Raw genomic sequence first — 260,999 nt, 5'->3', positions numbered from 1 at the left:
CGATAGACGAATTAAAAGAGAAAATTATCTACCTTCGGAATTACTAAGGTGAACTGAATTATAAAAAAACACATCCATTTTTTTAAATTCGAAATTCAACTTAATTCAAAATTACCATTAAAATACCAAAAAATACACACAAGAAAAGAAAAGAACAAAAATATATTTAATAAACACAACGAGAGCGCCGCCAGCGGAGTCAACAAAGGGCGCCGTTAAAGCCACCGCCGCGGCCCACCCTCGCCGGCGGCTGCGGCCGCAGCAGCCACCTCGACACCACGTAGGGCGGCGCGGGGTACTGCAACACGCAGGCGGCCGCGGCGTGGTCGGGCCCCCTGCGCCCCCTCCGGCGGCCGGCCCCGACCGGGACGTTGCGCAGCGTGCCGCCGGCCGTCCAATAGCGGTGGCAGGCCTTGCAGAAGTGCCGCGGCTGGTTGACGTTGTAGTTGTTGAAGTAGCAGAACTTGGTCTCGCTGCTCCTGCACCGCGGGCACGGTAGCGCCGCCGCGGCCGCGGCCTCCCTCGCCGCCGCCACTTCGTCCTGCGCCTCCCGCGGCTGCGGCGGAGGCGGCGGCGCCTGCGCCTCCTTCTCCTCGTTAGCCTGCTTCTGCAGGATCACTGCTCCGAAGAGCTTGATGGTGGCTGCTTCGTCCACCTCCATCATGGCCACCAACATGAACATGAAAGACATTTGAGGGAGGGTTTCTATTAATAGGCAAAGGGAATGAAATAGTTCCCTTTTTTTTCCCATTCCCTTTAGCTTTCTCGCAACAAACTCGATTGCCACTGCTGCCTCTTAAACTGCTTCGTCGTCTCTTAAAGTGCTTCGGATTCGGATTCGGATTCGTGTCAAATGAACGAGCATGGCTAACTGGTTAATGGTTAGTCGTCGAAATATCGACTAGAGCAGTCAATTTGAGTTAAGACACATGGGATTGGTTCATCCCATCAAATAATTTAAATATTGAGTTAAATTTTATCGAAAATTCTTGAGGTGGATTCAAAATAGGTCAACCTATCTAGGCCTCGATCTACGTGAGTTAGCTCGCGACCTGCGTAGATTAGTTCGCGGGTTGAAAATTTATTTTTTTTTCAAAATTTAAAATTGAAAGAGAAAATTCAATAAATTAGTGAGTTCAACATGTCTAAACCGTAATCCAAACATAAAATTTTTAATATTTCTTATATTTTTATTTGTTGACAGGTTCATAAGTTGGCTCGCCTAACCCACAACCTGCCTTAAGTTGAGTTGGATAGAAAATTTTTCAACCCGCTAAGTTAGTGGGTCGGTCCGCTTGGATTCTATCATATGATAGATTTTTAGCGGATTAGTCCCGCCATGAGTTGACCCATTTGACAGCTTTAGTCAGGCAGCTACATCAAAATCCTAGCTGCTCGAGTCGATTCATTCTTGAGTAAGGTATTTGATATTTATCAATTGATTTGATTCGGTCAACATAGACTCCATGTAGTATGATCTTAACTTCGTCAATATAAGCTCCACATGGTATGCTCTTGACTCGGTCAACATAGATCTAGATCATGTAGAGTCCAACTGTGCTTGGGTTAAGTTGTGCGGGGATCGATCAAGTTGACCACGAAAGAGCTTGACCGTGCTTGACCACGAAAGAGCTCGACATTGTTTATAGAAAGCTCAACGATGTTTACAGGGAGCTCGATGGTACTTAGAATAATTTTGTCAAGTTCAACAACTTTAGAACGTGTTGGTATGGGTCTTCTTTTGATCCCTTGTTAGTCTGTTTCAGTAAGGCAGAGAGGAATTGATCTATTGGTATTCCGTCTGCCCAATCTCCATCTGTGAAGATCGAACCCAATCCATTGAAAACTGATCCAATCGAAGAAGCAGATCCCGTAGCAACTAATGCAGAACAAGCCAACAAAGGACAAATCCGACGAAAGTTGACCCATCCTCGATTTTAGACCGGAACAATTACTATTGAGTATCTTTGTTAAACTCATCTCAAAGTGGCGTTGCACTTTTAATGTTCTCTTGGGTTTGTTCATGTTCTTTAGGATTGCCAATCACTTTGTTTGCTAAAATTATTTTACGACCATATTTGATTATCACTTCGACTAAAGGTTTAGGTGCTAGGGGGTTCGACAAGATGAGTTACGAAGAATCTTTTGAGAAGCAAACACACCCTCGAATAAATTTTAAAATATAGTGCGTCTTCTAACTATTCTCGAACGCTAAGTGAATGATAAATTGGCAAAGAATCCTTTTTTAAAACAAAAAAGCACTTGGTGCAAGCAAAAGATGATGATGAGGAAGAAGAGTGGAAGAGCAAGCGGTCGTAGTCACAACCTAATCGAGTGTGCAAATGCCAAAGTACGAGACTACTTTGGCACCTAAATCAATCGACAAAAATAAATGAATTCATAGCAAGTTTTCTTCATTCTAAGTTGTGTTTCAAATTTATCCAATAGGCAAATAAGGCAAAGGCAGTCTAATTCTAAGATTAGTCAGATTGATTTATAAGTCAACTCACTCTTTTAAAATAGTCAAGATGTTGTTCATATTCATGATAGAGCATAGTTTCATATCTAATATGGTATAGAAACACCTCGAATATATTCTTAGTTCTTCATGATGTACAAACTTATCTTACCACACATACTTAGAGGTTTCATAATCGATCAAATCTTTAGATTCGAATGTGTTCATGGTGTAAAAATCATATCAATGATATTTTTCCTCCTTCAACTTTCACCGCGTAAACTAGCCAAAACCCTCATACGACCTTTACTAGTTGCCTAATAGCATCGTCGACTTGCTTAAGAACGCTCGGTGATATCACATTGCTCGCAAAATTAGGGGAAAATTTGAGTAAAATGTTACTTAAACAACCTAAAAGCTCCCTCATCACTTTAATGATTGAATTACTTTCAAGTAAATAATTCCAAAAGGTTGCATCTTTCCTCACTTCCTTTTCCTTTATGCTTTTGCTCTTCCTTCCTTTTAAAAGCCTTCTTCCATTACCAAAAGTTCCAAGTGATTTGGTTGGAAAGGTCACATTGCCATGTCTTCCACTTGCTTTCTTACCCCTTTGTTTATTCGCTCATCATCATCATTCTTTGATTGAAAATTGTTCGCAAAGAGCATAATCTTTTCTTCCTAACCCTAACCCTAACCCTAATGCTTCATCCAACCCTACCGATACTATTGGTTTTGATGATATTATATCGAGATTTTTCTAAATTGTTCGCACGCATAATTGTTAAAACCTCTTTATTGTTTCAAAATATATGCTAGGTCACTAATAGGAATTTCAATAGCCGTTAGGCCTTGCAAGTGGGAAGCCCCATCGTATTGTATGGCATTTAATCAAACATTTATAGTCCTAGTTCAAAGCAATTAGTCACCTAGACCAAGGTGGCTAACCGCACGACAATTAGTCTATCTATCGAGTATCCCGAAGACATATAAATAACCAAACATCTCTAAAGAAATTAAATATTTAAATATTTTTACTCATTTTAAAAAATATATATGCACAAGATCTATTTAACATCAAAATTTTATAGCATAAATTAAATAAATGAAATAAAGACAATGAACATGAATATAGCGGATTTGCGATCGTCTCAATGTTGCCTAGGAAATCCTGAGAAGAAGAAGAATAGGAGATAGATCTTCTGTAAAGATTAGAGTGACAACGTTGTACTCTCCTTATCAATGGAAAATGGAGAGATATCAAATTACCCTATCTTATAGGGATCACATCTTATATACGGTAGTAGATCCAATTTTATTATCAATTCATCATTAATAATAGAATATGGATTAATGTATTCTACACGTATAAATAATATATTCTCATGAATCTTGTATATACAGTAGTTGATCCAATTTTATTACCTACGAGATATTTGCAAGAATCCAAATGGGGAACGCAATCAAAGATCATCCTTGAACTCCACATTCATCATTAATAATAGAATATGGATTAATATTTTTCTACACGATATTCTCATGAAACTCTATGCACAGTGACATAAGGAGATCTTTTATTAATGGATTTAGAGAGTGATTCACTAGACGAATCAATAGGTCGTGAAGCAAGAAAGGTATTTTGAAATATATATGTAAAATAATATTATTAGCATTGTTTTTTTTTTTTCTTATTGTTTATATTATATTTCCGATACAATCTAATTTGACACGACCTTGAAAGTCCATACATGGTAGTGCTCTTGTACTAAAATTTATATTTTCAATTTTTTTAATAAAGTTATTGTCTATTTACTCTTCTCCTCTAGTTACTCTAGTCATCAACTTCGATCTCAAATCCACCCTACACTTAACCATGATCCCTATTAGTTAGCGTTCACGGGCGTAGTCGAATTAATACTCGGGTGATAGATTTGCAATAATAGAACAGGTTCAAATCCTCACCTGATAATAGAGTAGGTTCAAATCTCCACGGATGCATGCTCTTGGGAAATTAGTTCCTCTCCACTTACATTTCATTTACCAACCTCGAACACACACGAACGAGATTTAGGAAGCTCTCTCATGTGGCATTCACTTTCTTCTCATTTAAGTCCAAATTAAATATAATAATCTCGATCTTAGATTAAATATCCCAATCTTCACTCAAGACAAATCTAACTATTTGTTATTGTATTTAAATCCAATTAAACTTGGATTCAACTCACTCACATGTCACATATCCAACCATTCCAATAATAATTCAATTTACTATAAAACAAAATGAACCTTGGTTAGCCTCCACAAGTGTAGTATAATAATAAATTTTAAATTTCAATAGAGATGAATATTTTAAAAGTCTAACTTCCAAGTAGCGTTGTCAAACCGATTAATTCATGATGAGCAAGTCCATCATCTTGATGGACTGAAAAATTTCCAATCCAATCTAAGTCAAGTTGAGAGTTAAGCGAGTCAACCCATAAATCTATTAAAAAATTAAAAAATATAAAAAAAATAAAATTTTAAATTTGGATTGCGGTTTAGATAGATCAAGACACGAGCTCATTGAGTTTTTTATTTTAATTTTAAATTTTAAAAGAAATTTTTTTTAACCTGCGGATCAACTTGAGCTCATCACGAACCGACTCATATAGGTCGTGGGCCTAAATGGATCAGTTCATCTGATATATATTAAAATGAATTGATAAAATTTTAATCCAACTTATTTAAATTATTTGACGACTGTACTTTGAAATGTACATAAGCAGTGAGCCTGGACATGAATTAAAAAAGAGATCCAATGTGTAAAGGAATTCATAACCTTTTGTTTAAATAAAAGTAAAAGAAGCATATCCACTTTAAGATAGTGAAAGATTAAAAGAAAAGAAAAAGAAAGATAAAAGTTAGCATTAATCTACGAGGAGATGTTCCCCATTCATTGAGGGAACGAAGAACTTTTTATCTTCTTTAGAAAGATTAAAAAGTTGATGAATATTGTATTAGCAATTTATAAAAAATAGCTTGCAATTAATTTATTAATTATTACTTTAATCTCCAACACATATGTCCACAAACAAATGTTTTTGACAAAGATTTAAAATTGAGTCACTTACAAAGAAGGATTATTGTTTGTCGATATTATAGTGAATCTAAGTGTCCTCTCTCTTTCTATGCAAAGTGACTTTGATGGATAATGGGAAAACACTCAACCTAAGCATAGGGAGAGAACATTTTAGTTAACTTTGAAAAAGATGGTCAATGAAGTTGGATGTTTATATAATTATGCTTAACCACTTAGTCTAGATTTATTGTCGATATATTTCCACTTCATATGCGGTAGCATATCATATCGCTTAGGTAACCGAACAATGAAAATAGTGGAAACTATACCGATAATTTTGATGAAAACTCTAAGGGCCATTTTGTGAAAGAAGGTAAACTCTATGTTGAAATGAAAACCAACCTAGCACACTTGATGTTCTAGCCATCACTATGAATCAACACACAACCCAATCATTAGCTATGGGATTGAGATATGCAAGATCACCCTCAAGAATATTCGGGTGACCGACGACTTCTCTACCTATTTAGGAACTCGAGCATTAGAAACAACGCATAGATAATCGTAGATTCATCCATGTGTAGTTTCACCCCTATGATAAAGAAGATCAAAAGAGTCTCATTGGCATCAACATCAAAGGCATGAACACATGGAGTAAAAGTTGCAAATGGGTTTTTCTTTGCTTCTCTTCCAGTGATGGAACAGCCTTAAACCACTTACCAATCAGGGCACCTTAATTAGCCTGTTATAGAGCAAGCCTCATTCTAAAGATAAATGATGACTTCCCATAATATTTTCATAATTATCTTAAACATTTTCTATTTTGAAATTCAAATTTTAACATGCCAATATGAGTATGCAGATCCAACTTATGAACTGTAGGAAACACAGAATCAAATCATAGATGATAGAAGATCCTAACTCAATTTAAAAAAAAAAAAAAACAAGTTTCTGATGTTGAGCATTGCAATTCAGATTCTTATTGAACAATGCAAGAGTTTCCTGCCTTTTTCTGCAGCCAGCAACTTGTGAAATTTAAATACCAAAATCAAAGTGGGATTAATCATGAATGGCCAATGCACAGGAGTCGGGAGACTTGAGATCTTAAAACCCGACAGAAAATTGACTTACAGTAATGCGCACAAAACCTAAGTGATGTATGGTTGCTGTACATGTCACAATCGGCATACGAATCAGCAAAGAGAGTATTCACAGTCGAGGAGGCGAGTAAGGATTTCCTGGCAGCTCGGTCGTTCAGAAGGCTCTGCCCAACAATCTACAAGAGAGATGCATAGAAGTAGTCATTGATTGATGATGTGCTAGGATACAAGTGGCATTTTGGCGTGAAATTCGGCATACCTGATATTAAGCTGCCAAGAGGGCCTTCAGGAATCTCCAGCCTTTTCCCTTCATTAGAAACAGCATAAACTACCTGGCCAAGAATGAAAAAAAAAAATCCTTTTAGATTGAATTCATGTTTAAGAACACATCATTAACAGAAATAAGAGTTTACTTGAACTGGTGGTATGCCTTCCCATGGTCTATTCAAAGTGCAAAGCTCCCACATTATGACCCCAAGGCTAAAAATATCACATTTCTCCGTAAATGGTTCGTTGCGAATGAGCTCAGGAGCCATCCATTCAGGTGTTCCAGCGGAAGCATTATCTCTCATTGGACCATCTATTATTACTCGCGAGAGGCCAAAATCACATATCTTAACTGTCCAATGTTTATCCACAAGGCAGTTTGCACTTTTAAGATCACGGTGAACTATTTTCATACGATGTATGCACATCAAACCCCTAGATAAAATGTAAGAAATAATAAGGTGAAACAGATAACAGAATCTTATTACAAGCATGACAAGTGTATAACTGTATCATTTTTTGAGAAGAAGAAAACTTCCCTGGAGCAAAGGCAAATGGATATATGAAATGAGTGATCAATTACATTGTTGTTAGGTACAAAAATATTTACAATTGACCCACACACTGAATTTGGTGGTTTGCATCTTTATGATTCTAGTTTCAAATAATAGGTTAACAGTGTACTACAATCTTTAATTTGAAGAAAGCCTGGCGATCACCCAAACTACAACTAAGGAGATCAACAAGCGAAAAAGGTACATAAAATTTACCCTGAATTTTTGTTACCTTTCAAGGAAATATACATAAGCAGTCTGAAAATAAGTCAGCTTTGGCAAGGAATGCATGAGATCAAGTGTTTATATATTCACTGTTGAGAAATCACAAAATAATACCGGCACACTAAATTTGGTGGTATGCTTCTTTATGATTCTAGTTTCACAGATAATAGGCTAACAGTTTATTACAGTCTTTATTTGGAAGGCGGCCTGGGAATCAATCAAACTGTAAATAAGGAATCAACAAATGAAAAGAGTACATAACATTTATCCTGAAACTGTTTTATCTCATCTCATAGCAATAATATACAGACCGCCTGAAAATAAGGCAGCTTTTGATGGGGAATGCATGAGATATGAAATCATCAAGTTTTTATATATATTCTCTGAAGAAATAATAACCAGATCAGTTATAGAATAGCATGACTGATATAACATGGTAGAAGTAATAAATGGTGTCACTTTATCTAGGCGAGGAACAAGGAAATTAAAATGATAATGCGGCTTTAGATTGTCAAGTTAAATATTGGGACAAGGCATAATCCTAATTTAAAAAATATTGATTACAAAAAGCTACACTAGTAAACAAAGAATCAATAACTATGCAATTCTGTGACTCTTAACTAATTTCATGAATTCTATCACCTTTTAAGAAAAAGTATGTTTCATCACATATCAATTTAGGGAAGCAAAAGTAAACCCTAGAAGCCCTGCAACAAAAGAAACTCAAAAACTAGATGTCTATCTAATCGTGAACAGTGACTTTACCAGATATCAGGAAATTTCTGGTTTATTGATAATAAATACAAATTGACAACCAGAACAAATCAGTATGAATTTCCAAGGGGTAACAAACTTGTGCTATCACTGCTAGTGTTATGGTGAAAAATCCATGTTTCTTACTATAGGTAATCTCTTCTGCCGATGTAGATTATTAATCAGTGTAAAAATTATAAGTAGGCTCTCTTGTATGAATAATATAATTTTACATGCAGGTACATTCTTTATAACTACATTCCGCAAGTGTATCAACATACATTCATCAACGAGCAACCTCTAGAATGAGTACTCGATGTCATAAATTTTTAGTCTAAAAATGTTAACATAGAGTAGGTACTCCTTTAGTCTTGTGATCCTAATGGAATAATAACTGATGATAATGATGTCATCTACATAGTCAATAAGAAGGATGCCATCCTGATTAAGAAATGAGATGAAGTGATCCATCACACTCCTAGTCATGCCATATTGAAGAATAGCATAGCCAAATTTTCCAAACCTCAAGTCCTCAAAAAGTTTTAGCTCATAAAGTGATTTCTTAAGCAAAAACACTGGGAGAATCTCTACCTAAGTAACAAAACGTGAAGCTTGCTAGTTCTGATGAAGGAAAGCATTCTTGAGATTAGCTGATAAAAGGGCAAGTAAAATATAGCTAATAAGGTGAGAAAGATGCAAACTGAAGTCCACCAAGTCACCTTTCAACCAGTCCATAATAGCATTAGGAGAGAATTTACTAGTAAAAATTCACTTGAATCCCAAATCCCATTGTAGACTTTCTTGATAGGAGAATAGTCAGCTCCCAGTTACTACTAAATTGGGAGAGCATTCATCTTATCAATCATATCGTACAACCAATTAAGATCCAAAAGAGCCTCCATGACAGAACAAAGCAAGTAGGATAGATATATTTGGAACTTGCCTGCAAATATCACGGAGCATTTTTAATCTCTTACGCCAACTTAACCTCTTTTTCTGGCCACTTGTATGTATAAGATAATACAATGATCCCATCTCCATGTACTCCGTTATCAATGAAAAGTGTGGAGGTTTCATGCATGCACCAAGGAATAAAATAACTGCATTAAGAAAAATAAAAAGAATTTAAAAAATGTTGCACAGAAGATTAGTTCTATCTGTGTTGCAATATTATGTGGTAGTAGAAAACCATTACCATTAGGGTGCCGAAGACGACTGAAAAGAAATGAAATATGTCAAGAATGGAAATAAATGACTAGAGAAAAACTACAAAAGAATACTTGTGAAAGAGTAAGAACGTGATACCAGAGTATAGATATCTCATTGCAGAAATCTTCTATGTTGTCAGTTGTTAGATCTTGTTCTAGAAAAACTTTTATTGCAACATCAGTGCCATTCCATATGCCTCGGAAAACTTCTCCAAAAAATCCTGAAAATAAGTTAGCAAATCTTTAGTCAATTATCCCTCTGGTTTGTAGAAAGTTGATAAACTTCCGACAAGCATCACTGCTCGACTAGCAGATGCTTAGCTTTATGTAACTGTTGGAAATTAATCATGTTTTCTTATTGGATAACATAAAAGCAATCAGTATAAACTATCTTTACGCTACAAAACTGAAATACCAAACTTGCATTATTTACATACCAGACATATGACTGGTGGGCACCAACAAATATGCTATGAAATTCTTATGCTTAATATTGTAAAGCATTAAGAAACACTTCATAGTTTGCAGTGACTGATGTTGGAAACTTATCTACTGATGGATCAGCAGTAGAGGGTAAGTTTATTGAAAATATTGCACTGGAATAATGCTGAATCATGAACGATTTTCCAAATATTTTAATTGAAACTGAATTTAATGTTTTTTTTACCATTGCTCATCAACTACTATATATATATATATATATCAAAAGAATCAGGGAATGGCAACCCATATTCTCAAAGATATCCTAAAAGATTAATTAGCTAATTAACACGTGCAACTATATAAGGCAAGAATATTCTACAAACATCAAGCTGAGACAACTTGTGAAGAATAAGAAATTTCAGCACTGCAATCTTAGGAGCTTGAACAAAGAGTTAAATTTAATTAAAAAAACATAATCAGTCTTGGCTACGTGATAGCAAGATCCATGGTTGGAGTCATAAAAAATATCAAAAAACCCTTCATTAAGCATGTCTGGATCTCTAATAGGTAGAAATGCACCATAGCTGCATGAAAACATGTCTAAATATATGATACTTGCCGGTAACACAAGAATGAAAACTCCAATATGTCAACCTCTTGGTACCTCTAGTGAATCCCACTCGAGTAAGAGCAGAGCTTTCCATAAATTTTTATAGATGGTCTACCAAAGTCACAACATTTGAAAACATTAACTTTTTTCAATTTTTATAGATGGTCTACCAAAGTCACAAAGAAAACATTGGGATTTTGTTATTGATAGGTTTTCTAAATATGCTCACTTCTTGTCATCAATCCACCCCTACTCAACCACTTAGATCATCAAGCTGCTCTCAAACAATATATTCAAAATACACAGTCTTAAGGAATCAAATATTTGCAATTTTGACCCAACATTCACCAGCTTACTTTAGGAGTCATTCCTTTTATGCAACAATTCGAGTTTAGTGCCACCTACCACTAATAAATAAATGGATAGAGAGACTATCAATTGCTGCAACACAATATATTTGCTACACTTTGTAAAAGACAAAACAACATAGTGGTTTGGGTTGATTTCTAGGCAGAGTTTTGATGCATCTCTATAGCCCTAGCTTAAAGTCAACACAATACTGTTTCAGGTTGTTTAAGGTCATCCACTAGCTTACATAAAGGTGTTGATCATGCTCTTCAACATGATCAGGTTTTACAAGCACTGCAAGAAAAGCAACTTAATGCACAGAGTAACAATGATATCCCACAGGACAAACACCTTGAAGATGACACATTGAGAGACGCATACTGTGGAATAAATTGATAAAAGCAGTCAAACATCATCACATCAGTAGAAGCATTAATACATAATAGCATTCATCAACCTCAAGATCAGGAAATTCTAGAGATTATCTTACATATATAAGAATAAGGATGTAATTTACCTAAGTATTCCATAAAAATAACCCATCAAAGTGCAACAAAACCAATGCACAATGAGCAATGGACTCCAAGATCCAGTATTGCCTTAGGTGCTAGCTATTCCCTTGAGTGGTTAAAGGTACCTATATACAATATTCAATATAAATATATAAATATAAATAAATAAATATACAAATATAAATATATAAATACGTGAATGTCTTAATTAAACAAAACTTAAGTAAATAACTAGGATATTCAACATGATTTAGGGGCGGAAAACCAGTGGAAAATTGAAAAAATAAATAAATAAGAGCAATCATTCAGCAAACCAAACTAAACAAAAAATATAAAAGAGAAAAACAAAAAAAAACATATAAAATAGTAGAAACATCAAACAACCAGAAAAGAAATTAAAATGTATAAATAAATAAACAGCACAGAATAACTAGAATAAATAAATAAAATCCCCAAAAAACACAAAAAGAAAACTCAATAAAAAACATGGAGAAGTGGGAGCACTATGGTGAGAGTAAATAATAAGGGGGTTGTGGGAAAGAGAAGATGTGTTTGTAGATGTCTGCTTCTATAGAGTTTGATGTTGGCTTCCAATGGTCATAAAGTAGTACCAATGACGGCAAAGAAGGAGCCTCCATAGAAACATTGATTGAAGTCTTTGCCGATGTATCACTGTCAAGAAATACCGATAGTAGATAGAACATGTTGATTTCTTCCCAAATATCTGAGAGATAAAGAATCAAGAGGCCATAATTGCTTTGAGCCATAGAGAAATAACCAGGTGGCACAAAAGAATGTTAACTAATAAACCTTGCCTGGCTAGACCTAACTCTAACACAAGTTCAAGCTAAACCATTTTTTCCTTTGACTTGGGTCCCCTATAATTATTATACAAGTTGAAGTGATTAGAGTTAAAGGAGTAAGAAAAAGAGGGACACCACAGAAATTCCTGTTTAGGGTAATAAAAAATCAATCGAGATATCTGAATATTACTAGCAAAACAACCTCACAAAGAATTCAATGGATTGATAAGATTCATGTATTTGACTCCAAATGTTTGGAGCAGCACCACCTGATGATGACAATAATGATGATGATAACAATGATTATTTGGTGTTTGCCAGACTATTTGGTGCTGGACAGCAGGTGCTCACCTAGGCTGCTAAGCACTAACCTAGGGCAGTACAAAGGCACATGGACCTCACCTTGGTTCCTAAGAGAGTACTCAAGCACCTTCTACTACATTGAGTTAAACTACCACTAAAAATGGACATAAAATGGTTTTGACAAGGAAGAAATGATAATAGCTCTAAACTATTACAGGAAGTAACAGGGGAAACTTATGTTTCTGCATAGAAACATGACTCATTAAAAAGACGTCCAACTATTGGATAATAATAACTAATACAAGCTAATAATTTGTACATCTGCAGGAACTAGAGTTGCGTAAAATCTAGTGGGCATGGTAAAAAATACAATCTAGAAAATTAGGCATACCAAAATAAGAATTTTAGCTTTTGCTAAAGTCAAATTATCTCAAGAAAACTAAAACATACTACTATACTAACATGAAAAAGTGTAAAAGAAAACTAAAACATACTATTATATCAACATGAAACAGTATAAATTTCCTTGGATTACTTGCCTATTCCAACTCGTGTTCCAACAGTTAACTCTGAGAATTCAATGTTCCACTCATCAAACGGTAATATAGGCTTATTCATAAGAGTAGATGACTGCAGAATCTTGTTTAAATTTGACTCCATGACTTCTGTTCTGAGGAAGTGCCCCCTTTCAGAAGTTTGGCCACTGTATTCATGGGGAGATGAAGGTAATGACATAGCCTTCTGGGTAGAGCTTGATTGCTTTCGGAAATTATTAGAAGTAGATACTTCATCCTGACAAGGAAATCAACTTGAAGCCTAAGTTGCAAGAAGTCATTTAAAAATTTGTCAATGCTACTACATTGCACAATGCAGTATTGAAGAAATTGGTAAACCGCCTTCAAAGAAAAGAAAAGAAACTAATGGCGGATATAAAGTGCAAAAAACAAGAAGGGTAGACCACTATGCTGAAGAATAAGACATCCACATCGAGTATTTTAATCAAAATTGAGACAAGGATTGTCTTGAGTTAGCATTGATTTTGAACCATGCTTGAATCGAACTTGATTTGGTGATTTTATGGCTAAACCAATGATCAACCAAATCAGTTCAGTTGAGTGGTTCAATTGTGGTTGCAATGTAGTTGTGCTTGGTGATGTAGGGCTTCAACCCATTCATGAATAGTGATTACTTATTATATCTCGTTAAGAAATCTTATGATTATTTATACTGGCGAGGCACTTGATTGTGATTACAAGATGTTAGATGCAACATCACTTGGCTACCTAATCAAGGATTGTCATACCCATGTTTGAGGGGTACATGGTATAACCATTTTGGGGAAGTGAGTGTGAAACTTAAAATGTCCAAATATGCTCTTAGCTGGGTTACAATAGATGTAAGTTCACATTGACACCTTTAGCTGCTGCAAGGATACAATGCAGCATATGCACATTGGTAGATTAAGATGTTGCATATGGCAAACAATTGTTGTGGTTGATCATAATTCCTTTATTGCATATATTCTAGTGTTTGCCTACATGTATACTTTGCACATTTGTACTCGATTGCCTTCTTTGTGCTAGATAATTGTGATTGGTTGTTATTTGTCAACTAAGACACATTATTGGGTCATGTTTTTACTCTTGACATTACGTAGGATCATATTCTACATTCAATATATCAACTATGAGAGGAACATGCAGTAAGTGGTTATCCAATCAAAACTTAACATGATGGAAGACCTAGTAAATTACTGCCAAATGTGAAAGTCAAACAAGGAGAAAAGACCCATACAGCTACAGAATCTTGACCAGTTGTTAAATGACATAATAGGATTTTAGATAGTTCTTGTTCCAACAAAATCTGAGCCTGATAAACCAGTTGAGGCCGAACATTTAGGGTTATTTGGTGGCTGAGTAGTGATAAAAGTATACGAGACACAGCAAAGATTACCATGGAATTATAATACATACATTAGTTGGTAAAATGTTCGACCCATCCTTATCATCTACAGAGGATCCAGAACCTTCACCATCATGATCCCTTAGAAGGCGTTTTTGTTTCAAAGTTTCATTCATTGCTCGAACAGCCCTGAAATAAGAAAAAAAAACCATAAGATGAAAGACGTCAATACACATAGGGGCAAAAGTATTGTAACAGTAAAATAAAGTTTCTGTCACAAGTTAGGATCAGAAGAGCAACGCATGCTCGTCCATGGAGAAAAGAAAACAGAACCTGAGTAGAGTGCTCCAAAATAAGTGATACAAATTGCAACAAACTATAATGAATAGCGCAAGTAGCAAAGAGTTTAACTGTGACAACCATTGGCAAATTACTGGGGGGAAATTAGATAAGTACCTTTTAATTCTACACAGTACATTTGAGATGACAATCAATTTAGAAGTTTAAGAAAAAAAGACATGGTAGTCCGCTCTCAAAATCCATACAGATATTTTAGATGGTGTGAAAAGAAACACCATTATGGATGAGATATACTTTTTACTGCAATCTGTTCATCTCATATCTATCATATTTTAGAATTTCATGTCAGTCCATTTTCATGGGCCTTTGCTAAAAAAGGATTACACTTAATTCACAAAAGTGAAAAGGAACAAAATTTATGAAGATTAAAACATACGAAAATAGTGAACTACAATATTAAACAAAGAGTTTATAATGTATTATAATCATATATGAAGATAATCATGAATTAAAGAATGCATTAACCTGACAATATCATCACCAATTTCAGGTGTAATGCTAATGCTTCTTCTTCGCATCCTACGTGCATCAGATGTTGATGCACCATCAGATCTGCAAATTGTATCACTTGATCAAAAGTACAAAGCAACAGAGTGGGACTAAAATAATAGAACCAATTCTACAGAGAGATATGTGATAGATACATTGCATTTAAAATGATCAAAATGACTTGGTATGTGATTCAAATATTTAAATATCAAAAAGAAATAAGTTTTTGTTGTTTTCCACGTGTCCATATTTGTAAGTGTTTCCATCCATTGTATAAATTCAAATGATGCATATTCAAAAGTTTAATAGTATGGCACCCTAACTTAGTTTCACATAATGAATTGGTCTAATGATGGATTTTTGTAAGCTAAGTGATCTATTATTAACTTGGTCAGGCTTATTAAATTCATATATCATTTCTTTCGCCTAAGCGAATCATAACAATTTGTATCAGTGCAAACTTAATCCTCTAATGGTGAGGTGTTGGAAGGCTACCTTCACAATGGCAGAGCCACCATTAGATCTTACAAGCTATTAATTAGAAATAATTATGAGCTATGAATTTGACTTTCGCCTTGACATAGATAACAAAACATTAAGTGAGGGAGATGTGGTCGCATAATTTAATAAAGCATTTTGATCTAGTGGTTAAGCATTTTTATCAAGGTGTTGGACATGGCAACAGGTATGGTGGTGGAGCCATCAATGGATCTATGCTACCAATTAGAATTTATGGGCAATGGGTTGAACTCTGGGTCTCGACGGGGACAACAAGTTCTAAGTGAGAGATTGTAACACTCTAGCTAAATTCAAGCATTTTGCATACAGGTTAGATCTAACAAACTAATCAGATTGTGATAAATAAAATTTAAAACAAACATGCTAACTCAATTTTTTTGCAAGGTTCAAAATCTCGAGCCGTGTCGAATGTTTTGATCTTTGACTAGAACGATATTGTTTCGATATCGAGCCAATGTTCCGATGCATGATATTGGTAATGGATTAGAGTTGAAGAAGGAAGGAGATAAAGCATAGGAAAGAGACATTGTTTGTGTTGAGTATGATTTTAACTCTTGTACCATACCTGATGAAACGATCGAAACATATCATTCCAATAAATTATCAAATCTCGATACCACTCAGTACAAATAATGTTTCTTTCATTTGCTTATCTCCTTCCTCCTTCAACCTCCAATTGGTCACTGACACTAGCATCAAAGCGTCAACACAATACTAGAACAGTATCTTTCCAGTCAAAATCGAAATTACGACATGGCACGACTCGAGATTTTAAACTTTGATGCCGAGCAATAGTGAGTTTTGGTGATTTACCAGAACAATGCATTTCGACCATTTCGCCCGACACGGTATGAGATTTCAAGCCATGTTTTTTCGTACATGAGGAATGCAATCAAGTTGCATTGTGGTTTTATCAATTTTTGCATTGTGGTTACATCGATTTCATATAGGATTTACCTTTTCTAATCCTTTTAACTTTGTATTCTCTTTTCTAATCTTTAGTTTATTTTTATTTAAATTCCATTGAACAAAAATATCCAAATATAGTGGTCCAAAAATAAGACCTCTCAAGTATTATACCAATGTTTTGAGCTCTTCTGTCTTATGAATCATTTGTTGGAAAATTTGGAGAATTCTAGAGTCATTAGGATGCATATTTAGAGACTTTTAGATGAGTCTCAAATGGTACTTAATGAGATTTCAAAGATTCCAAAGGGAAAAAAAAGACCTCTTGCCTGAAAGTTGGCTTGACTATTTGCTTTGCAATAAAGGCAACCCGATGCATGAAACTCTCATCAATGTGGGTCTCGGGGAATGGTCTATTGTACACAACCTTACCTTATTTTGCAAAAGGTTATTTCCGAGACTCGAACCCGTGACCTCTCCGTCACACTGCAACAAATTTACCATTGCGCCAAGGACTATTTGCTTTGCAATAAAAAAACATAATTCAAAACCCTAATGAGACTTGTATTTGATGGATTATTTCATTATTGCAATAGAGTTATATGTAAACTAACAAAGTGCAGGATCAAGATGTTGATCTTTATCCTAGTTGATATGCCAAACTGGTATACTTGATGTTGACTCATGGCAAAACATGGTAAAGCTTGACACCAAATTACAACTTTCTTGAAGACAATGTAGGAGGGTTTTAGAAAGTTGGATGAGTGTTGCAGGTTGTCTCAAACAGCATTTGGCAAGTTGAAGTATATATGTCATTTATGATTGTTGGCTTGTAGAATCGTTCCTCTTGGGTAGTGAAGAATAAAACATCATTCTTGGTACATAAGGCACAATGCAGCAAATTAATAATAAGAAATGAAGAAAATAAGAGGAATATCTTAAGGATCACAAAGGTTCTAATGGTCAAATTTAGTACAAATTGACCATGGATAGAAAATGAACCATTTCTAATGGTTGAACTAGCTGTTGGATGTCCATTGGAGCTCGTCTAGAGCAGCAAATGGCAATACAGTGGTGACTATCCACCAAATTGGCTTAGTTTATACCATGGGTATTGAGACAAACTTGATCTAAGCTTTGTCTGTATACCAGTTTGAGTCACTTGTTTATGGCAGTATGGAAGTAAATCTCATTGCTTGCTACATTCATAGACTCTCTATCCAGGTAAATTGATGTAGAGGAGACAATATAAGAAGGAACAGAATTTGAAATTTTTTGAACTTCATGGTACTACATCTTTCTAAACTTTTATAAGATTATTTTGAGTTGTTTCTTTAAAAATATCACCTCCAGTCCTAACCTGGGCTGGCTAGAATTAAAAAAGTTGACGATTGCATTTTACCAAGAGAGTTACCATAAAAATAGTTTGTCATCTGGTGAGAGGCTTTCATCACGAGGGAACCTAGATATGCAAAGGTTAGGATAGGAGATAATCTCTGCGTGTGTGCCCATTCACATGTCACATATATATGCTTTTAAAAGCCTTGAATTGATTGACGAAAATTAAGACCAAATACACAGTTTCTATTTAAGCAACACTAGGTCATTAATGTTGAATGTGAGATTCAGAATCTTAGATAGGAAGTAAAAATAGCAAAGAAAAAAAGAAAGAAAGAACCCAAATGAAACAAGACTAAAGTGTTTAAGAAGGAAAGAAAAAAATAACTGAAATGAGACAAGACTAAAAGACTTTAGAAACCTTGAAACAATTACATCATCTGCATACGCTCTAAGTGATTGTCTATCACCACCAAGCATTGACCGCCCTCGTGCCCTAAATAGAGGATGCTCTGGACTGCAAGTACGACAACAAGATGCTGTAATTCAAAGATTTAAATAACTTGGTGATTAATAAGAACAATGCTCACATTACAAGCATGTTAAGTAATCCTAGAGGAAAGCAAAAGAAGATGCTGATTAATGTTAGAAAAAAAAATGGAGCAACACAAGGAATGTATTAGTTAGATGGGCATTTTTCAAAGGATGACTATTGCCACCAAAGTTTTTTAAGCATTTTGGAGAAGTATCATATTACATTTTCCAACAAACTAAATAATCCATAATATCTATGTTGCCTAAAAGGTTAAAAAATAAAGGCATATAGGAGCTTAAGATTGTTTATTAGCATAGGCGATAAGCTACCCAGACTTTAATTTGTATTTTTTAAGATTTAAAGTTGATTAAAATAACATATATCAATTACATAATTTGAATATACAAAAATGATCAAGATGCTAAAAGAAAATATATTCCCATGTTTTAGCATTGCCTACTCACAACTGAGGATATTTTATCAAGAAAAAAAGATAACATCAAATGAGAAAAAGTAGTAAACCCTAAAAACATAATCCTTCATAACATAAATAACAAGGCAGATGCGAAAAAAAGTAGTGAACCATTCTTAGCACAATAAAAAAAACTTCCAATCCTTTTAAGGTGTCTTCCTATATCACAATGATAACAAAGAATACCTTTTATGATTATAAAATGTCTAATAAAATAGCATACCATAGGAATTCTGTATTATTACAGGTGATAGGTTACTCCTAGGTTGATTACTATTGATGGACATCAATGAAAAAAGTTGGACAAATCTGATAAATTTATATAACTGTTACACGTATAATTCAAGAAAATGACAGAATATAGTGTGAATGTTAAGTCTTCAAATGTACACTCAATCATAGCATTGTGCACCAAATCAGAATGTACTCTATGTCAGTCCTAAGAAAATAGTGAAAGAGAAACACAGGAAATTTTACAATATGCACATGTTTACCTAAAGTAAATGAAAATAATTTCTCAACCTTCATCAATGCAAAAATTGCTAAAAGCAATGAAGCCATTAATAAGTTTAAAAATGAAAACCTTGAACTGGCTGTACGTCCTCCAGCAACAGCCTTCCTCCGGCTACGTCTCCAAAAAGCATTTGCGAGGTCTGGTTCACTATATAATGGACCCATTCAGCCATCCAACAAAGCAAAACACATAAAGCATGATAAAATTCACTTTTCATGTCACAAAGGAGAGAATTTGGTGAGAGAGACAAAAATCAGTAGCAATCAATTTCAATTTAAAATATTGCCTTAAATTTCCCTCGGCCAAAGTAGTTGATCTCAACATAACTCGACGTAGGGAATGATCAAGTAGGTTAGATGTTTCAACTCTCCGTTGATACGCTAAATGGAAACTTTCACTATTTTCTGAACTGCAAAATAAGAGAGAATAAAACAGCTGGGAACAAAATCCTTATTATATTGTTAACAAAAAGAAATTCACCCATAAATATAGGACAGTAAAGCACTTAGCGGCATAATGTAGGAATAAACATCAACTCTAATGCCCACATAAATATCAACATTTAACACTCTTTCTCAAGCTAGAAATAGATATTGATGGACATTTAGCTTGTTACACGAACTAAAAATAGTCCCAGAAATAGAAAAAATAAAATAAATAGCATGCATAACAAAGATGATGAAGATGGAGCCATGGTTTAAAATTTAGAATTGTACTGGGCAACAAGGTCAAACATATCATTTCGATAAATTACCAAATAATTGATATTGATCGGCATGATTAATCTCATATGTGTCTCCTGTGCTAACATCGCATCGATAAGTATCATGTCGTGCCTTACCTTTGCACACTAAGAGATGTGTCAAGATGAATTTTCATTATTTCTTGTAGCTTGTTTCTCAAATACTCTTAATTTAATTGACTATCTAATTTCTATAATTGTATTTTCAAAAGTGACTAAGTTAAGTGGAATAGGATTATAGGTGTAAAACTCAAATGAATTCATCTCAACACTCATTTAAGTAATCTCAACACTGAAGTAAAAAAATAATGAAAATCCTTTTTTAATTACTAATTCATATAATCTAATAAAAAATAGAAGATCAACTAAATGAGGATTACATGTACACCTCTTCCAAATCATCTTGATATGCTTTAACACACTGAAATGCGTCGACTGCTCATGCAATATAATTAAGTAAAATGTTATTCAATTGGCTATCTAATTATTTTTTCCCCAATTTTTATAAGTAAAATTAATAGATAAGTGAAAGGACATTAAAAAAAATAAGCTCATCTAAGTTATCTCAGCATACTTCGATGCAATGACCAAAGTGTCTTAAGTATGAGCGCAAGGCGATGAAACTGTACCATTCCCATCAGGACCGAAACATCCACATGGAATGCCCCTAGGTATATAGTTATATTTCTTTATTTTTCTTCTTCGTTTTTTTCCTCCCTTCATCTCCAATTTTGCCACAGACACCATGCGTCAACAGTACAACACGAAACTAAAATTGCATTGTTCCGGTCAAAAATCAAAACTCCGACACCACTTGAGATTTCTAACCTCGGAGGGAAACTGATGCATTGGTTGCCTTGATGATGCAATGTTCTAGATTGAAATTAAAAAACAATCCTTAAAAAGAGATTTGAACTTAGTTGATGTCACCTTCAAAAAATGATAAAATCATCTTTCTTAACTCTCCTTAATAGAGTTAAAACCAATGTTTGAAATTCATTTTGAGCTAGTGATTCACTCCCCGATCAAAACTAGAAGTGTTGTAGTGTTTAAGATGTGTCATGGTGGTATTGTTTAACACAAACAGAGGTAGAAATTGTCAAGTCACTAAAAACATGAAGTAATTGTGAGGTGATTTTGAACCCCAAAGCACGCATTTTGGGTTTTCTATGTGAGAGCATTCAAAATTGTGTTCTACCACAAGCTAGAAACCAAAATCGCAAAAGGGCAAGGAGGAAGTAAAACCAACTTGGAAGCTTGCTAAAGCCATGATCGTCTAAAGCACCACTGAGAATATTTTCATAAGCCTTGGTTAGATAACCTAAAGAGTAAAAAGTGATCATTTTATTTTATTTTATTTTTATTAACTGACCACAGTATGTTGTGTTCAATTTAGAATCTTAACAATTTCAATTTGATTCGGGTTTCAAAATTTGTAAGCATTTCAATTCAATTTGATTTAAAATTGCCTTAGTAAATTGCCCTACAACAAGACATTGATGGGAGAGAGGAACTCAAGGTAATTGCGGGCAATTGCATGATTATCATTGAAGGCAAAGGCAAAGAGGATGGCATCAGCATGGACACCTTAGTTGTAAAATCTATTAATTCTGAGCTGATCATTTTATTGGATCAAGATCAATCAATTACAACTTGATTTTATTTTATTCCTTGAACATCTGAGAAGAACCCTGAGAGATGATGCATAATATAGCAAGACAAGCATCAGAAAGTCTAAGGTTCAGCAAAATTTGGTAATTAAAGTATACAACAAAAAACAGGCATGAGCATATGAATCAGCTAAGTTCTTAAAAATTGACTTATTTTTCCCAATAATGTGAACAAGAGATACAAAAACGAAGAAGGTAAAGATACTAGAACTAAAATTGGGGCAAATAGTGAGAAAACAACTGTTAATAATATGTCTAAGGTAACAGTAAGCCCCACCAAGCATCGCCTTGCTACTTGTAAAGCAATAATGAAGAGACAATGTAGGGAAGTTCCAGCACAATTAAGCAACAAGCGAACAAAGTTTCAACAGCAAGTGGTGAACATTCTAAAGTAGACAACGACAATTATTCATGGAACTAATATTGTTAGTGGCGTAGAAGGTTTTGAGAGATTTTGATGGTGGAACTAAGATTAAGTGAGAGAGGTGAGGGACATGAAGAGGCACTATTTATTTACCAATTAAAATGTCATGAATTAGGTATTAAGCTAGGGTTGGGTAAAATCACATATAAGGTAAAAGGGCAGTCTGGTGCACAAAACTCCTGCCAACGTGGGGTCCTAAGGAAGGATCTATTATACGCGGCCTTATCTTGCATTGCAAGAGGTTGTTTTCAAGACTCAAACTCATGACCTCTAGGTTACACAGTAGCAACTTCACCATTGCATCAAGGCTTCCCTTCTTAAAATTACCCATAAGGTATTAATAGTAAAGTTTAGTTATTCAGAAATCTAAGTCAGCTATTAGTTACCAATCAGGTTACAATACTAAAGTTGTTTAGATACTATGTCTAGATGTAATTAATTAGATTTAAAATATAGTGTTAATATCAATGTGAAATTCTGGGCATCAAAATCATGGTTGATGTGGCAACAATAGGTGGAGAGGAAGGGGATGCATAAGAGCAGCCAAAAATGACAAAACATATGATGGAAGAGAGGAAAGATCGTGACACTATAAACTCCAAACCTCCCCTTAAACAAGAAACTCTAGATTCATCCACTCTATCAACTTGCAAGGAATAAAATTCTATTGAATTGTCATTTGGAGAATCATTATTACCCATACAAGATTATGACATGAACACCAATGACATAATGCCCAATGTGGGACTAATCATTAGCTATAATACATATATATTAATTATAACAAAAAATAATAAACTTCACCATTTCGTTATAGAAAACTACAATACAAGGATATGAGTATAACATGAATCCCAAATATCCTCTTGTTTATAACCAAGAGGAGGATCCTGGGTTAATTGGTTCCCTCTTACTAACAAGTAACACCAACATACATTTTAGTGTAGGATGTTCAGTGAGGAAAAATAACCCAAAGATAAAATATTTATGAGTTGATATCCAAAATATTTCCCATATCTATCCTACCTCAACTTGACCACAAGTTAGCATTCAGTTGTCCTTGGGACATGATCTGTTGGTGTCAATTTTGAGGAAATCAGAAGCTTCAATAGGTCAATGCATGCTAAGTGGGAAAAAATGCCAAATTTAACTTGGCTAAACTAAACCCCTAGACACTTGTTATAAAAAATAAAGGAATTACAAAATATTTCAGCAAAAGGTGGAATATGCCACCCCAGCGGGCCCACACGGTGCCCCACGACCATCTGTGAGGAGGTAAATTGGGAAGCTGCAATTATAATCAATATACTTGCATGTACAGTAAACAATAAGCATACACCATCTCAAATTTTCATCACAAAATGCTCATCACTATGGAGGAAAAAATCTTTAAGTGCACTACGAAACAATATATCCTAAGCTTCAACAAACAAAAGTATTCACTACCTAAAATGGGCATTGCACAATCAAAAAAGTTCACTAGAAACAATATACCCTGAAGCTTCAACTTTGTCAGACAGCCCATATAACGGGCTGTTTGGTTCAAGGGGAGAATCACAAGAATCATACTCAGCAGAATCACTCTCCCCTGCTGCAGAATTATGAGATATAAATATGGCTTTGGTTGAAAATGGAATTAACTGTCCGGGATAACGCATAAGATCTATGAGTAACTCCACAGAATTTAGCACAACTACCACAGACATATGCTTGAATGAATCTACGCACTCAGTACCACCATCACTAGGTAGACCCTGTACAAATATTGGCAAAGTGACCATTAGATATCTTAGGACACCAAAACTATGCAATTCATAGATTATGACAGAGAGAAAAAATAGACATGAATTATCATTACCACCACGAGTTTGGTCTCAAGACCAACAGCATCTGCTAGGACTTTAAACAAAATTGCCCGAGGTCGACAAGAGCCCTGCCTGATATGCCCCAGAAGTTGGATGCTTCTATCATCCAATGAATGAGAAATATCATCTGTTGAAGTTTTTGTAGTAGTGATCTCTGAATTTGGACGCTTATAAAAGTCAAAAACCTGAATTTTGGAATTAGCAATAAAGCATTGTTAGATGAGAAAGGCAGGATATTAGGAAATATGCATAAGGAAAAGGATTATGTTGATGATAATGATATTAAGAAAAGCTAGAAAAATAATTTTTATACAGTATTTGATAAACATGCTATCGATAAGATGAATTTAGAGACCAAAAATTAGGAATCATAGATTTGTTACATTTGTTCACAATATTATATAGAATGAGGTTAAATAAGCTTTAAAGAAAATTCCCATGGCTTAACTCTAAATGCATCATTTGTATTTAGAGTTAAGTCATGTGATTCAATTAAAGGCTTGAATGTTTTAAGTGAAGAGATTTGGATGTTATTCTATAGTTGGCATCTCTTTGAGTTATATACTGCCTTTTTAACTTCATGTTTTTTTTTCTTTGGAATTTTGTGTTCATGGTAGCATCACTCCCTGCAGTTTTCTTACACTATTCAATCTCTACAACTTTATAATAGATTTTTCCTATTGAAGCAGATGAAAATCAGTTTCCTTCTCTTTGACTTTTTTTGGCTTTGATTGCAGTTCAACCTAATTCTTCCTTACAACATCTTTGTAAGTTTTAAATTTGGACATATATTTTGCTACACTGAGTATGACTAGTTGAGATTCTATCCATTTGTGATATAGTTCACTCTAACACTGGCTATTAAGCTAAGTTGCACTAATAAGCTACGTAGTCTTAGAAATTCAACTCGTGATTAAAGCAATAAGAAATTATATAGGTATTTGTAGGTACATGCAATATGGTGAAGCATTACATGCCTATATGATTTTTCTCACTCATAACCATATGAAATGTTTCTTTTTTAACACAATGAAAGAAATGATGAGTTTCAGTTATGCAGCTCTAGCCAATAGTGGCAGCTAGTTCAACAACCAGAAAATTTTCTATCTAAAACAATGCGGAAGTATATAATTTTAAATAAAAGTAAATTATGGTATCATATTAATGAATTTAATTTATTACCAAACAAAATCATTCAAATATTTATATAACTACCATAATCGTACGACATATAGTGTCAAATATGTAACTGTAGTGGTTCAAAATTTAATTTCTCATCGTTCTATAAAAAATTTATTCATTTTCTTAAATTTTAAGTGGGGCCAATTGGCCTAAAGTGGCTTTGCCACCGGCGGCAATATAACTTCTTTTGAATAATTTACTATGTTTTCTACATAAATAGTTGCCTTGCATACAATAAAGTAATCCAGAAGATTAGCTCCTACTCCTGCATCCCAAGGAAGGGTCTATTGTACACAGCCTTATCTTGCTTTGTAAGAGACTGTTTCCAAGACTCGAACCTGTGACCTCTAGGTCACACAGCAGTAACTTTACTGTGCCAAGCTTCCCCTTCTTTGTGAGAAAATTCAATTGGAGGACAAACAAAAACTTCTTTGTGCTATCTTGAAACAAAAAATCTACACTCTAAGAACAATCAAAGCAAACTCGTTTAACATGTTGGATGTGGTCTAGACTGTACACATTTTTTCCCCAAAAAAAAGGTTCCCAATGCCATTTTTTCCATCTCAAGAGCTCCCATATCATTGGCAAAAAGAAAAAGAAAAACATAGAACTTACCAAACCAGCAATTTTTTTTATTACTAAAGCAGGATTTGCATGTAATCCTTTCACCATTGCTGCACTTAACTGCTTCAGCATGGAGAGTTTCTTGTCCTTGTCAAAGTCTACAAGGATTATGTCAGCCTTAGACCCTTCCAATCCAAGAGAATACAGCTCATCAGGAGATGGAATAGTGTTAAAAAGCTCCCTAAATTTCTTATCCTGCATTAGTTGAATAATAAAAACAGATTATCAGATGGTCAAAGGAACCAAAATAAACTACAGAAATAACATAATCCAACAAAGTAAATTATATGAATATAAAAGATTCTATTTCTCACAGGAATGATAGAATAGAAACCATTAGGTATTGATCCTGAAAAAGATCCAGTGGACCACAAAATTTGAGAAGCTGCCTTTGGCGAGTGTTGAGAATGCCTCAGATTGCATATAGAGGCTTCAGTAGTCAATGTGTCTTCACGAGGAGATAGACTAACAGACTTCAAATTTTCTATAATATCAGAAGGCCACCAAGCAGCATTAGAGGTCCCTGATTCAGATCGTTCTGAATCACCTGACAACTCCATTTTTCATAGAATAGAACATATGATAGTGCCTTGCTTCTTACTTCTCACCCCATAAATGAAATTTGTTAACAAAGTAACACCAAGTATGTTGAAGTAATTTTTTGTCTAAATTGTCTTCTACCATTATTCCTGAAAGCTAGAAATGTAAAAAAGTTGAGTTAGGCAAAGATCTCCACAAGCAGATTAAGAGAAGTCACTGCAAACTAATTATCACAAAACTTTCTTCTCGATATAAGTAAATTTCATCCTTATGTAAGAGTAAAAGGTAAGAGGATGAATATAAATATAAATCTGATCCCCTGCAAGTTAAACAATTAGTTCAACCAATACAAGAGAAACTGATGTCTAGGAAAATTATTTAAAATCCTTACTAAAACCATCATGCATTCAGTGTGTGGTTATACTATGATACACGTTGTCCGAGCTGTGTTCCTGACCATTATCAATATGCCATGTCAAATATTCCAGTAAACAAACTTAATGAAACAGTCTAATGCTAAAACCTACCTAACAACTGTACCTAAGCCATCTGAATTAATTGCACTGTGGCCACTGCTCACCCTAGAGACCACTAGTTTGCAATTGAGCACATTTTTGGTGGCCAAGCCAATTGACTAACCATGCTTAAAGAAATCCATCTCTAACGGTCATCCCAACTTATGTTGGATGTCATCCATTTAACGACAACCGTTAATCAATCTGTTGGATCTTGGAATGGCCTTTTGATGATATATATCTAAGTTCTGTTTATAGCGTTTCAATTTTGATAATAGCTGATTTTTAATCTCATTTTTGTTTGTAAATTAAAAATGTAAAATTTGGTTGATTAGGAACTAAGGTCAAAGTTGATGTATGGATGCTAAAACTTAAGTTCTTTATTATTTAGTAGATATATTTATCAATCTATTTCTACAGTAAATGAGAATCATAGAAGAAGATGAAATTGATCTCTGATCGTGATAACGTGGCTTGTACACTCATGACATTTAATTTTTTTTATTAATCATACAACAGGAAATGAATCATGGAAAATTTGATCAGCAATAAAAAAAAATTCAAAATAAAATAATTAGATATAGTTCAAAGTTTTTTATTTTTTGTATCGATTTTTATATATGAATTTTATAGAGGCTGTAAAAAAAATAAGTTTTACTTTGAAGTGTTTCCCAAAACAAATTATAATTTGAATGTATAAAACATATTTTCATTTTGTATAAATAGTTCAGTTAATACTTTATATTCTTTTTTTAACTTTTAGAATAAGTGTTTGTTTTCAGAACCCATGATACAGTGCAATAAGACCAAAAAAAAGATGTACTGGTATTGTTTCATTCATATCTAGTTTTTACTTCCAGATTGTACATTATACAAACTAATGAGTGGTCTACAATAATTATAAAATAAACAATTTGTTAAATTATCTTTTAGCTTCTTTTTAACATCATTATTAAATGATATCAGTTGGTTTAGTGGTAACAATTTGTTAGATTATCTTTTAGCTTCTTTTTAACATCATTATTAAATAATATCAGTTGGTTTAGTGGTAACAATTGGATAGAATACCTAGCATTAGTCAGATAATGAAAATAATAATAAACAATTATTGATTTCTTTTTATAAAACTTGTTCTTTCTTTAAAGTGAAACTCTTAACCGCAGGGATTTCCTATCAACTCATATGAAGTATGCCTTCACTTATTTTCTCATCATTGAAATTATGTTCCAAATATTCAATTTTAATGTTACTTAATTGAAATATTAGCTTCTAACATTTCTCTTCAAGATTCAAGATTCAAGTTTATATTATTCACATTCTCATTAGTTATGCAATGTATCAAAAAATATTATACACCAAGGAGACTTTTCTAGAACCAAGGTTTAAAATATTGAACCGTGTCGAGATTTCGGTTCCGGATCGGAACGATACAGTTTCAGTACCATATCGTACCGTGCCGGTATAGTTTCGATATTTTTAAAATATAAAATATATTAACTAAAATAAAAAATTTAATCTAAATATTTAAAAATAAAAAATAAAATATTTTTAAAAAATAATAAGTTAATTTTATGGATTTTATTAAAGTCTATTTAAATTATCCTGAACTATAGCTAGAAGTTGATTATTAAAACTTAATTAAACCTAACTTAAAAAATAAAAAAACTTAAAAATCATTGCGTGTGGCCTGGCGTGCGGAGGCGACGCTCGGGCCCGGACGCCGCCTCCGGTGGCATCTCCGTGCCCCGGCGTCGCCTCCGATGGTGTCGTTGGGCCCCCCGCGACGCCTCCGACAGCGTTTCCCGGCCGAAACCGCGGTGCCGGTGCTGTGCCTGTGTCGGTACCGCGGCGGAACGAAAAATTTCGTCCGTATCACGCGATACGGCTCGAAATTTTAATCCTTGTCTAGAACACAACTAGTAAGTTTATTTAGTATCAATGTAAATACGATAAACGCTTAAAATGGGTGATTCATGTGAATTTATAAAAGCTTAAAATGGGTCATTCATGTGAACTTATCTATTGTATTTACTTGGACTGAAGAAGGATAGAAAAGAAAAGAATTCATCAATTTCTCTTATTTACTGAGAAGGAAATAAAGAGGAAAAAAGAATCTAATTCTGTCCAATTCCACATTTTATTTCCACCTGAATTGAGTGAAAGTAAAAGGAAACAAAATCTAATCAAGTAATAAATCTAAATAATTATCAATATTATTTCTTGATTTTGATTTCATCCAAATAAACAAGAATGAATATAGTAGAAATAAAATATAAAATCCATCACGTAACTTTTTCTTTCACTTAAACTATTTCATTTCTCTCATACTTCTTCTCTTCCTAGAGAACACATAATAGTTACAAGAAAAACAATTGTTATAATAGTTTTACCACTAGTAATTACATTATTATGCATGTCCTTTATCACATTTACATAATTAGTAGATATTATTTTCTTTCAAAATCTAACAAACTAATTGTTAAAGGACTGATAGTTTTTCTAAATCATTAAAAAAAATGAAAACTCATTTTTCTCTACATTTCTACATTAACTGCCTTGTAAAATAAATAAGATATATAGTTGTCCTTTCAAGTATAAACCAAAATTAATTTCAAATTTTTTGTACATATATAATATATTATTGTTCACTAATCGATATTCCTATGATATAACTCATCAACTTACACCCTTTATAATTAGAACATTATATATAATCTTTAGTCTGTACATTGGTACCGAGAAGGTTTCAGAAATCATATAAAGGTAATATGCAGTGGACCCACTGCAATATCTGGTATGTGGGGCCATACGTGATTATATTTAAAATATTTGTATTAATAAAATGGATTAATAGGCATTAACACATTTAATTAAGTTTATTGACAGAACCAAATCATTTCTGCAAAAAGGTGGAATCCACCACCCTAGTGGCCCCACACGGTAGGCCCCACGACCATCTGTGAGGACAGAACCAAATCATATATGATAAAAAAGTTGTTGATCATACAATTCAAAGCACATAAAACATATAATTAATATTAATGAACAATGGCAATAGATCCAAATAAGGACGTATTTTTTTATTGCTCATGCAGACACATATGTCATATGCTGACATAAGTCACTTGTATACAATCCCCTTTCCAATCTACGTAGGCAACCACGTATATGGTCTAAGCGAGGACTTTTTAAAACCATGGCTACCAATAACTTAAAGTTCAATTGGTTATGCTAACTCAAAATATATAGTATTAGTGTTGATAAATATTAACATGTGATACTAATTGGCATGTGTCTAACTGTGTCGTCCTAGATTTTTTTTTCACCAATTTCACATCTTCCATTTCCTTGAATATTGAATCTACATAATTATTTGAGAATGTTTTCATTAAGAAGTTATATATGTAATCCATGGGACAATTAGTCTGTTTTACTTATAGCTTTATTCTGCTTTTACCATCAATGTTTATGAATCTTACGTTAAGGTTATATGATAGTTTTAAATTTTGTATTATATTTGAATTGTTGTTATCATGCTACATATTTTATTCCTTGTATCGAGCTATGTGTTGTCTTATTGCCACATTGTGAAATGGGCAAAAATGCCCCTTATGTCTCAAGCATGGCATATTGTCAGAATGATACATCTCACCTATATCACCACAGATTTATTGCTTCCTTAACATTATTAGGTGTAAAGTTATGAACAACTATATGATTCCTACATTTTATCTTAACTCGCAATTAGTAAGGATAATTTCCCTTTTTATTAATTACTTTATCATCAAAAAAAACTTTGATCTTCATCTTTTAAACAAATAAAATTGACTAAACCTTAACATTTTTCCTTGCTTTAGCAATCGGATATATATCATTGTCCTCATTCTTAGCCGCTGGAAATAGTAGCACAATATTATGTCAAGCTTGAAGATGGACTTCTCATAAAATTATTTATAAAATGAGGCTATGCACAAGCATATAATTGACATCTGAAGCAAATAAAATTTTAGCATGATCCTGTGATATGAAGTAGTATGTTCACATACTTGGTTTAAGGACCACTCGCAATGGGGCACTTGTTTATTTGAGTTAATTCAAAGGTTAATAATAAATAAGCTTGCTCATAAACACAATTTTAGCCAAATGATTTAACTGCTTTATTGTTCCATCGAAGCAATTAGAGATAGAGCCTAAAAATATATATGAGATTTAGCTTATACATTGAACCGAATTTGAACCAACAACTATAGCTTGTTAGGAACCATAGAATTTTGTAACTGATAATCGATATGCCAGATTCATCTGTTTGTGCAACAACAAAAAAATGTATCTTGTCTGTGCTTAATATTTTTCGTTGCAAATCACGAATCCAAGGGTTTCTATGATGGTGATGCATCACAACGATAAATGGAATCGGCCCAATCCCATCTTCTCTACATCGGTCCATCGAAACAACAAAAATCCGGAAGAACAAAATGCTCGCAACGCAAATCCACAGGGCAATCAACACCACCAGCGCCATTAAATTCAAGACAAAACAAAGGAGATGCGTAAGCCCTACCTAAAGATGCCACGACGCTCGATCCGACCGTTGTCCACTCGATCTGATCGACGAAGGACCGGAAAAGGGTCCTCAACCGCCGCGCGACCCCACCGAGCGCTGCTTTCCTGCCGCTCGACCGCGGACGCCGCCCAGCGCCGTTCCTCGGTCTCTCCGATCCCGATTACCTTCCTCGCTCGGACACGAAAGCCGAGATCACGATAGAACAGTGACGAGTCGGCCCTTCTCCTTGCCTTCGCGAAGTGTTGACCCTCCAGATTTTAAATCCATTGACCCAAACTCGGCAAGCCCACATGCCCCTTTATAAGCCGAAGCCCATCTTCTAGCTCTTTCTTAGTACAATGAAGGAAGAAAACGATTTCTATTTTCCGAATTTTTTTTCTATTTTTGTCAAATTTATATGTGTAACCGTAAATATAAATTATTTTTTATAGAATATAATTGGAAAAGATTGATCGATTTTGGCTTTTTTATTTAATTAATTGTAATACAATAACTATCAACTAAATTGATATGAATAATATAAATATTAAATTAAATTTGACTTATTTTATTTAATTAATCATAATTTAGTAAATATCTATTTGATAAATTTGTAAAGCAAAATTTATATTTTTAAATTTTAAAATTTATACTTCTTTCAGATTTTTGTATAAAAATGATAGAATTTCAGTAACTATTATAGTTTTTCTATATTCATGGAGAATGAAAAAAAGAAAAAGAAAGAGAGAGTTGAGGAGAAATAGAGTATCACAGGCTTGTAGTAAGGGACAGTCAAAGGAGACACGTTTGTCACGATCATTTTTCTTAATTTTTTTAAATAAAAATATAAAGATATAAAAATAAAAGACGAATGAGAAATTAATGAAAAGTCATCTTCAATCAACTTTATAAATATTAATATTTTTTTACCTCTCTAATATGATTTTTCTGACTCCGTCCTTAATTGCAGTCATATTCATACTTTTGAATGAAACTTATACCAAGCCACACTCATATACCAAGCCAAGCACATGCATGTAAGTCACAATCTACACATCCTACTTAGCTCATATCGATCGATTCGATCCGAGATCAGGGAGGAAGGAACCATCAATGACGGTGCTGGTGATGAGTCGAAGGTCTTGATAGTAGAATATCAAATTCAAGGATCCTCAACAAAGATTAAAAGAAAGTTAGAAGGGAGGGCAAGAAGGATTTTACAGTCACTCCGATGCTCAATGTAGCTCTTGTGATTAAAGTTTTGAGAAAATATAAAGTAGAAAGGAAGTGGTTGGAATTATGCGTCATCCCATGTCCCCCTCATTTTTGCGCACGTTGCCCCCATGTCATCCTCGTCTATCGCCATAAAGCCACCCCATGTCTCCCATGTTCTCATCTGGTCTCGTTTTCCCTGTAGAAGGAGCATGCCAAGAGGCATGTGCACAGGAGTTGACTGTCAAGAGGATGAGATGTCGGAGTCGGACGTCAAGTAGCATGGGACTCAAAGTTAAGGGTATTAAAAATTGACTTGATTCGCCAACCCAACCCTACCCCACCCAAACCCACTCGAAAAAAATCAAGTTAGGGTTGAGACTTTTTGGGTTCGGGGCAGTTTCGAGTTGGGGATTTTGGATTGGTTTAAATTGTATCAGATTCGGATCAGATTTAGGTTGAGTCGAGTTGACCTAGTTTGATTCAGATTTAGGATTTAGAGGATTTTTTTAAGGTTAAATTAAATTTTATTTTAAAAAATTATGATGCTTTATGTAATATTAGTATGACAATAATAAAATATTAAAATAAAATAAAGAATTATCAGGGAACATATCTCAATAATTTTTTCCCCGAGTTAGGCCGGTTTAGGAGGTTATACGGGTTTGGATTTAGGGTTTCGAGTTCGGATCGAATTCAAGTTGAGATTTTTAATAATATTTTTATTTCAATCCGACTCGAACCGATCTACCTGAATTAACACCCCTACTTAGAGTTGTGCGTCAAGTGACATAGGAGGACTTGGAAGTCAGGCGGCGAGTGACATAGGAGGACTTGAAGTCAGGCGGCGAGTGACATGGGAGGACTCAGTGTCGGAATCGACCTAGGATTCGGAGTTAGGGCCGAGTGACATGGGATTCAGACTTGGAACAGAGTAACATATGACTCTCCATTGGAGGCGCGATGATATTGTGACTAAATTGACCTTGGTCCGGCTTTGGATCATATCTTGACTAGTCATGATTTTGTATGCCTTTATATTTGTCGTCTCATTTGACTCCACGTGGAGGTCAACTATCCACCACATCATCCACATTAACACTTTCTTTAAGAGCACCCCTAATGCGCGTTCAACGCGTGTTCATCGGGCGTGTTATAATGCCCCACGCCAATGTGGGGCGTTAAAACACTTGAACGCGTTCAAGTGCTGCGGGGTGGGCTAGCCTGGCCCACCCCACATGTATTTTTTTAATTTTTTTATTTTTTAAATATATTTATTAAATGATTAGTTTTAACGGCTATTAACGATTAGTTTTAATTTTTATTAAAAAATTATAAATTTTAAAATTAAAAATTAAATAAAATGGTTATTTTTTAACAACTAGTTTAAAATTTCGTCTATAAATATCTAGCAATGTGTACACATATTTTCATTCTAACTCACTATACTCTTCAATTCTACTATCTAAATATTCTCCTCATCAATTTTTTAAAGTCCCTACAATTTTATTTTCTATTCGAAATGAATAAAAATAATAGGATTTTTTTTTTATAAATTTCTTGAATTCTATAAATTTTGTAATGACTATTTTTTAATGGCTATTTCAATTTTATAATTGCATGCCAATTTTAAATAAATTTTATTTTTCCAACTTTGTAATTTTAACTATTTATTAATTATAAGACACATATTTTTTAATATTATTTTTTAAAAATAGTAAAATTATTATTTTAAAAGTAAGATTATTATTAAAAATAATAATAATAATTTTAAAATATTTTAAAATATATTTATTTAATATATATAATTTTAAGATGATTAAGTAGATGGTAAAATTGATAAATAATGAATGTTAATATTAAAAGAAATATGGATGAAAGAAATATATTATTATAATAAATATGTGATACTCTTTAATTATTATAATAAATATGTGATATTTTAAGATGATTGAGTGAATGGTGAGATCCATAAATAATGAGTGTTAATGTTAAAAGAAGTATGGATGAAAGAAATAGATTGTTATAATAAATATGTGACAGTAGACCTCATACTCTTTAATTAGATGAAGAGTATTTATTATAACGCCAATGCATTACAGATGCTCTAATCAATTATTAGAGGCGATAAATATCTTGGAGGCTCAAAGTTCGAGCCGAGCTGACGGCTCGAGCCGAGCTCAGGGCTCACGGCTTCACGCTTTCTCCTTCATCCTTGACGGCCTATAAACCTACCACCGCCTGTCGCTTGACCTCGGCCTCCTCACGGTCTCCGTCTGCCGTCTCCGCATCAACCGTCGCCTGAGGAAAGCAACCGCCTTTCTCAAACTTACCATCTCCGTTCCCATGGCGTCGGGTGGATCCTCCGGGAGGGCAACTGCCTCGGGCTCCAGATCGTTTGATTTCGGCTCCGACGATGTCCTTTTCTCCTACGACGATTCCTTAGCTCAGGATCCGTCAAATGGAAAGCGATCGGATCCTCCCGGGAAGGTTCACCTTGTTTTTGCTTCTTCCTTTTGCTTGATTTCATGTCTCGTTGGATTTCCAGGTTGAGTGTCTTGAGTATCTGAATGGATAGGATGTTCTTGTTACATGCAGTTTGGATTTTTCTGTAGATTTAGTGCCTTCGTCTATTCAATTCTGAGGAAGAAAAATTAGGGTATTGTTTTTGTCCATTCAAGTTTGATCTGGTTTCAGTCTGATGGTTTGCTGTTGGGTATTGCCTTTGTTTGGTACCCTGCATCTTGTAATAATTTCGCTACATACAATCTGAAGATATTGCCTCCATATCTTAGTAACCATTATAGGTTGTTTGATTGAGATGGTAATCCTACTATTTAGCTTCAACATGAATAATAGATATCACAAACTCAAACAATGAATGTGAAAAGTAAACCCATAGTTTCTAGTAAGATGAATGCATCAATAAAGGCACAAGATTCAGTTTTGGTTCTCAATTCCTTCCGGTGATGCTTAGATGCTATCCTCTATGTTTGATTTATTTTGATGGCTTGTCTTGTTGTGTTAGATTCTTTTTATGGTCCCTCGAGTGACAAAAGAAGTCATTGTACCTAACTATTTTCCACTCCTTGATCTTTCTTTGTATTCATTATCTTCATTGAACAGGATCTCCATGACAACAGAATGGGGAAATCGTTGATCAGAGTCTATGAGCAAGAAGATTATTCCATGGAGGGTGTATTATCTTCTGTCGAGAAGTGCATGAAGAAATATGTTGATAATCTACATCGATCTCTTGAGGGTGTAAGTGGCCGTTTGACGCAGTTGGAGTTAGTTTGCTACAAACTTGAAAGGACTGTTGGGGAACTGCGTGCAGATTTCATGCAAGATCAGGGTGAAAAAGATATGAAGTTCAAGTCTTTCGAGAAGCATCTTCAAGAAGTAAGTTTGTGCTAATATTCACGAATCGAGATTGTGAACTATGCATGTTACTAGTCTTTTGAGGAGCATCTTCAGATTTTTATTTTCCTATTACTAGTCTGCTTAGGTCTCTCTTTAATGTCATTTTCAATTGGTGGAACTAAAGTGTATATTGCTGATAACATCTCTCTAGTCTGACATATATTCTCACTTCATTCTCTGTTGAGGCTTGCTCAACTGAATTGTCCATGAATTGCAACATTTTGGGTTAATGCTTCAAATCATTCACTAATTATGAGGTATGCTGTTGATCCATACAAGTTTTTCATCAAGATTCCATTTATAAATTTTCTTAAATTGTCCAATTTGATCACTGTTGATTTTCAATAATGGCGGGCAATGTAGAATTGATTGGAACAGTTGCATTTTCTATCAAATTATATGTATATTTTTTAAAATTGGTTAATTTTCTCCTCTTTCTTTTCTCTTTTCCTCCCTCTCTTATCTCCTCTTTTCTTCCTCTCACCTCTTTCTTCTTTCCCTTCACATTGTTGCCATGGCCCAATCGGAGGCAACTCTACTACCAGGTGAAGCTCGAAGATTGTGGTTGCAGCATAATTCTTTTTTTTCCTTTTCCTTCTCTTTTCTTCCTCTCCTTTTTCTTCTTCTTTGATCCTTCTATAATTGTTGCCACTACAGTCCTGCCCAGCTCAAAGCTTAGTGATGGAGGCAATGGTGGAGGAGGAGAAAGAACGAAAGAAAGAAAAAAGAAGAGGAGCTCTACCTCCATCTCTACCATCATTTTGTCATCGTCTTATAGTTGGAGCTTTGCCTTAGGGAGCATCACCGCCGTAGTAGTAGCTTCCAGCCTAATGTGATGGCATTGATAGGCGAAAGATGGGGAGGAGGAAAAAAATACAAAGGGAAAAGTGATGAGGAAAAAAAAGAAACTTTTGAAGATGATAAACGACTTTAATTTAAAAGTGTTGATTGGTTGCCTCAATGAGTTTTTGTCATCCTCTTGTTACTAAAAATATCCTTACTAGAAGATAAATAGACTGTGATTTCATTATCTTATCTCATAAATATCAGAAGCTAAGTAGACTGATTTTAGTGCCACTGAACTTTGTTGATTTTGTCTCGTACAAAGTTGAGAAATAGAGGAATGGGATGAATACAAATAGGTTGCCTTTTCTCATAAGTATCAGTAGGGTTGGCTTTACTGATAATATGACTAATTAGGACAATTATAAAATGGCAATAACGCTCAGTCTGTGTCCCATAAACCACCAAAAAGGTTTAAATAGATGCTTCATGGTGGATAACTTGATGGCCAAACATGTAGAATTTGTCATATGAGATGTTCTAATTTTCTTTGTACAATATCAGGTGATTATGATGGATATGCATTTATTCTCCTTTGATTATCATGGAACTCATCATCCATCCATGCTGTTAATGCTGTGACGACAATGATATTTGATTTTCTGCACCTATTTTACCCATTTTTTTAGTTCTTACTATAGAACACTGCAGTATGGGCAGTGCTCATCATTTGTTCATTTCTGTAGGAGTGAGCAGTTCTAATTTGTTTTGAGCTTGTTTTATCAGGTGCATAGATCTGTTCAAATTCTTAGACACAAGCAAGAACTTGCTGAAACTCAAAAGGAACTAGCCAAGCTTCAGTTAGCGCAAAAAGATTCTGCAGATGCTATTATACAAGCTGTTTCAGAGCCAAATAGCATAAAAGAGAAACCGGACAGTGCCAACCAACAATTGGTGCTTGCTGTACCCCGTCAAATTGCTCCAACAGTTATTCCAGCTGGTACTTCTCAGCAAGTTCTACCATACAAAGAACTGCCTTTGCCTCAGCAAGCACCTGTTCCTCCTAACATTCAACAAGACCACACTATAATGAACCAAGTTGGCAATTACTATCTTCAGCAGCCAACATTGCCGCGAGACCAACATAGCCAATCTGCACGACCTGAACTGCACTACATCCATTCAAGACCTCAGCTTCAGGATAGACCAATCCAGGCAATGCCACAACAGCAACTGTCGGTAAACCGGAATCAGCATCAACTGCCACCACAGCACAACCAGCAATTGCTGCAACAACCTGCTTCACAGGCTCAAATCAGATCTCAACCACCACCGGTGTATGCCCCATATCAATCTCCATCTCCTGTGGCTTCTGGTCCTGAAACCTTTCTAAGCAGAATGCCTATGCAGGGTCCTAATCCAACAATTACACAGGCTGTAGGGATTCGTCCTGAAGCTTCTCCATATCATTATGGAGGAACAAACATGTCAGTGCTACCACCTCCCATGCAAAATAACACGCAGCCTCCAGTCAGCCAGGGTTCCTTCCCGCCGCAGCCAGGCAGTGGTGGCTATATGAGCACTGCATTGCCACCACCATATTCCATGCAAGGCTACAATGCTGCCTACAGCTATCCATCAAGCAACCTTCCGGCTGCCAGGAACCAGCAAATGCCTCCTCTACCTCATCACTATGATTCTCAACCCATTCGCAATCACCCTTACAGAGAGATGATTGAAAAAGCTGTTAGTATGGGGTTTGACAGGAATCAGGTTACAAATGTTGTCCAGAGGATGGGCGAGAGTGGTCAGCCGGTGGATTTTAATTCTCTGCTCAATATATTGAATGGACATGCCGGTGGACCATCTACTTCTGCATGGTGAAACTTAACTCAGTGCATACAGGGCAGTCTTTAGATTCCTCTCCTGTCCAATATGAAACACTCTGTAGACTGTGATAATACATACTGTTTTGTATTCATGATGTTTCGATCTGTCTTAAAGTTGGCTTAGACGAATTGTCCGTGGGGAAGAACTTATCCATTGTCTGGATAAGAATAAGAGGTGTTCAGGTCATTTGAATCTATTGTTATAAAAGTTATTTCTTTAAAGAGATGGATTTGCCTTGAAGCTCTTTCATATGGCTATCCTTCAAGTTCGTGCTACAACTATTTTGTCTCTCTGTATGAGGTACTGTCAATTAGGTAAATGAAGCAGCTAAAGCAAAACTACATTATACTTCATTTAACTGCAATTCTGCCTTGTTCTACAGGTAAAGGTTGCTCACTATGACATATCATAGCTACCGAAAAGAGAGCTGGATTCGAAATGGCCATGGCCGCATATATCGAGAGACACAGGTTCGATATGTTCTAACCCGAGTCTCTTAGATAATTGCTATGACCTTAGTAAACTTTCTTTGGATTGATTTACAGGAAACTTTGGTATGTATCTGTAAATTCTATCTGTTCATTCAGAATCGGTGATGAGCCTGAAGAACTTGTTGTGGCTGATGAAATGCCTAGCAACCACCTCATTGAAGCCTATTCATTGTCATTTCAGAACTGGAAGTAACTTGGTCAAAAATCAAAAGTAAGTCTTTTATTATTCCTTTTTCAAAAATTATTAAAGGCTGCTTAGTCTTATTTTTCTATTGTTATTATAGCAGTTTTGGTTAAAACTATTATCATATTAAAAAATACTTTTAAATAATTTTAGTAACAAAATTGTTTTAAAATTAATCGCTCCAAAATCTCGGTACTTCTTTGTTGTTCTAAACGTGCTTAAAATAAACAAAATTGTTGAAACGGTTATTCAAATTTGATTTGACTTCTTTTTCATTTTAAGTTTGAGTTTACGTCGACCTTGATTTGGTTCATTTAGACGTCGAGCTCTTAATTTAATTTTTTTATTTTAAAATTTTAAGTTTATTTAATCAATTAGTGAGTTTGATTTTAATTCAAGTTTTTTTTGTTTATTTTGAATAATTCATAAGCTTTATTTCCGAGCACTAACAAACTAAATATATATATATTTTAAAATTTTTTAATTTAATAAGTTGTTTAAATTTGTTTTTTAATTGATGTTCAAATATAAATCTCTCATAAACGTTCCATTCATTTACTAATCCTAAGGATGAATTCATAGACTAATAAGCATGAGTTAACGTAAAAGCTATATCAAATTGTGTGACTATGATACGTTGGTAAGGTTTCAAATAGTCAGTGGGGCCGACTATGTGAGGCCGTTAAGGTGGTGGATTCTACCTTTTTTGCAGAAGTTGGTAAGACTTCAAATGCTTTGAAATAACGGGAGAGAGAGAAATCCAAGATAGTGTTGGGATGTTACAGTACTAGGCAGTTACTGTACTCGAGTTTTATGGTGCCCGGGATACTTCGGTGTTCAAGAATGTATCCACTCGAGCTCGAGCACTCAAGAGCATCACATACTTAGAGTTAATATCACTAGTATCAAGTGATCGGGATTCACATTGACCGAATTAAGAGATTTCACCTTTTACTATCAAAAATACAAAGAAAAAGGTGTGCTAGAACCAATGGTGGTCGTTGAAGGGAGGATCATAAGCTCCCTCCTTTGGTTAAGGTTGGCTCTATATGCTATCATTTTTTTCTATTCTCTAAATTTCATGATCGAAGTAATTTGATGGGTTACAAATGAGTCAAGCTAAATCAAACTTTATATTTAAACTTATTTAAGATGACAAAGCTAAAAATTAACTAAACTATTAAAATGGTTGTTCAAATTTTATTTTATTGTATTTTTTTAATTTGAGATTTGTTTAAGCTTAATTTGAATTTAGTTCATTTAGATATTAATAGCTCTTAATTCATGCTTGTTTAATATTTATAATATTTACATTTTAAAAGCTTGTTTTAGTAGTTCATGAAAGTTTATTTATTAATTTTGATAGTTTATTTATTAATAAATTTGATAAAAAAAATTATTAATGAACATAATTCACAAATTTTATTCATAAATATTAATCAGGAATATTATTTATAAATAATTTATAATTTCTTTAAAAATATTAATGAATTAAATATATGTTATTCAAATTTATTCATTTATTTTAATAAAGTATTCATTTAATTGATCTTATCTATATTAAACAAATATAATTAAACTGTTTTTATAAATGTTTTGATTCTTTTACGATCCTAATAACTCTTGCGTTATTTTAGATTTATTGCCGAGTGTACTAGTGTTGTATGGGGAGAATGATAATATAATCCACCTCAAGCTTGCCCACGACATGAAAGAAAGGAGTATGTTTTAGAACATAAAAGACTTTGCATCTCCCTTTATTGCATACATATCGCAATGCTTTGCGCTTACAAAGGCAGGGCATCTCCTTCACTTGGATAGGCCTGGCCTTTGAGTCCCTTCACCGGGTCCGGTGGGAGGAGCTCCGGCGACCGCTGGAGACCTCGGTGCAGGAGTGTCTCATCGGTGCAGGAGTCCGACATGACCATGAAGCAGGCTGGCCCAGGCCACTGCTTGCACCAGGTGGAATGCCATGGTGCTGCTGAAGCTGAACCACATGGCAATGCAGCTTCGCGCCCCAACGGCAGCCTAGGGCAGCCGCAAGACAGTCAGCCTGGAACACCAGCAGTTGGCATGCCTTCCATCGCCTCCTCTGCCTATGGCAATCGAAACACCTTGTCTGCACTATCCTCGTCGCTTCCATCACTCGCCTCGGTCACTAGACCCCCACGGCTCATTGCTTTCTTCACTCGCCTACCCTATCTAATGTTATGCTACTCACTCACCTTTGGGATTCAAATCTTAGTCCTCTTATTGCTCTCTAAGCGTTTTACCACTACACCACACCAGTGGAAACACATTCTTATTCGACAAGTGGAGACAACTAGCCTCAGAAGAGAGATCAAAAGACCTAATACGATCACAGCCTGACTTGTAATAGAAAATTATGCTAAACAGAAGCAAATATGACACTAGAAGTTCATGAATAAGATGAGTCAACCATAGTCCAGTGTAATGCTCCAGACTAAGTTGCTCGATACAAAGCGACAAGTTCGATAGTGAGACGGAGAAGAAGGAAGGGAAAGCTATAAAAGAAATAGACATGAAACAAGAATTGTGACAAAAGAGTAGATCCTTTTCCCTTAACATGACAATCTCTGATAGAAGAGTAACGTCTTCAAAAGATGATTCATCTCATCCTTAATGAACTGATATCTATGATTCTATAAGATCACCAAATACATTCAATAACTTCTAAGTTTGCCCAAAATCTATGATCAAAGTGAATACAACAACTGAGTATCATGCGAGTTAGGCCCATCAAACCTCAACACTTCAATGGTGATCTACATTCGAAAAAACCATCCACTTTATTAGGATGCAAACAAAGCACTCATTAGTCGATAATCCAGCTCTAAATTTCAACATACTAGAATATTGGCTGCATCTATCATCCAATTGTTGGTCTTCCAATTGTTGTAGTGCAAATTATCTCTACCCAATAGAAGAAACTACTACCATCTTTTTTTTTCTTCCATTTGTCTACATTTCTTTCACTTTTATAACAAAAACACTTTCTTATTCTGATCCTAGCAAGTTAATAGGCCTAATATTGAGATATTGTGAAACATTCCTTCAATCATGTATCCAATTGATAAACTAAACACTGTTATTTCATCATAAACTCCTCATACTAAAAGCAACCAAACCTATCCATGTATTCTTATTTGAAGAACAAAAAGTATAACAGACATCTAGAAGAAGAAAGTAGAAAAAGCAGTCACACTAAATTGAACCCAAACAACCATTTTAAAATAACAAACCTTCCATTAACAGTTGATTCAAAGACAACAGAACTGAGAGGAAAGCAGTTTCTGACTTTCTTTGTCTAACTTCAAAAGCAAAACAATAGATGATCTCAAATTAACTGACATAGAACAAGGATAGAACACTATAACCTCGTCGTTTAATCAAACAAGCTAAAGCCCATATCCTGCAATGAAAAGACCAAAACGAAGTCAATAACCATTAATGATTGAGAAAAAAAGTTTTTTTTTCATCTAAATTAGTCAGAGACAAAAGGAAACAAGGAAAAAACCCAAATTTATGTTGGTAATGCAAATTATCAAGAAGGAGAGGCTCACATCGTCAGATTCCTCTTTCTCTTCGACCTTCTCTTCCTTCTTAGGCTCCTCCGCCGCAGGGGCAGCTCCCGCGCCACCTCCAGAGGCGGCAACCGCAACGGAGGCCACTGCGCCGCCGGTGGGAACAGAGGCGAACTTCTCCCGCCCGGCAGCGATCAACTCCGTTATGTCCTTGCCCTTGACTTCCGAGAGGAATTGGTTGATCCGCTTATCGTCCGATTCCGCTCCGACTGGAAACCAGAAACACGGATCAAGATCAACTAAACCAAGACAAACAAGAGAGCGATTAGGAGACCAAACAAAGTCGGACCTGATTCGAGGATGGATCTGAGATCACCGGCGGAGGGGTTGGGGTTTCCGCCGAGGACAGCAAGGAGATAAGCCGCCACCACCTTCATTTCCGCTTCGAGGTTTACCGACGCCGCCGCAACCGTGGTGAGGCCTCAGGAGTTGGGATGTGAAGAGGGCGAGAAAGGGGAAGGCTTTGTATATAGTGCCGAGTGAACTGGAAACCCTAGAATTGCATCATCTGTGACCGCGGAACAGTTTTCACTAACATGCTCCAACCGTAGATGAGATATGACTCGTTTCACCGCATCGAATGCAAACCCGGCTTGACTCGAAAGAGAAGTCCATTAGATTGTTTAATGAAACTAGAAGCACATCCACATGCACTTAATTATCATTGAATCTGTTCCGTCAAATAATTTAGATAGATTGAATTAAAATTTTATCAATCAATTTTAAAATGAATTCGAGTGGACCAACCGAAGTGAGTCAGTCCGTAGCAGATTTGGGTTGATTCGTGAAAAAAAAAAAAAAAAATTAAAATTAAAATAGAAAACTCAATAGAATAATGAGCTTAATCCGTCTAAATCATAATCTAAATTTAAAATTTTTAATTTGATCCGTTTAAATTGTAATTCAAATTTAAAATTTTAATTTAATATTTTTATATTTTTTATTTTTTGAGGTACATAGGTTGACTCGTATAACTCACAATCCATCTTGGATTGAAAATTTTTTAACCTGCTAAATTGGTGGATTGGTCCGCCCTATTCCGTTATATGTATAACCGTCAATTTGGAATATTGGGCTTGTTGGGTTAGTCTGCGCCTCGTCAAACAATTTAAGCAAATTGAGTTGAAATTTTATCAATCTATTTTAAGATGGGTTCAGATGGATTGACCATATGTATAAACTCGCGATCCACATGCGTTAGTCATTGAGAAAGCTTTATTTATTTATTTTAAATTTTAAAATTAAAATAGACAACTCAATGGATTAATAGATTTGATTCGTCTAAATCACAATTCAAATTTAAAAATTTCAACTTAACCCATTTAAACTATAATCTAAATTTAAATTTTTTAATATTTTTAATATTTTTTAATAGGTCTGTCGGTTGATCCGCCTAACTGGTAACTCGCCTTGAGTTGGATTGGATTAAAGATTTTTCAATTTGTCAAGTTGATGAGTCGGCTCATCTCGTCCATTATATGATGGATTTAATGGGGATGATGTCGCGGTAGGACATTTGTCACCCAGGCACTTACGATTTGATCTCAACTACGACGTATTTGCAGAAATTTTTCTTCAAATGAAAGCGCAATCAAAGGATGTTGAGCGTCTGGACTGACCGCTGTGTGTACTTTTCGATTTAACTTAATAGCCGATGGGAAACTTCCATGTGATCGAACCTAATTGAGATTTATCATTTTTTTCATTTAATGGTTGATCCACCCCGTCGCCGTCATCTATATTCATCCCGACAACCATATCGTTTCTCTCTATCTTCTTCTCGAAAACTAACTCTCCGATCCTCTCGCTCCATCTCTCGTCAAAAATAGTAGAAGAAGACATGGAGGAGGAAGAAGACGCAGACACGCCGAAGAAGAAGAGAAGGAAGAGGACGGGGGAGAAGAAGAAGATGCTCCATGGAATACGCAGATCTTGATGGCGATCACTTCGCCTTCGGATACAATTGCGATTCCCCCAAGAGCATCTCCGCTGCCCCTCGCCCTCTCCTGGCGCTGTCCTCGTGCAATGGCGGCGACGAACACGACGACGACGGCGACGAGGTGTACATCGACGCGGTCGACTTCCAGTTCGACCTCCTTCTCACCGATCTAGAGGACGGCGGCGGCCGGCTCATCCCTGCCGACGAGATCTTCTTCCAGGGCCGCATCCGCCCGCTCTGCCCTTTCTTTGACGACGACGACGACGACGACGACGTCGAACGAGGAAGCGATTAATGGCAGTCCGGCCGTGGCGGACGAAGCTCTGCGCCAGGGCTTGGAGGGCGTTGCGCCGGAGAACTACTGCACTTGGCCTCCGCGGTCGGCGAAGCTGGTCCATGACCAGCACAAGAAATGGCCCTCCATGGGCTTCCTGCAGCGGTGGCAGCTCGGCGACTTGATCTTCAAGCGGCACCGGAACGGCCGGAAGGAGAAGCAGGAGCCAGCGCCGCCTGCAGCGGCTCCTCCTCATGATGAGGCGGTGAAGAAGGTGGGGAAGAAGAAGAAGAAGGCGGCGGTGGACAAGACGAAAGACAAGAAGAGGCTCGCCATGCATTAATTAAGATCGAGAGTTTAAATCTTATTAATTATTGAGTTTAAGGAATTCATTAAAGAAAGATGGATGATGATGATCCTAATGATGAGTTGAATTTTTAGAGCTTAGTTTTGTTTAACTTTGTTTATTTATTTACTTATCGAGATTATTCAAACTTGTTTATTAAAAATTTTATCGAGTTTTTTTATTATCCTTAAAACTAAGAGGAATTTCATATTAAAGGTTAAGAACCTCATTAACTCGATTTAAGGACTTTGTTACAAGATTACGACAAGAATAGACAATAAGAAAAATAAAGAGCACACATAGATTTACGTGGAAAATCCTTGACGGGAAAAAACCAAGGGCAGAGAAGAGAAAATTCACTATCAAAAGGTGGAATATAATGACGGCACATAATCTTTGTGTTTTTACAATAATCCTTGGAAACCATAGCAATAAGCTTTTATAATAAGGAACGATCCATATTGTTGGGTTGCAAGGATGCAAACATAGTCCCACATCTAAAACACATGAGAATTATAATAAAGAAAGATGGATGATGATGATCCTAATGAGTTGAATTTTTAGAGCTTAGTTTTGTTTAACTTTGTTTATTTATTTACTTATCGAGATTATTCAAACTTGTTTATTAAAAATCTTATTGAGTTTTTTTTATTATCCTTAAAACTACGAGGAATTTCATATTAAAGGTTAAGATTTTGTAGAGATCAAAGAGTCAATTTCGACCTCATTAACTCAATTTAAGAACTTCGGTTTTTTGATCTATCAACTCAGTCACCCTGATTTCAGAAGACACAGTTTCCTCGACTCTTCATTGGCTCGAGTTCGACTACCCTGACTCCAAAGAAAAAAAAAGTCTCCTCGATTTATTCTTTAACTCGATCATCCTCATTCTAAAGGATGCAAATTCCATAATTCTTTCATCGGCTCAGTTTTACCAAGTATGATTCAATCTTCTTATCATATCTGGTATTGTTACCTTCATTCGTCCTCCATTTTTATACTCATACCCCTTGTACATTAAAAAATTGAAGAGGGAGCCGCCACCATAGTCCCCTTAGCTCGGTCCCTATTTAAATTTTAAAATTTTTTAATATATATTACAAATAATTTAAGATTATAATAAAACAATAAATTACTATTTTTTATGTATCTAATTTTTTTAAATATATATATATATATATATATATATATATATATATATATATATATATAATTAGATTTATATAATTTAATAAATAAATTACTATATTTAATAATGTTCAAGCCTATTTATTTTATATTATTCTTTTATTATTGATAGGATATGAATTTATTTATCAACTTCTATCCATTTATAGTACTAAGAAGAAGAAGAAGTAGTCATAGTATCTAGGGCATCTCCTTGATGCATCACTTCTACATTGAGTTTCGATAAGCAAGCCTAGATCTCATTCATGGAATTGGGTAAATGGTTTGTTGGATTCTCCCTTGGGATCCAATCTACAGCCAAGAGCTCAAGGCTAGTCCAAGTCGCAAACTCGTGGCAAGTTGTGACCCCAAGCTCAAGGCCAATTTGCGGTCGTGATCGTCAAGGCAGTCTTTGCACGAGCTTATTCTAGTAACACACGAGCAATTAGACCTCGGGTTACCTACCTCCCGAGTATGACTTTGATGAACAGTGGCATAGTTAGGATTTTCAATTAAAGAGAGTGAATTCAAATAAAAAATTTTAAAAATTCTAAACTTTATATTATATTTCACAAGTATATATAATAATTTTTAAAAAGTATATTTCAAAATTATAATTAATGAACCCTTGTAAAATCGAATTATTCAATTCTAAATAAAATTTGAAAATACTTAAAAAATATAAATTGAAATTTGTTAAAAATTTAAAATTAGTGTAGATCGATTTTCACAATCCAAAAACTTAAATTTCAAATTTAAGTTCATTGCAAACGAATTTAAATTCTAAACTTTTGATCTTAGTCTTTGATTCTAGTTAAAATTAATAATAATCTATTAATCCTTGAGCTATTTTCTTCAACACCTATTTAAAAATACGACACAACTTAATTAATCAACCAAAGTTTAAAATTTTCAATCTAAAACATCTAAAAATTGAACCAACAATCGAAAAGTAAGTTGGGTTCCACTTTCACTCGTCGCACATCATAGCCTCCAAAATCATACTATAGGTACTAAAACTGAGTTTAAATTATCTCAAATCATGATTTTCGATGATAAGAACCCACGGTGATAGCAAAAAAAAGCATCTTGTAACTTCGACGAGAGAAAAGTACCGATGGACTAGCTCTAAGTCACAATATTTCCTCACAAAAATGGTACCAATAGATATCTCAGGTTGATGTCTTTCTAAATATATGATTAATTTTAATTTTTTGATGATAAATAATGATTAATCAACCGGTCAATGACTATGAGAGTTATATATATATATATATATATATATATATATATAATATTAATTTTTTTTCAAAAAAAAAATCTAATAGCCACCGAAGTGGAGCCCCCTCTAATAGCCACCCAATTGGAGTGGGTTTGATCCCGATTGGGGACCGTTGATTTAAACCCGTGTTGATCGAGCACGTTCATGTGATTTTACATGAAATTCCTTTCGGATTATTGTCAAGATTTTACTTTGACTTTGTATTACATTGACTATCTAATTCCCACAATGGCACGGCCCGTTGATTAATCTGACCGTTTACTATAACGAATTTTAATTAGTCAACGCCAACGCCAACTAACGGCGGTAAAAAATGTTACAATTTCTTGGAGCGAGGCCGGCCGCGGCCGCGAGGGAGGCTGGCCGCAGCTACAAGCGAGACCGGCCAGCCGCGGCCGCGAGGGAGGCTGGCCGCAGCTACAAGCGAGACCGGCCAGCCGCGGCCGCGAGGGAGGCTGGCCTCGCTTGCAGCTGCGGGCGGGCACGGCTGTGAGTGATAGAGCTCATGGCCTCCTAGCTAGCAGCCTGAATCCACCACTTAATACAATATTCCTCCTAATACTTTTATGAATTTTCTCTTAAAAAATTATATTATTTTTGAATTTTAAAATTATTATTCTTATTTTTAATAATAAATGGCTCAATGGGCCCGAGCAAGGGTCCGTGCTAGCCGCGAACCATAACTAATCCATTTCAAAAAAAATATTAAATGAAAATTTACTATTCATCTTGATGCATTTATTCTATTTTTGAAGTCAAAAAAATATTTATTAAATGAAAATTTTGAAAAACCTTGGCCAAAGCACACATGAGCCATACGAATAAATAGCCCTACTCCTTCCTCCCCTTTCCTATATAAACACCACCCCATCCTTCCTTATTCACCTAGCTAGCTAGCCATTATGTCGAACCTTATCGACATGTTATTGATCCGGGAGCTAGAGAAGCTACGCGAGAAGAAGGGCGAGGTGGTTCTCTCGGAGAAGGAGAGACCGGGGGCAAAGGCCGGCAAACAGAAGGAGCTCTCCCTCAATTGCTCGACCGGGCTAACTCGGGCTTCGGCTGCCAACGGTTCCTCCAAGGATCGGTCCGGTTCGATTTGGTTCTTGAACTTTGCAGTGTAAATACATGGGCATTGTATTGTATAATTAATAAGACAAGTGTATTAAAGATTTTATAGTGATTTTCTCCGAATTAATATTCTGGATATTAAACGATAAGATTTAACAATCTTTTGTGCTGCGAATGTTTGAATAAGTTTAGGTACGATAACAAGAGTTAAACAACGTTCTCATCACGTAGCTTATAGTCATATGTGCTTCATCTCTTTAATATCATTTTATAATTTCATGTTTATTTATTTATTTGTTTACTTTCTTAACCAGCGTTAAAAGCAATCTAGATAGTAATTTACCTCTTTATGATCGTGAGACCAATCGTGTGAAGTCGTTGGAATGACAGATTCCATCTTTTACTTCAATTAAAAGCAATCTAAATCACTCAATTAATTAAAACTTCTTTAAAATTCGTTTCCATAACTGACGTGGGTGCCAGCGTGCCAGCGGTTTCTCCCGTGGCTTATCCCGCTCTCCCAAAATCGCCGAAGCTTTATCCCGGCTTTCGATTCAAAATCCCTCCTAAAATCGCGCGGCCAACCTGCCGAAGCTCCGCTGCTCGTCGCCCTGTGCTCGTCGCCCTGTGCTCGTCGCCCTGTGCTCTTCGGTCCCTTCGTGCTCGTCGCGCCTGTGCTTTTCGCCGCCGCCTTGTGCTCGTCGCCCTGTGCTCGTCGGCCTGTGCTTTTCGCCCCTGTGCTCGTCGCGGCTGTGCTTTTCGGCGCCGCCCTGTGCTCGCCGCCCTGTGCTCGTCGGCCTGTGCTCTTCCCTCCTGTGCTCGTCGCGCCTGTGCTTTTTCGCCGCCTGTGGCTGCTCTTCGCCCCTGCTCTTCGCCGGCTGTGATCTTCGCCCCTGCTCGTCGCTGCCTGTGATCTTCGGCGCCTACGTCGCGGGGGAAAACGTTGCCGCCGCCCTAGTGTCACCTCCTGCTCGCCTTCGTCGCCGCAGCCAGACGAAGACCATCGCCAGTCACTGCCCTGTGCTGTTACCCTAAACCCACAAGCGCGAGTTAAGGTTTCCCTAAACCCTAACCGGTCAAAACCCCTTAATTTTATTAATAGGTGAATCTATGAAACTCTTTATTTTTCCTAAACCCTAACCCGTCAAACCCCTTTACTATCTTAAGTAGCTTAATTTGTTAGGTTGTAGGGTTTACTATTAAGTTATTCTATGAAACTCTTTATTGAAATCGTTGCTAATTGTGGTGTTTTGTGATTTAGAAATGACATAGCTAAATTTGTTAGGTTATAGGGTTTAGTATTCAATTATTCTATGAAACTCATTCAATTTATTGAATTAGTTGCTAATTGTGGTGTTTTGTGATTTAGAAATGACGAAGAGTAAAAAACTTACCCGTGCTACTGAAGGAGATGCTGGAACAAGCGGAAAAGATGGTTATACAAGGTGTTCACCATCAAAATTTATGTCCGTCATGGAAGAATTGGTTCCGAAACTGGGTGACCTACATTTAAAGAAGATTAAGGACAGTCCTCTAGCACCTTGGTTGAATATTCAGAAGCTTTCTATAAGCACATCTCGAGTTTATACAATGCTGAAAAGGTTTGAAGTAGAGACATGCAGCTTCTGTTTTGGAAGCAATATAATGGTGCCATTCACCTCTAGGGAGTTCTCACTAGTGATAGGTTTACCTAGCGTTGGGCAACCGGTAAACCTAGAGTTGAAATTGGCTTCCAACTTTGGTGAGCGACATTTCAAGGGGATGAAAGGTCTCAAGAGAAATGACATCATAGAGAAGTTATTTGCATTGGCAGAAAATGAAGTAGAAGTAGATGATTTTTTTAGGTTTTTTATTTTGTTACTTTTTAATTGTGTTATATTTCCTATTAGCAATTTTGGTACCCCTAGCTTTATCTTCCCATACCTGGACAATTTGGAGACTTTTTTTGGGTATGGTTGGGGAGATGCAGCATTTAGATTTTTGGTGGCTGAAATGGAAGACCATCTTGGCCACAACAAAGTGGGCAAAAAAGAGAAAACCTACATGGGAGGTTGCATAGTTGGACTCATGGTATTATTTTCAGCATATATATGTTATTTGTTGAGCGAGTAAATGCTAATCTTTGTATTTGTATAGGGTTGGGTTTATGAAAGAGTCCCTATGCTTGGTCAGCCCCGTGTTTTGCGTTGCTTTCCCCGATTATTCAAGTGGGGAGAGAGCAAAATTCCCATTAATCCAAAAGGTGCCGAGGCCATCATTTCATCTGTTAGGCCAAACAAGGTAGGTTGGTGAAATTTTTAATAACTTTATTGTATAATTTGGTTTAAATGTGTTATTGAACTAACAATTGATTTGTTTTTACCTTTAGATCATATCAATCATACCATTCGAGGATGAAAAAGTCCTTGTTGATGATATTCAGAAGTTTGGTCAGGTAACAATTTTTAATCCAAAATAATATATTTAGTAAGAGTTTATTATTGAAGTAATTAGCATGCTTAATTAACAAAGCTATTTCCAGGTTGAACCTCCTCGAGTGGGTGATTCAAAATTGTTGGATCACATTAAAAGACTCGAGGATGAGATTAAAATATTGAAAGGAAAAAAAATAGAGGTCGAAGAGGAAGCCCCACATATGGCTGAAGAAGGTGATACCGAGCAACATGTTGGTGTGGAGGCTGATTCTTCTGGTGATGATAAAGTGCCAACAAATACTGAAAAAGGAAAAGAGATAGTTGTATATAACCCAACATCATCTATTGTGAAGACTGTTCAAAAAAGAACAGATCGAATGAAAAAAAAGAAACATCCGGACTTTATTACACCCCCAAAGCGAAAGAGTAAACGCCATGTGACTGAAGTCGTGGATCAGGTATTTTAAGTAAATATTTAGTACAATACGTACCAACATTTGATATATTTGATGAGTGTTGTAGTGTTTACTATTTTGGATTGAATTTTGTATTTCTATATTCTGTTTTTTTATATAGGATGAAATGAGTATAGATATTGAAGATATTGCTAATAATGCTGTAGAGGAATCTCTAAAGGAGTTCCGAGGACGATTAGACTTTCCTGGCCACGATCAAATATCAATGGAAGATAAAAATGTTATTCAGAAGTACATCTGCGGCGATAAATTGGGGTAAAAATTTCTTATAATATTATAAATTTTCTGAAATCTTATTATGCTATTTGATGTTGTGTAAGTTGATACGTTTGATATTTTGGATGTGTAGGGGTGTTGTCTGGCAAGATGATGATGTAATATTGAATGGTCATCAGTTATTAGAGTGTTTGTTTGGCACGGAGCTACGCTCTGACCTCATTCATTCATATTTCAATTTGTTGAGCAATAAAGAAAAAAACTATGGACATGAAATATATTGCATGTCTCCCAATGTCCAGGTACATAATCCTAATAGTATATGATTTATATCGTCATCATAGTGATAGTTAATGATAAATTTTTAAATTTGTTTAGATTGAAGTGATTATGTTGCTCGAAAATCCCAACCAAAGGAGGATTACAGATAGCAATGTTTCAATATTTTTATCAAAGTTGAGGACTAGTACATTGGTTAAGCTGTCCCAGCTAAATAAAGAACTCCTACAACGTTGTAAATACATACTATTCCCTTTTCATTACAAAGCACATTGGTTCTTGCTTGTATATACTCCAAGGGAAAAATCTTTCACACTGAAAAATTCTATCAGTAGCCCCATCTACAAAGGTGCAGCGACGAAATTTGTAAGTTGGATAAAAATCTTAAATTACTTTGATGTTTTAAAAAGTTGTACACATATTTTATGATTGATTTGAAAATGATGTTCGTTTGAATTGAATGTGCAGGCAAAATTTTTGTCCAGATATCTTTGGAATGTCGACCAGTGTGATATTGGCAAAGGTGAAGTTATTGCTGTAAAAAGTCGACAACAAGACAACTCCGTAGATTGTGGTGTTTATATTTGTTTATGGGGTGAATGTTATGCCCGAGATAATCCAACTTTTTGGAGACAAGAATGGGACACATCAATCCCCGGGTATAGAGCTCGCATTGCTTCAGCAATTTTGTCTGACAAACAAGGATTGTTTAAATTAGTGAAATGACATTTCGTTACTATATTAGTGATTGTATTGTGTTTGACTTATTGTATTCTGTTTGTATGATAGTTGATCAGTTTTGGTGATGATGGAGATGTCAGTATTCTGTTTGTATGATAGTTGATAACTTTTGGTGATGATTGAGTTGTAATTAAATTTTACAATGCTATTATGAATGTATCAAACAATATTTTGGTTGAATGATAACGGTATGTTTGATGTATGAATTGGCTTATAATTATTTCACTACAGTAAAGTGTGGATTGCTGAAGTTAATTGTATAAAACTGTAAGTCTGAATTGTTGGGCTGAGTTATTGAATTCTGTTGAACTTGGTAAGCTTTAAAAAGTCTTTTACTCTTGTTGATATGTTGCTGAGGAAACTGATCTAAAATGCAGAAGTTAATTGCTATTATGCTAGAATCTACTACCTCTTGAATCAATGAGAGTTTCTCAATCCTATGTGATTCCAAACCTGCAAATCCAAGAATCTGATTGCTAAAACTACTAGTCGAGAAAATGATAATTCCTCTTGAATCAAAGAGGATTTGCTTCGGTGAGCTGGAATTTCCAGGTGTAGTTTTTTACGGGTGAGAACATGTATCAGTTGATAAAAATTGTGTTGATCAGTCGACTGGTAGGTTAATTATAGTCGACTGATACGCAGAATGTCTCTATTAGTCGACTGATAAACAAACCAGTCGAGTCGTTTTCTCAACTTAGTCGACTCTACTTAATTAGCAGTCGAGTGTCTTTGTTTGGGAAGCCCACAGAAAGATTTCGACTCGACTGATTTCCTAAATCAGTCGACTAGCAAGCAAACAGAAACTCAACGACTCGACTGATTTTCTAAATCAGTCGACTAGGCAGCGAACAGAAACTCAACGACTCGACTGATTTACTAAACCAGTCGACTAGGCAGCGAACAGAACCGAAAATGACTCGACTACTTATTCATTTTAGTCGACTGAAATTTGATAGTCCAGTGGAATGAAAAATGTCAGCTAAGTACCGAAAATGGTGCGTGAAGTACCGAAAATAGTGGGTTAAGTACCGGAAATGGGGTAATAAGTACCAATATTGGATAAAAAAGTACCGAAATGGGCTGTTTAACCAACTTGATGCGTTGAGTACCGAAATTGGTTTTTTAAGTACCGAAAATGGCCATAGAAGTACCGAAAATGGTAGGAGTAATACCGGAAATGGGGATTAAAGTACCTAAATTGGCTAAAAAAGTACCGAAATGCGCTGATTAACCAACTTGATGCGTTGAGTACCGAAATTGGGTTTTTAAGTACCGAAAATGGGCGTTAAAGTACCCAAAATGCTTAGATAAGTACCGGAAATGGGAATCAAAGTACCAAAATTGGCTGAAAAAGTACCGAAATGCGCTGATTAACCAACTTGATGCGAGAAGTACCGAAATGGGGATCAAAGTACCGAAAATGGCCGTTGAAGTACCGAAAATTGTAGGAGTAATACCGGAAATGGGGATCAAAGTACCTAAATTGGCTGGAAAAGTACCGAAATGGGGTGATTAACCAACTTGCGTTGAGTACCGGGTTTTTTAAGTACCGAAAATGGGCGTGGAAGTACCGAAAATGGTGGGAGGAAATCGCCGGAGGGAAAGGAATCGCCGAAGAGGAGGAAATCGCCGGAGAGAAAACCAAAACCCTAGTCGACTAGTATTAGGGTTCGCCCGCGACTCGGGTTTAAAAAACACGATAATTTGACATTAGTCGACTGAACACGATTATCGCAGTCGACTAAATATTAATAGTCGAAATGGCTGGCTAAATACCATAAAATGTCAGACAAATACCTAAAATAGCTAGGCAAGTACCGAAAATGGCTGGCTAAATACGTACAACGTCAGTGGACTAGTCTGTCAGATCGGTGGACTAATATTATCACAGTCGACTGGAATTTAACTCTAGTCGAGTCAATTTACATTCTGTTCGCTTCCAGTCGACTAATGTGGACATCCAGTCGAGTCGATTATCTTGTGTTTGTTTCTGAAATAACTTCAGTCGACTATTATGTAAGATTAGTCGACTAATCAGTGAAAACGACTCGACTTATCTTAATGTCAGTCGACTAAATAAGAGTACGAAAATGGCTAGCCAAGTACGAAAATGGCTGGCTAAATACCATAAAATGTCAGACAAATACCGAAAATGGCTAGGCAAGTACCGAAAATGGCTGGCTACGTACAACGTCAGTGGACTAATCCTAATCACACAGTCGACTGGAATTTAACTCTAGTCGAGTCAATTTACATTCTGTTCGCTTCCAGTCGACTAATGTGGACATCCAGTCGAGTCGATTATCTTGTGTTTGTTTCTGAAATAACTTCAGTCGACTATTATGTAAGATTAGTCGACTAATCAGTGAAAACGACTCGACTTATCTTAATGTCAGTCGACTAAATAAGAGTACCGAAAATGGCTAGCCAAGTACCGAAAATGGCTGGCTAAATACCATAAAATGTCAGACAAATACCGAAAATGGCTAGGCAAGTACCAAAAATGGCTGGCTATATACGTACAACGTCAGTGGACTAATCCTATCACAGTCGACTGGAATTTAACTCTAGTCGACTCAATATCAGTTCAGTCAAGTACAACTCTAATCTGAATCTGAAACACAACTACAATATCTGAATCCCAAACACAACAAGTCAATATCTGAATGCATTACAACTTGCAATATCTGAATCACAAACACAACTACAACTCTAATCTCCTACTTAAGTTATCAAGATTTACTCAAAATAGATGGAGATGGCAAAAACATAAATATCACAACAGTTCATGAGATGGCAAAAACATCAAATATCACAAAAGTTCATGGAGATGGCAAAAAGATCAAATATCACAACAGGTCATGAGATGGCATAACTGCTACACATATCAACACAAATTATATTTCATAACATAGAGTCCACAAGACCAGTTCGATATGAATATCCAATTCTTCAATGCAATACAAATGTTTAACATTCTGTCAATCATTACAACGGTTCAACAGTGTTAAAATACATTTCTCACTTCAAGCAAAGCAATAACAATTAGCTCTAACATCCACCACTCCAGATAAAGATGCAAAAAGGATGAATTGATCCTCAACAAACTTTGCAAAATCTGAATTCCAGCAACTTCAGAGAATATCCTATACATTAGATAAGAGAAAATATAACCTGAGTCATGTATTTAAATAAAAAATTTCTTCATAGGATACAAATTTCTGATATAACTTACTTGAATTTGATGGACAACTTCCTGCTCATCAAAGTAGCAACAAAAATATTTTCTTCTACATGTTGTTAGAACCTGCAACAAAAATATCAATTATTAACTTCAATTTCTAAATCAATTAACCACTATAATTATATAAAATTAAACTTTGTTAGTACCGGCCATAGATGGCAAATCTTCTTCGTATGTGTCATCATTGCTATTATGATAAGTTTCTACACTGGATCTGCCAATCAACACACATCATCGTTAAATGTACAATATTTAATAATAAATTTATCATATCAATGTAAAATTAATCAACACATACCCTTGTAAAAGTGGGCAGTTTCGCTTGTCATGTGACACACCTCGATGCCCACATCCATGACATAATCGGGACTTTGATGTTGACTGTTCTTTGGCTGATTTCAATCTTTTGCCGCATCCTTTTGTTCTAACTAAAGAAGGGTCAATAATAACAGGAGTTCCCTGTGTAGATTTATTCCTTTGACTACCATCATTGCCTTTTTTACTAATATTTATCGCTTGAATTTTTTTGTATATACAATCGAATTGTTCATCCAAGAAATTTGTCCCCTCATCAGTCAAGGATGCATCATCAATTAATAATGACGCTTTATAGGACAACTTCGAATGCCTTAACATCAAATATCTTTCTGGATCATCACTGCAATTTGGCGCCTCCAAATCATATATTACTCCAACCTTTGCATCTTGTGTCCACCGTTTAAGTATATATTTATCAGACAAATGAAACACTTGGTTGATACGGAAATAAGCTAACATATGCCTGCACGGAATACCATCAAACTCAAATTTCTTACAACTACAGGAAATGTAATCTTTCTGATTGTCATGCGTGAGAACCCTTGGTTTGGAAGAAGAATGACTTTCAAATTTCATCACATGGTAAACTGTACAATCAACTCCTATAGATAATTGTTTCACATAATAACCATGACTCTCACTCATTTCACTTTGAAACTCTAACCATTTTTTTCTTGTATACAACTTAACCATTTGAGTTTCCATGGGCCAGATTGTCTTAGTTCTGGGATGCTCGTTCATATCAATATGGTCGGCAATTAACTCATTGTGTCTTTGGTGTCTTAAGGCCCTATTGAAACGGGTGATAAAATCCATCAATGAGTTCTTATTTGATATATACCTCTTGAAAAATGCATTTGAGCTTTCAGATCTTTGACTACTTGACATTCCAGCACAAAAGACATGGTTAAAATATGCCGGCACCCACTTTTGTCGCAATTCGTACATCAAAGACAACCAATCATTTTTCTCCAAGTTAGCAGACTTGATTACCTCATGCCATGAATTCTCAAATTCATCCGGTGTTGTGGACTTTTTAATTACATTATTTATGTTTTGATAGTTGTCATGGAAAGTCAAAGGGCCTAATTTCTCTGGGAATTTACTCATTATGTGCCACAAACAATATCGATGCAGTGTCTGAGGTAAAACTTGTGCAATTGCCTTCGTCATAGCAGGATCCTGATCTGTTATAATAACTTTAGGTGCACCATTAGGCATGGCTTCAATAAACTTGTTAAGCAGCCAAACAAAAGACTCAGCTTTCTCATCACTTAAAAAACCGCAACCAAATACAGTTGTTTGATGATGATGATTTACTCCTACAAATGGTGCAAAAATCAATCCATATTTATTGGTGTTATATGTTGTATCAAATACAACAACATCACCAAATACACTATATGCCCTCCTTGATACATGATCTGCCCAAAAACACCTACTAAATTTGTTATCTGAATCAGTCTCATATTCATGAAAAAACCAGAATTCTTCTCCTTTTCAGATGCAAATAGCTCAATTAGTGTTTCAGCATCAATACCTTTTTCTTCTTCCCTTAGGTCTCTCTCATAGTTTCTAATATCTTTTTCTGTGCACCCTACTAGCTCAGGCCCTCCATACTCTATCTCCAATAACCGCATTTGTTGACAAGTTGGGACATTGGCCTCTGAAAATTGTTGAGTCAATGTTTTTTTTGCTGTTGAAACATGACGATGTGAGCGTAATAAATGCACCTTTGAAGGAGTTGAGAGTGGATGATTATGACTATCCACGAAAGTAGCAACAACCCAATTAGATCCAGTTTGTTTTTTTACAACTGAAATCATTGCCTTACATCCAGTTCTGACCTCACCACGTACTCTTTCTCTTGTATCATCTTTTCTCTGTTTATTCCGCTTATCATCAGTATGTCCTTGTTTAAAACATACAAATGTTTTCCAAATAATTTCATTTGTCATCTTATTTTTCTTGCTACTATTTATCCTTGCACTAAATCCAGCTTCTCGCGCATATTGGTTATAACATGAAAATGCCTCCTCTAGTGATGTAAATTCCATCCCAATTTTTGGCTTTCGATCATCTGTAACTTGGGGGATATATAGATGATCATTACCATCATTTGCTTCCATTGTTGGGGAATGACAAATTCAGATAAACTCAAACTCTGCATATTACCATATAGTAATAAAAATATTCTAAGTCAAATAGACCTAAACAAGATAAGAAAATAAAACAGTGAAAATATATTGGGAAATGAACATGAAAGATAATAATAAGTTAATAAATTATCCCACAAATTTTCCTTTCAAATTCATATTCATGGTATTAGTGTTGATCACACATTTGATACCACACTTGTATGACTGATAGGGATTAGCCTATCTCATAAGAATCACTAAAATGCCACTATAAAATCTCTCTTTCAAGAGATATTCTTAGAAATCTTCTCTTACCAATTAAGATGATTACTAAAAAGACTTTCCAAAACGACTTAAAAGGAGAGTTGAAGGTTTGCACAAAGGGTATACCAAAAATTATTGGAATCCCTTGGGAATTCATGATTCAAGCCAAGCTAACCTTTGCTCAAAGTCGTATCTCTTTAGTTAATAAAATCCGAAGGGTTTATCAATCTCAATGGGTACAGATCCATAATAGACATATAGAGGCTTGGTCCGATCAAGCAGGCAACAATTAGAAAGCTATAGCGCTTAGTCCGGGTAATTATATTGAAGCACAAAATTGGTTTAAGATCACAAGCTGTTTTGAATAAGACCACTCCCTTATTCAAATCATTAAAATTTGTTGTTGGATCCATCAATCAAATAATACAAATCATGTTCCCATACAATCATTTCGCGATAAAATTTATCATTGTTCCTATACAATTGGAACTCTAGTATAAATACGGACCAATTGCATATTCTTTCTAAATTCATTGTATGTATCTCATAAGAATCAAACGGTATAAAATACTACTAATAAAGCTATTAAAAGAAATATACGGTGGAATGATAGTGAAACATACAGGACCACTAGCCAAAACCACTGGGTAGCCTCGTGTCTTGACGAAGTTGAAGGATGCGGGGGCGGCGTCTTGACGAAGCCGAAGGATGCAGGGCGGCGTTTTGACGAAGCCGAAGGATGTGGGGGCACAGATCGGGCGAAGGTCGGGCGCCAGCGACGAATCGAGCGAAGGTTGGCCGCCGTCGACGGATCCAGAGAAGGTCGGCCAGCGGCACAGATCGGCCGAAGGAGGCGGCGTCTTCCCGCGGCGACGAAGGCGAAGGAGTCACAGATCGGCCGGCGGCAGATCACCTTTGATCGGGCGGAGTGAGGACTCGGGCGCGCGATTTTGGGAAAGGTTTTGGGGAAAGGCGGGATTTTATTTTCGCAGTCACGTAGCCAGCGCAGCGAAGCGAGAAAAGCGAAGCGAAGCGAGAAATAGCCGTCCACGTCAGCGTCGCGGATGCGTCGCGGAGGAGGAGGCGCGCAGCAGAGAATTTTCCTATATATATATAAATGGTGGAGTCATCTTGTGAACTAAAGGCACATTCTTGAGATTGAATACAATTATTATTATTATGTTTATAGAAATTTTATTCTCTTTTATTTTATAATATGAAAATATAACTATTATTGAGTGTTATTATGCTAGAAAGATAATTAAATTATTAATTAATTTAAATTTATAATATATAAAATATATTATATATAAAATTATATATACGATCATTTATGATGTTATATATAAAATTATATATATTTATATATATAATTAATCTATATATATTAAAATATTTTTATAATTATTAATCATGCAATTTTATTAACTTTTGATAACATCGTACGACGATTCAACGATCCGATATTTGATCTTAAATAGATTTTATGTAGTCCTCGGGGCAATGGTGCAACGGTAGGACATCCGGATTAATGTAACTCAGGGACCTGCGATTCGATCCCTAACTACGGCGTATTTACAGAAATTTTCTTCAAATGGGGAACGCAATCAAAGGATGCTGGACATCTGGATTGACTACCGTATGTGCTTCCCGATTTATCCTGGTGGTCGGTGGGAAACTTCTGTGGAACCGGACCGACCACCCCTAAGATGTGGCTACTGGGATTATCATTTTTTTTTAATAAATTTTATGTAGGATCATCATTCTACAAACTAGGATCTCAACAGCTAAAAAATTATATTGAGAATTCTAAAGAAATATTATTCGTATCGTATTGTTGTCCTATTGGTTTGTCGTTGAGTTGACCCACCCAATTCGCATATGTTGGATCAATATGATAAGAACAAAAGTTGCGTGTTGATATTAAAGTGGATAAGTTTTGCAAATATATTATATAAAAGGGGAAAAAAAGACATTACAGAGAGATTTGTAAAAACAAAATCCTAAAAAAAAAAAAAGATAGAATTTATGGTATTCTTTGGGTTGAAGCAGGCGTAAAGGAGGTCAAAATTGAACGTAGTTTGACCCAGAATCTAATGTTGCGGCGTTGACTTTCCTCAATAAGAAAGCGTTGACCCAAGGAGATTTACTGATTTATGGAGAAGACAAGATCTTTTGGATCTTAAGATGTCGTCATGTGGTGGGCCATGGCATCGTCCATGTCGGCCGGCAAGTTCGTCGGGCTCCTGAGCAGCGCCTCCGGCGGCTGCTCAGACACCCGCCACACCTTGACTGACTTGTCCAGGCTCCCGCTGTACACGATCCAACTTCCCTCGCCGGCGCTGCCTTCCTCCCGCTCTTCCTCAGCCACCATGGCGAGGCACTTCACCGGCCCCGTGTGGCCGCTCAGCACCGAGAGGCAGCTGTGCACGGCGCCGTCCCGCCGCCAGACGCAGATGTTTTTGTCGGCGGAGCCGCTGACGAGGAGGTTGCCAACTGCGACGAGGCAGAGCACCGCCATCTTGTGGCCGCGGAGCACCCCTCCGTGCGCCAGCTTGACTTCGCCTTCCCAGAAGTTGACGAGCCCGTCGGAGGAGCCGCAGTAGACGACGGGCGAGGCCGAGCTGACGGCGACGGCGGTGACGGCGCACTCCTGCTTCAGCAAGGTCTGTACCGGCGTGTGCTTGGTGGCCTTGGTCAGCAGCTCGCGGCGCCAGACCTTGACGGTGCCGTCGGCGGAGCCGGTGAAGACGAGGCCCCCGAAGGCGGCGACGATGGAGTTGACGGCGTCGTCGTGGGCGATGACGGACTCGAGGCAGCGCGAGTCGGCGATGCGCCAGACCTTGAAGGTCTTGTCCCAGGAGGCGGAGTAGAGGAGGCCGTGGTCCTCGTTGAGGCTGAGGCAGGAGATGGCGTCGGAGTGGCGGATCCACAGGGCGCTGCGGTGGCGGCGGACCTCGACGTAGTTGGACGGCTTGAGGGAGCTGCGGAGGACGTCCTTGAGGCGGGGGAGATTGCCGATGCGCTTGTGGACAGTGGGGTTCTTGGGGGAGACGCGCCACACGCGGATCTTGCCGTCCTGGTGGCCGGTGAAGATGCGGTCGGCGGCGACGACGATGGCCTTCACGAGGCCGCTGCTGGACTTGAAGCCGGCGAAGTCCTTCTGGTTCTTCCACACGCGGATGTTCTTGCTGTCTGATCCGGTATAGAGGACGTCGCCCACGGCGGCGAGGGAGTAGATGTGGCCTTCCTCGCGGACGAGGGAGGCGAGGAGGCCGGTGGCGGAGGCGGCAGACGCGGAGTCGCAGGGGAAGGGGGTGGAGGACTGGTGCCAGGGGGACATGACGAACGGGGAGTTCTCGCCGGACGTGGCCAAGGGGTAGTCGGAATAAAAACCGGAGCTGGCGGTGGTGGAGCTGGAGTGGCGCACGAAGCCGTCGACGTCGTCGGCAGAGGCGGCGGCGGAGTGGTGGTGCATCAGGGGATCGGAGTGCTGCACGGTGGCGTAGGGGAGGCTGTGGCTGCTGCTGCTGTCGTCGTCCATCATCGCGCGAGCGATCGATCAATGCAATATGGAGCTAGATGTCCCAAGGATTAAGGAAGGAGTTGGATTTGAAGAAGGAGGAGCAGCGCAGGGAGGGAGGAGAGCTGGTGGCGGATGCTTTTCCGGTGGCGGAGAACGCGCGCGGTCGCATGCTCACCGCATTTGCCTCCTTAATTCTCTTCTTCTCCTATTTTCTAATATTGCTATAATAAATAAATAAATATATATAATAATTAATATTTTTGCACTCTCGATATTAGTCTTAGATTGTTTATATTTGTTTTTTAAAATTTTGAACTTTGGGTGGTCATAGAGAAGTATTTTCGATGGTTGATTTCACATTGAAATTAGTTGCTCTACAGCTTTGCTTGAATCTATTGCTCTAGCAGCTTCACACAGTCACCTTCATATCTGTGAGGAGGTAAATCGAGAAGCTGCAGTTGGTCACTACGTGGAGAGCATTACCTAGACTTCGTCAAGATTCGACCTTTATCCATTACAGTAACCAACTCAATTATATCCCAAGGCCTCAAATTAGTTGCTCAAAGTTTACAAAAAAGAGTTACGATAACTATTGTTCTAGTCCAAGATCAAATTTGATGCAGTGTGGAAATCTCACGGCGGTGGTGCGGTGGTAGAAATACTTGCCTTATTTTCTTAATTGTTAATTTTCTCCTCACACTTAGATCGTTTCAACACATGCACATCGATCTATTAGATGAGACTATTTCTAGTTTAGAATTATTTGAATTTAATTTGTAATTGATCCGGTCCGAGATTAAGGATGAGGTGGAATCCACTATTACCCCACACGGTCGGTCCCACAACCATCTATGATAAGATAAATCGAGAAATTACAGTTGGTCACGACGAAAGAGAGTATTGCTCGACTTCGTCAAGATTCGAACTCTTGTCTTCTTCTGTAAGTCTGCCTCAGAGGCAAGATTAAGGATGAGGAAACCATCAATGAAGAGACTGATGATGGATTGAAGGCCTTCGAGGCAATACTCAATGGGCTGCAAGTGTACTAACTTTGAGGGATCTTTGCAGCACTCAAAGAGAGTTAAAATGGGGATAAAGATGGAGCTTGACATAGCCACTTCGACGCTTAAATCTGCTCCAAGTGATCGGAGAATGAAAGAGAAGGAAAAATAGTAAAGAAGACATGCAGGGAGTGGCTAGAGTTGTGAGAGCATACTTGCACTCGCAGGAGCGAACTTTCTTTTATACTTTCATCCTAGCAGAGAAAGAGGAGTCCATGTCCTTCAGTTTCCCCACGTTCAAGTCAAGGGAGGGCACGCTTTGGTTGGGGTAGTACCATGTCACTCCACGATCTTATGCCTTTTCAGTTAACCACGTCTCCTCCACTCGGGAGTCGGACTCCAAGTGGTACTGGTCTCGGAGTCTGAAAGTTGGGCGCAAAATTTTACTGATCTCAGAATCAGGAGTTAGGCGTCGAGTGATACTAGTCTTGGAGTCAGAAGTCAAGTGTTGAATGATATGATCATCCTTGCGTTGAATCCGTGTCAAACGTAAGTCCAATCAGGTTTGAATGTGACTCGCAGGGTTATAATATATTATAAACATTATAAAATGGATGTAATTTTGATTTTTTCTTTAATATTCTTATTGTTTATCATATTCATCCTCGTATATTCACATATTCACTTTAACATTCATATCTTCTACTTATGAGTAATTTATAAAATATTCTTTTAAATTTTAAAAATTTATGATCATATAAAATGTCCTATATACTCTCTTCCATTTTACCTACGGGTCGGATATCCCTTGCCAAAGAGATTCACCAAACGATCCGGTTCACTGTATCTAGCCCACAAAGAACCTGGAACGGACCTCCGTCCAGATTCTTTCTCCTCCGACCGTCCGTACATGACGGCGACCAATCATTGTTCCCTGCTCTATTCTCCGCATATTCTCCATCAATATTCCTCTCTTTGCACTCCTCAACTCTCCTCAATAAACAGAGAACACAGAGAGAGAGAGAGAGAGAGAGAGAGAGAGAGAGAGAGAGATGGAGCTCCGGTCATCCTCCTCCTGCGTGGCCTGCGTGGGGTGGATCGAGAGGTACTTCGGCGACTGCGTGTGCAGTCGGAGCAGCGTGGCATCTTTCGCATTGGGGATCGCCAGCCTCCTCTGCTGGGGAGTCGCCGAGATCCCCCAGATCGCCTCCAACTTCCTCAACAAATCCGGCCATGGCGTCTCCCTCGCCTTCCTCCTCGCTTGGGTCGCAGGGTAGCAACTTAGTTTATTATCATAACTAATAATTATATTTATAATAATAATTATTATCATAAATAAATATTCATCTTGGACTGTTATTTTTGTCGTCATATTCGTCTCAATAAATTGGAATCAATTTATGATTATTATCACATTGAATCCCTTTGCTCGTAGGGATCTCTTCAACCTAGTGGGGTGCCTTCTCGAGCCGGTCACGGTGAGCATCGATATTCTTCTCCTTGCGATTCGGTCGATTTGTATGTCTGAAAACTAACTCTTAGGGTTATTTGTTCTTGAATGGGTTCAGTTGCCTACACAGTTGTACACTGCGGTGGTAAGTGATGTGTGTTTCTGTTGTAGTTAACTTAATTAGGGTTTTTCGATACCGACCGATCGATCGAAGTGTGAGCTCGGAATGGATTCATGGCGTGCAGCTGTACACAGCCACCACGCTTGTGCTGGTGCTGCAGGTGCTTTACTATGATCACTGCCCGAGCTGGAGGAAGAGCAGTGGCTTTCAGAGTCTAGCACAGGTGAGGAGTAGTATAGGAAGAAGATTATGTTTTGATTCGGACATAATAGTAATTATTTTAGAGGTTTATTTTTGCTTCAGAATATAATTGAGTTAATTATTACGGGCAAAAGTTGAATCTCGATAAAGTCAAGATAATATCCTCCCCTATAGTGGCCTCCTAATTTACCTTTTTATAGATAATCGTGAAACCGTAGGTTAACAAATTTTGCTAAAGAAGAAGATTCATTTTCCAAATAAAAATTAAAAAAAAATATTCAAAGAAATTATCACTAAATTTAACCAAATAAAATTAATTCAAAATAAAATATAATACTCTAACAATAATTAAATAAATATTTAAATAGCCTCAAAACCTTAACAATATAAAAGACGAGAATAACCCTGATATAATAATGAAATTATTTAAAAAAAATTTAAATAAATTTTTTTAAATTTAAGAACCTCCAAAATAAAATTTTAAATAATTTTTATTGAACTTTAAGATTAGATCTGTAACAAATGTAAATAATTCTAAATGAATTTCAATTTAATTTAATATATTAAAAATCACGTAATTCAATCCGAATTAAAAAAATATGAACTCTTAAAATTTACATCCTCCTGCATTAGTATCTCATTGGAAATGCGAAATAGATTTAGAAAAATAATTTCAATAGAAAGGTGGAATAGTATATATTAAAAAATTCAATTGGTTTATATTAAATTATACTATTGAAATAAGTGCCAGTAGAGGTGCAAATCTAAGACTTACTTTACACTAGAATCAAAGGACTTGTGCATGAGAATGACTTATATATGTCGAATGTCGAACAGATTAAAGCAAAATTGTCTACGTGATCCAACTTATGTTTTGCTCATTGAGATAGTAATGATCACTAAAACATTTTTACGAGGACAAATCTATTGTAAGGAAACTTTGATTATCATAGGTCTCGATTCATCCTTCACAAAGCTGCCTCTGTCGAGTCTGTGCTACCCAAATTATATTTCAGTAATTCTTTATTTATTTTTTATATTTAGGCCCTGAAATTACAACATATTATATAGATATGGGATTAAACCTCTGATATATTGCTAGGTTGAGGACAAGAGCTGTGAAGGTTTGAATACAAAGCATACACAACCAATACCAACTACTGTTCATGCAGACTTACACTACATGTAAGAGTTGGTTTTCTAGCTAGCCAAGGACTAATATGTGGTGTGTATACATGATTAACTACTCGCAAAGATTGCGTTAATTAGTTGTAACATCTATTGTAGGTCGGCAAGGTCTTTGGCAAGCAGTGGGACACCACCATGGTCGTCGTCGTCGTTGCCATACCTTGGACAAGCTCGGAGTGGACCGACAACTTTAGGGTACATCACATCCTCTGAATCTGATGGAGATGGATCGCCGAAGCATCAATCTCGGCGTAGGGTCTTTGGCTCAGTAAGTATTTCCTCCCTATATATACCTTTGTGATTGGTACTCTTCTAAGTGTACATCTCCTCAACTTGTGTGTGTTCATTGAGAGCTATCTTATATTAATTACACTAATGAACACTTTATCTAAAATCTAAAACTATTCCTTGCTGACTGTTATTATTTCAGGTTGGTTATGGAACTTTCATGGCCACTTCACTCATTTTGCCATTTCATAGTAAAGCATCAACAGAAGGCTTAAAGGAACAACTTTTACAGGTTCCAAATATATACACACACAAAACCAAAACTTTCTTATATGTCATAATATCTGATGATTCTTCTTATTTTCTCAACTGTAGAAAGTAGTCACAGTTCCATCACAAGGAAACCCTTATGGACAGCTCTTAGGGTGGGTCATGGCTGCCATTTATATGGGAGGTCGTTTGCCTCAAATATATTTGAATGTGAGAATCAGTAGCCTATTCGATAAGTTCATATTTCCAAAAATAAAAATAAAATAAAATGTATGCATGTATTTGATGAACAATATTATCAAACAGATAAAGCGAGGGAGTGTGGAGGTATGATCTCAATCCTTTAGTTTTGAGAACTTAGAGTTGCCATGAGAATTGATGACCAAACTTTTGATGTTGTCTATGTTTCTAGGGTTTAAATCCTTTGATGTTCTTGTTTGCACTCATTGCAAATGCAACTTATGTTGGAAGGTTTTATCATCCTCTCACTCACTATCTGTCTATCTATTTGCATGAAATGTAGTTTTACATGTTTTGGGATTGATATTTTTGGATGCAGCATACTTTTGAGGAGCACAGAGTGGGAAAAGATCAAGGGCAACGCACCGTGGTTACTCGACGCGGTCGTCTGTGTGTTGCTCGATCTATTTGTAACCTTCTTCTCTTCTCTGCTTGTGGTCTTCCATGATTACTCTGATTCTTCAAGTTTAGTATTGAATGTATCTTGACCTGATTCTTGTCAGATCATCCTGCAATTTGCATACTATAAGTCCGTGCAGAAAGGCGAAAGCGACGAAGAAATCAAGCAAACCCTTGTTTAAGATATGGATGTAGTGTGTAACAAACCTGAAGCATACGATCACTGTAGAAGTATGCCAATTATTTTCCATAATGTGACATGGAAGTTGATTGCAGTAAGATTTACTAGTTTAGTTTTCCTATACAAGATTACAGAATATGAAATGTTTGCCTGAAACGAAGCCCAAACAACAATATATGATAGTCGACCTGTTAGCAAAGATCACTACTCGACGATATGATTCTATGTCACAAAGGTTTGATGAACAACAAGGTGGATGGAAATACGTTACATTAAGTATCAGATTACAGGAAATTGCTCCCTCTCATTGGTGAAGCAGGTTTTGAGATGAAGGGATTTGCATCATCATGAATTTGTTATGAAATGAGTGCAGTTTGTTTCAGGTTACTACTTTGATCACAAATCCCGAGTTTGACGATAAATGTCACGGTGCAACCTTTCCCTACACCTTCACTTTCCAGCCAGATCTGTCCTTCCATGAGGCTCACAAACCTGCTTATGAAATTAGAAAATGTATCAAAAGCTACACAAAAAGAAGTATCGAACACCAGAATTAGCAAGAATGAGAAACCGTGTTCGAGCTAATTGCAGCAGAGTATTTCATGGTAGTAATACCACCTCTTGCAAATAGCAAGGCCAAGTCCGCTGCCGCTGTAGGCTTTGTTTCCAACATTCTGATGTCGCGCAAATTTGGTAAACAGCTGCGGCAAGTCTTGGGGATTAATTCCACAACCAGTATCCTTGACCTGCATGGTATTAAGGCAAAAGATTACCTAGCTAGATTAAAATATCAGCATTATGAGTTGACTTGTGAGAAAAATGTCAATGTACCTGCACTTGTAGATAGAAATGTCTATCACTAAATGCTGGAGAAAATTCAGGAGCCCGAGGATCTCTGAATGAATCTGGTCTGGCAACAGTTGCTACGATTGATATATGGCCCTCCTTCGTAAACTTAACCGCATTGCCAGCAACATTAAGTATTGTTTGCAGGAGCCGTTTTTCATCACCAACAGCATACAAGGGCAAGTCTGATGCCAATGTCATGAAAATGGAGAGTTTCTTCACAGCGGCTATTGGTTTTATCAAATTAGTGACCTGCAATTTAATTGATATGAATAGGTAATTCAAGTAAACATTAATAGCTATAAAACAGAACCGACCTCCTTGAACACTGCATGAAGGTTGAAAAGTGCAATTTCTAACTCAAAGCTCCCATCCTCGAGCTTAGAAAGATCCAAAACATCGTTTATAAGTGTAGCTAGAAGATTGCTACTTTTTAGAACAGTTTCTACCATTAGTCGTTGTTCTGGAGTCAGCTCAGTTTCCAGAAGCAGAGATGAAAGAGCAATAATTGCATGCATTGGAGTTCGCATTTCATGGTTCATGACAGCTAGAAAATCATTGCGAGCGCGGATGGCCATTTCAGCCTCCCTGCGAGCTGAATCTAGAGCAACGTTTTGTTCCATAAGCAGGTCACGTGCCCGCATTGATTCTTCTAAGATGGCAGCATGTGAAAGTGCAACAGCTACCTGGACGAAATCAACCCCAAAAAGAAAATTCAGAACAATACCAACAATGATCATTCGACATAACAGAAATGATAAAGCTCGTAGAACAAAACTTCTATTACCCAAGAAATTACATATTAATTGTTACAAATTCACTAAGAACAATTTAAATGACTCATGTTTAGCCTACAGTACCTTTCAAAATCCAACAGATATATTTCCTGGATTAAGGATATTCAAAGTTTGCGAATGGAAGAATAGAGATGGTCCATCATTGAGTTGAAAACTATAGCTATTCATTGAAAACACAGTTGTTGGGTGTGAACAGAGAGAAGCAGGTAATCCATGACAATAAACTTTGGTATATTGAAAAGTAAATCAGAAATGATGTTTATTTATCAAGATTATAAGATAATGCTATAGAAGCAAAGAGAGTTATGCTTTTAAAATAAATTCAAGTGATCAAATCAAAAGAAAATGAGTTAATCCATAAACATCTAGTCTATTGTTTACCTGTTTCTCATATATAACCAAACTCTTAAAAAATTTCAAATTAGTCTATAAAAAATGTATTAAAATCTAGCCTCCATTATAATTTTGTCTAACCCCTGCTAAAACCATGACATGATATCCATATGACATTTTGCCATATCGCATCAAAGTTCACATGCAGACTTGGACGTGGATTGACTATTGGGATCCTAATTAAAATGCAAAACTTGAAATTGTAATAGGATCTCCACCCAAATACTCAAATATCTGTCCAATCTAGATGATGATGAGATAAAGAATAAGGATATGGCAAATTCCATCTCAAACCAACACAATATAAAAATATGGATGAAAGATGATGAGATAAAGAATCTAGCATTGAACAACTACAGGAAAAGAAGATGAAAATGATGAAGATAATTGTTTAAATCTATCCACTTTGGAATTACATTAACTAGAGGCAAAGAAGAGGAGAGAAGAACACTTGAGATGAAGATTATGAATGATTCAACTCTATCACCTTTTCAGGAAATCTATAGCAAATTTTTTTCAAATCTGGTTCTCTTTTTAGGAAGAATCCACATATGGGAGTTATTAAGGCTCTCTCCTAACTTGCATCAAAACTGGTAAATGCATTGTCCAGAAGCCTAATGCACAGCCTCTATTCCTTTTCCCTGAGTTGCAAGAACAACATATGAAGCCTACAAACTTGAGCACAATCTATTATGATCAGATAAGTGACCCCTTTTTGGTTTTTACAGAACCAGTGTAATTTGCGGTCTTCAGCCTTTGCAATTAATCTTGCAATTTTGTTGGATGGATCCTTTCCAGGTGGATTGTGCTCAACAGATTTAAGTATTTCTGGTCACTTTGTCAGGTGTTTTCTTCAAAACTTCAATGCATTCGGAAGTGGGTTATTTCTAATGATGTATCATCCCTGCTAGGCCAGTGATTAGGCCTCAAGAATGGATTCTCTGATTTAACTAAATTCAACTTCTCCAGGCTAACAAATATTCAGAGCATGAGCTTCCATTTTCTAGTCGTGCTGGGAATAACTGTGATGAATAGTTATTTTTACTCCATCACAATGAGCCAGTCCAACCACAAAAGCATAAAATTCAAGATGTCAAAAACCTACAGCCTTGCTTCCAGAGCTGTTTTCCTTAAGTGCTTCTCCAATGAAGATCACCAACTTCAGCTTCTTTCATTATTTCCTAAAACAGATCATAGTGTGTTCTGTAGATTATGTTCCCATAGCTTCTTACCATGCTGACTTGGAGGAGTTTTTTTTTGTCTGGAGGGAGAAGAAAAAAGTAGCAGAAGGGGCAGCAAGGAGGAGAACCGAAGATCTCTAAACGTGCCAGTATAGTTTTGATACAGTTTCGGTACCGTATCATACCGTACCAGTATAGTTTTGATATTTTTACAATATAAAATATATTAATTAAAATAAAAAATTTAATCTAAATATTTAAAATAAAAAATATAATATTTTTTAAAAATAATAAGATAATTTTATGGGTTTTAATAATGCCTATTTAAATTATCTCCAACTATAGCTAGGAATTGATTATTAAAATCTGATTAAACCCTAAGTTTTAAAACTGAAACAACAATCGAAAAATCGCGACCACTATGGACGCGCGCGATGCCTCCGGTGGCGTCGCCCGGCTCGGGCGGCGCCTCCAGTGGCGTCGGTGAGGCCATGCAACGCCTTTGGAGGCGTCGCCGAGGCTTGGCGACGCCTCCGGTGGCATCTCCCGGCCGGAATTCTTGTGTTGGTGTTGTGTCGGTGTCGATCCATCGACGGAACAAAATTTTTCGCCGGTATCGCGATACGACTCGAGATTTTAATCCCTGGTCTAACCATCATTTTGTAAATCTTTCTTTCAAATTTTAAAAGTACTTTACAATCACACAAAAACTTATCCATAATTATGTTTACACAAAAAACAAAAAATTAACCTGACCAAATTTGATGCAACTTTGATCACAATCAAATCTAGCATACTCGACTCTGGCATCAATTATGGATAAGTTTTCTTGAACATAAAAGCTATCCCACTCAATCAATCTTCAACCTTACCTATTAAACCATAAATATAGACTTAAATATTTGCTAATGGTTTGATAATGAACTAGACTTGACCTACGTTCACCCCCTAGTAACAAATGACATGGACCAAAATATTAAACCATGGAAAGCATTCTATATATCAAATTGTTTTGCATGGAGTCAGATACTACATAAACTTCCCTATTTCCTATAAAAGAAGAAGACAACTTGAGATTGGGAAACAAAAAGGTCGAAAATATATTATAGGAGAAGAATTATGAAATATTTTTCATCGACTATTTCTTTGGAGGGAAAAAGAGGAGAGCTTAAAATTTTAAAACTATTTATTAGAAACATAAAAATACCATTAATCAAAAATAGATTTAAAAGGAAAAAATCATTTTTAACTTTTAAAATTTAGACTTGAACTCCATTGCATGTGAAAGCAAGTTTTCCAACCAAATCGGATGGAAACAATATAAAGAAAAACTAGAATAAGAATTCCTCATTCATTTCCCTCCCTCCCTCTTTTTCACGAAAGGACACAAAGAAAAATGTTATTGAGGAAATATTTCTATCACTTCCATTATTTCCTTTTCTTCCCTCAGAGGAAACACACTATAAATGTATTGCCTATAAATTGTTTCATTAATCAATTGTAACTCATAAACAACTTGCCAAACCACAATTAGAACAAAAGTTGCATCCAACCATTGTAAAATTTTATGGATAAATTCATTAAAAGGACCATTCAAGAACCTTGTTATAAGATTGGGTATAGTTTTAAGGATTTTCAATATTATTAATCTAACATTTTGATATCACTATCATTTGGCAATTGTACCCTCACCACTCATCGTTAATCTATTGGCTTACTTGGATGACTTCTCATTTTATATTCACTAATCCACTTAGGAGGCTATAAGAATTGCTTCTGATATGACATTTTAGGAACTTCTACACAATCAATCCTTTAGAAAATAATCTAACTATTGGAATAATTTATAGAATAGGTTAAAAAAATTTCAAAAGTTATGGATTTAGAAACAAATAGAATGTTGTTGAGAACCCCCACTCATTGATTGAAGTGAGGTGTTTATGTCCAAAAATGAGAAAATACATTTAAATCAGTATCCATTTCTGTGAAGAGTAAAGTTCTTAAGAAAAAAAACCTCCCTAATTTTACCTTGTTTTCATTTAAGAAAAAGACCGAAAGGAATACCCCTGTACTCAATAGATGAAAGACAACTGATAGTAACTGCAACAAAGTTTTGGTTACCTGATCAGCAACCACCTCAACAAGCTCCAGTTCGTGTACATGCCATTTTCTTGCACTGTCTGAAGGGAGCATTAGAACCATAATAGCATAACTTTTTGCAGAAAGCTCAGGCCAATCATTAATTTGGAAATTTGACAGATGTAAAAGTGGTACTCGGACAGCAACAACTTCTGGTGGCAGATATCTCCCGGTCAACAGCCTTATCCTTGCTAATGGGGATGTATGTGGAATTCTTATCGCCCGGTTGCTACTAAATACTTGATTGACAATGGGAAGGTTAATGGAAACAACAGACCCAAGTGGCATTTGGTGGTGCAAAGTGTGTGAAAGCCGGAGATTATGGCCACTCCTTGACGGCATCCACAGTGCACATTCTGTAAGATCCAAAGTCCTACCTAGTTCCACAAGTGTCGTCTTCAATATTGTATGCCTGTCAAGTGTGCTTCTTATTTCATGAGTAAGCATCCTAACATGTCTCCCTGTTTCTTCTTGTGTCCGTATGATGCCCATCTCTCTATCAAGTTCCTCAGCCTTATTCTTTAGAAACAACTCCCTTGTCTTCACACTTAACAAATCCGGAATTATGTGAACGAGCATCAAAGCTGTTGCACATGATACAGCAGCCGTAGATATTTTTGCAACAGTCATTACTATCGCAACAGTTCGTGAGTGCATGTTGAAAGTCCATAGATTTATCAAATGTGTTGCTCCACAAAGAACAATAAAGGCACCGAACTGTATCAACACCCATCTGTACGGGAAGAAGGAAGACTTCTTCACAAAATAAATGAGCTCAAGAGGAATGGAGAAATAAGCAAGGGCTATAAAGAAATCTGATATATACTGGTACTTCACTAGAAGCTCATCAGCAGGCCATTGTGTCTCGATGCAGTCACAACCCTCCATCTCAGGGCAACTGCAGGGACCAGAGAACTACTATGACATTCTGCAACCACAAAAAAAAAAAAAAATGGAAAACATTAGTAAGGTGGATCATGCAAAGGCTGGATCCTAATTTCAAAGTGAAAGGTAGCAAATTTCTTCATAAGACATGCTAAACAGAAAGAAATAAAATCTCAATCCGAAGGGTTTCCCTATGGTACAGAAAGAAGCAATCAAGAAGCAACTCTGGGAAGCCTAGAAGTAACAAAATAGGCTCTTTTTCTTTCAAACAAAGAACTCCTCAAAGACATACATTTCAAAGACAAATTAAAGAAAGAATTCATCGAATAGAACAATCAAGCAAATCAAACCCTAATGCTGAGGCAAAAGAACACCTACCCCAAGACACAAATCAATCGCCGGCGTCGAACCAAACCAAACGCGTAATACAGCAAACGGACAGCTGAAACAGTGATGCGGAGCGCGAATAAGCAAAGGGCGGAAGCAAAAGAGGCGATCGACCTGGAACCTCTCAGTAGAAAATCAGTCGACCAGCTGCCGTATTCCGATCAGAATCGACTGGGGGACGAAACGAAGCAACGGAACTGGAAGTTCCGTGAGATTTCCAGGATCTAGAGAACTACATTCTGCAACCACAAAAAAAAAAAAAAAAAAGGAAAACATTAGGAAGGTGGATCATATGGCATTCTGCAACCACAAAAAAAAAAAAAAAGGAAAACATTAGGAAGGTGGATCATGCAAAGGCTGGATCCTAATTTCAAAGTGAAAGGTATCAAATTTCTTCATAAGACATGCTAAACAGAAAGAAATAAAATCTCAATCCGAAGGGTTTCCCTATGGTACAGAAACAGAAGCAATCAAGAAGCTAACTTCCCAGAACTCTGGGAAGCCTAGAAGTAACAAAATAGGCTCTTTTACTTTCAAACAAAGAACTCCTCAAAGACATACATTTCAAAGACAAATTAAAGAAAGAATTCATCGAATAGAACAATCAAGCAAATCAAACCCTAATGCTGAGGCAAAAGAACACCTACCCCAAGACACAAATCAATCGCCGGCGTCGAACCAAACCAAACGCGTAATACAGCAAACGGACAGCTGAAACAGTGATGCGGAGCGCGAATAAGCAAAGGGCGGAAGCAAAAGAGGCGATCGATCGACCTGGAAACTCTCAGTAGAAAATCAGTCGACCAGCTGCCGTATTCCGATCAGAATCGATCGGGGGACGAAACAAAGCGACGGAACTGGAAGTTTCCGTGAGATTTCCAGGATCTAGAGAAGGCGAGAGAGATCCGAAGTCGAGATCTTTCCTGATTTCTTCGTCGCTCTTCCGCCGGCAGCTCCTTTGCCTCTTCTGCCAAGTCAGCCGCGGAGTCCTCGTCTTCTATTGTCAATTGATTGGAGCTGGCACCGGATAGGTTACGTAGCGCCGCAGATGCATCAGCTTCACGCCGTCGGATCTTATCAACACGAATCTTGAAGCAGTCATCCTCGTCCACGGGCGTCGGTTGGGTTGGGATGATTAAGAAAGCTTAATTTTTAAAAAAATTGATTTGGGAAAAAATTAATCATGTTTATCAAAATAATACTTTTTTAAAAAAATAATCAAAACAACATCTACACTGTGCTATAATTTAATGTATATTTTTTTGTTTTTTAGTCCCGGGGCAATGGTGTCGCGGCGTTGTCACCCAGGCACGACCCAACTACGACGTATTTGCAGGAATTTTTCTCTAAATGAAGAGCGTAATCAAATGATGCTGGACGTCTGGGCTAGTCATTGCGTGCACTTCCCGATTTATTCTGGTGGCAGATGGAAAACTTCCGTGGGACTGGATCGGTCACCCTAGAGATAGTCAATCGGATTAAATGGGATTTATCATTTTTTTATAATTTAATGTATTTTTATATGAAGTAAATTATTTGTTTCTAATTTAACTTGGTAAAACATTATATATAAAATATTTTAATATGAATATTTATTTTATTAATTTGATTAAAATTAATAAAAATCACTTGTCGGAATTATTAATAGCTACTATAATAATTTTAATCGTGTTAAAATAATTTAACAAAAAATATAAATATTTTTTGTCAAATTAAATCAAAAGGGGTGTTGCGAGAATCGAACTCACGACCTCTCGCACCCGAAGCGAGAATCATACCACTAGACCAAACACCCGGATGTTTGATAAAAATAAAAAGTATTTATTGAAATTATTAATAGCTACTATAATTATTTTGATCATGTTAAATTAATTTAATAAAAAATATAAATATTTTTTTGTCAAATTAAATAAAAAGGGGTGTTGCGAGAATCGAACTCGCGACCTCTCGCACCCAAAGCGAGAATCATACCACTAGACCAAACACCCAGATGTTTAGTTAAAATAAAAAATAATTATTGGAATTATTAATAGCTACTATAATTATTTTGATCATATTAAAATAATTTAATAAAAAAATAAATTTTTTTTGTCAAATTAAATAAAATGGGGTGTTGCGAGAATCGAACTCACGACCTCTCGCACCCAAAGCGAGAATCATACCACTAGACCAAACACCCGTATGTTTAATTAATATAAAAAGTACTTATTGGAATTATTAAAAAACTTTGATCATGTTAAAATAATTTAATAAAAAATAAAAAACTTTTTTTGTTGGTCAAATTAAATTAAAAGGGGTGTTGCGAGAATCGAACTCACGACCTCTCGCACCCGAAGCGAGAATCATACCACTAGACCAAACACCCGAATGGCTAATTATTCTTACAGAGGTTAATTAATCTAATTTGTTACCATTAGAAGAAGGTTCCATAATCAAACATTCCAGTGCAACAAAATTATTGCGAACATCAACAATAAACAATCTCATCACCTCCAATTACTGCAATTGCCTACGTGCTCACCTTTATATTCTTCTTATGTAAAAAAATGGAATCATACCATCCCAACAGTCCCACACGATTGGTTTCATGACTATTTATAAAGAAGTAAATCAAGAAGTTATAATTGGTCATGATAAAAGTAGATATTGTCTTGGCTTCATCGAGATTTTAATCCTTGTCTTCTTCTGCAATTCTACTTTATCATAATCAACTAAGCTATACCCTTGGGCACATACTCACCTTTCAAATTTACAAAAGTTGAAGGTACATAACTAGTCGTCTATTATCCTCACCTATTCGTGAGGAAACAATGAGTCAAACTTATTTGAAGTCTATTTTTTAATAAAATTTTAGCTTAAATATATTTAAATTAAATTTTAAATAATTTAAATTTAAATCATTTTAAATTATAATTCAATTCTATTTAAATTAATATTTAAACAACTTGAGTTCAAATTTCATTTTGAATCAAGTTCAAATCAAAATTATTTATATTTTTAAATTTTAAATAAAATTCAAATACCTCTCCTCTCTATAACACGTTATCTAAAAAGTTCGTCTCATCTTTTATCATCTCATATTGCATATAACACGTTATCTTAATAAAAAATTTGAGAAAACTTTGTCATCTATCAAATTTTAGAAACTCATAAAAAAATATTAAATAATCCATTAACACATTCTCTTTATTTTATTTTATATTGGTAAATTATAAAATACTTGCCAATTATTTTATTTTGATGCATAATTTCCTTTCCTCCCTTCCATAAATTCATTAAAATAATACGCCATAAATTTAAATTGGCTAGTGCAGTAGCGCCTTCCTATATTGAAAATAATTATTTAATTAAAAATATTTGTTTTTCTCGTGTGTATTTATTTTTATTATTATTTTAAACTAAAAATACGTTTCCTCTTGCGCCGTTAACGGTTCGCCGCCTCGTCCGAGTCGAACGCGCCGAGTGAGGAAACGACCCGACGCCGTGGCAGAGACAGTATGTAACCGTCACAACCGTTACCCAAAATCGTACCCTTCTTATCATTGGTCTAAATGTGGGTCCCACGCCCATTCAGACGGAGTTTGCGGTCCTTTTGCGTGCGCAAACGATTTAAGTTACTGGAAGGAACGAACATGAACACCCCCCTTCGCCACCAAAATTTAGGGCGCCATATAAAGCTCGAGCTCGATGCATTCGCCAGCCAGCGCGAGCAGATCTCTCCCTCCCATTTCAAATCTCCTCTCGCGTCTCGATCTGGATCCTTCTTCCGCCCTCCGTCCACCGCCTCCGATTCAATGGCCGTGCTCCAGAGCTCCCCCGCCGACGGAAGCCTCGCGGCCGGAGAACTCAACCAACCGGCCGAGGCGTCTGCACCCTCCTCCGATCGTGTGGATAATCCAGAGAAGGGGAAGACTTGCCACCAGGTGCTCCGAGAACGCTCGCGGAATGATATGATGATCTCTGTTCTAATTCTGATCCCGGGTTGATCGGTCGTGTTTCGTGTTTTTTTGTAATACTCGCAGTGCCGGCAGAAGAGGACGGAGTTCTCAGCGCCGTGCGGGCAGATTCGGAGGGGTAAACGTTGCCCCATAAAGTATTGTCATAAATGCCTCGTCAATAGGTTCGTCTGGATATTTTAGCTTTTGACACTTTGGTTTGGGTCAGAGGTAAGTGATGGTGGTGATTTGGTGTTTCAGGTACGGGGAGAAACCTGAAGATGTTTCTTTGCTGGACAGTTGGATTTGCCCCAAGTGCCGTGGCGATTGCAACTGTAGCATCTGCATGTAACTTATCTTCTAGCATGGCAGACGGCCTCAGATAAATATACTACCATTACTAGCCATATAGATTGTATGGTATTTCCTTCCCTTGCTTTACAAATTCTGTTTTTTGGTTTTATAGGAAAAAGAAGGGTCAACGACCAACAGGAATTTTGATCCACGAAGCAAAGGCTGTTGGATTCTCTTCAGTACATGAATTTCTATTTAAGCAGGGACCTGATGGTCTAAATGCTTCAAATGGATTAAGAAGTTCAAACATAGGACCCCCTGAGAAGGTGCAACATCATCCTCAAATTTCGATGTTTTTATTCATTTGATTGTATTGCTTAACAGTTAGCATTTGGTTTCGAAGTCGTCGATGACTCATAAAAGGAGCCATGATGATGAAGACATTAAATCATCTGCACAAAAGGAGAAGAAAAGAACATCAAAGAAAAAAAGGCACAAAGAGTCAGTCTCTATGGATAATTCTGATGGTAAAGCAGAGATTATGATTCCTCAGGGTCAATTGTTAACAGAGGTTGCAGGGTCTGAATGGGCAGTTGAGGATGTTGGAGCTGCTTTGCAGTTTTTGGAATTCTGCAACGCATTCTCAGAGGTATGTTGTTGTATCACTAATGTAGTACAGTAGTAAATCATCACATTAAACAAGGATTTCTTTAATAGTGCCTTTGTTGCATGTTCTACTCAGCTACTTTTCAAATAGTATTCCTCTGGCTGAAACTTTTTTTGCAATATTTATTAGGAGCTAAAAATGATTCTTGCTCAATGGTTGTACAAATTTAGGTCGCTCAATGGTTGTTCTAGGCTGCTCAAGTTTTATTTGGAAATCTGATCATTTTCTAAGTCTTCTAGTGAAATTAAACTTGATAATACAATATGCATGTTAATGTATCATAATAATCATAACTGTGCAACTATGTTTCTTTAGTGTGGTTATGACATTCTATAGTTTGCAAATGATATCGAAATTTGAGGATGATGTTGCACCTTCTCAGGGGATCCTGTGTTCGAACTTCTTAATCCATTTGGAGCATTTAGACCATCAGGTCCCTGCTTAAATAGCAATTCATGGACCGAAGAGAATCCAATAGCCTTTGCTTCGTGGATCAATATTCCTGTTGGTCGTTGACCCTTCTTTTTCCTATAAACCAAAAAACAGAATTTGTAAAGCAAGGGAAGGAAATACCATACAATCTATATGGCTAGTAATGGTAGTATATTTATTTGAGGCTGTCTGCCATTCTAGAAGATAAATTACATGCAGATGCTACAGTTGCTAGTAATGGTACTATAGTTTGCAAATGATATCTTTGATGAAATTGTCCTTTATCTTTTATGCTGTTGTGAGTATTTAAGTTAACAAAAGCATGTGTAAGAACTGATGAAAGAGGAGCACAGTCAGTTTTGTTACTATATATAACCAAGTTTTCCTACTCTCATTCTACTTGTCTTTGTTATTGCCATCATTCACCTTAGATTTGTCATATGAATCCTCTTTTGTGATTGCTTTTCTACTTTTTTTTTTTTTTTGGTTTTTTTATGATTAGGAGCTCTGTCAGACTCTCCCTTACCCCCTTCCGTACCATATCAACCTTGACATGTCATGAGATGGGTATGAAACATGAATTTGATGAGCTAGACTCATTTAACTAAGAAGAATTAGAAAGTGGGAGGAAGAAGATCTAGGCAAGGAAACATACCTCTTTGCATGCCACATGCGTCGTGTGGGGGAGGGAGGGGTATTGTAGCCAGCTTGTGTTGCATGGGGAAAGGAGGGTCATCATAAGAGAGGCTCGCATTGTAGGTAGTGTCATGTGAGGAGGATTGTGTAGCGGGTGATATCTTCTAGGAGGGTGGCATTGCATGGGGAGGGAGATGAACATATGATGGGCAACGCTGGTAGAGTTGAAGATTAGGGTAAAATAAGTTTAGAAAATATATAAGATATATTATGACTTATATTAATAGAGCAAATATCTCATCTATTAACTTTTTTATTAAGAAATTATTAAATGTAAGTCAACATATCTATTTTAGCAATATTGGTCGTATCCCTATACTCATGTTCTAAAATTCTTTTTTGATGAATCTCTATTTCTCATATTCTAAAATTCTTTTTTGATGAATCTCTATTTTCCCTCTTTGAGAAAAATCACATTTCCAACATTGTAGATGCTTACCGATGTTAGATACTAGCATCTGAGTTAGAATAATATAGGTTGGGAGAAGGAACATAGAAAGGAAAGGAAGACCTTTGGGTGCGGATATAAATTCAAGTGGAACTATCTAATGTTCTTGGTGACTTTTTTCCTATCCTATGTGAGTTGTACTTGAGTATGTGACTTAGAAGGAAACAAAAAATAACTAGAATTGATATGATTTTGTTGCCGATTAGGCATATTCTCATTCCCCATCTTAGCCACCAGATTCAACTTTCCAATTCTTCCCAAGTTGTGGGCTACAAACAATGGTGCATCAGAATTTGCTTATGAAGGAAGGAATTTGTTTTGTCACCATCTTAAATATTGTTGTCTTGAAGGGCTGCTCGAGCACCACATATTAGAATTAACACTAACAAGAGACCATGATAGAAACAATACATAACCGTCACCAACACGTTAACACCAAATCTCATAACACAATAGCAAAACAAGAATGATAAAAGTTGATTCAATCTAAGCGTATGTATTCATTGATTTTAAGTTCATAAAATATGGTAGCATAAATAACATGATATTTGGACAAGCACTTTGCTCGTATGCAAAAAAAAAAAAAACTCTCAATCCTTCCCAGTGGGATAGTAATCCTATTGGGAAACGGGATGAGGTCTATGAGTTCGTGTTTAAGATTTGAATGTAGGACACTAAAATTTTATGATCGGATTAAATTAAATTTATATTTATATTTGACATTTATAATTTATCATATGTATTAGCTTTTTATATATAATAATAGTAATGTGAACATTTTCTACTTATATCATTCAAATATCATGAAACATAATTAAAACTATTTATATAGTAAATGTATGAACGATGCAATATAATTCATGGGTTGTTGTATCTTAATGTAACAAGTACAACTTCTATAGGATAGTGATGAATGATAATTATTCAAACGGATGACAACAACATAAATAAAAAGGTTATTCTCTAATTAGGAGTTAAAAGAATCAACCACGACGGGAAGCAACAAGGCAGGCGGGCAGGGAGAGCCAAGTCAAGGATGCAAATGCTACAAACGAGCGATGCCAATCCAGACACCCAAGCCCGAGGGTCAAACAAGAATCACATAAATGACACCAAAGAGCGTTTAAAAGACCACATGGTCAGATCGTCCCAGAGGGATGCTCAAGGACAAATCCATCAAGAGAACACGGATTAAATGCATTTTCACTCCAAACACTACATGACAATAGAGGGAAAGTTGTGTTTGAAACAATGCTCATTTGCCTTGGGAACCAAGCACGTAGCACAAGCCACAACTCGGAAACGTGAGATGATTACAAAAGATGAAATGTCTTAAAGACGACACAATTTGCCACATGATGGCGAGTACCCATTAGGGCATAGGAGTATACAACAACTCACGTGCCGCCGTAAACATTCAACCCGATGCTCACCATCCATACACACTCATCAAAGACGAGAGCAAAAGGGCTCAGGAGCAATCCAGACCAAAACTCCATTGAGTACGAAAAAATTTAAACAAATGTCAAAGGACATGATACGAAAAGTTTGTCTACTTTCAACAAATGTCAAGCTTTAAATGTTTGTAAGAAAGTAAATTTATTTAATAAGTCAAGGTTTTGGGGATAAAGGCCTTATATAGGAAGAGTAAGGAAGCATAGGATTGGATTATGGATTTGTAGGCTCCTAGTCCAATTCAAATCCTACCTACGATCTTTTTTGCATTCATCTATCTTGATTTAGATTTAACCTAGATGTTGTTATAAAAGACAAAAATTAGCGAAACATAGAACTAAGACACTTGTATATATATATCACATAGTCGTATACTAAAGTTGGTATGGACAAATATGTAACGTCCATGATGGATTTATTGTGTTGCATTATTTCATCATGTTGATAGGTCTCCATCATAACATTATCTTTCTCTATTGCTTCATTGAAAACCCACAGCGGTTTTAGAGTGATCATGTTCTTCTTAATGCTCCACCCTAGTCAAGGTCAACTGATCCACATACTCGACGTATCTCAACGGGACAGTGTATGATCTATAGATGACATTGCTCGATCACAAAGGGAGGCCCTCTAGATCCTTCTATCAGACACTTGTTTTTGCTCATTTGAATTGTGCCAATTGAGCTCATTGCATGCATTACCCAACTCTATTTGATCGGTGCTACTTCACGTGTTAGTGGCACCTAGGACCATCTCTATGACAACCGACTATAGAAGGAACACATTAAAACCTTTTGGCAGGGGAAGTCCATGTATATCACTTTGTGGAATAAATTTTCATATGTATTCCTCTAAATTTGGATTTAGATTAAATTTCATCGTGAAGACAAAAATTACGGTTATTCTTGTTTTTTAGATATAGGTTCTATTAATTGTCTTTGACGTAGATATATATGCTATGTTAGCATCCTTGGTATGTGCAAATATTCTATCTCCAAAAGTTTACATGGCTAACATAGAAAATCCTGAGGGAAAAGGAGAAATGCTAAATGAAGAAAGACAATTGTACATTAAAAGCTTTCAGTTACTGTGAACTTCATCTAGAATAAGAATTACTGTTCTGACACATTTGTCAATATGGAAAAATGGCAATAGTCATATTTTAGTATGTTATATTGTTTAAAATTGCTGATAACTTTTGAATGAGATTTGGTACTTAAAATGCCTCAAATTGCATTTTTGTGTAGAACATAAGAAGTCTGCTATATTGAATTGGCATGTAAAATATTCTACTTGTGATATTATTTGCTCCATTTTATTTAAATACCTTCTCATTTAGAATATTTCTTCAATTGGCACCCTCCTCCCGTAGTTGGTACACTCACTCCCTCTAAGTACGAAATTCAGTGTTAAAAAAAAAAAAGAAAAGAATATGTGAAACTTTTTTAGCAAAATAATAATAATAGCATGCCAATCACATTCTTGACTTCTTAGTGTGGGTTAATAATTCATACTTAATTTGTTTATCTGTGATCTTGAGTTTATTTCTTCATTGTTTGCCTGAAGTGAATTGTTATATTCACACTATATGATTCATCTTGGTTTCTGATTTAATGAAATTTCCATCCTTTAGGTACTTGATATAAACAAAGGAGAACCTGAAAGTGTTCTTAACGAACTTGCAAGAGGATCTGTCGGGCGCAGAGGACAATATTCCTCTACAGTAAAGTTCCATGTGAAATTACTGTCATTTATACAAAATGGCAAGGGTGATAGGTGTGCTCATCTGCCCTTAACTTTGTCCAAAAATGTTTGTATTTTGCCTGCTGTTTTTTATTTTTAATTTGATAGGTCTGTCTCAAATTCAACAATGAATGAAGACAAATGGTTGCAAGTAGTTATCGAATGTTTAAATGAATCTGACTGTGTCTGGAAGACCACTCTGGAGGCTCTGGATGAGGTTTCTTCGGATTATGATAGTTGGATTCCATCGGATAAGCTAAGACTCTTGAATCTTCTTTGTGATAGGACTCTAGAGACCAAGTACGAACTAATGTCTCAGTTGTTATGAATATGTTCGATTACTTGTTCAGATGGTCATTAATTAATCCTTTCTAGGGAATTGCGGGATTGGATTGATGTGGAGAATCAAAAATACATTGAAAGGAAAAAGGAGGCCAAAGGAACAATTGTTGCGTCTAAAAAGAAGGTAAGTTGTCCAAAATAATAATGTAAGTTTTCTGCAGGAAAAGTCTCAAGGAAAAATCCTTAGAAAATGTTAATTACTTGCTTGATATTTAGTTACTGAACTTGCAGATTTTCTGCAGGAAAAGGATTTAAAGAAAAAACTGAAGGATGAAATGGCCAGAGCATCACTTTGTTTGGATGTGCCTTTTTCTATTGAGGACCATGAAAATCTTATGTCACAGATAAGAGCTGAGAGAGAGAAAGCACATGCTGAGAAGCAAGAGATAATGGAACAATTGCCCAAAAGTATGCCTTTATACTCGATGCAAATTTACTCTTTGTTTACATATTATCATAGTAGCCATTCATGATCCAGTGATCTATCCTGTCAATGTTGATTGAATGCCATTTATTCTTCAATTATGATGATAGACTTCTACATATATAAGAAGTTTCTAGCTATGAGCGAGTCATTCACCATTTCTTCAGCACTTTTTAGTTGCATTATAGATGATTTCAAGCCTCGTTCTTGTTGGATATTTCATTATAGATGTTCAAATCGTATCTGCATATATTTCTCATGAAGAAGTTCTCTTTCAAGACATAAAACCATTATTATTAGCAATTACTAGGCAGTTCTACCAGAACCTCTTTACAACTTATCGTTATCATATCTCTTTTTCTTGCTTCCTTTGGCATTGTCTTCAGGGTAACATTCTTGACTAGAGTGATAAATCTTCTATAATACTTTGAATCTATCAATTCTCTCTTTAAAACAGATTTAAATAGCATATGTCGACATGCTGTCCGGACGGAGTCTATATATTTGGAAGGAGAGGGAGAGGGGCATGTGTACTGGAAACTGGGAAGCTATTATGGTGGCTTCAAAATCTTACACCAAGGTTTCTCTTTTCAGAATTACTATGTCACCTTCTACCTGTTCTTGTAGGGCAATGTTGATAAGTGCTTCTATTCTTTTGCAGTTTTACGAAGCTGGGACTCAGTGATACTCGAGGATAAATGGTATGCATATGGAGAAGACGAAGGGAAATCAGTCGAGAGGGATATCTCCTTACGGTATGGAGAAAAAACTGCTCTATTTTTTGTTAGCTTTTGTTAGACCAAGTAATGCTTGATTTGTTGCATTGAGTTGGTCACTTTTCTAAAACACAATTCATTGTACAAAACAGGAAGAAGAATGTGAAAAGCTCACTGAGGCAAAAATCAGTGCAATCGTCCTCCAACGATCCACCTTCAAGTTGCTCAGTCATGGAGGGCGATGAAGGTATTTTGTCTTGAAAGTTGTCATTAGCCTTGAGATTGGAGGATTTGAGAGCTGTCGTACCATTTTATTGATTTGTGACTAGGTGCAAGTGGAAGCAGGAACTCAGGAACCAGGCGAGAGACGCAACGATCGGATTCAGGAAGCAGTCGACTGACGATGCTGCAATTGGATTCAGCAACTGATCGAGAGGTGAAAAAATTCGATTCTTAAATTAAACTCAACTTTGATTTCTATAGGATATTCATTTGATTTGGAATTTGAACTTTAGTGGTGTTATTATTCCTTTTGAATGATTCTTGGAGTTAGTGGTGTTATTATTCATTAGACATTTCATTCCTGGGACATGGTTGAATTGGTTATTACGGGATAGACTTGTTGAAGTAGATAAGAGTTTTTGATTTGGATATCCTTCTCAAATAGTAAGTTGATTTATTTTAAAGTTAAGATTAAATCCAGACCGTAGATTGAATTGGTGACTGTGATGGCTTGGATTTAATTTTCTATTTTAAAATCTAAGATTTTTGTGACATGAATTTGTTGTGACAAGAATCCCAACTGTTTGGATCTCCTGTAGTAGTAAGTTGATTTATCTCTTCATAGATGATCGTGAGACTGACTGTGGAGTTAGATGACAGATGTCTATTTTTTACTGAAATGGAGTTAATGAATGTCTACAAACAATAACCAAAATGAAATAATAATAATCAATTCAAAAGTGTAGCAGAAACCTCTCGGCAGAAAGATATGAAAATAGATCAGTCTGCAGAGAAGGAACAGACCAAGAACACAAATGGAAGAAACAAATCAATCAAAAACCAGCACAAAATAATCAACTAAACGCCAATCTCTGAGTCCTGTCTCTGAATCCTGATTTCCTCATAAAACTTCTCTATAAATCGCTCTGCTCTCTGATCAACGCTCGCATCCCCTTCTTCTTCTTCTTCTTCTTCCTCATCATCAAACAACATCTCCATGTCAGCTCCAGCATCTTCGTCCGGCGCCAGCGCCTCGAACTCGTCGCCGTCGCCGCCCGCCGCATAGCAGGGAGAGGAAGCGGCTCCTTTTCCTGGGCGGGGAGAACTCGTAGTCGGCGACGTAGGCGTAGCCGTAGATCGGCCGGTGCGTCCTCCTGAGGCGGAGCAGCTTGCGCGCGATGGGGCGCCTCGCCCTGGCCACGGGGCTGAGGCTGGCGGCGATGAGGCCCAGCGCCTTGCGCACGATCGGGCTCCGCTTCCTCGCCATCGACGGGGGTTCCGGCTCGCTGCAGAGCCTCACGGGCATCGGGGGAGGGCTTTAACGAAGGCAGCAGGCGCGGGGAGGAGGAGCTGGAAAGCGAGCTCCAGGTCGGTGGATTTGTTCTTTTGCTCGAGTGCTGTAGGTAGCCGTTGCCTCCAAGCTGTTTAAATATTAGTTTAGCCAAAATTATGAGATTTATATATTTTCTTAATTAAAATATTTATAATTCCCTTTTTTTCATGATTTATTTATTTAGTTTTGCTTTACTTAAAGCTATTGACTCCTTATTCTTGTTCGGGCTAGATCAAGAAGATTGCTTCCGCCCCTATATGATAGGGTTGACTGACTAATCCAACACCATTCACGATCTGCGATAGCGACATAATATTATACATCAAATAGTAGTCAATGTTTGGAGTGGTCAGATAGATACATGATCGGCCTTATCATATATTGGGGTGGTCGATCTTAATATATCGAGGCGATCGGTCCTAATATAGTTAAATTGCATCGGCCCTACCATGGGATGATCGGCCCTTACTAGGGATGTAATCGAACCGAACCAAGTCAAATAGTAAGAGGCTCGAGCTTGAGCTCGGTAAAGAGTTTAGTTTGAACTTTACTCATTAATATATAATATTTATAATTCATATAATATATATAGATACATACATGTTCACGAGCCTTTTAATGAACACGTTCGTAAACCTTTAAATGAACATGTTTACAAGCTCACGAACCAAATACTGTTAAACTCAAATTCGGCTCGATAATATTTTCGAGCTCGAAATCAGGCTCGAGCTCGGCTCCTTAACGTAATCGAACGAACTCAACCGAACTTTTAATATATATATTTTTAATAATAATAATTTTAATAATAATAATAATAATATATTTTCACAACGAGAGGTTGAGATCGATCTTATCGTAATTGGCGGTCGAGATCGATCTAATCATGGTCGCTAGTAGTCGAGCGTATTGATTTTTTTAAAAAATTATTTTTATTTTTTTAAGAGAAAAATATTTTGAGAACGAATTGAGGGACCATTTGTTTAATATAAAGTTCATCTTTGCTAAATTGCACCGCCGTCTTCCCTGAGAACGATGCCTTGTGTAAGCGCCGACGCATCCGCGTCTCGGCCTACCATGGCGCCATAGTGATGATGCTCGCCTATCTTCACCACTCTCTTCGCCCTCGATTTCCTTCCCTCCGCCTTAGTTCCCGCGGCTCCTCCTCCCATCCCCATTTCTCCTCCTCCGCCCTCACTTTTCCTTTCCTAAACCCCCGCCGCCGTGGACCGCCTCCCCTCCGCCACATCGCCCGCGCTCGGACCGAAGGTCAGCGCAGAAGCTCGGATGCGTCAGCTCCGCCGCCGTCGGAAAGGAAGTTCCTTGCCGTGGTCCCTGGGGAGCTCCTTTTGGGCCTGGCCTCCTGCTCATCATGAACGGATCGCAGAGGCCCATGTTGACGATCACAGAGAAGTCAACAGTGTCATGGTGGAGGACTACGAAGTTCACTATCCCTGGGTTTAGTTTTTCTGCGGAGTGGCTCGATTCCTCCTCGAGAAAGGATACATTAAGGTGATTCTGTTCTCTTATGGCTTCTGAATTCTTGATTAATTGAATAATATCAGGCGATTTGAGCATTTTGTAGGTAAGAAAAGACTACATTTAGGGAATCAAAATTTCTTGGATGGATCTTTTGTGGGTTTATGATACGCTAGCAATGTGCTTATCCTTTTGCATTTTGTGTGAGAAAGAAAGACATCAGCCTATATATTGGAAACCTTTTTTAGAATCCTTCTTCTCCAGAACTGACATAACCTTGAGAATTCTTAGGACCTGAAGGCCTTTGTCCACACTCTTCAATTTCTCTTCATTTATGAAAAAGCAATGTTGCATTTACACTTTCCAATTTCTCCTCATTTGAAACTTTTGCTTAGAATAGCAAAAGTTATTCAACTACTCAATATCTTCAACTTTTCCAAACACTATCTTGATAAAATGTTGTAGTTAAAACAAAATAAATAAAAAACAACAACTTTTGCTGAGAAAGAATACTTAATGCTAATTTGTTGATGATCTTTAACATGTTTCTTTCATTTTCCTGTACATTTCTTGATGCAAACTAGGTATTCGACAAAGAAGCAATTTTATGGTAAATTATCTAATGCATTTGAAATAGAGCAATAAAAAGAAAATTGTTCAATATGTTGTGCTCACATACAGATATATTCTAGGAAGAGAGATCACCTATGGGAGGAACAAGGGTTGGAGGAACAGGGAAAATGTTACGATTATATAATTAAGCCTTTTGAATCAAAACCATACCAACAATGAAAAGTTGTGTACATTTCAAGAGTAAGCTTCCAATTGCTATCAAAAGACACGAAACAGGAAGAGAAAGCTCAATCAAAGAAGGAAGAGCGAAAATTGAAAGCTAGTGGAAGAGTAGGATTAGGGCTTGGGAGTGAAGAGCACAACAATTTAAAGTAACCAAGTGAGCATAGGCCTTGGTGTCTTTGACTCAACAAAGCTAGCGAGTTGGCTCGGTTGTTAGGGAAAATTTCGCTTTACTCTATAATTTTTTTTTCAAAATACCTCTAATTTTAATATTATTATTTATCTTCTATAAAAAATATTAAAACATAATTATTATCTTATCTCCTAAATATCAATTTAACTCTCTCTATTATTAATAAAAATGTTTATATGAATATAAGATGAATTAATAATATTTAAAAATATAAAAGGTAAAATAATAGTAGAGTATTTTAGTAATCCTTATAAAGTATAAAGATAAAATAATAATAATAAAATTATAAGAATTATTGGTAAAAATAGTTTAAATATTAGGAGTCAAATGAAATTTTCTTGATTATTTTTTGAACAATCAACTTGAACTCATTCTACTTGTAACCACTATCCACATTGCTCGTTAACATAGCAAACTCGGAAAATTGTGAGAACACCCACATCAAGTCGATCATCCCAAAGATGCCCTTTAGTGAGCAGATAATGAGAATGTGGGGAAGAGGATGAAAAAGGATAATGATGAAATACTTCTTCATCCCAAAGATGCCCTTTAGTGAACAATTGCATAATGATGATGAAAAAGATAATGTGGGGAGGAGGATGCAGATGTGAGTGTGACCAAATAATGTTGATGCCCACGCAAAGAAGGCAAAGAACACCAATGCTGCTTTGAACTTAGTTTAACCACTCGTAGTTAACAATTTTCAATGATTAGCAGTAGCAGATGATGGACTAAGAATGCATACTTGAAGGTTTAAGCCTTTTCTTCTCCCATTTGATTTCAGAGGGGTTTTGTGCTTTGGTTCTGTTCTAGCTTTGGTTCAGTCTTTCTTTTATTGACTCTTTTATGGTGTTTTGTGCTAATGAGTGGTAGCTTGTATGACAATGATCTCTAGTTGAATGCATTGCACCAAATCACTCTGCATAAAGGGGAAAACCTAACATTTTGATTCAGTTGGGAGCCTAGCTCAAACTCATCCAAGTAATCACTCACAACATATTCATCAATTAGAATGCTTTCTCATCCTTTTCTCTTTTGTACCAGTATACCCAATCAAAGGTATATGTGTTTGTCAAAGAATGTAGATATTCATGATACTTAAGGTGGAGGTTGCCGTAGGTAGATATGGGTTAGCCTCGTCATGCTCTCTAGGACATTCTTGAGTCACCACCACAAGGAGAACCTTACTACAAGGAGATGCTTTCTATAAAGATTTGTTCCTAGGGTCTCTCAACCTCATTGTGAACCTTGGGACCCACACCAAGTGTGTTGTCCTCCACCTATCGATCATGCATTACTGTATGTGCCTTCATAAGGGGAGACTCATTTGATGGATTTGTTACTCCAGTCTGTCTTCATTCTCTCGTTGTCGATGTGTTGATCAAATCAAGTCTCAAGGATTAATGCCTAGGTCCTTCATAAACTATTTTTGTTTTATTTCATTTGTGTGTATTATATTTTGGGTTTAAGTATCACCGTGTCACCACTAATTTTTTTGTACTTTATGTAACAAATTGGACATAGAGAATATCTCTCTCCAGCTCCACTGTAGTTGTGAGAGTGTGCTATAGGCATTAGAGTCATTAGGTAAGCGGAGTGGCTTTAGCCACATTAGGTATGTTAGGTTTAGGATTTGTGTTGAATGGTCTAGAATTTACATTATTATGTGGTATTCATTTACAACCAATCAATGCGATATTTCATTTCCCTAAGTAACACACTTAATGAAATAACACGAGAATCATTCTATCCCTTCCCTTCTACATACTTTATTTTTCCATGGATTTTTCTTTCTTCTTCTCAGATGAACTTCCCTTGCCAATGCGAGTATATTGCTTCTTAAATTAATAAAATTATTGACACTCCTAATATCAATATTTTATATAATTTTAGATATTTCAGTCGCATCTTAAGACTCCATCACACAAAGTACATGTTTCTGAGATCCAAAACATGTCTATTTTATTCTTACTTCAAAAATGCCCAGAATTGTTACATAGATTAGAGGCTTGTTTACTCTGTACATACACAAAATCTGACAGTTGAAGCGTCTCATTACATAACAAATCTCTTATATTTGTATTACGTGAACCTGATCAGTTAATTGGTACAAGAACCAATAATGTCAAAGTTTTGCTCAGATGCATACAAAGTAGTTTCCAAACAAATCTTTGACATTTCCTTTAGCATTAGTGGAGCAATATGCAAAGTTCTTCTGTATATTCAGTCGCGTCTGCACCCCAAAGTCCCAAACAGTTTGCATGGAAAGGATGATTCATACAAGCACTTAGTATTGCATGTCCTGATTGATTCATTCTCTACAAAGAGAGCTCTATTATTGGTTAGTCAACCAATTCTATTGTCCATTTGTTTTCCAAATATTATAGAAAGTAGAATTGTAGAATTGAGGGGTAGCCTTCACCACCACATCTTCATTGTAATTGCAATGAAGACTCTGTTGCCAACTTTATGTCATTGAACATAAAACCTATATCTTTTCACTAGCAACCACTATAATCTGTTTTTGTATATTAATCCACCGCCAATCCAAAACAAAGGATGGTCAAAGCTTCATATCATAGATAAAGCTTTTAGAACTTGCAATCCTTAGGTGAGCGCAATAACAATGCCCTACTTGTTATCACATAGAGGATCCCGGACAACCTCATCAGATTGCACTAACTATTGCTTCCACTGAATGGTTCGTTGAGTTGTCATCGAGCAACATCTATAATGTTTAATACCGAAAGAAATGGAGAAAGTAACAACTCTTTAGACAATCCCCTTCATGTAGCTGTCTCTCAAAAGTCCCTATGGTTATCAATGCACGGAGACGGAACTCTTCATGTCTTTGACTGGTAACTTTAGTGCAATATTTTTATGGATGAGCATAATGGTAACAAAGACCACTAAATTATTGCACATAAAACATCATCACTGTAGCTGTATGGTCATGGTGTAATATCCTCTTTTTTAGCTATATAAGACTGCATTGAGCTTCTGAGCTCTGCACACATTCTAAGCTTGGGGCAAGGAGAGTAGTTCTAGGTCGTTATCATATAGGAAAATATATCATGGGCCTTAGCGAGGCTTGGGGGAGTGTAAGGCCATACTTGACTATGATCTTCTTGCAGTTTGGCTATGCTGGCATGTACATAGTCTCAGTAGCTTCACTCAAGCGTGGGATGAGCCACTATGTGCTGGTTGTCTATCGAAATGCTGTTGCAGCTGTTATCATTGGTCCATTTGCATTGTGGTTTGAAAGGTCACACTCTTTCCATCAAATAAACTTGTTCACGAATGAACTTAATTATTTTATCATATTGCAGTAAGAATATATTGCGACTATATCTTACCAATGAACTTATTATTTTATCATTTGTAAACTCAACTATTCATCAATCTGTCTGCATGGATATACTTCGGCTTGTGTTAATCGCTCAGACACCAAAATAAAAAGTGAATATGAGGGACGTAAATGAAAGTGCAAGTCTTTTGCTCATCTAGAGTGTCTACCTAACAACAGCATGAGCTAACAAAGGATATAAGGCAGATAGTAGCTTTTCCTTTCCATTTTTCACTGTCCCTGGAGTGTTGTATCTTTTTTCTTTGTGTGTGTGTGGTAGGATTTATTGTTGTAACTTTGACTGCCTTCTTCTCAAATTTGAAAATGAGGAACTTTGAATATGCTTTGTCTGCCTTTTCCTTGATTAGCAATTCTGACAAAAGCCTTGTAGGGCCGACACATGCTAGTTGAGTGTGTGTAATGATTCCTTCTTTTTTAATATGTTGTATGAGTAAGGATCACATGATTTGGTATCTCTTAGGGTTCTGTTTAGCTGAGTGGATGGATAGGATGGGAAAAAAGGAGATGAAAAGGAACAAAAATAAAATTAGTAAACATGCTACAATTCCACACTCAAAACTCAGAGAAATGGCACGATTCCAGTTTATCATGTTTTCATTTGTTGCAAAATAGATGAGGTAGATTCCATCAAAGATATACTGTTCTTTTCAAGCATTAGAAGGAAATTTTATCTAGGACTAACTTTTGGTTTGAATATTTCGAAACAGGAAAGGCAGACCAAAGATGACACTTCGGATATTCCTCAAAATTGTGGCTCTTGCTTTGCTTGAGTAATGATATATTTACCTCTAGTTAATTCAAGTTTGTATAATCATTCTAAAACCATCTTCTTATACAATGGGAATATTTGATGAACTTGATCCAGGCCAGTTCTTGACCAAAACTTCTACTACTTGGGAACCAAGTACACATCAGCATCCTTCTCTTCTGCTCTTTATAACGTACTGCCAGCGATCACCTTTATAAATGCCCTTATTTTAAGGTGAAAACTCAGACTGCAATATCTCAAATACTATCAATCTGCACCTATGTAATATTCACTTTTTGTGTGTGTGCGTGTGTGTGATCAGAATGGAGAAGGTAGACGTTAAGAAGCGACACAGTCAAGCAAAGATTATTGGAACATTGGTTACAGTCGTTGGTGCTCTGGTTATGATATTATACAAAGGTCCTATTGTCGAGTTTATATGGAACAAGGGACGGAGCCACCATACCGAAGCTGCTAGTCAGGATCAAACCCATTGGCTCATTGGCACATTCATGCTGTTGTTCAGCTGCTTCTGTTGGTCTTTATTCTTCATTCTACAAGTAAATTGCTATCCCATCTCAAAGCTAAAGTAGATTCTTTACTTGAAGACCTAACTAATTCGTGATGACTGATTCATGACTGTTTGCAGGCGAACACCTTAAAATCTTATCCCGCAGAGCTCTCCCTGAGCTTCCTAATTTGCATCATGGGCACACTACTAGCCAGTTCAGTCGCACTTGTCCTCGATCCCGGTGTGAAACCATGGATAATAGGATTCGATACAAGACTTGTTGCCGCAGTCTACTCCGTAAGATGCTCGTTATTGTATTTTCGCAACTGAATGACTTAAACTTGTATGAACTTTCTTACACTATGTGTTACCTCACTCGCGAAGGGTATAATGTGCACTGGAGTAGCATATTATTTGCAAGCAGTAGTGGTGAAGGAGAGAGGGCCTGTCTTTGTTACTGCCTTTAGCCCTCTCTGCTTGATCATAGTGACTGTGATGGGCTCCATCATTCTTGCAGAGGAAACAACTTCAGGAAGGTAATAGATCTATCTTTTGCTCATTCCGGTTTCCTACAATGCAAACTAACTTGGCTTTGTCATGGTAGGTTGATTGGCGCAGCTGTTATAGTGATTGGTCTTTACTCTCTTATATGGGGGAAGAGCAATGATCAGATGAACCAATCCCCTAAAACCGGCGAAAAGCAAGCTCTGGAGTTACCGAAGACTATGAACGATACCGTGTTTTAACTCAGGTAAGAATTGCCATTGGATTTCGCTTACCATCAACTATGATTGTAGGAGTGTTTACTTGCAAGCAACTGAGGATGCTTGTCATCAGTTGTTGCTACCAATAAGTAATGTTTGATCTAATGCCATATCAACTTTCTTTACTGCTGTCAAAGGGCTATCCAACACAATAATTCCCTACTGCTTTAATCCAACTTTGATTTGCATGGTGCACCTACTACACTACTCACTGAAGAATCTTGAAATTGCTTTTACTTTTGTATGATGGCAGTTGGATTTGATGTTATGTCCATATCCTTAGTTTATTGGACTTAGCTGAGAAGATACAACCGACAATAATAATAATTAAGTTTTCATCCTACTAAGTAGAGAGTCAGATATATAAATCCTTCTATATTATTGAACTCAATTCTTACATATATTATCATTTATATTTAAAAGAATATAGCATCCTCATATGTTCGCAAATCCATTTTAACATCTTCATCTCTGGCTCTTATCTTAAAATTCTCTATAACATAGCAAGTTTAATTGTAGTTTATAGCCTGACATCTATTTCAACATCCTTCTCAATTTCAATCATTTAATTTGTATTCTATGTAAAACGTTTCTATCAATCCTTCTGCAACATCGGAGGAAAATAAAAGACTCGAAAGAGAAAAGAGATATTTATGTGCAATAAAGGAAAAGTGACACTTTGATTATTATAGGTCCACTAAGATTGTGACCATAAATAATAATGTCTATCATTGGCTTTGTTTTCTAGTTCATAAAATATGTGCTTTGTCCAGGCCAAAATCCTTCAAATTATAGTAAGAGGAAAATCCATTGAGGGCAAAAATTATAGTTCAATCAATTGGTTCATATATAATAATATCCAATTTAGCCTACTTAAGAGCAAAAATATACCTTGTTTAAAGAAGTAGCCTGGTGCATAAAAATTTCATTAATACAGTATCTCGAGAAAGGATCGGATCACATTGAATTTATTGTACGCAGTCTTATCCTGTATTATTTCTACGAATCACACTGTAGTAACTTTATCCTTGTGATCAAGACTCCCTTTCAAAAAATATACCTAGTTTAACTTAAAGTTAACCATAATGACCCAATTAATGCTTCCAAGGGATTAGATTAATCAACACAACCAAGAGTTAACATACGACGCAAACACGATAAACACGCGACGAACATTAGTAGAATTAACTTGCATAAATTGTATAGTAATGCAAAACAATGGCAATACATCACCAACCTCAAAGGAAGACATCAATGTTGTTCATGTAAGAAGCCACATGTTATGGCCAATGGCTTGAAAATCAGGATTTGTTCGAGCCACTCAATAACCAAGTTGAGCTAGAAAAATGGAACACAAAGTCGAAAACCACCCTAATTGTATGGAACTCAATTATTTGGCAAGAGGAAGAGATGATCATAAAGTTTGAGATGGTCGGTTGGGCATGCTTAGCGTCCTCGGTTGAGATAACAACGAGGAAGTTCGATAGGAGATGGATGATCCAAGCTCCTACAACCATCTCCAACATTGATGAAAGTGACTTCATCGGCGACTCTACTCAAACTAAGTTGTACATAACCAGCAATTTTAACAATCTTTCCATTTGTATTTAAAACTTCTACAATCTAGATCGTCGAAAGCATTTCGGCGGAGAGAAAAAGCCGCCATGTCGATGAGTATGAGAAAATGCTTGTGTTCCTTTGAATGATGTAGAGGGCTTTATATCCCATCCTTCTATGTTCTTTGGAACACAAACATCAAAAAGTATCTTACCCAGAACACCATGAGGATTGATACTCGGAATGTTTAGCGTGTGGAACAGTTCGTCACTTTGCGACCTTGTGTCCCTGCCATCGTTACACTCGTTGGAACTCGGTAAGAGGAAACGGTCACTCGGGTCAAGTGCTAGCCCTTTTAGGCTCTCATTCGAGCTCGCTGCAGCTTTACGGAGACTGCAAACAGAGTCTGGTATGAAATGGCCCTCCTTGTTCTGTAATCGCAGCCGCCTCTGTGAATAGGTTGAAGCTGCCTTGCCAAGCAACTCAACTACACTGTTTCTGTATTCAGATTCATGAAATTTGTAATGGCCTGTTCAAGGAATTATGTCAGCTTGACAAAAAGATTTGATGATCCACAACAAAACAAAGTGAAATAGGATCGATACAGAAAAAATATTCTATCGGGCATTTCGATTAACCACTCGAAGCCAAGATAAGATTGAAGTTTTAAAAATACACTTGAGATGTCTCAGTTGAACCATCATTTTGTCAGTCATCTATAACTTTGTAAAACTTAGCTTGTGGAACTCAAGTAATTTAACACTTAGAATCTTAAATATTTCAGCTTAAGGACCATAGCAAACCCTAACAAACCTTAAAACAACAAAATACACATACCGACATGAGGAGAGCTCTTCCATTTTATTAGTTTAACATCACCGCCAAGTTCCTGCAGGCGCTGAGCAAAATCGCAAATGACGCGGACGGGAGCAATCTCATCGTCTTCAGAGCAGAAGATAAGGAATGGGCCTGTGTTCTGGATATCAGGATACCAAATCCATGTGTTAGAGAATACACAGTTTTTACAGTAAAACAGTACTGGATGAATGATTTAGAGCCTTACTACTGACGAATAGAGAGTTTGCCAATAGTCGGCACGCTCGGCCTCAAATCTGCTTATGAAGAGAGAGTCCAATCCAGTTGCCAAGGCCTTTGCCATCCATGAAACAACTCTAGGAGGGTGGGGCCTTTTCAGCACAGATGGATGGAGGACAAATCGAGTGCCCAGATCACTTGTAAAATCAACTGGACTCGAGTCATATATGTGACCGCATAAACAATCTCTTACAAGACGATAATCATCCTGGAAGAAGAAAGAGATTGACAACTTAAAATAACAGTAATTCATAGGAAAGAGACTAAAAGAACTCAAAAGTTGCTCTAAGACAAGTAGATAACCGAAAGCATGGAATAGTAGTAATAAAATTTAATGTCATATACTAAATTGCAGAAAATTCATATACCGATAATCATCTCTGATCACACTTGATTGGTTTGTACTGTTTAAACTCCATGTAACTATTTGATACTAATAATAACTATGGAAGGCTATGCATTTCACTCAAGAAAGGAACTTACTGGAACAAGTTTCCCTTTGCATTGACCATCAATTAACTGGAAATCAAGGAAAATAAAATTCTTAATATTATTTTATCAAAATTAAGAAACTATGTCTGCGAACAGCCTGTATATTTGGGGAAGAATCAGACCTGAAGAACCTTGTACATGCAACCTTTTGGTCCCCCAGAAAAAGCAGAAAAGACGATGGGTAATGGCCTACTCTTTAGTTCCTGTTAATCCATCACCAGAATCCAAAAAAACAACCATCGTCATTTAATCTGAATGCAAATCTTTGACAAGTATATTGATGCTGCTGAACAATCTACTGTAGATTAAACAAGTATGACAACAGAGCTGAAAAAAAGTTACAATCGAAATAAAGCAAATATATTACCAACTAACAACCAAGTTTTAAGCTACCCATTTCATCTAGTTACTGCCTAGATGAATATTTTGATAAGAGCAAGGAAACCACAGATCATGAATTTTGACACACTGCATTATGTTGAATCCTTCTGACACAGGGTAGAAAATTCCATGGAAGTTTGCTATTCGGCAGAAAACAACTAAATGATGAATGGAGATAACAACAACTACCTCAATGCTTCTTACATACTTGAAGCAAACCAAGAACAAATTTTCATGATCCTGTAGTTTAAAATATAAGAGTGTTGACAACAGGGTGAAAAAGAAATCTGAGCCACTGCAACTAAAATGATTCACTTAAATTTTCTTTTCTCCTCAACTACTGCCCAATATTAGCAGGTGACAGGATAAACTAAATCCAAAGTTCGACATGCCTTTTTTTTCCTGTTAATTTACCGCAGAGAGCATTCATCAATTCGTGCTGATAAGAGTACCCATTTAAAATACAAGGTGTTCATTCTTTAGAATATTTGCATGATAGGCTCACACCATCACAAGGCATTAATCTGAGTGCTTTCTAATAAAAGAAAATACTGCAATGCACTAGGTATCTAACAATGCAATTACCTGCAAAAGCTCATTGAGGAGACTATCAGCTAATGATGCAGCCTTGTCAGGAAAAAATCTGCATAAGGAATTAAACAACCTGCTCAAAAAACATTGCAAATAGCCAAATACAAACTGCATTTTTTAGAAATGTATTGTTTCACATATATTACACTAACTGCAATTGCAAAATTTGAGTTGAATACATATGACACTATATCGTTAAACTTTGTCCGAAACTAATTTATCTTGCCATGCTTTTCCAAGACATCTTATCTCAATTTCAAAACTCTTTTTTTTTTGTTGGCATCAAATCTTAGTTATTGACTCAAGGGTCATACTTGGAGAGGCATTGTAGTACACACTAAAAGAAGCATCCAACAAAATGGTAAATTCAACAAGGTACATATGTTTAAATTCAGAACTCTAAGTTGCAAGCATAGAGTTCATGAGCAATTGCAGACATACAATAATTTCAAGTGGAGCTAACGAAAGCTAAGTAGGGATTGAACTAGATTGGCATGGATTGCAGTCAGCAAGTGTGGATGTGCATGAGATGACACATTATTAAAGGGTTTTAGTGCCCACAATGGTAGGTAATTAAGGCAAAAAAAAAATGAGAGATTTGTTTCTTCCTCTCATTTTGTTCTTCTTCTTCTTCTCAGTTCTCATCGAGTCTGGAAGTAAATCAATTAAACAGAAAACACAAGCGAGCACGTTTAGCCTTGTTTAGTGGAAAATCTCTTCAAGCAGACTGCAGATCTTGAATCGTTCACAGAATTCAACCAAAGAGCTGAGCAGCATAAGGAAGGGGAAAAAGAAGAAAACTTAATCGCACTTACAAGGTGAGGAAATCGGCATGGCAGATGAGGGAGCGCCACCCGTAGGACGAGTAGAGCCGCACATAGGGCTTGAGATGCCGCTCCTCGCTCGACAGCCACGCGAACACCACCACAATCCCCACTTCGCCCTCCTTATTCCCCCAGTAGAACCGCCCTCCCTGCCCCCACATCTCCCGCGATTCCCAATCGCAGATCGCCGGAGCTTCCTCCGTTCAATCCCGGCGTCAACCCTAATCTCTCTCTCTCTCTCTCTCTCTCTCTCTCTCTCTCTCTCTCCGAGAGACCAGGCCGAAGGGGGGAGAGAGAGAGCAGAAGGATGAGGCTAACGTGCGCCGGGTGAGTCAGCGAGAGTGGCGTAGAATAGAAGAGAAGGAGTGGGAATATCCGAAATGCGCAGACCGGCGAGCAGGTTAGCAACTTAGCATTTGTCAATAAATTATATTTTAAACAAAAATTATTATTATTATTATAATATTTAAATAAAATACTTATCACGTCAATATTAATGGTGCTGTTAAATTACTTGGATTTTTTATGTTGGAAATTCTGAACCGGAATAAATAAAATAAAATTCAAGTGATGATCCATTTATAAAATTAAAAAAATTAGTCAAAGAATTTAATTTAAATGGAAAAAATTATTTTTAATACATTAAACATAGAAAAGTATATTTTTTAATAAATAGTAAAGAATAATTTAAAAATATTTTTTAACAAACATATTTCACTTAATTATTTTAGACTTTAATTATCAATGTAATGTTAAAATGGTGGTGGCATGAGTGTAATTTAGATGATATATTTAGAATTTAAGAGGTGAACAGTTATATTATTTAATTAATATAAAATATAAAATAAAAAAACATATTTTAAATCTGTTAAGAATTTATTACAATTATTAAAAATAATATAACTTAATAAATAATTTATAAATTAAGAAATATTTAGATTGTACTTTAAAATTAGTATGTATTTAAATTTTTAGTTGTTTTATTTTCCTCTGGCTTCAAATCATGTAGTTTTTATGTCTTTTAATATTGTTATTTTTCAACTGTTTGTTAAATATATTTCTATAAAGTATTAATTTAAAATATTTTTAATGATTTCTAAATTAAAAATTAAAAATGTAAAATTAAATATGTATTCTCAAAAAAGTGGAGTATTCAAAATAGATTTCATTTTTTAATTTTATAAATATTTTTGCACCACTCATTTAGTAATTCTTGAATCATATTTTATATTCTTTAAGTGTTTTTGAGCTGCTCAAATCTAATTTTATTTTTTGATTTAAAATATTTTAAACTATCTAATAATTCTTTTGATCAAATAAAAAATAAGATAATACTTGTCTTTGATAATAACAAAAGGATTCACTAGTAGACTCTACAATCTTCTCTAAACATGCTGAATTTGGATGAATTTGAACAAAAGTAGATCACTTGTGTCACTGTTTGAAAGTTTTTCAACGATAATCATCATCAGTTAGATCTAAATTTCAATCGATCAGAAGACAATCAAAAAAAAATCTTTCAAATATACTCACAATCTTTCACCAACAAAAAAGTATTTTCCTTCTTTTTCCCTTATTGGTGAAAGAAGTACATTCCACAATTAAGACACATATATATCAACAACAAACAATGAACACATGCATCACTAATTGAAAGTGTTTTTTACGATAATCAACATTAGTTAGAACTAAATTTCGAGATCTTTCATAAAAATTCACAATCTTTCACCAACAAAAAAATACTTTCCCTTTTTTTCTTTGTTGGTGAAAGAAGTACATTCCACAATTAAGCCACATACAAGTCCACTAGATCCCTAACTTTATTGTACAAACAATGAACACATGCATCAATTCATCGGCTAGAGCTAAATTTCGATCGACCAGACAATAAAAAAAAGGATCTTTCATAAGAATTCACAATCTTCCACCAACAAAAAAAAAAGTATTTTCCCTTTTTTTCTTGTTGGTGAAAGAAGTACATTCCACAATTAAGCCACATAGCAACAGTTACAAGTCCACTAGATCCCTACCTTTATTTTACAAACAATGAACAGATGCATCAATTCATCGGCTAGAGCTAAATTTCGATCGGCCAGACAATAAAAAAAGGATCTTTCATGAGAATTCACAATCTTCCACCAACAAAAAAAGTATTTTCCCTTTTTTTCTTGTTGGTGAAAGAAGTACATTCCACAATTAAACCACATAGCAACAGTTACAAGTCCACTAGATCCCTACCTTTATTTTACAAACAATGAACACATGCATCAATTCATTGAAAGTTTTCCAACGATAATCATCATCGGTTAGAGCTAAATTTCGATCGATCAGATCAAAAAAAGCATCTTTTATAAAAATTCACAATCTTCCACCAACAAAAAAAAGTATTCTCCCTTTTTTTCTTGTTGAAAGAAGTACATTCCACAATTAAGCCACATAGCAACTTCAAGTCCACTAGATTCCCTGCCTTTATTTTACAAACAGTGAACACAAGAGATTCTAATTCAAACAGTTTGCTTTGCATGGTACAGAAGAAAATTTATGATCAGTAACAAAAGAGATGACAGCAATCCTTAAACCCTATTTGCAATTAATTTCAGAGGACATCATGGAGACAGTACACCAATCAGCAAAGTTCATCTTTCAGAAAAAAGTGTACTCGACTGAAATCTTATGCAGAGCAAGATCATCATCACTTTAGGATTAGAAAACTGGAAGAAGATTTAATCAAGCAAGCCATCAAAACAAGTTGACCAGAAGAACAAAAGGAGGAGCAGGATGATGATGATGATGATGAACGAAAACAAAAAAACAAACAAACAAAGAGGGAGGGGAATATGAAATGTTGACTTTGCGTACAGTGACATTCCTTCTCCCGGGGGATCACATGCGCACATTGCGCAGCAGATCCGAAGCAATCGCAGTCAGGCTTATTTTAATGGCGAGGCTCGTGGAATTTGAAGCAAGATTCATGATTTTACTCATTCCCAACTCAGATGCGCTGGAAAAGGAGCAATTTGCTGAGCGAGAGGAATCTCAACGCTTGAATTCAAGGAGGGGAGAGAGAAGGACTCCACCTGGTGCCATCATGCGGTTGCATCTATGTCAGTGCGAGAAATTAGATTAGGAAATTAGGGAAATGCGGCCGCAGGCACGAGGTGAGGTAGCTGTACAGGGATTTTGAATGGCGCAATTGATTAGGGGGAACTGACAGGGGAGGGAATTGAAGAGTCTTGTTTTTTCTGGTGGTTTTCTTCAGGGAGTTACTGGAATCCACTCGTAGCGGCCGGCCATGGGCACGTCGTTGACGACGTCGAAGTTGTACCTGAGATGTGTTTAGGTTGAGGAATGATGGAGCTCCGGAGGTCGCAAATCGGAGGAATTTAGTTTGTTTCGGGGTTGAATTAATTGAATACTTACCTCTCGGAGAATCGCTGCCGCAGATTTCTCTCTGCCGTCGCGAAGAACTCTTCCAGCTCCGCCTCAGGCGGCGTCGCTGCAGCCCAACGTCTCCTGCACGGATCCGTCTCCACTGCCGAGTCCACATCGCTAGTCTCGCCTCGGTGGTTGCTCGAGGCCGTCGTTTCTTCTCTGAATTAACAAAATTAAGAAAGAATTCAGCCTAGAACATGGAATTAATTAAATGGGCGAAAAAGTGAGAAGAGGAACTAGGGAAAATTAACCTTTCTCCGTTGGATCGGAAGAACGAAGCAGCGTCGCGTCGCTGCTCAAGCTGAGAAAGAAGATCCGGGATGAGATTTTTTAGCTCTACGGAAGCGAACGGAAGTCGAATTCTGAAGATAATTATACCTCCGACGACCGCGACGGTGTCGTCGACGCTTCGGAGGTGGCATCGCTGGAGCAGCGAGAGATGCGACCGAGCTCGGGGCTCGATTTGCACCGGCGGCCGCCTAAATTCCCACCAGCCAGCTCGTCGATCGGAGGCCGGAGTCCACCGCTTCGTTTCCGGAGCTCCCGGTGGGGAACCCGGCGCCGCTCCCGCTTCACCACAGCCGCCCTCCTCCTCTTCCGACTCCGGCGGCCGCACGTCGCCGCGAGCCCGGGCCTCCTGGCCGCCAATTCCCCATTCCCTCCGCATTTCCCCGATCGCTTCCCCATCGCCGCCGTCTTCCGCCGCGAAGCGCAAGGAGGTGAGAAGCGACGCGAGGGCGGTGAGCGGATCTGATTTGACGGCGAGGGCCGGATATAAAGGCGATCGGCGTGGACCTCTCTCTCCTCCTCCTAACGGCGATCAAACGGTGCCGTCACCGTTACGGCGTAACTCCCACGCACACTACGAGATCACGAACACGTACCGTCCGATCGTCATCGGACGGCCAGTAGTTGGAATCCGAAACGGCCGTCACGATGGCGCCATCCAATAATTACGTCCGCAGGCGTACGAGACTAACGGTTCTAACAAAGCACGTTCGAACGTGGAGAAGCCGTTGGTTCGGGGGCGATCGAGATCGGACCGTCCACGTGGACTGGACGCGAACGAAGGAGGCGACGTATCGCAGGAATCTTCTCTTTTGGACTCGGCAGACGGCAGGCATTGGCTGTACGTGGGTGCGATTGGCCGGTGGCGGAGCGGGCCCCGCCGCTCTGGGTACTAAATTGTCCACACGCTCGGAGGGTGCAAACGTGGGGCGTCGCGCTCGCGTGTACGAATGCTGCAGGAGTGTATGCGGATGGAGGAGGAAATGAGGAAAATGGCCGTGCGGACTTGGACGGTGGATGAAGAAGGCATTGTGCTTTAAGATTCGTGTGCATTATATATATAGATGGGTTCGCACCCTTTGGTTGAGTCTATCCTTTAGGTTGCGATCATTCAAGTTCATTTTGTATCGTTGGATCATTTGGACAATCTAGGCCGCATCTATTTGAACGTTAGTACTCAAATTTGTTAGGTTAATCGATCGTATCAACATGTGTAACCTATTAGTGGTGGACTTATTGTCTCGTGTGGTTGAAACCCTAAACCCTATAAATTAGGTATTTATATAGTTCTTTCCTTAGTTGAATAGACCACCCTTTCTCACAAAGGGGATGCCTCGTGTAAGCTTCGTGTGCCCGTATGTGTGCCCATGTTCGTGCAATCCACAACACATCTACAATGAGAATTCTAAAAGATCAAAGTCATGATGATACAAGAGATTAGTTAGCTTGGCCACCTTGTTGCCTCGACTACAACATGCATTCATCTCTCACTACTCTGAGTTAGGGCCGAAGATGGGGCACTTTTCGCGAGTTTTCGTTCGTCCACCTCTAATCATATCGAGTTTGATGGTGCAATCATGCATGCATACTCTAGCTCTCATGGATCCCACCACCCACCACACCTTGCCTCCTTAGCTTGCACATCTCTTTCCCAACAAAGAGTACCCTCTCCTCTTGCCTATTCATCCCAATCATCATCCAAAAGTGGATCCATGCCCATACTTAGAACATCGATCGCCAACTCCCCCTCCTTTTCTCTCTTCGGAACAAAGTGATCCTTTTCCGAGCGCAAGGATCTATCGCACATGCATCGACAATCCATCCACTTCCTTTTTCTTCTCTTCTCTTTTCGAAACTCAATTTGAACAAAGTATACTTAACTCAAAGTAGTATGCTTGCTAGGCATTATGTGGGGTGGTAGCTATGGGGGACAGTGAGGTGGTGTGTGTGGCATTAGGGTTTAGGGTGGAGACCACTTGTGACGACAAAGATTTCATTTTCGAGCTATGATTAGGGATGGAAAGCTCAAAATTACTTCTTTTTGATTGTCTTCTTTTCGTCATCTAGATTTTGTTTTAACTTCATCTTTTTCTTTGCAAACAAGAGTAGTAGTTTTATGGCTCATACATACTTATTGTTAACTATGTCTTGTATTAGTTAACATTGTCCATAGTCATCAATGGTCTAGTTGTTGATAAATTCATTGTCAATGGAACGTAATATAATTTATCAATCTATAGAAATTATCGATCTCAAAATGTATAGTCATGGTTTTTAAGGTTTAGTTTGCCCCACTAATAGTATACGACAAAGTTAATGTAGAGGGTTCTGAACGACTGTAACTTTTAACGTCGGGTTGAATCACAAGATCTTTAATATATCAAATCGAAATTCATTTAGAGATCTATATTCATTATATGATGTGATTTGTAACGACCCAGTTTTATGTCCAACAAATATCGTTTAAAGCATTTTTGGAGACTTCGAATATTTTTTATCATTGTATTAGGGGTATTTTTATCTTTTATATCATTAGAGTTTTGAGATTATTTAAATCTTTGTTTAAATGCTATTAGGACATTATCTTTTGTTTGGAATCAATTTTATTTAGTTAAACCTAGAGACGGTTGCGTTTGATGATTTTCAATATCTTCTCTGAAATTTCGTTAGGAAAATAAGCCTCCAGAATAATTATTTTTCTGCTCGACGTCAAAAGTGCAACATGTTTTTGTTCGTATATTTAATTTGGAGCTAGCACCATTAAAGAAGAGTCCTTAGTTCACCTTACTTAGAGACATGATAATCGGATCCACCATTGTAGTGTACAAATTGAGTGATTAGAACTTTGTTCAAAGAAAGAAAGGGTTATCCTTGGGCAATGGTGCAAGGATAAGGTGCTCAATGATTTACTTAAGTATTTACGATTTAAATCATAACTAAGATGCATTGTAAGATATTTTTTCTAGTAGAATGAAAAATCTGAGATATTGATTACTGGGCACAAAGCCTCGTGCGCTTTCGGATTTACTTTAGTGGTTGATGAAAATTTTTTATGAGATCAAATTGATCATCCTTAGAATTAATTAAATGGTAAGAATTAGATATCTGAATTATCAATAAACAAAAATAAAGAAGGATTTATTTGGTAGGATAGAGAAACTTTATTGTTTGCCATTTTAACTCACACTTGAATTGCATACAATCTTATTCTTAATGATTGACTAAATTCACTTTAAATATTATTGAGTTCTTAATTCGAATTGTGCGGTAAAGGAGTCAAAACTTTTATATTATTGAATAAGGAATTAAGGAACTGTCCAAGTCTTGAAATGATTTTTCAAATTGAGTTTAATTTCTTTTTTATTAGTTTTAGTTTGATCAGTGAATTTAAATTTATTTAATTATTTAAAAATTTTATATTTATTTTATTGGTTGGTGATTTAATATAGAGTTTTATCAATAAATATAATTCACAAATTTATGGATATTATTCACGAATAATTCATTAATAAGCTAAATAATATATATATATATATATATCAAAGGTTGTTCAGGAACCTAAACAAACACTTATCAAGTGAACGAGACTACAAAGTTTTCCATGAGACACCCAAGAGCTCCAAAAGTTCTCCTCTTATTAGGGGTATCAGAAACGAATTTAACCCGCTAACCGACTTGAGTCGATTCGAACAATATCGAATTAGAGTTGAAGTTTTAGGATTTGGGTCATGTTCCGGCTAATAAACCGCGGATGGTTCCAACACTGGTTCAAAGATTGCCGACGTGCATGCTCCTGAGATGAGGTTGCGGAAGGAGAAGAAGAAACCTACAAAGTACTCAAAAAGAGGATTAGAATGACGCCAGGAGTGGGTCCCAATAAGCCACTCCGATGCTCAAGTTAGGGTTCGACGTGAAGAAGAAGTTTAATGACTTGGAAAAATTAGGGTAAATGTGTGCGTACCTGTACCATGAGCATGAGTTACCTTTTTATAGTAGTCGATCTCGAAAAATTAGCACCTGTTGGAGAAATATTCGGATATACCTTTTTCCTTTCAGAAAGATTCCATCAATTTACATATATGTTAAGAATACATTCCTATTTCTTCGGGAGAAGTGGTTCTGGGCTCCTCCGATTGGGTGGGACGACCACATCTCTAGATAAGGGTCACGCGCCAAAGGTCGACCCCGGGTGCAAGAAGCATGTTGAGACCGAGTCATAAGGTTGACATATGATACGGGAGACATGTCGAGACCGAGGCATGAGGTTGGTACGCGATACCAAGATCGAGTCATGAAGTCGGCTCGTGATGCGGGAAGCGTGCAGAGATCAAGGCATGAGATCGTCACATGATATAGGGAGTGTGCTGAGACCGAGGCATGAGGTTGGCGCAGAATGTGGGAAGTGTGTCGAGACCGAAGCATAAAGTCAGCACATGTCGTAGGGAGCATGTCGAGACCGAAGTAGATAGTCGGATTTTTGAATTCCCGAAGGAATCTTAAAGAAAAGTAAATCCATAATTACATTTACCTCCTTTTTACGAACCTCCTTTTCTACACACTATCCACGTAATCACTAAATAATTCTACTATATTAGGTCAGATTGCGTTGGACTCAAAATCTAATTTGAATTTTTTTTATCAAGTTGGGTTCGGATTGATTCAATTTGACTTGAGTTTAGGATGGAGAAGTTACTTTGGAGTTAAATTAAATTCTATTTTAAAATTTGGGATGATTTATGCATATCAATAGTAGAAGATTAATATGACAATGATGAAATATTAAAATAAAAATAAAAAATTATTAAAAAATAAAAAATATATATATATAATTGGATCAGTCGAATTATTCGAGTTCGTCAGATTATTCGGATTCAAGTTTATATTTTTTAAAATGAATTTAGATTTGAATTAAAATTTTATTTATAATATTCTTATTTTGATCTGATTTAAATTCACTTGATCCGTCTGAATGGACACCCCTACCCTTTGTCTTCCACAGAGCCGTCATCCAAAACGATGAATTGTGGTTGGACGGTAGAAATTTTTTTCACAAAAACTTTTTACTTCTTAACCCTTCAAGTTGAGGGCTTGCGTACTTTGCCCCTCCCATGGACTATGGACTGTAGTGCAAAAGAGGGGCCCACGTGGCAGTAGAAGGCCGCCACCTCCGTATTTGGAGGTGCCCCAATTAATCATTGAATATACTACTCTACTCCTTCATCAATGCAATGCCACCCACTTCAACTTAATTATATATGACAATATATATCTAACAATATTTTTACCCTCCAAGAAAAGAAACTTTCATGCAATCATAAAATTATCATTTAATAGTAATGAATTTAAGTCATGAAAATAATTTATTACCTACAATATAATAGATTTTTTCTAGAGATATCGAATTATCTTTTATTTTTATCCTCCACAAACAAAAATAAAAAAGACATTTTTTTTAAAAAAAAGTGCTCCAATATTTTTCTCATATTAATAATTATGATTATAATAACCGTTAAATACATATTTTATTAATTTAATTAATATTATTTAAATTTATCAAACATTACTTTGACAGGGTCAAAATCGTAATAAAATTATTAGTTAATTAATGACTATTACAATAAACATGAATAGTTATATTTTTTTAATTATTTTTTATTTATTTATTTTTTTACTTATGATTAAACTTTTAAAATTTAGAGGTTAGGTTATAGTATTGCACATAAAAAAATTTTAAAATACAAAAAAAAATAATTGCTCAAGGGATGTTTCAGATAAGAAGCGTGGAATAACAACTTGACACACTCTGTGAACAATTAAATTTTTTTTATTGGCTTGGTATTGAACAAAATTTTACTTCTTTTGACAAGATGCAGCAGGTTCTTGAACGACATTACAAGAATGAGCGACGAAAAATCAAGACGTACTACCTCGACATCTCTAGCTTGATCATTTGGTTTTGTGGTCTCGATGACCCGTTATGTGTTGTGATGTAGAGACATGTCATCCTTGCACAAGGCCATGCTAATCTTCTCTGTATCATTCCAATTTTATCGGATGTCTCCGAAGAGACTCTCGTATTCTACTGTGCCATCAAGTTGAGTTGTTCTTGTTGTTCATGACCACAATGATTGACAGGGCAGTCCAGGCTCCCTTCCCTTCCCTTGTCTTGTGGTCCTAGGAAGGATGTCACAGCCTTTGCTTTTTGCTGCTAAAGCTGCTATCAACTTCACCTCTGCTGGCCTTCACAATCCTATAATCCCAATCCTAATCCTAATTATAATCCTAATCCTAATCCTAATCTTAATCTTAATCTTAATCCTCGGTGTCCATGGTGCCATGGACACAGACATTGCACAGAGAAAGCACTGACCTCAGCTTTTGGGGCAAACATTGTGGCTTTCACCTTCCTTTCATGTCCTCAGTAAGACTTTAAAGCTTCTGCTAGTGCTCTTGTGGTCCTTCCCAGGGAGGGGAGGGGCTCCCCTCAGGCAATTAGTGCAGCTCATGCAATTGAAAGACACAGTTGTCTTTGTGTCCGCGGCCAGATAGATAGATAGATAGATCGATAGATAGATAGTTGTGAAATGATCGAGCAAAAGGGCGAACTAGCTAGAGAGTTTTACAGAAGAGTAACAAAAGGCCATGAGCCCTGAGACACACATTGACTTTGATGCTGCTCCTCCCAGAGGAGCCACTGCTTTTTGTCAACTGATGGTGTACTTAGATCCACCACACAACAATGGGATTCCTCTCCTACTGATCTACTTTTTACGGAGGATCGAAAAGTCTTGATCGATCGAGTGAAAAAGGTCATCAAGCAAATCGAATGAAATCGGGCTAGTTATCGTGTGTCAAAGACATCCTTTTTTACAACAATCATCAGTGGAATGCCTACTGATGTAGTCCCTTGGTGCCATGGCATTCCTATCCTACTCTTCTACCTTTTATGATGGATCGAAAAGTCGCTTCCATATACGCGACTAAAGGACTAAGGTCATAGGAGGACTCTACTTGTTTCAAAGGATTGAGAATTCGCTTCCATATACGCGACTAAAGGTAATGAGAAATCGATATGTTCCTTTCTTTAAGTGCAAGCTAATTGTGAATTGCTAGAGTGTTTAAGCTTTGCCATGAAACTTAAAAGCATGTAGAAACAAACATTCTACTTGTTTTCAAATGTTTTTGTCTTCTTTTCTTTGAGAATTGATGAAAGGAAAATTAGAATAATACCAAAATTTAATTAATATATATATATTTTTGTATCTCATAAATATATAATAATACTAACTTTCATTTTGAAGTCCTATACATTATACACAACATACAAACCCTAAACCCTAAATCTATAAATGTTTATTTACTTTTTTACCCCAAGTCTCAAAACATTATATGTGTAATATTTTTGAATTAAAGTTTACATTTACTTATAAAAAATTTATATAATCATGGTATAATTGAAAATGTTTTCGTTTAATTATGAGTTGATAAGGCATGAATAATAGTGTTGTAATAATTAATTTTAAATAATTTTAATTTCATCATGATGGGTGTTTCTCTATTCTATATATCAGGTCTTAAATCTTAATCATGTGATATTATTTAATTATTTAAAATGTTATTTCAATTACTTTAACTATTAAATATTAAATCATGAATATTTTTAATGTATTATGTTTTTTATTTTTAAAAAATTCTCTTCTAAAATTCATTGTTTTGAATGATAATTTTTATTTTTATTTTAAAATGGAAAATTAATTAAAAGTGCTTTTTTTTAAAAGGAAGAAAAATAAAGAAAAATTAAAATAGACAAACCTTTGTGGCTCTGTATTGGGCTCCAAATTCTGACTGGGAATCGGCCCAATCTACTGGTTGATGTGACCTAAATAAGGCCCAATAGCCTAAGGACCAAAAGAAATGTAAATTATAAATTATTATTATTTTAATATTAATTAAGCTTTGATAAAAACACTTAATGTTTTAATGTCGATTTTAACTCATCAAGTAATACTTATTTAATATATTGTAATATATCAGAGTGGCGCAGCGGAAGCGTGATGGGCCCATAACCCATAGGTCCCAAGATCGAAACTTGGCTCTGATAATTTTATTTTTTATTTAAAAAATCAAACTTTTAATTAAATCAAGGCATAATTTTGCCATTGAAGGTGACTTAAATTAGAGGCATAATAAGAGGAAAGCACGGTTAGAAATTGATTTTCTTAATTATTTTATTTTATAAAGTAAATTATCATAACATTAATTTCTCAACAGTAAAAATTCATTCAAATGAAAATTTATTTTACTAATATATTCAATTTGGCACTAAAATTTTCAATTAACTAAAAAATGCACTTAACGTTTCATATTATAAAAATTTAAAAAATTTATGAGGTTGAAATCTTTGGATTTATTTCTATTTTTTTTATTTATTTTGATGATTAATAAAAAATTTTATAGAAAGAAAATTAATTAAATAATAAAATTAAATATTTGGATTATTAAAATAATAATAAATAAATAAAAGAAATAAAGGCTGAAAGGGGTATTTTGAAAAATTAGGTGATTGATTTGGAAGAAATGCTATCCAACCTCAAGCGCTGCGGTATGCGATCCCTTCTCTTCCACTCCTCGCTCCTCTGCCCTCCCACTCTCACCGCCGCCACCGCCGCCACCGCCGCCGCCGCCACCGCCACCGCCGCTGCAGTCGACTCCGCCGTTTCGATTCTTCCCCCAAACATCCTTCGTCGCCCGCTTCCACTTCTCCCCGCCTCTTCCTTCAGGGGCTTAAAAAGAGGGCCGGCATCACCGATCGCTGCCTTCTCCCCTTCCTCTTCCTTCCTCCGCCTTTCGTCTTCCGCAAGTTCAATGGCGGATCAAGCCGTGTCGTATCTCTCGCAGAGAGAGGCGGCCGAGGTCGACGAGATCCTCATGGGCCCGCTGGGATTCAGCGTCGATCAGTTGATGGTCTGAGTTGTTTTCATCTCCTCGCTTGTTGGTTTTTTTTCCCCTTCTGAAATGTTAATCTATTGTTAGGAATTGGCCGGGTTGAGCGTTGCTACTGCGATAGCGGAGGTACCCTTCTTTAGATTTTTTATGGGTTAAGGTTTTGACATATTAGGCTTTTCCATTTCATGTTTATCATTGATGCTGTAAGAAAAATTGATATCTCTGGAAAGATGGGAATGTTTTGATAGAAGGCATATCTTGTACATCCATTGCAGATGCAATGTTTAAAGATGAAAACCTGTAAAAATGTTGAGCCTACTAGTGCATATTTTGAAGGGGCAGGCTATCCTAGTTAGGATATTCGTGTGTTAAGCACTTAAGTTCTTGATGTGCTTTACTAGTTAGCTTGAGTTCAAACCCTCTGTTAGCAAATAACATGAATAAATAAAAGAACTATGCATTCTTTCTCTATTTAACTCAGTTAGAAGTATGACCTCAAACTCTCTTTAACTCGCCTTTGCCACAGTGATTCATTGTAGACAAGTGCCCATGTAAATCCTGAAGAAAACACTTGGTCACTGGGAACTGATATACTCGGACTTACCTCTTCTTGCTTGCTTTGGTCACCTAGGTGGGCAGTGTGCCTTTTAATCGACATTTCATTGGGTGATGTATGTTTAAATTGGAAATATGCATTGTAAGTGGATGAAAGGCAAAATGTCTTGGGAGTAGTAATAGTAGTTGCAGCAGTGATAAGATTGCTGCTTCTAATTACTTTACATGACATTTTATTCAGTTGATGCTGCTTCTTTTCTTATACCAATTCCTTCTTCAAGTGTTTCCTCCATTGAATTCCTAATGTGCTTAAATATTGACCGATTATAACTTATTCCACCCCGATTAGCAATTATCAATATCTTTTAGTTATCAACAAATACAAGGATATGAGCCAACATATGTTAGGGTTGTATAATGGAGAGAGTCTGCATTTTTCTTCTTTTCTCTTATATAAGGTTAGATCATATTCTCTCAGATACTCTATTGGTTTTTGCCTTAGGTAAGCAACTTTGATTATTCGTTTGGTCACATGTGAAGGATACATGATCTATGATTTTGGACCTCAATGCTTACATTCCCTGGTTATTTTAGAAGGGTGAAACAAGATGTTTATGATGCTAATATTTTTATAGGTCTATAAATCAAGTGAATATAGTCGCATCCTTGCTATATGTGGTCCAGGAAATAATGGCGGTGATGGTCTTGTAGCTGCTCGTCATCTCCATCATTTTGGATATCAGCCCTTTATATGCTATCCTAAACGTACACCAAAAACACTGTATAATGGTCTTGTTACCCAGGTACAGTTCACTGCTTTCTTTAACTTGGTGTTGCAATTGATAAGAGTCGCTAACTACATTGGGCCATGTTGCAGCTCGAATCACTATCTATTCCTTTCTTGTCTATCAATGACCTGCCTCAACACTTAGCAGAAAAATTTGACCTTATTGTCGATGCAATGTTTGGATTCTCATTTAATGGTAATATAACTCCCTCATTGGACAATTTTTTTATGCTTTAAATAAACAGAGAAAAAAGTATAAACCTGATGTTGGAGGCATCATTTTTTTTATTTACAAGTCAGCATTATATGATGAGGTAAATTGTTTTGAAAGGGCTCTCCTTACATTGCTTATGTGGCTGCATAGACTTATTCAGTGAGGGACCACATTACGTTAATGATGGTTTTAAATATCAAGGTGTGCTGGGCTAAGGGGTGAAATACCTCGTTCCGTGTGTCGAGTGACATGCGAAAAGCTCTGAAACAATTGATATGCCAATAGATAAGCGAAACATCATGTTGCGAGTATCTTTCGTGGAAGCTTCATAGTGAGAAACTCCAAATAACATGGCTAGCGTCTTCCATGGGAAGCTCTGAATCATTCACATATCAAAATCATTTCAATTGCATCACGAGGGTCCTCAGAATCGCATTGCAAGCGCTCTCCTCGTTGGAATCACATCGTGAATGCCTTCCTCCTCGGAATTGCAATGTGAGTGCCCTCCTCCACAAAAATCCTAGTTTACTCTACCTCCTCTAGCATTGGCTTGCAAGGGAGATGCCTAGGCGTGCGTGTGTTGCAACTCGTGTTTCTCTAGTGCCGATGATGTCTCTTCCAAGTATATTTCCTTAATTCCTTTTACTCTTCTTCTACTTCTTCCTCCTCTTCTTCTTTTTTTCTCATTCTCCTGCTGCTTCTTAGTGGAGCGATTGACACCTTTTGTTAGCATGGGATGAAATGACACGAAATAGTTTTGTTCCAACTAGGGACCGAAATCCTAACTCAAAATGAGATTTTAAACCCATATCAACTTATGGTTGCATAAGGGTTATTCAAGTGAAACCAATCCCTAGCTTGTTAAAATTTGAATCATATCTTAGTGTTTTATATTTATTTGACTAAACTAGGTTTTCCGAATAAACTAACAAGGAGTAAATTCTATGTATTATGTAGTTTGATGTTTGAACTTTCTTTTATATGGATTGTGTTGGTCAGTTGCATGCATTGTCATAGGATATGTACTATTTGTTATATCCATCAAGATTAGATTCATATATGAAATATTTTATATTTAATTATTGATGGCTCTTTATGATTAATTTATTTGTTAAATGATGGATGTATAGATTTGCTTATATGACTGCTTAGAATGATTATATTGATATATTATATAGTTGATGTAAACTTATATATTTCATGACACATACATGATGTTATATTTCATAGGTACACCATAAATTTGCAGCATGTATTATACAGTGGATCAACATCATATTCCATAGGTACACCTTTTTAAAGACCTTGATAAGGTCAACTGCCAACAAACGTCTCCATGATTCTGCAACATCGTGCAACACTATGACATGAGAAAAATACTCTACAAATTTACACATCTTAATTTCTTTTCTTTTCTTGGACAACCTTACCTTATTTTTAATTGTCATTCAGCTTTTGCAAGTCTTTTGAAGTCTTGCTAATTGATCCATGACAGAGGACTTCTCCATCTATCTTCTGTGGTGTCAGATCACACCATGATAAATTTTTGTGACCAAATATTTAATTGGGAAGAAGAAAGAAAAAGTGATAGAAGCTCATAAAAGGAAATTTTGTGAGATGATCGGAAACTTTATGTTCCCACATGTTACTAAAAGACAAAAGAATTTATGATTTTGTTTTAGCTTTTTTCTCATTGTTCATTGCTTCACCTTAGTATCATTGACTGTAAGGTTCAAAATCTCGACTCGTGCTGAAGTTTTAGTCTTTGGCTAGAACAATACTGTTTCGGTATTGTGCTAATGTTTTGATGCATGATGCCGGTAATGGATTGGAATTGAAGAAGGAAAGTGATGAACTATAAGGAGACATTTTTAGCATGATTTTAAATCTTGTATCATACCGGACGAAACAGTCGAAACATATCATTATGGTAAATTGCCGAAATTTGATATCACTCAACACAGACAATGTTTCCTTTCTTTGATTCATCTTCTTTAACCTCCAATTTGTCACCGACGTCATGCATTGGAGCATCGGCACGATACTAGAACAATATCTTTCCAATCAAAGAATAAAACTATGGTACGGTTCAAGATTTTAAACCTTGGTTCTAAGTGGTATCAAATTTCGTTGAGTTACCAGAATGATACATTTGTCATGGTACGAGATTGCAAACCATGATTGACTACAATATATTTTCAAAGATTTTTGCCCAATAATAAATATATCATGCTTGTATGGATCGGTAAGGACATAAATGATAGTGTTTGATATTTTCTCAATTACGTTCAAAGAGATTTTGACAATATAACTACTCAATCTCAATTCTTAATCCAAAACCAGTTTTAGTTAATCAATTTTTATGGGTTGATTTATTATTATATTTTTCTATACTATACAAATGCTTATTAAATGAAACTAAAGCATCCATAAGTACCTGTTGGTTACCTACCTTGTTTCCAGGTACTAACAGTGTAATTAACTGTCCAAATAGGTCAACCAAGACCGCCTTTTGACGATCTTATTCAGAGGCTTGTATCTTTAAGGCATGACGACTATGTTTCCAAGAGATCACCTCCGATTGTTTCAATCGATATTCCTTCTGGTTGGCATGTTGAGGAAGGTGACATCACTGGTGAAGGCCTTAAACCTGACATGCTGGTTAGTCAGTTGGAATTTTGGTTGTTTTATGCTTCAAAAATTGATAGTGGATTGTGCATGAATGAATGTCTTGTATCATTGTTATTAATTTACAACTAAATTAAATGTGCATACCTAGGTTTCCTTAACTGCTCCAAAGCTCTGTGCCAAAAAGTTTGTTGGTCCTCACCACTTTCTTGGTGGTAGATTTGTTCCTCCATCCATCTCCAGTAAGTACAAATTCTGTCTTCCTAAATACCCAGGCACTTCAATGTGTGTCAGAATTGGAAAACCACCATCAGTTGACATTGCATCACTCAGAGAGAACTATATTTCTCCTGAACTTCTTGAGGACCAAGTGGTACCTGACCCTGTCGATCAGGTATGTTTCTTTGAAGTTGAAAAATACATTTAATATAAGATTCTTTAGGTAGGTTATTTTTCTCCTTAAATATTAGATTTTTGTTTGATCTTTATTTCCAAATTGCTATTGGTCTAAAATTCATCTAACATGATAAATGATGTAATGCACTATACTGATATTCTACTATGACAATATGCTAGTTCCTTAAATGGTTTGATGAAGCAGTTGCTGCTGGTTTGCGTGAGCCAAATGCTATGACTTTGTCAACTTGTGATCGTGAAGGAAAACCGTGTGTACTTGTCCATTTATTTTATTCACAAAATGCCAGTTCACAACATAGTAACTTCACTTTCTTATATTACTATTTGAATTGTCTTCTCTGTAGTTCATCTCGGGTAGTCTTGCTAAAAGGAGCTGACAAGCACGGATTTGTGTGGTTAGTAACATGTAATTAACTGTTTGGAAGCTGATTGCTGACTCAAAATTTGCTGTTCTGTTAACAGTGATATAGTTTATCTATGATTCTAATGTTGATAGCTCACTCATGGTCCCCTTTGCTTATTCAGGTATACCAATTATGAAAGCCGAAAAGCACATGAATTATCTGAAAATCCTCATGCTTCACTTCTTTTCTATTGGAATCAGCTAAACCGCCAGGTCATTATTTTGTAGGTTGTTTTGCATACCTGATCTGTTGAAGAAAGAACCCTATCAATATGGCAGGAATAATTTTCTTTTAAACTGACTACTCCTGGTACAACTTAAAATTTACACTTCTCCATTTGTGTTAAAATTGGGGATATTGATTAGCAGTTCTATTATGTTGAGTTGAATCAACAGGAAAGATTTAATCTTTAGATTATAATCATCTCAAATACTACTTTATAATTTACATGCATCTAAAAAGTTGCTATTATAAGCATTAATGATTTACTATGCTCAAACCATCTTGAGTTTTGATTAGTCTTTGTTGTGGATAACTCACATAGTTTCTGACTAATGTGTGGCGAGCACTGCTCATGATATTTCTTCAATAAAAAAAATATAATATTTACCATCCCTTGATTTGCTTGCTAAGTTGAAGTGAAAATTTCTGTTATGCTTTGAGTTCTAATGAAACAAGTCATGAGTCCCAACTATTTGGGGCTCAGCCACATGAATCTTATTCTGTAATTGAATTTCTTCCTTGGTTAATTATGGATTGAAATGAATCGTCTCATGTTTTTTTCTGACATGTTTTTCTCAAGTGACTTTAAACTGTAATTATATAAGGTAGACTCCTATATATTGCTTTAGAGAAGGGATTTTTTTAGCCATTACTTTTTCTGATGTGATTCTTGCTTTTTGAACTTGACATTTAGTTACTACAGGATTAGAACATAGACATACTTTTCTCAGTCAACTATAGATTCAAGTATTATCTATATGCAGTTTGAAAATCTGATGTTTTGCAAAAACAAAAAACATTTATATCGAAAAGGAGACACTTCATCTGGTTGGATTCATATCACAAGTTGTTTATCATATTTGCAGGTTAGAGTTGAAGGAACTGTTGAAAAGGTTTCTAGAGAGGAGTCTGAGCAATATTTCCATAGTCGTCCTCGAGGAAGTCAACTTGGAGCAATTGTCAGCAAGCAGGTATGGTCTGTTTATCTTTATTTTTTTTCATGCATGGCAATAGAAAACTATATTTTGACGAGGCAGACATGTTATGCATGTTTCACCAGAGTACTGTGATCATTGGAAGGCACGTGCTTGCTGATGCCTACAAGGAACTAGAGGAAAGATATGCTGATGGGTTAGTGTAACAGCATTGCTTTCCATATTATGTTTTTTTCACCTGAATATATATTTGTTTATTTTGAGAATTTATGTGATTGTGGCGCTTGCTTCTGTCAATTTCTAATCTGATAGTATGATACATGCTCATAGTGTGATTGGAGACGGTAGTTATCATTGATTTTGTGAGTTTGCTTTAGGCTTATGCTTCTACATTTTGAATTCTAAGGTGCAGTCTCTATTGAAATTGGCGATAATAAGGTATCTTTGTTTTTTAATCAGCTTTCATCAATTCTTCATTTGCATGGCATACAAAAGTATCATTGAAGTTTGTGAATATCTAGAGATCTCTTTTGTTTTTCCATGCACCTTTCCCACGGAATGGAGCCTTCATTACTTTATCTCGGTGATATCATTGTTCCACTTTGTGGTTCTATCCAACATAGTAACCCATTTTTAGCATTCCGATCTTAGCTTTCTTTTCAATTTAGCTATCTTCGATCGTGTACCCATATCTCTTCTACATGTGTTTCTTGCACATTGAGGTGCACTTATGTGAACTCAGAATTGAGGTGCTGTTTTTTTATCCTACCACATCAATCTTCATAGGATACACCAAACAAAAATATGGATTGACTAAACTACTTGACCTGGCATTAAGTCGACTTGAACTTGACATCAGACTGGACTCCAAATAAATGTAAACCAGTCACAAAAATGTTTGTATAGACATAGAGCTAATTGTCAGCCATCTATTGTCACTGGCAGCTGAACAAGCATTCACCACCGGTCATTGCCAGCTGTCGACCACCATCACTGCCTTTCCGACATGGGACAGAAAGGAGGTTAGAGAAGAAGGATATAGATGAAAATTTCCATTTCCTCCTGCTCCCTTGTCCAAGTAAACAACTTTTGATCCTCCTCTCCCTTTCCTTTGCTACCTTTACTTTTCTCCTCGATCTTGGTCTCTCCAAGTATAGTCTTATGCCTGTGAAAAATTAGAGTATCAGAACATGTGACTTAGCTTTTCTCAACTGGAACTTTATGCTTTTCGTTGCATTGATTTGTGGCTTTCTGCTTTAATCTTAGAATGATATACAAAAACAATGGAGCATGCCCATAAAATAGAACATGCTGTTGTTGCATTTCCCTTTTTGTTCTCCCTTCAACTTGCGTTGCCTTGTATTATTCATAATCTAGTAAGAAGTTGCACTATGGGTCTTGAGTCGGTGTGGTACTCCACGCCCCAAAATGTTTATTCTGATTTTTCACTGTCTTTTCAGTTTGATCATATATCTTCCTATAGCTCATCTAACATCGGTTTACCTGTGTTTTAATCTGCTAATCTTTTTAACAAGTTAATCCTAGCTTTACTATTTGAATTGTAATTGAAACCAATGAAAAGGGTTAGAACACCTCATTGGATGCTTACAATTTGTTCTTTGCTCCTGATAGATCCATGATCCCTATGCCCGAGTTCTGGGGAGGCTACAGACTGAAGCCGACCAGGTTTGAGTTTTGGCAAGGCCAACCTTCTCGTCTTCATGATCGGTAGGCTCATCTCCCAAGAAGTACCTCAAATCGATTTGGAGGTTTGTTAACTTGTTTTTGGGTTTGATTTTGATTTTGCAGGCTGCAATATTCACTTAGGGCAGTTAATGGAAATGAATTATGGCACATCGAAAGGTTGTCCCCATGACTAGAATCTATTTTAGCCTCTGCGTTGTAATAATGCAAGAATTTTGTATGAAAGCAGCACATTTCCCAGGCCTTCGACCACCAAACTCGCTTCCATTCATCCAAAAACAAACATGTCACTCGAATCATGCCAACATAAACATGTGAGTGTGTGGTTCCACTAATCTCTTGTTCTCTTGGGGTTATTGATTTCATTCGTCGATTAATTTTTAGATATTTTTGTTTCATCCAAATCGGATCCAAATTTTTTAATTTATTTTCTTCTTCCATAGATGATTATGAGATCGATCGTGTCCGGAATCGTTAGGATGGTTTTCGGATTCTATTTTTGATAGTAGAAGAGAACAAAACTATCGGTCAGTAGGCAACAATATATGTCGGGTAAAGAAGGGCTAAGAAGAGTTGATGTAGCCTCATTAATAGGTGGGCCTAGATAGAAGCAGCGGAGGGTCAGGTATTATAACATGGGCTGTAGCCTTAAAAAATTAGAATGATAGTATTTTTATTTTTATTTTAATTAAAATAGTATTTTTTAAAAAATAAAATAAAATAATATATTTTTCATCTTGAAAATATTTTTTTAAATTCTCTTATAACATAGGAAAAAATTATTCAAATTTAATCTAAATTAATAAAAATATTTAAAAAAAGTAATTATGTTAATTGAGAAAAATTTTAAATAATGTATATAAAATTTAAAATTTATTTTTCAACGTCAATGTGGACGTGGCAATGAAAGAAACTGCCACGTCAATCATGCCTATCCTTCGTCCTCGGTAGCCACATCTCAACTCGTCCTCCATTAAAATGCAGGTCGAAACAGAGGGCAGCGAAGAAGCGACGCAGGGAAGAGGCAGAGCATGTCCACCGGCGCCGGAGTTGAGGTGCAAGTCGCTCTTCTCCATGGAGGCGAGGGCGTCGTCGATAAAGGCCCAGATTCGGAGGACCTGGCTCGGCGGACGTGGGTTGAGTCCAAGAAGCTCTGGCGGATCGTCGGCCCGGCCATCCTCAACCGCGTCTCCGCCGCCACCATGAACGCTATCACCCACGCCTTCGCCGGGCACCTCGGCGACCTGGAGCTCGCCTCCATGTCCATCGCCAACAGCGTCGTCGTCGGCTTCAACTTCGGCCTCATGGTACGGCCAATCACGTACGTCGTTTCATATTGAATTTGTACGGTGTTTAATTTTCTCGAGAGCGCAGCTGGGCATGGCGAGCGCCCTCGAAACGCTCTGCGGCCAAGCCTTCGGCGCGAAGAAGCTCCCGATGCTCGGCGTCTACATGCAGCGCTCCTGGATCGTGCTGATCCTCTGCGCCACCCTGATGCTCCCCATGTACTTCTTCGCCACCCCGCTGCTGGTCCTCCTCGGCCAGCCGCCGGAGCTGGCGGAGCAGGCCGGCACGGTGTCCCTCTGGTTCATCCCGCTCCACTTCTCCTTCGCCTTCCTCTTCCCCCTGCAGCGCTTCCTCCAGTGCCAGCTCAAGAACTCCATCAACGCCGTGGTCGCCGCCATCGCCCTCGCCGTGCACGTCCTCGTCACCTGGCTCTTCGTCTTCAAGCTCAAGCTCGGCCTGATCGGGATCACCGTCACGCTCAACTTCTCCTGGTGGGCGTCCGTGATCTGCCTATACCTCTACGTCACCTGCGGAGGCTGCACCGACACATGGAAGGGCTTCTCCGGCGAGGCCTTTTCCGGCCTCTGGGACTTCGTCAAGCTCTCGGCTGCTTCCGGCGTCATGCTCTGGTCAGCTCCCACTCACTGAAACTCCCTCTCCATGAAAAAAAAAATCCAATCTTTTGCTCGAATTCTTCCGCTGCAGCTTGGAGAATTGGTACTACCGGATTCTGATCGTGCTGTCCGGGAATCTGGAAGAAGGCGAGGTCGCATTGGACGCCATCTCGATCTGGTAAGTGACGAAGAAGACGACGACGACGAGTGATCGAAGAACTGGAATAAAGAATAACTTTTTCTTGATTGGCGTGCAGCATGAGCATCAACGGGTGGGAGCTGATGATTCCATTGGCATTCTTTGCAGGAACAGGGTACGTGAACATGTTTTGATTCTTTTAGATAAAGTTGGTGCACATTTATGATCAAACCTAATCAGTGATGCATGAAACTGTAAAAAAAGAGAAGAAAGTGGATTGAGTGACGATCGTTGTCAGGATCATTGTTCTCTTTTTCAGATTAATGGCCATCTCTTTCAATGATTCACATGTAGCTTTAGACTTATCCACCCAAATGACACCTCTTCAACTTCATGAAGAGTGCGAGTGGCCAACGAGCTCGGAGCCGGGAACGGCAAAGCCGCAAGGTTCGCCACCATCGTCTCCGTCGCAAACTCCTCCCTGATCGGCTTCTTCTTCGGCGTCCTCCTCATGGCCCTCCACGACAAGTTCGCCCTCATCTACTCGTCCAGCCCCACCGTCCTCCAAGCCGTCGACGACATGTCCATCCTCCTCGCCTTCACGATCGTCCTCAACAGCGTCCAGCCCGTTCTCTCCGGTGATCAACTGTTCTACCACTCACATATATACACAATGACCTATAACTTACTCTACTCCCTTTGATTTACAGGCGTTGCAGTTGGATCAGGATGGCAAGCCATGGTGGCGTACATCAACATAGGGACGTACTACTTGATAGGGCTTCCTGTAGGGCTCGCCATGTGCTGGCTCTTCAAGCTCGGGGTCGCTGTAGGTCTCCTTCTGCCCTCTTCCATACGCTAAACTTGCATTGCCAGTTGCATGTTTATCTAATTAATGCATGCCTGTGACGCATGGCGAAGGGCATTTGGGCTGGGATGATCGGAGGAACTGCTGTTCAGACAGTGATTCTGGCTGCGATCACCATTAGATGCGACTGGGACAAGGAGGTGAGGATTCGTTTGTTGTTGTTCTTTGAGAATGGAGTGGGTTTCTGAGTTGCTTTGGTGTTGCAGGCTCTGATGGCGAGGGCTCGCATGGAGGAAGAAGATCTCCTCAAGTAAACGCACACGAGGGGCTCAAGTAAACACGACGGAGAAGATCATTAGCGATCTAATTTCGGATTATCGATATTTTATTTTGTTGTTAATTAAGGCTCTGTTTACTTGGAAGAAGAGCTGACGAAAATAAATAAAATAAAATAAAATATTTTAATAATTTTGTAAATTTAAAATGGATAAAATAAAAATTAGAATAACTGGGGTTTGGGCGACTGAAGAACCAACGGTCCAGATCCTCGCTTAATGCCACGTATCGAATAAACGGTCCAGATCCTTCAACTCGTTACTATAAAAGGTGAAGAGGAGAAAGATGGAAAACCCTACCGGCGGAGTTTGCTTCCAGATCGGCTTTCGTTTTATCGCCTTTTCGCGTTCGCTTCGTCGAGGCGGCGGGGGGTTCCGTGATCCGAGATGAAGGTATTACGCAAGCATTTGATTGATCTGCAACATAGTTTTTCAGGCCATTCGTTCGATTCGGCTTGGGCTCATTGTCGTTTTGGTTTTGTTTTGTTTTTTTGTTTTTCAAGTTCAACATCGCGAATCCAACTACGGGGTGCCAGAAGAAGCTCGAGATAGATGACGACCAGAAGCTGTATGCCATTACAACAACTAAGTGTTTTGATTGCTATTTTCTGTTTTATATTTCCCGTAGTTGCTTTTGATCACTTGCTTAGTTGCGCACGCCATGGTAATGTGCGGGAAAACCAACCATGGTAGTGGTTTTCTCAAGATATGAACAATTAACAAGATCTGTCACTCACTAAATATCCGTCGACATTGGATTCTTGGTTGCAAAGATCATAATAGGTCTATCATAATTATGCAGAGAAATGACATTAGAAAGTCTTCATGAGTTAACGGAAAAAGTTTACTTGAGGTTTGTTCAAGGGTACTGGCTTGGATTATGTGCCATGTCCTTCTGTTGCAGAGAATCTTCATATTTCAGGCTGGGAATTCTCTTCATAAAAGTTTGCAGCATGAGAACAAAAATTGTAGTAGTCCTATCAAGATGATACAATGAAATAATAGAATAAATTTTCATTAGTCGATAGAAAAAAATCAATCATTTATATGAGATTCACTTGAGTATAACTTTAAGCATGCACGTAGTCTGATGACATTAGCCAGTATGGTTATTTTTGCAAGGCATAATAGGGATTATTGAACTTTTTTGAAGTTCATCTGGTAAGATTGTTGAAGTTAAGAAGAACATCTCGTACACATAATCGTACACATAATCAATGATCTTTGACTAAGCTGAGCTTGTTGGTTATTACAGTTATTTGGTTGTTAGCTTATAGTAAGGTACCATGTCATGCTATTCTGTTGCAGAGCATCTTCATATGTTTTAGGTTGGAAATCTTAGAAACAAAATTTCTCCCTAAGAAACTGACCTTTGTAAAAAACAAAATTATCTGAAGTTTTATATCTATGAACATTTTTCCTTATTTAGGTAAACATGCACTGGAGGAATTCTCTATAGTTCATTTGGTACATTATTGACAGTTTGCTTGTGGAAATCATTTTTGAGTTCTGTCTGGATTCAACAGTAGTATAGTATTGCTCAAACAGAAGAATGAAATAAATATGTAGTGAATTATCTGAAATTATTCAATTTTTATGAGGATAGAGTCTTCTATTTTACTTGTTTCCATTCTCCTATGATCTCTGTATGCCAAATTTAGCCACAATGCTCATAATTGCTGTGCAGTCGGGCGTTTTTCGACAAGAGGATCTCTCAGGAAGTTAGTGGGGATGCTCTTGGTGAGGTATGTGTTCTGGGGAGAATTCCAAACACGCAAACTGTTATAAGATCGATCATATAAGCTTTGTTTCTTTTCCAGGAGTTTAAAGGATATGTTTTCAAGATCATGGGAGGGTGCGATAAACAAGGTTTTCCTATGAAGCAAGGAGTTCTTACTACTGGGCGTGTCCGCTTACTGCTTCACAGAGGTAATAGCTTGGTCTTTGCTACCAGTTGGATTATACTCTCTTTGGTTCCTGAATTATGAGCTGAATTGCAAAAAGGTACACCTTGCTTCCGCGGATACGGCCGGCGTAACGGAGAGCGCCGGAGGAAATCCGTTCGGGGTTGCATTGTCAGCCCTGATCTCTCAGTTTTAAACTTAGTCATAGTGAAGAAGGGCGAGAATGATCTTCCAGGACTGACTGATATTGAGAAACCAAGAATGAGGGGACCTAAGAGAGCCTCCAAAATCCGCAAACTATTCAACTTATCGAAAGAGGACGACGTTCGCAAATATGTTAACACATACCGCAGAACCTTCACTACCAAAACTGGTTCAATTTCTGGTTTTAGTTTAACAACATGAAGTTCTTCTTTCAATATAGTCTCAAAGTTCTTGGGCTCCGGCAGGTAAGAAACGCAGCAAGGCGCCCAAGATTCAGCGACTGGTGACTCCACTGACGTTGCAGCGGAAGCGTGCTAGGATCTCGGAGAAGAAGAAGAGGATCGCGAAGGCGAAATCGGAAGCAGCCGAGTACCAGAAGCTGCTTGCCTCCAGGCTCAAGGAGCAGCGGGATCGCCGGAGCGAGAGCCTGGCCAAGAGAAGGTCCAAGCTCTCCGCTGCCTCGAAGCCATCCGTCTCAGCCTAGAGACTGTTTTCTGATCGACCTGTGTGATTTTGTTGGCTTTGATGAACATTCTTTTTCGTTTAATTTTTTTTTTGTTTGAATCTGCACGGACAGTATGATCAAAGTGAAGACTGTGGTAGAAGGGAAGTGATACCGAATGGCACGAATCAAAGAACAAACGGAAGAACAGTGAAACCTAGATCACAAAACGGAAGAGAAACTAGGATTTGTAGAGTTTTGGAACAAGTACCTCTCATGGCCGGTGGTGTCCCAGATCTGGGCCTTGTCGCTCTTGTGCTGGATGACGAGCGTCCTCGTCTGGAGCTCTACTCCGATTGTGGCCTTGGAGTCGAGGGTGAACTCGTTGCACGCGAATCGCGTGAGGATCTGTGACTTCCCCACCGCCGAGTCCCCGATCAGCACCACCTTGAACACGTAGTTGATCTTGTCTGCCGCCGCCCGCCATTCCTGCCGCCGCTGCCACTCGTCGGATAACAGAGCCTCACAAGCGCGACCAAGGCGTGTGATCCGATCGCTCCCGAGGTTGGCGTCCGCAAGGGGCGAATCAAAAAGCCATCGGGGGACAAAGCGACCGCCTACTTGCCCAGTTCAATATCGTACCCATTAAGCTACCGCTCCATTGATTGGCTAGTAGCGTCAGCCTGGAGCGGGTATTTCTTGAGTGATATGTAGCCTGCCTAGGCTTTGCCTGGCTGCTGAACCTCCTTTCTCCTCGATCCACATAGACAAAATGTAAGACTGATGCCAACAGTTCAGAAGATCACTGGGCAAAAGCACTTTTATGTTTTAGAAAAGTGATACGTTATATAAAAAATATAATATGAAATTTAATATGACATACTCAATTGCATAAATATGAATTTCACTGTATAGATATGAGATCTACTGCATAAAGTGGGTTATGTTGAATTTTATGTTATATTTTTCATGTAATGTTTCATTGCTTTACTTTTCATTAATGTTTGAAATCTTCTTTAAAAACACTTCAAATATGTCTTGAAAATATAAATATAAATATTTTTATTTTTTTTTTATAATTGAGTTATTTAATTTTTAGGATTCCATTAATTATGAAGATGATGGATTGAATTTTATAAATTTTTTATCAATCAATGAAAGCTCAAGAATGCTCAAATGAATCCTTAGGAAGACTCAATATCATAAATTTTTTTAAATTCTTTAAGTGGGAGTGTGGATGAAATTTAAATTCTTATTATCCTTTATTATTTTTTAATTTTAAGAGAATTACCCTCTTTAAAGAGAATTCTCTTTAAATATAAGTGCGGGAGATCAATCATATGACCTTTTGCCACATGGCCCACGTCTATGATCAACCTAATCTAGTTGGGTTTGAGTTGTACGTAATTATTTGAGTTGGACTTTACTTTTATTATAATTTTATTTATATTTAAATAAATTTTATTTTATTATTATGGATTGAATGGTGTTTTCATAATTTAATTTTTACCTACAATTATAATAAAAAATATGAATATCTATTTTATTTTCATTTTTTTATTTTGAAAAGTAAAATTAAAAAATATATAAATCAAACAAGGCCTGTGGGCTATGGCAGACCGGTCCAATCAGAAGGCCCAAGGCCCACTAAATGCCCTCCCCCCACATCAGTGCAGTCAGCGACGTTGACTCGTCAGTCGCCGCTATGGCGATGGCCATGGATTCTGGAGCCAAAGGCCAGACTATTCGTGGAATAATCGCTGAGGTTGCTTCCACACAACATTTTCCAAGCTTGACGAAGCAAAAAAGCAAACTTTTTTCGTCCTGGTTTTCTTTCTCCGCTTTCTTTGACTCTGCTGTATGCGCCTTGCGAATCTTTCCTCTGTTCACCTCAAGCCAGGTCTCTGCAATTCTTGAACAAAAGGTTCAATTTTTTTTCAGGTAAAAGCCACTTGAAGTTTTCTTTGGATGGATACTTGAAGTTCTCTTTAATGGATGTGATGAATATTTTTTTTTTCTGCTTTAGGCATCGTTTGGTATTTACTTATGAGATTTTATGGAACCAATTATTGTTTCATGGAAAGTCTTTGGGCAGCTAAAATCTGTGGGAGATACATTTGTGTGTATTTTTTTTGGTTTATCCTGAGTTTGATTCTGGAATGAGATAAACATGTTTGAGAAATTGCGTTAAAGAAGGGTTTTTTAATTGAAAGGGCAAAAAGTTTTGATGAATATCATTGCTAGTGGAAACCTTTGGAGAATCAATTGCATAGAGCATGCTATCAAGTTGATTTTTCTTTTTAATTACCTACATTCTCCATTTATTAGTTTTTTGGGTTCAACACATCTTTTACTAGTTTCTTTTTCTGTCAATTTGTTTTCTTTTCTGAGGTGGCTTTTATCAATTTATTCGCATGTGAAAGTTGTTTGATGTTCCTGTATTGCGAGATAACTAATATGTAGATCTGTTTGTTGGGACCTGATTGTCTCAATTAGAGTAGAAAGTAAAGAGGGAGACTATTATTACTACTTTTGATAAGAATTCCGGCTAGAATATTCAGCCGTCCGCTGACCTTCGTCAAATTGGTTTTTGATAGAGCAATCTAAATGATAGTCCCTGTTCCTTTTGTCTCTAGTGTTCTTCATGCCTGTTGAATTAAAAGCTGAAGGATGGATGCAAAAGTGAAGTTGGTCTTGCTGTTATTTTTTGCCTCTCTTTATTCTTCTCTTGCATCTGGGAATGAAGGTAAGTTTGTTAACCTTAACCTTTTTATGTTATATGGTAATAACTCAGAAAGCTTTGGTCCTTGTTGCTGCTGCTTTATTTCTAAGAAAAATGTTAGCTTTGCCTAAGCCTCATGTATGTTCAGTGACTAATGCTGAATGGTTTAACCTATTTTCATCTTTCATTTATAATTATTTGGGCATTATAACCAATGCTCAGGGACTATTGCCTATACCTATTTTCATCTTTAGTTCATGGTCTGACACTCATCTGTTTCTAGTTAATTGACGAACTCCCATAGTCCTCCACTACTCCTGCAAAAGCCAAAACCCTAGGTTGGCTAATTCACAGAAGCAAACTACAACACAAGTTTTCTCAATCGCAGGAAGAGAACAACCAACAATTTGTGTACCTTACTTGGAACTCAAGACAGAAACATCCACTCATATATTCTGTAGAGCTAGAGAACAATATGCAATTGTAGCAAATTATTCAAAGGTCCCACTAAATATGTTGTCTCGGTGATGGAACACCCTCAACAACCATCTGATGTGCATTCTAATGTTGTTCAGACAAGAGGGCTTAGTCAGAATGACACACTTGAATATTTCAAGGCCGGACTCCATTAACTTAGTTCATAAAGGTGTCTAATCTTTGGAATGATTAGGCTTGTACATATTTCCTATTTTATTCTTGATATAAAGGGTAGGCTATTGGCTTTTGTTTCCCCTCAAAAGAATCTCAACAGTTTCAGCAGTCGTACTCTGAAATCTAAAATTTTGTTCAGCATTTACTTTAATATTCCCTTCATATAGACCCCTCGATTATATAAATATCTATCTCCATTTCATCTTGATATATGAGACTTGTTGAGCTACATAACTAGTAGGTAGTTATTTTGGCCACAGGCTCCACTCCACTTTAAATCACATTGAGTAAAATAATCAACAAGGGTTTTAGTGGGAGCCTCATGATTCATCCACTTTAGTGCAACTGACATTTGTAGTCTGGAAACATAGATCTTGTTCAGCATTTTTCTTTGATATTTACTTTTTTGGTTTCCTGTTTACTGTATGGAGATGAATTTTACTTTCTTACTCTATATACAATTCACGGCCAGACAACTTCGGCTCAAGTAGTTTAAGTGGGCTAACTTTACATGCCATTTCAAGTTCACAATCAGACAATTGGTATGGTTTCAAAGTTAAATAAGGGGACAAATTTCCAGCCATCGCACAAGATAATTACTCCTTGCCTTCAACTCTATGAGCATAGGAGACAGAAATGGTGCTTTGATATTCTAGCTAAATCCCATGAACTATCTTCATTGATATCGTACGTGGACCTAATGTATTCTTGGAGGCAATATGCAATACTTCAACTCATTGGAAACTTGCATAAACTTCTGTAGTCATATCTGAAGAAATAGTAATACTTCGATTCATTTGTGGAGATCTAGTATTCTGGTTAATGTTTGCTTGTATGCTACCATGAACCCGGTACCCTGATTGTTTTAGAAAATGATTACAGAAAGGATAAAAGATATGTTGTCAGAGCTATCAATTTCATCGTACCTCTACAACACTGCATAATAATTACTGAATTTCAACAGTTGGAGTTCTTATTGATGTAAAGACAGCCCTTCAAGATGTTGATAACCAGCTTGCTTCTTGGATAAGCAATCAAGTTTCTCCATGTAATTGGGTCTTCGTGAAGTGTTCCGGCGATCTTGTTCAGGAATTGTAAGTTAAATTAGTTTAGTAGTTATTGTTGTTGCTATACTTGTATTTGAATCTCATAAGCATTTCCGACTGCTAAGCCTCAAGTTCATCTTCTATTCCTTTACCTTGTGGTTGCCTATCTGGCATCACATATATGATTTACTTCTTCCATACTTAGTTCTAAGTTTGTACAAGAGCTATCGGGGGGTTTAATACTACATTTTCCTCATTGAAATAATTCCAGGGCACTATATGCTATGGGATTCAATGGAACTTTGTCTCCGAGACTTGGAGAGCTTACCGGTCTTCAAACATTGTAAGTAGTAGTAGATCTGAAAAACAAATAAGCATTTAGTATTACAAGCTATTGGATTTTTTTAATAAAAAAATTGAATTGTTTATTGCATTGCATTAGCTGTATGCTAGTTCATACATTTCCTTCTTCTCTTTATGGTAGTGATGTTGGTATCGGTATCGCCCTGAGAATGTAATACAATAATAAAGTATCTTCCACATCTTTGTGTAAATTTAGGATTTGACATTACATATGGCACCATACATGCAGGACTCTGTCAGGTAACCATATATCTGGTTCTGTTCCTGAAGAGCTAGGAAACTTGTCAAGTTTGAGAAGCTTAGCATTGCAGAATAATCGACTAAATGGGACCATACCAGATTCTCTTGGAAATCTAACAGCGCTCCGATTGATGTATGCATAAACTTACACTCTTCATTCTTATCTAGCTCCATGGATATTTTCTCTTCATTTGCTTACAAATGCAGGGATTTAAGTGGGAATGCTTTAAGCGGTAACCTTCCTGATTCTCTTTCGAACCTATCAAACTTAAGCGATATGTAAGTATAAATTCTCCTTCACCTGATAGGAGATAAGTGACCATTTTGTTCATAAATCAAGCTTAAATACACAAAAAATAAAGGAGGAATTACAGTCTTCCCCTAGATGCTACAGCTGAGCTTGTTTTATTTTTCTAGTTTTTCCTCCTCAAGTTTCAAAACTGGTGTTTTTCCCCTTGTATTTTCCAAAAATTTATCGTTTTGTCCCTGAGCCGTCCATTATTAGGGTTCCAACTATTAAATCACACTTGTCGTGCACATGTTGGTTTCCATGCGCCTAGTGGGAATAAGCCAGTAACCTAGTTGAAGCTGCTGCCTCAAACTATGAATTGAATGTGTTGTTTTCAGAATTTAAGGGAACAAAGTGCAATATCGAACATTTTTATTTCTTCGTATATGTAAACTACTTGTTCAGTATCAGTATGTATCGTACATGAAGTCAAAATGTATTGTAGTTCATGTTTCAACAGATTGTACTCGTAATTTACGTATCCAAAGTCGTAGTCTGCTATATCTTCTAACTAGTTACAAAATTGGCCTTATATTTGCAGTAACCTTGCTTACAACAATCTCACCGGTGACATACCCACGAATCTACTTCATGTTTCAAGATATAAGTAGGCATACCTTATTTACCGTTGCGATTACTTATGTCTCTTGGAAAAAGAGAATTGTGATGCTAGAGCATTGATTTGCTCTATGTTCTTCTTTGCAGTTTCACAGGTAATAGGCTTAATTGTGGCACAAACACCTCGAATAGTTGCACAAACAACATAACTAATCGAGGAGGTACGACATATTTAATTAAGATTCTGAAACATTTGAGTGTATTTTTGGTTTCTCATTCCTAATATTCATTTGTATCACATGTTGGGGAAACATTGTATTGTATTAGAAGCATCTAATAATTCAAAGAGAGGACTCGTTATCGGAAGTATTGGAGGAGGAATAATAGGACTCCTACTCGTATGCGGTTTACTTCTTCTATGGAGAAGGAAGAAGCATTATCGACATGATACTTTTGTCGATGTTCCAGGTATTTTCTATATAATGTTTAAGGTCAGCTATAGTTAAGAATGTTTTGTTTCTTCAGTTTACACCATGTTACTTAGCCCTTTGAACTCTTGAACTCTAATGATTGTTCTAGACGGATATCGTAAGTTCCTTTGTCTGATATCGATACAAATTGGAATGATGTTGGATTATGTAGGTGAATCAGACCACAAAATTGCATTTGGACAACTGAAGAGGTTCACTTGGCGAGAACTAAAAATCGCAACAGACGACTTCGCTGAAAAAAATGTTCTTGGTGAGGGAGGTTTTGGGAAGGTATACAGAGGAGTGCTCTCAGATAACTCTGAAGTCGCCATAAAGAGGTTGACTGATTACGAAAGTCGCGCAGGGGAAGATGCATTTCTATCTGAAGTTGAATTGATAAGTGTTGCTGTTCACAAAAATCTTTTAAGGTTGATCGGCTTCTGTACGATACCCACAGAGCGGCTTCTAGTTTATCCTTATATGAAAAATCTGAGTGTCGCCTACCGTTTACGAGGTAGCGATCTCTTCGAACTCATTTCATTGCTTTAAACTCATTACAATGCTTGTTATCCTATGATTTTTCGATAAGAGTAACATAATTCGATGATTTTTCGTTCTGAACTCAATGGTGCTGCTGCAAATTTTGCAGAACTAAAACCCGGTGAGGCAGCGTTAGATTGGCCGACGAGGAAGAAAGTGGCCATGGGCACAGCACATGGTCTGGAGTACCTTCATGAGCATTGCAACCCGAAGATCATTCATCGAGATGTCAAGGCCGCAAACATCTTACTCGATGAGAATTTTGAAGCAGTCGTCGGAGACTTTGGCTTGGTCAAGTTGATGGATGTTAGGAAAACTTCTGTAACGACTCGAATTCGAGGGACTATGGGCCATATCGCACCCGAATATCTGTCTACCGGCAAGTCCTCGAGCAAGACTGATGTTTTTGGTTACGGAATCATGCTTCTTGAGCTCATCACTGGCCAACGCGCCATCGACCTTTCACTCTTCGAGGGAGAAATTTTGTTGCTCGATAAGGTATATACGATTCGTTTTCAATTACACCTTTCTTCTTGTTCAAGTTCTGATACAAAGTAAAGTAATAGAATTCCCACAAACAAACTACTACTTCTCTACATATTTACTTTCTAAGTATCAATGTCTAACCTTTAAGCAACTGCTCGATGATCGACTCTCTCGGTTTCTTATCCTTGTGAAGGTCAAGAAACTTTCGCGGGAACAACAACTCGACACCATCATCGACCGCAACCTCAACAAGGACGACTACAACATTGAGGAAGTCGAAAAGTTAATTCAAGTTGCACTTCTTTGCACACAGCAATCACCGGAAGCTCGTCCAACAATGTCGGATGTAATTCGAATGCTAGAAGGCGAAGGCTTAACCGATCGATGGGAACAGTTGCAACTAATCGAAGTTAGTCAGAAGCAGGAGTACGAAAGGATACAAAAGCGATTGATTTGGGATGATAATTCATCGTATAACCAAGAAGCTATTGAGTTGTCTGCGGCAAGGTGATGAGCCTTCCTTAACTTCTAGGTTTCCTTATTGTGAAAGACACGAATAAGACATGCTAGATCCATACTTATTGTTCTTCGTTTACCCTTTTCGATAGATCAATATTCAAAAGTAACAAAAGTAACTACCGATCTCCAAACAGAATTCACCAGTGTGCCATGATATACAACAAACAGCATATAAATTCTCATACTAACACATGAACAAACAAGAAATTTGCTATATAGTTACATTCTTTGCAAATTAAAACAAGCCTAAAGCATCTACTTGTCCTCTGTGCACAAAATCAACATGGTTCCACAACTCGAGTTCGCGAGTGCTGTGTGAGACGTATCGACAACAACATTATCTGATCATACAATACTTCCTTAGAAGCCGGAAGGTACACAATCTGAAGAAGAAGAGGGAACAAGCCTAAGCATCAAACTGGCATTAAGGGAGACAAAGCTCAAGAGCTGGGCTAGCTTGATATGAACATCCACCATTTGTAAAGACCAAAGCTATAGATCAGGGTGAGCATGGTCACCCTTAGAGGATAAAGTTTAAATCTGCATTAGGGAAACAATATGTCAAACATTATTTCGGTATCATTTAGTTGAAGGATAAAAAAGGTAATTGAACTGTAAAAAAGAATCTAGAGTATAGATTACAGATTCTCAAGTATTCCTTAATCTCCTCAAAAGATCTATGGTCCTGTTTATCCAACTAGTTTAGGTTTACTACGTAGGTATATTCTTTCTCCATTGAACTCTATGCAAAACTCTATCCAAGGGATATAACCTTAGTAGTATCTAAATTAACTATATTAGTTTTTTATTACATTAATTCAAATTTTCTTTCATATCTCTCTAGAATCTACACACTCATTTTCTTTTATTCTATCAGTTATTCGAGCTATACTTAATTGCTTAATTCCAACAAGATATTAGTATATTTTTTCTTTTTTAATTTTATCCATTCTAGAATTTTTCACGCATTAATCTTAACATTCATATCTTTGCAACTTGAATATTATTATGTTGCTTCCTAATAATCTAAAACTCCAATTCACATAATTTAGCGAATTGTACCATAATGTAATATGAATGATGCTTTTGAACCTCAGAAACACAGATCATATAAGAATTCAGAACATGGTAGTCTAGATTGTACCTCAATGTTATAGGATTTTCTTTAAATCCTCAAAGCACACAGATCATAAAAGATTCTCGACCACGGTAGTCCAGATTGTGTTCCCAACCATAGAATTTTATGATCCAAGCTAACTTTAACATGCCAAATGCCAAGTAAATCTAAATTGGCACAGGAACTTACAAACCTACAATCTGATCATATCTACTTACCATTTCTACAATCCAAACCTACATATGATAATCTATACATATCAAATATAGATCTATAATATTTTAATCAAATTGTTAGATTTTACGATCCTACGATCCAAACCTATGGGTCTATTCTCATTCCTAGATAGGATCTCGATCAAATAACCTTGCTCTATAAGCTCTAATCTTTTTTTAGTGAGCCAATAGGGCCTATTAGGCTAGTTATCTCTTAGACACAACATAAGTCCTTTTTTTTTAGTTTTTTTGGATGGTTTTAGCATTATGAGTTAATCACGACTACATATTTCTCAAAGTGCAACATTCCACAGCTTAGGATTTGGAGGTTGTGAGAAACTAAGAGACACTTAAATAAGAGGGTTTCTTCTCAAAGAGTTTTTTTGTGTCTAATAAGGGCTAGTGGTGAGGTTTTCCACTTTTCACCATCAGTGTTGAGGTAAAGCGAACTTAGAGGTCTTTTGCAAAAGGTGTGAACATTATTTCCATGATTTTCATTATACCTTTGGTGTCATATTATATAGACTTGAATTATCTCTGTAAAGTTAAACCTATGTCTTTCTTTGAATTTTTGCGCCACTCTACTAAGGGGGATTGAGATTTTACCATGTGACTTTGTGCATGAAGCTATTCTTCATTTTACATGCATCAAATTTGGATTTCTAAGTATGTGATTTGAGAAGCAAGGCAAGTGATACTAAGGCAATCTCCAACCTCATCCAGCAGTATCAGAGCACTTGTATTCTCAAGAATTGGTTTTGTTCTACTTAATAGATGTTTCTTCCTCTTCTTTTACTAATCTAAACTCTTCAAGTGTTTTCAGCACTAATGAAATGCATGGAACTCCCTACTCAGGTGAAACACACATAAACTAGATTATCTTCCATTGCTGGGTTGGTTACTAACCATGCTCCTAGAACAAGTTCACACAATTCTAGAGGACTTCTACTACACCATGATGCAGCATTTCTAGTTTCCAATTAATCTACCTATGGTTCTCAAAATTCATTCAGTATCGGGCATGAAGATCTTGAGCTAAGAACAACTGGATCGACAAGAACAATGAATCAAAGTCCGTCACTGAATCCATTAGAGTAGGAATGAAAAAGCACAAAGATTTCGAGGAAGGAGCAGAACCTCCAGTTGCCGGAGTCGGCGTCGTTCCTCCGAACGGTCATGGGCTTGAACCACTCAGAGAAGTCCCGATCGAAGAACTCCCAGTCGGGCAGGAGGATCCCGCCGATCCCTACGATCCCGTAGGCGTATGTTCCGAGCATCTTCTTGACGGACCAGGTACAGATACCGACGACAGCCATCAGCGCCGCGAGCGACAAAAGGCTCGTCTGCAGCGCCGTTTCACGCCTCATCTCAGCCCTCACCGTAGCCCTAGAAGCAGTAGAACGGGAGGAGAAAGAGGAGGCGGCGACGGCGCGGCGACGGCGGCGGAGAGAAGAGACGAGGTTTGGGGGCGGCCATGGACGGTAGAAATGCGCGTGCGAAAGGGGCGTCGTTGTCGCGTGTCGCCGCCATTGGAAGCGTCGCAACTGCCCGCACTGCAGGTTGGAAAAGATCCCCTGCAAAGTCTCTTTCAAAAAACTAATCCAATTCCGTGTTGGATCTTTGACACGTGGGTAGCTTGTTCGGGTCCTGAGGCGACTCTATTTGTTTTAATATTAAATGTTTTTTATTTTTAAAATAAATGAAATAATGATTTTTTGAAATTTTTTACTCCTTTATCCACATTTAGTAATTCTATTTTAATTCATAAAAATTTGCTTATTAAATATAAGCATTTCTTTTCAATAATAAAAATAAAATTTAAGAGTGAATAAAATCCGCTACTTCAACGGCCCCACACGGAAAAGAGTATTACTTAATTTCATCGAAATTCAAACTCTTGTCTTCTTCTACAAATCTGCTCCATCGTAACTAATTCAGCTATACTCCGAGAGCTAAGAGTGAATACTTAAAAATACACAATTTTTGCCCGAGTCAATATGAAAAAGAAAAAAGGTTTTTCTTCACTATGAAGGCTCCAAGTATGACAAAAAACAATGTGTAAATCTCAAAGGCTCATCACATTAACAATAACATTACAATAAATATTCCTTTCAAAAAAATGTCATAATTTAAACAAAAAAAAGGAAGAAGGTAAATTTCAATTGTCATACAACAATCCATCTCTATCGTCTCTCCTGTATCGAAGTTTGATGTTCATGTAAGTTCCTTGTTATTTCGAAAGAGAGAGCAAGAGCTTCAACGATACACTATATGCTGCATCCTTTCTTCTCATTGAGGAATGAAGTAGCTTCACAAATTTGAAAATTGTCTGCTCATTGCTCTTCAGCTCCTGCTGGTGAGACTCTCATAGAACAGGATGTACCCGTGATCGGTGTTGCTCGAGTACTCCTGCGCGGACCCGAAGAAGGTTTGCACGGCAGATTCATCAATCATCTCCACATTTTCGTCGTCGAAGAACAGCCAGTGGTTGTGGCTCTTGACGAGACTGATGTAGTGACCGTGGTTGGGACCACTTCCGACGTGAACCACAACGGAAAAGAGTGAATACTCGATGTCGGAATCTTCTATGGTGTTGTTGAGCTTCAACTCCAAAGGGAAGACAACCCGGTAGGAGAGCTTCTTGTTACGGCCGAGCTGCTCGATGTATTTGAAGCGCTTGAGATGCATTACTAGGATGTTTGGGGGCTTCTTGATCTTCATCCTCTTTTGAGCCTCCTGCAAACTGACTTGCAAAGAACATACTTACATTGTCAATTACCAAGACAAATTATCATGCAGCAAGTTATCAACAAGATAAGTACTCATCGATCGATGGCAGATCTTTATCCTGCTTAACTACTATTGTAGACATTGCATTCTAATATCAAAATGTGTGAAAAATGGAGGTCGTTGATGGAAATGTGTGATCATGAAACTACTACCAAGTCCAAATCAACATCTCCATATTCTACTAATTCACTAAATATATATACTTTTGTGACCTCAAAGTCAAAATGAAGTACCAAATCAACATGGAACAGACATTGGCATGGTTCGCCTTTTTCATCAAGGATCTAACATATTAAGTTCTAAAGATGAAGCCTTTGAGGTTCAAGGAAATGAAGTAGACATCTCTCATTGCTCAAGAGTTAAGTTGATTTAATATTCTTTCTTAAATTTTCATATCATCATTGATTAGTCTTCATTAAATAGTTCAATAGCCCCACTACTCTAATCAAAACAGGTCATAACTAAAAATATACCTTGACAACATAACAGCTTTTCAACTTAAAAGGACGAAGGGACGGAAGAGAAGGGAAGGGAATGAATCATTCAGTAGACACCATGAAAAGAGATATCACATCTAGATGTGTGTGCATGTGTATTGACACCATGATAGTAAAGATGGTGATTCAAATCTTACAATCTCGCAACCTAAACGATCTAATTCCCATGTGGGATCTGAATTGCATTAGGATCTTAGCAACTTACAATTAAATCCTATTTGTGCTTACTGTTTCTACATAGGATGTTGATCCCAGCAACCTAGATATTATATTTAAATTCAACTAAGCATTTTAAAGATTGGCATTTACTTTAGCAAATATTTTTTTATACTATATCATTTGAAAAATATTTAATTATATAGCATTCTTTTAACTCCCGAGTACAAAAGTCCTTTTTAATTATTATCATTATCATTATCATATAATTATCATTCATCAAACTAAACATATATTCTAAAAGAAATAAAAAAGTAAACAGACCAAAAGAATTTCATCCCTAATAGGCAATGTAAAGAAATGGAACACAGCATTTCTGATTTAACTAAATATTAGACATACAAAAAAGTAGCACCTGCAGATTGTTAGTCAGCAATGCAAATAAATGCAAAAAGAAGGTAGAAACAAGAACAGTGAATGCCAAGGCGAGATGAGCATAATGTAAATTATAGAAGCCATGTAGATACATCACCTGCAGCATTTATCACAGAAGAATTTATCCTCTGCATTTAAAGTCTCTGTCGAGCTAAAATTCTTGAGACAACTTGTTATGGAACTGTTTTGCTCAATGTCAAGGCTTAGGTCAAAAAATGTCTCATCTCTTGCAGTAACAGTTTCACATCGTAGGCATCTCGTTTCATTCGTTAAAATGCCCTGAATAAAAAAATGTGGAAATGGTGACAGACAACAACGGGGTGGATCTGTAACTGATCAGGATTCAGGGTTTCTACATGTATCTACTATTATCAGAGAAGACAATAATTTGAGTTACCTGAAAACTTTTGTGAACCCATGTAACAAAGGGTTCTTTCTTTACACCATTGGCTAGAGTATTTTTTGTGTCACTTGCATCTTGAGCTAACGCCAATGAGCCATCAGGGGAAGACTTTGCATTATTACGCTCTTTCTCCAGAATATCAACAAGCTCATTTAGCAAAAAGTTCAGAAACTCATGAGCATCCTACAAACACCCAGAGAGACAACTCTGAATAAGCTAGAACATTTTGCTAATTAGAGCTAGCTTTATCCATACCAATAGAAGATTATATTTATGTTAAGTTATCGACAAAGTATAATATAGAGAGCTTCAAAACTGATTTACCTGATGCATATAGCTGCGGAAGAGCTCGTTTTCTTTCTTTACTCTTTGTACAAAACGCCTAGGAGAGACAACACCAGTTTTCTTCTTTTGAGAGCAGATCTGTATCAGTTTTTTCAAGAATATGCCCAATGTATGTGAGGAGCAATTTTACAGTAAGAAAATTATCAAAGAATTTAAATGAAGATAGTATCAGCATAAATAGTCGAGTGTGGGTAATTCAGGTCAATCAATAGCATAGTTACGAGAGTTTGTCAATCAAGCATATATAGACTATAGAAGCAGCACCGATGAGAAACAAAATTCAAACACTTCAATAGTGGCTACAAATTTGAGAGGAAATCAATACCTGGGAGAGACCTTTTAAATGTATAAACAAAAGTAACTAGAACAATAATTATTAGGGGGTAAATCACATTCACTAACCAATCACATACCTGGGAAAACAGATCTGCCAGACATGTCAGAAGGTTTTCATCTGCCTCTACAAGGCTTTTTTTGTTTTCATAATACTCCAGCAATTGCTCACGGAATGGAACACAAAAATAAAGTGCCTGCACACAATGATCCATAATTATTCCAAGTAAAGATGCTGCATAACAACAAGAATTTCAAACTACACATCGATTTTAAGCCTAATTGCATACCCAAGTAAAGATTTGGAGCAAAGAAGCGCATGAAATGCAACCAAACTTAACAAAGTCATTCTTTTTGCAATTCCCATCAAGATGAAGTAAGCCAAACTAACGAATCAAGCAACACAAATGATACCCAAATACCTAAAAGGGGGAAAGAAAAACCTGCAAGACGCTGTTGCAGTAGCAGGTGTTACCGAAGTTCTCCAACCCAAAGTAGCGCTCTCCTTCAGGGAACTGCTCGCCGAGGGCCTTCTCCAGCTTCGACCCCGTCGCGCCCATCACCATCCACCTCCGCAGGCCTCAATCCAAGCGCGCTTCCTAGGGCTTTCCAAGATACTACGACGGATCAGGAGAAGAGAATCCCTAGGGTTCCTCCTGCTGCTGCTCCGCTTTCCCCCGATCGATCTCTCCGATTTGGAATTTTCTAGCGGAGAAGGCAGCGATCGCGATCGAGTTGGAACGGTAGGTGAAATGTTTCCGTGTTGTGACGTGGCGGGCAGCGGTTGGGTCGGGCCACTGAAGGATGTCCGACGAATAATTCCTGATCCTAAATTGGTTGGTTTATTACAATTGTCATACATTTTTAATTATAAATTAAAAAAGTTAATATATGTAACGATATAATATTAATAAAAAATTATATAATTTTATGCCAACCACATTATTGCAATATGGTCTAATAATATGATTAAAATGTTTAATTTTGTAAAAATAAGATCATATAAAAGCGAAACATAATTTTTCATTCGTTCGTTCTAGCAAACCATACGATATTTGCTCAATGATAAGAGGACTTATATGTAACTCCTTAATAGCTCGATTATCTTTTGTAAGCAATTTAGGTTTTGGATTGAGTAAACAAATGTACATACAAAACTCAAACAATTGATCATATAAAGCTACTAGAGTAATCCATACCTTGTGTGTATACATATCGAAAAGTCGGAACTATAGCTTTCTTCTAGACTTGCAAGGAGTGGTTGAAGCATTGGTCGGTCGTATCGAATGTCAACCGCGGTGACATTCGTAGGTACATACTTTGATCTTGTTTGAGGAAGTAGGGAAGATCCTTCGCGAGTCGATCTTGTGTGCTCGAATGGGCTTGAAGCTCGATCGAGCATCAATCTCGACTCTTTTGATCTTAAGATCTTCAGCAAACAAGCTCCATCTCAAAGATTCAAAACAAAGTCAGTCAGGTAAACCAAAGGCCAATTGATAGTTCATCTCAAAGTAGTGAAAACCTCAAACTTCTACAAAAGAAACCACACCAGAGCATTAGACTGTGACTGAACCAACAAAAGAATGTGCAGTTCCTCATTTATAACTACACAGATTTTCGACGAGCATAGCAAAAACTAAACTTGTACCACTGAATACCGGTAATCATCTTACATAAGAACATCTAAAGCAGGTACCTCAACCCGACGTTTGAATACGCAACACGCGCAATCTCGTCACTCTGCTTAACATCTTCATAAACTTTCAGGGCACCCTCTGAGAACTTCGTCAGCCTATCGAATACCCTCGTCAAGCTTGCTTGAAGATTATCCAAGTTTAAATGTTTCTTGCAATTGCTATCTTCCTTGCTCTCGGGTTCTCTGAGTTTTTCTAGCTCATCTGGCACTTTGTCTATTTCCTTGTGTTCTACTTGATGCTCTAATGCATTGTGAATAACCGACACGGCGCCCTTGATTGAATCAAGGAGTTCTTCGGCAGGAAGTGAGTTGAGTCCTGAAAGCCAATCACTGCAAACTACAAATATCGGCGGAGAAATGGCTTGACGAGGCGGAAAGAGAGGCTTCTTCCTTCCTTTTCTGCGTTCCTGAGGTTGCAAAATACATTTTTGAAGCCAGCCATTGAGTGCTTCCACATAGGACTTATGAGCATCATCCCAGTTCAGAAAGCGGGAGCCGAAGTATTCAAGTTCGCGTTCTAGGTGAATCAAAGCCTGCTTGTAAACTTCACTTTGTGTTGCAGCTGCCGAGGTCTTCGCATGGTAAGCCAATGATATTTTGATGAATTGTGTGTGATGGCATTCGAGCATTGCTTTCCACATCTTTGTCAACCTGAAAGATTACTGCTAGTTTTAGATTATATGATCACACACTATAGACACTAGACAGAACAAAGGTAAGTTCGGATTAAAAATGCATCGATCTCCTGCTCACATCATATAACATATTGAATTCGACATTTTACGTATTTGAGATTCGATTGTGATACCATAATGTTCATATGAAAAAGCTGTCACCTAATTGATGCAAAATACTGCAAAATTGCACTACAATCACAATCAGTACACAGAAATTCAGCACATGGATCTTCACTTTGTTGTTACTATGAGGTAATAGTGGAGATTAACTATCACCACAGCCGCAAATTACAACCTTGTTAACTATCATCGATAAAGTTTGACATTTTATCTTTATCATTCTTTAACCATTGCACGTTTGTTTATGAAAGGGTGTCATTTTATGATTGCAATACATCACATTGAACCATGTTCATACAAATTGAGAATTACAAGAGCAAGTGACTGGAGAAGTCTAGCAAGAAATTCTATACAATTTTTACTCTTATTGAGTTCATTTTTTTTCTATCTAATTACACGTGTTGCAAGTGATCGTGAAAAGAGCAAGTGTAACAACCGTTTTTTCTTACTTGTTTTTGAGATTGTGATCTCTTTGAGAAAGGTTGAACTACGGGACTTTCAAACTACTCATAGCCATTGTTGTAATTAACAAATAAAGGAGTATGATGTAGTTCAAATCAGTTTGGCAGTTTATGTTTAGCATGACCATTTTTAGTGTGCTGATATCACAAATGAAGGATTAAAAAAGCATACCCTTGTACGAGCTCCATCAGCTGCGGAAGTAGTTCTTCATCTCGCATCTTCTCAATTCTTTTTGAAATTGAATCAACTGAATGAATGGCCACCCTCAATCGAGAGTGCAGATCCTTGACGACAGCCCTGGTTTTGTCAATTACTGCTGCACTTAAATCTCTGGCAACTTGATGCCTGAGTTGGTTGCACTTCTGATCATATGCCCTCCTGATATACTCACTAGCCTGAAATAACAGAAGATACGATAACGTGACTAACCAAAACGAGTAGCAATTAGTTCATACGATTGGGCGCTCGATAACTAATTGGCATACTAAGTGCAACATCGAATCATGTAAACTAGGTCATTACCAAAAGTGTATGATTATTCAACCGGTGAAACTTGTAATTTCAAATCATTCAAACTAGTACCTTGATTTCATCGTATAGTTTCCGTTCCCATGCATATAGTCTTTCTAGTGTCGATGAATGGCTTCCTGATATCATAGAAAACTCATCAACAAAATCACTACCAGCATCTCCAGCATCATCGTGGGTAGCTGTTGCAAGAGGACTTTTGGATGATGATGAGAAAGAAGAGATGGAACGGTTCCAAGTGATGATTTTCGCAGCATTCTGGTTAGAATCTAAGCAACCCATCAAGTTCAAAGCAATAAGGTAAATTATCAGTAAACCGTATGTTACGTTAAAGATAAGAATGCACAATCTTGCATGAAATTTGTTACTTCTAACCTTTATACTTCTGGGAAGTTTCTCCCGTACAACAAACCTGATTTAATATCACCAGAGCTTGGTGAGCATGAGGTCTACCTGTGGAACCGAGAATTTCATGAAGACGACAAATGAGACATCAGTAATGCAATAAAACTAATGGAAAAAAAGTTGTATAATATGTATAGATCCACCTATTGCCTCAGTAGAGATGCCAAGCTTGATCCTCTTCGTCTCAAGCATCCTTGAAACCTCAGCGCCAGCTTCAGCAGCACGAAGAAATCGGTTCTCAATGTCCCTCATACTGGACACAAAATCTTTAGCTCGATGCGTAATGAACTCAGAAAAATCTTCCCTTTCTGGACATATTTCCTTCGGCAGCTTATTATTAGCTCCAGCAATTGTAACCATAGCATCGACCGATCCACTAAGACCAGTGGAGGCAGGCTTTGTTTCTCTGTCCTTATGACTCTTTTCCTGTCCCGAGTCAGTGGAATGAGGTTCTTGATTTGTCATCTCCAAGCAAGATTTGTCCTCCATCTTCTTCTTGTCGATATCAAGCACCTCTTCTTTGAAAGAAGCAACTTCTGCTTCCTTTATCTGTCTCAAACCTACCATCCTACAAACTTTTGAAGTCTGATGGCATTCTGTAGTTGGCACGCTGACTTTGCCAGCGACTCCCGCGGGATCAAAGAAGTCCCACGATGAATTGACATCAAGAGGAGGCGGCGGTGGCGGTGGAAGGGGGAAAGTAAGAGAATCCTCTCCGACAAAATGGTTTGCTGATTGATGATCAAGTGTCACATTTATAGAGGAGGACCCTGTTGCCCTCATATAGCTCACATTGGCAGCTGTGGGTGTCAATGGACTTGCACTTAATGGAGAACCAACACACTCAACAAACCGCGAAGGCGATGGTGATGCATAAGAGGAATGTGATGGAGATTTGTCAATTTCAGAAGTAGAAAGTGCTGATTCTACCAAAAGGTCGGCCTCTGCAAACTGCCTGAGGGCAGCTCCAAAGCTGCGAAGGGACTGGATGTAAGAGAGGTGGGCTGCCGATAGAGCATACCTCGAATCAATGACCTGCTTGGTGTGCTCTATACGATATTTGCAGAGCAGCAAAACGCCATTTTTAGATGGTTTCGATGCCGAAGTACCCATCTCGATTTGGAATCTAACTGCTTCCTACGCCTACAAATTTCTTAACAGAAATCTCTTGAAATCCCTAAACAAAACCCTACTCAGATCATGAAACCCTATGCAACTTCCGAACCGCAAATAGAATTCTTTGGGTTTGCGAGAAATCCGAAATACTGGAATCAACGAAAAGACAATGGCCAAGAATGGACCTTTTCGGCCGGCCAAGGGAGCCAATCCGCACAAAATGCTCGCCTCTATCGTCACATTCCCGTCGCCAAGCCCCGACCTTTCCTCCCAAAATCTCGTCTTGGCTTCAGGATCCGGCGCTGCGCTGAAAAACAGGACTCTGGCGGCGGAACGATGCAGCTGTTTTGGCCGGAAGCCTGCTGGAGCTCATCAGCAAGACCACCTGGACACCCTCTTCTTCCTCGCACCGTGCGGGAGGAAGAGGACGAGCACGAGGCCGCCAGAGAGAGAGAGAGAGAGGCAGAGTGAGACAAGCAAAATAAAGGTGGAGGATTTGCAGAGGGAGGAAAGAGAAAGCCATGGCCTCGAGTCATGTGAACTGTAAAATAGCCACCACATACTCTTCATTTTACGTATTTATCCAATTTAATCGATATTTTATTTATTATTTTAATAATCTTCAGATGATCTTAAGGATCTCACTAATCCTCGTCTTAAATTTTTTATCAAAAAAATATATTTTATATTAAAAAAAATCTCAATATTTGACATAATGCATTCCCAAGTAATTAGGATTTAATTTCCACATAGGACGCACCTACGATATTAAACTATTGGTGATATTGAATTACTACGTCAAAAACCACTATGCTTCTTGAATTTAGAATTGTAAATGAATCGAATGTTTGTGAACAAGTTTAATGTTCAGTTGGTAAGAGCGTTCAATACACATAAGATTAATTAAATAAATAAGCTTGAATAACTTGTTAAACTAAACAAATAAGTTTGAATATATATGTGTTTAACTCGTATCAAACTCAATAACCAACCAAACAAACTTAAAATGTAAAAAAAAAAATCTCAGTATTTGATGTGGTGGTAAGAGATCGAATGCATTCCCAAGTAGCTAAGATTCAATTCCCATGTTGGGCACACCTATGACGATTGAACTACTGGTGATGTTAGATCACTATGCTAGGAATCACCACGCGTCTTGAATTTAGGATGGTAAATGAATCGAATATTCGTAAACAAGTTTAGTGTTCAGCTTAGTTCATTCAATACACATAAAAAGTTTGAATAACTCATTAAACTAAACATACAAGCTTGAATACATGTGTTCAACTTCGTATCAAACTCAATAACCAACCAAACAAACTCAAAATGTAAAAACTTTAAATAATCAAGTAAGCTTGAATTGAGAGCTTAATAGTATCTAAATGAACAAAGCTTAAATCAAGTTTTAAACGAAATTCAAGCTCATAAAAATAAGCAAAACTTGAATAATTATTTCAAAAGTTTGATTCATTTTATACTTGACTTGGTTTGATTATATTATCAAACAAACTTGAACATCACAAAGTTTGTCTCGGCTTGACTCATTTACAACTTATCTGGATTTACTTGATGGACGGAATGTAGGATCAGACCGTCCATCCTTAGATTAGTGCAACTCATAAGAAGATTACAATAAAAATAATTTTTTTTTTAAAAAAAGTATTTTTAAAAAAATAATAAAAGGGTGTCTAATAAAAAAGGGTTTATCTAGAGAATATTTTTTATTTCATTGTTGTTATACAACTACTAAGTAGTTACTATAACGTTGTTCTTTATTTTCAATATTATTGTAGTTGTTACAACGTGTAACACTTAATACAATACTGTTGTAGTATTGTAGCAGCCACTCTGCAACTTTTACAACTATTTTAAAGTTATTTTTTGATTAATTTAAAATAATTTTGATAAACTTTAAATAATTTTAATTTAACTGATAAAAAGTATTTTGATATGATAGTATTCAGAGTTTAAGATTTAGAATTTAAAATTTAGCTATAATTGTGTAGCAACTATCATTGTTGATATAACATGAAAAATCATCTATTTCAATTTAATCAAAATTACTATATATAAAGCATTATTATTATATCATAATATTATTTATCAACTTGATCAAAATTATCTAAACTTTATCAAAATCATTTAAATTGATCAAAATTACTTTAAAATAGTTGCAATAGCTACTTAAATAGTTGCTATACAATTATAGTTAAATCATAAACCCTAAAAACTCAACACAATTGTAGTTAAATCACATACCCTAAAATCTTGAACTCAAAATCTTAAATTCTAAATATTATTATATGAAAATTTCTTTATCAACTTGATAAAATTACTTTAAAATAATTATAGAAACTACTAAGTAGTTCTTATAATATTATAATAATATTATATTAGACGTTACACATTATAGTAGATACAACAACAATGCTAGAATAAAGAATATTCTTAAAATAAAATATGTGATAAGATACCTTTTTTACTTAGAGATGCTCTTTTAATTTTTGTCCAATAATTAAGATGTTTCTCACCCAACGAACGTGTAACATGTTATGTTATTAAAATATGACTCCAATGTAAACCATTGCTCTTAATCGAATTGTCTTCTTTCCATGAATTGTGTTAATATTCTAAATGGAGTGGTTAAGTTGTTAAATATATATAGAAATATTTTGGCATGTAATTAATAAATAAATATGAATAATTTATTTTAACAAGGTCATAATTTTATTGAAGTCTATTTTTAGCTTGGTAATAAAATTAGAGATGCATTTTAAATTTAATGCGCGCGTTAGACTCTATCATTCATAACACGATAATAAACTTCGACTAACTTGAAGTTCCTTGAAACACCAATGGACGAGATCAAACTATCGAGCAAAATCTCAATATTTTAGAATTTAAAATTAAAGTGACATGTATTATTCTTAATATGGAATAGATTATGGTTAATTCAACTTTAATTATGAAGATCGAATAAGGGCATTTTAATTATGATATCCTATTTTAAATATTCTAGTTGATGATATATTATATCGATCAATTAAAAGATATTTTTATTGATTATAAATTTCAATAACTCTAATTAGATTAAGAGTTCAATCTCTTTATTTTAGTGAAATATAATAAAATTAATAAATTATTTTGAGTAATCAAAAGTTATGACTAAGTCTAAATTAAATTATCTAATTGATTATTTATAAGAATTATAGTGCAAAATAAAATTCATGGAACTATTATTCATGATTTGATTAGTTCAATAATAATAAGAATATAATTATTTAGAATAATTATATTTAATCTATTATATATATATATAATGTGTTGGAGAAAATTTAGAATTTTATGCTAATTATTTAATTTATGTTAATATATAAAATAATCAAGATCTTGCAATGATATATTCAACCTAATAGAATAAAAGTATTTTAGGTAATAAAAATGAGATAAAATGCCCTTATAATATTTTTAAAAATAGGCATTCTTTTAATGATAATAAAAATAAGAGATATCATTTTTTTTCTCTAGTTTTAACTATATCGACATTTACACTACAATTTATAATTTTAATTTAATTCTTACTTTTATTTCTATTTTAGATTTGACAAATAGATAGACATTTATACTAGAATAGATAGATTCAAAATAATTTATTAATACTAGCAAAAAAAATTTTGTATAGTGAAATACAACATTTATTTATGTCACTTCAGAATAAACACACAAAAAAAATCAAAATTTATTGCATGAAAATTAAAAGGACACCTCTTTATTTTTAAACCATGGAAGGGATATCCTATTTTAATTTTTTTAATTAAAAAATAGCTGATTTCACTATTTTATCATGTATATTTTGTTGGGTTACAAGGGTGCAAACATAGTTCCACATCTAAAATACATAGAAAAGATCATTAGTTTAAAAGGATGGAAAGTATCTACATTGGTATGAGGCCTTTCGGGGAGAGCCCAAGAACAAAGCCATGAGGGCTTAGGTCCAAAGTGGACAATATCATACTATTATGGAGATATTTTGATTTCTCGATTCTTACAAGTGGTATTAGAGCGAGACCGCTCTTCACCAGACTAACCGCCAGAAGAGTCATAATCCAGATTTAACCATGCGGGTTGAACCTTAAAACAAAGGAAGTGAGTGCTCCCGTGTCTGAATCAAGAGGACCAGACATCAGGTAAGAAGTCCTAATAGGTCGCCTACATCTAAAACACATGGAAAATATTATGGGTTTAAAAGGATGGTAGTATCTCCATTGGTATGAGGCCTTTTGGGAGAGCCCAAGAACAAAGTCACGAGGGCTTAGGCCCAAAGTAATATCATACTATTGTGAAATGATGACTTAGGCCCAAAGTATTTACCCAAATGTCTTTCAGTATTATTTATTTCCTACTTCTACTACTTCCTCCTTTCTTTTCTATTAAGAAAGAGCTTTAGTTGTTTATTTTGATACGATCCTTAGATAGATTTATTCAAATAAATCCTTTAAAATATTATCTTTTAAAATATGTTATTAGATTTCCTATTAATTTAGATAAGGTTGTTATATTTATTAATAATTATTCTTTGAATAGGTTATTAGATTTATTAATATTTTTTATTGACTTGGACACTTGGTATTATTGTAAAACTATATAGAGTCATTATGTAATCTTTTAGAATCGAGTAATGAAGTAAAATATTTTGATTAATCAATTCTATTAATTATTGGAGGTCAGATCCTTTCCAAGTTTTTTCATTCCTTTTCTTCCTTCCTTTTCTTTATTTTTCTATGGGATAGGACGCGAGTTCCTATCACATTTATGTAGAAGACTTCCGTTGCATTTCTATCATATCATTTTATTTTGATGTATATCATTATCCTTTCAGTAGGGTTGATATGTTAACTTGGAGAGGGATCGATCGACCACGTTAGGAAGCTTGAACTGTGAATAGCATTCACAAATGGCTGCGTGATTTATGGTTGTATTAAATATTGGATATATTTTCTTGCTGAGTCAGCCGTTGACTTTATTTTATAGTAATTGCACGAGCGTATAATATGATAAACAATAGATCGAGATGACCTGGAGACATTAGCGTCTAGTGAAGTAATAAAGAGATAAACTCAAAAATAAATAAATAATAACAAATCCAATTATTTTCTTTTTTTATAGCGCAGATATCCGATTCTCACGATCTGATTAATCTCGAAGGTATCCATCTGACCCTATTCTCAAATCTATTATATTAGATCGATATTCACTTTAAGATAATATCTTATCATTTTATAATTTCATAAATTTTTAATGTATTTTTTCAATATAAAATTTTAATTGTAATTCCAAAAACCCTTTTCTCAAAAGAAGAATCACTATATTTCAATTGAGATTACTTTTTTTCCACTGTGATTGGGCACGTGTTTTATGGGACTAATGGAATTTATATATCTCTATAATGATATAATATTATCCATTTTAAACCTAAACTTCTCATGTTTTATTTTTAAATTTTATCTCAAAAGAATTTTTTATTAATGGAGATATCTTTTTATCTTATAATCCTATGATCTTTTTCATATACTTTTAATATGCTATACATTTGAAAGAAAATTCTTATAAATTTAGTTGAGTTTTAAACTCTAGATGTTGGATGATTGTTGGACCTAACCAACTCACCATTTCTCTTATACATAGCTTGAGTTTAATTTAAATTTAGTTAGTTGATTAATAAATTTAATATTATAAATTTATTTATTTTGAGAGTTTATTTATAAGTTCAATGTGTTTGTCTATGAAGATAGTTTGCTAGTTTTTGTTCATTGACATTTTCTTTAGTCAAATTAATCCAAGAGATAAACAATCTCTTCAGCTATTTATTTTTATTGAAATTTAAATATTAATTATCTTATTTATTTTTTAAAGTATTTTATGCACCATATTGATTTATGATCTTCATTTATTATAAAAAATGTGAAATTTATCATCTTAACGGCTTATTACCCCATCAAAAGTATAATTGTATGATTATCTTCTTCTGTAAAAAGGTAGAATCTGTCACCTTAACGGTCCTACACAGTCAACTCCATGACCATCTGTGAGAAGATAAATCAAGAAACTACAGTTGATTACGACGCAGGAGGGTATTACCTGACTTCACCAGAATTCAAACTTTTGCCCTCTTCTACAACTCTACTACATCGTTGTATGATTTTTATGATCATGAACATTAACGAGCTGAATAAGAAAAGATTTATACGACTGAGATAAAAAAAAAATTTGGATGGGTATTTAGGACTTTTCACAATAGGGTGAATGAAAAAAAAATGAACCATTTCCCACGTGTCGATCGGAGAGCAATGCTGGTCACATACTTCCGGAAGAGAGAATGGGAAACAAAGAACACAGCCGCAAAATTGGAAAAATCCGGATCGAAAATGTGGAAACGGAGTGCCGCAAAATTGGAAGACGACGATCGGAAGAAAGCGAGCGGGAAGATCTGATCTGTGGACGCATGGTTTTGATCCAGTCCAGATTGCTAATCATAGAAACTTTCAGGAAAATAATGGCGCTGCGGCAGAATAAAGTAGGGATAAAGCACGGAGACGAAGAGGGAAAACGACAACGAGGTCAAGCTACTCCATCTGCTTGCAATTGGCGAAGGAATGATCGATGATACCTTGACGAGCGGAGTCGTCGATCTGTCGTTCTCCAGGTACGCCCCGCTTCTTGATTCAAGGATTTGGATTGCAGCATTCTTTAGGGTTCATGTGATCCCGCGCTGTTGTGTTTTCCCTGTTCTGTTCGATTTCGCCCTCTTACTGCGTTTCTAGGTTACTTTTTCTGTTCTTCCGCTGAAGAATTTCTTCCCCTTTTCTTTTACCCTAATCAATCGCTCAACTCCTTTCAGACTGCATCTGAGATCACAAGGTAAAGAAGAAGAAGAAGAAGAAGGTAAATGGGTTCATTCTTGAGCTTCACTCGCAGGAAAGATCAACCGATAGAGGATTATAGCTGTTCTGGAATGGACTGGTGCAAGAGGGCAAAGACATCGGCCAATTGTGATGGTGAAAACAACAGGTTGATCCCTGGTCTACCAGATGAGATCTCACTGGAGATCATTGCTAGGGTTCCTAGAATTTGCTACCTGAAGATGAAGATGGTATCTCGGAGTTGGAAAGCCGCCATAGGCGGGCCGGAGGTTTACCAATTGAGGAAAGAACTAGGAAGAACTGAAGAATGGCTTTACATTCTGACAAAGCTAGAAGATCAGCTTGCTTGGCATGGCTTGGATCCTTCGTCCGGCCGGTGGCAGAGGGTGCCGCCGATGCCGGCGATCGCCTTCGAAGACGAGTCCCGGCGAGGCTTCTCGGGGCTGTGCATGCGAAGCCTGATAGATTCAAGCATCAAGATCACTGAAACTGTTAGAGGTTGGGCTGGGAAGAATGATGCTTCAATGAAAATGCCATTTTGCGGTTGCTCCGTCGGCGCGGTCGCCGGATGTCTCTATGTTCTGGGGGGATTCTCCAGATTTTCGACAATCAGATGTGTTTGGAGGTACAATCCTTGCACGAATTCATGGCAAGAATCGAGTTCGATGACAGAAGGAAGGGCTTTCTGTAAGATCAGTATGTTAGACGACAAGCTGTATGCCGTTGGCGGGATTAGGAGAGTCAAGGGAGGTTTGTCTCCGCTTCAAACTGCTGAAGTATACGATCCTCGAACCGACACATGGACGGCGATGCCGACCGTGCCGTTCTCGAAAGGTCAGGTATTACCTACAGCTTTCTTAGCTGAGTTACTAGAGCCTGTTGCAGTTGGTGTGGCTTCTTATAGGGGCAGGCTGTGTGTCCCTCAGAGTTTGTATTCTTGGCCGTTCTACGGTGATGTTAGCGGTGAGATATACGATCCCAGAACTAACACATGGTCGGAGATGCCGGCCGGCATGGGTGAGGGCTGGCCAGGTAAGCAGGCCGAGACCATGTTGAGCGCAGTGGTGAACGGCGAATTGTATGCCTTGGACCCCTCTGGTTCTTCAGAGGGCGCAGCCCAGATAAAGGTGTATGACGATAAGGAGGATGTGTGGAAAGTGGTTATAGGAAAAGTGCCATTCCATGACTTGAGCAATTGTGAAACCCCATATTTGCTTGCCAGTTTCCTGGGCAAGCTCCATCTGATCATGAAAGGGATTAACAATGATACTTCCGTCTTGACGGTGGATGTTTCGGCTTCTTCCGCAAGCGTCTTACCGAGTCTAAACCCTGAGAAGTTTCGAAAGGCAGAAGACCCTGACTTTTGGGAGGTCATTGGCACCAAGAATTTTGGTGCAGCAGAATTCATCAGCTGCCAGGTACTTTCTGTTTAAGATGTTATAGTTCCCAGCTGTGTATGTGTATCATCTTCTTGGAAATAAGTTTCGCATACAAAGACCATTCCTAGTTGAGACCCTGTTCCGGTTACTAGCTTGTAGGTGACCGGTATCGTTCTCGGATGTTTAGTGTTGCATATAGAACATTATGTGTACATGTTGCGGAGTCGTATTCGGTGGCAACACATTGTGGTGTGAAATGTAATCCTTTATGAATGAAATATGAGATTGTCTTGTATCTTGACATTCGATATATCGTATACCATGGTATCATAGCCTTGGGCGAAACTTCGACTACGAAATTTGAACACACCAATCGATCACAATCTTGAAGCCACCTCATTGATAACTTTCAATGTAGCCTCTTAAATTCCACTAAAACTCACCAATACTAATACATTGGTCTCTCCTTGAGTATGCACATCCCCGCTATGCGGTTCGATGTACCAACACCGCTTATGTGGCTTAGACATGATTTGGATACACCAAGAGCTTTACTTGCTTTTCCTATTCCCATCCTAATTTCATTTGTATACCTATTTTTTCCAAAATCCAATGACTTCCCAACAAATATAATGAAGCATTTTAAGAACAAACACACACATATGTAAAATATTATACAAATAAAAAGTGTAACTCTAGCAAGCACCTCTAATTCATCAGAACAGTTAGGTTATGCAGAGAAACAATCCATAAATTACAACTGGGGTTGAATCTGCAAACAGACTTTATCATCTAATGGTGATCCATGGTTACAGTTTTAATGGTTGATCAAGCAAATTCAAGCAGTTCACAAATGTAAAGTTACATGATGAACCAGATAACTTGGTGTTTTTTTTAGTTTCAAAATTTATCAGGTAGTGATAATGTTTGGTATGTGAATGTTGATAAATGAGGATTAATGTGAAGTCCCAGATATGCAACATCAACAGTTTGTTACTAAGAGTTTAATCATAAAGATTTATCTGATAATAAATGAAAGATTTGTTCCAATGAACATTACTAGAATACAGAGATTCATCAATCACAACATCATTAAACAAAGCTATATAGAACTTCAATATATTATAGGACAGAAGTTAAGGGAATATCCACTCATGATTCACCATTCAATTGAACGAGTAGGTGATTTACATGTAGCATACACCGATTTAGATGCTCTATCCTTGAATATCAAATTAGATAAATATAAACTCTCATAGCATTGAGAACTTTACTATGTAAGTGTCCTACAGCCATAACTTTTCCCACCATATGAAATCCCTTATAACATTCATATGCTCTTCAGTGTTCCAGTATAAAATTAATCAAATGGACTCCTAATCATCGATAATGTGATCATCTATCATCCTTTTATGTGTAATAGATCATAGCTAATGCCCAGGCTAATTCCACGAATTAGAGAATAACTCACCACAATAACCAATTCATAGAGGTTTGTTAACTTACAAATGCAAGCATAAAAGTATAGTACACAAGACGATTATTGACATGAAAACAAAACCTAACAAAATACTTTTGTTAACGTACAAATGCAAGCATAAAAGTATAAGATGTTAACAAAATACTTGGTAGCAGATGTTCCAAACAATTTTGCATAATCAAGGTAGTAAGTAAGCTTAAATTATATCATTGAGTGTAATAGAGAATGTTTCGTCACAGGCAAAGCATAATATAAACTAAAATAACACTTAAAACACCAATAATTAATCAAAATTCATGTTAACAGAAGCAGAAAGCAAATCCAGGCAAGAAAGGTTGAAGCTTTGAGGGAAAACCCGTACTGCAGGACGCCATGGTTCTAACGGTAGGACTTCTGGAAGCGGGCGCGCGCGCCACGGCCACCAAACTTCTTTGGCTCGCATCGGCGAGGGTCGGCGACGAGCAGGGTGCGATCATAGCGGACGAGTATGTCCTTGATTTCCTGCTTAGATTGCTCGTCGACGTACTTCTGGTGGTAGGCGACGAGGGCCTTGGCGATGCTCTGGCGGATGGCGTAGATCTGAGAGGTCTTGCCGCCGCCGCGGACGCGGATGCGGAGGTCGACGCCCGCGAAGCGCTGCCGCCCGAGAAGGAGGATGGGCTCGAAGGCCTTGAGGCGAAGGATCTCCGGCTTCACCAGCTCGATCGGCACGCCGTTCACCTTGATCAGTCCACGCCCGCGCTTGCAGTGCGCCACAGCCACGGCCGTTTTCTTCCGACCAAAGCACTGCACGGACTCCGAAGGCGCCGTCGCCATTGCCGCCGCTCGAGCTCAGAGGTAGAGAGGGATCAAGATGAAACCCTACGCCTGGGAATTGTCCCTTATATAGTGGACCGTTCGGCCCAGGCCGGTTTTTTCCGGTCCGATCAGGTTGGGCTCAATCAGCCCATTTAGATTATATGTCAGGTCTGTTGCTTTTTTGATAAAATAATAAATAAAAAATAAAAAGGAAATATATTTTAAAAATTCAAAAAATAAAACGGTGTTAAAAAATCAATATATATATATATTAGTTTAAACAACACATTTATGATTGACCAAAATTAATTTTATTCTTAGAAAATCCTCTAAAACTCATAAAATTATTACAAAAATATGAGAAAAATTTTGCTTGTCAAAATTTTAGATACAAACTTTTTTTAAGCATGTCGTAAAGTTCTTTTCGTCGTTTGCAATGAGTTTAGGATGCGGTTTGAACGCGATAAGTCATTGTTTTCCTTGTGCATTGTGTTCTAGTTTACTCTAAAAGTTTTTCCTTCATTACAATTTTAACATTGCAAGAACAAAATGCCTTCTTTTTTGCGATTCTTTAAAGTTAGAATTCGAAAACTTTTCAAACATATGGTCTTTCTACAATGAGCTTAGAGTGAGTCTCCAACAAGATCCTGTGTTAAATCGTTTGAATCGTTTCTTGTTGATTCATATGCTATAGCACGATCATAAAGTAGGATATAAATTCCTATCAATGAACCCTAAAAGAAAAAGCTTTCGAGTGGAAGCTATGGAACTTGGTTACAAATTGATGAGTCAAAAACAAAATTTAACTTTTATAAGATCGATCAACATCAAGTTTTTGGAGTAGAAGATTGATGTACATGTTAATCCACACAAGTTCATTCGCATCATTAGAGGTAGCTTTCATCATCGTCCAACAAAGAGAATATGGATTTCATGTTGGGAAATTATTCTCCTAAGTTCATGAATTCTAAAATATGTATGAACTCGTATAAAGGAAAATAATATAACAAGAGATCTAGTTATATCAAAATCTATAACAAAAAATAAATACAAAAGAGAGATGATGAACCTGATTGTAGCGAAAAAGTCATCATCCTTTTGTGTTGTCCACGAATCCAGGAATCCTATGGAAGAAAAGAGAGAACGAGGGGTTGATCTTCCAGAGAAATTAGAGTGATAATGTTATAATCTTTTCATCGATGAGCAACAAAAAGATCTCTCAGAATTTCTAATCCAATGAGGATATATATATATATATATATATATAATTTATTATCAACCCATTAATAATAATGGTTTGAATTAACAGATTCTATACATAAATGATCTCTACATCCAATAACTCAAATCCTTTATAATTAATTAGATCACTTAACAAATTTAATTTTTTTAATGACACATATCTATATGTCACAACTAACATATAAACCAACTAATTAAAGGAGATAAAATCTAACATTCCAAACTCTGATCAAATGACATTATTATTATTTGTTAATTAATAGAGAAGTATAGAAGGAGAGCCTTGATGTAATGGAAAAATTATTGTTGAACTATAATATCATGAATTCAAGTCTCAGCAAATAATTTCTTATAAAGTCAGGAAGATTACATATAATATATCATTATTTGAGATCTCATATTTTAATGTCTCAGAGATATATAGTTGAGTTGGTTACGATGGAACAGAATTGTTGAAGTGGACAAAGGGTCGAATTTCGACGAAGTTGAGACAATGCCCTCCTCCATAGTGGTCAACAAGGGCGGAGCCACCTTGAAAGGTACCCGGGCTATAGCCCGGGGGCCCAATACCATTAAAGAAGAATTTTTTTTGGATTTATGGGTAAAAAAAAAGAAAAACTTGAAGAAATAAAGAGCATAGCCCGAGAATTTTGGAATCAGCCCGGGTAAATTACCCGGGCTGGCTCCGCCATTGGTGGTCAACTATAACTTTTCAATTTACTTTTTTATAGATGATCGTGGAACTTGTTGGGTTGCAAGGGTGCAAACATAGTCCCATATCTAAAGTACATGGAAAAGATCATGGGGTTAAATGGATGGAAAGTATCTCCATTGGTATGAGGTCTTTTGGGAAGAGCCCAAGAACAAAACCATGAAGGTTTAGGCCCAAAGTAGACAATATCATACCATCGTGGAGATATTTTGATTACATCGGTATTAACAAGTGGTATCAGAGCGAGACCGTTCTTCACCGGACTAACCGTCGGATGAGCCATAATCCAGATCTAACCATGTGGTTTGAGCCTTAAACAAAGGAAGTGGGTGCTCCCGTGTCTGAATCAAGAGGACCAGACACCAGGTGAGAAGTCCTAGTAGGTCGGGTGGACCGAGGGGCAAAAAGTTCTAGTTGCGACTAGGTGGGAAGTCCTAGTAGGTCGAGTGAACCGAGGGGCAAAAAGTCCTAGCTACGGCTAGGTGGGAAGTCCTAGTAGGTCGGATGGACCGAGGGACAAAAAGTCCTGATGGATCGAGGATTCAGACATCAAAAACGACGTTGAGAGGGACCTGTGGTCCTTTGTTTGAGAGGGGAATTGTTGGGTTGTAAGGATGCAAACATAGTCTTACATCTAAAGTACATGGAAAGAATAAAGTCATGAGGGCTTAGGTCCAAAGTGGACAATATCATACTATTGTAAAGATATTTTAATTTCATCGGTACTAATAGAATTGATCATGAAAAATTATTAGGATAATAAATTTTATCTTTTTATGGAAGAAGAATTCTGGTATGGATAGATATAGAGTGAGGAAAGAGAATGCATTTAATGAGGGATGAGAGGGGAGTAGTGTTAGGGGGTGCAAGGTTGGTGGCATGGCAGATGAAAGTAGCTAAGCATGTTGCATGTGGGAGCCCATGTTTGGCAGGTGCCTGCATTAATGCAGCACTCATACATCAACAGGGAAGCTTCCTAATTCACTCAGACCTCCCCATCATATATATATATATATATATATATATACACACACACACAAATTATAGATAATAATGTTATCATAACCTTAATTTTTGGGACCTTCAAATTACCTGTTATCAGAGCTCGTCGGCGCACATCCCGGCCCCTTAAATTTTGTGGCTATTGCAATCTTTTAGGGGATTAAATTCATCGTTTAGAGCTCGATCATGCCCGTGCAAGGCTTTGTGAGCCCGTGATGATGAGTCGGATGTTCGGGAAGTCAAGCACTCTAGAAGTTAAAAAGGAGGCTGAGTACTCTGAAAACTGAATGTGAGGCCAAATACTAGTCTAGAAGCTAATTTATGGGATGCCACGTATATCGCCACATGGGTCCGTTGACACGAAACCAAGCCATGTGGTTCGATGAACCATAGAAGGGACCATTATCCAGGGCATCAACATTGCTTTCGACAAAGCTTTGAAATGGCCAGAGGAGGAAGGAAAGAGTAAATGCTGCTTCTTAGTTCTTGTATGGCCACATGTGAGGTGGGGTGGCTCCATTAATGGTGGCATTCAAAGCTCTTGATCCTCTTGGTCTCATGTCATCCACGAGAGTTGATTAATTCGATTCGATTCGATTCATTTCAACAGTTGCATCTTTTTCTTTACAGCTCTGGTTATTAAGTGGTTTTTATGCAGAAGAGATCAAGAAGAAGAGACTTTAAAAATTTCACATGTGGTTCATTTAAAGAACCACTTTAACTTTCCTTAATTTCTCCTCCATTGCTGATCTTGCCAGATCTTTGATTCGATTAATTTACAGTTTGCTCGCTGCTGAGTAGGATTGTAGTCGAGCCAAGTTTGATCGATCGATCGCGTTAAACTATATTTGTTTACTTGTCGAACTTACACAAATTTGTTTAGTAATTTTGGTTAACTAATACATCATTTTTCAAGTTTTAGTTAGGGTTGTGAATTTAAACACTAAACTTGTTCACTATCATCTTGTTTGTCGATCGATCAATTTACGATATCTTTGACTCTATTATTCAACAATTAGCGATAATAAATATGCTCGATTATTTTGATCTTTGTACATTTTTATCAAATTAAAGAAAATGATAGCATCTACAATAACGAAATGACAATACCTTCGCAACTACTATATAGTATTTTCACATTATGAACAGAATACAGGAGAAAATGTGCAAGTTATATCTTTCTTACGAAACGTTACAAAATTTTATTCTCGAAGACAAAGAATATACTCGAGTATCATATTCAATTAGACCCACCATGTTTTCCAATTTGCCAATTTGGCTTCACATGTTTCACTCCACAATGAAAATAATAAGCACTAATTAATTCTAAAAGAACCCTAATTAAATTCTTTAATTAATTAATTAATCAAAAATAATAATTAATTTACATTCCACACAAATTAATTAATTAATTAATTAATTGTGATTAGTTCATCACCATGCTGAGGAAGCTCTCTTCCTGCTTCTCCTCCCCCACAACACACTCATCAAACAACCAGGATTCCAGGAGCTGGAAGGGGGCAGCTGATGTCGTCGTCTCCGGCGATCCCTCCAGCACCGTGGACTCATAGTCCTCGAACCGGAACATTGCCGCCGCCGCCGGCGGCACTATGCAATTGGAGGCGCTCATGCTCATTTGGCTTGAGGTGGAGGTGGTGGGACTAGTTGTTTTCTTCTTTTTCTTCTTCGTCCATCCTTCGAGGAGCCGCGAGATGTTCTCGGTGCTCGCGGCATAGGTCGACGGCCGGCGGGGGCTATTTTCGCCCCCAATTGTGGAAGAAGACATAGGATCCTCCATGGACAAGGCTTCCGAAAGGGCGCGCTTCGCCAATTCGACATCCATCTGGAGGCACCTCTCCCACTGGCCCTTGGCTTTCGGCACGGAGCTACCGACCGGCGATCCGCCCCCGCGTCGGTCTGTGCCGGAAGCTTCGATCTTGTTCCAGAGCTTCTTCTTCAAGTGTGTGTTCCAGTAGTTCTTGATATCGTTGTCGGTTCTCTCCGGAAGATAAGAAGCTATGGCCGCCCACCTGATCCATCCATTTCCAACAAACAAACAAACAAACAAACAGATCTTAGTGATCCAATTCACTACCAATTGAGGATAATAATCTCGAATTGATTTCGATCGATACCGGTTGCCGAGAAGAGCTTGGAGGTGGACGATGAGCTTCTCCTCCTGGTCGGTGAAGGCGCCGCGCTTGATCCCAGGCCGGAGATAGTTAGTCCACCGGAGCCGGCAGCTCTTGCTGCACCTCGACAACCCTAAACCAATCCCAGATCGACAAAATTAAACCCTAATTCCTAAGGAGAGATGAAACCCTAGCTAGCTAGCTCTCAGTACTACTACTGACCAGTGTTGGTAGGAACAGCCCTCCAGTTGCCGGAGCCGTGCTGTTGGATGTAGGAGACCAAGAGGATGTCCTCCTCCGGCGTCCAAGGCCCCTTCTTCACGCCGCCATCCTTGTCGCAGCAAGGCGGCCGTCGTCCCATAGAAACAAAGAGGAGGAGGAGGACTAGAGAAGTGTTTCTCTCAGCTGGCAGCCCTCGGGAGGCATGCATATATAGGAGCTGACCGCCATCATCGATCTAGTTAGTTAGCCATGGAGATCGCGCGATCGAAGTGGAAGAAAGGAAGAAAGGAAGAAAGGAAGGAAGGAAGGAAGAATCAAAGAAGACAGATAGGTGCATTTAGTGAGGGGCGAGGACACCTCAAAAGTCAGCTTGCAATCGAGGGGAGGGAGCGAGCCAGCGACGATGTGTCGCAGAAGCGCGTCGCATTCAATGGGAGGGAAGGAGGGAGGGAGGGGGCTTGTTGCAGGGAATATTTTAAGTATAAGAAGAACCCTAATGGGGGATCCAGGTGATCAAGGGTTCAGATTTGGGTGCCACAAATGGTGAAGCTGTAGCTAGATCTGATCTTTTCTATCGGCGAGAGTTGAAAGACTTTTGTGGTCGTTCGCTTTGATTTTTACTCGCACTCGTGTGTGTGTATATATAGAGGAGTGATATCCTACGCGCCTTAAAACACACAATTGTGTGCGACATCAGAATCAGAGTACCCGAAAGAATTTTGAGTGCTTGAAACAGTAAATACTGTCATTTTATATTTTATATTTTATATTTTTATTTTAAAATTTTTTTGTGTTTAATACTATAACTCAACTCCTAAATACAAAAGAAAAAATTTTAAATGGCTTAACTGTAAGTCAAAAAAATATAAAATGATACTATTTACTATTCTAGGCCTCCAGAAAAACCCAATTCTGATGTCGCGCACAGTCACATATTTTAAGACATGCAAGATATCAATTATTAGAACCATTTAAGGGTGATTAGATGACTACTTCTTGGTTGGCTTTGCACCTCTTGTTTATGATAATGAACTCATTTTCACGTTTTGTAATTGGCATATATAACTTTGAATTTGTTGGAAAATTAGTTTCACAAACAATAAATTGAAAATGGATATAGACGACTATTTGCAAGTAGACCATCATAAATTAATTCCTCATATTATTTGAGTAATAAAGGTTTAATACAAGATGATCAGATGAAAGTATTGATTCGCACACAAGTTGAGTTCATGGACATGAATACACGAACGCTAACTCAAATATGTGTAAATGTCAATTCGCGTAGAATCATTTAAGGGTGATTAGTATAGCTACTCCTTAGTCGGCTTAATTTGCACCTCTTGTTTATGACAATGAGCCCGATTCCATCTTATTTAGTTGGCATATAATCTCAAATTCACACCCCATGAGTCCTTGACCTAAAACAACTACGTTGCTATGTCGAACTCATACTCTCTTGGAAGGGTCAGGGTGAAACCAACATCGACATTTTAGAATACTTAACGATGAATTTTGATTCTTGTGTCTATTTCATTAGGGTCGAGAAAGATCAATAATGGCTCTAATTTACACATAGAAAAAGAAGAAGAAGAGAAAATTAGAGAAGCTTTAATGCTAAAACTTCATTGAGGATCAAAATAGAGATAATGATTGATAAATTCCCAATAAAGACTACAATTGTGCCTATAACATGACTTATCGAATACCGACAAATATAGTTGAATGCTTAAGATTACCCACCAAGCTCGGTAATAACATTCCAAAAGCATTATTCGATCGACTCAACTCAACTATGTTAGCACTCGATCGATAAAGTCTTGACCTAATCTTTTGTTTTTTTTTCATTTGTTTTCATCATTTTAAAATTAAAAAACAAGGCTAGTTTTCAGGATCATACAAAGTGATATATTTCTTCATATATATTTTTTTGAAAATAATAATAAATAATATATATATATATATAATATATATATATATAAGGCAGTGGCTGTCACTATGGCTGGGTCGGTATATATAATTTTGTATATATATATATATATATATATATATATATATATATATAATAGGTATTTCGGTATATAATAATATAAGGCAGTGGCTGTATACACACTTCCTGTCACACTCTGACCTCTCCTTCAATAGCTTGCAGCGATTGCAAGGCTGAGGTGAGTTGGTCTGCATTGACGGCTGACAATGCCATCAATTCCGAGTCAACGCGTTGACTCAAAGTCATATTAAATTCATTTATGGATCGGATCTATCTCCTTTCATTTCCATTTAAATCAGTCGAACATTTTAGATTTTTCTAGGTATTCAATATATTCGAGGACGAATTCAGAGACGCTCAATTTAGTCTTACGAAAGTTTTTCATTGATCACCAAGATAAATAAAGAAGTGAAGATGATGATCTAATATAATAGTCAGTGTTTTCGATTTCGCTATCCATTTGAGAGAACTCTAGATGTTTGATCTGTCATTGACGGGTATAATTATCTCACCATTGTCTCGGAGACAATGACAAACTAAATTTTGAGTGTGAAAGGGATGGACTTTAGTAGACTAAATAAAAAATTTACATAGATGATTATACTTCTTTAATTATACTATTAAAGAAATACAATTGAACTGGACTAAACTGTAGGACAACTATTATATAGATGCGTCCCTACTATATTTATTTCATTTTAACAATATAGATGTGTTATCGTCTTGTTTGAGTAACAAACAGTTGATATTCGATTGACATCAAATATTCATCTTTTGTTGATTAATCTTGGGGTGAATGGTTTAGTTTCATAAAAAATTTTCATCGACTATCAAGGTAAATCGGGAAGCACTCATAGCGGGTGGCCAATCAGTCCAGAGTTCTTAGATCAACTGTCCATTAAAAGAAATCATCCATTAATTTATTGAAACTGAGACTCGTTCTTTCTTTCTTCACTTGATGAATTGTGTTATTTATCATTCGTAATAATAATTTAGAATCAAGATCGGTAAAATGTTGCATTGCATCGAGAATTTATGATTCGATCATCTTCGAAATTGATAGAAGACAAGGCTTCTACCACTATCCTTGACAATTTCTTATTTGCTTTTACTCGATCGATCGCACGATTTCTCTTTTAGCTGAAGAAAAAGAAACTCTCATTCAATTACCAAAAGAGAAGTATTCGTCCATTTGATCGACAATTTATCGAACCTAAGTTTTCTTTTGAGTCAAGAAAACTTAACTTTGAAACACATACTTGATTAACAACAATCTCAAACCCTAAAATTAAAGTCAAAACTTTAGTTTTCAAACTTAATCCCACTCTTCCACTAGTGTTAATGTATGGTCTAAACTACTAATACTACTAATTAATTACTTAATTAGCAGTAACACATAATAATAATAATATATTTTGTTTTAAAAAGTAATAAATGGAGATGGGTCAAAAGTCATGCACTCCTGCAACTCATTCAATTCATAATTATTTTTTATGGAAAATAATAATAATAATTTGTCAGTTTTTTAATATATAAAAAATTATAATTAATGTGCAATCTTTGGAGGAATAAATAGCAAAGATTAATTAATTGTACAGATCATTAATGAGCTATTAATGGAGTTGGTGATGTGTTCAGAGGTCATTTTTTATTATTTATTATTTATTATTTTTCTTAATTTTGGAGGGGGAAAAAAACTCAATGGATGGTTTTAACTATTAATAACATTGGGAGGGGATCTTTTTTATGTTTATTTTTTTATAAAAAAATTAAAATTATTTTAAAATTTGATAATGACTTTAAAAATAAAATAAATATTTAGTTCCAATCAATCTTTAAAAAATACTTATAAATACAACTTTAATATTTTATTTTTTCCATCCATCCTATCATTTCCTACTCCTTCTTTCTCATTATTTCATTCTATATTTATATTTTTATTCAAAATAAATCTTTTGAAGAATGGAATTTATAAAAAAGTTATTGAAAGATTTTTTGATAATGAAAAAATGAATAAATTTTTGTATTCAAAAAACTCCTACAACAACTCCTACCACTGGAAATGTTGTTAGGATTTGCGAATTGAATGTTCGTAGAGGCCTAACTACTAACAAATAATCATGTGTGTCGATACTAATGAGACGGGAAGTGTTATAGTACACACTCATGATTGTTGAATTAACTCTATACTATCGTTCTTCATGCTAATATGCTTACTCCTTTGACGATAAACGGGTTTTTTTCCATGGCAAACACTACTACTTACTATCAAAAGTAATTCTTGTAACTTCCCCTTATGATAGAGTGCATGACTAACACAAATATACACCTTCCGAGATCTTCAACAACTGTGATATAAGGATCCGAACTTCAAGAAATCATAATTTTTCATTCAGAATATACAAATCAGATTTTTAATATATCAAATCAAAAAATATCTTTTAAAAATATATACATTCACTATCATTCAAAAATATATTTTCATCTTCCTCAGAATTTTAAGACTATATTTAAATATTTATTTAATTATTGTTAAAGCAATATCTTTTATTTTGAAATAATTTTATTCGATTAAATTTAGAGATTGGTTTCTCTTAATTTGATAATTTTAATATATTTTTTAAAATTTTATTATTAAAAATGACGTCAATAGTCAACAAACAAAACAAAACAAAGAAGGAGCACTCAAAGTCAAGAAAATGAATAGCATTATTTCTTTGTTTAGGGTTTCACATGATCTACAGAATCATCCGCCATTTTAAAAAATAAAATAACAATAAAATTTATTATTATTATTATTATTATTATTATTATTATTTATTCATAGTACAACGTCTTCCCCGTGAACACTGCAAATACCAGAGAGAGAGAGAGAGGAGAGTGGTGGTTGCTTCGGCTATGGAAGAAGGCAGCGTCTCCGCCACCGAGACCCTCAGCATGGCCGGCGAGGCCTTGGGTCTCTTCCTCTCCCTCGTCTCGGCGGCCGAGGCGCTGCGGCGGGCGGCGGCCGCGGTGGTGGTGCCGGCGATGCGGGCGGCGGTGGCGCTGTGCCTGACCATGTCGGTGATGCTTGTGGTGGAGAAGCTGTCGATGGCCGCCGTCGCGCTCTACGTGAAGGTCAGCCGCCGGACGCCGGAGAAGGTGTACAAGTGGGAGCCGGTGCCGGCGGCGACGGAGGACGCCGAGGTGGGGTCCCTCGCTTACCCGATGGTGCTCGTGCAAATCCCCATGTTTAACGAGAGAGAGGTATTTACTTCGATTTATAAACCATTTTTAAAAATAGGAAAACTATTTTATAATCAATAAATATTTATATATAATATTTTTTTAATTTTAATTTTATTACCTTTACTTCTTTAATTGCTTGACTTTAATAGTTGTGTAGTAGTTGTGTTCACGATCATAGAAAATAATAATAATTTTAGGTCAAATGGGATTGTTGTAAGATATGCTCAATATTATTAGTTAGGAACGGTGATTGCACATGTCGTTTGTGTTTTTTTAATTTATCTTGATGATTAATAGAATATTTATCTCTAATAGAATTTTAATCTTTTTTCTGTAAAAAGTGAAATCCACCATCCCAACAACCCCATACGATCGGTTCCACGACCATCTGTGCGCAAGTAAATCGAGAAGCTGCAATTAACCACAACGGAGGAGAGTATTATCTTGATTTCAACGAGATTTGAACTCTTACCATCTTCTACAACTCTGCTATGTCGTAACCAACTTAGTTATGCCCTAGGAGCAATAGAATTCTAACCCTAATTCTAAGAATGGTCAAGTGGAAAAGAGTTGAGGTTGCTAAAAAATAATATTGAAAGGGCAACTTCATGACAATAGGATTTTCTTAGATCTATTCGTTTAAATAGAGATGATGATGCAATAGGCGATCGAGTTCAATAACATAAAAGAATCTATAAGTATTAGATGCTTTGTGGAGACTCTCCTAGTTGGCAAGGGAGTCAAAATGGGAAGGATTTCAACCATGCAAATCTAGATCTAAACCTAAATCTAAATCTTCAGAAGAGGAAGCCAAATAGAAAGGCAAAAGCTTAAGTTTATAAATAGTTAAGAGGAAGCCATTTCTCATTCTAAAGGAACATAATTCACCCTTCACCTTTTGCGGTTTGTCGAGTTCAACTTGCACGATGCATACGGTCTCAACCCTCGCTTTCGACTTCGGTCCAACTCGAAAACCTATTCCAATCCATTGTCAAAATGTCACAATAAGGAGAAGTAAGGATGAGCTAAAGGCATACTCAACACTTATTTAACTTCATTTACAAAAACAGGAAGATGTACTGCATAATAATCCTAGCAAATGAAATGATCTACATGTTTTCATCTTCCTGCATCATTTCTCAGAAGCATTTTGAAAATGAAATGGTTAAATGATGAGAAAAAACAACATTACATCTTAAGTTTTTGGTCTCTGCAATCTGGTTTGTGCTTCTTCAGCTGTGCCATGCAGGTTTACCAGATATCCATTGCAGCGGTGTGCTCTCTGTCATGGCCATATGACAGACTCATAATCCAAGTCCTTGACGATTCGACGGACCTAACAATTAGGGTTAGTTGTAGCAAATCGAAAGGATCATGAGATGGAACTTTCAGTATGTATATGCTTAGTTATCTACATGCAGGAACTGGTGCAAGAGGAATGCCAGAAATGGTGTAAGAGAGGAAGGAGCATACACTACATATCAAGGGATAACAGAAATGGCTACAAGGCTGGGGCTCTCAAGGAAGCCATGGAACTTGACTATGTGAAGAAATGCGATTACGTTGCGATCTTTGATGCTGATCATGAGCCCCCATTTGATTTCCTCCTCAGAACCATCCCTTTCCTCATGCACAATCCTGGCGTCGCTCTTGTTCAGGCGCGTTGGAAGTTCGGTAATCATTTAAGCTTCGAGAAGAGATTTTTCTTCTTCTTTTTCAGCTGGAAGATGCACAAGTTGATGCCTGATTGCTGTTCAGTGAATGCTGATCAATGCTTGATGACAAGGATTCAAGAGATGTCATTGAACTATCATTTTAAAGTGGAGCAACAATCCGGCTCGACCACTATGGAGTTCTTTGGATTTAATGGTGAGTTGAGTTCTTACCTTGCCCTGATGATACTCCTTGATATCGAAAGTGAATTGTGTTGCACAAGGAACTGCTGGTGTTTGGAGAATCATAGCCATTAATGAAGCTGAAGGTTGGAAAGAAAGAACCACAGTGGAAGACATGGACTTGGCGGTCCGGGCAACCCTTCAAGGCTGGAAATTTGTTTATGTTGGAGATCTCAAGGTTTCTCTACACAAATATTTTCTTTCAGAAAAAAAAAGAAGAAAAACTAGTCTTTACTCATCATAATTTTCATTAGGTTAAAAGTGAACTACCAAGCAATTACAAGGCATACCGTTATCAGCAGCATCGTTGGGCCTGTGGACCTGCAAATTTATTCAAGAAAATGGCATCAGATATAATAATGGCTAAGGTCAATAGTAGTTTCTTTACATATCAAGTGCGAAAGTTGGGAGCTTTATTTTACTCATTCTAAATTCCAATGCATTTCTGATACTGCAGAAGGTGTCTTCAGTGAAGAAATTCTTTTTGATCTACAACTTCTTCTTTGCAAGAAGGATAATATCACACAATGTCACATTCTTCTTCTACTGCATCCTCATCCCAGCTTCTTCCTTTGTACCTCAAGTCGAAATACCAAAATGGGGAGTGTTCTACATTCCATTAGCCATCACCATCCTTAACTCAATTGGAACCCCAAGGTTTAATTCACAAGCCGAGATCTTGAATAGTTGGGATGATAATATATGCTTCCATTTACGAAAAAATGTCAGCTTTGCAGGTCCTTTCATCTGATTTTGGTGTGGATATTCTTCGAGAGTGTCATGTCGTTGCACCGATGCAAAGCTGTCTTCATTGGTCTTCTTGAAGCCGGGAGAGTGAATGAGTGGGTTGTCACTGAGAAGCTTGGCAACTCATTGAAGACCAAACAAATTCCTGCAGATGCTAAGAAACTATCAAACAAGTTTTGGGAAAGGTAAAATCTGAATATCATGAAACAAATTCACTAACCTTGTTTAGGCAATTGATGGATATTAAACAGATCTGTGTTCTTCCAGATTTCATTTTCTGGAGCTGGGAATGGGAGTCTTCCTGTTGATATCTGCATGTTACAATTGTGCTTTCCGAACAAATCTTTACTTCATATTCATTTTCCCTCTGTCAGTATCATTCTTAACCATGGGAGCTGGTTATGTAGGCACTTGTATTCCACCAACATAGTGTCTGGAACTAAACTTCCAAAATTTTGATTTTTTTTTTCACTTTATATTACATTTTAACATGAAAAATAACTAGATCGTATGTATGAGAATCTGCAAAAGTGCAGTTCCAAACTTCAAATTCCATCTGGAGATACCGATTACAATGCAAAGAGCTGATAACACCCAAGTAAACTTGCAAACAAGTAGAATATCATACAAAAGAACATACTAGCACCATAACACGATACAATCTTATAATTAAAGCTAAAAATCCAATCATGAGACTATATGCTTGAACCGAGAAAATGATATCATGTGTAAACCCTTGCTTTCGGATCACAATGAAAATAGCAGCCTGCAGGAATGGATCTTGTTGAACCTTTGACCAGGCTATCCTCCACAGCACAAGGGGAAGTATGGAGACAATTATGTGTAGTGTGCTTGTTCATGCCATCTTGGTTGCCTGATGTCCTGCCAATCATACTAACAGATGAATCAGATTCAAGATGTCGATGGTTATTGTTAAAAGAGGTCTGCTTTAATCGCTTGAGTCTTGCAAGATTGTCTGGCATTTCCGAAACTTCCAAATATTTTGATTTCCTCCTGGATCCAGGGTGCAAATTCAATCCTGAAAAACAGAAGTCATTATGATAACATGAACCTAAAAAAGGAACGCTGATTATGACTGCCAACATTCTATGAAAAAAACATCTGAAAACTTGAATTGTGATTAAGAATTTCTGGCCAACATTACCACTAAATGTGTTGGAGATGCAAGGCTGCTCATTTGTATCGGCAGAAGTATAATCTTTAGAGCTGCAATCGTTTGATTTATTGATTCTGTGCATTTCGGAATGAAATTACATAAGCTTGAGTCATCTAAAACAATGCATAAACTGAAACAGGTAATTATTGAGGAAAGTAACAGAGAATTCAAATTGAGTATTAACATAAAACAAATTTACGAGCAAGTTAGGCACACCAAAAGGCAAGATTAAGTGAACCCATCTGATCAATTACATCTGGACAGTAACAAATAATGAAGCAATTCTGACACAGAATTTCAGTAATCCAGGACACCAAAAACTTTGATGAATTTCCTTCCAGTTCCTTTCAAACAATTAATAGAACATATAACAAGTAATTTCATGTTTACTTAAAAATTAACATTCATGTTGAAAGTAAGATTAGAGAATGCTATGGTCTAGAATAATATTATCGATGTCATTCGGCTTTCTTAAATTGGCAAGCTACTCACCTTTTTTCAGGCTCCATTATCCATAGTCCTATATCATCATGAAGTCATGTTCGTCCCATTTATTTGGGGTCGGCTACATGAATCTTATCCCTCCAAAGTACACTCTTTCCTTTGTGTTAATATATTAATGCTACTATATTTATTTTGAAAAACTTGAAATTCTTACCTGCTTAGTTAATTCAATTAGGCATGCAAAATGAGTTTTTAATATGACTGTCATGTAATATTTGCACCTATAATTTACACTCACTGGACTTAAGCAATTTTGACCTAATTGATCATCCCAGATGAGTGAACTCATCAACATCTGAACCATTTCCTCTGCAGAGATTTTTACTTCCTAAATGATCGACTTCTCCACACAAATATGGAACCAGCATAAGCATGAGATTTAAATGCCAACCATCTAAATACAGCCTTAAGTATTACAACCAGGTTGCAAAACAGCACCACCAAGAGCAAGAATAGTTAGTGTAAAGAATGGAGGTAGCAGTTTCTCCAACCAGCCCCATTTAATAGTTGGGAGTTGGGACATTATGAGTTTCTGAGTTGTTATGCTACCCTCTGAATTGTTGAGGCATAAAATTCTATATCTACTCACATGAAAATTCTATATAGGAAAAAGGACACATCTGACACTTGGAAGTTCATGTCAGGTGAAAACAAAGCTCCAACAACCTATACTTCAAAAGCATTTAATGACAATAAATCTTAGTAATGATAGCAAACACATATGAATTGGATAAATCCATATAGATATATGTTACTTGCACGCAGACAACAAATACCTTGAATTGGGTAAAACAGCCTCCCAAATACATTATATAAGCATAAGAGTTTAGTGGAGTCATATATGGAACCATCAAAAGCAAGTCAGAAAGTAAAAGCAAAATGAGAAGAAATAAAAACCTGTATATGTGCTCAACAAATTCGTCAATAAGCACAGGCCAAGCACCTAGAAGAATAAAGAAATAGATCAGTCATGCTAAATGATGCTTGTAGAATGTACATACAAAATGCACTCTTGGAAGAAAAATAGTATACCATTAAAGCATACCAAAAAATGAGTTATTTCACAGACTACCTTTTGGATCATAGCCTTCAAGATCTTCATTCACATAGCGGCTGAAGGCCAAGACTTGTTGCCAAGTATCTTCCAATATATTGTGTCGTTGGTGCATCTGAATTCAACTAACAAAAATTATTAACAGAAATTAAAAAAAAATCAATCAAGATTTAATTATATACAAATGCGCTATTTACTTTGACATTTCTTCCATGCCCTTACTACTGCCATTCTGTCAATTAGTTTCCTGAAGAAAGCCTAAACTTATAAAATCCTCCAAAGAGATTTTATATTGTTGAATTTCCAGCATCTACCTAAAGTTACATTATATTTTGAACTCTACAATTTTGTGCATTTTTGAATGTAGTATGCCTTGCTCTAAGATTCTGTTCACTTTAAAGGAATCTAAGACGAGGCTAAATCCTTTCCTCTTATCACTAATTTCTTAATGTGGCTACACAAGCTTAGTTATTTCCTGTGTATCCAATTAATTCATAATCAAATTGCTTTCAACATAATATTCATCCATAGCAACAATTCTTATTCAACCTGATCAGCAACTCCTATAAAAGGAGAACCACATTCAAGGGTTAGTATAATCTCCTACAAATTAAAACCATCTAGTAGTGTTCTACCATGGTATCACCTATCCTTTAAACCTCCAATGTTTCTCCCTTTCAATACATTATCTACAAACACTTATATGATTTTAATCATTCTCCGTTAGAATTATGTTTTGTAGTTTCAAAAACTTTAATTTACCAATAACAATAACTCTTATCATCTGAGATAGACTAATATAAGTTCCTTATCTCTATAATTTTCGGAGACACCATATAATTGGGGATCCTATTCATCGCATTTATAGTTAACCTGCATGCAATAGCTATGAGACTTCATTGGATGGGATACTTATCTAACATCGCAAACAAAAACAAAATTTATTGCATGATACAGTACAAGAGTTGTAAATTTATCCATCGACAGGAAATCCACTTGTAAGACAATCACTGCATGGATAATCACTGGAAGTTTCTTTCCCAGGACACGTAAGCAAGATGAACATGGTAAGAAAGAATTGATAGTGCACTGAATCAAAATCTCAAATTTTGGCCATCTCAGGAACAAAAAAATTGAGTGCTAAAAAAAATGTAGCTTGTGTGTAATTGATGAGCAATCAACATGTATTCGCTTCCTACCCCAACAAAATTACACCATTCATCCAGCAAGCGAAACCTTCCATTCAAAACTAACCTCCATCCTGCTAAGGCCCGATTTACAGCTGAGAATAAACAGAAAAAGAAAACCAATGATCCTCAACATGATAAGGAGTAAAGATAGTATTTAAATTCAGGAACCAAAATGTCCACAAGCTGCTTACAGATACTCTTCTGCCCATTTTCACGACAAATGAAGAAGACAAATTCATAAAGCAAATTGAACTGATGGGAACCAACCTACAGAACAGTAACAGCAGATATTAATCTAAATATCAAGCATGACGGCAGATACAAAAGCAAACAAGTAACTTATACTCACAGATAAATCTAGACAGCACATAAGATTGCAGATTTGGTTGATCAGCATATCCCTAAATAAAAATAGGAAATGTATCATAAGAATAAAGGAAATATGAGTACATTAGATTCAGGTACTAAAAGAAAGAAAGAGGCCCAGGTGTCCAGGTATTTCTACCCTTCATTCAGGTACTAGAACATAGTGTATCTGCTTCACAAGTTAAAATAGGAGGGCAATTGGGCGGAGTAAAGCAAGTTTTTAACTTCCCACCCCCAGCCCATATAGGAAGCAGGAAGCGACACAAACCTTGTTGGCCCACTAGAATCCAGTGATCTTGACAATATAGCTAACCTTTCCTTTGCTCCTGAAAGGTGCGCCTTTGACATAATATCTGCACACGAATACATAGGTTTTAGGAGTGAACAATATGCGAAATTACAGATCATACTACGTCACCAAATCTATAAAAGCTTTGAATTTTAGGTCATTCTTGCTTCACTACTTGAGAACTTAAAGTCTACTGCAACAAAACTTGTAAGATTAAGCACACTGTGATATACATAACCATAACAAAAGAGTGGATCAAAATTAGTTACTATTAGAAATAAATACATGTAATCCTTCTTTCAAGGAAAAATCAACATCCTTTCAGTCGGCCATCTTGCGGACAGAGCCCAAAAGAAACGACAAAACATAATCTTTTTTAACAGTGCGAATTTTCTTATCAATCAGAAATCCGAAAAGAGTCGCGTCCAGACACAACAACAGATGCCTGAACTGAATCCCAGGAAAAGAATTAGTTAATGATCCTCCCGACAAACAGGGCTCTTTCCGCTCACCGGAGTACGCGGAGAAGACCTGGAAGATGTTAAATTGATGAGGCGCCGACGGCTCCATGGTCCCGAACGATCGGGGTCGACACGAATACGATCTCCGGAGCACGAAGCCTCGGATCGAGGCCGTGGAGCGGAGGGAGAGAGAGGAGAAGCGTCAGCGAGAGGAGGGCCGACGATTCCTCCTCCTCCTTCCCCAACCCTTTCCCTTCCCCACGTGACCACGTCACCCACCTCCACCATTTATTTATTCCATAATTTCTTGAATAATTTTATTAAAAATATCAAATTAAATTAATATTAGATGAAATTTGAAGAAAATTGAACGGGTTTATTGACAATTTTTGTTGAAAAGTTATATAACTGAAATTATCTTACATTCCATTTAAAAATATTAATTTAAATTACTCTAATTTAATCATAAATAATTAATTTTGATCAAAATTATTATTATATAAATTAATTTTAATCAAAACTACTACCACAGTAAATACTTGATTAAAATTATTTTACTATATGTTATATGTAAAATCAAAACTAAACTAAATGTTATATTTTATTATTATCCTCTGGGATGACAGATTCTACCTTTGCTGAAGTATATCACATTGAATATAAAATAATTCTTTATTCATGGTAGAACTTTTATTTGAGTAATAATCAAAATGTATTCTTTTTTATAATTAAAATAATATCCCATCTCGTCTCATTTTTATTTTAGAATTTTTATTCTAGACACTATTTATAACCGCTATGATTCATAACTATTACAATATAAATATTTCAATTCTAATCAATACTAATAATATTATAATATAGTAGTTATGAACCGTATCTACTAAACGTGAACATTTCATCTTTGATTAATATTATATTACAATAATATGAATTATAACTGTTATAATATAGACATTTTATTTCTGATCAACATTATATTATAGCAACTAACTACTACAATTATTTAACAAGTAATTATAACGTAACTATTATAATTGTATACAATTATGATTCATAGTTGTTACTGTTTGAATTGCAAGGGTATAAATATAGTTCCACATCTAAAACACATGGAAAAGATCATAGGTTTAAAAGGATGGAAGATATCTCCATTAGTATGAGGCATTTTGGATAGAGTTCAAGAACAAAATCATGAAGGCTTAAGCCCAAAGTGGACAATATCATACCATTGTAGAGATATTTTGATTCCATCGGTACTAACAAATGGTATCAGAGTGAGATCGCTTTTCACTGGACTAATCGTCGAAAGAGCCATGATCCAAATCTAATCATATGGGTTGAACCTTAAATAAAGAAAGTAGGTGCTCCCGTGTCTAAATCAAGAGGACTAGACACCAGACAGAAAGTCCTAATTGCAGCTAGGCAGAAAGTCCTAGTCATCTAAAATACATGGAAAAAACAGAAGATATCTCCATTGATAGAAGACCTTTTGAAGAAAGCCCAAGAACAAAATCATAAGAGCTTAAGCCCAAAGTGGACAATTACAACTATATTTAATTTTTTTTAAAAATTTTATAGCAATTATGATTCACAACCATTATAACATCGCTCAAAATAAGAATATTTTCAAGAACAAAAATGGAATAGAACAGGATGAAACCTTGTTTTGATAATAAATATAAATGGAACGCCTTCTTGACTGTTAAGTGAACAAAAACAGCACACAAGTGTTTCCATGAAAAGGAAGCCCTGATCTTATTGCCGAATGAAGCAACTACACAACACTACTAAACATCAAACAGAAGAACTTGTCGATTTGATTCGATAAGCAGCAGCTCTCACAACAAATTGGAACAGAAGTTGGGACAAAAGCCTTTCTTGAATTCTCAGATTTGTAAGCAAACATGTCATTTCGGTAAACAAGCTTCCTTTACTCATAAATCTGCCTACTTGGCGCCATTGACAGCAGCTTCTCCCTCGATTGCTAGAGGAACCGACTCGGCCTGAAAATAGTAGTCAATGGAGATCATGAGAGTTTATGACTCGAATTCAGTTAAATCGATTCTCAGTTATGTGTAGGAAGCTGCAACTCTTCTCTTGTACTGATTTTAGTATCATGAATTCTTCTCTTCTGTCCATGATGAGAATTTTTCAAGTAAATTTGTTTGTTTCTTACTGTGTTGGTCGTCTATTTTCGATATTATTGCTACCGAGATCAATGAGAGTATCAGTCTGGATAGAATAGTGCAAGTGTGGTGTTTGGCCTTACCAGCTGACGATACTTGAGGGCGTAGAACATCTCCAAGTAACGACGAGTCTCACGCCGTTCCAGATTGGAGACGTACTTCCAGAATCCATATACTCCAGTGAGTGTCATCAACCTCTCGGAGTAGAGCTTCCAGGTGTACCTGTTTCGGTCGAGTTAGATAACTGCTAGGAACCTTAGTTTTGGGGTGTCGATTGATGACAAGAGAGTTAGCTTACTTTTCTTCAATTCTTTGTAGCCCCCCATGGGAAATTTTGTCCCAGTAAGTTGGGTCTTCCTTGCACTTGCCGAAGAAGTTTACGATGATTTCAGCAGCTTTGTCGCCCTGGTAAGGATCAATGTGGAAGCCAGACACTCCATCAACTATAATTTCTCCAGGTCCTCCGTGCACGGTTGCGAACGTTGGCAGCCCGCACGTCATTGATTCGACCACAGTGAGCCCAAAGGCTTCATAGAAGGCAGGCTAGATGATAGCAAAGCAAACAACAGGTCAGCAAAACTCTGAGGCATCATCAAAATCTCAAAAATGAGCTTGTTTGCGGATGAAGAGAAGTACTTGAACGAAAACTCCTTTAGTGTCGGCAATATAACGATAGAGTTCACCATTGCGAACTCGGTTCATTTGAGCTGAGATCCATCTGAAGTGTCCTTGCAAATTGTACTTCTCAATGTGGTCATACATCTTCTTGAATTCTGCTTGTTCCTCAAGATCCTTGGACTCTTTTCCATGGTCGCCACAAACCACCACAAGGTTTGCTAGCTCCTTCAACCGTTCATTCCGGCCATAGAATTCGACCAGACCGGTTAAGTTCTTCACCCTATCCAGCCTCGCCATGGAGAAGATAATGGGCTTCTTGGTGTCATTCAGCACACCTCTGCAAGATTTTCAGAATCAATCACCAATCGTAATCGTACTCGAAGCTAAAGGTGTTTGCTTACTTGTGCTCCGTGTTATCTCCTGGGCTGAACAGCAGCTCCTCAATCTCTGGGTGAAGGGAAGTCAATCTCTTGTTCTTCTCAGTGTACGGGAAGTAAATGGACATATCGGCACCAGGTGAGACAATGTTGAACTTTGGATCGAAGACATCGATTCCATGAACAACTCGGTAGAGCCCGGGAAGAGTAAAGGCAGTGTGGGACTCATACTGCCCCACAGTATCCTTGCTGAAACCGGATGACAAGTAGAAAAATCCATTTCATTTAGCTTTGCCAAGAAAAAACTGATTAGAAAAGCGTTTAGCTTGAAGATTGATTACCTTCCAGCAATTTCTTGGAAGGTGCTAGTGATGATAAAGTCGGCATGATTCATAGCAATCAAGTCAGCTGTGAATTGGCATGAGAAATGATACTGATTCTCAAACTTCTTCCAGTAAAGATCGGAGTTAGGATACTTAGTTTTCTCCAGAGCATGGGCAATAGTACACTGCATGTGAAAAGAACAATTAGCTTAGAACCACAGGCTAGACAGACAGCTACAAACAAAGAAAAGTTCAGACCTGGGTTACTCCCAATTTATGAGCAAGCAAAGTCGACACTAGATTTCCATCACTGTAGTTGCCAATGATAAGATCAGGGGTGGCTTGTAGTTCTCCAGCCAACTCATTCGCAACATCCTACCAGAAAACAGCAGCATAAAGCTTCAGAACAAATTTACCCTTAAACAAAGGTGGTAATATGATTAAGTTTACCTCGGTATATGTCTCTAGGTATGGCCATACTTCGAAACGGGAGATCCATTTGCGGACAATTCCATTCTCTGTTCTGAATGGAACTCGAAGGATATGAGTGTGCTCGGTTCCAAGAACCTTTTCAAGTCTCTGCCCACATGTGGTGCCAACTGCATCAGGGAGCAATCTGGTAACCTGCATTGTCCCAACAACTTAGTCATTTGCAAGTTCTAAGGACATGATAGAGTTTTGATTCCATTTCTTACAATAAGAATTCGAGGTGTGATATCTAGTCCTTGACGCTTGATCCTCAGAAGCATCTCATCTTCCAAAGCTCGAACTTGGTCCAAAATGTAAACGACCTGCACACAAATTCACTTGAGAAAGATAACCTAGAGTAGATGCAATCTAGTAGAGAATCAAAGATATATCATACCTGGCCACCGGTATCAGGATAGCCCAAAACATTAGCCTGAGCAAAGTACCCATGTGGAGAAAGAATCACAACATTGAACATCATAGGAATTGTTCCCAGGAAAGTCTCCAAGGTGGTCGGATCTGGGGCCTCAAGAAGATCAAGTAGCAGGTGGATGGTCTCATATACGCGCTGGGCAGTGTCACCCCACCCCTTCTCCAGGCCGAGCTCTTGAAATCTAAACCATTCATGTAAGCAACAATTGACATTTACATCATTTCAAAAATATTGACTACATGAGTAACCAGAGTAGACATTTATCAAGTACCTGTGGTGGAATTCTGAGTATGGCGTATCTGATGGGATACTCAGCAGATGTCCCTCTGCCTTCCTCAGTGCGGCCCGGAGGGCACTAAGGCTCTGGATCCTATCATTCAGCATCATCGACTGCATAGCAAGAAGGAAAATAGTTAACAGAAGCTTGCAGTATGATATTGATGCTTTCCTGGACAGATCTTCGAAAACACCAAGTTATTCGAGAGAAGTGTGATGCATGTATCGAAATAAGTACTAACCATGCCTTTGTAGTTGTGTTTCCTTAGGAAATTAAGCAAGGGATACAAGCTTTCTTTGTCTTGGAACAACTTTGAAGAGAGGTGACGGTTAAGGAACTGCACTCCATTGCCAATAGATTTTGATAGCGAGGGGCGAGGAAAAGAAGCATTGAAGGGCTCAAAGTCCAACTCCAGCACAAAGTTGTTATTCTGTGGACTGAAAGGAGATGAACAAGTTCAAATGGTTCTCTCAAAGAGATATAGATCATATGATGACAGCGAGACCAACTTTAGCTTCGCCTACCTTCCATCGGCAAGTTCCTCCTTGAAATGCAAGTATTCTGGAACAGTCAACTCCTCCACAGCAAGCTCACTGATATTGACCCGGACGTATTCCCAGACTCCAGGCCTAGGTCGAATAGCCAAAGCAACCCATGGAGGAAGAACAATGGCTTCCTGCATTGAAAACAAGATGATCCCATGAGAACATGAAAAGATTAAAACTTGATGGTGAGAAAAATGCTGCCCGAGTAGCTTATACTTGTGCTGCCTTGATAACATCCTCAAAGGCTCCATCCTTCAGTTTTTCCTTATCTGCTTCTGAAAAGGTAGCTGCATACTCGGCTAACAACTGGTGAGGTTGCAGCATACCCTTACCCTGGTGAATAAACCTGACGGACAAAAGTAATCAGATACAAGGTATCGAAAATAGACCTGTAACATCGAAGCAACATGGAGAAGATTAGCCAGCATGAATCAAATGTCTTAAAGATTTGACTGGGTAGACAACAATCCAAAATGCTTAGAATGTTAAGAAAGTGTTTACTCATGGCTTATCAAACTAAGAGTAAGGAATTACGATATGATCATTATCACAAGTTTGAAGGTAATGGCTACAGGATTAAGTATGATAGAAGATGATCCATTAAGAAAAAGGCATATGTAATGGGTAGATCATTCTACTTTTCATGTTGATACACCGTGAAACAGTAAAAAACTAAGCTAGTTAGGGGTTGATATATAAGTCAAGAGTATTTCATCTTTTTGCCAATGTAAGCAAGATTCACATATCTGGACATCCAACAACAACTGGACATCCAGATCAAAGAAATTTTCTTGTCTTGATATTTTTCACAGAGTTAAAGAATAGATATGAGATGGTTATAAACCTTGAGAAAAGCGCCAGCAGTTCATTTGGATGCGAAGAAAGGGAGTCACCAATGCGCTCCCTAACACTGAGAGCACGGGTCAAGCTGCGTTGAGGCATTTTTATGGGTGCTTTCTTTCAAGCTTCAAAGAGCATAAACTGCAACAAAATCAAGGGAACCCAACAATATCAATCAAAATGGTTGCATTTGACAAATAGCATGCTGAGATCTAAGAAAGACAACATGGAGAACATCCAAAGCATAGAGATCTATTTGTTAGACCAACAGGGAACATGGAGTTTTATAAAAAAAAATGCAAGAGAAGATTTCACTTTTTCTGTGAAAAAAAAACAACTACATTTTTACCATCAACTAAACTCTAATGTGTGTCCAATTACAAAACTAGTTCCCCATTCCAAGAACATCAAATTACTAAATAAGACCCATGCCCATAACAGTGAAAAAGGATCTGAAAGGTCGGAAACAAGAGGATTTAGAACAAAAATCATATATTTCTCAGTGCTACCAAATAGAATGTGAGTTGGCAAGTGCATAGATCTCCGACATAGCAAAAGCTCAGAATATAACAAAAGCAAAATCTAAAGAATATAAATGATGAAGTGAACGGATCTTTGCTAGATGTTCCCATCCTAATTTCTTGTTAAATAATAAATTTTTTTTAAAAAAAAAAAAAAGGATGCTATGCTACTGGATCTGCAGGATAAAAGACAAGTTGAATGAGAAGTAATGGTCTAAGAAAAGATCTTTCCTATTTTCATACATTAAACACTAGAAATCTTCACTTCTGAAAAAAAAATTCCCTCTCATAGAAAAAATGCAGTTAAGTCAAGAGCTGCAATAAGAAAGTGTGTGTTCTGCATGTTTCAGCATGATTCTTTCTCTGGTCAAAAGCTGCATTTTTTTCCTCCTAGTGTTTGAAATCTTGGATAACACTATCCCTTCCGATCTCGTACGAAGTGAAAGCTTAAAGCCCAAATTGAAACCCTTATTTTCTCATTCTGCACATACTTTAAGCAAGATCGATTTTTTATTGGTGAAATAAGTAAAGATCAAGTTTGTGTGTCATTTAACTTGGCAACCAAGAGAACTCTCCGAGCAGCAGAGCTCGGTTTCAAAAAAGTCAATAAAAAATTCACACGAGAAAACGTTGCTGCAGGATCTCCGCTGCAATCTGCCACAACAAACAGATCCATTCGGTGGAACGATGTGCAAGATTAGGGCTTTACCTCTAACTGAATCTGGAAACTCAAAAGAGAGACCAAATGCGCGATCTAGGAACCCTAGAAAGCACAAACTAGAAAAGAAAAGAGGAGAAACGCGACGCAACGGAGGGGGGATCGAGAAAACGGAGTGAACGGAGTCGGGATGGATTGGTGAGTAGAGCGCACCTCTGCCGCCCTTTTATAGCCGGGGAGAGCCCCACCTTCACCTTTTCTTTAACAAAGAAAAGGTTGGCTGTCACCTCGGCCCTGCCTTGTCCTCTTCCTAAGCAAACCGCTCTCCACTCGCCGTCGCGGCCATGGCTGGATCTGCTTCCTGCTGCCATCGATCGCGTGCGGGTAACTCGAAGGCCAATGAATTTAAAAATAAATTTAAATATTTTTTACTCCCCCCAAAACAACAGTAATTAGTGGGTTATTTACAAAATCGCCCCTGACACATTTACCAACTTTCTGAAATACCCTTAAAACTTTTATTAACATCAAAACGCCCTCCCTGAAAATAACCTAATTATTTACTTCAAAATTAATGATAAAAAAATATAGATTCACTACCTCAACGGCTCTCTTAAAATCGGCATAATAAAAAAAGAAATGTGAATATAAACAAAGAAAAGAAATAAAAATGGAGTAAAAAAATCATTGTTTTTTTTTCCTCTCTCCCTACTTCCTTTTCTTTTGCTTTCCCTCTCCGGTGATAGTCTTTGGGCGTAATCAGTTTATCGAGAACGATTTGTGTTTGATCGTTTTGTTGATCTTGTCGTTGTATCCTGGAAAACAATCGTCTATCACCTTCGAAAGCACTTAAGAGGGGACGAATTTGTTTTAAGGACACTGTGAAAACTACAGGCCTTGACACCGAGTAGTGCTCCGGATCGTCCAAGTACTACTGAGCACTTCACCAACTCGATCAAGTACTATCAAGTACTCTTCTGCCTCGTCGGAGCATCTCCGAGTACTGCACCAACTCATCTGAATACCGCCGAGCACTACTCCGCATCATCCAAGTATTGCTCCGCCTCGTTTGAGTACTGCAGAGTACTGCTTCGACTCGTCCGAGTACCACCGCGTACAAGTACTGCACTATACTGCTCGAGCACAGAAACCCAAATGTGCCCAAGTTCGAGTCTTTCTGATATCACGGAAAAAGCTATTGGAAGCTATTACTGCATATCTCATCTCGTATGGAAGCCCAAATTATACAACATTATCGTACTTTTAAAATTTCACCAAAATAACAATGACCTTAATAAAGTTTGTTGAGCACTTGAAATCCCTTCACTTTCACTTGCATGATGATAATTAAAGAATGACTTAGTTTTTTGCTTAATGACAAAAGCATAAGCTTAAGACAATGTTTAAATACCTTCAATCTCATTTAAAATAATACCATGAAAACTTGAAATAGACTTATTAAAGCATAAGCCTCCCTGGAATTTCTAAAAGTAATAAGATTAAATTGCAAAATAAAAATAAAAAAGTATTTTAGTAGTAATATTGTTGTATTAACAAGGGCAAGTATACATGGATATTTTGTTATACCTTGATAATCGACACATTACATATATATAATATTTTTAAACTATGTTAATATGTATGGATTTAATTTGGGTTTTTTTGGTGTAAATAGATTTGTAAATTAAATTTGCCCTTTAAATAACTAGTAAAGTTAGGGGCATCTTAGGAAAAATAGTAAAAATTAACGTTTTTATTAAAAAAAAAGGCAAAATTAAAAAACCTTTTTTTATTTTTAAATCATCGCAAGGACATTCTATTTTGATTTGTTTAATCAGAAATATATTTATTTAAATATTCTCAAGTATTATTTAATATTATTATCTCTCATTTAAATCTGTCGTTGTAGCAACTATAATTTTGTAGTTGCTACAATATGATTTAACTTACTTTTATAGTAGTTAAGAAATTATAGTTACTATAATTATTATAGTTGTAGTAACTATGAAATCGTAACTATTACAATTATAAACTCGTAGCTACTACAACTATAAACAGCTAATATAGTTGTAGAAGTTATGACTCTATAGATTCAACTATAAATAATTATAGTTATAACGGTTACGAAATCGTAATTTCAATAATACAATTTTATCCTAATATATCGAAGGGTATTTATGTCATTTTATGAGAGGAGTTGATGGGGGTGGATGCCACAAAAATTTTGAAGTGAGATCTTTCTTTGATTTAGAAATAAAGGATTTTTGTTAAAATATATATATCAAATGCGTGTTTTTGTAAAATGGCTAAAATATTAATTAATTTTGACGTTTTCGTTAATATGTTTTTTTTTACACGTGAAATTAAATAAACACATTTTTTTAAATATAAACTCGACGCCCGAGCTGGCTTCGATCGCGGTGGGCCCCACAGCCCGTTGGCAGATCCAAAGGAGTGCCTCCGTCGGCAAACTTTCGTACGGTGGGGCCCATTTTCCCCATCTTCCTTTTTTTTTCTCGATTAATTACGACCGGCACGTGGCGGTCCCCCCTCGTTCCCATTATCCGTTCGTTGGCCAGTCACAGGAGGAGCACGTGACGCGATCCGTCCAGCGCACGTTACTTTTGTACGTTGCCACCGTAAAATTATAAATATAATATTTAAAAATTCCCTATTGGATAAGATGGACTGAGGCCGGGACCACCAGTCCACCACCATCCGACCTCATAAATAAATAAATTATTTTTTATGTGAAAAATTAACACCAATATATTTTTATAATAAAAATGAAATTCATCACCCTAACAACATCGATCCTACGACTATCTATAAACGATTTAGTATTGTTATTAATAAAAATTATGAACATTAATATATTTTAAATCTCAATTATGACGCATCGTAAAAATTTTTCTCTCTTAAAAAGTGAATTAAAAAATATTGACTATCTAGATAGATCTTCATAACCGCTTCTAAATTTATCCTAATATTTCATAATTTTTTTTTAAGATTAATTAAAAAATTAGATACTTAGGGATTAATTAAAAAAATAATGAATATTAATATATTTTAAATCTCAATTATGACGCATTATAGAAAATTTTCTCTCTTAAGAAATAGACTTAAAAACGTTGGTCATCTAGATAGACCTTCGTAAACGCTTCTAGATTTATTCTGATAATCGATAAAAAATTTCCGTAGAATCAAATTGATCACTTCTAAAATTAATTAGTTTTAAAAATTAGATACTTAATGCTAACTAACAAAAATCTCTTATCAAATATATAAATAAAGAAACAAACTTATAATATCAAACTCTTTAACCCACCAAATAAATTTTAAAATGTAAAAATTCAAACGATTAAAGCTCTAATTGAGAACTAAACAACATTTATACAAATCAAATCCAAAATCAAATCCAAGTTTAAACAACCATCTCAACAATTTAATTAATTGTAAGCTTAATTTAACTCGATCGATTATCTTATTAAACAAGTTTAAACAACACAAAGATTAATTCAGCTTGGCTCATTTACCGCCCTAGAGCTCGTAGAGCTATAGTAGCAACAACGTCGCCTAGTACATCACCAACTTTAACAAAGCATTACATTTTGTAGATACAATCACAGTTTAGAAGCCACAAGGTTGATAGGAAAACTTCCTAACTTCAACAAAGCATTACACATCTCGATTATTTCAGTAAGTTTATGTCATTATTATGTACACTCTTTTGTAGCAAATTTACCATCTGAGTACTAACTCGGCTACGTCCGTAGGGGAATTATTATGTACACTCGAAACTTAGAATTGTCGAATATGAAGAATTAGATCTTCACTCAGAAAGAATCCCACCTATGTGCCACTGTGCTGCTTACCAGTGAAAATCATCAAATTCTGTAGTGTCGAACCTGTGTTTTTGAAGCTGAGGTTAGTCAGTGTTGTTTCGCGTAATCCATTCACGGTTCGCGGATTCTCATTTGAGTGTGATCAATAGCTAAAAGTCCCTCCATGGTCAACCCAATAGGCAAATTTATCTGAAAATTGGCCAGCTTTAGAGCTCTCTGCAACATTGATTGAAGAAGGTTCTCTCCGGTTTGCTTCCACTTCCTGCGTAAAATAACGTATTAGAACTTCGACGAACGGTGAAGTAACATATTCATTGTTTGATGCCCTGAAATTGGATGGATGTTATTCAAAAAATGATTAATCAATCAAGGTTTTCACATGTTTAAAGCCCTGAAGTTGGATGACCATTTAGTATGTAAAAGATCACGTGTAACGGCAAACAACTCGAAGTAGTTACATTAACGTGAATCATTGAATAAATCAAAGTCGATGCTGAAGAACACTAACTGCGAACAAAAAACTAATGATTGGTTCAAATAATCACTTCAAACCTCATTTTACTAAAGCATGGAAGATAAACTAAAAAGTAACAACAATGGAGCCTCTTAACTTGATTTTACTCTATCAATAAGGTTCTCTCGATGGTTCGTGCCAAGTTTGGAGTTCTACCAGTATTCACTTTTTGTCGTATCTTTTCCGACTCCGTTTATATCATCGGATGACTAGTAATTTGAATTATATAAAATGCATATGAAATATTTTTCCACCTCGAAGGACTGATTATTAATACTTTCTAGCACACAATGATGCCACTTAACAATGACAGTCCATCAATTTAGAGGAACACATTGTTTGGTTTTAGGAATTGGAGAAAGTCGAAAAAGAAGTTCTATAAGTTTAAAGAAACAAAATAATTCACATGGAAAAGAAACGAAAATTTTAAATATCAATTACAGAGGAAACAGACCTGAACTCTATGGCTTTCCTCCTGCAAAATGATAATCACTTCATTGGAGACGCCATCGGTGACATTTTCAGTTGCGAAGTTCGCATTCGGTGAGCTGATAAGAGAGGATCTGCAACAGAAATTACGAGTTGAGGCATATAACAAAGGTTGAGGCATGAAGAAAACTTATTTTTAGGCAAGAGTTTCAGTACTTTCTTGCTTAGTTTCGCAATAATGACGGCATGCTTTTCTACTTAACTGATGTCCTATGGCACGAGCTAGATACAAATAATAATTTGTAAGGGAACTGACAGAAGTAGAAAATTACATCTTATGTTCTTCATCCTTGCAAGAATTTCCTGCTGATGAAAGCCAATCAAAATCAAGGAAGTTAGAGCAGTCTGATCCATTCAATTTATGCTTGCTGAAACATATATGTGTATCATCCGAAGTAATATTTCTGAAAACCAAAAGAGAACTATTTGATAATTTGAAAAAAAAAATATGTATATCCAATCGACAATTAACAGGTTGACGAAGCTGACCTGAGATGTGACGCATTGTTTTCACAAGAAAAAATTTCTGGTGTGGAATACCAAAGTCCTACAGCTGATTGATGTTCTACTCTTGCAGGCAGTGATGAACTTACTAAGTCATTTGGTGCAACATCAGAGAAAGTCAAGGGTGGACTACCTTCGCTTAGAACGTTGCCATCAGATAGGGATCTTACGAAAAATGACCTGAAAAGATGGAGGGAAAACAATTTTCTCATTTGTAATCGGTGTAAGTTATATGGCAATACAATGAAAGCACATGAAGAACAAACAGACAATTTATATGAAGAGGCAAACTTAAACTGAAATGTCGTACCTTGTACATTCGTCGGCAAATGCATAATTCCTTCCAGTACTATAAGGCTGACTTGCATCCAGATCCCATAATGCAGGTTTACCTTGCTGGGGTTGGAAGTATCCGAGGAATCTGCAATTTTAATTGCAGTAATCATAACAAGTGGATGTCATTTACAGGAAAAGATACGAGACCGGAAACAAGATGCAGATGCAATAGAAGATTAAACCTACAAATTTATAGAATGCTGTTTCTCTACATCCATGTAAGCATTGCTGTAGTGGCGTTGGATAGTCCTTAGGAATTCCTGGGACTGGGTTGCTGCCTTCCATTGACCTCTTCTTTCAGAAAATATCTGAGAATGATAACCAAACACTCAAATGTTTAAAAAAGATAACGAAACAAACAATGAATCAATTCAGATGATACCTAAAAGAGTTGGCTTGTTGGATAAGCAAAAAAGAAAAAAAAGGAGATACATTCTCTAGCTGGATTGCTGAAAAAAATTTAAATAAACTTTTAGGCATATTTAGGTGCATAACTATATTTAAACATCTACTATTGTCTATACCTAAAATATATTATTACGACTCTAAGTGGTGTTTAAGTATATAACCAATGTGCTGGATAATATAATATTTTGTCAGGTGGAGGTTTAAGAAAAACAATAAATACATGCCTTCTTATTCTGCATTGTTCGCATTTTTTGAGGGGTAACTAGCTTAAAATAAAAGCATAGATAAGTAGGAAATATACATGTTATGCAAGTGCAAACAAGGACTTGTGAGAGGTATCAGATCAAATGTGTATAGTGATCTTATCATGTGGACAAATCATCGTCCAAGCCTTAACAATCATAGGCTCATCATATAAAAAAATAAGGAAAAATCATGGAAAAATTGGCTAAATTTTACATCAAATGGTCTATCAACCCTCTTGAAAACAATAAAAAGGTACCAAGGGAGTAACTTTAAAACTAAGAGATTATTTTGCAACTAGGAAGACACCCAAAACATAATTTTTTTTCAATATTAAGAATTGAGAAGAAAAGGGGCATATTCATGGATCAATACTTATCTAAGGCAAGACACTAAGTAAACTCATATTCCAATTTCTGACACGCCAGGATATATATTTACTTAAGATGCAAAGCGATTTATACTAACCATATGAAGAATGAAAACTTCATAAAGTACAAAATGAAACTTTGGTTAAGCTTTTGACACTGGTACCTTGTTATGGGCAGGAGAGCCACCATATTGTAAGGCAAGTTTATCACCCATTTTCTCATACAATACCATCAAGTCATCGGCCAAAGGAGAATGAAGAGTAATTTTTACAGCTTCCCTTGATCCCACAGCATGAAGCTGATGACCAAGAGCAGCTAAACCAAATGCATACTGTGCAACATTTGTGCGGTCCAAGCAATCTATACAATTTGTCCTCAGGATGCCTTTTTGGAACTTAATTGGTTTAGCAAAAATGTTACTTTGGTAATTAGTTTTATCTGAGTATTCATTTTTAGCACTAGCAGAATACACTTCATTAGCCAAAGTATCACCATCCTTTTCTGTACTAGCACCAGAATATTTAATTTGAGGGATATCTGATTTCTGTATGCCATCCTTCCTAGTAAAGTCATAGCAAAGGAAATCAGTAAATGACCTATTGCCAGGTTTGCATAGCAATTCTCCATGATAGTGTCCCCTGCTAACATCACAAGAACCAACACCGGAATTAAAATTGTATAAGAAAGTATGTTTAAGTACATCATGATATATAAATCCACTAATTTTTCTTGTGGGATGAATTAGAAAGACTAGAACTCAATCCAAATATTAAAGGGAATATACATGTTAAATTTAGCATGTGACCTAGAGGTCACGGGTTCAAATCCTGGAAACAGCCTCTTGCCAAAGGCAAGGTAAGGCTGCGTACAATGGATCCTTCCCCCGGACCCCGCATGGCGGGAGCTTCGTGCACTGGGGCTGCCCTTTATACATGTTAAATTTAGATGCAGAAAAAATTATCCAATAGATCAGAACTATTACATTTGATTGATTACCAATTCCAGAACTCGAGGAATGAATACATACTTTATCCCTGATGCGTAACTTATTAGAGGAAGTTAAAAGGCATGCTTCAGTATGTTAAGTTAGACACTTACAGAGGTTGTGAACACTCCAGAATATTCTGATTCTTCAAGGCTGAAGTCAGCTGGCAATAAAAATACCCTGTTATCTCCAAGGTACATGCTGCCACCTTGCCTAATGATTCCAACACATTTACACCTTTTCTGCGCACATAGACTAACAATAAGTAATCAACTCGGTATGTTATAATGATATGCATGTATATGTGAAATCAGAAAATTAGTATTATCAAATTTTATATTCTACCTCAAAACTTCAGAAGAACAGCAAAAGAAAAAAAAAAAGAAACTACAGACCTTCTAGTATAATTTTGAATATCCCAATGCAAGAATTTCAAGCGTTTCTCTTCTGATAAATCTTTGTTTATGGAATCAATAGCATTAGTAAATTCTGTATGAAGCAAAGACTCTCGAGGCTTCTTCTCAAATGACTGATTTTGTAAGAAAAATGAAAAATATATATATTAGAACAATCAGAAGTATCAAAAGATTACTCTTGAGGCCTAGAATACTCAGATACCATTGAGATATGCATGGAAAAAACATAGAAGACAGAATATTACTATATATTTTATGTTATAATATTAGCCATGATTTACTTACCTTAATAAGATTTAAAATAATAATAGGATTTCCATATCTCTTTACAAGATTGTCAAAGTGAAGCCGTGTAGCATCGAAGTTTTTGTCCTTCTTATGCACTGCAAGGATGTGATAAAGGTAAAATAAAGTATATTGTGCAAAGCTAGGAGAAAAGAGCAAATACATACATATAATATCAGGCCTTAAATTAAATTTTGAAGTTTGCTGGGACCAGAAGAGTGGAATGGACCCTCTGTTCTGTACAACAGAAGCTATTGCTGAAGAAATCCCTCCAGGTATATCTTCAGATACAATCTGTTCTATCTCGACATCATTGGCCACTTCACCTTTCTCGTTAACACCACGTTTGAGATACCTGAGTCAAAAAATTATCTTAATTGAATGATATACCAGAAAGTGGACGGACTCTGATATTCCTAATAATGAAACTCTGCAATGTTTTTTCAGTAACCTGGTTCCAGCAAAATGACGAGAGCGCCTAGCAATGAGTGTCAACCAAAAATATTTACCAGACACACAAATTTTAGCCTGAAAACATGACAGACAACCACACAAGGTCAGAACTCACAATACAGTTTATAATAGAAAATGTTCAAGCAGTTTATAAGCCATGTAATTAATACTAGCCAGGACAAATGAGAGCACAAATACTGGATCAAATTAATCAACCAGGACAAATGTCTTATATAGGTGACCAGGTCTATATAGGCAAAATGGAAGTGAGCATGTTGGCTTGAGAAAATTTCTCTAGCAGATGAATGTCACTTTTAGTTATATGATATGAAATTGTTCTATTTTTAGTAAATGAATGATACAAACTCTTATTACTAAATACCTTGACAAGTTACCAACAGAACACAGAAATTCTACACATTAGTTTAAACACACAAACTTCTTTTCAGAATCTCTTTGTGTGTTTGTTTCCATAGAACCCATTAGTATGTTGGCATTTGGAAATTACAGACGTATTTGGAAAAAAAAAGGAGAATTAGAAGATTGTTAGTGGAAGATATCATGAACCAAGATAGAAAACATAAAATGAAAAGATAAAACTTCATTAAAAATAATTAAAAATCCAAATGTTGAGATTTAAGATGGCATAAATATCTTTCAACTTGATAAGAGTATTTTTTTTTCTAGTTGCATTAACAAAGAAGAGGATGTTGATAAGATATGATTAATATAATAAAGAATGGATGTTCAAATTGGAGATGAACTTTGGGAGTTTTGTGTGGTCATCATGTCTGCACAAGGGTAAAAAAATTTATATGATTGTGGTATGACCCACCATACTTTATGGATTAGAGTGTTCAGCTATCAGTAAGCAACATATATAAAATATAGTGGAAATGACGATGCTAAGATTGATCTATGAAATAACTAGAAAAGATAAAATAAAAATATTAATATTTGAAAACAATTCAATGTATCATGAATTGATGATAAAATGAGAGAAATGTTAAGATGGTATAGGTAGGGTTATAAATGGATCAAACATTCATGAGAAAACTTGATATTCGGCTTGATAAGAGCGTTCAACATGCAAAGGTCAATTAAATAACAAGCTTGATATACTCATTAAGCTAAATTAGCAAGCTTGAACATACGTGTTCAGTTTGTTAATGTTCATGTACAAAGATTGTAAATTGTTTGAACAAAATTAATGAACAATATACACAAATAAAGCAACCATATTCATAAAAAAAGCTCTTATCAATCTTATAAATAATCTATAAATAAATAAAGAAACTCTCAACAAACAACAATATCAAGCTAGACTAAAAGAGCTTAAAAATTATCAAAGTTTCAATCAATCAAAAAAGCTCAAATTAAGAGCTCAATAACATCTAAGCAAATCAAACTCAAGCCAAGATTAAACCAAATTCAAGCTTAAAAAAAGGAAACTAAGCCAAGCTTGAATAACCATTTCAGCAACTTGGTTCGTTTACAATCCTAATTCCTAACTATAGGAATGCCCAAGGATAACCACTAGATTTTATAGTTACAAAAGTTGAATCTAGTAGAGAGAAAATGGTTAAGGATAGAGGAAGACCAAATAAAATATTATTTAATATAATACAAGTTAATTAAATGTTAGATGATGATGATGACAACTAATAAAAAATCAACCGAGCCAAAACCTTAAGTAAATTCTTATAGGTTCATGATTGAGATGAAGATAGAGTATCATTTAGGTCAAGATACATGAGATGAATCATTGTTAACAATTTACCCCAAGAGAACTTGACCAAGTCCTAAAATTGCAAACTTTCTACAAGACCAACTTACTTTCATAGATACCATGCATGGATTCAAATACTAGACTTAAGGGGCTAAGCTAGTATACACAAATAGGCCAAGCAAACTGACGAGTACAATTGTAACTCTTCAGTATATGCATCCATAATGACAACCATTAGTTACAGGTTGAGCAAGACAATAGCAAACAGATGATGTTGCAAATTCAATAAACAATCTTATACCCAGTGTTAGAAGTTCAACTAAATGTTAATGTTTTACATGTCCAATCAAGTGGATCCAAATACACCTTAGTGTACAAAAGTGGATTTCTAATAAGTTGTAAATGCTAGGTGCCTATATTGTTTCCTTCAAAAATGCGAGCACAAGGGAAAAAAAGGATTTCAGACAAGACATATTCTAAGCAATGAGTGGTAAGATTATCCCAAGAAAAAGAAGCATTGTAAAATTTTACCTGCTTAAAAAATCCATAAACTAAAGCAACTATCCAAGTAGTGTTATGGAGATGATCACGAACACCACATGTCAAGAAAGCATTCCAGACAAACATTGTTTCATGGATGTCAGACTTTGTTTCTCCATCACATAAGTTTATTTGGAGGCTTCGCATAATGTTGTAGGAATAACTGAAGAAGAAGTCGTCTCTCAGACTGATAGAGCAGAGTAGGCTCTTGTATCTATGCAATAAATAAGAAAAAATAAAGAATGGTTCTGGAAAATATGTGAATCCAACAGGGAAGTAGCAACCATAATAATAGTAAAGAAAAGGCAAAAAATTTCTCCACCAATATAAGAAACCTGTACACCTTGTCTCCAACGCCTTGAATTATGAACATTATAAGATAATCCAACTCCTGCATTGGAGACTTGGAGTTGCCACATCACTTAATTAATCAATGTGGTACTTACACCTCAAGAAACAGTTATTGTCCAAGATAACCAAGCTATTCCCAGCAATGTTTCATCCTTACTAAAAGGATAGTTTCACGTTTGGTTAAAGAAAAAACTATCGATAAGTATTAAAAGATAGCCAATCAGAGAAGTGGATAGCATATAAATGACTGAAACTTAGACAATCATTGCCAGTTTCCAAGTGTTCTCCACACTCAACAGTGCATGGTTCAGAAATGGATATAACATGGGAATACTGAAACATCAAAATAGATGTTCAAACTTCAAACATGTAATCATTCAAGATACATATAGTAGCAGAACTTTGCTTTCTGATATAAGTAAGATGTACAGGCCATGTTCTTCACAAGCAGAAAGGACAAAACGACCTGTTTTCATCCTTAGAATAGGTGATATTTGACAGCACATCAGAATTTGGAAGTGTGATCATTTCACTTTTAGAGACAGCATATATAGAGTGACCACAAATGGTACCAACTTTCCTTCTCCTAGTAATTAGCAGCATGTAGTAAGGCCCCAGGAACTTGACAAATCCTGAAAAGGAACATATTTTAAATAAATATTCATTCTAAACAATCTGAGAATATTTGAGGGAGGTATGGTGTTGTAGCACACTTCACTTTTTACTTAAGTATGAGAAGAACTTGAGGTTACACAAACCTACAATACCATAACATTTGGTGACAAATCGTAATCCATCAGTTGCAATATTCTTCTCGTGTATTTGTGTGAGCATATCACGACATTCATTTTCCGAGTAGATTCTTGGGTCTTCATGAATACTCAGTTCAGAAGGCTCCAACCTATTGATCTTTAACACCCTCCAGCATGAGCTATCCTTATTGTTTCCAACTACATAAAATGTCTGAAGCACAGCAAACCACCATCAAACACATGATAAGCAAGCAAACACAAACAATCATGAGTCCTAAATGGAAATTTGTGATATTGTTGCAGAGAAATTTTATAAATTTAGAGCATAAATGAAAGCATGAAATTCTAGAACCATCAGGAAAAGCAAGTTCAACACAAACGCAGCAGATTTACACGAAATAGCAAGCAATAAGAAAGATCAAACGAATTCACAGATTCACGAATATCAAAAGGACATCCAACGAAGAAAGTATATTTTTTTCCCAACGAAAATAGACTCACCGATCGAGTCTCGTAGAGCCTAAACTTCCGAAGATAATTATTCCTGGGAGCAGCTACGGTGCCTGCCGATCCCGCCGCCGAGTGATCTTCCGTCTCTCTACCCGCCGCCATCCGATCTGGCAAGCCTGAACCCTCCTTCCTCATGTCCTCGCAAGACCCACCCCCTCTCTAATCCGCCAACGACCTTCCCTCTCGCTCTCTTCCATTCACGGGGCCGGGGCGAAAAAAGCAGGAATCTTTGAGTGGGAAAAAATTCAAAAAAAAAATCTCTCTTTCTCTCTCTCTCTCTCTGCAACCAACTCGTGATCTTTCCTTGAAATAGAAACAAATTAAAGGGCTCAAACAAAGGGCAGAATTCACTGCCCTCCAGGATCTTTCCTTGTCAGAAACGAACGACGACTTCGAATGATTAAAAAAATTGCCTCTTGTGGTTCTCCCTCTCTCGAGCAATCAGTCCATTGCTGCGATTGGTCTCCGCTTTGCCGTCCTGTTCCACTCCACGGAAGGCGATTGCGTGGGAGGGTAGGGGAATCGGAGCGAAGGAAGACCGCGCTTAGTTCGGGGCGACGACGATATCAAAACAAATAACTAGTCGTTTTAAATGAATTTGTCATTTTACCCCCTTAATTTTATCTAAATGGCAAATTTTCAAACTAATTTCAATTTCATTTAAAGGAAATCCCTAGGGTGGATGTGAACTAGCCTAATCGAATCAAGTCGAACTAAACTTAAGAACGTTCGAAATTATTTATTAAAAATTTTATCGAGCTCAAACATTTTACGAACTCAACTAATAATATTATTCGAGAAAAAAACTTCATGCGCCACACAGCCGACCCCCGCCACTTCCGGCCGTCGGACCGGGCCCGATCAACGCGCCACTCGTCGGCGCGTCGACCGGCGTCAGATTCCGATCGGATTGTGGTCGAAATCCGGTGTAATTTGACCGGAATACAACCGACAATGGCACACGCCGTCTCCGATCAAATCGCAGTCGAATTTCGATCAAATTGCGGTCGGAGATCAATCGGGGAAGGACCGACATGCGACGACGATCCTTCCTTGACCGATCTCCGACCGCGATTTGGTCGAAAATCGACACGCGCCACTGGCGACCATGTTTCCGACCAATTTACGTCAGATTCCGATCACAATTCGATGCCGGCCGACACGCGGCGAGTGGTGCATCGATCGGACCCGGACCGACGGTGGTCAGATGGTATGGCGAGGGTGGCCAGAAGCGACGAAGGTCGGGGGGGAGGGGCGGAATACTATGCATTTCCACATTTAGACGGTCAAATTTAGCACACGATTGCGTGATGGACGGTGGATTTAGGATCACACACAGGCGCGCACGAGAGAATCACGCAGAATATCACCTCTACTGCAACAAAAAGTGAAATACAACACTCTAACGATCCTACACGATCAATCTCACTATCATTTATACGAAAATAAATCAAAAAATTACAATTAAAGAGGGCATTATCTCGACTTCCCTGCAATAACCAACTCAACCATACTTCGAAAGCTTATAGAAAAACCTCTAGCAACTAAGAACATGAATTAGATCAATGGAGCAAAGCTCGATCGATCAAGTCAGCCGAGACACACCATTCCGTGCGGCAATGCTCGACATTGTACTTGTGATCGAGGTGGTAGAAGTCGAAGAATGTTCTACCTGCCTTCCATGTACATCAAGGAGAGTCTCAATTTCGATCACAATTTTTGTTTGAACCATTCTATGAGAACTGATTCGAAACTATCTTAACTACAACAAGGCATTATTATAAACTTTGGGGGCAAATAAAACGACGGCGACAACGACAACGATGACGATATGAGAGCAATTATGTAAGTTTCAGGTATACAAATTACAATTTTTAAGTAATGCACCAAACCCTAATCTTTCAACCATGCAAATCCAACTAAAGAACATACTAGGGCTTCTCACTTTGAAGCAAACCGCGATAAAAATGCGGTGATAATTTAAGCACATAATAGTGAAGAATGGAACACAGATAATGCAGATCGTAAAGTTTCGACTAGTCCAGATCAAGAAACTCCATTCTCTTCCTCATAGAGCCCTTGAGATCTGTGGCTTCCCTCTCAGCTTTTTGCGCCTATTCAAAACACACAAGATGTTGTCAAGCTACCGAAGGGTTCGAGCATGTCTTGTTTCGACAAATGAAGATGTAATGTAGCTTTTGCATAAGTATTAGAAGTACATCATACAAACTAGAACTAAGGAAACATAGTTGCAAAGATTAGGTAATAACCGAAAGATACAAGAATGGCGAATAGAGATTTTTCCTAGGTACAAAACATTTCATGGGCATGAATTTAGATGCAAACATATTTCGGTACCAAGCGAAAACACTAGGTCAGTACAATCTAGATGTTTGGCATAATCCTGTCGACTCATCTGCAAATAGTAAAGCCCAAGAGAAAGTACATTTTTAATCGCTAGATGTACCCCAAGAGAAAAGATTCACACAAAAGAAGTTAAAGAATGAATACTTTTATAACGATCTCTCGTAACACGGTATCTGTACTAGAACAATTTTCAGGCTTTGAAGACTAGCGTTACGCAATTACAACAAGCATAGGAAAATGGTGTCGAACACACACAAAAATAGCATGAGTACTGCACTTGAGGAACTTTCAGGCTTTGAAGAGTAGCGTTATGCAGTTACTACAAGCATAGAGAAATGGTGTCGAAAGCACACACACATGAATACTGAATGGAGAAAATCAAGAACATTTGTTTCCTGGGACATGAATAGGAAGAGTAAGGAATTTAATTCTGGCTAATTCTTCTATTTTATTACTGGAATTGAAAGGAAATGAAGTTTTAGCATTTAATAAGCCCAACAAAGTAACTCTTTCCCTTTGACACAATCCATTTCGTTTCACTTGAACTACTTAATTTCCCTTCTACTTTCTCTCTCCTCCAGGCCAACACAGCATAAAAAGTAAACAGATCGGTATACTGTTTTTGCTAGGCGCAACTTAAATATTAAAAGACCAAATCTATAAATTGTAAGTAGATCCTGCGAACTGCATATGCAGGGGCACCTATTAACAACATCCACAAGCTTAGCAGACAACAGAAGTGAAGGCATCTAGCAACTTGAATATCTATATGTGTGTGTGTAGGGGTTTGATATGTTGCACACCCCGTGAGCACCTAATATAAATTATTATTATTTTTTTTAAAATTTATACTTCCTTTAGCCTAAATACTATACCCCTATACCCTATACTCTAAATCCTAAATTAAAATTATACTAAGTGTTCACGGGGTGTGCAACATATCATTTCCATGCATGCATGTGCATGTGCGTGTGTTATGTTGCCTCAAAGTATGTAAAATAGTACAATTGTAAGAGATTACATTTATTTTGACCAAGGGATAAAGCTTACCCTTTTGATCTCTGCAACTGAAACACAGATCATCTGGGCTGGAAGCTCCTCCCTCTCCGAGTCCTTTACAAATTTCAGTACATGGTCAACAAAGTTGTAGCAATAATAGAACATATTAACACTAATCATTGAAAAAATAAAAAATACCAGTTCTCCTATTAAAACGACATTCTCCCCACGGATCACGTAGAGACCCAGAGGAATATCACAGAATAAATCTCCTACAATTACCCGCTCGCATGCACCTTCAAGAACCACATTCGCTGTAAAATAAAGGTTGTCATTATCAAGAATCTCAACTTGTGAGAGAAAATGCAACTGTATGTACAAAGAAAATATTGATGTATACCAAATTGGTCAAAAGAGCGAAGAATGCCTAGAAGCTTTCGCCCATCACGTAATAACACAAGAAGCTTTTCTGCAAGGAAAGACAAACACCAATAAAATGTTTGCATATCCTCTTCAAAAGGTCATATTCCCAGACAATCCTCCAAATTATGTCAAACTGTAAGTTTAAGTAGGGTTCCTGCTGGGATCTAAGAGAATTCAAAACTGATTAAAAAATTTAAAATTAATGCCACCTTGTTTACCAAAGGTTCTCTTTCACAAAAATAAATCTAGCATAACTGCATATTCAACATCTCATTTGGTATTTCATTGTCATGATTTTCCCCAACAAATGAACTTTACAAATCTGTATCTCAGTGTTGTTTAACCAAAATAGCAGAAGATTTTCTTCAGGCTTTATGAAAAAGGACCATCACAAGCAGAATTGAGATGCTGGCTTAGATCTTTTTGCCGCATTATTGAATGGATAACATAGAGTTAGTAGATGCAGTCTCTCGCCATGTTAATAGGCATAGAATCATTGTCTTTAAAACCCAACCAATTCAACCAGTCAAACCAAAAACAAATGCCAATCCAGTTCAGTATGATACACAACCTGGAAATTGAAGAAAGAAAAAAAGAAGCATGTAAAAAACCAAAAGTTGGTAAGACTACAATGACCAGTTTTTCTTCAAATTTCTTATTCATACCAAGAATTTCAAGTTTGTTGTGTTAAGGGATTAAGGGGATGGTTCAACATACTCTAACAGCATTAGTTGGGAATTTTTCTCTTTTTTATTTTATGAAAAATGTAGTTATTCTGATGGGATCTTTTAAGATATGGAGCTCTTTTTTTTGAAAAAAATTTGATATATTCTATTAAGATATGGTAGATATGTCAATAACTTTAGTAGGAAAGGTTTATCTTTGATATAATTTAAAGCATAGCAAGAACTATCAAAGCTTAAATAGTATATGATAGAACTAGCAATCAACCCTTTTATTATATATGACTTTCATATTAATTTATCTTAGTTTAGTATTTATACTAAAAATAAATAATAATGTTTGATGTACATAAAAATATATAAAGTATATTGCGTTATTTTTTGAGTCAACTGATTACACTAATTCAACCAATTAACCTTGTAAGTTCAATCTCTAGTCCAATTTTGAGAACATTGCCAAAGATGTGAGGATTTTTTATGCTTATAACTCAGTGACCAATTTACTTTGAGAGAAAGGATTCCAATTTATGGAATGAAGGCGGAATGGAGGGTCAAATGTGTTGTTTCCATTGTTTATTTTAAGGGAAAATAAGAGAGGAGTTACTGAAGGATTCCAAGGACTGCAAAATGGGCCCAATGCTTCTACCAAAATTGGATGAAAGTGACAAAAAAGGAACTAAATTGAAGAGAAATGCCCACTGTGACTTTTGTAGATAATAAGGAGACAACCCCTATACATCCTTCCTATTATGTGGCTACAATTGCTAGTTATGTCCACCATTTGGTTCTCCACCTGCACCAACATCTACAATCAACTACTTGGCTATACCCCTTTTACAAGCTTGCCCTCGGTATTTCAATCAATCTCCCAGCATCCTCACCGCTAATGACATTGATATCTCTAATGTCAAGCACAACTGTTTTCCTGCTAAACTCTTACTCCACATCCCTACTATCCATGCCTACTCTGAAAGCCTCTACCGCTCACTCTCCACACATCATAGACAATCCAGAAAAATGAATCCAAGATTTGCGATCAACACCCTGGCCGCAGGACATGCATTTAGTCATTCAACTTTGCAAATCCCTTCTCTTCCCTCTACCAAACCTCAGTTTCTATCATCTCAAGTGACACTAGATGCTTGTGATACATATGCTAAAGGAGTTCCGGGTGTATTATAGAGCAAAAGGAATATTGGTGCTTGATATCCTTGTTCTGACCAATTCGTTAAGGACAACCACTAAGCAGCGAATGTTCTAGAGTACTTGAATTCCATTGTGATCTGTTCAGTATGCAGTCATCTATTTCTCATACATATAGGCCATATCTTAAGGCAAAGCAGGTAAAAGTTTGTCTTTTATAAAATTTCTGTATTGATCAGATTTGTTCATGTAATTTTCAAGTCCCATTTACCTTGCATTTAGGATGAGGGCTCTTTGTTCCCAACAAAAACTATATACGGGAGTAACATCATCTCTTTGGATTTTAAATCACTAATAGCAAGCGAAAATCAAGGGGATCAAAAAGTTCAGAAAAACCCTATAATCAGTTCGACTTCTAACTAATCAAACTGAAGTAACAAGAAGTGGAAATTAAACAGCACTAAAATACCCCAAAATTGAAAGCTCTAACCCAAACATGACTTGACAACATCAGCAGTAAAAAAAAAACAAGTTCAAATCTAAGATCTGATAAACAAATCTAAGCAAGATATTGCCAGTGCAAATTTATCCAGAAAAGTCTAACTCACTGTCCAGATAGCTAGCAAGGGAGGTGGAGAGCAAGACGTCTTCTGGTCCCGCCCAAGACATTGCGCTAAAAAAAATCGCTCAGAAATCCCAAACCCTCATGGGCAGACCGAGTTCGACAGCGTCTCCCCCACACCCGGCAAACGATCGCTTCCAAAATTCAATCTTTCGAAACCCTACCTTCAGCAAATCTGACGCAGCAGCGCAGCAACCGTGCTACGCTCCTCGCAGCTCCAGAACCGACCTCGAACCCCAAGGCCCCGTAACCCTAGCCGGCAAATTGAAGGAGCGGAATCGATGGGGAGGGTAAAATATACATCTGAATAAATTGCCACGCTGGATGACGTCAGCAGCGCTGTGTTTTGACCAAAAAATTTATTTTAACTTTTACTCAAAATGCTCTACATTCTTCTTAATTATTACGGAAACACGCCTGTAATTCATTATTGATATTTTAAGGGGGAAATATAAAAGAGCGTAATATTAAAATAACACCTCAACATTAATATATTTTTCTTTCCAAAAAAATCCTTATTCTATCGATTATTATAGCACTCATAATGGCTTCAACTAAATTGAAATAATTTTGATAAAATTAATAAAAATATTTTAATATAATAATTAATTATATGTATTACACATTATAATAACTACGATATATAACTATTATAATAACGATGCTATAGAATTAGGATATTTTTAAAATATATGACCTTTTAATTTTAACTTGATATTTTAATTATTTTCTCAAACACATATCTTAGTAAAAGTAAAGTTATAATATTGTTCCGACTAATATATCGGGAATGGTTCCAACGCTAATTCAAAACTCAGTTGATGTCCACGCTCTTCGAAGAGAGTCGTCCGGAGAGAAGAGAGATCCTGAAAAGCACTCAAAAAGAGGATAATGGTGTCAGGGTTAGATCTCGACAAACCATTCCGACGCTCAAGTTAGGATTTGACGTAAGGAAGAAGTTTTATAACTTGAGAAAATTAGGATAGATATATGTGCGTACCTATACTCATGGGCATGAACTACCTTTTTATAGCATATGCTTTCCGCTTCGAAGTATTGATAACCGTTTAAGAAATATTCTAATGCACTTGTTCCACTTTGGAAAGATTCCATCCGTTGCTAGATATTTGAGAGTACGTTGTTGCTTTCATGGAAGAATCAGTTCTATGCTCTTCGATTTAGACAGAACAATCATATCTTTTAATAAATATCGCGTGCCAAAAGTTGATCTTGATTGTAGGAATCGTGCCAAGACCGAGCTATGAGGTTGGCGCGTGATGTAGGAGGCATGCCAAGACCGAGCTATGAGGTCGGCACATGAAGCTGGAGGTGTGCCAAGACCGAGTCAAGAGGTTGACACATGAGGCAGTAGGCGTGCCAAGATTAAGTCAGGAGGTCAGCACGTGCTTTAGGAAGCCTACCAAGTCCTAGATAGGAGGTCGTTACATGCTTAAAAGAGCAAGCTAAGTCTGGAATGAGAAGTCGGGATTTTTTGAATTAACGAATGTTTATTTTTACTCTTTTTCTCTTACATCCCATTGTACTCGATATCCACGTAATCAATAAATAATCCAGTTGCCAGATCAAATATCTATATAAATATATAAAGTAAAATGATAATAATAAAGTATAAGAAGTATTTCAATAATATTTATAAAAAATTAAGACAACTAATAGTAATAAACCTAGACAATATTTTTAAATGTATTAGCCTATCCCTTAAATTTTCAATTAAATTTCATGATGATAATGAATAAGTATATTAAGAAAATAAATTAAATAAATTAATTTCAGTTTAATTTTAGGGTTAATGCTATTTAAAACTCATATAGATTTTTAAAAGTTTTCCTTTAGTTCCATTATACTATGAATATTTATAAAATAAATGTTTATATCATAATTATATTAAATTAGCTTTATAGCTTTTAATCCATCAAACTGTAATGTAATTTGGTAAAATAATAAATAATTTGATGAACAAAGAATGGTATTAAACTAAAATTGCAATCTAATTGGACTTTTTAGAATATATAGCAGTTGATACGAAGCACAAGCTTATCGGATAGTCCAACACGGCACATGATCCGAACCCGATATGTACATTGAGAAGCCCAATCATTTCCTACTGACTAATCGGACGGTCAGGATGATGCGGATGTGTTGGGCGCGAGATCGGATCTGCCGTCCATCAAATACCAGATCGGCACTTGTTTCAGCGTCGTCGGTTGGGCTTCCACAGGGAACAGAAGGAAACCGGCCGCCCCTTCCACCACAGCGTCACCGGCGCCGCCGCCGCCGCCGCCCCTTCTGCCGCCGATGGTGCCGTCCGCGTCTCCCAGTTCCCGTCGTACTTACGCAGCAGCGCCCTACCCGATTCCACTGCCTCATCTCCGAATGCCTCTTCCAGGAATCCCGCCGCCGCCATCCTCTCCCGCCAACGGTCCCGCCCCTCCGCTGCCGGCGCCGACGTGTCCAGAAGCTTCGCCGCTTCTCCTTCCATCACCTGCCTCTCCGGGCAGTCCTTTCCCTTGAACGCCGCGCTTGTGGAATCCAGAAACTTCCAAAGAAGCTCCGCCTTCTTCGCGAACGCCGCGGGAAACCGTCCGTCTACTCCGTTGCTGCCGATTCCGCCGTCGATCTCGCTTAGAACCACGAGATCGGGTTCCAGATCGCGTATCGACTCTAGGAACGCCGTCCGATCATCGGCGTTATTGTGGCCAGCCCGGAACTGGATGCAGATCACGAGGCTCTCTCCTCGGACGAGAGCCAAAGACTTGGACCCGAGAACGTTCGCGTGATCGATCTGGAGGTTGAGGTCGATGGATTTGGCGTAGCGGAGGAGATGAGACCGGAAATCATAGCCCGGAGGCGCGGCGGAGAAGGGACCAGGTGGGGCGGCGCCGCCTACTACAGTGAGACGCACAGGAGGTGGCCCGCTGCCGGGACGACGGGCCAGCGCATCGAGGAACGTCGGCCACTGAACACCGTGGGAGACGCCGACGTCGACGACATGGAGGGGCGCGGCGCGGCGGCCGGGATCGAAAGCTAGGGTTTGGAGGATGGAGGCGTTGGCGAGGGTGTTGGGGAAGGCGAACCAGGGGCTGACCTCGTTGAACTTGATGAGCGCCGACCGGAAAAGCTTCGGCTCCACGGTCACGAAGGTGGTCGCCGCTGCAGCATCTGCTCCGCTCCTGTCGGGGATGCCGATTCCCGTGGACGATAGGTGATTGGAGAGGGCTCGGAGACCGTGGGCCGAGAGCCGGTGGTTTGCGTCGCCGGAAAAGGACTGTAGTTCTTGCAGCACGCAGATCAGGTGCCGAACTCGGGAGAAGTTAGCCGCTTCTATGGCGGCTGCGCACGGATTCAGCAACTGCTCCGCCCATCTTGCTTCCTTTCCCCCGCCATTGCTCGAGCTCCCTGCGCTCTTCCCTTGGCCCTTCCTCCCCGTTGAAGCCAGCTTCTTGTTTACTTCACCTTCATTCACAAACTCTCCCTCACCCTCAATGCCAGCTTCACCTTCCGCCCTCTCTTTGGGTTGAAGCATCATGCTCTTGTCGCCGGTGATTGGTCCCATCGGTTTCTTCCTCTTCCTAAAGAATTCAGCTTGGGGAAGCAACCGAGAGCTGTTTGCCGGGGTGAGCGTGGAGTCCATGGATGGAGCACTGTGGTTCATGTCAGCTTGTTCATGTCCTTGCGGCGCTGTCCACCATCCATAGCTGGTAATATCATTGTTGCTGATGCCTTCACTGGAGGTGGTGGATGTTGTGTAGGGATCAACGAGGAAGGAGGAGAGAAAAGACATGGAATCCTCCAACCAGTCCATGAGGTGGTGCTGCTGACGCTGTTCCGGCAAGGAACTTTTACCTTGCTCGTCGTCCTCGAAGGGCATGATGATTCAGTCAGCCCCTGAATCTTCCTTTAGCATTCGCTACAAGTGTGGCAACTCAATAAAACCATAGAGTATGAACAAGGTGAGAGGATTAGAACTTCAAAGATGAAGTTAGAAATCAAACATGGTTCATGGCATGAGGGAGATGAGAGCTGAGATTGGAAGGAAGAGTGGAGGTGAAGGAGTTTGAGCATTGACCAGAGGAGACAGCATGGGGTCGTGCTATGATTTTTGGTATGGAAGATGAAGACTGGGGAAGAGATGGTAGGAGGGCGGTGGGCATAAACATATAAATAACTGTGATTGTCGTTCTCATTGGATGTTCAACACCGGGCTTTGTACTTTGTTGCATCTCCATTAGAGCATGTGAATTCATTATTTGAGTGATTTCTATCTGCTTGACAACTTGAGAAGAGGCTCTAATTCTTTATGGTGCTGATGAACTATGCTATTATTTTATCTGCACAGGTCAGAGTTTTAGTTTAGAGTAAGACTAACAGCTAAAGTTTGCAGGATTTTTTCATACTGAAGATTGTCTTGTGCCTATAAAACAACATTGTACAGCACTTGCCACTTAATGGTTGGATCAAAATGGAGGTGCAACTCTACTGGCTCACGTTATCAGGTTAGATCCAAAAAGTTACTTAATACCTTCAATTACAATATATTAGTACACAAGAAGTAGCGACATTAGTACAATGGAAGATGCTTTTCTTTGATTATTATATTTTGTTTTAGATGATTATATGCTGTAACAAACTCAAGTAAAAAGGGGTTTGTCTGTGTTGTTCTTGTTTGGATTGATACATGAAAGGAAAAAAAAAATCCAAGGCAGCAAGTTGTAAGTTATGAAATAAGTTCTAAAGCGACATTAAACCAATTGTACTCTTTTCTTTTTAGATTAAAAAATAAGAGATCTCGGATGGGATAAGAATGAACATACTCCTAATAAATTGGACTTATAAGACAAGGGAAGTGACAAGCAATAACAAGTAGAGAGAACTTATTTTTGTTTTCCCCATTTTTTCCTTGAGCAAGAACTTCTCTATCACTGTTTTATACTTTTAGTTGACATTTCAGCAACACTGGAGCTGGGTGGATACGGTCTCTTTCTTCAACAATATCAGTTAAAGTTTAAGAAATGCATGAATCATGATGGCTATGGAAGCTTTAACTAACCTTCACTAGGTTTAATGACCTAAGCTCACCAATTGTCATGAGTAACTGTACTTTTCCTTTCATTTTAACTAGTCATCTTGATGATCCACCAAGTCCCTTAAGTATCAGAAACCTTCATTCTTATTTCCTGTAGAGATTTTAGGAAGCAGCAGATAAATAACTGAGAATGGTATAATTTACAAGTGGCCTTCGAAAAAAAGTAAAAAAATTATTAATAAGTCGTATTATCAGTGTGCAAACTTTATCTTTATTCTGTTGTCATACTGTAAGCCAATTGTATACTATAATTTCATGTCGCATAAAAATACAAGCTACTTGGAATACTATAATACATGTACATGCATGTAGCTAGTGACATGTCTTTATCATTGAAGCATCTTAAATAAAATAGTGAATCATACATGTTAAAACTATAGATTGAATCCCCACCAATGACTTCTGATTTCCCCCTTCATTACATTGCTTCTGTCATGTAAAATGCTTCTAACTTTCTGCTTATATAAATAATCTGTCTCTGTAAGACTTAGCATTTCATAGTTTATCATTATATTTGTTTGGCCAGGGAATCTGTGAATAGTAGTCAAACTCTAGTTTTTGAACTGAAATCTTAAACAACAATAAGTTTCAGAATCTGTTTGTGTTACCTTTGAACAACCAACACCAGTTCAGATGCTTCCCTGAGAGAAAATATTCTTAGAAATTAGAATCATATGTGCTCCTCTTGATTCAAAGTTCAAACTCGCCAATTGTCAAACATTTGATTTTGTGATGAAGTAAGTTTCCATTTGTCATCAGACTTCTGTGTGTTAGAAGTCAATAGGTATTGTTTAGGCAGCAAATACATTGAATTGTTTTGTTGTTTGTCAAAATATGATTTTGAATGGCAATGGTATTGCTTTTTAGGGCATCACTTGAGCAAATTATAGTCTGTTAATTATAATTATCATGAGTAGGCTTCATTACAGGATATGGTACCATGGTGCTTGTTATTTGCATATGATATTGTTTTAGTAAATAAGATACGTGAAGGAGTAAATGTTAAATTCGAATTTTGATGGAAAATGCTAAAAGTGAAAAGTTTTAGGTTTAGTAGAATCAAGACAGAATATATGAAATTTAAATTTAGTAATATTAGACGTAATGAGATAATTGTTAAAATAGAAGATGATAAGTTATATATGACTAAGAGTTTTAAATACTTAGGATTGTTTTTGTAAAAAGATGGAGGAATTGAGAAAGATATCTTATATAGAATGCAAGCGAGATGGTTGAAATGAAAGAGAGCATCAGGTGTTTTGTGTAATCGTGAAATACTTCTAAAATTTAAAAGAAATTTTACAAAACGTCGATTATACCCCCTATGTTGAGTTGAATGTTGGGCTATGACTCAAGCGAATAGAAGATGAGAGTTGCAAAGATGAAGATGCTAAGGTGAATGTGCGAACATACAAGGATGGACAAGATAAAAAATAAAAATATTAAAGAGAAAGTCAAGATTGCATCTATTGAGAAAAATTTTGAAAGATATATTTAAGATGATATAAATATATACACAGATGATCAATAGATGCTCTAGTTAAGTAATGTGAAACTATGATAAATTTACACGTCAAACGAGAAAGAGAAAAATTAAAAAACTTAACTAATAATAATAAAATAAGATCAAATTTATTTAAATATAAATGATAATATAGTAGAAGTTAGAGTTGGAATGGTGTAGAAAGATTTATATAATAGACCTCATATAGTAAGATAAAGTTTGATTATTATTGTTGTTGTATGAGTATCCTTCATTATACTTATACCTCACAATTAGTATCTCTAATATCTCACATTGTTTAGCCTCTGAATGAAAGTGCAACTATATTTTTAAAATATAATTATATGTCATACAAATATTTATGTGCAAAAATCAAAAAATATGTTTTTTAAAAAAGTTAAAATAGCACCCCGAACATAGTTTACATTTTGAAAAACATTGTTATAGCAATTATGATATAACTATCACAGTATAAAAAATAAATCAATTCGACTTAATCAATATTATTTAAAATTTCATAATTACTTTAATTTAGTCCAAATCAATTCAGCTATGTTGTTATAACGTTGTAATAATTATTATCTATAGTTGCTATAACAATATTAATTTAATTTTGGCTAAGTTGAAGTAATTTTGATAAGTTTAGATAATATTGACAAGTTGGTGAAAAATATTTTTGATATAATCGGCTTCTATATTGTAGTAATTTGGATAAAATTAGAATGATTTTGCTCTATATTGTAATAACTACTTTAACACGTAACAATTACAATAGTGTTAGAATAAGAGAATTTTCAAGATAAAAATATGAGAGCATTGTTTTATTTATTTATTTATTTATTTCCAATATATATTAACTCATAATGTATCTCAGAAAATTATTTTAAATATTTTTTGTTTATTTTAAAAAGAAATTTTAAGTCTTTTTGTAAAATTTGTATTCACCTTTTCAATTCACCATCTTACCTTGCACAACCACCTTCTAAATCTAAAGGCCACCTTCTTTTTTGCAGATCTGTTGCGTCGTAACCAACTCACCTATGCCCCGAGGGCAAAGGCCACCTTCTAAATCTAAAGGCTGAGGTCTGCGGTATAGTCGTTAATTTAGATTAGGTCTATTGAGTTGACTTGTTTTGTCAAATAATTTAGACAGGTTGGATTGAAATTTTATCAATTTATTTTAAGATGAGTTTAGATGGATTGATCCGCCTAAGCTCACGATCCGTGTGGATTGGTCCGCGAGGAGCTTAGATTGATCTACAAGTTGTGAAAGTTTATTTATTTATTTCAAATTTTAAAATTAAAATTAAAGAAGAAAATTTAATGAATTAATGAATTTAATCCGTCTAAATTACAATTTAAGTTTAACAATTTTAACTTGATCGTTTAAACTATGATCCAAATTTAAAATTTTTAATATTTTTTAAAAAAATTTATTTTTTGACATATCCCTGAGCTGATCCGTCTAACTCGCAATTCGTCTTAAGTTGGGTTGGATTGAAAATTTTTGAATCAGTTAAATTAGTAGGTCGGTCTGCTCCGCCCCGCCATACGATTGGTTTTTAGTGGATTAGCCCGCCTCAATATGGATTGGCCCATTTGACCATTCTAGTTTGCGGAAATACAGTGCCTTTTCATAACTAAAACTATAAGGGTGCTTCTGCAAAAGTTCCTTGATCCTGGACATAAAAGGGTGCGAGCAGCGCTTAGGGTTTGGAAAAAAGGCCCGCCGTGCCTGCCGAGTGGTGCAGTAGTGCTTCGTTCTATTCGGTACGATCTGTTCTTAATTTGCCAACAATTGGCCCTCTAATCTCTCTCTTCTCTGCGATCGATCTTTGGTTTCCATCGGGTGGAATTTTTTTCTTCCGGTTTTCGTAGCATTGCTCCCATTTTTCTTGTTTTTGATTTGTTTTTGTTGCGCAAAAGGGGCTATAAAGCAGAGTCATTTGGGATTTGGTTTTGTTAATATGGACGAATGTGTTCATCTTTTTCTTGTGAATTTGTGTTTAGCTCGTCAAAGGACGACGGAACTATATGATGAATAACTCCTAAGAGCCATGGAACCTGTTCCACATGAAGCTTTTTGTCATAGTTACTCTGATAGTGCTGTACATATGCAACCCTTTCCAAGGTTTTGCATTTTTTTCAAGCGATTTGTTCTACAATTCACTGATATTCTGAACGTTTCTTTTGTCGGAACGACAGATACTTCAAAAGTTTTGAGATTTCTGTTTGCCTGAGACCGAGGCAAGACCCACAGTCCTGCATGCCGCCTAAAAGCAGTTTGATTCATGGATTCATTCTTCTTTCTCTATTTCACTGCTCTATTTGTGCTAAAAACAACATTTTGTATTATCTTTTTTGCGCTAGCATTTGATTTGTTTGGACCCTTAAGATAACAACGATGATTAACCACTGAGTTCCAACTACTTGGGAATTGGGATCTATTTTTGGTTGCTACACAGGTTTAATCACAGCATTAATATAAATTCTTAAATTTTGTTCCAACAAGAGTTTATTCACTCTTCTTTCTCTATTTCACTGCTCTATTTGTGCTAAAAACAACATTTTGTATTATCTTTTTTGCGCTAGCATTTGATATGTTTGGACCTTTAAGATAACAACGATGATTAACCACTGAGTTCCAACTACTTGGGATCTATTTTTGGTTGCTACACAGGTTTAATCACAGCATTAATACAAATTCTTAAATTTTGTCCCAACAAGAGTTTGTGCTCATAATAGTGATATTCATTTGTTTCTTCTAATAAGATTCTAGGCATTGTTGATTTGGTTTATCCTTTCATTGTCACCAGTAGGCAAGATTTGAGTGACGACACTAATTGATGAATAAATACTCAGAGCTATGGATCAATCTCCACATGAAAGCTCTTTGTCATAGTTACTCTGATAGTGCCTTCTCTCTTATGCTCTGTTGCTTAGGAAATCTATTTGGAATTTTAGCTTTTGTTTTGTTCATAATCCTTTTTAGGTTGTCTGTTCTTTCAAACTAGTGATTCAGTGGTAATACTGTAGTAGTGTCATCTTTACAGCAGATCAGTTCCTTGTACTGATACTGCATCTGAGGATGACAACAGTTACTACAACCCTTTTCCATACTTCCATTAGTAATAGAAGACTTCATGCCATTCTATTGCTAGCTGTGTTAAGGGCTAACATTGTCATAAAATTTCTATTGTTCTTCTACACACAAGCCCTAAAACCCTAAGGCCATCTGCAATGCGCGTTCATCGCTCGTTCAACGGCGTCTCTTGGATGACGTGGAGGAGAGAGCCACATGAACTTGTTCAATGTTTTGAACTTGTTCATGTGACAGTGGGCCCACCACATGCATTTTTTTTATTTTTTTAGTGTTATTAATGTCCTAACTTTGCAGATGCCCTAAGGGTGTTAATAATACTAAAAAAATAAAAAAAAATGCATGTGGTGGGTCCACTGCCACATGAACGCGTTCAAAACATTGAACGTGTTCATGTGGCTCTCTCCTCCACGTCACCCAAGAGACGCCGTTGAACGCGCGATGAACTCGCGTTACAGATGGCCTAAATCCAATGCAGGGACTTCTTGCTCATTTACCAGGCAAGAAGAAGGTTGCCTCAGCCAGGACATGAGTTTTGTTCGCCACTCCCACAAGATGATTCCATGCTGACTAGGCAATTCGATGCGCGGGTCTGATATACCACACCATCACATTTGCTGTCTCCCTAGCTGCAGGCAACGAGCAGTTTATTTGGCAAATGGTTGCCACATGGCTTTGGAGACCTTCACAGTCATCTTCATTTGCTGTTTTTTTTACCGGCATTAGGTTATCTTCATTGATGAAGTAAGGCATCTGCACAGGATGAGATCAACCACCACTTTCGAAATCTGATCCTACTGATTCAATCTTATGATCCCAAATCGATGAACTATGGTATGCACTCTCCATTCAATCTCCCTTCTGTTCCCTCATAACTCAGATTCCAGTTCATCATGTATCTTCTCGAAGGCATCTCCATTTGACATCTGCATTGGCACCAAAGATCAGCGCTGAAGCCATTCAGGCACTTTTTTTCAAACAGGTAAGAGTGTTGCAGGAAAGTGCTCCAAAATCCAAACTTAAGAGCGAAGGAGCACACATAGAAGGCAACGACAACTCCGGTTGTGTAGTTGGTGGTCGTTTTGATGGAGGTGCTGAAGAATCCATGGAGTTAGAGGTCTTACTATGCGCCTGAACAAAGCTCAAAGATGCCATTTTTATCTCTTTAGCCGAAGAACAAATGAGTATGTTTTTTCTATTTTTTTTTTGCAATTCAAGTATTTAGTTTTTCTATTTGAATCAATTAATTTTGAAAGTGATCCATTTAATTTTATTAAAATTTCTCACTGATTATCAGATGTATCATTTGTAGTTAGTGTTTCAAAATTATTTTTCTATGGGTGAAAATTAATTTGTAATGTGTCATAGTTAAAAATTAATTAATGAATATTTAATTAATTATGAAAATATTTTATCATGTATTGTAGCCTTCGGGGATGAATGAGTAAAATTAGAGGGAGGAGGATTGCAAGCCGTAGTTGAAAATTGATCAATGAATGCTTGATTAATTATGAAAATGTTTTATTATTGCACGGTAACTTCAGAGGAAAATTAGTAAAATTAAGAGGGAGAAGAGGGCTGTCAATCCGAAAGGAAAGAAACTCTTTAAGATTTGATTATATTAGATTAATTACAACTGCTAAAGAGTGGAAGTCAATTTTAACTAACCATACTTTGACTATTTACTAATCGATTCAATCTGTAAAACATGTGACTTTGATTGGAATAAACTAAGGAACCGATTGACATCATATGGCAAATACTTAGTCCGATCATGGGAATGCTCACGAGCTTCTCCACTAGTTCCTTTGATCGATCTATGTTCATAGAGTCGAAATCTTCACGAGCTAGCAATTTGACCATAATACAATCATGTCAAATTATAGTGACATAATTTCATTATAAATGTATATAGTACTTGTTAGCTTCGATCATATGATTTTAGTTTGAAAATTAGGACTTGATGTGGTAATAAGAAACATAGTACATTCTCAAATAATAAAGGTTCAATTCCCACGAAGAACATCAGCAGCAGAAGGTGGATTCCATCACCTTAACAGTTCCATATGGTCGATCTCATAACTATTTATAAGGAAGTAAATCGAGAAATTATAATTGATCATTATGGAAGAGAACATTATTTTGATTTCATTGAGATTCAATCTTTATCCATTTCAATAAATCTATTATAGATTGTACCCTGAGAGCCACATAGAATACATTTATGATGATTAAACTACTAATGATACTAAATCGTCACATTAGAAATCACCATACTTTCTGAATTTATTTGATGAACGGAATACAAAATCAGACTCATTTGATTATAAAAAAAAAGTTCCAAAATTAGATGAAATTGAAAGAGGTCTGGCTCATTCACAATTTCTTTCCTTAGTATACACGCCGAAGCCAAATCAGGCAGTGTAAACGTGAGGAAAATAACGGCACGTTTAAAACGTACCGTTTACGACGCGTGTGAAATCTAGCGGACAGCTGCTCCCCGAGTTGACTCCATCGAGCCGGTGGTCGACCACGGTTCGATGTCAAACCTTCGGTCGCGCCGTTGCTTTCCCGCGGGTGATACGTTCAATCTTTTTTTCTTCGTCAACGTTCAAATCCCCCAGTCTTTTTAACTCCCGAGTCACGATCTCCATCGTCTTTCACCTATATATATAGAGGAAGCTTATGATTCAATACAGGAAGCTTTTGAATCATTTTGTTTAGTGGAATTCATTCGAACTTGTTTGTCGTCGATCATGGCGTTGCTGTCGATCCGACGTCGATTTAACTTGAAATCGAAGCTGGATCGTGAGGCGGCGGTCGTGCCGGAGGAATTCCGGTGCCCGATATCGCTGGAAATGATGAGGGATCCGGTGACGGCGGCGACCGGAATCACCTACGACCGGCTGAGCATTGAGGCGTGGCTGGGGATGGGCAATTCCACATGCCCGGTCACGGGCAGGGAGTTCGCCGGCGGCGTGGAAGGCGAGCTGGTCCCTAATCACTCTCTGCGCAAGATGATTCAGGACTGGTGCGTCGCGAACCGGTCGCTCGGCGTCGAGCGGATCCCGACGCCGAAGATTCCGATCACTGACGCCGATGTCGCCGGGGCCTTGTCGGAGATCGCCGCCGCGAGCCGGCGAGGGGAGGGGCCGCGGTGCGCGCGGGTGGCGGCGCAGGTGAGGAGGTGGGCGAGGGAGAGCGAGCGGAACCGGGTGCGGATCCTGTCCCACGGCGCGTGCGCGGCGCTGGCGTCGACGCTCTGCGAGGTGGCCCCGGAGCACGCGGAGGAGATCCTGGCGGCCCTGGCGGCGATCGCGCCGCTGGACAAGGCGGCCGCGCGGGCCGCCGCCTCGTCGCCGGCGGCGCTGCGTTTCCTGGCGCGGACGCTGACGCAGGGGACGACGCTAGCCGCGAGGGGGAACGCGGCGTGGATGCTGAGGCAGATGGCGACGGCGTCGCGGCGCGGAGGCGGGGACGGATGGCGGAAGGCGGCGGAGACGGAGGGGATGGTGGAGGCGCTGGTGGAGACGGTGCGGAGGCCGGTGTCGTCCGCGGCGACGAAGGCGGCGCTGGTGTGCATCATGCAGGCGGCGAGGGGGAGCGAGGCGGCGGCGGGGAGGGCGGTGGAGGCCGGGGCGGTGGAGGCGGTGGTGGAGATGGCGGGGGAGGCGGGGGAGAGGAGCATGTGCGAGAAGGCGCTGGGGGCGCTGGAGGGGATGGCGAGGTGGGAGGCCGGGAGGCGGAGGGCGCGTGGTCACGCGCTGGCCGTGCCGGTGCTGGTGAAGAAGATGTTCCGGGTGTCGGAGCTGGCGACGGAGCTGGCGGTGTCGGCGCTGCTGAAGCTGTGCAAGGGAGGAGGAGACGACGAAGAAGAAGAAGAGGAGCGGAGGAGAGGAGGAGGTGCGCGGTGGAGGCGGTGGAAGGCGGGGCGTTCCAGAAGCTTCTGCTGTTGCTGCAGGTGGGATGCAGCGACGAGGCAAGGGAGTGGGCAACGAAACTGCTCAGGTTGTTGAACGGGTACAGGGAGAGGAACGAGTGTATCGACAGCATGGACCTGAGGGGACTCAAGAGGCCTTTCTGAGTTTATTATTATTATTATTATTATTTATTAATTATTATATATTTTTCGAGGGAAAAGATTTTTATGAATATATCGATTGTAAAGAAGTGAATTGGAGGACTATCGTCTCACTTGAGGAAGTCAGAAGTTGCTCACCATTGATCAATTAATCGGCGTGGTGTTTTTTGTCTCGCCGGAGTTTGATGTACCAAGCAGCAAGGCGGCGAAGGCTAGTTCCGACGAGGATCTTCCAGATTAAAAGTATGAAATAAGTCAGGTTGGACCAGACGAAGACCCATAACAACCTCCGGTGGAGCGGTCCAGAAGGGAGTAGATTAGCATACACCGGGGTCAGCACTCGGATGACCTTAAACCAGGATATAAGTGTTCTTAGACGACGGTCATCTGTCTCTCGACAAATGAAAGAAATATCATGCGACTTACCACACAAGCCGGAGCAAGCGGAATGAAAGTGAGATCCTTTCGCCGGTCATCGGGCTTCTCGTTCAGAGTCTGGCAAAGGAATTCAGCATCAATGAAGTCATAAGTCTCAATGACGAACAAGATTAAAACACTTGCCTGCTTGGAGAGGTCTTCAAGGAACTCTGAGTATGCGAAAGGCTTTATTTCGTTGAACTTGGCCAAAAATGAATGCTTGATAGCATCGACGAGCACTTCGCACATGTAAACCATAAAGACGTTCTGGAAACATAGAGAAGTTAGAAGTTTGTAGATGAATATGAATAATATGAATCTTAGCAGAGCCCAACATCCAGATCAGAAAACTGGGGGTAGGGGGAAGAACAGAAAATAACTGACACAAAGAAAGCTCTCAAACCAGGGCCCCTCAGCCTCCAAGATGTTCTGAGCTAGCACAAACAATATGAAAGCTGTGATGTGAAATCTCTCCACTATATCTGGTCATTTAGAGTAAGAACACTATTGATCAGAAAAGTTCTTGGCTAATTTTACAAAATGAAAAGAGTTTCTATAATGACAAGGCACAGGAAGTTAATCAGCTATCATACAAGGCTTTGAGAAGAATAGAGAGGTCTACTTCTATATATAGAAATTGCATACTTTCTAGCACATGGAATGAAAATTACATTTTGAATAATGGAATTGGTAAAATTGGTTCTTCAACCTATTTGCCCCACATGGATAAAGACATAATGAGCTAATAGCATCCATACAACATGATTAAAGGCAGCTCATGTTTCTGGTTCAAACAATCAATATTCACCTCAAATTGAATGTAATTAACAGGCCCACTAGAAATACAGCTACCCCAATGCAAGAAATCAAGGATAAATAATCAAATAGTAAAAAGCTAGAAATATTTCAGAGTTTTACCTACAAAAAGTATGCTAATATCGAAGTCATGAAAAAATAATGCATAACAGTAATCTTAGATGACCATCATTACCTACTAAAAGGATATAAAGTGTAACCCCTATCCAACTCATTTGCTGAAGAAGATATCTAAATAGAGTCCCACATCTCCCCAGCTAACATACGAAGTGTAAAATAGAAACAAACTCACCATAGTATACCAAATGGTGAAGATTGTCTTTGCTAATCTTTTTGAATACATTACTCTTAATCTCAGCAAAATTATTTGAGACCAGTAAAGCCAGAAGAGCATTATTGTGGGCAATAATGCAAGTTGCTAGAGTGATAGCCTGAGCTAACAATACAAAAGAATGGACACATTTGAATAGTCAAGGAAGAAATTTACTACCCAGGTGAATAGCAATAAGAAAAAAGAGAAAAACACCAGTAACAAAGGATATCAAAAGCAATAACAGCAATCACTTCATCAAAAATGAATCTAATCAGTTCAAATGTCAAATTATCTGGAGGGCATGTTGAAAGTCGCTCTGCTGAATCAAAGAGGACTTGTAGAACATCTTCACCAAATGACTGAAAAAGTTTATCAAATATCTGCAATAAAATGTATTAATATCAGTGTTAAAAGTCTTCATTCTTACAAATTAATGTATTCCATAAACTCACCTCTAATACATTGTAAACAACATAAAGTTTGATTGTTCCTTGTCCCCGTATGAAGTGATATATTAAGCTAATATCTGATTAAGAATGAACAATTATGAATGGTTCTGCAAAGAGATTTCATGAGATGTGCAATATGACATTTAAATAGAGTTGTATAAAATATTCAAAAGAAAATTAAAGAAAGATTCAAGCAATGACTTTCCAGCTAACTGTAGAGAAGCGACTCCAAAAGCCAATACAATAAAACAACCAAAATCAGACAATTCAGCAGCGCTTGGCCTCCAAAGCCGCCTGCCACAAACATCATGGGTTAACAAGAAGGGTTAAACTGCTTGGCTTACACTAATAAAATGATTTTAAAAAATCAGAATAATAAGAATTAAAACTATCACTCGGCTGTTTTTAACCCTGAATTAGGTTGATTGGCATACTTGAGATACTAACCAAAGCACTTTTCTTAAACTCTAACTAACTTAAAAAGTATTGAACAACAAAATACCTTGACCAACTGCATAGCAAATTAAAGTGTAGATAACCCTTAAAAGAACAGAACTTATACCAGATGAAGAGAAGGTAAACTACGAAAAGAACCCTTAGAAACAAGGGCAACTAGAAACTGCTAATGTGCAATGCTATCTTTCCAGCCTTCAAAAAGCTAACGACTTTACATACCATGAAGAAACCACAGTAAGTCATCAAAGCTGGGTTTACTTGGGTGGGAAGTCAGAAGGTGGAGAAGAGAGAAAGGTTTGCAAAATTATGGATGGAGCTCCATTATACTTTTGTATCACTTTCCTTCCTCCTCGCTCTCCCCTTCCTATCCAAGTAAACCCACCTGAAAGCTTCTAAATAGTGGAGCTAGTAAAAAAAGGTGAAGTACTACATGATAAAAGGATGAATTAATTCCTCGACAAGGAAATATGATTATTCACTAGAATATAAACCCTAAAATATGCAACATTAGGAAGTTTAACTATACCCTCTTCAGTGACAATAAGATGTATATAAACCTCTAATCTCTTGGTTAAGCAACCATGTTAGATGATCAGTCAAGAATCCTAGGCCAGGACTGGCATGAGTAGCTGAGAGGTCAACCTGGATTGGTAGACCAGATCAGAGTTCTGCATTGAGACAAAGGAGACGAGTGGATAACCACTACACAATTGTCTCAGTTACCTGACAAATTACTAACAAAAAGATCATGGGACCTTCCATGTCATTTGCAACTGAGCATAGGCCATGACTAGTTCAGTATGGTAGATACAAGAAAACTGCTATAAGTAGGACTCTTGTTTAGATCAGGATTTGGCTTGAGCATTGGCAGGAGGATTCGCTAACCTAATTGTTCCTCTTCTTTGCAATTTCCCTTTGGATATAGTTGAGATAATCAATGTTTGGCTAGTTCTTTGTGATTTGAGACGCATAAACCTTCGGGTAAAAAGTGTCCTATGATTCTTTGAAATCATCTCCCAATAACAATCTATTCGCAATTAAGGAAGCTCAATCAGAATCCAGATATGTGTCAATCTTTATGATATCAACATAAACCTAAATCAATTTGCCAAGAGTGTGGTGAACAAATAACTTTTATGGTTTTTCATATTTTGTTCACTTACAAGCTTATATTGTTACTTTTAAATTTTTAGCATTGTTATTTGTTTCTACCAGCATGCATGGTACACGGTATACACCCGAGGGAAAATATTAAGTTCAAATTGGACAGGCAACTAATCATTGATCTTAAAGATAAAAAATACTAGTTAATTACATGGAGAAAAGAGGAATAGAATCCACCTGGTATTTAGCACTCTCCAAATTGCCATAGCAATTCTTGCAGGCATTATTGTCAGCAATGACAAAAACGAGTCCAAACAGACAAAGAAGCCTGCAAGAATAACCTGCAAATCATAATTAACATCAGACATACTAACAAAAAGAAAATTTTCAGAATATACCACTAACACTTCAACTGAATAATTTGATGGTTGCATAATATTTGATTCTGAATTTGCCAAATCCAGTAAAGGAAAAAAAAGATCATCTGAAGCTAATAGGATTTAAACAAATTGTTAAATGATTTGGTAATTGGTCAAGTTTAGACTAACTATTGTGTAGCTAACAACAAAGAATTGTTGACATTTTCGTTTATACCAAAAAAAAACTAAGTGCATACAGAAAACAATATGTGACCATGTAAAAAAAGGTGCAATACTCATGAGATATAATTAGTTAATATTCATTAGCTAAATCAAAATTAATAAAAAGAATAGATGTTTTAATATCTAGAGATGACAGATTTTATTTTCACACACTTTTGTGCACCATCATATTTAATTTCTAGATAAAGCATATCTATCAAACCTTCTTTGCAGCAAGCTAGTTAATTAAACTACTGATGCCAAGGCCACTGATATTCCTTGCAAATAATCTTTCCTGCATTTTGCCAGTTATGCATCCATACAGTATCAAAAATGAAAGTACTTAATTTATACTATATTATTTTATTACTCAACAAAGCATATTTGTCAAACCTAATTCTGTGCAGCAACCTACTCTATCAAGCTAATGGATACCTAGGCAATTAATTCTTGTAAATCAAGGGAAAATTCACACGTAAATCAAGGGAAAATTCACACAAAAAAGGCATCTTGTTGTAAATCACACAAACAGGGCTACTATTTTAAAAATTAGAGACCAAGACATTCTGTAGGTCGAGTCATTGATGTACAAGATGTACAAGATCAACGTTTAGCTTATTGTTCTGGGGAAAAAATTAAGGAATTTATTTTACTTTAGGCCTTGATAGGGATTTTTTGAAAATGAGAAAATTCCCTTGCTTGGTTGTTTCAAATAAGAGGGACCATTCTTGGACATTTTCCCTATTCTCTTGCCATGTTAGAATAACCATGTAGATATGATAGAATTGTGGAATTACCCTTTCACATCTCCATGGCACATGAAACATTGTATTATATACCCTCTGCCTTTTTTTCGCATTCCCTGCAGATACAGTGCCTCTAAGGGAACTGCCACCATATATCTCGCCCATGAAGTACTTAAATGGTAATTTCTCCATGAATGATGCTTCTGCAAAGAGAAATAGAGAAACATACATCAAGAAGCTACTTAAATGTTACTGTACACTGAAGAGTTTTGAAAACTTCAACTAAATAAAACAGAAACCTAAACAGATCTACTAAAACTTCAATATCTTTTCAAACTAAATCAATTTGCATTAAAGATAAATATTGATCATTTGTCTGATAACAACATTTGTAGAGTTTGTGTGTGTGTGTGTGTGTAGAAGCAAGCCATTATTTTGGTAAAGGTAAGTCTCAAATTTTCGGATTTGGCAACAACTTTCCAAGGGTCTTTACCAACTTAGTGGTGAATACCTTCACAACATTTTCCAAGTTGATTGGACGATAGAAAACACACACAGACAAAAAAAAAAAAAGAAGGAAATTTCTCAGAGAGTGCCCCAACTTTATTTCTTCCTAAAGGATACCTTTTTCTCTCACCTCCCTTTTTCAAATACCTAAACACCTTGATATTATAAACTTTTTTTTTTCTTTTCTCAATCTTTGTGAGCTGAAAGTTTATCATTTTGGAAATGATTGGATTTGTGAGACTGAGATCTATTTAATTTTGAAATGAGTTATTTTGGGCCATCAAGATGGTTTAAGTCAAATGAATTTCATGGCCTTCCATACAAATTTAAGGATGTACGTATTCTTGATATAACAAGAACTCCAATTGTGGTATTACCATTGTATTTCTGGCATGTTTAGGTCCATTACGGGTCAAACAATGACCTTATGCATGAAATATAAAGTAATAGCATGCATGTATTTAGTGACAACATTAATTCCAACAATGATCTTAATTTTGCATTTTGATATATTTAGGTCCATTAAAAAAGTTTGAGTTAAACTACATTGATGCCTCCCTATGAATGAAAGTAAGAGCATGGACACATTTCTAAGATAACACTAATTCAAAATGCGTTGTTAACTTTGCAATTTTAACATTTTTAGATCCACAAGAGTAGTTTGGATTTTAGGAGTATTTTGGTGACTTTACCCTTGGAAGTGCACCCTTGGGAGGAATGAAACTTCGGGCACCGATTGGAAATTCCCAACTTTGGATGCATCCTATGGGAAATTTGCCAAAAAAGATACTAAAAAGAAAAATTATGTGAAGCAAATGGAACCAATAAAGGCTTCTAACTGAAGAAAACCTAGTTGTGGCGCAAAACTCAAAAGGAAATTCTTAAATGTAAGCAAAGGGACACCTCCACCATATACTCAACAACCTTTACAACCCTTTTATCAAAAGCTAACATTCAAACTGACCAACTGACTGCAAAACAAACAATAGCAACTTAAGTAACCTGCTAGATAAAAGAGAAGAAAAAAATGCCATAGAGTTCCTGGCTACAAGAAATTTTCCTCATTTTAGGCTTTTTGTTTTCAAGCCCAGGGCCGTCAAAAAAGATTCCCATCAACCAACATTTTATTTGTAAGACATTTCAATATTTGATAACACTAGAGGATACTTTAGGGCGACATTATAACTTAAGAACTATCCTACTAAGACTGATGCAGCATTCCACGCATGCTAAAATAAAGATCAGAAATTTCCCTGTGATTACAATCCAAGAAAAGTATATTTCAGAGTGGCATGAAATATGTTATTGCTTATGAAGCGTGAATTATAGGGTAATATTAGAGAATGGAGAACATTTAATTGTAATATACCCTTTTTGAAGTTGGGACCATCTTCCATCGCACCATTCAAATTGCAGCATTCCTGTTTCGTCAATGCAGGCACGTCCTCATTAGATTTTGCTGGACACTGTTCCCCATCCGAGCCATCCCTGGCACTCATCACTTCCTCCCTTTGCTCCAAATCTACGCACCCAATCGCATCCCTCTGCATCAATTCCGCAAAAGAGACGCAGCTGATCGGCGAAGAATCCTCGTGATCCGCTTTCACCACAGCGTTCTCCCAAAGTTTCTCCACTACCGATATTTTCCCCGAAAACCTAACGCAATTCCCATTCACCAAATGGAAAGTCTCAAATTCCTTCGGCTTCTCGTTAGCCGGTTCCACCATATGGCTCGGATCCTCGGACGCCGCCCTCTCCGGCGCCGCCAGCGTCCTCCTCTTCCTCTTGGCCTTCCGTCTCCTTCTGTTAGACACAGCTCCTTCTTTCTCACCATTGGCAAGGAGTGGGTCGGATTCCAGTCGGGAGAGGCCGGTGTGCGCGTCGCCGGAGAGAACATCGAAGGGCAGGTTCCTGCCGCCGCCGGATCTCCCGGGCATCGGTGGTTGAGCTCGATGGAACTCGAGGAGGAAGAAGAGAACGCATCGGACGCGTAACGACGACGCGGGGATCCGATCAAATAAATGGATCCCATAGCGGATCTCAATCCGAACACCAGAAACTTTAATCCGACCCGAAACCACAGAAGGCTTAGTTTCATAAAAATAAATTTACATTTAATATATAAAATTATAGTTTCATAAAACTATATCATTTCTCTATTTTTATTTAATATATAAAAATGTTACAATCTGTAATTTTTTATGCCTATGTTAAAAATAAAAAATAATATAAATTTCATTTATTAGATAAACTCAATAAAAAAAACTTAAAATTCTATTAAAAAATTTAACAAACAAAGAAAATAGGATGTTATAAATCATAGTGTGTCTTTTTTAGTGGATTGAGTGTGGGATGCAAGTCACTTGAATAATGGTTCAAATATCCACAATTTAAATCTCTTCAGTAAAAAGTAAAATATCTATCATTGCAGCGATTCCACACGGTCGATCTCACGATCATCTGTAAGGAGGTAAATCGAGAAGCTACAGTTAGTCACGACGGAGGGGGGCATTGTCTCGGCTTCATCGAGATTTGATCATTGTCCACGCTTCAACAACTCTGCTCTGTCGTAACTAACTCAACTATGCCCCAGAGGTCACAATTTGAATCTCAATTACAAATCTGATATATAGCTATTGATTAATTAATGATGTAGCTATTGATTAATGGATTTAGTTAGATATGAATTTAGTAGATTGATGTAGCTATTGATTAATTAATTAACTTGGGTGATTAATTATTATGATAGTTAACTGACATGTACAATAGAACAATTAATTGTATGAGGACATTATATGGATAAATTAATCGTGTTAATCACTGGATTAATTAGCTTAAGTGATTAATCTGGGTTGGCCGCTGTGTGCACTTTCCGATTTATCCTGATGATCGGTGGGAAACTTTCAGTTTTTCTCCAAATGGGCGGGCCGGTCACCCAGGGATTAAGTCAATACGACTAATTAGGATTATCATTTTTTTAAGTGATTAATTTACTGGTTTAATTATTGACTAATTAAATCATAGTTTAACAAATTGATTGATATATCTTTATTTAATAAAGAAATTTCTATAATAGGAATAAGAAAATCTAGACCCTGGATTCGAGCTCAAAGTAGATCCTTTGGAAGACAATTAGGATATTCTACGTACATCTAATTAATACTTCATCAAATATGAGTAATTATCTCAAATCTTATTCCATCCTATATTATAACATTAATCTTTTATAAAAAGAATAGCTTAATTTTATTAAAGTTACTTAAACATAATTAAAAATAACTTAAAATTCGACTATAATAATAATAATAATATAGCAACTATTTAATAACTACCATATCTAAAATATTTATATTATACATAATATTTTAAGTGATTATCATTTTTTTTACCCTGGTGACTAATGTGAAACTTAATTTAATACGACTGGATTATATTTTTTTATTATTGAATTATTGACTAATTAAATCATAGTTTAACAAATTGATTGATATATCTTTATTCAATAAAGAAATTTCTATAATAGGAATAAGAAAATCTAGATGACTATTAAAGGGGGTTACTAGAAGTATTCAAGCACTTAGTTGTGCTTCGTATCATAATAATAATAGGATTCAAGCTCAAAGTAGATCCTTTGACATGAAGACAATTAGGATATTCTACGTACATCTAATTAATACTTCATCAAATATGAGTAATTATCTCAAATCTTATTCCATCCTATATTATAACATTAATCTTTTATAAAAAGAATAGCTTAATTTTAATTAAAGTTACTTAAACATAATTAAAAATAATTTAAAATTCGTAGCAACTATTAAATAGCTATAATAATAACAATAAATATTTAAGTATTTAATAACTAAAATATTATACATAATAAAATATATATATATATATATATAATATATATATATATATATATATATATTACTAATTTAATTAAAATTATTTAAATTTAATTAAAATTGCTTGAATATAATTTCAAAACTAATTTAAAATTAGAGAAACTGCTATAATAATGTAGACTTTTATGATTTTTGCCTAATTTAGTTTTATCCAATCTAATGATTTATATAATAATGAGCAACCGTTTATAGTAGCCATTAAAAAGCTTCCCTTTCATGTTCGCCCAATTTAATTCAATTTATGATTTTAAAATGCCAGCTAATTTATAAGTTAATTGCCACCTTAATAATTAATTTTTTTTAAAAAAAAAGAATATACCTAGTAAAATTTCTTCGATTTGATCAAAATTAATATACATACGAGTCATGCCTAATACAATTCCTAATCGAGCAAGACCCGACCTAACATATGAACAAATCGGACCGACCGAATCAAACCAGCGATAGGATCGCAATCTTCACACCATCAAAATATCTAATTTAGATACGACTCCTTTGAATTTGGTCCGCTCGAAATAACGAGTCATACCTAACACAATTCTTAATCGAGCGAGACCTGATCTAACATATGAAAAAATTGAACCGACCGAATCGATTTAAGAAGATCACATTTTTCACACCCTTAAATAGCCCTCCTTTTCAGATATCAAGTGTCCACCCCTTACTCCCCAACTCCCAACTCCCCCCTACCTTCACTTCCATCCACACTCTTCTACACAAACACCACTTGCTTATCAATCAATCGATCGACCATCGATGTCCACAAAGTCGACAAATCTCATACGGAACAACTTGCATGGAGCTTTCGGCGAGTTCGATTTGTGTAAACTTGGTTCGGACTTGAACTTTGAGACCAACTGACCACTTTAATGAAACGATGGCAATGGGCAACCGTGTGTGTACTGGATGTTCGTCGCCATTGTCGTTGGTCCTCCTCATTTATCGCGAGCTTCTTCCCATCTACCTCCATTAATGTGGATAGTTGTCACTGGTGGTTGTTGCTCTTTAAATCTTCTCTCTCGCTTAGCATTTCGATCACAAGAGATCATGTCGAGTAGGGCGCCATTGCCGCAGTTCTCGAGCTCGGTGAAGCTCAAGTATGTGAAGCTCGGGTATCAGTATCTGGTGAACAACTTCCTCACGTTCCTGCTGGTGCCGGTGATGGCCGCCGTCACTCTGGAGGTCGTCCGCCGGGGGCCGGAGGAGTTGCTGGCTCTGTGGCGGGCGATGCAGTTCGATCTCATCCAAATTCTGTGCTCGCTCTTCGTGATCGTCTTCGCCGGCACCGTCTACTTCATGTCGCGGCCGCGGCCGGTGTACCTGGTGGACTACGCCTGCTTCAAGCCGCCGGCGGTGTGCCGCGTGCCCTACTCGACCTTCATGGAGCACACGCGGCTGATCAACTCCGACGAGAAGAGCGTGCAGTTCCAGATGCGGATCCTGGAGCGGTCGGGGCTGGGGGAGGAGACCTGCTTGCCGCCGGCGAACCACTACATCCCTCCCAGACCCACCATGGAGGCTTCCCGGGCGGAGGCGCAGCTCGTCATCTTCTCCGCCGTCGATGACCTCCTCCGGAAAACAGGGCTGAAGCCCAAAGACATCGACATACTCATTGTCAACTGTAGCCTCTTCTCGCCGACGCCGTCGCTGTCGGCGATGGTCATCAACAAGTACAAGCTCCGAAGCAACGTGCGTAGCTTCAACCTCTCGGGCATGGGCTGCAGCGCGGGGCTGATCTCCGTCGACCTGGCGCGCGACCTGCTGCAGGCGCACGGCAGCTCCAATGCGCTGGTGATCTCCACCGAGATCATCACCCCCAATTTCTACTCCGGCCACCAGCGCTCGATGATGCTGCCCAACTGCCTCTTCCGGATGGGCGCGGCGGCGATCCTGCTGTCGAACCGCCGCCGCGAGGCCCGGCGCGCCAAGTACCGTCTGGTGCACGTGGTGCGCACGCACAAGGGAGCCGACGACCGGGCGTACCGGTGCGTGTACGAGGAGGAGGACGGCGAGGGCCACTCGGGGATCTCGCTGTCGAAAGACCTGATGGCGATCGCCGGCGACGCGCTGAAGGTGAACATCACCACCATCGGGCCGCTGGTGCTGCCGTTGTCGGAGCAGATCCTCTTCTTCCTGACGCTGGTGGGGAGGAAGGTCCTGAACGCCAAGTGGAAGCCGTACATCCCCGACTTCAAGCAGGCGTTCGAGCACTTCTGCATCCACGCCGGCGGCCGGGCGGTGATCGACGAGCTGCAGAAGAACCTGGAGCTGTCGGCGGAGCACGTGGAGGCGTCGCGGATGACGCTGCACCGCTTCGGGAACACCTCGAGCAGCTCGCTCTGGTACGAGCTCAACTACATCGAATCCAAGGGGCGGATGCGGCGGGGCGATCGCGTGTGGCAGATCGGCTTCGGCAGCGGGTTCAAGTGCAACAGCGCCGTCTGGAAGTGCCTGCGCACGGTGAATCCTCCGGTGGACGGCCCGTGGGCCGACTGCATCCACCGCTACCCCGTCAACATCCCGGAGATCATCAAGCTCTGATCACCCCATTGCATCCGGCGCCGGAGAGGAGAGCAGAATTCGATCGTCGCCGTCGTCGTCTCCATTGCTTGTTTTTCAGTTATGAATCGTGCGTGTGGCAGTTGGTAGTTACAAATCAATCAAGTTGTAAACAAATAGAAATCAGTGTGATATCTCATGAATAATTGGAAGAGAAAAACACATTCAAAGGAATAGAGTTTGGGGAAAGTCCCCAGAGCATACCTGAGTTGGTTACAATGGAACAGATTTGCCGAAGAAGACAAAGGTCCGAATCTCAACGAAGCCAAATAATATCATCCTCCGTCGTGACCAATTGCAGTTTCTCGATTTACCTTCTCACATATGATCGCGGGACCGATCGTGTGGAGCCGCTGGAGTGGCGGATTCTACCTTTTGTAGAAGAGTTTGGGGAAAGTCACCAAATCACATCTAACAATAGCCAAGGGCGAAGAGAGGAGAACTCAAACACATGTTGAGCTCAATCCGAACGGTTGATCTAACAAGGATCGATCGTGTAACATACATGTTCGTGTGTGCGAGCACACTCAAGCATAATACATTAACAACTAATCACTTAAGTTGAACTTCCTAAGGATACATAATATTGCACGAATTCGCCTAGATCGATATACAAAAAGGTATTATCTCGACTTCACTGAGATTCGACTCTTACCCATTTCAACAACTCTGCTCTATCATAACCAACTCAACTACTACAATACAATATGAAAAAAAAAACATTGCCAAAATACATTGATCTTGATTACTATAATGAACAAAAGAACAAAAAAGAAAAGTATCTCAAGTTTGAATTCAAACACACACCTCCTCAAACCCTAAACCAAAACCAGAGAGATTATTGTGATCTTACTACAATGCCATCCCAAAACTTGACTAATTCATCTCAGTAATAGCTATGTGCAGTGCTTATTCAGAAACACATCTTTCTGCAGAAACAAATGTTTTCAGATGCTATTTACATGTGGTCAGGCAGTCAATACTGCAGTAGTGCCGCGAAGTTTCGATCGATCGAACATGCACTCGTCTCACCGAAGGGGCTTTTCCAATTCACCCGAATGCAGAGAGAAGATGTCGACCGGCACTTTCGTGCAGTTGTGCGTACTACTGCCACTGAACTTGGAATGGCCTGGTTGATGGAGGTGGTCGAGATAGATCACTATGACAGTTATGTCATCGTGGAAGTGGCGTCGTACTCCCTTCCCGATCTGTCTGATATCATCGTATTGCATCTCTCGTTTTCTTGCAGCCTCACAAAGAGCAGCTTTCACCAACCTCTTTGCTATTCCCTGCATAGGAAGAACATTTTTAGATTGATAGAAGAAAATTAAGGATTCTAGAGGTAAGGATCTAAACTGTCTACCGCTCTCGGGTTCTTGAAAACTATTTCAGCTGCGGCTTCGTCACTTAACTGCTCCCAGAGTCCGTCTGATGCAAATATCAAAAATTTGTCTTGCGGCTTGAGCTTACGAACCTTTATCGATGGCTCTGCAGTGATGACAGGCCTCTTCAGTGCAAGAGGAGACACAACTTGCTGGAACATTGGATCTTCACTGAAATCAGGTTTCTTTAGGTATATATCTCCGATAGACCTAGATACCTTACCGATCAAAAAGTAGAAGGATTTACTTAACTTTCAAAAATGATACGTTTGCATCCAAAATGGTAGATCAAATTTCATATGGAAGAACAAGCATGAAGTTTGTACACGGTTTGCAACTATTGAAATCGGGTTTCTTTAGGTAGATATATCCGATAGACCTAGACACCTTACCAAGCAAGAGAAGGATTTACTTAACATTCAAAAATAATAACTTTGCATCTTATACATTTGCATCCAAAATGGTAGACCAAATTTCATATGAAAGAACAAGCTTGAAGTTGAAAGAGTATACGGTTTGCAACTTATTGAAATCGGGTTTCTTTAGGTAGATATCTCCGATAGACCTAGACACCAAAGGATTTACTTAACATTCAAAAACGACAACTTTGCAACTTATACGTTTGCGTCCAAAATGGTAGACCAAATTTCATATGAAAGAACATGCTTGAAGTTGAAAGAGTATATACGGTTTGCAACTTATTGAAATTGGGTTTCTTTAGGTAGATATATCTGATAGATCTAGACACCTTAGAGCAAGAAGAAGGATTTACTTAACATTCAAAAACAATAACTTTGCATCATACATTTGCATCCAAAATGGTAGACCAAATTTCATATGAAAGAACAAGCTTGAAGTTGAAAGAGTATATACGGTTTGCAACTTATTGAAATTGGGTTTCTTTAGGTAGATATCTCCGATAGACCTAGACACCTTACCGAGCAAGAAGGGTTTACTTAACATTCAAAACGACAACTTTGCATCTTATACATTTGCATCCAAAATGGTAGACCAAATTTCATATGGAACAACATGCTTGAAGTTGAAAGAGTATATACGGTTTGCAACTTATTGAAATTGGGTTTCTTTAGGTAGATATCTCCGATAGACCTAGACACCTTACTAAGCAAGAAGAAGGATTTACTTTAGCATTCAAAAATGACAACTTTGTAACTTTTGCCCAATACATTCAATCCCCAAATGGTACACCAATTTTCATATGAAAGAACAAGCTTGAAGTTGAAAGAGTACACAGTTTGCAACTTATTGAAATCGGGTTTCTTTAGATCCAATCAACCTAGACACCTAACGAGCAAGAAGAAGGATTTATTTAACATTCAAAAATGACAACTTTGCAACTTATGGCCGATACATTTGAGCCCCAAATGGTGGACCAAATTTCATATGAAAGAACATATACAACTTATTGGAATTGTGTTTCTTTAGGTAGATATCTCCGAACGACCTAGACACCTAACAAACAGGAAGAAGGATTAACTTAACATTCAGAAATGACAACTTCACAACTTGTGCCCAATACATTTGCATCGCAAACAGTAGACCAAACTTCATATGGAAGAACATGCTTGACTTTGAAAGAGTATACAGTTTACAATGAGCATAAAGGGGACAATTAGTACTAGTATTTCTGTTAGTATCGAGTTCTAAAAGACAGTTTATATGCAAATTTGTCGAATTAAGGTATGATAATTCAAGCATTACGAGTCGTTTAACAGAAGAGATATCATCTGAATGATTCAATTGTATCACAAGATTGTTAATAATCACCAGAAAATGCAGCTGAAAATAACTGAAAGGTAGCAACTGAACTTGGCAGAAGGAACAAGAAGGCCATGGTTTTGTTACCTGAATTATCCCTTTTATTCGCCAGGCACCGCGGGCGTGGACGACGATCTGGTCATCGTCGGGATGCAGCTCACGCACCTCCCTCCTCACTTCCTCCACCGCCACGTTGTGGTCCGTCGACAGCCGCTCGGCGACCACGGACTTGTTGTTGCCCAGGCTCCGGCGGCCGAGGACGGCCCTGGAGTCCCCCAGGTTGGCCACGTAGACGACGTCGCCGGCGATGACGCCAACGAGGCAGCAGGAGCCCACCGCGGCCATCTGCGGAAGGGCCGGCAGGGACCTCCTCACCAGTTGCATGAAGTCCTCCTCCGTCGCGCGGAAGGCCTTCTTGATCACCTCCGCCGATACGCCGCCGTGCTCCGAAGCGAACCCTAGAAAGATCAGACTTTGATGAGATTGACGCGCCAAGATTCGATTTTCGCGACGGAATCGACGAGGGGAGGAGGAGGGCAGTACGGTCGACGTAGGGGAGAAGGCGATCGCTGACGAAGCGAGCCGCCTCGGGGCCACCGTGGCCGTCGAAGACGCCAACGAAGGTGGCGGAGGGGGAGGCGAGCACCTGGCCCTGGTCCTCGAGGGAGCTGTTGGCCTGAACGACGGCCACAGAGAACTCACCGGCGCCATGGGGCTCGAGGCCCACATCCCACATCAAACCATCCCCACCGCCAGGCCGCCCAAAGCACCGCTCCAGCGACCGAAAGCACGAGCCCAGCATCGCCACTCAGTTTCAAGAACCAAAAAGCCAGGACCTTTCTCCGCCGCCGCCGCCGTCACCTCCAACGCAGAGACCTTTCCTTTGAAAAGGAAAGAGCCCAAAAGGCCGGCCTTTGTAGCCGGCGCCGAAGGCAACGGAAAGCGAGAGGTGTGAAAGCGGAGGCGGTCGACGCTGAAAGGGAGGAACGTTGAACGCGTGGAGGAAGCAAAGTGGAAGGACTATTTGGACTCCTCGAGACGCCTTTCGTTTGATTCGCGGAGCCGGGAGAGGCCCATTGCGAGCTCGCTGGTTGGCGCGGTTGGTGAGCGGCTAAGCGCTGGCACATTGTTTGGAACCAGTTCCAGTGGTAATTCTGAGGAGAGAGGAGAAAGTTTGGAGAAAAAAACAAGGCACAGTTTTTTATTTTTTTTAATTTATAATTCAAATATCTAGATTTTATCTGAGAAGATAATTAAAATATTTATTTTATTTTAAAATTAAAATTTTATTATTCCTCCAGAAGCAAAATTGAGCTGGAATTAAGCGATATATATATATATATACCTACGAATTTCATCGACACTTCGGATCCATTGTCCAATAATGGTCGGAATCTAATGTAATTTGATCGGAAACAACCAAATCACCCACCGCGCCACTGTCAAGCGCGATCGGGCGGGATTCCTGTCAAATCGCGATCGAAATCCGATGGATCCCGACATCGCCGCATCCTTCTCGATCGGAATCCCGCGCGATTGTGCCTCTGCCCGCCGCATGATTTGGCTGTTTCCGTCACTATCCAATCGGAATCCAACGTCAGACGAAGCATCGGTGAGCAGCGCGTCGATCACGTCCGATCCAGCAATCGACAGATCGACGGCGCGGCGAGGGCTCGTCGGCGCTTCGATCGGGCACACACAATCCGTCGCTTGGGATATCATTTTCGTGTATATATATATATGCTTGGGATATCATTTTCGTGTATATATATATATATATATATATATATATATATATAGGAATGATATGCCGCGCGACAAACGCCGCGCGACTCCTCCGCGAAGCCGACCTCAGCCAGCAATCGTCGCCGCGTCGCCGTCCGATCGCCGTTGGCCGCAATTACGATCGTTGGAATCCACAACTCGACGGCGCACACATTGGCATCGGATTCCGGCCGGATTGTGGCCGGAATCCGGCCAGAAACGCGACAGTCACTGTTGGCCGATGAAATCGGCCGGATCCGGCCGAATCGCGGCCGAGGGCGCGGTCGACGCGCCGGCCAGGGCGCGTCGATTGCGGCTGGTCGGCGGCGGAGATGGCCGGACGCGCGGTGAAAATCGCGCAAACAGCGCCTGTGTGGGTGGGATTCCGGCCGATATCGGCCGGATTTCTATATATAGACCGACCGCGGTATATACCGCGGCCGGTTGTTCGGCCGGAATAAATTATTTTTAAATCGCCCAAAAGAGGCTCTGTCACGTTTATGGCGACTATTTAATTTCAATCCGGTCCGGCCGGAGCGCGGAGGTGGCCTTCCAACGCAATTCAAACTTAAATATTAGCGAAGTTTTAATCGGGTGGTGCGCACGGGTGTCGCGCGGGAGATCAAAACCGTATATATATATATATATATATATATATATATATATATATATATAATGATATCCTGTTAAATGAATTATTTTTAAATTAAAATTTAATTAAATTTTAACTTTTATCCTCCTCCATTGAACTCAAATTTAAATATTAAAATTTGTCCCAAAATCGCGAAAGAGACATTCTCAATTTGAGATTCGAATGTTCGGTTCACTTTAAATCGGCGGAAAAAATTCGGAGGAGTCGGAATCAAAACCGTATATATATATATATATATATATATATATATATATATATATATATATATAATTGCCGAAAAAATATTGATGCATCAGACAATCAAAGACCATTAAAAAAGAATTAATATCAAAACTTTTATAAGTGATTATTAATTGGTTGATTACTTCTTCTTCAGAACATCACTTGAATCGATATTTTTAGTTATGAAAAGATAAATAAAAAAATTATAGATTCCTTTTTTTCTATGTATCCTTAAATAATTCCCTCCAGAAGCTTCTAAAGGGTTCTTCCACATAAAGTATACTAAAAATTTCCTTTCTCGTGCTCCGTTGACCGAGTTCATCACGCAACCAATCCGACCAGATCACCCAGTGCAGTCAACGCTCTGTGAACCCCAGTCGCCGCCCTTCCAGATGGTCAACGCCAGCATGAACACGGCATTCCTCCTCCACCCCCAAGAATCACGGAGGAGCATTAATTCGAGCAGATCGGCCACTCCTCCCTCCCCAAAGCGAAGGCGAAGGCGAAGGCGAAGGATCAAGCTGCAGCTAGCCATGGCGATGACCTTCGAGCTCTCCGGCGACTACGGCTACGTCGTCCTCGTCCTCGCCGCCTACATCTTCTTCAACTTCTGGATGGCCATCCAGGTCCTGCTCGCCCGCGAGCGGTACAACGTCGATTTTCCGACGATGTACGCGCTGGAGTCGGAGAACAAGGACGCGAAGCTCTTCAACTGCATCCAGGTGAGTGGCCTAGCTCTTCCCGCTCTAATTATCCAGGAATTAACTCGCCGCCCGACGATCTCACCGGAACGGGAATCGCTTGCAGAGAGGGCACCAGAACTCGCTGGAGATGATGCCGGCGTTCGTGGTGACGCTGCTCCTCTCCGGCCTCTACTGCCCCGTCGGAGCAGCTGCGCTCGGCGCCGTGTACACCGTCGGCCGCTACTACTACTTCAAGGGCTACGCCACCGGCGTGCCGGACAACCGCCTCACCGTCGGGTACTCGTCCTCTGTCTTTTCCGTCCGTCTTCCCCCCGTTTACTAGGACGGATTGTGATGCTTGGTGTTTACTGCAGGCGGTTCGGCTTCATGGCGCTCTTGGGGCTCATGATTCTGACTACATGGGTCGGAGTTAGACTCGTCCTCAGCCGATGAATCCGATCCAAATTTGATGTTTACCTCCGATCGATTCAGTATTAGTTCGTAAACCATTCGTTATTGAGCTCCTTCTTGATAACACAATAAGTCTATTGGACTTAGTTACTTATGAATTCGACTAGAGAACCGGTGTAGAACATGTAATGCAGATGTTTTCAAAATCAAGTTTAGAGTTTAGGGTTTATCGGACGATCTCCTTGTGTTTATGCAACAACGATATCGTATATTATATCATTCATTTCCTCATAAAACAAGTCCTTGGTTTGTAATTTGAAGATTTATGTTGTGTTTTATTTGGTTTTTGTTTCTTTAGGAAGATTTCAAACTTGAACAGCTTGAAATTTTGAAATTTCATTGGTCAAATGTGAAGAACATTGACCACTAGATCATCAATATTGTCTAAAGTCAATTTGTCAAAAGTCAACTTCTAAAATTAATTGACTTTTTTTTTTTTGTGGATTCAGAAATCTCACAAAACCTTAAAAAAAGGTTCATGGAAATCTTGAATTTGCCCCCTTTTTCTTTAAAAATATGAAGTATCTATTCATACAAATATTAGTTAAATGTTGGCTACTCGATTTGTCAAATATTAAGTTGATCTTACTCAAAATCATCGAATTCGCACTTGGTTACGGGAGGTTTTGGATGTCGTCTAAGGTTTAACCTTTTGATGTGATCGTTAGTGGGGCTACCGTTCGCTCATAGTCTACGAGAACCGTCTTACAAACCTACTAACCTTAGCAATTTATACTAGCACACATGAAGTTGTGCACGAATCTTCAACCTTTAACGAAGCCAAATCGATGCCGCTAACAAATGAGGAATGAGCCTTGAAGCCGCAAGACAACCGTGAATGCGACTATGAAGCTATAAATATGGCACAATTTGGAGAACTTTCATGGAAACTTCAATTTTTCTTCTAGTTGGAGAGGGTTTAGGGGGATTAGGACTAGTGTGGTTCATGAAGAAGAAAAATAACTCATTGTTCGAACAAATTACGGAGAGGCAAAATAGTTCCCGAATACGGAAGATCAACATAAAGTGATCGAGGATCTAAAACAAGCGTAAACTAGAACAACCAAGAGTCAAGTTAAGCAGAGAAATCTTGTTCCTCAGCCTTAATAAGGAATACTAAACCTAAACCCTAGCGATAAAGCATGAACAAGACAATATTCATATACATAAACCCAAACTTATAAGCAAACTAGCCTTAAGTTATAATGAAAACTATAATAGTTATTTCTTATCGAATAATTCTTTCGTAACACAATTTGCGAATAAGGGTGGAATTTAGAGTATGAGCAATCGACCACAAGTTCCTTACGAGAGAAAGAAAAGGAAAAAAAACATATCGTACGAGTACCGGAAACCCAATAAATAGGGTAAAAAAAATATCTTTTTTTTCAAAATCATCAAAAGGATGTCTCACTTTAATTTTTTTTTATCAAAAGATACCTCAACCCCTATAAAATGACACAAATACCTTCCGATATATTATTTATTTTCTAGCATGTGCATAGGAGTGTAAACAAGTCAAACTGTTCGCGAGTTATTCGAGTCTCGGTTTGAAAAAAAGTTCGTTTGATTAAGTTAACGAGCCAAGCTCGAACTTGATCATTTCGAGTTTAAAAATATTATCGAGTCGAACTCGAACTTAACAGTATTTGGTTCATGAGCTTGCGAACATGTTCATTTAAAAGTTCACAAACGTGTTCGTTAATAGGTTCGAATATATATATATATATATATATATATATATATATATATATATATATAGTCAAGCTCGAACTAAGTTCGTTTAACTTTTAAACAAATTATTTTCGAACAGAACTTGAACTAAATTCGTTTAACTTTAAAATGAGTCATTTTTAAACCGAGCTCGAACCATTCGTAAACTATTTAATTTCATTACGAGCCGAACTCGAGCTTAATAATTAAAACTCGAATCGCATTCGAGCTTAGAGAAAACGAACTGAACTCGAACTCAAACCTCTTACTGTCGACTTGGCTCGGTTCGATTACATCCTTACACGTGCATTAAATTAGGAGCATATTGTAACAGCTATGAAACTTTAATTGCTACACAATTATAGTAGCTACGATTTCGTTGTTCATTTGAAGATGAAAAAAATACCAAAGAAAAACAAAATCATTTATCTATGATTGTTAATTCTCTTTTAATAATTTTTATTTTTTGTCTAAAATAATATGATATACCAATCTTCTTCCTCAAACTTGTAGGGAGTTAAGGTTTCATGCCTCTCTCCCTTTTTGCTTCCTTAAGTCCCTCACTAGTGATTCCTAGTATCCAATGCCTTTCTTTTGCCTTCCTCTTTTGGTTATTTTTTTCTTCGGAATCTCGCTCAATCAAATTGTTCTTCCTCTGGGATAAATCGTTGTCTAGGTTAGTGCAATTCTTCCTATAAATACCCATGTGAAGAAGCTCCTCTTCCCTCCATCTCTGTTCTTGGTAAAATTCTTCAAGCAATTCCTTCCTCGTGCAGCAATGGCGAACCAGCCCGCTCCCGCCGGCCGTGGCTGCTCCGGCTCGCCTCTCAGGCGCGGTTCGAGGCACCAGCTCAGCCTGCTCAACCTCAGCCTCAGCCACCGGCGCAGCAGCCGACGACTCAGGCTCTTCCTCTTCCTCCTATTGCCCCGCCAGCTCAGCCGACGGCGCCGCCGCCTTCACCGGCTGCAACACCCACGGCGCCTGTCACCGGCGCTCCTCTTCCAGTGGGGAGTATGGTGATCTCCTCACCTACGGCGGGGGCGCCGCCGCCACCTCCACTGGAGGAAACGGCATCGCGGCCTGCAGTGGCAATCAATGGTGTGCTTCCTCGAAGGACTAACGGCGATGAGACCACGGAGATTGTCCGAAGCCCTTTGGTGGCCTCGCCGGCGGCGGCGGCACGAGAGCGCTCGCCCTCCCCGAGGCTGAGAGGAGAGGCAGTACCTCCAACGAGTGCGCGCTCGCCGTCCCCCGCAAGGCCGGTGGTAGAGGCACCGGCGTCGATTCGCCCCCGTTCGCCATCGCCGAGGCCGATAGTGGCGGCGCCGACGAGGCGTTCGCCCTAGCCATCGACCCCGACGCTGGTGGAGGCGGCGAAGACGCAGATAGATGCAGCTCCAACGCGCCTCCGATCGCCATCCCCCACGCCGGCGGAGACGGCGGAGCGCATTCGCCGTCGCTCGCCGTCCCCGAACCCGCCCCACACGCCGTCTCCGCAACCGCAACCATATCTTCCGCCGCCCCCCGCGGCGACGACGAACGGCGTCCCAACTCCTCCCCCGTCGCCGAAGGCCATCACGACCTCTTCCCCGATGCCACCGGCGTCACCCAAACTCACTCCGGCGCCCGAGCCAAAACCCGCACTAGTAACCGGCGACAAGCTCCAAAAGGCAGCGGAGGTGGAGAAGAAGGAAGTGAGCGAGAGCAAGAGCGGGACGAGGGCGATCACCCTCGCAGGGAACAACGTGGCGGGAGCGGCCATGGACCTGCGGGGGCCGCCCTCCCCCTCCCACAGTCTTCGCCGGGCCAGAAAGCTCGACGGCGATCAGCAGAACAAGGAAGTTCTCCAGGAGAAGGCAATGGCGACGACGCTGGTGAACAGCAACGTGCAGAGCGTCAACAATTCGCTTCTCGTCGGCTCCTCCTGCAGCGCCAGCAGCCCGGGCGTACACGTCACCCTCTCCATCCGTCGCCGCCGCCCATCCAAGACCCGCGGCGGCGGCGCCGCCACCTCCACGCGCAACCCTCACCATCCATCTCTGCCCTGAACGATCATACTCTAAAAGCTTTACACGATGATAATTTCAGTCACTCGAACGAATTACCATGTGCGATTGTATTTGCGATTATTCGATGAAATAAAACGGAATATTTTTCACTTGTACGATCGATTTCAGTTCAATTCTTAGGAATTGGATACCCATTAACAAAAACAAGCACCATCATCGATCTCAATCACATGGTTGCCATATAATCAGTGAGTGGTGCATTACTGTTCTTCACTGCAACGCGTGTATAGAATTATCTCCAGTTAACACTAGTGAAATTATATGGTACTTGGGATCTTATTGGTGATTGATTACTTAGAACACTATTCCTCTTCTTTAATAGTATAATTTACATAATGCTTAGATTGCTTCATTTGATCCACTTTCATCATCTTGTGTGTCCTCATCATTGATTGTTTGATGCATGCCAACACTTTCATCATCTTCATAGTTGCTTTTCAAATGACTTATTCAAGCATTCACAATCATCTTGCAAAAGTCACATTATAAATACCATAGTTTCTTACATAGCCAAGCTTTTCTCTTGCTCCTGATTATGAGGCTGCCTTTGCCTAGCATGTCTCATAGAGTCTGGTTAGTATCCTCTATAAAGGTTCGACTTCAACAGTCAACCAGGCGAGTTTGATCATGAAACAAAGGGTCCAAATTTGAGAGAATGGAGAGGGTGAGGTGCTTGAATATGCTAAAACTTGGGAAACCAAAAGAGGAAAATATTCCAGTCATCTTTTCTGTCCTCTAGATATTGGAGTCATCATAGGTGGTAATACAGGTAGAATCTTGTCTGCATCCTTGTTATCACACAGCTTGTACAAGATAGTTGGTGTTACAGATACATTTCTGTTCCTGTCGAGATCAGCTTTTAGATGCATCGACAACTTCTTAGCACCAGGATCGGATGAGATCGCATGAGGAGGCGACCAGGAGGCTGGAGGAGTCTGCAAACACAACAATCGTGAGAAGGAAGGTTAGGAATTGTCCTGGCTCAACCACTCCGATGCTTAAGTCAACAAGTGAAGATGAAGCAAAAGGGGAGGTAGAAAATCAGAAATGTGAGAGCGCCTCCCCTTCTTCCTTGAAGACAAGCCTAATATATCTGTGAAATGGGTGTCATGTCATGTCCTAAGTAAGGCAGATGTCCCATCATCGGTAGGGATCTTGTCAGGAGGAATGGGATAGTCAGAGCATGTGTCCCATCGTTGACTTGTAGTTGACGGGTCATTTCGTGTACATCTGTTAGAGTATAATTGTGATGGGTCACAAGGATGTCAGAGGGGCGTCACCCATAACCGTATGATGTGAGGAGTGGTATTTAATGGAGCAGGGCAACGAAGAGCAACAAAAGTTAAAGGTCGGCTGAACCAGGTCGGGGTCGAGTCCACAGAAGAATAATGCGACCGAGCCGACTGGGGGATCGAGTCCTCCTGAGGACTCGGTTCGGGCTTAGGATCGAGTCCTCCTGAGGACTCGGTTCGGACTTAGGAACCCGTCCTCCGGAGGACTCGGTTCGGACTTAGGAACCCGCATCCTTGAGGACTTCGGACTCGGTCTGCAAGGGGGTTCGATTCGATTTCAGATTCGATCTGAGCAGGGGATTCAGCTCGAGTATCCGAGGGGATTCGATTCGAATGTCAGAAGGGATTCGGCTCGAATGTTTACGGGGATTCGGCTCGAGTGTTTACTGGGATTCGGATCGAATGTTCACGGGAATTCAGCTCGACTGTTTACAGTGATTCGATCGGCTCGACTGCTCGTGGGGATTCGGCTCGAGCTCTAAGTCAAGCCGAGTTTGAACGGGTGGGCGGCTGAGTCTCAAGTCTCACCCAACGCGCCACACTCAGATTTGATTCCCTGGGGCCGTTCTCTACGACCATAACAATTTCTAGAAGCTTAATCAAATTTCTGCGCAAATTCTCTGATGATTTCTGATTACTAGTTGTTGTGTTTGCACTGATCTTGGGAATTCTGATGCCCATCCTCTTTAAAAATGATGATAGATCGTTCAAACAATGCCAAAGCCATTGGGATTCCTCCTTGCTGGTCCAGAGTGTAGGTTGCCAGGACATGGCCTTCCATGTTTCAGAAACATGCCGTCTCAGGTACTCACTGAAGGATAATGTTAGTTTTCAGAAATATATATTTTATCATAAACCATCTACATCTATCGAAATTCATCCTTTTAAATTTGCACTAAAATGACATTCCAGATCTATTATGTAACCTTTGAAATCGCCATTCCTTTTTGTCTGTTTTCTATTCTCGCACTCAACCTGTTCGACGAATTGCGCCTGGATTCACAGTTTCTGTGGTCATGGTGAGCACGTCTCTCTCTCTGCTTTCTGAGCTGGTTCATGGCTTTTTAGCTTAGTTTATTCTTTGAGTGAGGTTGTGTTCGTGCCTTTTATTCAAAGTGATCCAAAATATATCCTTAGCATCTCTTTAGGCTTAAGATGGTCGGTATGATATTATCTATTTTGAGTTTAAGTTCTCATAGTTTTATTTTTAGATTTTATTCAAAATTTTTTTATATCAATATAGATATCTTCCATCTTATAATCTTAATATCTTTTTCATGTATTTTCAATATGAAACTTTGATTGTATTTCAACATATCATTTCTGAAAAAGTTTACAGTTATCCTGACACCTTTGGGATTCGGAGCGGGATGTAACTTGTGTGAAGTTGAGATCCCATCCGACGAGCTTCGTCTAACCTGAAAGAGAGGATCTGTTCAAAAATCTTTATATTTGATTATTTAATTATTTAATCAGGTTTTAAAAAAAATCTCTTCAATTATGGTTCGATATAGGATCTATTAGTAGAAAATTATAATCTCAATTTCTCAATTTTATCCTAAATATGAAATAATATCACAATATTCCTTTAAAAAGTTTTATTTATTTATTTAAAACTCATGCCAACTCTATTCAAGCTTATTTACGCCTCTCCTACCAAGCAAATGAACAATGTTTGAATTTGAGGTCCCTGTCCGATGAGCTTTGTCTAATCTCTTCTTCTGCAAAAGGTGGAATCCGTTATTCCAGTAGTCCCATATGGTCGGTCCACGACCATCTGTAAGGAGGTAAATCGAGAAATTACAGTTGACCACGATGGAGGAGGGTATTGTCCGACTTTGTTGAGATTCGAACCTTTGTCATCTTCTGCAACTCTGCTCCGTCGTAATCAACTCAGATATGTCCCGAGAGCGAGCTTCGTCTAACTTGAAAGAGAGTGTCTATTCAAAAATCTTCATACCTGATTATTTGATTATTTAATCAGATTCAAAAAAATCTCTTCATATCCTTCTCTTCAATTCTGATCCGATATATAGGACCATCTATCTGTAGGATTCGTAGAAAATTATAATACCAATTTCTTAATTTTATCCTAAATATGAAATAATATCATAATATTCTTTTAAAAAGTGTTATTTATTATTTAAACTCATCTCAACTCTATTCAAGCTTATTTACGGCTCTCTTCTGCAAAAGGTGAAATCTGCCACCTTATCGGCCTCACACGATTGGTCTCACGATCATTTATAAAGAGATAAATCGAGAAATTGCAATTGATCACGACACAGGAGGATATTGTCTGATTTCACTAGGATTATTTACGCCTCTCCTAACAAGCAAAGGAGCGTTGTTATTATTCCTACATGCTTATTTACGTCTCTCCTAACAAGCAAAGGAGAGTTGTTATTATTCCTACATGTCAGTGTTTCGTCTTGTACCTTTCTTTCTTTGCACAGCCATGAACAACCTGCTCACCTTTGCCCACCACCTCTTCCTCCTCCTCCTCCTCCTACTCTGCTTCCTCCGCCCCTCTTCCTCCTCGCGCTACGACGCTCTGTTCAACTTCGGCGACTCCATGTCCGACACCGGCAACGTCCAAATCAGCACCCTCCCCTACGGCATGACCTTCTTCGGCAACGCCACCGGCCGCTGCTCCGACGGCCGCCTGGTCATCGACTTCATTGGTACCCCTTTTCTCTCCCTTTCCCTCTCTTACTTTCTGCTCACCCTCTGATTAGCCGAGTTGCAGCTCAGGAGCTGGGGCTTCCCCTGCTTCCGCCGTCGCAGGAGGACCACGACTTCCGGCGGGGCGCCAACTTCGCGGTGGTGGCCGCCACCACCCTCGCCTTCGACTTCTTCAACGACCGCGGCATCAGCAAGGGCCTCTGGGTCAACGCCTCCCTCCACCTCCAAATCGACCGCTTCCGCCGCCTCCTCCCCTCCATCTGCGGCGCCGCTCAAGGTAGCTCCGCCGCTCTCTCCCCTCGCGCACCACCTGTTCGACGAAATTACCGACCTCCTTCCTTCTCGCAGAGTGCAAGGAGTTCCTCCGCAGGTCTCTGTTCATCGTCGGCGAGTTCGGCGGCAACGACTACAGCACCGCCCTCTTCTTCGCCAGGCCCGTCGGCGAGGTCAGCACCTTCGTCCCCCATGTCATCGACGCCCTCCGACACGGCGTCGAGGTAAGCATCCAGTCACGCATCCACAACAAAGCTTTTCTTTTACCGACGATTAACGGGATGCGAATCGACCAGCGCTTGATTGAGCTGGGGGCGGTGGACCTGGTGGTGCCGGGGGTGTTGCCGGTGGGCTGCTTCCCGCTGTACTTGACCAACTACCCCTCGCCGGACCCGGACGACTACGGCCCCCGGACGGGGTGCGCCAGGAGGTACAACGCCCTCTCGTGGCTGCACAACACGTTGCTCCGGCGAGCGCTCGACCATCTCCGGCGAAAGCACCCCGCCGTCTCCATCAGATACGCCGACTACTACTCCCAGATCATCGATATCGCCATCGATCCCTCAAAATACGGTACGATTCTTCCTTAACTATCATTTGCAAGTAATCTCAGCTTCATCCATGTTAATCACACTTTAATGATCATTTCATGCCCTAATCTCTTATTTATTATAATAATACTATTCTGCGTGATGATGCACGACCCCCGTGCGCGACAAAGCCGACCCTCTCAGCTTCCGGCCGCCGTCGCCGCGCCGTTCGATATTGGACCGGGCCCGTTCGACGCGTTGGCCGGCGTCGGATTCTGGTCAGATTGTGGTCGGAATAAATAATGTGGATCAAATGGTGTTCTCGGCCAAATCGCGGCCGGAGACCGGCCGGGGAAGGACCGACGTGCAACTGCCGTCCTTCCTCGGCCGGTCTCCGGCCGCGATTTGGCCGGAATCCGATCGCGATTTGGCCGACAACGCCGCGTGCCACTGCCGGTTCGCTGGTTTCCGACCGAATTCGGCCAGATTCCGACCACAATCCGACCGAAATCCGGTGCTGGCCGACGCGCCGGCGAGTGGCGCGTCGATCGGGCCCGGTCCGGCGGCCGACGGTGGTCGGACGGCGAGGCGGCAACGATGGGTCAGGCGCAGAGAACACTGTGTATTTCCACATTTGGACAACCAGATCTGTGCGATCACGTGTGATTGACGGTGATCAGCTTGGCACGCACGGGAGTGGCACGCAGAATATCAATTCTGGTAAATAGTATATTACAAAATAATAATAATAATTTTTTATATTAACTTAGAAAGCAATACTCTAATGCAATAAAGGTGGATCCGCCACCTTAGCGGCCCCACACGGTCGGCCCCACGACCATCTGTGAGGAGGTAAATCGAGAAACTGCAATTTGTCACGACGTAGAAGGGTATTGCTTTTCGCTAGCAACCCTGCCCTCTTCTGCGTCGTCGTAACCAACTCAGCTATGTCCCGGGGACAGAAAACAATACTCACAATACCTATGAAAGGGTGGTAAATTATGATATCGAACGATTTCTTAGTGGGAGGTTCAATTTTAAGGGAATGAACCTCAAGGCATTCCAATCTTGCTCTTGTAAGGGAATGAACCTCAAGGGGCTAATCTTGCTCTTGTGTGATAATGATCATTCGAGTACTAACTCGTAAATTAGTCGATAGCTGAGGCAAAATTTTGGTCTAAGATCAATGATTCCTTGCTCCACTCGTATTGATACGAAAGTGATATGTTATGATAAAGTCGATATTCATGGTCACTAAGACACTAACCGATCGCTATCGGACCACTCTTGGCTCATTTTGGCAATCAACTCATAAGTGGAACATTCCCACTAAATCAAACAACACTAATTCATACTCATTCATCCATCCAAGTAAACACACCATGACAAGTTGCATTTTGTTGATGGTTATGTAGGGTTCACTGCTGGAGCCTTGAGGACTTGTTGTGGGGGCGGCGACAACATCTACAACTACGATCAAAAGCGTAGGTGCAACGAGAAGAACTACACCGTGTGCGCGAATGTGTCAACCCATGTGAATTGGGATGGAATCCACATGACTGAGGCCGCCCACCGTGTCATTGCTGATGGTTGGTTACGAGGCCCCTATGTCGACCCACCCATCTTGAGCTCGAGTTAAAAGCTTAAGGCGGAGGAAACTCGACTTGAATTGTTGAAACATGAGCTAGGCAACATTGACAAGGTTATCGGGATGTACCATAGTTCGTGTTTTGGGATTGAAAATATAGTGATATTTATTGTTTGATTGTGCCTCTTTAGTTCATGCATCCTTAACTCCGCTAATCTTGTAGCGTATTATGGTGTTTTACGACTAACAAAACGTGACAGATCAATCGAGCTGATCGAATTGAGTGACTAACAATTACTTCATACGATTACATCTAATCGATCAAATTATAGAGTAGAGTCGCGAGGTTATCAATGTAGACTAGATGTGGAGCAAATGATTGAGAAGATTGAATGAGAGTTATGGACGATATACTCACCATCTTAATTCTCTTTATCATTTTTTTTCTATTATTTGGTTAAAATAACATGATTTTTCTTATAGAACTATATACTAAAATTATATTTAGAAAAATTATTTCAAAAATTAAACTAGTTAAACTATAGAATACTAATTTAGTGTTCATCAATTAATTGAACTATATAAATTTAGACTTTATTTTATCAAGCTCATTAATTAGGCCACTCTAGATCCGCTTATTCAATTAAAAAAATATTATTTAAAAAAAAAATAAATTTAGATATTTAAAAACTTAAAATGTTATAGGGTTATAAATTAAAAAAAGGTCCCCGAGGCAATGGTGCAACAGTAGGACATCTGGGTTGTGACTCATGAAGTACTTTTATCCCCAGCTACGGTGTATTTGTAAGAATTTTCTTCCAATTGGAGAACACAATCAAAGGATGCTGGGCATCTTTTTTAGCCGCGTATGCGCTTATAGATTTACCTTGGTGGTCGGTGGAAAATTTTCGATTAAACCGGATGGCCACCCCAGTATTATAAAGACTGACTGGGATTTATCATTAGAGTTGTAAATGAATCTAATGTTTATGAACAAATTTAGTATTCGATTTGGTAAAAATTTATTTTATAGGATTGTACAAAGTTTTGAGTTGTTCAATTTTGTTTGATAAAATAATTGAGTCGATTCGTGTTTAAAATGAACCAATCCGTTGAAATAATTATTTAAATTTGATTTGATTTTTTTTATAAACTTGAGTTTGGTTCAAGTTTGACTTGAGCTTGATTTCTTTAAATATTATCAAGCTTTTAATTTAAACTTGTACGATTGTTTTAGACTTTTATATACATGTGTTCAACTCGTTAATATGTGAATAATATTCTAGAACAAAATTTATAAGTAACGTTTATGAATAATATTCATTAATAAAATTTTTATTAATATACTAAATAAATAACAAAAATTTTAAAATGAACAAATAATTTTATATTATCATACTTAATAACTAACCAAACAAGTTTAAAATGTAAAAGTTTTGTAAGATGATGTACGCATGACATTTCTGATGTAATAGCTAAGGGTCGAATCTTACATGGAAATTCATGGTCTGTCATTCATTTCTCCATACTTTGTCTAGTATTTGAATTTACATTCTTCCATATTGTTGAAGTCACGAATTCACTTTTTTTTTTAATGTAAAAATTTTAAATAATCAAACAAGCTTAATTGAAAGCTCATTAATATCTAAACCCCAATTGATATCAAACCAAACTTAATAAAGTTCAAAAAAAAATGATAATAAGCTCATAACCACCAGGGTAAATCAAATCTAATTTAAATAATTATTTTAATAATTTAATTTATTTCCCTAGGTTTATTTAATTTAACTTGACAACTTATTTTATTAAATAAAATCAAATCAAATTTAAATAATCATTTAATAATTTAATTTATTTTTGATTTGATTATTTTAGATATTATAAAATTTGGCTCGATTACGTTGAATTATAAATATTTTTGAAATAAAAAAAAGATGGAGTACCTTTTTAAATATTATTTTAAAAAATAAAGTACATATCGAAAAATTAAAAAAATGTCCTTTTAATTTTTCTCTAAAATTATATAAAAAATACATTAAAAAAATTCTCGTATTTTGTCCATTTATATCCACGCGATAAAATCTAGAACCTTCCTATAAAAGCCGAACTCAATTTTAATAAAAATACCATTAACCAGTTTTAAGCGCTTAACCACTTCTCTCGGTCGTCGTCTCCATCGCCACACCAAATGGAGCAGAGCTTGATCGACGACGACGACGACGACTGGAGCTTCATAACCGACTCCTTCGCCACCGCCGCCGCTTCTTCATCTTCCGCCGCACTGAGGTCTGCTCCGCAGCCTCTACCTTCCCAGGGGCGATCCGCCCTCGGCCGCGATTTCGCCGACGACGACCCGAATCCCTTAGGCCGCCTAACCCTAGGTGATCCCCCTTCCACCGCTAACCCCGCGACCAACCCTTTGTACTCCTACCCCTGCACCGGTCTTCCTGCTCCTGATGCAGCCACATCTACATCCATCTCCGACCGCGGCCCCGCTCGCCCCTCTTCATCGGCTTCCTCCTTCTCTGATCCCTTACCTGAATCCACTGGCATGGCCGCCCATCGGAGAAGGCCGCCGTCGATCGAATTGAGGCCCCACCCCCTCCGGGAGACTCAGGTAGGATGCTTCATCCGGACGATCGCTGGCTCGGGTTCGCAGCTTTGGGCCGGGATGGAGAATGGCGTTCGAGTCTGGAACGTTGCTGATGCGTTTGAAGGGTTTGGACGCCGGGGTTTTGGTTCTTGGAAGCCGAAGAGGGGTGATGAGGAGAGTGCGCCGTTCGTGGAATCTTGTTTTACGTCGCCGACGATCTGTTTGGTGGTTGATCCAAGTAGTGGGTTTGTGTGCAGTGGTCACAAGGACGGGAGGATTCGCGTTTGGAGAATGGAGGAGTCCGAGTCTGAGGCGAGGAAATTGGGACCGGAGAATGGGAGAGATCTAGCATATTCTCTTTCGTGGCAGGCTCATCGATCACCTGTTCTCTCAATGACCCTTACTTCACACGGTTATTTTTGTTCACAAAGATCTCCTTTTTTCTCATGTTTTATTTATGCTTGACATGCATTATCATCTTTGGTCGAGAATAATGAGGATCACATTGACTACTTTTTAATGCCACTGCTACTAGAGCACTAGGTTATGGCATATTAAACTATCAACGCATCCAATTTGTCCAACTCTACAATTCTATCCTTTTAGTTTCTTTTTTGGGTTTCTGTTATCAATAATTCATCATTGGTAAAATAGTCTATATCTGATTAGTGTGATTTATGCCCTTACGAATTCCAGGTGAACTATGGTCTGGTTCTGAAGGTGGAGTTATAACAGCTTGGTCTTGGAAAATCATATCTAAAGCTTTCTCTCTGAGGAAGGAAGATAGACAGAGGGCTTCAGCTTTAGTCGAAAGATCCTTTGTTGATCTCAGGAGCTTGGCTACTGTTGGAGGAATGTGTTTGTTGCCTACTGCAGATATTAAATGTCTGTTGTCTGATAATTTCTACTCAAAAGTGTGGAGCTCCAGCAGCCTCTCATTTGCTCTTTGGTATCATTTCAATATTATTCTTTTTGACCACTTTATTGAGGCTGATCTGCATATATGTTTTTGTTTCTATTCACAAACACAAGTAATTGATCAATGGCTATCCGTTTTTCTTCATCCTACTCTTGTCCACTTTTACAGGGATGCTAATACAAAGGAGCTTCTAAAAGTCTTCAACATAGATGGTCAGGTTGAGACTAGATTTGACACATTGCAAGTCCAAAATTCATGTGAAGAGGGTGGTGATATGAGGATTAACTTATCCTCTGCTTCAAAGAAGGCTATTAATTTCTTCCAGCGATCACGGCATGTACTGTTGGAAGCTGCTGGTGCTGTAAGGAAAGCTGCAGCCAAAAGTGCATTTGGTGATGATTATCGCAGAACAGAAGCACTAACTATTGCTGTCGATGGAATGATCTGGTCTGGATGTGCAAATGGTTTGCTCATTCAATGGGATAGGCACGGTCATCGGTTGCAGGAAGTTCAACATCATTCATCTTACATTCAATGTCTCTGTACATTTGGGACAAGATTGTGGATTGGCTATATGGATGGCACTATCCAGGTCATTAATATTGAGGGAAAGCTGCTTGGAGGATGGATTGCTCATAGAAACCCAATAATAGGAATGGCTGTTGTGGGTTCTTATCTCTTTACATTAGCTAACCATGGTGGGATTCGTGGTTGGCACATGTCATCCCCAGGACCTCTTGATAGCGTATTTCAATCTGAGCTATCTCGCATAAATAGTTTATATACAAGAGTAGAGAACTTTGGAATTTTGGTGGGAAGTTGGAATGTTGGACAAGAAAGAGCAAACACTGATTCACTTATCAGTTGGCTTGGTAATGCAACTCCTCAGGTTGGACTTGTTGTTGTTGGTTTGCAAGAGGTGGAAATGGGTGCTGGTGTTCTTGCAATGGCTGCTGCAAAAGAAACTGTAAGAGGCACCTTTATTATTAGGGCACTTGCTATTAATCTATAGTTCTCCTATTATGATTTCAAATGCTTTTTCACAATTTGATCATGAAATGAGCAAAGCTAAAGTACCATCATACATGCCTAGAATTTTCAACTATATGTAATAGGTATTAGCTTAATGGGGTAGTACTTTTAGATTAAGGATTTTATCATGAGTCTATAATCCCTATGTAACAATAATCTCATAATGCTCGAGCCACAATATTTCATATTCCCAAATTCTACGTGGTATAAGGGCACTTCCCTAGGACTATGCATTGGTAGGAGCTTCGTGCACCAGGTTGCCCTTAATACTTGGTCATTAAACCCATTATTTCTAACAAAGGCCAGAGAAGATAGAGAAACAAAAGATTCAGAAAATGTTAACGCCCCCTTAAGGGAATGCCTCTTTAATAAAATAAAATAAAATATTAATTTAGCCAGTAGTTTATTTTATTTAATCTTTAGGAGAATTGTTTATTTACCTGTGTATAAATACATTGATTGTAAATCCTTTTTAAACATACGTGATACAAGTTTTCCACTCAATTTGGTATCAAGGTCTATCTAGTCTGTTCCCTGTTTTCCTACAGAGTGGCACCACTTCTTCACACATTCTAAAATGTTTAAGGCCAACTCAGTAGTAGGCTTAAATAATTGCAAACTTTCTTTATTAAATTTTGCATTAATAATCCTTTACCAAACTGATACATTTCACATTCTATTTGAATCTGTTAATATCATTTTGAAAGTATTTTAATTCCTAATCAGTTAACTTCTGTTTGGATAGTTAATTGTAGTATGCTAATTCATGTAAGTCTCCAACATGTACATTCTGATCTAGGTAGGACTTGAGGGTAGTGCTAATGGGCAATGGTGGCTGGAAGCAATTGGGAAAATCTTAGATGAAGGTGCTCCTTTTGAGCTTATTGGCTCAAGACAGCTTGCTGGGTTACTTATTGCTGTATGGTGAGTTAGCCTTTTCCAGCATGAACATTTATGATTTACTTTTACCTTTTCTTGTTGAGTCTAATCTTTGTGTTCAATTTCAATCATAATTCTAAAACTCAGTCTGAGCCACATATTTCAATTGAAAATTTCAAGGTACCAGATGCTGAAAACTGAGCTTATTTAACTAAGTCGGTCAAACCAAGTTGTCTGGTTCACTTCATTTGACAGAAGTGGAATTAACCTTAGCTGATTTGACTGAGTTGGTCAAACCAATTTGAGCTAAGTTGATCCAATTGATTTTTCATTTTTTTCAGATTTTTGAGCATTTTAAATTATATAATAAGATCATGTAATGTCTATATTTAAATATTATGAAATAACACATGGTTCCATCAATCGAATTTACCCTTTGACCTATAACCTAGTGACTTAGAGCTTGATCAGATCTGTCAGGCATCTGAAACCCTGAGTCGAACATAGACATCCTTATTGACCATGCACAATTTTAGAAAACTGTGGTGTTAGGCACCTGAATTCATACTACACTGTATGCTAGAGTCTGTAAAAAGACCTAGATTCAGTTCTCATAATTATGGTAACTAGGTTCTGTACTCTTGTATTGTAGTTATGGTCGCATGCGACTTGCAAGTAATTCTAAACAAAAATTGTTAGTTATAATTGTCTGCATATAATTATGTAGTAAATGTTTTCCTTTTTCAAAGGGCTAGAAAGAATCTTAGGTCATATATTGGTGATGTTGATGCAGCAGCTGTGCCATGTGGATTTGGCCGTGCAATTGGGAACAAGGTACTTATGAGAATAATCATACTTATTATGTTTTTTAAATAATATTATTTCTGTGGTGGAATTGTGCATTCATTCACTTTGTTTGAAGGGATTTAGATGCTGACTAACAGTTCTTTTGTGCATTGCAGAATTGTAATTGATAATACCTAAAAGAATATTGCCATGAGTTTGGGGGGATAACTTCTGTTATGCAAACTTCTTAACTTTTTAATGAATTATTTGTATCTAAAAATACAAAGATTATATGATGTGCCCATTTTACTGGAAAATAAGAATAAAGTTTATAACATTCTGAACTAAAGTATTAGTTGAGAAGAATGAAATATTGTGTTGTTGTTGTTATTTATAACGAACTATTACAACATACATATAGGATGTAAATGTAACACCTTGTAGTGGGAATTAACCTATTCAACATATGATTAATTGATAATCTAACAATAATGAAGTTCCTTGATGGGAATTGCTGAGTAGAAGATGCTTTCTCTATGCCAACTTCCAGTTCTTTTGGCTTAAAATCTAATCTCATTATGCTTATTACTGGATTATCTAGTTCCTAAATTTTCTACAGTTGATTTGTTTTTATTATTTATGTTCTCTATTCCAAGTTGCAGTTTCTCCAGCTCCTTTTGTTGGAAATCTAATATCCTGATCCTAATTGCCTGATCTTGTAGTTACTATCTATTTTATAAATTTTCTTCAGGCGTAACCGAACTTGCTTCATCTTTTGTTTTTGCTGATCATAAATGTCCTGAATGGCTATGTTAACGTGTGAGCTCTTGTTGTCTTATGTTTATTGGTTGACTGTCGTTGCTGCAAGAGTACAACTAGATGAAGGCAATTTTTGAAAATCCAATAGCTTTTATTTTTGTTGAATTCTGTATCATTTCTGCTTTGGTATGTTATCCAAAGAGCAATCACATATTAAGATGATACAAATCCTTGTTATGTTGTAGTACCATCAAGGGTTTTTTTGGGTTTGCCTTCTATTAATTGAATATGAGTTTAGTTGGGTACCACAAAGTAGGTTATGTTCATCGAATATTCTGGTCATTAATTCAGTAATTGACCAGTTTTATTTGCATGAATAACTGTACATTTGCTCTTTCAATTTAACCTTATCATCTTTTTTTAAATAATTTATTATGACCTAATCTGTCTCATACATGTAGTTAAGCTTTTGGATGCTGTTTTAAATTTGTATTAAGATTGTCTCATACAAGTAAATAAGATTTTAGATACAGTTTAAAATTTGTATCAATCATGTAAGGTGGCTTTGCTTCAACATTAGATACAGTGTGGAGGATTATAGTATAATTTCTTGACCTATTAGGTATTTTGTGTCTTTGATTCTCTTGGATCTAATAAGCCTTTTTTGTGTGTTCCTGTGGTCTTTTTGATTCAAAATAAATCCTTGGCTGGAATCTTCTCAAATCGCAAAGTTTAGGTGCATTTGTAAATTGTTTGATGACAGGGAGCTGTAGCTTTGAGGATGAGAATTTATGATCGAAAAATATGCTTTATTAATTGTCATTTTGCTGCACATTTGGAGCAAGTGAACCGACGGAATGCTGATTTTGATCATGTTTTCCGAACAATGACTTTCAGCCGTATTTCAAGTGGACTTAATGCTGCAACAGGTTTGTATATATTTTCTAGTTATGGTATGGGTAATATAACACTTTTTATGGAGTAGCAGTTGCAGTTGCATGCTTCTGGATAGCTACATCTGAAGTTTGTTCATTCTGGCAAATTATATTTTCCTTGCAGGTGGTGATTCTGCTGTTCATATGCAACATGGAGTAAATGTATGTAGTGTCTTTCTTTTCATAATTTTTTTTTGTAAAGCAGTACTATATTAGAAGAAGCTATAACCATTGTATCGCAGGTCAATTATGGTAGAACACCAGAGTTATCAGAAGCCAATATGGTTGTATTTCTGGGTGATTTCAACTATAGGCTTGAAGGCATCACATATGAAGAAGCAGTGTATTTGATCTCTCAAAGGCGCTTTGACTTGCTCTTGGCAAAAGATCAGCTCCAAGTGGAAATGAAGGCAGGAAGAGTTTTTCAGGGATTTCAGGAAGGGGAAATCAAGTTCCCTCCAACATATAAATTTGAAAAAGACCAGACAGAACTATCAGGTAGAAATGCAAAATTGTTTCTATTGGCAAAAATTGTGCTTAATATTCAACAAATATGCTTGCAATGAATGAGGAGAAATAACTTTGAAGAAGTTAACTTTCATTTTTTGTAGGATACGACTTGAGTGAAAAGAAGCGTATTCCTGCTTGGTGTGACAGGATACTGTTTCGTGATAGTCGTGATTCAGAGACTGATTGCTCATTAGCTTGCCCTGTAGTCTCTTCTATTCTTATGTAAGTTTTTTATTTATTTTTCCAAAATTACTCTAGAGTAGGTTCTAGCCATTACAATTCCACCTAACATCTCAATATCTCAGGTATGATTCCTGCATGGATGTGACAGGAAGCGATCACAAACCTGTGAAAGGCATATTTTCTCTTAGTATTGCACACGTAGATGAAATAACTAGGAGGCAAAAGTTTGGAGAAATACTTGATTCCAGTAGCTTGAAAGAAGAATTTGACAGTATTCCGGAAACTAGTTTTAGCAGCAGCGACATTACTCTGCAAGGTTATGACATAACTGTTTTGAGAGTCACTAATAAATGCAGAAGAAACATAGCCATATTTCAATTATCTGTCCAAACTCAGGCGAGTCTCAACGAGAGTGAACAAATTTCTGGGCTTTATTCAAGATGTTGTTTTGGTTTTCCTGATTGGCTAGAGGTTAGTTATTTCTTCCTGTGTGCAGTTGAATGTACTTCCAGATTTGTAGGCTTCTCGGATATAATCTGTGATCTGTCTGGTCATATTTGTTGTCACCATGTTAATATTAGAATATTGATAAATTTATATTAACAGAAATAGAGAATTTTAAAAGAGAACATTAACTTAGATTCATTGAGAAACGCAATCAAATTTTTTCATAGCATATGCCATTTGGCAGTTTTGCTGTTGTATTATTTGGGAAAATGAGGAAATATTGTATCATTATTATTAATGTGTAGAATCACAACTCGTGTTTGTAATCCTTAAACCTGATTAAGTCTACCTATTGAGATAAGGTATATCTTTCCTTTAATTATCTAACAACTAGGTTAGGCCCAGTCTGCATTATGGCAGTTTCTAAATGGAAGTGTCTTAGTTTCTCCTTCTGCCAAAAATAGGATTGTAAGCTCCCACTAGCGTGGTGTAATGGTAAAATACTTAAGGGAACAAGTAAGAGGACTAGAGTTTGAATCCCAGTAGCGACAAATATTGAGGTCGGCCTCTAAGTGTGCATAAATTGTGCCCTGATTTTTCTGGTAGGCAAACAGGGGGAAGGCTGTTTACTTCCAGTCGGGCGAAGCCTAGACATTTGGATTGCACTCTCTGGTTGCACTATTGGCCGGGGTTTGGAATGCATCTGATACATAGTTCATCCATTCCCCAGAGGACTATGACAATGCGGAGCAAGTCTTAAGGTGGTTATATTAGGAGCTGACATTAGCCAGTTCAGATATACGACTGAATACCGGAAGAGTACCACAATAATCTGGTTACCCTTTCGATCGAGATACAATACCTGACCCATTCACTGTGCATCATTCATTGCCACCTTCTATCTGAAGTACACATCACATAAACACAGAATCAACAGCCTCCTGCTTCACTACTGCTCACCATTGCTGACTTGACTCCACTGAGGTTAAGTGAGATACAACCTAAAATGAAGATATTTGTAATTCGTTTATTTTTTAGGTGTTCTTTTACCTTTGAAAGCTAATCTTCTAATATTTATTTTATCATGAGTAGTTTTCTCGATACATTTTCCAGATTGGTATCTTTGGTTGAGATTGCTTTCAAAATGTTGGTGCTGCTTATGTTTTTTCTAGGTCAATCCCAGAAGTGGTACAATCAAGCCTGGCCAAATCGTGGAATTATATATGCAGTACAAGGACACTGATATTGTCTCCAAGTTAGATGAGAAAACTCACAGAATGCAGCAAAACTGGCAGGATGTGGATTCTATGGACAAAGTAGCAACATTGATAGTCGACATCTCAGGCAACTACTCAACTGAGGTAAAAAGTTTTTCGATCCACATACGTCATCGTTCATCCACGAGCACACATAATGGATCTAGAGGTGTATCAACATCGACTTCCCAAAATTTTATTTGAAAGGCAGACTTCTTCCGTGTGTTTTCAATCCTAAGACTACATATCTGAAGCCCACATTCACATCTTCTGGACTTGATTTTTTGTTCTCGAACGTATGTACAGAAAGCCATCATACTCCTTCCAGTACCAGCAATTCTACTAGCAAGAAATTCTTGAGAAGGTACTCATTTGTGTGTTTTTTTTTTTAATTCTTGTTGATGCAATGCAAACTCCATTGATTACTCAACTTGCATCCCATCCATTAAGGTTTTTCATACATTAAAGATGATTACTGTATTAGATATCCCTTTTTTCCCTCTTATGTTGTAGAGATCCAACAAAATACCTGTGTGTCATGCCTGGTTTCCATATGTAATATTGTTCATAAATTGGTTTGGCTTTTTTCACTATTCAAACGTGAACTAATGAGACTGCTATATCCAGTTTTTTCTTATCAAACTTTTGTGACATGAGTAGGGATGATAATTTTCTTCAAATTTGAGAATTGAATATCCGATCTGAATGGAGATGGAGAAGGTTTTGAAAGGATTTTTTTTGAATCTGATTAAATAATTTGGTAATTGGGTATGAGAATTTTTTGATTGATAAAATTTTACACATGTCCAATTCGAATATCTGATTAAATAATATATATATTATTTCATCGGTGATCAATTAAAAAAATAAAAAATTGATCTTGTAACTTATAAATGTTGATTTTATTTTTGTTGAATTTTATATTTTTTATATGATATTAATTTTAATATATTTTTATTGAATAATGATAATTAGACGGAATGAAAAAAAATATTAAAAAAATTTGAGTGTTAAATGAATATGAGCATAGATATTCTAACAATGCAAAAGATTAAATAAATTAAAAATCTCAATTTTAATCCAATACATTTTATGTTTTAGAACCCTTCTAAAAAAACTTACACAAATAAAAAATTTTCATTATATATTTATATAAATAAGAGTATGAAATAACGTTTTATTTAATGAATATAATAAATAAAGATAGAGAATTTAAAAATCTGATTCAAATTCAATTCATCATATCCTAGATATGATTACTTATATGTTATCCATTGATTAAGCTCGCATAATAGACTTTTAATCAATGGTTTTCATTGCATTCTTTTTACTGAGTTTGAAAATTTTATAGGGCATTGATAAATTTAAGATGCATTTTGTGAAAAAGAAACATGTAAATTTCACTTCCAAACTTGTTCCTTTCTTCAAAACTTTGCATTCGGAGCATAGCTTTATACACAATTCTTACAAAAAAGTAAGAATTGTTAAAAATCAAATAAAATTAAATGAACCCTACTCTTATCACAATTCATTGAAATTATAGGCATTTAAATAGCACAAGGACCAGAAATATAAGCATCTCATGTGTAAAGGTACACGCATCAAAATTTCAATGTTAAACTTAAAACTTCAGTCTTCATCAACTTAGAGAAGGTAAATGAAAGCAACTTGAAGGCCAGGATATCCCTGCAGCAGTGACGACCGACCGGATCACTCATCTTCTTGGGTGCGCAACCTCGCAAGCTTGTTGGTGACGACAACGTCGAGTTGTGCAGCTCGCTCGACGATCAGCTTGCGCTTCCTTGTAGAGACATCGTGTGCAATTTCAGCACAGTAAGTTCTGAATAGAATTCATACACAAACTGTAAGTGTTTAGGGAGCTGCATTCAAATAGATACAATGGCTAACGAGCGCCAGTGAATGCCTAATACCTGTTGTGCATCATCAGCAACTCCAGATCGGCGACATTGTGAACCACAAACTTCTTGAATCGGTTCGGCAAATAATGGCGTGTTTTCTTATCGGAACCATAACCGATATTTGGCATCAGCGTGCATCCTTTAAACTTTCTTCTCACACGAGAGTCGATACCCTTCGGTCTACGCCAATTTGTCTATCACAAGAACATTCCAAAAAAATATGATCAGAACTGATTGGTAAATGCAAAATAGGTTTTCCCCTTTCATTAAGTGTGTACTAATTCAAAGCAAAAGAACAGTTGAATACTTGAATTGTAGGCAGGGATTACATGTGATAGTGTTCAAAATTACAAGCAAAAAAGATAGTTTGAAAAGAAAATTCAAACTAATTCCAATGAAAAATATACATGTAAGAACTATTCACAAGTAAATATCTCATTGAGTTTATTATTTGTAAATTGCAAACATCCACACTATCATAAGGTCTAGAGACACATGAGAAATTAAAACAAATAGAAAAGTTTCATCAAAATATTTTCTTTATATATTAGGTATCTAACTTACAACGATCTCACATTCTGATTATCAAGTAAATTCAAAAAGTGAGATGATTCCTAACGCGACACCCAGCATCACTGATTAAACGCACGCATGCATGCGCTATGTGAATTTTGAACTTGCATGCTCTAGGGGGGTTACCAATACATGGGTAGGTCTCTCGGATAATAATCAAAGTTTGATGATTTGTTTGAAAACAAATAACTTATGCAGTATGAACTAAAAGAGTGCGAGAAAGTGAATGCTTTAGAGGGAAAGGATTAATAGACAACAGCATGGTAACCTGGTAATTTGTTCACTAAAACAGCTAGATGTTAGATATTCTAATTCTCTGGAATCAAAAGTCAAGGTATTGTTAAGTAACAATAAATCACAATCAAAGTTTATGTAATTAATTGACATTGTTCATTCAACAATCGACATTTCGAGTAAAATGAACTTGACCTTCCAAACTACTTAATGAATTATCACTCAGGATCAACTTCAGTATATGATAGGCTATTCATTTCTTTCTTTTATGAACTTGTGGATGGTTTGCAGGAAAGGAAGAGGGAGACCTTGCAGATTTCTAAACTTTACTTCTAAGAAGGGAAGGAGCTAGGGTTTCCTATCAGATCTCCTGCTTGAAATAAGGTAACATCATTTCAGTTTGATAAAATTAAGAACTGATTAGGACCAAAAAAAAAGAGCAAAGCGATGGATATTTTTTTAAAAACTAAATTTTATGTTACGAGGAGGAGGGGGAAAAGAAAATGAAATGGCAGATCAGAACTATGAAAAAACTTTGATAGAGCAATTCACCATTTATCAAACTAGAAGATCAAAAGAGAAGCTCAACGATTAGGTTTAGGTATCATGAGAATTTCCCTAGATCATAAATTTACAGAAGTTCAAACACGTCGTTTAATCTCTTCTTACAAGCTAATTGCTTGTGAATTAACCAACAGATCGAGCGCGACGAACAAAGCAAACTTACCTTCACGCAGATCTTGCGGTCACTTTGGGGCCTCTTGAATTTCTTGACGCGCTTCTTCACGATCTTCTTCGCAAGCAAAGGAACCGCCATTTCTTCTACGGAACGCCAAAAAGTTCATAAAAATCACACATTTTCAAGTAATACAAAGATAGACGAAAGGAGCATCGAGAAGAAGAGCAAACAAAAGTATGGATTCGCTCTGAATCGTTGGAGGAAAACAAGAAATCTGCAAAAGACCGCGACACTGAAAAAAATCGAAACACTGGGAATTACGAGAGGCGTTGCGGCTTACCTGCCGCGACTTCGAGGTACCAACTCCGCCACGAAGCGCAAACCCTAGACGGCGGAGATGCTTTAATAGGAGCGGCGTCTGGTGCGAGTTCGATGCGCCATTGAGCTACTGCGGTGTCGGCTGTACCCTAGCGGGCTGTAAACGGGCCTGGGCGAGGCCCACTAGATGTTTGAATTATAGAATTAAATTAATTCAACTTTTAAATATTAGCAAGTATTTTTCATATATATATAGCGATTAAAAAAAAAATATCCAAGACCCCGTGCGATCCGAACCCTAACCCTAACCACACCCGATCTCTCTGTCGTCGCCTCTCCCTCTCGTCGCCGCCCCGAGAGAGCCGTCCGTCGTCGCCTCGCAGCTCTGCGAGAAAGTCCCCGTCCCCGTCCCCTCCCCATCTCGTCGCCGTCGTCCCTATCTCGTCGCTGCCCCGAGGTTGGGTTTTCTCGCCCTCGCCGTCACCGTCGCCTTCAGTCGGCGATACGCCGCGGAGACGCTGCTGTCGCCGTCATCCGGGCAGAGCTCTCACTTCTGCGCATCAGCTACAAGCGCCAAGCTTTGAGGTTGATTTGACACCATTAAATTTCATTCTTTTGATATATAACCAGATATCCATATTGATTCATATCTAATTGAAACGTGCAGGTTCTAGCAGCCTAGTTTTTCCTTCTCTCCCATATGTTATCAAGTGGCTCAGGGAAAGTCCTCAACAAAGCATATTAATCCAATTTGAGGTATGGTATTAACACTGCTCTAGGCAAAAGCTAGCGTTTCATAATTGTTCTTGTAGTGTCTAAAATCCACAAACCACAAGTTCATTCAGTTAATCTCAGTTCTACCTTCGGAAATACTTGAAGCTACATGAAGATTATACACCGTGCATAGAAGTGCCTGCTTGTATAGGACTACACATCTTTGTTTTTCAGAATATGAATATATTTGTTTTAAGAATTTGGCGATTTTACGTAAGCCAATTCAACACATAAAAAGTTACAGATGTTGAAAAATGGCACACGAGTATTATATGTAAATTAGAGGATGTCGAACAGAATAAGCACCATGTATCTTGAAAGAATGACTGGATGCTGTATTTGGAAATATTTCTCATCTTTTTGCCCATTCATTTCAGGTTCTGGTGACAGGTTCGCTGCACCTTGTGGGTCATGTGCTGAGATTAATCAAGAAGTGACTCTACTCTATTGCATTAGTCAATAATCTGAGCCAGTTTGGATTATCCAAGTCTTTACACTTTTATATGTCTAAAGAAGCATTCAGGATTTCATACGCCAGTGTCCCAAGAAATTTTATTTGATGGTTGAATGTTTGTTGTAAAGGACCTCTTCAGGTTTGTCTCTTCCTCTGCAAGCTCTCTTCTCCCACAATATTAAGAATGACATTTAATTTGTTAAGTCTGAAATGTGATGTATTTGGATTTGTAACGGGGCTAAAGCTATGCAATATATTTGTTTTAAAAAATTGTAATCTGTTAGAACCTATGATGAATTGTGTAAATAATCCTTATTTGATTATTTTCTAGTCTGATTAATGAACCAACTGAGATACACGTGCTCCAATTTATATAACTATTATTTTGTCATTTTCCAATTTATATTTATCTTCTGACTATTCGATAGCTCTATAAATTTTGATTGATATTTATTCTTTGTTGTTATGCTTGTATTATATAATATAGTGCATGATTTCTAAGTTTTGTTATTATTCTATCTTCAAAAAGCTTTCCTTGTAATGTATAAATTGTTTAATTTCTAAAATGCTCATGTAGTTTAAGTTTTGTTGTTATTCTTTAGAGAATCTATTCTTGTAGAGAATTATTTGTTTTATTTATGAAATGCTCAGGTTAGGATCTTGTCTAATCATCTAGTGGTGCAGAAACATCCATGGGAATCAATTCTAGCTCTTCTGTAGGAAAAGAAAACGAAGCTGATCTATCAAATCTTCACGCACCTGCAAATTCAGATCCTGATCTTGTTCCTTCTTCTGCAACTGCTGAACATACTTCTGTTGCTGTGGATTCTACAGCCACTGAGATCAAGTATGGAATATTTGGTGTTCAGGATCAACCATTTTTTAATTTTTATTTTATTGTACTGATGCCCATATTTATATTATGGAATTGTATCTTGTAGGAGCAATCAAGACAACTCATCCTTCACAAATACCTTGGGTGTGCATGGTGAAACTTTTCAGGAAGAGGAGGTACGACAAAAACTTGGCACAGTATACTTTGATTAAACTTTTTCATATATGGGCTTGGATAATGGACGATAGAGCAAAGGAAATTACAGGTGGTTTCCATTTGTGCTCCAAAAACTTCTACTAACTAAAGCTTAAAATTGATTTTTTATAAACATTCATTCAGTCTACTTGCTTTATAAAGCTTGTAGTTGCAGGATGATTATGAGGACGGAGAAGGGTTGGGGTAGGTTATGTGAAACAATGGAGTGCAAGAAAGGTTTCAATGTAGTGTTTGTATGAAGGCTGAATAGTGAAAAGAATTTAGTTGTTAAATTAAACAGGAGGTATTCAAAATTTCAGCAGGAATAACTGAATATAGTTGAACCTTTTTGTTTTGGCTAAACTGGCAATTTATTTGAGAACCTTCAACATGATTTCAAAAGATGGCGGTCTGTGGTATAAACTAGGATTTATATTGACTAATCAAATTTCTATCCTTTGATTTACCATTCATTTTTTCTACCTCATTACTTCATTGCTTTGAAGCTCATCACGCATCACTGTGCTAGTCCCAACTATTGGGGTTGGTTGTGTGGATCTTATCTTTCCCTTGAACCCAATCTTTTAGATCTTTTTTAATTTTGTTGGCCAAAATTTTAGTGGCACACTTCAGTGTAGTTTCTATTCATTCTGCATTACACAGCAGCTAAGCATGTGGTTTATCTTTTATTTTTTTCTATCTGACCTGCCAATCTTCTGTTGAATGCTATTTTTTGAGTGCTCTTGCCTTATCTGCCTAATCGCTTTTGTAAATGCATAAATTGTAATGTTTTTGCTGATCTCATAATTTTTTTAGGAACCCAAAGAACCCACACCTGTTGTTGGGAAAGACAATGCTAGGTCATCTGATGATAAAGCATTTGATGAACAAGCTTATGCTAATAAGCTGGTAAGATACTCATCTTTGAGGTTGGATGCTTCTTTTGTTATGGTTCAAGTGTAACACGTTCTTTCTTCAGGAGGCAAAAAAATGCTTTTAAAGCTTTACTTGAATCTGCCAATGTTCAGTCTGATTGGACTTGGGAGCAGGTGTGTCATCTTTTGCATATTT

The 260,999-nt window shown here is 37.5% G+C and overlaps 36 protein-coding genes, 1 long non-coding RNA gene, 6 other non-coding genes and 4 pseudogenes across 47 annotated transcripts in view; 19 read left to right on the top strand and 28 right to left on the bottom strand.

Moving 5' to 3' along the window:
• Positions 1 to 94: 94 nt before the first annotated feature.
• LOC141825569 (dof zinc finger protein 5-like) lies at positions 95 to 749 on the bottom strand. The gene has a single exon (XM_074712949.1). The coding sequence runs from the start codon at positions 689 to 691 to the stop codon at positions 200 to 202; it is 492 nt and encodes a 163-aa protein (XP_074569050.1). The 5' UTR covers positions 692 to 749; the 3' UTR covers positions 95 to 199.
• A 5,798-nt stretch (positions 750 to 6,547) lies between these two features.
• Positions 6,548 to 32,002, bottom strand: LOC141823898 (putative serine/threonine-protein kinase SIS8). The gene is made up of 17 exons (XM_074711102.1): positions 31,778 to 32,002; positions 26,476 to 26,857; positions 26,153 to 26,356; positions 24,349 to 24,540; positions 23,985 to 24,244; positions 19,941 to 20,063; positions 19,724 to 19,801; positions 18,555 to 18,650; positions 15,347 to 15,433; positions 14,593 to 14,710; positions 13,159 to 13,411; positions 9,718 to 9,841; positions 9,608 to 9,627; positions 9,356 to 9,512; positions 7,027 to 7,315; positions 6,873 to 6,945; positions 6,548 to 6,789 (listed from the first exon to the last, which is right to left on the bottom strand). The coding sequence occupies exons 2-17, from the start codon at positions 26,719 to 26,721 to the stop codon at positions 6,707 to 6,709; spliced, it is 2,403 nt and encodes an 800-aa protein (XP_074567203.1). The 5' UTR covers positions 26,722 to 26,857; positions 31,778 to 32,002; the 3' UTR covers positions 6,548 to 6,706.
• A 3,166-nt stretch (positions 32,003 to 35,168) lies between these two features.
• LOC141825526 (uncharacterized) lies at positions 35,169 to 39,324 on the top strand. The gene is made up of 3 exons (XM_074712904.1): positions 35,169 to 35,461; positions 36,098 to 36,373; positions 37,964 to 39,324. Exons 1-3 carry the CDS (start codon positions 35,318 to 35,320, stop codon positions 39,059 to 39,061), a joined length of 1,518 nt encoding a protein of 505 aa, XP_074569005.1. The 5' UTR covers positions 35,169 to 35,317; the 3' UTR covers positions 39,062 to 39,324.
• Positions 39,325 to 42,989: 3,665 nt separating this feature from the next.
• Positions 42,990 to 43,806, bottom strand: LOC141824112 (large ribosomal subunit protein P2B-like). Its single transcript, XM_074711347.1, has 3 exons — positions 43,637 to 43,806; positions 43,327 to 43,556; positions 42,990 to 43,175 (listed from the first exon to the last, which is right to left on the bottom strand). The coding sequence occupies exons 1-3, from the start codon at positions 43,722 to 43,724 to the stop codon at positions 43,149 to 43,151; spliced, it is 345 nt and encodes a 114-aa protein (XP_074567448.1). The 5' UTR covers positions 43,725 to 43,806; the 3' UTR covers positions 42,990 to 43,148.
• Positions 43,807 to 56,453: 12,647 nt separating this feature from the next.
• LOC141825281 (protein FAR1-RELATED SEQUENCE 5-like) lies at positions 56,454 to 59,456 on the bottom strand (annotated as a pseudogene).
• A 2,245-nt stretch (positions 59,457 to 61,701) lies between these two features.
• Positions 61,702 to 63,063, bottom strand: LOC141823664 (protein JINGUBANG-like). The gene has a single exon (XM_074710938.1). The coding sequence runs from the start codon at positions 63,061 to 63,063 to the stop codon at positions 61,702 to 61,704; it is 1,362 nt and encodes a 453-aa protein (XP_074567039.1).
• A 2,035-nt stretch (positions 63,064 to 65,098) lies between these two features.
• LOC141824076 (vacuolar lysine transporter YPQ1-like) lies at positions 65,099 to 68,506 on the top strand. The gene is made up of 12 exons (XM_074711309.1): positions 65,099 to 65,319; positions 65,482 to 65,524; positions 65,615 to 65,641; positions 65,742 to 65,840; positions 66,921 to 67,003; positions 67,106 to 67,274; positions 67,437 to 67,526; positions 67,610 to 67,714; positions 67,811 to 67,831; positions 67,917 to 67,975; positions 68,064 to 68,154; positions 68,248 to 68,506. The coding sequence occupies exons 1-12, from the start codon at positions 65,099 to 65,101 to the stop codon at positions 68,323 to 68,325; spliced, it is 1,086 nt and encodes a 361-aa protein (XP_074567410.1). The 3' UTR covers positions 68,326 to 68,506.
• A 9-nt stretch (positions 68,507 to 68,515) lies between these two features.
• Positions 68,516 to 75,182, bottom strand: LOC141824075 (putative ethylene response sensor 1). Its single transcript, XM_074711308.1, has 6 exons — positions 74,944 to 75,182; positions 73,663 to 74,608; positions 69,488 to 69,856; positions 69,156 to 69,422; positions 68,943 to 69,070; positions 68,516 to 68,816 (listed from the first exon to the last, which is right to left on the bottom strand). The coding sequence occupies exons 2-6, from the start codon at positions 74,566 to 74,568 to the stop codon at positions 68,681 to 68,683; spliced, it is 1,806 nt and encodes a 601-aa protein (XP_074567409.1). The 5' UTR covers positions 74,569 to 74,608; positions 74,944 to 75,182; the 3' UTR covers positions 68,516 to 68,680.
• A 1,493-nt stretch (positions 75,183 to 76,675) lies between these two features.
• TRNAP-CGG (transfer RNA proline (anticodon CGG)) lies at positions 76,676 to 76,747 on the bottom strand. Its single transcript has one exon. It is a non-coding gene; the product is annotated as a tRNA-Pro (tRNA).
• A 121-nt stretch (positions 76,748 to 76,868) lies between these two features.
• Positions 76,869 to 76,940, bottom strand: TRNAP-UGG (transfer RNA proline (anticodon UGG)). Its single transcript has one exon. It is a non-coding gene; the product is annotated as a tRNA-Pro (tRNA).
• Positions 76,941 to 77,059: 119 nt separating this feature from the next.
• On the bottom strand, positions 77,060 to 77,131 carry TRNAP-UGG (transfer RNA proline (anticodon UGG)). Its single transcript has one exon. It is a non-coding gene; the product is annotated as a tRNA-Pro (tRNA).
• A 114-nt stretch (positions 77,132 to 77,245) lies between these two features.
• TRNAP-CGG (transfer RNA proline (anticodon CGG)) lies at positions 77,246 to 77,317 on the bottom strand. The gene has a single exon. It is a non-coding gene; the product is annotated as a tRNA-Pro (tRNA).
• Positions 77,318 to 78,746: 1,429 nt separating this feature from the next.
• Positions 78,747 to 86,561, top strand: LOC141823663 (uncharacterized). The gene is made up of 13 exons (XM_074710937.1): positions 78,747 to 78,875; positions 78,975 to 79,072; positions 79,149 to 79,235; positions 79,354 to 79,507; positions 79,585 to 79,830; positions 84,513 to 84,655; positions 84,731 to 84,922; positions 84,998 to 85,088; positions 85,207 to 85,372; positions 85,846 to 85,968; positions 86,050 to 86,143; positions 86,257 to 86,351; positions 86,434 to 86,561. The coding sequence occupies exons 1-13, from the start codon at positions 78,747 to 78,749 to the stop codon at positions 86,559 to 86,561; spliced, it is 1,746 nt and encodes a 581-aa protein (XP_074567038.1).
• A 623-nt stretch (positions 86,562 to 87,184) lies between these two features.
• Positions 87,185 to 87,600, bottom strand: LOC141823207 (uncharacterized; annotated as a pseudogene).
• Positions 87,601 to 93,151: 5,551 nt separating this feature from the next.
• LOC141823205 (WAT1-related protein At1g21890-like) lies at positions 93,152 to 95,649 on the top strand. Its single transcript, XM_074710470.1, has 7 exons — positions 93,152 to 93,388; positions 94,198 to 94,260; positions 94,356 to 94,472; positions 94,561 to 94,798; positions 94,888 to 95,046; positions 95,134 to 95,285; positions 95,354 to 95,649. The coding sequence occupies exons 1-7, from the start codon at positions 93,198 to 93,200 to the stop codon at positions 95,493 to 95,495; spliced, it is 1,062 nt and encodes a 353-aa protein (XP_074566571.1). The 5' UTR covers positions 93,152 to 93,197; the 3' UTR covers positions 95,496 to 95,649.
• A 1,047-nt stretch (positions 95,650 to 96,696) lies between these two features.
• LOC141823204 (uncharacterized) lies at positions 96,697 to 100,804 on the bottom strand. Its single transcript, XM_074710469.1, has 7 exons — positions 100,445 to 100,804; positions 99,624 to 99,681; positions 98,780 to 98,860; positions 98,649 to 98,684; positions 98,134 to 98,373; positions 97,908 to 98,046; positions 96,697 to 97,599 (listed from the first exon to the last, which is right to left on the bottom strand). The coding sequence occupies exons 1-7, from the start codon at positions 100,612 to 100,614 to the stop codon at positions 97,130 to 97,132; spliced, it is 1,194 nt and encodes a 397-aa protein (XP_074566570.1). The 5' UTR covers positions 100,615 to 100,804; the 3' UTR covers positions 96,697 to 97,129.
• A 1,756-nt stretch (positions 100,805 to 102,560) lies between these two features.
• Positions 102,561 to 104,610, bottom strand: LOC141823206 (uncharacterized). Its single transcript, XM_074710471.1, has 4 exons — positions 104,264 to 104,610; positions 104,137 to 104,186; positions 103,874 to 104,044; positions 102,561 to 103,778 (listed from the first exon to the last, which is right to left on the bottom strand). The coding sequence occupies exons 1-4, from the start codon at positions 104,570 to 104,572 to the stop codon at positions 103,709 to 103,711; spliced, it is 600 nt and encodes a 199-aa protein (XP_074566572.1). The 5' UTR covers positions 104,573 to 104,610; the 3' UTR covers positions 102,561 to 103,708.
• A 5,529-nt stretch (positions 104,611 to 110,139) lies between these two features.
• LOC141825792 (U6 spliceosomal RNA) lies at positions 110,140 to 110,243 on the bottom strand. Its single transcript, XR_012601545.1, has one exon. It is a non-coding gene; the product is annotated as a U6 spliceosomal RNA (small nuclear RNA).
• A 1,959-nt stretch (positions 110,244 to 112,202) lies between these two features.
• Positions 112,203 to 112,274, top strand: TRNAM-CAU (transfer RNA methionine (anticodon CAU)). The gene has a single exon. It is a non-coding gene; the product is annotated as a tRNA-Met (tRNA).
• A 476-nt stretch (positions 112,275 to 112,750) lies between these two features.
• On the top strand, positions 112,751 to 121,366 carry LOC141824420 (pyridoxine/pyridoxamine 5'-phosphate oxidase 1, chloroplastic). Its single transcript, XM_074711704.1, has 13 exons — positions 112,751 to 113,137; positions 113,207 to 113,245; positions 114,310 to 114,477; positions 114,552 to 114,657; positions 117,170 to 117,336; positions 117,455 to 117,697; positions 117,880 to 117,968; positions 118,065 to 118,115; positions 118,246 to 118,336; positions 119,213 to 119,317; positions 119,407 to 119,477; positions 120,914 to 121,009; positions 121,091 to 121,366. Exons 1-13 carry the CDS (start codon positions 112,751 to 112,753, stop codon positions 121,155 to 121,157), a joined length of 1,680 nt encoding a protein of 559 aa, XP_074567805.1. The 3' UTR covers positions 121,158 to 121,366.
• Positions 121,367 to 122,010: 644 nt separating this feature from the next.
• Positions 122,011 to 124,301, top strand: LOC141823417 (protein DETOXIFICATION 27-like). Its single transcript, XM_074710695.1, has 8 exons — positions 122,011 to 122,292; positions 122,360 to 122,901; positions 122,978 to 123,064; positions 123,144 to 123,200; positions 123,425 to 123,663; positions 123,736 to 123,854; positions 123,947 to 124,033; positions 124,100 to 124,301. Exons 1-8 carry the CDS (start codon positions 122,017 to 122,019, stop codon positions 124,145 to 124,147), a joined length of 1,455 nt encoding a protein of 484 aa, XP_074566796.1. The 5' UTR covers positions 122,011 to 122,016; the 3' UTR covers positions 124,148 to 124,301.
• Positions 124,302 to 124,449: 148 nt separating this feature from the next.
• On the top strand, positions 124,450 to 126,881 carry LOC141823418 (small ribosomal subunit protein eS6). The gene is made up of 6 exons (XM_074710697.1): positions 124,450 to 124,561; positions 124,672 to 124,736; positions 125,856 to 125,913; positions 125,989 to 126,097; positions 126,173 to 126,445; positions 126,522 to 126,881. The coding sequence occupies exons 1-6, from the start codon at positions 124,556 to 124,558 to the stop codon at positions 126,758 to 126,760; spliced, it is 750 nt and encodes a 249-aa protein (XP_074566798.1). The 5' UTR covers positions 124,450 to 124,555; the 3' UTR covers positions 126,761 to 126,881.
• A 1,580-nt stretch (positions 126,882 to 128,461) lies between these two features.
• Positions 128,462 to 134,718, top strand: LOC141823416 (LRR receptor kinase SERK2-like). Its single transcript, XM_074710694.1, has 12 exons — positions 128,462 to 128,659; positions 129,355 to 129,464; positions 131,056 to 131,185; positions 131,409 to 131,480; positions 131,730 to 131,873; positions 131,948 to 132,019; positions 132,571 to 132,636; positions 132,735 to 132,808; positions 132,915 to 133,055; positions 133,230 to 133,571; positions 133,707 to 134,095; positions 134,277 to 134,718. Exons 2-12 carry the CDS (start codon positions 129,389 to 129,391, stop codon positions 134,592 to 134,594), a joined length of 1,824 nt encoding a protein of 607 aa, XP_074566795.1. The 5' UTR covers positions 128,462 to 128,659; positions 129,355 to 129,388; the 3' UTR covers positions 134,595 to 134,718.
• Positions 134,699 to 137,410, bottom strand: LOC141823419 (signal peptidase complex-like protein DTM1). The gene is made up of 2 exons (XM_074710698.1): positions 137,072 to 137,410; positions 134,699 to 135,142 (listed from the first exon to the last, which is right to left on the bottom strand). Exons 1-2 carry the CDS (start codon positions 137,299 to 137,301, stop codon positions 135,055 to 135,057), a joined length of 318 nt encoding a protein of 105 aa, XP_074566799.1. The 5' UTR covers positions 137,302 to 137,410; the 3' UTR covers positions 134,699 to 135,054.
• A 581-nt stretch (positions 137,411 to 137,991) lies between these two features.
• On the bottom strand, positions 137,992 to 141,596 carry LOC141823973 (ubiquitin carboxyl-terminal hydrolase 4-like). Its single transcript, XM_074711188.1, has 6 exons — positions 141,337 to 141,596; positions 140,974 to 141,090; positions 140,540 to 140,638; positions 140,210 to 140,398; positions 139,910 to 140,091; positions 137,992 to 138,677 (listed from the first exon to the last, which is right to left on the bottom strand). Exons 1-6 carry the CDS (start codon positions 141,457 to 141,459, stop codon positions 138,278 to 138,280), a joined length of 1,110 nt encoding a protein of 369 aa, XP_074567289.1. The 5' UTR covers positions 141,460 to 141,596; the 3' UTR covers positions 137,992 to 138,277.
• Positions 141,597 to 142,329: 733 nt separating this feature from the next.
• LOC141824531 (uncharacterized) lies at positions 142,330 to 146,323 on the bottom strand. Of its 2 annotated transcripts, XM_074711840.1 has the most exons (6): positions 146,083 to 146,323; positions 144,925 to 145,924; positions 144,752 to 144,829; positions 144,431 to 144,645; positions 144,020 to 144,243; positions 142,330 to 143,240 (listed from the first exon to the last, which is right to left on the bottom strand). In XM_074711840.1, exons 2-6 carry the CDS (start codon positions 145,892 to 145,894, stop codon positions 142,577 to 142,579), a joined length of 2,151 nt encoding a protein of 716 aa, XP_074567941.1. In that variant the 5' UTR covers positions 145,895 to 145,924; positions 146,083 to 146,323; the 3' UTR covers positions 142,330 to 142,576. The 2 variants fall into 2 exon arrangements, with proteins under 2 accessions (XP_074567941.1, XP_074567940.1); XM_074711839.1 differs by having other exon boundaries at positions 144,925 to 146,323.
• Positions 146,324 to 152,343: 6,020 nt separating this feature from the next.
• Positions 152,344 to 154,506, top strand: LOC141824452 (F-box/kelch-repeat protein At1g22040-like). Its single transcript, XM_074711746.1, has 2 exons — positions 152,344 to 152,600; positions 152,796 to 154,506. The coding sequence occupies exon 2, from the start codon at positions 152,844 to 152,846 to the stop codon at positions 154,248 to 154,250; it is 1,407 nt and encodes a 468-aa protein (XP_074567847.1). The 5' UTR covers positions 152,344 to 152,600; positions 152,796 to 152,843; the 3' UTR covers positions 154,251 to 154,506.
• Positions 154,507 to 155,863: 1,357 nt separating this feature from the next.
• Positions 155,864 to 156,516, bottom strand: LOC141824845 (small ribosomal subunit protein uS9-like). Its single transcript, XM_074712178.1, has one exon. It carries the CDS (start codon positions 156,490 to 156,492, stop codon positions 156,055 to 156,057), a length of 438 nt encoding a protein of 145 aa, XP_074568279.1. The 5' UTR covers positions 156,493 to 156,516; the 3' UTR covers positions 155,864 to 156,054.
• Positions 156,517 to 160,843: 4,327 nt separating this feature from the next.
• On the bottom strand, positions 160,844 to 162,215 carry LOC141824046 (myb-related protein 306-like). The gene is made up of 3 exons (XM_074711278.1): positions 161,785 to 162,215; positions 161,566 to 161,695; positions 160,844 to 161,460 (listed from the first exon to the last, which is right to left on the bottom strand). Exons 1-3 carry the CDS (start codon positions 161,990 to 161,992, stop codon positions 160,857 to 160,859), a joined length of 942 nt encoding a protein of 313 aa, XP_074567379.1. The 5' UTR covers positions 161,993 to 162,215; the 3' UTR covers positions 160,844 to 160,856.
• Positions 162,216 to 166,672: 4,457 nt separating this feature from the next.
• Positions 166,673 to 170,090, top strand: LOC141823133 (putative glucomannan 4-beta-mannosyltransferase 11). The gene is made up of 9 exons (XM_074710399.1): positions 166,673 to 167,020; positions 168,252 to 168,350; positions 168,424 to 168,676; positions 168,761 to 168,871; positions 168,939 to 169,075; positions 169,152 to 169,265; positions 169,355 to 169,554; positions 169,635 to 169,829; positions 169,912 to 170,090. Exons 1-9 carry the CDS (start codon positions 166,673 to 166,675, stop codon positions 170,072 to 170,074), a joined length of 1,620 nt encoding a protein of 539 aa, XP_074566500.1. The 3' UTR covers positions 170,075 to 170,090.
• Positions 167,773 to 169,204, bottom strand: LOC141823135 (uncharacterized). The gene is made up of 4 exons (XR_012601384.1): positions 169,188 to 169,204; positions 168,889 to 169,081; positions 168,195 to 168,752; positions 167,773 to 167,977 (listed from the first exon to the last, which is right to left on the bottom strand). It is a non-coding gene; the product is annotated as an uncharacterized LOC141823135 (long non-coding RNA).
• A 45-nt stretch (positions 170,091 to 170,135) lies between the features above and the next one.
• LOC141823134 (defective in cullin neddylation protein AAR3-like) lies at positions 170,136 to 174,938 on the bottom strand. Its single transcript, XM_074710400.1, has 9 exons — positions 174,737 to 174,938; positions 174,204 to 174,288; positions 173,919 to 173,970; positions 173,761 to 173,836; positions 173,579 to 173,661; positions 172,398 to 172,494; positions 172,223 to 172,268; positions 170,810 to 170,895; positions 170,136 to 170,683 (listed from the first exon to the last, which is right to left on the bottom strand). The coding sequence occupies exons 1-9, from the start codon at positions 174,792 to 174,794 to the stop codon at positions 170,367 to 170,369; spliced, it is 900 nt and encodes a 299-aa protein (XP_074566501.1). The 5' UTR covers positions 174,795 to 174,938; the 3' UTR covers positions 170,136 to 170,366.
• Positions 174,939 to 176,293: 1,355 nt separating this feature from the next.
• On the bottom strand, positions 176,294 to 182,291 carry LOC141823274 (sucrose synthase 2-like). 2 transcript variants are annotated; one of them, XM_074710539.1, is made up of 16 exons: positions 182,148 to 182,291; positions 180,760 to 180,896; positions 180,132 to 180,261; positions 179,895 to 180,046; positions 179,612 to 179,807; positions 179,365 to 179,483; positions 179,058 to 179,274; positions 178,888 to 178,983; positions 178,643 to 178,816; positions 178,451 to 178,567; positions 178,211 to 178,377; positions 177,894 to 178,118; positions 177,511 to 177,829; positions 177,173 to 177,417; positions 176,958 to 177,096; positions 176,294 to 176,691 (listed from the first exon to the last, which is right to left on the bottom strand). In XM_074710539.1, exons 2-16 carry the CDS (start codon positions 180,855 to 180,857, stop codon positions 176,635 to 176,637), a joined length of 2,451 nt encoding a protein of 816 aa, XP_074566640.1. In that variant the 5' UTR covers positions 180,858 to 180,896; positions 182,148 to 182,291; the 3' UTR covers positions 176,294 to 176,634. The 2 variants fall into 2 exon arrangements, with proteins under 2 accessions (XP_074566640.1, XP_074566639.1); XM_074710538.1 differs by lacking the exon at positions 182,148 to 182,291 and adding an exon at positions 181,986 to 182,118.
• A 3,335-nt stretch (positions 182,292 to 185,626) lies between these two features.
• LOC141822992 (phosphoinositide phosphatase SAC2-like) lies at positions 185,627 to 194,838 on the bottom strand. Of its 2 annotated transcripts, none has more exons than XM_074710277.1 (16): positions 194,657 to 194,838; positions 194,162 to 194,366; positions 193,870 to 194,035; positions 193,044 to 193,266; positions 190,782 to 190,858; positions 190,498 to 190,685; positions 190,331 to 190,428; positions 190,025 to 190,158; positions 189,743 to 189,871; positions 188,808 to 189,282; positions 187,809 to 187,930; positions 187,597 to 187,707; positions 187,272 to 187,466; positions 187,055 to 187,186; positions 186,748 to 186,856; positions 185,627 to 186,041 (listed from the first exon to the last, which is right to left on the bottom strand). In XM_074710277.1, exons 1-16 carry the CDS (start codon positions 194,798 to 194,800, stop codon positions 185,922 to 185,924), a joined length of 2,628 nt encoding a protein of 875 aa, XP_074566378.1. In that variant the 5' UTR covers positions 194,801 to 194,838; the 3' UTR covers positions 185,627 to 185,921. The 2 variants fall into 2 exon arrangements, with proteins under 2 accessions (XP_074566378.1, XP_074566379.1); XM_074710278.1 differs by having other exon boundaries at positions 193,044 to 193,215.
• Positions 194,839 to 196,488: 1,650 nt separating this feature from the next.
• Positions 196,489 to 201,166, bottom strand: LOC141824815 (sm-like protein LSM1B). Of its 2 annotated transcripts, XM_074712149.1 has the most exons (6): positions 201,067 to 201,166; positions 200,889 to 200,953; positions 198,432 to 198,500; positions 198,230 to 198,345; positions 198,083 to 198,145; positions 196,489 to 196,779 (listed from the first exon to the last, which is right to left on the bottom strand). In XM_074712149.1, exons 2-6 carry the CDS (start codon positions 200,947 to 200,949, stop codon positions 196,702 to 196,704), a joined length of 387 nt encoding a protein of 128 aa, XP_074568250.1. In that variant the 5' UTR covers positions 200,950 to 200,953; positions 201,067 to 201,166; the 3' UTR covers positions 196,489 to 196,701. The 2 variants fall into 2 exon arrangements, with proteins under 2 accessions (XP_074568250.1, XP_074568249.1); XM_074712148.1 differs by having other exon boundaries at positions 200,889 to 201,166.
• Positions 201,167 to 203,114: 1,948 nt separating this feature from the next.
• On the bottom strand, positions 203,115 to 204,791 carry LOC141823661 (protein NODULATION SIGNALING PATHWAY 1-like). Its single transcript, XM_074710936.1, has one exon. The coding sequence runs from the start codon at positions 204,789 to 204,791 to the stop codon at positions 203,115 to 203,117; it is 1,677 nt and encodes a 558-aa protein (XP_074567037.1).
• An 8,490-nt stretch (positions 204,792 to 213,281) lies between these two features.
• Positions 213,282 to 214,881, top strand: LOC141822991 (U-box domain-containing protein 21-like; annotated as a pseudogene).
• LOC141822990 (protein POLLEN DEFECTIVE IN GUIDANCE 1-like) lies at positions 214,840 to 222,053 on the bottom strand. The gene is given in 11 exon segments (XM_074710276.1): positions 214,840 to 215,040; positions 215,118 to 215,186; positions 215,253 to 215,375; positions 215,493 to 215,590; positions 216,217 to 216,388; positions 216,390 to 216,617; positions 216,690 to 216,764; positions 216,893 to 216,980; positions 218,484 to 218,587; positions 219,625 to 219,776; positions 221,450 to 222,053. Coding segments are annotated over 11 exon segments (1,878 nt in total). The 5' UTR covers positions 222,018 to 222,053.
• A 2,979-nt stretch (positions 222,054 to 225,032) lies between these two features.
• LOC141823367 (3-ketoacyl-CoA synthase 6-like) lies at positions 225,033 to 226,718 on the top strand. Its single transcript, XM_074710644.1, has one exon. It carries the CDS (start codon positions 225,033 to 225,035, stop codon positions 226,524 to 226,526), a length of 1,494 nt encoding a protein of 497 aa, XP_074566745.1. The 3' UTR covers positions 226,527 to 226,718.
• Positions 226,719 to 227,255: 537 nt separating this feature from the next.
• On the bottom strand, positions 227,256 to 230,696 carry LOC141824501 (putative protein phosphatase 2C 63). Its single transcript, XM_074711804.1, has 4 exons — positions 230,249 to 230,696; positions 229,793 to 230,163; positions 227,908 to 228,144; positions 227,256 to 227,833 (listed from the first exon to the last, which is right to left on the bottom strand). The coding sequence occupies exons 1-4, from the start codon at positions 230,505 to 230,507 to the stop codon at positions 227,573 to 227,575; spliced, it is 1,128 nt and encodes a 375-aa protein (XP_074567905.1). The 5' UTR covers positions 230,508 to 230,696; the 3' UTR covers positions 227,256 to 227,572.
• Positions 230,697 to 232,819: 2,123 nt separating this feature from the next.
• On the top strand, positions 232,820 to 233,591 carry LOC141825251 (uncharacterized). The gene is made up of 3 exons (XM_074712635.1): positions 232,820 to 233,065; positions 233,151 to 233,323; positions 233,401 to 233,591. The coding sequence occupies exons 1-3, from the start codon at positions 232,877 to 232,879 to the stop codon at positions 233,477 to 233,479; spliced, it is 441 nt and encodes a 146-aa protein (XP_074568736.1). The 5' UTR covers positions 232,820 to 232,876; the 3' UTR covers positions 233,480 to 233,591.
• Positions 233,592 to 234,992: 1,401 nt separating this feature from the next.
• Positions 234,993 to 237,259, top strand: LOC141823660 (uncharacterized; annotated as a pseudogene).
• A 3,771-nt stretch (positions 237,260 to 241,030) lies between these two features.
• On the top strand, positions 241,031 to 243,801 carry LOC141824699 (GDSL esterase/lipase At5g45910-like). The gene is made up of 5 exons (XM_074712028.1): positions 241,031 to 241,256; positions 241,322 to 241,534; positions 241,606 to 241,754; positions 241,827 to 242,103; positions 243,476 to 243,801. Exons 1-5 carry the CDS (start codon positions 241,031 to 241,033, stop codon positions 243,697 to 243,699), a joined length of 1,089 nt encoding a protein of 362 aa, XP_074568129.1. The 3' UTR covers positions 243,700 to 243,801.
• A 2,011-nt stretch (positions 243,802 to 245,812) lies between these two features.
• LOC141824965 (type II inositol polyphosphate 5-phosphatase 15-like) lies at positions 245,813 to 254,574 on the top strand. Its single transcript, XM_074712315.1, has 11 exons — positions 245,813 to 246,653; positions 246,938 to 247,190; positions 247,329 to 248,127; positions 248,992 to 249,116; positions 249,821 to 249,905; positions 251,380 to 251,545; positions 251,676 to 251,713; positions 251,794 to 252,049; positions 252,163 to 252,283; positions 252,367 to 252,715; positions 253,864 to 254,574. Exons 1-11 carry the CDS (start codon positions 245,837 to 245,839, stop codon positions 254,149 to 254,151), a joined length of 3,297 nt encoding a protein of 1,098 aa, XP_074568416.1. The 5' UTR covers positions 245,813 to 245,836; the 3' UTR covers positions 254,152 to 254,574.
• A 904-nt stretch (positions 254,575 to 255,478) lies between these two features.
• LOC141824421 (large ribosomal subunit protein eL32z-like) lies at positions 255,479 to 257,768 on the bottom strand. The gene is made up of 4 exons (XM_074711705.1): positions 257,693 to 257,768; positions 257,401 to 257,495; positions 255,879 to 256,060; positions 255,479 to 255,787 (listed from the first exon to the last, which is right to left on the bottom strand). Exons 2-4 carry the CDS (start codon positions 257,488 to 257,490, stop codon positions 255,658 to 255,660), a joined length of 402 nt encoding a protein of 133 aa, XP_074567806.1. The 5' UTR covers positions 257,491 to 257,495; positions 257,693 to 257,768; the 3' UTR covers positions 255,479 to 255,657.
• Positions 257,769 to 257,968: 200 nt separating this feature from the next.
• Positions 257,969 to 260,999, top strand: part of LOC141825054 (protein FAR1-RELATED SEQUENCE 5-like) — a gene marked incomplete in the record, with an annotated part of 4,214 nt that continues 1,183 nt past the window's right edge. Inside the window, 3 exon segments of the mRNA XM_074712427.1 lie at positions 257,969 to 258,255; positions 258,338 to 258,426; positions 258,822 to 259,037.
• Positions 259,572 to 260,993, top strand: LOC141825055 (uncharacterized). The gene is made up of 4 exons (XM_074712428.1): positions 259,572 to 259,745; positions 259,840 to 259,909; positions 260,745 to 260,837; positions 260,908 to 260,993. The coding sequence occupies exons 1-4, from the start codon at positions 259,591 to 259,593 to the stop codon at positions 260,926 to 260,928; spliced, it is 339 nt and encodes a 112-aa protein (XP_074568529.1). The 5' UTR covers positions 259,572 to 259,590; the 3' UTR covers positions 260,929 to 260,993.

Source organism: Curcuma longa, chromosome 3 (assembly GCF_044706935.1).
Source record: "Curcuma longa cultivar G26 ecotype Majalengka, Jawa Barat chromosome 3, ITB_CL_G26_1.1, whole genome shotgun sequence".
Taxonomy (NCBI): domain Eukaryota; kingdom Viridiplantae; phylum Streptophyta; class Magnoliopsida; order Zingiberales; family Zingiberaceae; genus Curcuma; species Curcuma longa.
This window is presented reverse-complemented; position numbering and strand designations above follow the sequence as displayed.

Bases quoted from the DNA above. Each gene is read 5' to 3' on its own strand.
- LOC141823134 (XM_074710400.1), bottom strand. From the start codon at position 174,794: ATGGAGCCGTCGGCGCCTCATCAATTTAACATCTTCCAGGTCTTCTCC. The intron at 173,837-173,918 runs GTGAGTATAAGT...ACTGTTCTGTAG, and splicing joins TGTGCTGTCTAGATTTATCT to GTTGGTTCCCATCAGTTCAA. The intron at 172,495-173,578 runs GTAGGAAGCGAA...AGTTGAATTCAG, and splicing joins AATGGTGTAATTTTGTTGGG to ATGCACCAACGACACAATAT.
- LOC141825526 (XM_074712904.1), top strand. From the start codon at position 35,318: ATGGCGTCGGGTGGATCCTCCGGGAGGGCAACTGCCTCGGGCTCCAGA. The intron at 35,462-36,097 runs GTTCACCTTGTT...TTCATTGAACAG, and splicing joins GATCGGATCCTCCCGGGAAG to GATCTCCATGACAACAGAAT. The intron at 36,374-37,963 runs GTAAGTTTGTGC...TTGTTTTATCAG, and splicing joins TCGAGAAGCATCTTCAAGAA to GTGCATAGATCTGTTCAAAT.
- LOC141824076 (XM_074711309.1), top strand. From the start codon at position 65,099: ATGGAGCTCCGGTCATCCTCCTCCTGCGTGGCCTGCGTGGGGTGGATC. The intron at 67,004-67,105 runs GTAAGAGTTGGT...CATCTATTGTAG, and splicing joins CATGCAGACTTACACTACAT to GTCGGCAAGGTCTTTGGCAA. The intron at 68,155-68,247 runs GTAACCTTCTTC...GATTCTTGTCAG, and splicing joins GTGTGTTGCTCGATCTATTT to ATCATCCTGCAATTTGCATA.
- LOC141824699 (XM_074712028.1), top strand. From the start codon at position 241,031: ATGAACAACCTGCTCACCTTTGCCCACCACCTCTTCCTCCTCCTCCTC. The intron at 241,257-241,321 runs GTACCCCTTTTC...GCCGAGTTGCAG, and splicing joins CCTGGTCATCGACTTCATTG to CTCAGGAGCTGGGGCTTCCC. The intron at 241,755-241,826 runs GTAAGCATCCAG...CGAATCGACCAG, and splicing joins CCCTCCGACACGGCGTCGAG to CGCTTGATTGAGCTGGGGGC.
- LOC141823204 (XM_074710469.1), bottom strand. From the start codon at position 100,614: ATGTGGGGGCAGGGAGGGCGGTTCTACTGGGGGAATAAGGAGGGCGAA. The intron at 99,682-100,444 runs GTAAGTGCGATT...TTCCTTATGCAG, and splicing joins CATGCCGATTTCCTCACCTT to ATTTTTTCCTGACAAGGCTG. The intron at 98,685-98,779 runs GTCTGATTCTTC...CTTGATTTCCAG, and splicing joins GCATGTACAAGGTTCTTCAG to TTAATTGATGGTCAATGCAA.
- LOC141823416 (XM_074710694.1), top strand. From the start codon at position 129,389: ATGGATGCAAAAGTGAAGTTGGTCTTGCTGTTATTTTTTGCCTCTCTT. The intron at 132,020-132,570 runs GTAAGTATAAAT...TTATATTTGCAG, and splicing joins CTATCAAACTTAAGCGATAT to TAACCTTGCTTACAACAATC. The intron at 133,056-133,229 runs GTATTTTCTATA...TGGATTATGTAG, and splicing joins TACTTTTGTCGATGTTCCAG to GTGAATCAGACCACAAAATT.
- LOC141823661 (XM_074710936.1), bottom strand. From the start codon at position 204,791: ATGCCCTTCGAGGACGACGAGCAAGGTAAAAGTTCCTTGCCGGAACAG.
- LOC141823133 (XM_074710399.1), top strand. From the start codon at position 166,673: ATGGAAGAAGGCAGCGTCTCCGCCACCGAGACCCTCAGCATGGCCGGC. The intron at 168,677-168,760 runs GTAATCATTTAA...ATTGCTGTTCAG, and splicing joins TCAGGCGCGTTGGAAGTTCG to TGAATGCTGATCAATGCTTG. The intron at 169,266-169,354 runs GTCAATAGTAGT...CTGATACTGCAG, and splicing joins CAGATATAATAATGGCTAAG to AAGGTGTCTTCAGTGAAGAA.
- LOC141824845 (XM_074712178.1), bottom strand. From the start codon at position 156,492: ATGGCGACGGCGCCTTCGGAGTCCGTGCAGTGCTTTGGTCGGAAGAAA.
- LOC141823274 (XM_074710539.1), bottom strand. From the start codon at position 180,857: ATGCCTCAACGCAGCTTGACCCGTGCTCTCAGTGTTAGGGAGCGCATT. The intron at 177,830-177,893 runs GTAAGCAAACAC...AAAATCTTGCAG, and splicing joins GGAGATAACACGGAGCACAA to AGGTGTGCTGAATGACACCA. The intron at 176,692-176,957 runs GTAAGGCCAAAC...TACTATTTTCAG, and splicing joins CCCTCAAGTATCGTCAGCTG to GCCGAGTCGGTTCCTCTAGC.
- LOC141824531 (XM_074711839.1), bottom strand. From the start codon at position 145,894: ATGGGTACTTCGGCATCGAAACCATCTAAAAATGGCGTTTTGCTGCTC. The intron at 144,646-144,751 runs GTTAGAAGTAAC...TGGGTTGCTTAG, and splicing joins AACTTCCCAGAAGTATAAAG to ATTCTAACCAGAATGCTGCG. The intron at 143,241-144,019 runs GTATGCTTTTTT...GTAATCTTTCAG, and splicing joins CTGATGGAGCTCGTACAAGG to GTTGACAAAGATGTGGAAAG.
- LOC141823417 (XM_074710695.1), top strand. From the start codon at position 122,017: ATGTCCACCGGCGCCGGAGTTGAGGTGCAAGTCGCTCTTCTCCATGGA. The intron at 122,902-122,977 runs GTCAGCTCCCAC...CTTCCGCTGCAG, and splicing joins GCTTCCGGCGTCATGCTCTG to CTTGGAGAATTGGTACTACC. The intron at 123,201-123,424 runs GTACGTGAACAT...AACTTCATGAAG, and splicing joins GCATTCTTTGCAGGAACAGG to AGTGCGAGTGGCCAACGAGC.
- LOC141823418 (XM_074710697.1), top strand. The intron at 124,737-125,855 runs GTATGCCATTAC...ATTGCTGTGCAG, and splicing joins ATAGATGACGACCAGAAGCT to TCGGGCGTTTTTCGACAAGA. The intron at 126,446-126,521 runs GTTCAATTTCTG...GGGCTCCGGCAG, and splicing joins AACCTTCACTACCAAAACTG to GTAAGAAACGCAGCAAGGCG.
- LOC141825569 (XM_074712949.1), bottom strand. From the start codon at position 691: ATGTCTTTCATGTTCATGTTGGTGGCCATGATGGAGGTGGACGAAGCA.
- LOC141824421 (XM_074711705.1), bottom strand. From the start codon at position 257,490: ATGGCGGTTCCTTTGCTTGCGAAGAAGATCGTGAAGAAGCGCGTCAAG. The intron at 256,061-257,400 runs GTAAGTTTGCTT...TTCTTGTGATAG, and splicing joins ACCGCAAGATCTGCGTGAAG to ACAAATTGGCGTAGACCGAA. The intron at 255,788-255,878 runs GTATTAGGCATT...AATTCTATTCAG, and splicing joins TTGCTGATGATGCACAACAG to AACTTACTGTGCTGAAATTG.
- LOC141823664 (XM_074710938.1), bottom strand. From the start codon at position 63,063: ATGGACGACGACAGCAGCAGCAGCCACAGCCTCCCCTACGCCACCGTG.
- LOC141823419 (XM_074710698.1), bottom strand. From the start codon at position 137,301: ATGAGGCGTGAAACGGCGCTGCAGACGAGCCTTTTGTCGCTCGCGGCG. The intron at 135,143-137,071 runs GTTCTGCTCCTT...TCCCTAATGCAG, and splicing joins GCCGACTCCGGCAACTGGAG to ATTTAAACTTTATCCTCTAA.
- LOC141824046 (XM_074711278.1), bottom strand. From the start codon at position 161,992: ATGCATGCCTCCCGAGGGCTGCCAGCTGAGAGAAACACTTCTCTAGTC. The intron at 161,696-161,784 runs GTCAGTAGTAGT...GGATTGGTTTAG, and splicing joins GGCTGTTCCTACCAACACTG to GGTTGTCGAGGTGCAGCAAG. The intron at 161,461-161,565 runs GTATCGATCGAA...TGGATGGATCAG, and splicing joins CAAGCTCTTCTCGGCAACCG to GTGGGCGGCCATAGCTTCTT.
- LOC141823663 (XM_074710937.1), top strand. From the start codon at position 78,747: ATGGCCGTGCTCCAGAGCTCCCCCGCCGACGGAAGCCTCGCGGCCGGA. The intron at 79,508-79,584 runs GTGCAACATCAT...TTGGTTTCGAAG, and splicing joins ACATAGGACCCCCTGAGAAG to TCGTCGATGACTCATAAAAG. The intron at 85,969-86,049 runs GTTTCTCTTTTC...ATTCTTTTGCAG, and splicing joins CTTCAAAATCTTACACCAAG to TTTTACGAAGCTGGGACTCA.
- LOC141824965 (XM_074712315.1), top strand. From the start codon at position 245,837: ATGGAGCAGAGCTTGATCGACGACGACGACGACGACTGGAGCTTCATA. The intron at 246,654-246,937 runs GTTATTTTTGTT...TACGAATTCCAG, and splicing joins AATGACCCTTACTTCACACG to GTGAACTATGGTCTGGTTCT. The intron at 251,714-251,793 runs GTATGTAGTGTC...ATTGTATCGCAG, and splicing joins ATATGCAACATGGAGTAAAT to GTCAATTATGGTAGAACACC.
- LOC141823205 (XM_074710470.1), top strand. From the start codon at position 93,198: ATGGGCCTTAGCGAGGCTTGGGGGAGTGTAAGGCCATACTTGACTATG. The intron at 94,473-94,560 runs GTGAAAACTCAG...GTGTGTGATCAG, and splicing joins ATAAATGCCCTTATTTTAAG to AATGGAGAAGGTAGACGTTA. The intron at 94,799-94,887 runs GTAAATTGCTAT...GACTGTTTGCAG, and splicing joins CTTTATTCTTCATTCTACAA to GCGAACACCTTAAAATCTTA.
- LOC141823973 (XM_074711188.1), bottom strand. From the start codon at position 141,459: ATGGTGATGGGCGCGACGGGGTCGAAGCTGGAGAAGGCCCTCGGCGAG. The intron at 141,091-141,336 runs GTTTTTCTTTCC...CATTGTGTGCAG, and splicing joins ACTGCAACAGCGTCTTGCAG to GCACTTTATTTTTGTGTTCC. The intron at 140,399-140,539 runs GTAAATCAGTTT...GGGTGTTTGTAG, and splicing joins TCCGCAGCTATATGCATCAG to GATGCTCATGAGTTTCTGAA.
- LOC141825055 (XM_074712428.1), top strand. From the start codon at position 259,591: ATGGGAATCAATTCTAGCTCTTCTGTAGGAAAAGAAAACGAAGCTGAT. The intron at 259,910-260,744 runs GTACGACAAAAA...TAATTTTTTTAG, and splicing joins AAACTTTTCAGGAAGAGGAG to GAACCCAAAGAACCCACACC. The intron at 260,838-260,907 runs GTAAGATACTCA...TTCTTTCTTCAG, and splicing joins AAGCTTATGCTAATAAGCTG to GAGGCAAAAAAATGCTTTTA.
- LOC141824501 (XM_074711804.1), bottom strand. From the start codon at position 230,507: ATGCTGGGCTCGTGCTTTCGGTCGCTGGAGCGGTGCTTTGGGCGGCCT. The intron at 228,145-229,792 runs GTAACAAAACCA...TTGATCGGTAAG, and splicing joins GAATAAAAGGGATAATTCAG to GTATCTAGGTCTATCGGAGA. The intron at 227,834-227,907 runs GTAGACAGTTTA...CTTCCTATGCAG, and splicing joins TTTTCAAGAACCCGAGAGCG to GGAATAGCAAAGAGGTTGGT.
- LOC141825251 (XM_074712635.1), top strand. From the start codon at position 232,877: ATGGCGATGACCTTCGAGCTCTCCGGCGACTACGGCTACGTCGTCCTC. The intron at 233,066-233,150 runs GTGAGTGGCCTA...AATCGCTTGCAG, and splicing joins AGCTCTTCAACTGCATCCAG to AGAGGGCACCAGAACTCGCT. The intron at 233,324-233,400 runs GTACTCGTCCTC...TGTTTACTGCAG, and splicing joins GACAACCGCCTCACCGTCGG to GCGGTTCGGCTTCATGGCGC.
- LOC141822992 (XM_074710277.1), bottom strand. From the start codon at position 194,800: ATGAGGAAGGAGGGTTCAGGCTTGCCAGATCGGATGGCGGCGGGTAGA. The intron at 190,429-190,497 runs GTATGTATTTGC...ACATCCTTGCAG, and splicing joins TTTAAGGCCTGATATTATAT to TGCATAAGAAGGACAAAAAC. The intron at 189,283-189,742 runs GTAAGTGTCTAA...TGATGTTAGCAG, and splicing joins CTGGAGTGTTCACAACCTCT to GGGACACTATCATGGAGAAT.
- LOC141824112 (XM_074711347.1), bottom strand. From the start codon at position 43,724: ATGAAGGTGGTGGCGGCTTATCTCCTTGCTGTCCTCGGCGGAAACCCC. The intron at 43,557-43,636 runs GTCCGACTTTGT...TCTGGTTTCCAG, and splicing joins CAGATCCATCCTCGAATCAG to TCGGAGCGGAATCGGACGAT. The intron at 43,176-43,326 runs GTGAGCCTCTCC...TTTTCATTGCAG, and splicing joins AGAAAGAGGAATCTGACGAT to GATATGGGCTTTAGCTTGTT.
- LOC141824815 (XM_074712148.1), bottom strand. From the start codon at position 200,949: ATGTCTTGGGCGGGACCAGAAGACGTCTTGCTCTCCACCTCCCTTGCT. The intron at 198,501-200,888 runs GTGAGTTAGACT...CTTTCCTTGCAG, and splicing joins CCTTGCTAGCTATCTGGACA to AAAAGCTTCTTGTGTTATTA. The intron at 198,146-198,229 runs GTATTTTTTATT...AAATTTGTAAAG, and splicing joins TCGTTTTAATAGGAGAACTG to GACTCGGAGAGGGAGGAGCT.
- LOC141824452 (XM_074711746.1), top strand. From the start codon at position 152,844: ATGGGTTCATTCTTGAGCTTCACTCGCAGGAAAGATCAACCGATAGAG.
- LOC141823898 (XM_074711102.1), bottom strand. From the start codon at position 26,721: ATGGAGTTGTCAGGTGATTCAGAACGATCTGAATCAGGGACCTCTAAT. The intron at 26,357-26,475 runs GTGAGAAATAGA...CAACTAATGCAG, and splicing joins GTTTCTATTCTATCATTCCT to GATAAGAAATTTAGGGAGCT. The intron at 9,513-9,607 runs GTAATGGTTTTC...TTCTTAATGCAG, and splicing joins TCGTCTTCGGCACCCTAATG to TTATTTTATTCCTTGGTGCA.
- LOC141823206 (XM_074710471.1), bottom strand. From the start codon at position 104,572: ATGGGGAAGCGATCGGGGAAATGCGGAGGGAATGGGGAATTGGCGGCC. The intron at 104,045-104,136 runs GTTAATTTTCCC...TTGTTAATTCAG, and splicing joins TTCCGATCCAACGGAGAAAG to AGAAGAAACGACGGCCTCGA. The intron at 103,779-103,873 runs GTAAGTATTCAA...AACACATCTCAG, and splicing joins CGGCAGCGATTCTCCGAGAG to GTACAACTTCGACGTCGTCA.
- LOC141824075 (XM_074711308.1), bottom strand. From the start codon at position 74,568: ATGGAGGGTTGTGACTGCATCGAGACACAATGGCCTGCTGATGAGCTT. The intron at 69,423-69,487 runs GTCGGTTCTGTT...ATTAAATTGCAG, and splicing joins TTCATGCAGTGTTCAAGGAG to GTCACTAATTTGATAAAACC. The intron at 68,817-68,942 runs GTGGTATTACTA...TTTCATAAGCAG, and splicing joins GGCCTTGCTATTTGCAAGAG to GTTTGTGAGCCTCATGGAAG.
- LOC141824420 (XM_074711704.1), top strand. From the start codon at position 112,751: ATGCTATCCAACCTCAAGCGCTGCGGTATGCGATCCCTTCTCTTCCAC. The intron at 114,478-114,551 runs GTACAGTTCACT...GCCATGTTGCAG, and splicing joins ATAATGGTCTTGTTACCCAG to CTCGAATCACTATCTATTCC. The intron at 117,698-117,879 runs GTATGTTTCTTT...ACAATATGCTAG, and splicing joins TACCTGACCCTGTCGATCAG to TTCCTTAAATGGTTTGATGA.
- LOC141823367 (XM_074710644.1), top strand. From the start codon at position 225,033: ATGTCGAGTAGGGCGCCATTGCCGCAGTTCTCGAGCTCGGTGAAGCTC.